Source organism: Saccopteryx leptura, chromosome 6, assembly GCF_036850995.1.
Source record: "Saccopteryx leptura isolate mSacLep1 chromosome 6, mSacLep1_pri_phased_curated, whole genome shotgun sequence".
Lineage (NCBI taxonomy): Eukaryota > Metazoa > Chordata > Mammalia > Chiroptera > Emballonuridae > Saccopteryx > Saccopteryx leptura.
The window spans coordinates 1,183,532-1,413,540 of NC_089508.1; the positions used below are offsets into that span (position 1 = coordinate 1,183,532).

The 230,009-nt window shown below is 61.0% G+C and overlaps 7 protein-coding genes and 1 non-coding gene across 14 annotated transcripts; all 8 read right to left on the bottom strand.

Moving 5' to 3' along the window:
- Nucleotides 1-45,596: 45,596 nt before the first annotated feature.
- TMEM121 (transmembrane protein 121) lies at nucleotides 45,597-49,020 on the bottom strand. 2 transcript variants are annotated; one of them, XM_066341550.1, is made up of 2 exons: nucleotides 48,932-49,020; nucleotides 45,597-47,042 (listed from the first exon to the last, which is right to left on the bottom strand). In XM_066341550.1, the coding sequence occupies exon 2, from the start codon at nucleotides 46,885-46,887 to the stop codon at nucleotides 45,937-45,939; it is 951 nt and encodes a 316-aa protein (XP_066197647.1). In that variant the 5' UTR covers nucleotides 46,888-47,042; nucleotides 48,932-49,020; the 3' UTR covers nucleotides 45,597-45,936. The 2 variants fall into 2 exon arrangements, with proteins under 2 accessions (XP_066197647.1, XP_066197646.1); XM_066341549.1 differs by having other exon boundaries at nucleotides 48,756-49,018.
- A 5,520-nt stretch (nucleotides 49,021-54,540) lies between these two features.
- TEDC1 (tubulin epsilon and delta complex 1) lies at nucleotides 54,541-69,021 on the bottom strand. 3 transcript variants are annotated; one of them, XM_066342474.1, is made up of 9 exons: nucleotides 67,386-69,013; nucleotides 67,210-67,288; nucleotides 66,666-66,868; nucleotides 66,156-66,311; nucleotides 64,668-64,766; nucleotides 61,857-61,943; nucleotides 61,321-61,488; nucleotides 59,433-59,567; nucleotides 54,545-54,760 (listed from the first exon to the last, which is right to left on the bottom strand). In XM_066342474.1, exons 1-9 carry the CDS (start codon nucleotides 67,530-67,532, stop codon nucleotides 54,560-54,562), a joined length of 1,275 nt encoding a protein of 424 aa, XP_066198571.1. In that variant the 5' UTR covers nucleotides 67,533-69,013; the 3' UTR covers nucleotides 54,545-54,559. The 3 variants fall into 3 exon arrangements, with proteins under 3 accessions (XP_066198574.1, XP_066198571.1, XP_066198572.1); XM_066342477.1 differs by lacking the exon at nucleotides 66,156-66,311 and having other exon boundaries at nucleotides 54,541-54,760; nucleotides 67,386-69,021; XM_066342475.1 differs by lacking the exon at nucleotides 54,545-54,760 and having other exon boundaries at nucleotides 57,623-59,567; nucleotides 67,386-68,995.
- A 1,456-nt stretch (nucleotides 69,022-70,477) lies between these two features.
- Nucleotides 70,478-72,046, bottom strand: LOC136375975 (cysteine-rich protein 1). The gene is made up of 5 exons (XM_066341730.1): nucleotides 71,897-72,046; nucleotides 71,043-71,137; nucleotides 70,910-70,967; nucleotides 70,719-70,765; nucleotides 70,478-70,607 (listed from the first exon to the last, which is right to left on the bottom strand). Exons 1-4 carry the CDS (start codon nucleotides 71,934-71,936, stop codon nucleotides 70,725-70,727), a joined length of 234 nt encoding a protein of 77 aa, XP_066197827.1. The 5' UTR covers nucleotides 71,937-72,046; the 3' UTR covers nucleotides 70,478-70,607; nucleotides 70,719-70,724.
- A 7,058-nt stretch (nucleotides 72,047-79,104) lies between these two features.
- Nucleotides 79,105-83,876, bottom strand: LOC136375974 (cysteine-rich protein 2). 2 transcript variants are annotated; one of them, XM_066341729.1, is made up of 8 exons: nucleotides 83,737-83,876; nucleotides 81,046-81,140; nucleotides 80,860-80,917; nucleotides 80,454-80,594; nucleotides 80,307-80,375; nucleotides 80,130-80,224; nucleotides 79,765-79,822; nucleotides 79,105-79,673 (listed from the first exon to the last, which is right to left on the bottom strand). In XM_066341729.1, the coding sequence occupies exons 1-8, from the start codon at nucleotides 83,777-83,779 to the stop codon at nucleotides 79,606-79,608; spliced, it is 627 nt and encodes a 208-aa protein (XP_066197826.1). In that variant the 5' UTR covers nucleotides 83,780-83,876; the 3' UTR covers nucleotides 79,105-79,605. The 2 variants fall into 2 exon arrangements, with proteins under 2 accessions (XP_066197826.1, XP_066197824.1); XM_066341727.1 differs by lacking the exon at nucleotides 83,737-83,876 and adding an exon at nucleotides 81,315-81,539.
- Nucleotides 83,877-87,441: 3,565 nt separating this feature from the next.
- Nucleotides 87,442-125,416, bottom strand: MTA1 (metastasis associated 1). 3 transcript variants are annotated; one of them, XM_066341454.1, is made up of 22 exons: nucleotides 125,307-125,416; nucleotides 111,760-111,827; nucleotides 105,934-106,027; nucleotides 101,609-101,659; nucleotides 101,355-101,481; nucleotides 101,181-101,244; nucleotides 99,126-99,243; nucleotides 96,695-96,797; nucleotides 96,342-96,441; nucleotides 95,642-95,830; nucleotides 94,488-94,562; nucleotides 94,287-94,345; nucleotides 92,817-92,932; nucleotides 92,418-92,569; nucleotides 92,139-92,328; nucleotides 91,946-92,035; nucleotides 90,808-90,960; nucleotides 90,630-90,665; nucleotides 89,206-89,217; nucleotides 88,488-88,519; nucleotides 88,168-88,319; nucleotides 87,442-88,081 (listed from the first exon to the last, which is right to left on the bottom strand). In XM_066341454.1, the coding sequence occupies exons 1-22, from the start codon at nucleotides 125,332-125,334 to the stop codon at nucleotides 87,931-87,933; spliced, it is 2,160 nt and encodes a 719-aa protein (XP_066197551.1). In that variant the 5' UTR covers nucleotides 125,335-125,416; the 3' UTR covers nucleotides 87,442-87,930. The 3 variants fall into 3 exon arrangements, with proteins under 3 accessions (XP_066197551.1, XP_066197552.1, XP_066197553.1); XM_066341455.1 differs by lacking the exon at nucleotides 89,206-89,217; XM_066341456.1 differs by lacking the exons at nucleotides 87,442-88,081; nucleotides 88,168-88,319; nucleotides 88,488-88,519; ... (2 more) ...; nucleotides 90,808-90,960; nucleotides 91,946-92,035 and having other exon boundaries at nucleotides 92,190-92,328; nucleotides 92,418-92,522.
- A 5,362-nt stretch (nucleotides 125,417-130,778) lies between these two features.
- TEX22 (testis expressed 22) lies at nucleotides 130,779-149,057 on the bottom strand. The gene is given in 5 exon segments (XM_066341657.1): nucleotides 130,779-130,850; nucleotides 130,853-130,964; nucleotides 131,086-131,214; nucleotides 148,245-148,498; nucleotides 148,775-149,057. Coding segments are annotated over 4 exon segments (471 nt in total). The 5' UTR covers nucleotides 148,410-148,498; nucleotides 148,775-149,057; the 3' UTR covers nucleotides 130,779-130,785.
- A 3,147-nt stretch (nucleotides 149,058-152,204) lies between these two features.
- Nucleotides 152,205-214,994, bottom strand: PACS2 (phosphofurin acidic cluster sorting protein 2). Its single transcript, XM_066342097.1, is given in 26 exon segments — nucleotides 152,205-152,867; nucleotides 153,484-153,597; nucleotides 153,769-153,995; nucleotides 154,731-154,774; nucleotides 154,776-154,867; nucleotides 155,089-155,131; nucleotides 156,338-156,380; nucleotides 159,244-159,276; nucleotides 160,092-160,200; nucleotides 160,537-160,647; nucleotides 160,915-161,069; nucleotides 161,510-161,616; nucleotides 161,687-161,791; nucleotides 161,982-162,114; nucleotides 163,041-163,183; nucleotides 163,622-163,696; nucleotides 163,983-164,073; nucleotides 164,780-164,937; nucleotides 173,915-173,974; nucleotides 175,433-175,513; nucleotides 175,760-175,833; nucleotides 176,700-176,862; nucleotides 177,880-178,005; nucleotides 179,113-179,202; nucleotides 184,499-184,586; nucleotides 214,695-214,994. Coding segments are annotated over 26 exon segments (2,703 nt in total). The 5' UTR covers nucleotides 214,814-214,994; the 3' UTR covers nucleotides 152,205-152,748.
- On the bottom strand, nucleotides 192,559-192,634 carry TRNAS-AGA (transfer RNA serine (anticodon AGA)). Its single transcript has one exon. It is a non-coding gene; the product is annotated as a tRNA-Ser (tRNA).
- Nucleotides 214,995-230,009: the final 15,015 nt, after the last annotated feature.

The following is a 230,009-nucleotide window of genomic DNA, read 5'->3' on the forward strand; positions in this document are numbered from 1 at the left end:
CAGCCGAGGACAGGTCTGCCAGCAACGTACCAGGGCCAAGGGCAGAGAAATGGCCAGGAGAGGAGGATGGGATTCCAGGGCCCCGCACACCTGCACAGCTGCACACTGGCGCAACCTCACACCCTTGGTGGGTGCCACACACAGACGCAGGCCAGCGCCACTGATGCACAGAGAGGGGACCACCCACTGGGCAGTCTTCCCCACCTGCATCACAAGTCTCTGTGTGCACGTGGTGCGCACATGTTGTCCACGCACTCACACTCACAGTGTGCACACACAGTCCCCCATACGCTCACACTCACACATGTTCACACATGTCCTTCATGTACTCACACTCAGTGTGCACACACAGCCCCCACATGCTCACATTCACACGTGTTCACACATGTCCTTCATGTACTCACACTCAGTGTGCACACACAGCCCCCACATGCTCACATTCACACATGTTCACACATGTCCTTCATGTACTCACACTCAGTGTGCACACACAGCCCCCACATGCTCACATTCACACGTGTTCACACATGTCCTTCATGTACTCACACTCAGTGTGCACACACAGTCCCTTACACACTCATGTGTTCACACACATGTCATGCATGTACTCACACCATGTGCACACACAGTCCCCCACACGCTCACACTCACATGTTCACACATGTTCTTCATGTACTCACAGTGTGCACACACAGTCCCTTACACACTCACATGTGTTCACACATGTTCTTCGTGTACTCACACTCAGTGTGCACACACAGTCCCCCACACGCTCACACTCATATGTTCACACATGTTCTTCATGTACTCACACTATGCACACACAGTCCCCCACATGATCACAATCACATATGTTCACACATGTTCATCATGTACTCACACTCAGTGTGCACACACAGTCCCTTACACACTCACGTGTTCACACACATGTCATGTGTGTACTCACACCGTGTGCACACACAGTCCTCCACATGCTCTCACCCACATGGGTGTGCACACACACACACACACACACACATGTCTGAACCTTGCAGGTGCAGGCCCAGTCCCAGCTTGGGGAAGGAAAGGGGAGTCCCCTCCAAACCCCCAGGGGTTTTCCCCAGACCCAGCCCTCTGCTCCGGGCCCCTTCTAGCCTCAGGCCTCCCTGGGCACTGCTCAGGGAGCAGTTCCAAAGACCCCTCCTGGGCAGCCCCTGCTCCCTGCCTGGGCCCCAGACCCAGCCCTCTGCCCCAGGCCCCTGCTAGCCTCAGGCCTCCCTGGGCACTGCTCAGGGAGCAGTTCCAAAGACCCCTCCCGGGCAGCCCCTGCTCCCTGCCTGGGCCCCAGACCCAGCCCCTGCTAGCCTCAGGCCTGCCTGGGCACTGCTCAGGAGCAGTTCCAAAGACCCCTCCCGGGCATCCCCTGCTCCTTGCCTGGGCCCCAGACCCAGCCCTCTGCCCCAGGCCCCTGCTAGCCTCAGGCTTCCCTGGGCACTGCTCAGGAGCAGTTCCAAAGACCCCTCCCGGGCAGCCCCTGCTCCCTGCCTGGGCCCCAGACCCAAGCCTCCCATTTCTTCCTGAGTCCAAGTATGGCCCAAACCATAGAGTCAGGGCAGGAGTTGGGGGAGAGGTCAGAGAGACAGCTCCCACCGAGGCCCCGGTCAGCTTCTGGCAGAAGAATACGGGGAGGGGGCAGAAGGGAAAGGGCAGTCCCTGGACCACCTGGGACACCTGGCACCAGGGCCCCACGAGGGGGCAGCGAGGCCCCTGCTCTTGTCTTAGACACCTTCTGGGCCTCCCCAGGGGACCCGCCCTCTGACTGCCTCCCTCTTCTCCCAGGGCCAAGGTGAGCTGGAGACGCCTAATGACCATGCCCACTGACCCCCTCTCAAGCTTCCAGCCACCAAAGCGCAGTAGGGAGCGCGAGGTGTTAACTGGAAAAATGCTGCCGTAGTGAAGGTGCTCCAGCCACCAGGGACCTGGGACCTGCCCAAGAAGGAACTTTCTGAGGAGACAGGAATAGTAGATGAGGGGCTGGACCAGCAAGTGGACAGCAGGCAGAGAGGCAGAGGGGCCATAGGCCATGTGGCGGATGAAAGGATGGACAGATGTGGACGGATGATGGATGGATGATGGATGGGTGATGGATGGATGGATGATTGGCATACGTGTCAGCATATGACAGGCAGGTCCAAATCCCATTTAACATGGGAGGTCTATGCCAGAGGACCCTGAAGGCAGCAAGGCTGTCTGGTGGCCTTCACCTGGCCTTCCTTCACGCTACTCAGAGCTCACCAACTACATTCCCCGGGAGTGCCACCGCGGGCCTTGGCATATTGAGTCACAGACCCAGGTCTATGTCAAACTGGAACAGCCTGAGGATGGGCTGGTCCCTTCCTCTCTGGCCTCGTTCAGGGCCCAGGCCAGTCCAGCCCAAGAACCAGGCCTTGCGGAGGACTCAGATATGGGGCTAGGATCCACAGCGAGCCCTGGGTTTGAGTCCTCCTTGGAACAACAAAGATCGTGTTCACCCTCCTGCCCTGCCAGCTCTCTCCCCCTGAGGCGTCCTGAGACTTTGAGACCGAGGTCTTGTGGGCACCTCAAGAGCCAAAAGGGTCCCAACCGCTTCTCGGGGGGGGGGGGGGACCCGCCACCTGGTCCTCTGAGGCAGCTTCGGCCCTGTCAGCTAAGGAGCCGCAGGACGGCTGTCCCGCCCCCGGGGCGCTGCTGGGAGGGAGGCTGCTGGCGCGGCCCTCACCCACGCGGGCACGTGCCTGCAGGCTCTCGGTGTCTTGCAGGTTGCCAGGAGCCGCTTCCCTGGTTGGTGATGGACCTGCCACGGGATGACCTGGAGGAGGACGCCCCGGGAGCCAGCCTGTGGCCCACCACCGTCACCCTGCTCACCCTCTTCCTGCTCAACCTCTTCTATAGCATGGCACTGACGGTGACCAGTGCCCGGAGCCCACCTGGCAGCAGAGAGGGCCCCCAGTACTGAGCAGGGGGCCAGCCGAACACAGGTAGGGAGGCGAGGAGGCAGAGCAAGGGGCCAGAGCGGGGCAGGGCCCTTGGCCGACAGCAAAGCATATGCTATAGCAGGGGTCCCCAAACTACGGCCCGCGGGTCACATGCGGCCCCCTGAGGCCATTTATCCGGCCCCTGCCGCACTTCCGGAAGGGGCACCTCTTTCATTGGTGGTCAGTGAGAGGAGCATAGTCCCCATTGAAATACTGGTCAGTTTGTTGATTTAAATTTACTTGTTCTTTATTTTAAATATTGTATTTGTTCCCGTTTTGTTTTTTTACTTTAAAATAAGATATGTACAGTGTGCATAGGGATTTGTTCATAGTTTTTTTATAGTCCGGCCCTCCAATGGTCTGAGTGACAGTGAACTGGCCCCCTGTGTAAAAAGTTTGGGGACCCCTGTGCTATAGGGTGTCTGATTTCACAGGGAGGTTGTCCCTCTCATGGTGCAGGCCTGGGGTCCGAGCACAAATGTCCCCCAAGCAGGGTCAGGGCACTGAGTACGGTCACTGCAGGGCTCAATCCAGTCTCCTGTGAGCCAGCCCAGGGCTGGGGCTGAGCGTGGGCCCCAGGAGCTACCTCAGGCCCTGTCCCTCCTTGTGTTTGCAGGAAGGAGCATGGAGAAGCCTTCTAGAGCCCAGAAGGACGCCTGAGCTCAGCCCAGCTTGGAAGCCACCCACTCATCCCCACACAGACCATCCTGGCACAATAAACTCATCACAAATGCAGACGTGCTCTGACTCTGATTGGGGGCTGGGGGCGGGCAAGGGATGGGGGAGGCTTCAGAGAGAAGGCTGCCAGCCTCATGACCTAAGCAGGTTCACAGTGGACGTGGAGACCAGGGTCCCCTGGCCTAGGCCCCCGGAGCAGGTCCTGCGTGAGGCACAGCTCTAGGCAAGGGCAGGGTTTCACCAGGGGGAATGTCCTTCACAGGAAATGGGCCCAGCAACCTGGTCCTGACCACGAAGCCCAGTTCTGATCACTGAGCCCTGGTCCTGATCACCAGACCTTGCTCCTGATGGCTAGGCCCTGCTTCTAATCATTGAGTCTTGGTCTTAATCACTGAAACTTGGTCCTAAGTTTTTCAGTCCTGGTCAGATCACAGAGACCTGGTCTTGGTCATTGGGCACTGGGCCCTTATCCTGGACCCTGGGTCCTGATCCTGGTCACTGTGCCCTGATCCTGGTCATCAGGTCCTGGTGGTCATTGGGCCCTGTTCCTGGTGCCCAGCCCTGGTCCTCATTGCTCGGCCACGTCGTGGTCTGATTTCCACTCACTCTGCCCTGAATCCCAGTGGTCACCCTGCATCGCTTCATCTCGGACCCTGAGTCCTGAGCCCTGACCTTCCTCAGGAAGTGACCCACAGGGAAGACAGGGAGCCTCCCAGGGGACCTTGACGCTCCTGGCCTGGGCACTTGGATGGGGGACGAAGTGATGACCGACCACCTGGCTCAATAGGGGACGAAGTGATGACCGACCACCTGGCTCAATAGGGGACAAAGTGATGACTGACCACCTGGCTCAATGCTTTCCAGGGTCCAGAGGGGCTGTGTGTGTAGGTGCCGGGCTGACTTGGTGGAAAGAGAATGTCCCAGGCCCAGGTCCACGAGGGTCTCCAGGTGCAGAGGTCACCATGGGGAGAGAGCCTCAGTGAAGAGGGTGGGAACCGGGGAGGGGGGTAGTGTTTGTGTTGTCTTGTTTTTCTGTTTCTTCTCAAGGCACTCGAGCCCCATCACCTGCTGAAACTCCCAAAATAGCCTCTTGTGGCAGCCTAGTCATTGTGAGCACGGCGTGGGCCAGGTGTCCCAGCCAGAGGCGGCTTTTCTGAGGTCATGCCCCCAAGCTGGGACCTGGCCAGGTGGCCCGGGGGCCCGGACTAGGTCCCAGAGCCCAGAAGAGCTCTCTAGAGTAGTGAGGACCCCCACCACCACCACAAGGCCTGCAGAATGCCCCAGCCCTCACCCCACGACAGCTCCCAACAGTCCAGGATCAGCCGGGGTCTGCCTAGGGTCAACTAGGATGACCCTGGTCAACTAAGGTCAACCTAGATCACTCAGGTCAACGAGGGTCAGGCTTCAGAGAGGCCACGTTCAGCCAGAATCAGGGAGAGGTTAGCGCAAAGTCAGCCAGGGTCAGCATGAAAGGTTCGCAGACAGGGGTAGACCAGCCAGCCCTGAGGACTCCAGGGTGTCACAATGACAGGTCCACTGGGCTTGGCCTGGATGGGTCCCATTCCTTTCACTCCTTCCTGACATGTCAGCTAGGAACCTTCTGGAAGGAACAATCTCCTCGTCACCCTCTGGTGATTGTGGACCCATGACCAGACCTTACAGAGGTCAAGATCCGCCAGGACTAGACAAGGTCGGCCAGGGTCTGTCAGGATCAGCCAAAGACCCACCATCATCCACCCCTGTTGTCCTGACGTCCCTCCATTTCGGGCCAGGTCATCAGATGTCTCATTGACCCCAGGCCTTCTCGGCCAGTAGCCCTCGTGAGGCCTGAGCCCACAGAAAAGCCAGGGCCCGGGGCGACATTGGCCTTGCAGGGTCTGGCATGGGCCACCACCAAGCACCATACCCACGCACCTTTCCCTCCTGCTGTCCTTGTGCTGGACCCCACAAACAAGGCAGAGTGTGGGCACAGCCTTGGGATGCCCACAACCAGCCCCTGTGTGCCCTAGACCAGGACAGTCATGCCCCACAGGGCTCATGGGGAAGCTCACATCCCCACACCCAGGGACAGTGCACCAGGGTCAGTGACAGAGACAGAGACAGATGAGGGAGAGACAGGGACGGGCAGACAGAAAGGCAGAGACCCAGAGGCAGGACGGAAGAGAGAAGCATGCAGAGACAGAAAGAGCAGAGGAGGGAGCCAGCAGGCTCAGGCATCAGACGTGGAACCTCACACACACGCACACCCACACTCACACACCCGGCCACACGCTCCACCCTGCACACACAGAACATTACCCAAGTCCCCAACCGCAGCCTGACCTCCTCACACTCACACCCACACTCACACACCCGGCCACACGCTCCACCCTGCACACACAGAACATTACCCAAGTCCCCAACTGCAGCCTGACCTCCTCACACGCACACCCACACTCACACACCCGGCCACACGCTCCACCCTGCACACACAGAACATTACCCAAGTCCCCAACTGCAGCCTGACCTCCTCACACGCACACCCACACTCACACACCCGGCCACACGCTCCACCCTGCACACACAGAACATTACCCAAGTCCCCAACCGCAGCCTGACCTCCTCACACGCACACCCACACTCACACACCCGGCCACACGCTCCACCTTGCACACACAGAACATTACCCAAGTCCCCAACCGCAGCCTGACCTCCTCACACGCACACCCACACTCACACACCCGGCCACACGCTCCACCCTGCACACACAGAACATTACCCAAGCCCCCAACCACGGCCTGACCTCCTCACACTCACACCCACACTCACACACCCGGCCACACGCTCCACCCTGCACACACAGAACATTACCCAAGCCCCCAACCACGGCCTGACCTCCTCACATGCACACCCACACTCACACACCCGGCCACACGCTCCACCCTGCACACACAGAACATTACCCAAGCCCCCAACCACGGCCTGACCTCCTCACACACAAGGTCACACACTGCACTCACATCCAGAGATGAGCACACACATTCACACACTCTCACTCACCTGCTCACACTCTCACAGCCACACACTCACAGCTCTTGCACACATGCTCACTCTCACACAATCACACCTGCACACTGATACGTGCTTGCAACCCCACATGCTCACACTCAGTCACACACTCGTTCTCACACTCACTCACACACTCACATCACACACACTCACTCACACACACACTCACACACACTCACTCACACATGCACACTCACACACACTCACTCACACACACACTCACACACACTCACTCACACATGCACACTCCTCCCTTCAACCCTTTAGGCTCAGGGAGACCCACTGAGGCCCCCGCAGGCCCGGCCGCTCCCTGTGGGGTGAGTGTGGCCGGCATCACGTCCACCAGCCCCGCGGCTCACACGCCATGGGCCCTGGTCCTGCCTCAAGGGTCCCATCTGTGATGTGAGCATGTGCTCTCTGCTCCAGGGAGGCCCTGAGCAGTCGCTGTGGGAGCACATGGGCAGAGGTCAGCGGCAGCTGGGAGCTGCCGAGCGGATCCTGGGTCAGAGCTCAGCAGCCTGTGAGTGGGGTGCGGGGACAGGGCAGGTCGGGGCCCACCTGCAGCTCCAGGTCTGGACTCTGAGGTTGCTGGGATGCCAACCAGCCCTCTGCCCTGTGCACTGTCAGTGTGAGGGCTGGGGGGGCGGCCTCTGGGCCTCAGGACACCCCCAATCTGTCTGAGCCTGAGCACGGGGCTGGAAGATGGGGCATAGGGAGGGGGGTTACTGCATCAGGGGAGACAGGAGACCCTGGGACAAGGACACTGGGACCCAGCCCTGAGGGTTTCGGCCTGGGGTGGTGTAGTGTCCCCCACAAGGAGCTGACAGCCAGGGGCGCAAGTCTGGGGCTGGTGTAGGGTCCCCCCTAGGAGCTAACAGCCAGGGGCTCAGATCTGGAGCTGGTGTAGGGTCCCCCCTAGGAGCTAACAGCCAGGGGCTCAGGCCTGAGGCTGGTGTAGGGTCCCCCCTAGGAGCTAACAGCCAGGGGCTCAGGCCTGGGGCTGGTGTAGGGTCCCCAGGAGGAGTTGACAGCTCAGGGCTCAGGCCTGGGGCTGGTGTAGGGCCCCCAGGAGGAGCTGACAGCTCAGGGCTCAGGCCTGGGGCTGGTGTAGGGCCCCCAGGAGGAGCTGACAGCCAGGGGCTCAGGCCTGGGGCTGGTGCAGGGTCCCCAGGAGGAGCTGACAGCCAGAGGCTCAGGCCTGGGGCTGGTGTAGGGTCCCCAGGAGGAGCTGACAGCTCAGGGCTCAGGCCTGGGGCTGGTGTAGGGTCCCCAGGAGGAGCTGACAGCTCAGGGCTCAGGCCTGGGGCTGGTGTAGGGTCCCCAGGAGGAGCTGACAGCCAGGGGCTCAGGCCTGGGGCTGGTGTAGGGTCCCCAGGAGGAGCTGACAGCCAGGGGCTCAGGCCTGGGGCTGGTGTAGGGTCCCCAGGAGGAGCTGACAGCCAGGGGCTCAGGCCTGGGGCTGGTGTAGGGTCTCCACCGGGAGCTGACAGTTAGAGGCTTAAGCCTGGTGCTGGTGTAGGGTCCCCCATGAGAAGCTCACAGCCAGGGGCTCAGGCCTGGGTCTGGTGTAGAGTCCCCCCTAGGAGCTGACAGCCAGGGCCTCAGGCCTGGGGCTGGTGTAGGGTCCCCCAGGAGGAGCTGACAGCCAGGGGCTCAGGCCTGGGGCTGGTGTAGGGTCCCCCAGGAGGAGCTGACAGCCAGGGGCTCAGGCCTGGGGCTGGTGTAGGGTCCCCCAGGAGGAGCTGACAGCCAGGGGCTCAGGCCTGGGGCTGGTGTAGGGTCCCCCACGAGGAGCTGGCAGCCAGGGGCTGGTGTAGGGTCCCCAGGAGGAGCTGACAGTCAGGGGCTCAGGCCTGGGGCTGGTGTAGGGTCCCCCACGAGGAGCTGGCAGCCAGGGGCTCAGGCCTGGGGCTGGTGTAGGGTCCCCCAGGAGGAGCTGACAGCCAGGGGCTCAGGCCTGGGGCTGGTGTAGGGTCCCCCACGAGGAGCTGGCAGCCAGGGGCTGGTGTAGGGTCCCCAGGAGGAGCTGACAGTCAGGGGCGCAGGCCTGGGGCTGGTGTAGGGTCCCCCACGAGGAGCTGGCAGCCAGGGGCTCAGGCCTGGGGCTGGTGTAGGGTCCCCCAGGAGGAGCTGGCAGCCAGGGGCTCAGGCCTGGGCCTGGTGTAGGGTCCCCAGGAGGAGCTGGCAGCCAGGGGCTCAAGCATGCTGCCCCTAGTGACATTTCAGGGGACGACACAGAGCAGAACAAGCAGCACAGCACAGCCTGACGGTGGTGGCCCTGCCAGGTCAGCAGGACAGAGAAATAGGGACAATTTCCAGGTTGCTGGGAGGTCCCTGGAGGGCCCGTGTGTGGAGCGGGGTGTCCTTGGGGGGTCAGGCCCAGGCTCCTCCTGAGGGGTCAGCTGGCAGCTGGCCGGGGCAGAGGAGCAGTGAGGAAGAAGTGACAGCCAGGTGGGCTCCTGGAGGGGGACACACGGCTCTCTGCTCCTGAGCCCAGGGGCCTGGGGCCCAGATGAAGGTGGGAACATGAGCTGAGGCTGGGTCAGGACCAGGGGGCGGTGTGGGGGAGGGGAGGACTCTGAGCGCTGTCCGCCCGCCTCCCACCACTCGTGTCCACGTCACGTGTCCCTGTCCCCCCAGGCCCTCCTCCGTGTTAACCTGGCACGTTGAAGGCTCATGGGAAACCTTTGCTGAGGAGGGCGTGTGGGTGACGGACCTGGGTGGGGGTGTGCCCGGCATGCCCACCTGCCCCGCTGTCTCAGGCACCCAGACTTCACCCGCGCCCCCTCAGCGTGTCTCTCTGAGGACCAGAAGGATGGTCCTTGTTACTCTAAGTGTTGACTCTCTACATCTTTGTGTCACACAGACCCAGTCAAGGTCACCCACCATCACAGCCTCAGGACCTGGGCCCGCGCCTCCCACACCGCCTCCTTTGTCCTCCCCGGTTTCCCTGGGACGCGCACCCCGCTCCCCTGCCCTGACCCGTCGTCCCAGTGGTGGTAAGCCGTGGGCACCAGGGCCGCCTCCAGCCCCTCGGACCCTCGGTCCTGTGCCCGCGGCCCTCACGGAGCTGCAGGTGCGGGTACGGGCAGCCACCGGCCTCCACTGTCTTGTGGCCCCGACACCCGCCCACATTGGGGCTCTGGAAGGTGCCTGGGTATGGATGGGCCAGCTGGCCTGGGAGACACCAGGGTGTCACAGCTTCAGACCCACGGGCCTGGGAGACACCAGGGTGTCACAGCTTCAGACCCACGGGCCTGGGAGACACCAGGGTGTCACAGCTTCAGACCCACGGGCCTCGGAGACACCAGGGTGTCACAGCTTCAGACCCACGGGCCTCGGAGACACCAGGGTGTCACAGCTTCAGACCCACGGGCCTCGGAGACACCAGGGTGTCACAGCTTCAGACCCACGGGCCTCGGCCATCAGGTCCTGAAGGGTCAGGACGGGCCCCATTCCTTCGTTCCTTCCTCACGTGCCTGCCCGGAACTTTCTACAAGGAGTCCCCTTCGTCACCACTGGTGACTGTGGAGCACAGGTGTCCTCCGCTCCTTCCAGAAGGACCTGTGCTCCACAGTCACCAAGAGACTCGGCTTCCCTGGGGTCACCAGTATAAGACAAGGCAAAACACCTCACAGAGGGACAGATGGACAGAGAAGGAAGAGACAGAGTGACAGAGAGATGGACAAAAAGACAGAGGGAGGAGACAGAGACAGACAGAGGGAGAGAGAGAGGTGGGTGGGTCGAGGGAAAGCCAGAGAGACAGAGACGGAGAGGGACAGAGACACAGAGAGAGATAGAAATAGAGATAGAGAAGGTACAGAGACACAGACAGACATGGATCCAGAGACAGAGAGATAAGAGATAGATAGAAACAGAAAGAGATACAGGGAGATAGAGAGACAGAGAGAGAGAACCAGGGAGACACAGAGGCAGGGAGAGGCATGCATGACGAGAGAAGGGGACAAAGACGGGGCCAGCGGCGGACATGGAACCGGAGGCCCAGACGGAGCTGGAGCGCGTCCAGGACCAGAGCAGGGCGAGGTCAAGACTGGACAGGACAGGACAGGACAGGACAGGACAAGGCACGCAGGACCCGTGGCGTTGGGACCACTCCCTGGGCCCTCAGTGCCCGTCCCCATGTGACCTCAGGACAGTTCCCTGGCCCTGCTGACCCTGCCGTTCTCATCTGTAAAATGGGACCAGCAGGGTCCCTGGGAGGGTCCCCAACAACCCTCTCTTCTGCTCCCCGGGCCCCCACCAGCAGTGGGGCCTGTGGGCTTGGGTGCGAACTGTTCTAATTCACTGAAATCACCATTTGCAGGGTGGTCACTGTGTCACTGACCGCGGTGGGCCCGGTGGGCTGGGTGGGCTCTGCCTTGGGTGGGGAGGGGGTGAAAGGTCCCCTGAATCCTGAGGCAAGGCCAGCCTGCCCAGGGTGGGGGAGGGGGGACTGCGGCCGGGGTGCAGGTGGGGAACCGAGCAAACTATTTCGGAAAAACAGCCTCAGAGGATGAGAAACATGTTTTTCGGTGTGGAACAAACAGCCATTTGCATGTGCCCTCCGGGGCCAAGTTGGCCCTGAATGAGTCACTTGGGAAGAAACTGAGAGGAGGCCCCTTGCACCTGCTGGGGGGAGGGAGGCGTGGGGGTGGGCAGGAGTGGGCCCTGTGTCAGGCCTGGCCTGGGGTCCAGAGACCCTGGCAACACAGCCCCCAGCCCCCCCAGGGGGCCAGCTCAGCCCTGAGTACCCCAGCCAGACCCCCTGGGGGGCCATGGCCAGAGGAGGACATGGACTGTCCCAGCCGGGGCTAAGAGTGGGCCACAAGGAGTCACGGGCCCACCATGCTCTGGGCCACGGCCCCTGGGACCCAGGCTGGGCAGTGGGTGGGTGGAGTGACAGTGAGAACCCCGCTCAGCTCCGAGACTCCAGGCCCTTAGGGAGTGGACACGAGTGGCCAGTGAGGGTGAGGAGAGGTGGGGACACTGGCCAAGCATGGAGATGGGGATGACGAAGGCCCCACCACTGGTGTTCGTGGGGCGCCGACCAGGGCCCGTGCTCCGGGTAGATGTGGTGTCACGGCCCCAGTGTTGGGAGATGCCAGCACAGCCTTCCAGGGGCTCCCAGCTGACATGTGAGGAAGAAATAAAAACAATGGGACCCAGACAGACCTTCCGTGACATGCTGGCCCTCAGCCCCCCGGTCCCCCGCCTCCCCCTGGTCCCTCTCACAGCAGCCGAGAACAGGGTCACTGCAGGTCACCCTCTGGCCTGGTTGCCCCCTGCCTCTCTGACCCCTCCATGCCCTCTTCCCCACCCACCCTGCCAAATGGCCCCTCGAAAGGAGCTGTGGCCTGAGCAGCCATGGACACCAGGCCCCACACAAGGGCCTCCAGGCCCTCGCAGCATTCTAGACGTCCTCTCCCTCTGTCCTGCTGACCGGGCAGGGCCACCACTGTCAGCTGTGCTGTGCTGCTGCTCTGCTCTGTTACAGTTCCCTGGGAACATTCTTAGGGGCAGCAGGCCTGAGCCCCTGGCTGCCAGCTCCTCCTGGGGGACCCTACACCAGCCCCAGGCCTGAGTCCCTGGCTGTCAGCTCCTCCTGGGGGACCCTACACCAACCCCAGGCCTGAGTCCCTGGCTGCCAGCTCCTCCTGGGGACCCTACACCAGCCCCAGGCCTGAGCCCCTGGCTGTTACCTCCTCATGGGGGACCCTACACCAACCCCAGGCCTGAGTCCCTGGCTGCCAGCTCCTCCTGGGGGACCCTACACCAGCCCCAGGCCTGAGTCCCTGGCTGCCAGCTCCTCCTGGGGGACCCTACACCAGCCCCAGGCCTGAGCCCCTGGCTGTCAGCTCCTCGTGGGGGACCCTACACCAGCCCCAGGCCTGAGTCCCTGGCTGCCAGCTCCTCCTGGGGGACCTTACACCAGCCCCAGGCCTGAGTCCCTGGCTCTCAGTTCCTTGTGGGGGACCTTACACCAGCCCCAGGCCTGAGTCCCTGGCTGCCAGCTACTCCTGGGGACCCTACACCAGCCCCAGGCCTGAGCCCCTGGCTGTCAGCTCCTCGTGGGGGACCCTACACCAGCCCCAGGCCTGAGCCCCTGGCTGCCAGCTCCTCCTGGGGGACCCTACACCAGCCCCAGGCCTGAGTCCCTGGCTGCCAGCTCCTCCTGGGGGACCCTACACCAGCCCCAGGCCTGAGCCCCTGGCTGTCAGCTCCTTGTGGGGGACCCTACACCAGCCCCAGGCCTGAGCCCCTGGCTGTCAGCTCCTTGTGGGGACCCTACACCAGCCCCAGGCCTGAGTCCCTGGCTGTCAGCTCCTTGTGGGGACCCTACACCAGCCCCAGGCCTGAGCCCCTGGCTGTCAGCTCCTCTGTGGGGACCCTACACCAGCCCCAGGCCTGAGTCCCTGGCTGCCAGCTCCTCCTGGGGGACCCTACACCAGCCCCAGGCCTGAGCCCCTGGCTGTCAGCTCCTCCTAGGGGAGCCTACACCAGCCCCAGGCCTGAGCCCCTGGCTGTCAGCTCCTCCTGGGGACCCTACACCAGCCCCAGGCCTGAGCCCCTGGCTGCCAGCTCCTCCTGGGGGACCCTACACCAGCCCCAGATCTGAGCCCCTGACTGTCAGCTCCTCATGGGGGACCCTACACCAGCCCCAGGCCTGAGCCCCTGACTGTCAGCTCCTCATGGGGGACCCTACACCAGCCCCAGGCCTGAGCCCCTGACTGTCAGCTCCTCGTGGGGACCCTACACCAGCCCCAGGCCTGAGCCCCTGGCTGCCAGCTCCTCCTGGGGGACCCTACACCAGCCCCAGGCCTGAGCCCCTGGCTGTCAGCTCCTCCTGGGGGACCCTACACCAGCCCCAGGCCTGAGCCCCTGGCTGTCAGCTCCTCCTGGGGGACCCTACACCAGCCCCAGGCCTGAGCCCCTGGCTGCCAGCTCCTCGTGGGGGACCCTACACCAGCCCCAGGCCTGAGCCCCTGGCTGTCAGCTCCTCATGGGGGACCCTACACCAGCCCCAGGCCTGAGCCCCTGGCTGTCAGCTCCTCATGGGGGACCCTACACCAGCCCCAGGCCTGAGCCCCTGGCTGTCAGCTCCTCCTGGGGGACCCTACACCAGCCCCAGGGCCTGAGCCCCTGGCTGTCAGCTCCTCTGGGGGACCCTACACCAGCCCCCAGGCTGAGCCCCTGGCTGTCAGCTCCTCCTTGGGGGACCCTACACCAGCCCCAGGCCTGAGCCCCTGGCTGCCAGCTCCTCCTGGGGGACCCTACACCAGCCCCAGGCCTGAGCCCCTGGCTGTCAGCTCCTCCTGGGGGACCCTACACCAGCCCCAGGCCTGAGCCCCTGACTGTCAGCTCCTCATGGGGGACCCTACACCAGCCCCAGGCCTGAGCCCCTGACTGTCAGCTCCTCATGGGGGACCCTACACCAGCCCCAGGCCTGAGCCCCTGACTGTCAGCTCCTCGTGGGGGACCCTACACCAGCCCCAGGCCTGAGCCCCTGGCTGTCAGCTCCTCTTGGGGGACCCTACACCAGCCCCAGGCCTGAGCCCCTGGCTGTCAGCTCCTCTTGGGGGACCCTACACCAGCCCCAGGCCTGAGCCCCTGGCTGTCAGCTCCTTGTGGGGGACCCTACACCACCCCAGGCCCAAACCCTCAGGGCTGGGTCCCAGTGTCCCAGGGTCTCCTGTCTCCCCTGATGCAGTGACCCCCCTCCCCACGCCCCACCTTCCAGCCCCGTGCTCAGGCTCAGGCAGGGTGGGGGTGTCCTGAGGCCCAGAGGCCCGCCCCACCCTCACACTGACAGTGCACAGGGCAGAGGGCTGGTTGGCATCCCCACAACCTCAGAGGTCAGACCTGGAGCTGTAGGTGGGCCCCGACCTGCCCTGTCCCCGCACCCCACACACAGGCTCCTGAGCTCTGACCCAGGACCCGCTCGGCCACTCCCAGCTGCCGCTGACCTCTGCCCATGTGCTCCCACAGCGTCTGCTCAGGGCCTCCCTGGAGCAGAGAGCACATGCTCACATCACAGATGGGACCCTGAGGCAGGACCAGGGCCCATGGCGTGTGAGCCGCGGGGCTGGTGGACGTGATGCCGGCCACACTCACCCCACAGGGAGCGGCCAGGCCTGTGGGGGCCTCAGTGGGTCTCCCTGAGCCTAAAGGGTTGAAGGGAGGAGTGTGCATGTGTGAGTGTGCATGTGTGAGTGTGTGAGTGTGTGTGATGTGAGGCTGTGACTGGGTGACTGGGTGTGATTGTTGAGGATGTGTGTGTGGTCATGAGTGTCTAAGTGACTGAGAATGAGTGTGTGATTGTATAAGTGAGTGTGGGGTGTGGGAGTGAACACATGTGTGGGTTTCTGTTGATCTGTGTGGATGTGTCAGGGTGTTCTGAGTGTGTGTGGGGGGTGAGTGTGAGTTTGGGCACCTTGTGTAGCTGTATTTTTGTTTTGTGAGTGTGTAGTAGGGTGAGGTGTTGTGTTCAGTTGTGTGTGCCCCTGAGTGTGTTTCCTCGCATGTGTGTGAGTGTGGGTGTGCGTGTTCATATGGGTGGCGTGGGTTTCTGTGGCTGTTCTGTGAGTGGGAAGTGGGTCCCTGTGTTCACCTCAGCCTCTGTGTTCCTCCAGGTCTGGGCCACCTTCCCTGAGGCCCCGGCTGGCCCTGTGGTGAAACTGGGGCCCCCATATCCACCTCTCCTCCCCACCCAGCCCCCCAAGAGGCCTCTCAGCCCCACAGGCCCCTCCTGAGCTGGGGCTCTGTTTCCACTGGGGGGTCTGCAAGCTCGCCCAGACCAAGGGGTGCTGAGCAACCTCCCCCCCACCAAGAATCCTGTACAGGCCCTGGCCACTGAACACCCACACATGAACAAGTGAGGACACACATGAACTCACACTCAGACATGTGCCTGCACACACAGACACACATGCTCACCTAGACCCTAGAATGGGGCTGACACCAGCCTCCCCCAGGGACAGCTCCCAGCCGTCGTCTGCCATGGTGCTCACGTCATGACTGGGCACAAGTCACTCTCCTGGCCCGGGGAGAGGGTGGGTCACAGGGTGCACAGAACCAGGAGGGCCTGGAGCTTGGACGATGCTCTTGCCCTGGAGGGTAATGACGAGCCAGCCAGGAGGGGTGCAAGGAGCTGGTGGGGTCTCCTAGGAGACCCACTTTACACCTACACACTGCAAACCACACAGCTGCACACCACACAGCTACACACTACACACTACACACCACACAGCTACACACCACACAGCTACACACCACGCACCACACACCACACAGCTACATACACATCTACACATCCACACACCTACACACAACACTGCTACACACACCTACACACCACACACCTACACACAACACAGCTACACACCACACACCTACACTCCTACACACACCTATACACCACACAGCTATACAGCTACACACAACACAGCTACACACCACACAGCTACACATCTACACACAACACAGCTACTCACCACACAGCTACACACACCTACACACCACACACCTACACTCCTACACACACCTACACACCACACACCTACACATCTACACATAACACAGCTACACACCACACAGCTACACATCTACACACAACACAGCTACTCACCACATAGCTACACACACCTACACACCACACAGCTACATACACATCTACACATCCACACACCTACACACAACACTGCTACACACACCTACATACCACACACCTACACTCCTACACACACCTATATACCACACACCTACACTCCTACACACACCTATACACCACACACCTACACATCTACACACAACACAGCTACTCACCACACACCTACACACACCTACACACCACAAAGCTACTCACCATACACCTAGACACACCTACACACCACACACTACACACCACACAGCTACACACACACAGCTACACACAACACAGCTACTCACCACACACCTACACACACCTACACACAACACTGCTACACACACCTACATACCACACACCTACACTCCTACACACACCTATACACCACACAGCTACACATCTACACACAACACAGCTACTCACCACACAGCTACACACACCTACACACCACACACCTATACACAACACACCTACAACCTACACACAACATAGCTACACACACCTACACACCACAAACCTACACTCCTACACACACCTATACACCACACACCTACATACAACACACCTATATACATCTATACTTCTACACACAGCTACACACACACAGCTACACACAACACAGCTATTCACCACACACCTACACACAACACATCTACACACATCTACACACAACACAGCTACTCACCACATAGCTACACACACCTACATACCACACACCTACACACAACATACCTACACACCACACAGCTACTCACCACACACCTACACACACCTACACACAACACATCTATACACACAGCTACTCACCACACACCTACACACAACACACCTACAACCTACACACAACATAGCTACACACACCTACACACCACAAACCTACACGCAACACACCTACACATGCGCACACACCTATACACCACACACCTACATACAACACACCTATATACCTAGATGTATACATCTATACATCTACACATAGCTACACACATCTACACATACCTTCACACAGCTGCACCCACCCCTTCAAACAACTACACACCTACATACATTTACACACCACACACCTACACACAACACACCTACACACACATATACACAGCTACTGTGGACAGCTACACACAGCTACACACCACACAGCTACACAAACTTACATACACCTTCACACAGCCATTACACACAGATACACACACATACACATAACTATGTACCTACACACAGCTACATACACCTTCACACAACTACACAGAGCTACACACACCTACATACACGTACACATACCTTCACACAACTATGCACCTGCACACACAGCTACATACCACACAGCTACACACACCTATACACAGCTACTGTAGGCAGCTACACACACCTATACACAGCTACTGTAGGCAGCTACACACACCTATACACAGCTACTGCAGACAGCTACACACACCTATACACAGCTACTGCAGACAGCTACACACACCTATACACAGCTACTGCAGACAGCTACACACAGCTACACACACCTATACACAGCTACTGCAGGCAGCTACACACAGCTACACACACCTATACACAGCTACTGTAGGCAGCTACACACAGCTACACACACCTATACACAGCTACTGCAGGCAGCTACACCTACATACAAACCTGTACACAAACTGTGCACACCCACACATTGCAGACAGCTGTATGCACACCTATACAACACATACCTACACACGCATACACTGTATACCCCTGTGCACACATCTGTACTCACACCTATACACAGCACTCACACAGGCACACATCTGTACACACACATACACTGTATACTGTACACACATCTGTACTCACACCTATACACAGCACTCACACAGGCACACATCTGTACACACACATACACTGTATACTGTGCACACATCTGTACTCACACCTATACACAGCACCCACACAGGCACACATCTGTACACACACATACACTGTATACCCCTGTGCACACATCTGTACTCACACCTATACACAGCACTCACACAGGCACACATCTGTACACACACATACACTGTATACTGTGCACACATCTGTACTCACACCTATACACAGCACCCACACAGGCACACATCTGTACACACACATACACTGTATACCCCTGTGCACACATCTGTGCTCACACCTATACACAGCACTCACACAGGCACACATCTGTACACACACATACACTGTATACCCCTGTGCACACATCTGTACTCACACCTATATACAGCACTCACACAGGCACACATCTGTACACACACATACACTGTATACTGTGCACACATCTGTACTCACACCTATACACAGCACTCACACAGGCACACATCTGTACACACACATACACTGTATACTGTGCACACATCTGTACTCACACCTATACACAGCACTCACACAGGCACACATCTGTACACACACATACACTGTATACCCCTGTGCACACATCTGTACTCACACCTATACACAGCACTCACACAGGCACACATCTGTACACACACATACACTGTATACTGTGCACACATCTGTACTCACACCTATACACAGCACTCACACAGGCACACATCTGTACACACACATACACTGTATACTGTGCACACATCTGTACTCACACCTATACACAGCACCCACCACACCTATACACAGCTACTGCAGGCAGCTACACACACCTATACACAGCTACTGCAGGCAGCTACACACACCTATACACAGCTACTGCAGACAGCTACACACACCTATATACAGCTACTGCAGACAGCTACACACACCTATACACAGCTACTGCAGACAGCTACACACAGCTACTGTAGGCAGCTACACACAGCTACACACACCTATACACAGCTACTGCAGGCAGCTACACACACCTATACACAGCTACTGCAGACAGCTACACACAGCTACTGTAGGCAGCTACACACAGCTACATACACCTATACACAGCTACTGTAGGCAGCTACACACACCTATACACAGCTACTGTAGGCAGCTACACACAGCTACACACACCTATACACAGCTACTGTAAGCAGCTACACACAGCTACACACACCTATACACAGCTACTGCAGGCAGCTACACACACCTATACACAGCTACTGTAAGCAGCTACACACAGCTACACACACCTATACACAGCTACTGCAGACAGCTACACACACCTATACACAGCTACTGCAGACAGCTACATACAGCTACTGTAAGCAGCTACACACAGCTACACACACTTATACACAGCTACTGTAAGCAGCTACACACACCTATACACAGCTACTGCAGACAGCTACACACAGCTACACACCACACAGCTACACAAACCTACATATACCTACACAGCCATTACACACAGATACACACAGCTACACACCACACATCTACACACACCTACTCATCACATTTAGACACAGCTACACACATACACACAACACACCTACACACAGCTACACACCTATAAACACCTCTATAGACCTACACACCACACACATACACACACCTATACCACCTACCACACTTGTGTATACATTATACATACACCTATATACCAATACACACCTGTACACTGCACACATGCTACACAACACATAACACACCTACATACAAACCTGTACACATACTGTGCACACCCACACATTGCAGACAGCTGTATGCACACCTATACAACACATACCTACACACACATACACTGTATACCCTTGTGCACACATCTGTACTCACACCTATACACAGCACTCACACAGGCACACATCTGTACACACACATACACACCCATGGGTCATGCTCACTTTACTGGCCTTGTGCACACTCACATGTTCACTTGTGTGCTCACACTCACGTGTCATGGGGACATGTGGAGTCTGAGTTCTGCACTGGGAGTCAGAGGATGCTGGCCCAGGGGGCATCTCTGTGCCCAGAGCTCAGGACAGAGCTGTGAGGCCACAGTGACAGGACTGCACAGCCACACAGAGTATGGGCGAGGGTCAGCTCTTGTCACCCAGAAGCCAGTGCTGGGGCCACAGCATGGGCACAGTTGTGTATTTGTGTGTGTTGTATGTGCATACACACAGGTGTGTGACTGTGTTGCAAGGCCTGCTCACCACTGAGTCCCACTATCCAACTCTCCCCTCAGCCCATAGACTGGTTCTAGAAGGTTCTGTCTGGCAGGGCACTGAACCACACTCAAGATGGACATCTTAGCTGCCTGGGCCTCCCCACCGGGACATGACCCATGCTTGGGGTCCCCATGCTGCCCAAGGTGGGGGTCGCACACCCTGGGCCCCCAGGATGCTCATGCCCCCACAGTCTGAAAAACAACACCCTTGGCCCAGCTTGTTTGCACCCCCACCCTACACACGGCACAAACACACACTTGCAAATAATTCTAAAAACACCAAAAACAGGAACCGCAGAGCAGGTGGGGGCCGGGGTGGAAAGCCCCGTTCACCCCTGGGACCAAAACAGCTGAGGCAGAACCCATGGGCATTTGCATTGGGGGGTGCACTGAGGCCAGCTGTTTGGGAGGATTCCTGACCATTCTGCTCCCCTGCCATGGCCACCCCCAGGTGACCAGGCCTGTGCTGTGGTCAGGCCCAGAGTGACCAGAACCTCATGGTGTTTTCCAAAGCACTTCCTGGTGGAGGGGGCCTCCTGAGTGTGGAGGGATGAGGCACACCTCCCATGAGAAGGGTCTCCCCGCACCCTGGGACGTGGAGGGATGAGGCACACCTCCCACGAGAAGGGTCTCCCGGCACCTGGGACGTGGACTTTGCAGGCCACCAGAGACACCGCCCTGTCCCACAGCCACCTCTTGCTCACCCCTCACTCTGACCTACACGCCTTCAGGCTGCAGCCCCTAGTGAGACACTGGAGGACCACCAGGTCTGTGGCGACCATGGGAAGGCAGCCCTGTGAGTGCTCACATCTGAAGACACAGTACAAGGGTGTCCTAGCCAACCAGGCTGTCCCCACACCCAGAAGCAGGGGTCAGAGCCTGAGCCCACCTCTCCAGCCAGGCCCCCTCCAGGGTGGGGTATTAAATTTGAGGAAGGGGTTTCAGGAGGACCCCCAGAGAGTGGCCTGAGTGACAGGGGTCCGTGGGGTGGCCCCTCCTTACACCACAGTTTCAGTATCCCACACATGGTTGTACAGACTGACAGTCACATGGAGACATACACAGGACACAGAAACACAATTACACAGAGACAGAGAGACACACACAAAGAGAAACACAATCACACAGAGACAGGGAGACACACAAAGAGACACAATCACACAGAGACAGAGAGACAATCCCACAGAGTCAGAGAGACAAACTCACACTCAGAGACACACAATCACACAGAGTCAGACAGACACAGACACACACAGAGACACACAATCAAACACAGAGAGATACAGAGACATACTCAGAGACAATCACACAGAGTCAGAGAGACACACAATCACACAGGGACAGAGAGACACAGACACACACACAGACACACAATCACACAAAGACAGGGAGACACAGGCACACACAGAGACACACAATCACACAGAGTCAGACAGACACAGACACACACAGAGACACACAATCACACAGAGAGACACACACAATCACAGAGAGACAAACACACACTCAGAGACACACAATCACACAGAGTCAGAGAGACATAGACACACACAGAGGCACACAATCACACAGACAGAGAGACACAGAGAAACACAATCACACAGAGAGAGAAACACAGACACACACAGAGGCACACAATCACACAGAGTCAGAGAGACACACAATCACACAGAAACAGAGAAACACAAACACACACAGAGGCACACAATCACACAGACAGAGAGACACAGAGAAACACAATCACAGAGAGAAACACAGACACACACAGAGGTACACAATCACACAGACAGAGAGACACAGAGAAACACAATCACAGAGAGAAACACAGACACACACAGAGGCACACAATCACACAGACAGAGAGACACAGAGAAACACAATCACACAGAGTCAGAGAGACATAGACACACACAGAGACATACAATCACACAGAGACAGAGAAACACACACAGAGGCACACAATCACACAGACAGAGAGACACAGAGAAACACAATCACAGAGAGAAACACAGACACACACAGAGGCACACAATTACACAGAGTCAGAGAGACATAGACACATACAGAGACACACAATCACACAGGGACAGAAAGACACAGACATAATCACACAGAGATAGAGAGACACATACACACACAGAGGCACACAATCACACAGAGACAGAAAGACAGACACACACAGAGACACACAATCACAGAGTCAGAGAGACACAGACACACACAGGCATACAATCACACAGAGAGACACAGAGAAACACAATCACACAGAGACAGAAAGACACGCACAGAGGCACACAATCACACAAAGACAGAGAGACACAGACACAGAGACATGGAGACACATGGAGAGACCATGACACACTGACACAAATATTCACAGGAATGTAAACACACTACTGGACACACAGACACACGGGCATTGACACACAGATATACCAACCGACCCCATAGGCTCAGACACATACCAGCACACGTGCCCTCTTGGTAGCTGTGCTTACACTGACACACAGACACACACACAGACATGCACACTCTCAGAGCCTCACAACACAGTCGTGTGGACGTGGTCTCACACTCAGGCACACATGGGCTCCAGGGACTCCTGTCAAGCTGGAAGCAGATCCTTTTCCACGCTCATGAGTCCTGCGGGCTCACACACACTCTCCAAGACACAGTCAGCACAGGCACTGAGGGGAAGGGGTTTCTGAGGAAAAGGGGGCCTCGGGCACCCCCTTGGGGCCAGTGCTTCATTCTGGGGACCCAGTGACCCTAGCCCAGCACAAAGAACACATCCTGAAGGGAACACACGTGCATCAGGCTATGCCTGGGGCTGGGGTCCCAGACACACAGGGTGCACAAAGCCCACACCCAGAGACCCTCGGTCACCTGTGTGCTCACCCAGCACAGGACACTGTCAGGGCCTGCATGGTGTAGGGCAGCAGAGCAGCACGTGGCTCAGGCTTGAACACAGCCATGCACACTTACCCTCTCACACACTCACACACACACACACACACACCCAGGTAGCTGACCGGCAACCCTTCAAGGCCAGGAACCCGGGGCCCACTATCCAGCTGCCTGGGTCTGTCCCCTTTCAACGGACCCCATGCCTCTCATCTGCCCCCCTGAGCTTGGCTCTGGAACCAAGGCTGAACATGACCCCCAGTGCCCTGCGGGTGAAGCCTGGCCCAGCCCTGCCTCCTCCACCACCTCGTCCAGACCCCCACGCCAGCGGTGGAGGGGTCTCCCAGGCAGGGCCCCTGTGAGGAGCTGTGCGGACCAGCTGAGGGCCGCAGTGCAGACCCGCTCCCCTCCACCCCATGGTCCCTTCCTGCCGAGCCCTCTGGCCAGACTGGACACTTGCCCAGGGCACCTCCTGGTCACAGCCGACACCTTGGCTGAGCCCCTGGTTTTCCTGCCATGGCGAGGGCAGTCCTGACACTCCCAGGACCACTGTGCCCATGCCCCCACAGCCCGGGGGACTCGGGGTGCCTTCGGGTTAAGAGGCCATGCAGGGCTGGCTCAGCCTGGGGGTGCACACAGGTGCTTGTGGTGTCTCTTGAGCTGTGCGTCTTACTTCGGGGCACATTTTTGTCAGAATGTAACATTTCACAATAAAACGGTTTTTTATTTTTTTTATTGATTGCTTTTTACAGAGACAGAGGGAGAAAGGGAGAGAGAGAGAGAAACATTCATTTGTTGTTCTGCTTTGCTGTGCATTCACTGGTCACTTCCCTTCTGCGCCCTGCCCGGGGAGCAAACAGGCAACCTCAGCATTTCGGGGCTGCGCTCTGACCCACCGAGCTACCTCACCACGGCCGGGCTTTTCCTGCAAGAGAAAACCGTGGGCAGAGCTGGAGCGTGCAGGGGCAGCCGCGTGGGCACCCCTCAGCAAGCTTGGTCCGAAGAAGAGGGAAGGGGAAGGGGGTCTCAGGGCCTGGAAGGGGCCGTGGAGGGAGAGGGCAGCTGGGCAGTCGAGGGCCTGGGATAGCAGAGCCCCACCCCAGCCCCCGGGAGCCCAAGGCCTCAGACCTGCGGGGTGCCTGGCCCAGCCGCTCTCACCGGGCCTCCTCCAGGCCCCTGGCGAGGCCTCACAGGCGCACTTCCCCTCCGCTCCCCTCCCCCCATTCTTCCAGACCTGTGGGCACTTGTGGCCAGGAAAGAGGGTCTGGTCATTGTGGGGGGATTCTCCCCTCCTGAAGCCTTCCACCCAGCCCTCAGGCCTGGCCCTTGCCCACAGGACAGCGCAGGCTGGGCTGTGGTCAGGAAGGCCAGGAGGACTGCCTGGAGGAGGGAACATGGTCCTGCAATGAAACTGGTCCCCAGCTGGCCTCATGTGCTCTCCCCACATGGTGAGGGCCACGATGTTGCTTTCTGTTGAGTCCTCAATACGGCCCGCCCTAGGTGGACACCAGGCGCCTGTCATGAATATACACACACTCGGTGATGAGTTTGGCTGAACAGAAGGGGACAGGACTCCCTGGAGCCAGAAGCTGGCGGACCGGGGACAGTCCTTGCTGGGGAGAGGACACCGGGCACAGGGGGCCGCCTCTCCCTCTGCATGTGCCACACATTACCTTTTCAAATATAATTAGGTGCAGTGGGGGGGTGTATGTCCAGAGCCATCTTGGGAACAGCCCACCAGCCCACTCCACACTCAGCACTTGTGACGCTCCCCAAGCTGGGGGGCGGGGGGGGGGGGTGTCAGGAAGGGTGTGGTGGGAAGGGGTCAGGCTGGGGGGGCGGGGGGAGTGTCAGGAAGGGTGTGGTGGGAAGGGGCCGGGAGCAGGAGCGAGGTGGGGTGGGTCAGAGGGAAGGGTGTGGTGGGAAGGGGTCGGGAGCAGGAGCGAGGTGGGGTGGGTCAGAGGGAAGGGGGACACAGAAGGGCCAGGGGCAGGAGGTGGGGGAAGCCACGTGAGGACAGATAGGAGGAAGTGCCAAGAGAGAGGGGAGGCCAGCAGAGTGGAAGGCACCGGAAGAGGGGTCTCAGAGAAGTGGCCAGTGTGGGGGGAAGGGGCAGAGGTGCCTCGCTCCGTCCAGGCCCCACCCCACGCCTGCTCCCCCGTTTCTGGGGCCCCCTGCAGCCCACGTCCTGAAGCAGGCGGGCGGCTCTCCGCGGGAGGGTGTGCGGACTTCCCCACACACAGCCTGGCCCTGGGGGGTTGCAGCTGGGGGACGCACAGCCACCCCCTCACCCACGAGAGACCTCTGGCCCTGCAGCCCCACGCCCCCCGCCCTTGTGCGGCGACCAGGGACCCCCACAGTCCTTTCTTTCCCAGAGGTCATCTTGCCAACGACAAGGGGCTTTGTTGAAGTCCAGTGTTTCCACGGGGTCCCACCAGGATGGTGGTCTGGGGGCCGGCTCTGTTCTGCTGACGGGAACAAAACCCGCGGGTTCTTTTCCTTCCGTGTTTTACTGGCAGGTTGCCGTGGCCCCGCCCCCACTCCTGGAGAGGAGGTGACCTCCGGGTCCAGACCTGGCTGACGCTGTCTTCACAACAGACCAGCAAATCCTGGGCTGACAGGCCCTCACCATCCAGGGTGGAACCGAGGAAAGAGGGGCACTCAGGGGCCAGACAGGACCTGGGGTCACTAGAAGAAGTCCCAGGGACTTAGAACACGCACCTGGCCAGGCAACACAAGCCAGCTAGACGTGGCACAGACCCACATGTGTGTGCAGGAGGGACGGCTTGAGGAGAGGCACTGGAGGAGGCTCGGGGCCCCACAGACCCTGCAGCCCGGAGTGTGAATCCCTGTCACCGAAGGACTTGGTCCCGTCCTGGCCACCACCTGACCCTTGCCCGAGAGGCCAGAGCGGCCCCCAGGCCTGGGCTCCCGCCCCTGGCAGGCCTCAGAAGCTCTCCTCCTGCCCCACTGAGACCCAGGACAGGACAGGGGACCGAGACGGCGGTCCTTCTGGGCTATCTCCGAAGCACCAATCTCAGTGGCCACGGGCCCAGGTCTCCCAAGGTCTCCAAACACTGCCCGCAGGGTGGACGCTCACCACGGACTCAGCCACTCAGCCCAAGACAGCGTCCTATTGGGCTGAGCTCAGCCTGGCGAGGACAAGGACACAGTGAGCCTGGAGCCAGAATCATGTGACCTGGGACAGGGATCAGGTGGCCCGGGGCTGGCTTTCCTGTAGGCATCCCTTCTGGGCGATTCCTGGGCCACCATGCCCAGCACAACAGCTCTGAGCTGGGTGTCAACGCCCATCACATGCTGGGCTGTGCTGCCCCGTGTGGCCACCAACAGCATCACAGCCTGTAGTCACCCTGAGGCTCTTCTCAGGCTTCGGACTGGAGCAGAGGGCGGAGGGCAGTGAGGAGAGGGCAAAGGGCAGTGAGGAGAGGGCAAAGGGCAGTGAGGAGAGGGCAGTGAGGAGAGGGCAGTGAGGAGAGGGCAGTGAGGAGAGGGCAGAGGGCAGTGAGGAGAGGGCAGAGGGCAGTGAGGAGAGGACAGAGGGCAGTGAGGAGAGGGCAGAGGGCAGTGAGGAGAGGGCAAAGGGCAGTGAGGAGAGGGCAGAGGGCAGTGAGGAGAGGGCAAAGGGCAGTGAGGAGAGGGCAGTGAGGAGAGGGCAGTGAGGAGAGGGCAAAGGGCAGTGAGGAGAGGACAGAGGGCAGTGAGGAGAGGGCAGAGGGCAGTGAGGAGAGGGCAAAGGGCAGTGAGGAGAGGGCAGAGGGCAGTGAGGAGAGGGCAAAGGGCAGTGAGGAGAGGGCAGTGAGGAGAGGGCAGTGAGGAGAGGGCAAAGGGCAGTGAGGAGAGGGCAGAGGGCAGTGAGGAGAGGGCAGAGGGCAGTGAGGAGAGGGCAAAGGGCAGTGAGGAGAGGGCAAAGGGCAGTGAGGAGAGGGCAAAGGGCAGTGAGGAGAGGGCAGAGGGCAGTGAGGAGAGGACAGAGGGCAATGAGGAGAGGGCAGTGAGGAGAGGGCAGTGAGGAGAGGGCAGTGAGGAGAGGGCAGAGGGCAGTGAGGAGAGGACAGAGGGCAATGAGGAGAGGGCAGTGAGGAGAGGGCAGTGAGGAGAGGGCAGTGAGGAGAGGGCAAAGGGCAGTGAGGAGAGGGCAGTGAGGAGAGGGCAGTGAGGAGAGGGCAGTGAGGAGAGGGCAGTGAGGAGAGGGCAAAGGGCAGTGAGGAGAGGGCAGTGAGGAGAGGGCAGTGAGGAGAGGACAGTGAGGAGAGGACAGAGGGCAGTGAGGAGAGGGCAGTGAGGAGAGGACAGAGGGCAGTGAGGAGAGGACAGAGGGCAGTGAGGAGAGGACAGAGGGCAGTGAGGAGAGGGCAGAGGGCAGTGAGGAGAGGGCAAAGGGCAGTGAGGAGAGGGCAGAGGGCAGTGAGGAGAGGGCAGAGGGCAGTGGGGAGAGGACAGTGAGGAGAGGGCAGTGAGGAGAGGGCAGAGGGCAGTGAGGAGAGGGAAGAGGGCAGTGAGGAGAGGGCAGTGAGGAGAGGGCACAGGGCAGTGAGGAGAGGGCAGAGGGCAGTGGGGAGAGGGCAGTGAGGAGAGGGCAGAGGGCAGTGAGGAGAGGGCAGTGAGGAGAGGGCAGTGAGGAGAGGGCAGAGGGCAGTGAGGAGAGGGCAGTGAGGAGAGGGCTGTGAGGAGAGGGCAGAGGGCAGTGAGGAGAGGGCAGAGGGCAGTGAGGAGAGGGCAGTGAGGAGAGGGCAGTGAGGAGAGGGCAGAGGGCAGTGAGGAGAGGGCAGTGAGGAGAGGGCAGAGGGCAGTGAGGAGAGGGCAGTGAGGAGAGGGCAGTGAGGAGAGGGCTGTGAGGAGAGGGCAGAGGGCAGTGAGGAGAGGGCAGTGAGGAGAGGGCAGAGAGCAGTGAGGAGAGGGCAGTGAGGAGAGGGCAGTGAGGAGAGGGCAGAGGGCAGTGAGGAGAGGGCAGTGAGGAGAGGGCAGTGAGGAGAGGGCAGAGGGCAGTGAGGAGAGGGCAGAGGGCAGTGAGGAGAGGACAGAGGGCAATGAGGAGAGGGCAGTGAGGAGAGGGCACAGGGCAGTGAGGAGAGGACAGAGGGCAATGAGGAGAGGGCAGTGAGGAGAGGGCAGAGGGCAGTGAGGAGAGGACAGAGGGCAATGAGGAGAGGGCAGTGAGGAGAGGACAGAGGGCAGTGAGGAGAGGGCAGTGAGGAGAGGGCACAGGGCAGTGAGCAGAGGGCAGTGAGGAGAGGGCAGTGAGGAGAGGACAGTGAGGAGAGGGCAGAGAGCAGTGAGGAGAGGGCAGTGAGGAGAGGGCAGTGAGGAGAGGGCAGTGAGGAGAGGGCACAGGGCAGTGAGGAGAGGACAGAGGGCAATGAGGAGAGGGCAGTGAGGAGAGGGCAGAGGGCAGTGAGGAGAGGACAGAGGGCAATGAGGAGAGGGCAGTGAGGAGAGGACAGAGGGCAGTGAGGAGAGGGCAGTGAGGAGAGGGCAAAGGGCAGTGAGCAGAGGGCAGTGAGGAGAGGGCAGTGAGGAGAGGACAGTGAGGAGAGGGCAGAGAGCAGTGAGGAGAGGGCAGTGAGGAGAGGGCAGTGAGGAGAGGACAGAGGGCAGTGAGGAGAGGGCAGTGAGGAGAGGGCAAAGGGCAGTGAGGAGAGGGCAGAGGGCAATGAGGAGAGGGCAGTGAGGAGAGGACAGAGGGCAGTGAGGAGAGGGCAGTGAGGAGAGGGCAGAGGGCAATGAGGAGAGGGCAGTGAGGAGAGGACAGAGGGCAGTGAGCAGAGGGCAGTGAGGAGAGGGCAGTGAGGAGAGGACAGAGGGCAGTGAGGAGAGGGCAGTGAGGAGAGGACAGAGGGCAGTGAGCAGAGGGCAGTGAGGAGAGGGCAGTGAGGAGAGGACAGAGGGCAGTGAGCAGAGGGCAGTGAGGAGAGGGCAGTGAGGAGAGGACAGAGGGCAGTGAGGAGAGGGCAGTGAGGAGAGGACAGAGGGCAATGAGGAGAGGGCAGTGAGGAGAGGGCAGAGGGCAATGAGGAGAGGGCAGTGAGGAGAGGACAGAGGGCAATGAGGAGAGGGCAGTGAGGAGAGGGCAGTGAGGAGAGGACAGAGGGCAATGAGGAGAGGGCAGTGAGGAGAGGGCAGAGGGCAATGAGGAGAGGGCAGTGAGGAGAGGACAGAGGGCAGTGAGCAGAGGGCAGTGAGGAGAGGACAGAGGGCAGTGAGCAGAGGGCAGTGAGGAGAGGGCAGTGAGGAGAGGACAGAGGGCAGTGAGGAGAGGGCAGTGAGGAGAGGACAGAGGGCAGTGAGCAGAGGGCAATGAGGAGAGGGCAGTGAGGAGAGGGCAGAGGGCAGTGAGGAGAGGGCAGTGAGGAGAGGACAGAGGGCAGTGAGCAGAGGGCAATGAGGAGAGGGCAGTGAGGAGAGGGCAGAGGGCAGTGAGGAGAGGGCAGTGAGGAGAGGACAGAGGGCAGTGAGCAGAGGGCAGTGAGGAGAGGGCAGTGAGGAGAGGACAGAGGGCAGTGAGGAGAGGGCAGTGAGGAGAGGACAGAGGGCAATGAGGAGAGGGCAGTGAGGAGAGGGCAGTGAGGAGAGGGCAGTGAGGAGAGGACAGAGGGCAGTGAGGAGAGGGCAGAGGGCAGTGAGGAGAGGACAGAGGGCAATGAGGAGAGGGCAGTGAGGAGAGGGCAGTGAGGAGAGGGCAGTGAGGAGAGGACAGAGGGCAGTGAGGAGAGGGCAGTGAGGAGAGGACAGAGGGCAGTGAGCAGAGGACAGAGGGCAGTGAGGAGAGGGCACAGGGCAGTGAGGAGAGGACAGAGGGCAGGGAGGAGGGGGCAGTGAGGAGAGGGCAGAGGGCAGTGAGGAGAGGACAGAGGGCAGTGAGGAGAGGGCAGTGAGGAGAGGGCAGTGAGGAGAGGACAGAGGGCAGTGAGGAGAGGGCAGTGAGGAGAGGACAGAGGGCAGTGAGGAGAGGACAGAGGGCAGTGAGGAGAGGGCACAGGGCAGTGAGGAGAGGACAGAGGGAAGGGAGGAGGGGGCAGTGAGGAGAGGGCAGAGGGCAGTGAGGAGAGGACAGAGGGCAGTGAGGAGAGGGCAGTGAGGAGAGGGCAGTGAGGAGAGGGCAGAGGGCAGTGAGGAGAGGGCACAGGGCAGTGAGGAGAGGACAGAGGGCAGTGAGGAGAGGGCAGTGAGGAGAGGGCAGAGGGCAGTGGGGAGAGGACAGTGAGGAGAGGGCAGAGGGCAGTGAGGAGAGGGCAGTGAGGAGAGGGCAGTGAGGAGAGGGCAGTGAGGAGAGGGCAGAGGGCAGTGAGGAGAGGGCAGAGGGCAGTGAGGAGAGGGCAGTGAGGAGAGGGCAGTGAGGAGAGGACAGAGGGCAGTGAGGAGAGGGCAGTGAGGAGAGGGCAGAGGGCAGTGAGGAGAGGGCAGTGAGGAGAGGGCAGAGGGCAGTGAGGAGAGGACAGAGGGCAGTGAGGAGAGGGCAGAGGGCAGTGAGGAGAGGGCAGAGGGCAATGAGGAGAAGACAGAGGGCAGTGAGGAGAGGGCAGAGGGCAGTGAGGAGAGGACAGAGGGCAGTGACGAGAGGGCAGTGAGGAGAGGGCAGAGAGCAGTGAGGAGAGGGCAGTGAGGAGAGGGCAGTGAGGAGAGGGCAGTGAGGAGAGGGCAGAGGGCAGTGAGGAGAGGGCAGTGAGGAGAGGGCAGTGAGGAGAGGGCAGAGGGCAGTGAGGAGAGGGCAGTGAGGAGAGGGCAGAGGGCAGTGAGGAGAGGACAGAGGGCAGTGAGGAGAGGGCAGAGGGCAGTGAGGAGATGGAAGAGGGCAATGAGGAGAGGACAGAGGGCAGTGAGGAGAGGGCAGTGAGGAGAGGACAGAGGGCAGTGAGGAGAGGGCAGAGGGCAGTGAGGAGAGGGCAGAGAGCAGTGAGGAGAGGACAGAGGGCAGTGAGGAGAGGGCAGAGGGCAGTGAGGAGAGGGCAGTGAGGAGAGGGCAGTGAGGAGAGGACAGAGGGCAGTGAGGAGAGGGCAGTGAGGAGAGGACAGAGGGCAGTGAGGAGAGGGCAGAGGGCAGTGAGGAGAGGGCAGAGAGCAGTGAGGAGAGGGCAGTGAGGAGAGGGCAGTGAGGAGAGGGCAGAGGGCAGTGAGGAGAGGGCAGTGAGGAGAGGGCAGTGAGGAGAGGGCAGAGGGCAGTGAGGAGAGGGCAGAGGGCAGTGAGGAGAGGGCAGTGAGGAGAGGGCAGAGGGCAGTGAGGAGAGGGCAGTGAGGAGAGGGCAGTGAGTAGAGGACAGAGGGCAGTGAGGAGAGGGCAGAGGGCAGTGAGGAGAGGGCAGAGGGCAATGAGGAGAGGACAGAGGGCAGTGAGGAGAGGGCAGAGGGCAGTGAGGAGAGGACAGAGGGCAGTGAGGAGAGGACAGAGGGCAGTGAGGAGAGGGCAGTGAGGAGAGGGCAGTGAGGAGAGGACAGAGGGCAGTGAGGAGAGGGCAGTGAGGAGAGGGAAGTGAGGAGAGGGCAGTGAGGAGAGGGCAGAGAGCAGTGAGGAGAGGGCAGTGAGGAGAGGGCAGTGAGGAGAGGGCAGAGGGCAGTGAGGAGAGGGCAGTGAGGAGAGGGCAGTGAGGAGAGGGCAGTGAGGAGAGGGCAGAGGGCAGTGAGGAGAGGGCAGTGAGGAGAGGGCAGAGGGCAGTGAGGAGAGGACAGAGGGCAGTGAGGAGAGGGCAGAGGGCAGTGAGGAGAGGACAGAGGGCAGTGAGGAGAGGACAGAGGGCAGTGAGGAGAGGGCAGAGGGCAGTGAGGAGAGGGCAGTGAGGAGGGGCAAGGGGCATGGAGAGCACCACCTGGTGGTGGTATTGGGTTCAGTCTGTGGCCAGCTGGTGGGCAGTTCTGGATCCTGTCCTTGCCCCATGCCCTTTCAGCGGAGGTGGCCTCTGGGGTCCCTAGAACAACTTTACAGGGAGGGTCACATGGGTTGCCAGGCACACCTGGAGGTGCCAGGGATATGTGTGGTCAGCTGTTGCCCCACAGGTGTGTCTGCTGTCCTGGCTGCTCCAGGCTGAGCCTGGCCTGAGGTCTGAGGCTAGTGGGGAGGCACTGTGCTCCCTGGTCAGGTGGGGTGCTGGATTCATCATTGTGGTTTAGGGAGATGTTCTACCAGACCCGTCCCCATGGCCCCGAGAGTGACATCCTGGGATCTAGTCAGCATTCACGTCCCAGGTTCAGTTGCAACGGGTCCCGCAGGGGGTCATGCTGGGTGTCCTGGAGGAAGACAATTAATTGGCAACACCAGGCGCGAGGCCCCGGCCCCCTGGTATCAGCCCACAGTGCAGGCCCCGGGAGCCCCCTGGTGGCCACCCTGCGCCAGCGCAGTTCTGCCATTCCCGAGTCCCCGGACCCCTCCCCACCGGGCGGCGCGTGGGCAGCTGGTGCCGTGTTCCTGCATTCTAGGCAGGTCTCACAGAAAGTGCCAGGATGGGGATCTGAGGAGCGATTACTCTCTCTCTCTCTCTCTCTCTCTCTCTCTCTCTCTCTCTCTCTCTCTCTCTCTCTCTCTAAAACGAAGGAAGCCAAAACAGGAAACTGCCAGAAGCAAGAACCGGTCTGGAGGCTCCGCAAAGTGAGACTCAGGAAGACCAGTAATTACTCTTCAGCGACGGGAATGTGCGATGTGTGAGGTTAGCGTTCGTGTTAAAGTGTTCAATGACGACGAGGAAATAAGACATTTTTAAATGGGCCAGCTGATTTTAAAAGAACTTCTGGAAAACGTAGCGTTTGGCACTGGGGTCAAGAAGGATGAGACAGACAGGCAGCACCCTGGTCAGTCCCTGAGGTGGACAAAGCCAGGTCACAGCACAAAGCCAGGGACACAGCCAATATAACAGTGACATCGGGTGGCCCGGACACTAAAGCAAGAAAATCCGACATGGGGACTTTTCTTGCAAAAAAAGAAATACAAGTCTGGGGAGAGGCAGTGACCAGGAACTTTCCGACAGCGATGAAGACCCAGCTCATGGTGTTCAAACCCTCTCCCTACCCAAACCCCAAGCAGGAAGACACATCCGTCAGTGCAGATGGCAGGACCCAGTGCCCTCGCCCCCACGGCTGGAACAGAAGCCTGCTGTCCCTGTCCTGGAGGCTGGGAGTCCCAGATCAGACGCCCAAGGGCTGCTTCCTCCAAGGCGTCTCTCCTTGGCGTGTAGACAGCCGTCTCCTCCCTGGGTCTCCGTGTGGTTGTCCCACCATGCTCCTTGGCGTGTAGACAGCCGTCTCCTCCCTGGGTCCCCGTGTGGTTGTCCCACCATGCTCCTTGGCGTGTAGACAGCCGTCTCCTCCCTGGGTCTCCGTGTGGTTGTCCCACCATGCTCCTTGGCGTGTAGACAGCCGTCTCCTCCCTGGGTCTCCATGTGGTTGTCCCACCATGCTCCTCTCTGGCCTGGTCTCTTCCTAGATAATCACCCCTCGTTTGAGATTTGGGCCCAACTCATGATGGCATTTTACCTTAACCACCTCTTAATCTCCTTAATTGCCCTATCTCCATAGACAGCCACAACTGATGTCCTGGAGGGGGGGAAGGACATCCACCCTAGGAATTTGGGCACATAATTTCGCTCTTAACACAAAATAAAAATAAAGTGCAGTTCCTGGCATTTTGTAGATGAATATAGAGTTTAGAACCATCCAGACCGAAAGGCAGGTGGCCAGACACAGACAGGGCAGGGGCAGACTCAGCCTTGGGGGGCTGGGGGAGCTCAGCGAACTCAGGTCACACTGGCACGTCCTCTTGTGCGGGTCACAGTCCCTAGGGATCCATCCGGTCTGCCAAGTGGCCACAGAGCAGGTTCTGGCGCCCCCTGGTGATCATCCTGGGCCATTGCAATGCTCCCAAGACTCCAGCAGAGAGGCCACAGGGACATGGCCTCCAGACACCAGGTCAACCCCATTCACCCACCACCCACACCCTGTAAACACACCTACAGGAAGCAGGACAAAATGTCACATTTCATGCAAACTAACAGTGTGTGAGGCACAAGGGAGTGATCCTGAAGGAAATGGAGAGCCAGAGGGGAAGAGAGGACACCAGACGTGCAGCCACCTGAGCAGCATTGCACAGGGCTGTGTCAGCAGGAACGTCCAGGGAGGGTGCACAGAGACAGACCAGACCTGGGACACACCCAGGGACCCCCACGTGGCGGGGAAACCCCGGCCCTAATCGCAGGACCACCTTGTGACCAGACCCAACTCATGAGCTCGTATGACCTGAGCTGGGACTACAAGCAACAAAACTGAGTCACGTCAGATAATAACCCAAAGTACAAAACAAGCGTCCACAAGTCCGCGCTGCTCGGAGCCAGTCATTGAATAAAACTAGAAATGGGACGGGAGACCAAGCCCCCTGCAGAAGGACCCACGTGGTGATGCAGAGGCTCCGCCTGCTCAGAGGTGGGGGTAGCCCCCCAAATGTGGAATGCACGGCTCTGCGGGTCAGTCATCCCCAGAATTCACGCTCGGGTTCTGCAGAGCTGATGTGGGGGGCTGGGAGCTGTCACTTTCTTGTGTTTGTGTCTTGGCAGGACTGAGAGTCCCCAGCATTGTATTTCAACCCCAGCTGGGCTGCCGGTGCATGCGTGTTTGTTTTACTATCGTGCCCTTCACGGCATGTGTGCATAATACACGTATTCTTTTGTGCCGTGCACATCGCAGAATATCTTCAGAGCAGAGTCCCCTTGTGGCCATCCTGCGCCATTACATGCTCTGTCAGATCCAGGGTCCAGAGACAGGGAGGGGCCTCAGCCAGACTCAAACACGCGTGTGTGCGTGTGTGCGTGTGCGTGTGCGTGTGTGTTCACAAACTTGTATTTCCCAGTTCTGCCGACCGAAGGATCCCAGGAGCAATGACGAATACACACACACCTGGAGGGGGTATCCCATGTGCTCAAATGGTGCCACCTGTGGAGACTGCGGGACAATGGGGAACATTTGTCACGTTCCTGCCACGTTTCCATAAGAGAGGGGTGATCTCAGTGTGGGCACGCCGGCGCTGTCCCTCCTCGGGACCCATCCTTGCAGAGTGGACCTTCCACCACATGAAGACTACAGGAAGGAACCGTCTGTAGAGGGTTCTGGGTGGCACGGGCAGGAAGTGGCATCTTGCCCTGGAAGAGACCAGAACTGGCCTGACTGCTTCCCGCAGCCCAGGACGGTGAAGGACGCCGTGTGGGCCAGGCCGTCAGGAGACTCTGGAGGCCGATGTCCTGGGAGATATCGGACTCCCGGCTGGAGAGACCATGGGGTGGAGACCCCAGGAGTCCGGCCACCAGCTATCACTTTCAGGTGACCCATCAAGGCCCAAGGAGCCAGGAAATCCTGCCGAGTGCGTGTGCCTCCCCAGGCCTCAGCTCCAATACCCGCGGACGGTGGGAGGCCCCTCCTTCTCATGGAGCAGGAGCCACCATGAATGTCCTATCGGCAGCCTTGCTGGTTCTAGAAGCTGCACTTACCATTCTTGTTCTAAAGCTGATGGCCAACTGTTCACCCCAAACTGTGGGCCCCTGTGAGTACCAACTCCCTCAAATGCATGAGGGGTGAGCGCGTGACACGCAGCCCCCAGGGGGTTCCTGAAACCTGGAATGTGAGTCCCTGTCGTCAACGCCCTCGACCCACGCCTGGCCGCTACCACCCAACCATCCCTCACAGAGGCCCGAGTGGCCCTCCCAGGTTCCCTCCCTGGCAGGCACCAGGTGCCCCATGGAGACCCCCACCTGGAGGGCCCCAGGACAGAATAGGTGACCAGGAATGTGGTCCCTCTGGCTGTCTCCCAAGCACCAGTCTCCCGTCCAGGGGGCCCAGCATCCCCTAAAGCCTCTCCAGACAGTGTCCTGAAGGTGGACGTCACCCCAGGCACAGCCAGTTCAGTCCCAGACATCCGTCCCATTGCTGTGAGCTCAGCCTGGCAGGGACAGGGTCAAAGCAAGCATGGGGCCAGGATCAGGTGACCTGGGCTGGGTTCAGGTGACATGGGTGGGGCTGGTCTCCATGCAGGTACCTCCCTCCTGGCCCACTCTTGGCCACCACGCCCAGCACCCCAGCTCTGAGCAGGACAACGGCACCCAGCACATGGAGGGCTCTGCTGCCTCCAGGTGGCCATCAGCAGCATTGCAGCCTTGGTCAGCGGGAGGCTCTTCTCAGACGGGCTGGGGCAGGTGGGGAAGGTGAGAGCACAGGGCAGTGTGAAAAGGGCAGGTGCTGAGAAAGGGGACGGGGGCTTATCCAACTCCAACTGGGGGTGTTGTCTGCGTTCCGCCTGGGGCCCAAGTCACACCAGGTTCCAGGTACAAAGGTGTGTCGACTGTCCTGACAACTTTTGGACCATCTCAGCCTGAGGTTGACACCTAAGGGTGGGTCAGGTTGGGTGCTGTATTTATCATTTCAGTTTCTGGGGACATTGTGCCCATGCCCCACGGAGTGACATCCCGGGTACTACTCAGCAGTCCTATCCTAGGTTCAGTTGCAGCAGGTCACTGCAGGTGGTCATTCCGGGGCGTTACCTGGGAGCCCGTGTTGCAACACCAGGTGGGCGGCCACAGCCCGGATCAACCAGACCCAGCCCCGCAGCGCCGCACAGAGCGGGCTTCGGGAGCCCCCTGGTGGCCGCCCTGCGCCATCGCACAAGCTCCAGCCCAGGTGGGTTTCTGAGCGCTCGGGGAAGCGAGCTCACCGGAGCATCCTTCCAGTCACCGCCCACACCTCACAAAGCCTCCTGCAGGAGCCGGGACAAGACGAGAGCCAGAGGGAACGCGAGAGGAGACCAAACACGCATGATGTGGGGCCCGTGCACAGCAGCCACACCAAGGGCGGCTTCACAGAGACAGACCAGCCCCTGGGCGTGCCTGGGGCCAATCATGTGATGGGAAAACCAAGGTCCGCCTTGGGACCAGACCCGGCTCATTAGCTGAACCACTGAGCAGCAAAGCTAAGTCACATCGGATAATAACCCAAAGTACAAAACAAACGTCCACATGTCCACACTGCTCTAAGGAAGTCACTGAGTAAAAATATAAATGAGGAGAGGAGACCAAGCGTTCGGCAGATGGACCCACATGATGACGCAGAGGCCCCACCCTCTCAGAGGTGGGGATAACTTCCCACGTGTGCAATTCCTGGTTCTCCAGGGCAGTTATTGCTAGAATTCACGCTTTCCTCTGCACATTTGAGTTCTGCAGAGCCGGGAACGTGGTCCCTCAGGCTGTCTCCCAAGCACCAGACTCCGTGTCCGAGGGCCCAGCACCCCCCAAAGCCCCCAAACACCGCCCTGAAGGTGGACACTCACCACAGGCACAGCCAGCTCAGACCCTGATGTCCGTCCTATTTTGGTGAGCTCAGCCTGGTGGATACAGAGACAAGGTGAGTCTAGGGGCCAGGTTCAGGTGACCTGGGACTGGTTTCTCTGCAGGTGTCTCCACTGGCCCACACCTGGGTACCAAACCCAGCGCAGCAGCTCTGAGCTGGGTATCAGCGCCCTGCACGCGTGGTGCTCTGCTGCCCCCGTGTGGCCAGCAGCAGCATCGCAGCGTGTGGTCAACCTGAGGCTCTTCTCAGGACTCTGGCTGGAGCAATTGGGGTGGATTGGAGCAGAAGGCAGTGTGGAAGGGGCAAGTGATGATAAAAGGCAAAGGGCAGAGGGCAGAGGGCAGAGGGCAGGGCGAGGGTGCAGAGGATATGGCCAGTGCCACCTGGGAGTGGTGTCTGGGTTCACTGGGGCCCAGGATGGGGCCGTATGGTGGGCAGTTCTGGATTCCGTCCTCACCCCTCACCCTTCCGGTGCAAGTGCTAGCTCGGGTCCTTAGGACAACATTACAGGGAGGGTCCCACGGGTGCCAGACACACAGATGTGTCTGCTGTCCTGATGGCTGCAGGCCCAGCCCAGCATGAGGACTGAGGCCTGAGGGTGGACTTTCTACTCCCAGGCCATGTGAGGTGCTTTATTTGTCATTACAGTGTGGGGGGACGCTCTCCAAGGCCCGTCCTCGCCTGACCTGTGGTGGGTGGTGCAGTGGACAGAGAGTCAACTTGGGAATGCAGAGGTCGCCAGTACAAAACCCTGGACTTGCCGGAACACGGCACTGACGAGAAGCAGCTATGAGTTGATGCTTCCTGCTCCTCCCGCGCCTTTCTCTCTCTCTCCTCTCTGTAAAATTAATCAATAAATTATTTTTTATTATTTTTATTTTTTTATTATTTATTCATTTTAGAGAGGAGAGAGAGGGAGTCAGAGAGAGAGAGAGAGAGAGAGAGAGACAGGGGGGAGGAGTTGGAAGCATCAACTCCCATATGTGCCTTGACCAGGCAAGCCCAGGGTTTCGAACCGGCGACCTCAGCATTTCCAGGTCGACGCTTTATCCACTGCGCCACCACAGATCAGGCCAATAAATTATTTTTAAAAATAAATTAATAAAAGGCCCGTCTTCATTCCCCACATCTTCATGCCTCATCCCAGAATCCACGCAGCCTTCCTATCTCAAGTTCAGTTGCGGCAGGTCACCGCAGGTGGTCATTCCGGGGCGTTACCTGGGAGCCCGTGTTGCAACACCAGGTGTGCGGCCACAGCCCGGATCAACCAGACCCAGCCCCGCAGCGCCCCACAGAGCGGGCTTCGGGAGCCCCCTGGTGGCCGCCCTGCGCCATCGCACAAGCTCCAGCCCAGGTGAGTTTCTGAGCGCTCGGGGAAGCAAGTTCGCCGGAGCATCCTTCCAGTCACCGCCCACACCTCACAAAGCCTCCTGCAGGAGCCGGGACAAGACGAGGAGCCAGAGGGAACGCGAGAGGAGACCAAACACGCATGATGTGGGGCCCGTGCACAGCAGCCACACCAAGGGCGGCTTCACAGAGACAGACCAGCCCCTGGGCGTGCCTGGGGCCAATCATGTGATGGGAAAACCAAGGTCTGCTTTGTGACCAGACCCGGCTCATTAGCTGAACCACTGAGCAGCAAAGCTAAGTCACATCGGGTAATAACCCAAAGTACAAATAAATGTCCACAAGCCCACGCTGCTCTCTAAGTAACTTATTGCATAAAAACGTAAATGGGGGAGAGGAGACCAAGCTCCGCCCCCCATAGACGAACCTACATAATGATGCCGAGGCTCCACCCTCTGACAGGGGCACAGTCCGCACCCCTTCGGTGTGGGCCGCACCGTGACTTCCTTCCAGAGGTCAGTATGCAAAGAAGGGAGTCACAATCCAGGGAGCCTGACAGCAACCCTCAGCCAGGCGGTCCAGGTCAACATCACAGTGGCCGCCCCCGGGGACAGCATGTCCACACTTCCGATGCGCAAACAAATGCCGGTGTCATCATGAGAAAAACATCAGACAAACCGCATCGAAAGGCATTCCACATAACACCTGCCTAGTCCTGGGAACTGTCTAGGACTCCTCAACACACACACACACACACACACACACACACACACACAACTGTCTCTGAATCTGCCTGACCAAGCGGTGGCGCAGTGGATAGAGCATCGGACTGGCATGCGGAGGACCCAAGTCGAGACCTCGAGCTCGCCAGCTTGAGCGTGGGCTCATCGGTTTTGAGCAAAAGCTCACCGGCTTGAGCCCAAGGTCGCTGGCTCTAGCAAGGGATTACTCGGTCTGCTGAAGGCCCGCGGTCAAAGCATATATGAGAAAGCAATCAATGAACAACTAAGGTGTTGCAACTTGCAACGAAAAACTAATGATTGATGCTTCTCATCTCTCCGTTCCTGTCTGTCTGTCCCTGTCTGTCCCTCACTCTGACTCTCTCTCTCTCTCTCTGTCTCTGTTTAAAAAAAAAAAAGGCCCTGGCTGGTTGGCTCGGCGGTAGAGCATCGGCCTGGTGTACGGGGGACCCGGGTTCGATTCCCGGCCAGGGCACATAGGAGAAGCGCCCATTTGCTTCTCCACCCCCCCCTCCTTCCTCTCTGTCTGTCTCTTCCCCTCCTGCAGCCAAGGCTCCATTGGAGCAAAGATGGCACGGGCGCTGGGGATGGCTCCTTGGCCTCTGCCCCAGGCGCTAGAGTGGCTCTGGTCACGGCAGAGCGACGCCCCAGAGGGGCAGAGCATCGCCCCCTGGTGGGCAGAGTGTGGCCCCTGGTGGGCGTGCCGGGTGAATCCCGGTCGGACGCATGTGGGAGTCTGTCTGACTGTCTCTCCCCATTTCCAGCTTCAGAAAACTACAAAAAAAAAAAAAAAAAAAAGTCTTTGTATCTGCAACTATATGTCACATAGGGTCCTGGAACAGGGGGAAAAAATGACATTGTCTGCAAGGTAAGGAAATCTGAATAAACTATAGATTTTTAGTTAATAACATATCAATGCCAGTTCATTGACTCTGAACAAATGTATCTTGATGGAAGAGAGATGTTCACCTAAGGGCAAGGCTGGAGCTCAGGTGCCCCCTTGTGGCCGTTCTTCAGCATTGCACATTCTGCCGGCCAAGCCCCAGCCGGCTGGTGAGCTTTGTGGTCAGTCCCACCCGCCAGAATACATGTCCCCTGGTTACCCCGCCACCAACTCCGGTCATGGTCAAGTCTCAGTGTAGTGTCACTTGGTGGAGAGGCCTGCCCTGGCACAGCCCCGCCCACCCCTCTCTCCCATGCCTTGCACCTGTGTGACAGGCGCCTCTCCGAAAGTGCAGAAACTTCTTTCCTCCTAGAAAGGGAAAGTCAGCACAACCACAGAGCCCAGAGACACCTGGGGGTGGGGGGACCACGGGCGAGTGCTACAGAGGACTGGGCGCATGCGCACCTCCGTGCGTGCCTGTGCTGAGCTCTGTCGTTCCCCACACACTGGGTCTCCGGTGCCTAGCACCGCCCACCTCCCACCTCCCTCGTCTGTGACCCCACTGAGGCACCACAGTTCTTCTGCAGTGACCCGTAGTCGCCCAGAACCTAGTCACAAGTTCTCAGCGTCGTGTGAGACCCCGGTGAGCGCCACACCCCGTGGCCCCTGCCCCGTGTCCAGCTCTATGTGATAAAGAATGAATGAAGATTCTTTTCCATCCCTGTCAAATGTCACCATCCTGTGGCTTCTATCACTCTGAGCCCCCTTTCCTCAGTAAAATCTTGCAGAGCCAAATGTAGTTGAAGAAGGGGATTGGGGGCCCTGGCCAGGTAGCTCGGCGGGTTAGAGCATCGTCCCAGAGCACAGCGGTGGCCGCTCGATCTCTGGTCAGAGCACCTACAGGAACAGATGGATGTTCCTCTCTCTCTCCCTCCCTCCCTTCCTCTCTTGCTAAAATTAATAAACATCTAAAAGGGGGGCTGGTTTCCCTGCCGAGTCTGGGCAGTGCACACGACGCAGCCTAACACAGCCCCTTTGCCTCACCTACAACATTCCTCTTTCATTGAATAAAGGGTTGCAAGTTTGTTTGGGGGGCTTCCAGTGACACGTAAAAGGTCAAACACGAGCGTTTAGTAGCGTTCAGTGTGAAAAAGAGTTCCGACAAGAGCAAATGCTCATCTGCCCTCGTCACAGCCAGGCACTGCCCCCGGGGGTCACATGGGCAGCTCCTTTCGTCTCCACAGTGCCCAGCCTCCAGAGGGGAAACTGAGGCGTGCCCCAGACTCTGTCCTCAAGGCCCCGTCTGACCCCCAGCAGGGAGCAAGCTGACTGACTCGGGAGCCCTGCCAGACTGGGGTTCAGAACAGGGCTGCCTGACTCCCGGGTGTGGCCAAGGGCCAGCGACAGTGGTCGGCAGGCCACGCGAGATCCCGGGGTGGGGCCGCTCCCCGTCCATCTGGAAGTGGGGCTGTCTCTCCAGCCAGCACCCTCCCCTCGGGGTGAAGGCAGTGTCTCCCGGTCTCCAGCCAGCACCCTCCCATCGGGGTGAAGGCAGTGTCTCCCGGTCTCCAGCCAGCACCCTCCCCTCGGGGTGAAGGCAGTGTCTCCCGGTTGGGTGTCGGCACTATCATGTCTGGGTTTTGTCCTCTGACCTTCCCCTGGGTGCCGAGGTCTGTAAGGCGGTGGCATCTGACACTGCCTGTGGGGGAGGGGCTGCAAGGGCACCCACGCCACCCTGCCAGCCATACTGCCCAAGGACTGGCCACATCACTGCCACTCTCCTGCCCACTCCTTCGGGAGCTCTCTCCAGGGAGCATCCGCCCCACAGCCTGCAGCTCTCCTGTCAGGTGGCTCACGGCCTCCTGGCTGACCGATGGGCACCTCAGCCTACCCCCCCACTCCAGCCCCCACGGCCCCACCGGGTCCTCGCTGGTCCCGCCCCCTCCGCACTGGGCCTGCAGAGGCCTCGCCGGTCCTGGGCCTTTGCCTGTCACCCCATTGCTTTCTCAGGGCCCCTCCCATCCCAGGCACATTTCTAAGATGGGCACCCACACCTTACTGCCCCTGTCCGTACCTTAAATTCTGATTCCTCTAAAACTCCTGTGACCTCCGGCCCTGCATGCAGGCCTAGCCGTTAGTCATGTCCCCCCTGCTGGCTCCAGCCTGGGTGCCCCCTCACCTCCTCCCTGACCTAACTTCCATACACAGGGGTCCCCAGTCCCACAGCCCCACCCCCTAACTTCCATACGCAGGGGTCCCCCAGTCCCACAGCCCCGCCCCCTAACTTCCATACGCAGGGGTCCCCAATCCCACAGCCCCGCCCCCTAACTTCCATACGCAGGGGTCCCCAATCCCACAGCCCCGCCCCCTAACTTCCATACGCAGGGGTCCCAAGTCCCACAGCCCCGCCCCCTAACTTCCATACGCAGGGGTCTCAGTCCCACAGCCCCGCCCCCTAACTTCCATACGCAGGGGTCCCAGTCCCACAGCCCCGCCCCCTTGCCCCTCACCACCCCCTTGGTGCTCTTGCCGGGCCGCCCAGTGTCCCTGCACTCTGACCTCCTCCAGCCCCAATCCAGTCACAGCACTGCCCACCTGGAACAGGAAGGGTAGGGGGGTCCACCGCCCCCAGAGCCCAAACCAAGCTCCCACCCACACACACACACACCGCACTGGCTCACAGGCAGCTCCACGGGGCTGCCTCCCACGTGCACAGTGCTGCCTCCCACGTGCACAGGGCTGCCCAGGCGGGCAGGCGGCTGACACCCCATCAGGGCCCGGGCGCCGACAAGGAAGGTGAAGAAGTTCACGAGGGCCAGCTGGCCAGCTTCTCGACTGTCCGGCTATTGCAGGCCACCTCAGGAAGCCAGCGGAGGGCAGGCTGGACGTGCCGCCTCCCGCCCGACTCCCAAGGCAGACCCAGAGGGCAGACACCTCAGGCCATGCTAACACGGCCTCCGGTCCCAGCCCTGCAGGGCCAGAGCTCCAGGTCAGGTCACTGTGGGTGCCTCGCCGGGGACCTCAGTGGCACAGTCAGAGGACACACGGCCATTAAACCAAGTCAGGACACAGTGGGGCCGAGGTCCCGAGAGTGAGGGGCCAGGGATGCCAGGGAGGTGGTGACCAGTGCAGGCGGTCAGCCAAGTGGGCAGTGGTGTTGCCCGGGACTCATGGGCCCCAGTCCTCTCCTCTGCCCTCAAAGGAAGCCGATCTCGGGGACACCAGCTCCCCCCTGGCAGGACGACACGGAGCCTCAGGGCAGAGCGGACCCCACGGCAGTGTCCCCGTCACTGCCTCCCAGCCCGGGCAGCCAGGCTGCTCCCCGAAGAGGCTCCGAAGGGGAGCCTCAGGACAGGCCGTCGGGAGAGCAGGCTGGACAGACCTCCGACCCCACTCTCCGAGCCTGCTGGCCCACACTCTGCTGTTCCCCAGGAACTCCCCAGGGACGTGCCTGGAGAGACCACAGAGAGCAGGGTGAACCAGCTCTGACCTCAGGGGGCGGGAGGGGTCAGCTCAGGCCCGGACACCCACACTGGGAGCTGGCCTTACAAGTCCTCCCCAGGCCACACAGCCCCAGACAGCAGCCACACCCCGCCCCACGGGCCGGACTCGGTGCAGCCCTCAGCCGCCTTCCCGGGGCCCCTCCCACCAACCCCACTGCCCCTCCCACCAACCCCACTGCCCCTCCCACGGCGCCCTGCCCCTCCCACCAACCCCACTGCCCCTCCCACGGCCCCACTGCCCCTCCCATGGCCCCACTGCCCCTCCCACGGCTCCCTGCCCTCTCCCCATCCGCCTGCCCAACCCTGACCCCTAGGCTCCGCACACAAGGAGAGTGGTCCACCTGCTCCTCGCTCAGACTCCCGCTGCCCACAGAGCTGCCCGTGGGCGGTGTCAGAGAGCCAGGCCAGGGCCCAGGCCAGGCTGCAGCCTAGGTGTAGTCCCTCACACCTGAGGAAAGGGGTCCCGGAGGCCAGCCGGCTGGAAAACAGGTGACTGTCGGAGGCCAGACCCCAGGTGGCAGGGAGCTTAGGGGTGGGGGAGGTGAAAAAGGGGCATGACGGTGACGCGGCCACCTGTCCACGGGACCCCTGAGACCCTCCAGCCAAGCCCTGAATCTCTGCCAGAGGGAAGAGGCGCCCAGAGGACCCCTCTGCACCCCAGCTACTGCCCTTCTGAGAGCGGCTGGTACAGACCCTCAAGCGTCAGGGACCCGGGACTTGCCATCGGGAAGCGCCATGGGTCTCCACAATACTCCATGCCACCTGGCGAGATGTGTAACCGCCATCCAGCCACCGTGGAAGGCCCCCTCAGACAGCCGTGTCAGCAGCCTCCCCAGGTGCTTCCAGACCCCCGAAGTCTGTTAAGGGCCCAGGGTCACACTGCAAGTGCCGGAGCCCTGGCGGAAGCCAGGTAAGAGGCCTGCAGGTAGGTCCCAATGCCCAGTCCTCTCGGCCCCACCAGGTGCCACGCTGCCTGGGCCAGGGATGCTGCAGGCTCCACAGAGTCTGGGCCAGGGCCAGGCCGGGTGAGGTGGAGCCAGGCTCCAGGCTCCTGGCCTAAGGCTGCAAGGGACACCCGGGAGCAAAGCTGGGCCTCCTCTGGCTCCTGCTGTTGTGGGCTGTGGGAGCCCCTCCAGGCGTGGGGACACTTCTGGACCTAGGGTACTTAGGCAGGGACACCCTGTGCACCCGGGGACATTCCAGAAAAGCAGTCAAGGTTATGGTACCTCTGGGGGGTGGGGACAGTGAGATTGGAAGGAGGGTCCCCCAGCCAGGAGCTCCTGAGAGCTGCCCGGGGAGGAGGCCCAGCCTTGCCCCCCGTGTCACTCACTCACACCCAGTCTTCCCATCCCCACCTCCAGGATGCTGCAAACAGGCCGCACAGCACGGTGAGACTTTGGATACAAAACTGTAAACACAAGTCTTTAAAATGACAGAGGCCTCCTTGGCCCCACACTCTGAGCCAGAGGCCCCCACTGAGGGACCCCAAGGGACCAGACCTCCCTCTGTCCTCCTTCCTTCCCACCCAGGCCCCAGCAGGCAGGGGAGGGGGGGAGGGTCCTTCTGCTCCGCACACACCAGCCAGGACTCGAGGACGGGCTGGCTGAACAGGGCGGAGGTCCGTGGTCCGAGGGGTCCCTGAGATGAAGAAGCAGCTGCAGGCCAGGCACTCACCGCGCCAAGCCTAGTGGGGAGCCCGCCCCCACTCCATCCCATGCAAACCGCCAAAGCCTCTGCGCCTCCGGGTGTCCCCGGGCCGCGCGGGCCCTGTCACGTGTCCAGGGCATCGCGCGTGGGCGAGGGACCATGGGTGCGGCCTGGCGGGCCGTGCAGCGGTGGTGGCACGGAGTTGCGCTGCGAGGGCGGCGGCTGCAGCTCCAGCGCAAGCGCGGGCGGTGGGAAGTCGCGCACCTGGCGGCGGTACTCGAGAAAGGTGCAGGCCTTGGTGGCAAGCGCCACCACGTTCTTGCCGACGAAGATGGCCGAGACGCGGCTGTCTCGGAAGAGCGCCATGTTGGCGGCGCGCGCCAGCACCGCCACCACGTTGACGGTGGCGAGGCTGAGCACCGGGTAGAGCATCATCTTCTGCGGGGCTATGTGCTCGCCCTGCATGCTGACCTCGCTGAGCGCCACGCACGGCAGCACCAGTAGCAGCATGTAGCAGTAGAAGAAGGTGAGGCCCTCGGCCCACAGCGGCAGCCCGGTGCGCTGCGGCTCCCACAGGTTAGCCTGCATGTCCAGCAGGTCCAGCAGGTCCAGCGCCACCCAGAAGAGGCGGCCGCGCAGGTCCTCGCGCTTGCGAAAGGTGCGCACGTACTCCATGCGGTCGAGCGCCACGAGCAGCAGGAAGAGGCCGGGCACGCACACCGACAGCAGCAGCGTCAGCGCCTTGCGCGCCACCGGGTCGGCGGCGCCCCGCCGCGCGGCCTTGTAGTTCTGGAAGATGAAGTAGAGCTTGATCTCCAGCACGAAGATGTAGAGGAACCAAAGGATCATGGCGTAGCCGCGCTTGGCCGTGCGCACCTCGGCGCCTACCCACACGGCCACGTAGCGCAGCACCAGCAGGAAGCACACATCGCCCACCAGCACGATGATGCACACGCCGATCTTACGGGGACCCTGGTTCTGCTCCACCAGGTAAGCGTCCATGACCGCCATGCTGCCCATGATCATCAGCGTAGTCAGGCACACGTGGCGCCGGTCCGGGGGCGGCAGCACCATGGTGGGCCGCCGGGACCCCGGCCTGGAGTCGCGTGGCCCCCACGCGAGGCGGGACAAGGCCCGGCAGCGGCGGCGCTCAGCCCGCCGACATGGCGCAGCGGAGCCCGTCCAGTCGCCCCGTGGACGCCACCGCTCCTGGCTCGCGAGCGCAGAACCTGGGGAGACCAGAGAAGACAGTCAGGGTGTAGTGGGGGCGACTCCCCACCCCCGCGACTCGCCGGAACCCTCTATGGCGCTCACGCACCAGTGCGCACACCGGCTACGGCGCCGGCAGCGGGGCCTCCAGGGGGCGCTGCAGCCCCACCTGAGACCCAAGACCTTATTCCTGCGGCCGCCAGAAAAGAACCGGAACGGAAGTGGCTTCTCCTGCCGCGCGCGTCCCCGGGGCCCCGGTAGTTCGTCCCTGCTGGGCCCACGCCGCCATCCCTCCGGCTCTGGCGGCCGAAGCCCCAAGCCCGAGACCGTTCCCGCGGGGATTCGGGTGTCCTTTCTCCCCCGACTCTGCGCTGGGCAAGAAGGCAGCCTGTGCCTTCAGCTCCGCGCCCTCGGGCGTTGCGGGAGGCCGGACGAGGCCCAGACTCCATCCTGAGACCGGGATTTTTTGATCCAGGGCTGAGAGTCGTCCACGTCCTGAGGATTGCATCCCACAAGCCTCTCCGCGCTTCCCTACCCCCCTGCCTGCCTTGCGCCTCTGCTTCCTGCCCCAGCCTGCTGGGTCTGCCTGCAGGTCCACTCTCCACCAGCATGTGCCATCTCTGCCCTGATCCCACCGTGGCTCCCACAGCCTTAGGAGGCTGGCGCGCTGGCCGCATCCCCTGCAGTGCACGCCCCTGCGCCTGGCCAGCACCCCGCACTGCCTGCTCACTGGGAAGGGGCCGCCCTCGGCTATGCCCACCTGGACCTTCTTTGGGTTCCGCAGCCCCGAGCTTCTCTCACACCCCTGGCACCGATCATTCTGGCTGTGCTAGCTGGAGTCACACAGACCAGGCTGAGGGTCCCGCACCTGGGCCAGGTCACACTGGGAGATGACAGAGGTCTGTATACCCTCGCCCACCCAGAAGTCAACTGCAGGCTCACTTCCAGCCAAGCCCTTCACCCCTCCTTTCCACTCCACAGCACCCTGGGCTCCAGTGTTCTGTTTACTGTCCTGTCTAGACAGGGACATAAAATTTAATGTCACCCGTGACTGTGGAGCCAGTGCTTGGCCTGCTCCTGATGACAACGCAGCCCCCACTGACAGGGAAGGAGCCCCCTCCCAAGGGTGTCAGCAGCCATCCATAGGACCCGCCACTCTGAGCTCAGACACCTGGAGTCAAGGGTGCCCCTCTGCCGCCACAGTTCCGTCAGTTCCTGCTCCCCACCCACACACCCACCCTGTTCTCACTCCCACTAGGTGGACACGCTGGGCCCAGGGGGGCCCCACACACACACACACGCACACCCGGGTCCTCCTCTGGCTGCAGCGGCAGCCGGGGAATTTTCTTCCCCAGCCTGGCCGGGCCAAACAGCCCGAGAGCCGTGGCACCGCGACTCCCTTCCCCCGCATCCATTCCACCGCGTTCTCGCTCCCGCTTCACTCATCAAACCCGCGCGCAGACCCCACACCCACGCGAGAGCACAGAAGGAGCCCCGGCCCCGGCCCCCGAAGCAAAGCAGGACCCGGCCTCCCCTCCCCACCTGGCCGGGTCCCTCCCGCCTGCCGGTCCGGTGCCGCCGCGTCCCCCGCACACCCTCCGCCCGGAATGCACACACTCTGCGGCCCAGGGCCTCTCTTCGGCCGCCAGCCCCCCCATCCCACTCTGGCCCCCACCCAGAGCCACCCTCCGGGCCCAGGAGAAGGGGAAGCGAGGGCCGCCGCCAGCCCCTACCAGACACAGGGCGGAGAAGGGGCTGGGCTGTTCCCCACGGGCTGCGGCTCCTCCGCCCAGGCCTCACTCCCGCCGCGCCGCCCGCATCCCACAGCCCCTGCGGCCGGCAGTGAGGGCGCCCAGGCCCGGCCCCTGCCCTGCTGCACGGACGCCACCCGCGCCCGGCGCGCGCCTACCCGCCACCGGCCCGACACTGCGCGGGGCGGGCCCGCCGAGCCTCCGCCGGGCTGAGGCCGCGCTCCTCGCGCTCCTCCCGGGCTCTGCACCCCCCACCCCGCCCGAGGCCCCGCCCCGCGCCCCGCCGCCTGCGGGGATGGGGTCCGGCGCCGGTTGCCACGGCGACAGCACTGCGCAGCAGCGGCGCGGGTGGCGCTCGGGGGCCGGACACCCCCAGGGTCCACGCGCAGGCCTGGGGAGCCTCCTCTCCGACCCTCCTCGCCCACACAGCCGGCGAACCGGCCCACGTCCCGCTGAAATTCCGCAGCAGCCCCCCACCTGGTGACCCCTCATCCTTGCCGGCGACAGTAGGCCTACGGGAGAACCCGGTTTCTGCCCGCAGAGTCGATGTGGGAGCGGGCCTGACAGCTGGCTCCCTGCAGGTGGCCCACGCACGGGACCTCTGTGTGACCCGTGGGAACAGAACAAGAAGCGCCATGGGGCCGTGGGGCCGTGTCCCAGTTAGGCTGTATGTTTAGGTCTGTATAGTCCATACTGAGTTAAATCTGATGTATGTTGTAAGGGGGGAATCTGTTGTGTGTTATAGTAGAACCCCCCCAAAAAAGACATGCTGAAATCCTAGCCCCAGTATCCGTGCGTGGGACCTTACTTGGAAATACAGGTGATGACCCTTGAACAGCACAAGGTTTAACTGCACGGGTTTGCTTAAAGGAGGAATTTTTAAAATTCGTGTAGAAATGGACCACCGCTTTGTTCAGGAGTCAACTGTAGAGTTTTTGCAGATTTCATCAAGTTAAACTGATAACATTTGAGTACTTGAAGTTTAGTATCAGTTTGTCCATTCCAAAAATAGCTACCTGGGGGATTTTAAGAAGGATTGTATCGAATGGTTCGATCAGTTTGGTGATGAAGTAAGATGTCTTTTCGTTTGTTTAGGTCTTTATTAATTTTTTTGACAATTAAAAAAAGAAAATCTTCATGACCTGTGGCTGAGCAAGAAAAAAAAAAAATGTTTAGACATGATCCCAAAGCACAATCCCTGAAGATAAATGGGTAAGCTGGAGGCATGATCAGGAAAGGTTTTTGCTCTGTGAGAGAATGGAAAGGTATAGACTGGGGAACGGTGTCTGTACGGCACACATTGGACAAAAGACGTACACAGAAAACTTTTCTAACTCTTCCAAACTCTGTGAACGGACACTGCACCAAGGAGGGTGTACAGATGGGGTCAGCACGGGAGATGGTCAGCGTTAGGAAAGCGTGAGTTGTACTGATGAGATACCTCCACACACCTATCAAAACGACTATGAGTCAGCCCTGGCCGGTTGGCTCAATGGATAGAGTGTCAGCCCGGCGTGTGGACGTCTCAGGTTCTATCCCTGGTCAAGGCACACGTGAGAAGCAACCATCTGCTTCTCTTCCTGTCCCCCTCCCTCTTCGTTCTCTCTTCCCCTCTCACAGCCAATGGCTCGATGGGTCCAAGCTTCGGCCCCAGGCACTGAGGATAGCTCGGTTGATTCAGGCATCAGCCCCAGATGGGGCTGTCAGGTAGATCCCGATTAGGGTACATACAGGAATCTGTCTCACTATCTCCTCTCCTCTCACTTAAAAAAAAGATAAGGGCAGAAGATGGAAGGAGCCAGGTTCTCACTGTCCGAGGACATTACACATAGAACCGGGATGAGCCAGAATACACCCTGTGGGCTCTGTGCAAACTCAGGGCTGGGTACGAGGCAGATAGGCGGGAGCAAGTGTAGAAACAGGTGCGTGTGCACCGAGCACACCCAGCACCCAGACCGTGGTCCCTAATACTCTCCAGGACTCCTTGGAGAGGTGACTACTGGGGGGGGCTGGGGCAGAAAAGTACAGGATGAGCCTCAAATATCTTGTGGCTCCAAAGGTGAGGAAATACCTCAGGGTTGATGGGACGGGTTAGAGGGCTCCACTGGCCACGTCTGGACCATCGGAGCGCCCCAGTGATGGGAACGGATGGCAAGCCTTTAGTGGCATGAATCCATGAAGCCGTGTGGTATAAACGGGGGTGGGGGGCGAAGGTAAGGCTCTGCGATGTCACTACTTCTGGAAGGATGGTGGGACTTACCACCGTGCCCATCCCTGACTGGGGTGAACATTGCCCGGAGGCGTGAAAGCCGGTCGGGGCGAGTCTCATTGGGAGCTGGAGTGTGAGTTTCTCACCAGAGTGTTCCATCAGCATCTATTATTTCACAGGAGCGGCAGGCTTTCTAGTTACCGCTACAGCAGAGGAGCCAGACGGGCGCCCCTGGACCGAGTGATACAGCGTCCCATCCGCAGTATTCCTGCCCGAGGACACACAGCCGAGGAACGTCCCACCAAGTGGCCATGGGAGTCAGGAAAAGACTGACGAACATTCCAGAAGGAAGGAGGTGAAGGGGAGGGAGCCCCAGGCGCACACACGAGCCAGTCTGGATCGTGGATCCATCAGCCTGTCCTCGGGACAGTGGGGACTCGGAGGGGGTCTGTGAGTCAGAGGGGGGCAGCGGGCTCATCCTATCGGTGGTGATTTCCTAACTTGGGAGGCAGAGCTGAGGAGCCATTAGGAGAAGGTCCTGTTACTTCAGAAATACTCTGAGATTAGGGGTGACAGGCATTCTGTCTGCAGCTTATTCTTAGATGGCATAGAGCAGTGATTTCCAACCTTTTAAACACTTGGGGACCTGTGAAAATAGAATCATTTGGGGGGACAGCTAAGGCAACAATCACCCTGAGCATAAGCAAATTCAACCAAGATCATTGGATCTACGATCTTTATATAGCAATAGCAGCAGGATGGTTAACTCTTTTGCGGACCGGCACGATATTTCTGACAAACCGGTCTGCAAACCGGTTTTGAAAAACAACTGCTGTAGCCTGACCAGGCGGTGGCGCAGTGGGTAGAGCGTCGGACTGGGATGCGGAGGATCCAGGTTTGAGACTCCGAGGTCGCCAGCTTGAGCGCAGGCTCACCTGGTTTGAGCAAAGCTCACCAGCTTGGACCCAAGATCGCTGGCTCAAGCAAGGGATTACTCAGTCTGCTGTAGTCCCACAGTCAAGGCACATATGAGAAAGCAATCAATGAACAACTAAGGTGTCGCAACGAAAAACTAATAATTGATGTTTCTCATCTCTCTCCATTCCTGTCTGTCTGTCCCTATTTATCCCTCTCTCTGACTCTCTCTCTGTCTCTGTAAAAAAGAAAGAAAAAAAAAAAGAAAAACACTGCTGTAGGGGACACGTACAAACTTGTATCAACAGGCCCTGGCCAGTTGGCTCAGCAGTAGAACATCAGCCCAGCGTGTTGAAGTCCTGAGTTCGATTCTCGGCCAGGGCACACAGGAGAAGCGCCTATCTGCTTCTCCACCACTCCCCCTCTCCTTCCTCTCTATCTCTCTCTTCTCCTCCCACAGCCAAGGCTCCATTGGAGCAAAGTTAGCCCGGTCGCTGAGGATGGCTCTGTGGCCTCCACCTCAGGCGCTAGAATGGCTCCGGTTGCAACGAAGCAACGCCCCAGATGGGCAGAGCATCGCCCCCTGGTGGGCATACAAAGTCCCATTGTATAGATGTGGAAACTGATGCTCAGAGAAGTTAAATAAGCTATCCAAGGATTAATGGCCAGACAGTGGGACAGCCAGGATTCAGCCCTAAATGCAGAGCCCACACTCAAGCACTTACAACTTTCCCCTCAGATGATAGCTTCGGACTGGGCCCTGGCTGTTCCATTGGCTTAGCTCAGCTCCCTGCAACCCAAGTTAATTCCTCTGTCAATCATGGAAGAAGAGTCAAGAAGGTGACATTATGTCCCAGGCCCTGCCCTGCTCCAGGTACTTTCTCCCCCTCTCCAGGTAGGAGGCCCTCAAGACAACTTAAGGATCCCAGTTGGGCACATGCAGGAGTCTGTCTCTCCGCCTCTCTGGTTCTCATTTCGGAAAAAATAAATAAATAAAGAACTTGTATGAACAGATGCCTGCATGTGGCTCACACAGGTACCTATGTCACGAGTGGTGAGGAAGGGGACAAAGCGTGAGTGTCCACCAAGGAAACTGGGAGCTGTGGGAACTTTTTCTGCAGGTTTATTCTGCAGGTTTATTTTTTCATTAAGTATTTTTAAAAATCAATACATACAGTTCTTCACATTAACAGGTTAAAGGGAAAACATGATTAAATAGTATGAACAGATGCTGAAAAAGTATTAATGGAATTCGATAGATGTTTACAACTCATTACAAAAAGAAAAAAGAGAGCCCTCCCTGACGGGCGGGACTCTCTCAGTCTGATCCGAGGCAAACTTAGTCATGAGGAGGCGGAGACGGCCCGTTTGAGACCGAGGCAGGCAGGCAGACGCCCGCAGCCACGGCGGCTGGGTGCTGTGCTGATCTGAGGGAGCACAGGTCCGAGGAAGGGGACGTGTCTCTGCAGGTGGTGCTCGGGACTGGGTCACTGTCCCCAGAAGACCCGACTCCCACGTCACACCACCTGCAGAGGTGGCCTCCGGGCGGGTTAAGACCAGACGTTGAAGGAAATGCAGAAGAACCTGACCTGGACAGTGAGTTGTGTCCTAAAGAAAGACGTTCATTGTTTAAAAAAAACCAAGACAGCCTGACCAGGCGGTGGCGCAATGGATAGAGCGTCAGACTGGGATGCAGAGGACCCAGGTTCGAGACCCTGAGCTCGCCAGCTTGAGCGCGGGCTCATCTGGTTTGAGCAAAATTCCACCAGCTTGAGCCCAAGGTTGCTGGATCCAGCAAGGGGTTACTAGGCCTGCTGAAGGCCTGTGGTCAAGGCACATATGAGAAAGCAATCAATGAACAACTAAGGTGTTGCAACGCGCAATGAAAAACTAATAATTGATGCTTCTCATCTCTCTCCATTCCTGTCTGTCTGTCCCTGTCTATCCCTCTCTCTGACTCACTCTCTGTCTCTGTAAAAAATAAATAAATTGAAAAAAAAATTAAAAAAAAAAAAACAAGAACCAAGACACAAGAGAGCAATGAACTCAATTAAAACAAAATGTAAGTTTCTGCTCGACAAGGGAAATCACGTACAGATGTATGTCCAGCTGACCAAACAGAGGAGATACTTAGAATGTGCAAAGCCCAGAGATCCCTATCTCAAAGGCTCAGAGTTCCTGCAGAGCAGTGTTTAAAAAAGACTGCAGTCCCTGAAGACATCAAAAGATGTGACGGAGCCTGACAGGCAGTGGCACAGTGGATAAAGCGTCAGACTGGGATGCAGAAGACCCAGGTTCGAGACCCTGAGGTCACCAGCTTGAGCGCGGGCTCATCTGGTTTGAGCAAGGCTCACCAGCTTGGACCCAAGGTCACTGGCTTGAGCAAGGGGTTACTCGGTCTGCTGAAGGCCCACAGTCAAGGCACATATGAGAAAGCAATCAGTGAACAACTAAGGTGTCGCAACGAAAAACTGATGATTGATGCTTCTCATCTCTCTCCGTTCCTGTCTGTCTGTCCCTATCTATCCCTCTCTCTGTCCTTGTAAAAAAAAAAAAAAAAAAAAAAAAAGATGTGACGGAGAGGAAGCCTGCTGGCCGAGGCAAACGCATGAAGAGGCTCAGACGCAGCGATCAGCGACGGCCCCAGGGACTGGGAGCTGGCTCAGCACCAGCCTTCCTGCCACCCCGGTGAGAGGCAGGGAACACAGAGCCAGGGGCGTGACTGCGCACGTGGGAGCTGGCTGCCTGCGGACTGGCCGGTGCCATCAGTCTGCTTCTGCGGGGACAGTCCAAAGTCCTGCACCCACGGGCCCATGAGAGCAGGGCCTCCGGGGGTGGCTGAGAGTCGGAAACCCGGTGCCATCTGTGGAAATGGATGGTTGAAAGTGAGATTCGGGACGTTATCCACTGGGCAGAGTAGTGATCGGCTGTTCACAAAGTTTCAAGAATGGGGCTTTAAAACAATATTAAGCCAGGGGGTGAAGCTGTTCAGGTAGTTCAGTAGTCAGAGCATCATCCTGGCACACCAAGGTGTCACGGGTTTGATCCCTGCTCAGGGCACGTTCTAGAAGCAACCGCTTGCATGCACAACTAAACGGAACAACTAAGTGGAACAGCTTCTGTCTCTCTCTCTCTCTTCCTCTATCTTTCTCTTACAAATCAATAGGATAAAAAAATATTTTAATACTAAGTTGGAAGAAACAGAGCGGGAAACACAAACCCTTCAGTAGTTAGAGCTGCGGTTTGCAAAGTGTGTGCCAAGGCACCCCGGGGTGCCATGGGGAGTTCTCAGGCACGAGGAGGTACTCTAGGATGTCTGAGGGAAAGAGGAGAACTCAACACGCCAGAGACTCCTGGAAACCTGACTGAGGTCAGAGTTCCAGAACCGGGTCGCCCGGCAAAGCTGCTGGCACAGCCGTTGTTGCGATAAGAAGCAGATGCCAGGCAAGTGTCGACGAGGACTGGTGGGTGGCTCAGGTGGCTGTGTCCAAGCTGATCAAGGTTAGAAAAGGTGCGCACAGCCCAGTAGGGTCGGACATCCTGTTGATAAAAGCGTAGCTATTTAAGAATTAAGGGTGGTTTGTTTTTGTTTTTTTTTAGTTTATGGGTTATTGCTTACTTTGTTTTTGGCTTTATTTCTCTTTGTTAATTTTTTTTTTTTTTTTTTTGAAAGAGAGAAACATTGACCTGTTGCTCCACATATCTCTGCATTTATTGGTTGATTCTTTTTTATTATTATTCATTTTTTTTTTTTTTAGAGAGGAGAGGGAGAGACAGAGAGAGAGAGAGGAGAGACAGAGAGAGAGAAGGGGGGAGGAGCAGGAAGCATCAACTCTCACATGTGCCTTGACCAGGCAAGCCCAGGGTTTCGAACCGGCGACCTCAGTATTTCCAGGTCAACGCTTTATCCACTGCGCCACCACAGGTCAGGCTTATTGGTTGATTCTTGTATGTGCCCTGACTGGGAATCAAACCCACAACCTTGGTGTATCCGGACAAGGCTCCGACTAACTGAGCTCCCCCACAAGCTTGGCTAATTTTTTTTGTTGTTGTTTTCTTAACTGCTACTAAGTCATTAGGACCTAAATCCTTAAGTTGTTTGGCCCTAATAAACAGAACTGTTAGGTATTTATTTATTTGGCCAAAAGGGGGCGCTGTGAAAAATTGCTGAGCGGCCACACCCCCCGTGAACAGGAGGGCAGCGGCCTCCAGGTCAGACCGTGCCAGCCTCCAACACCTCAGGCCCGGAGAAATGAAAGGGGGAGGGTGCTAGCTGCATCGTCAGGTCCCCTCCCCCCCACACACACCAGCATGTCAGGGTCTCTGGGGACCACACTGCTGTCTCCATCACATCTGGCTCTTGGTCCAGAGATCTAGAAAACCAATCTGGAAAGAGAAATATGTGCACCCCCTCCCCTCACCCCCACATTTACAGCATCTGAGACGTGGATGCAGCCACGTGTCCGTGACGGAGGAATGCCATAACCTCCTGTGGTCTGGCCACGCAAGGGATCATTCAGCCTCTAAAAGGACAGACATGCTGACACCTGCTACAACCACCTTGAGGAAAATAAGCCAGACACAGGACAGGTACGGTACAAACCACCCACATGAGGTCCCCCGGAGGACAGATTCATAGACCTGCTACAACCACCTTGAGGAAAATAAGCCAGACGCAGGACAGGTACGGTACAAACCACCCACATGAGGTCCCCCGGAGGACAGATTCATAGACAGACGTATACAGTGGTGCCTGGGGCTGGGGGAGGGGAACATGGGGGACTTGTGCCTAACAGGGACAGAGGTTCAGTTTGGGAAGATGAGAAAGTTCTGGAAATGATGGGATGGACTCTGCCAGGGCCCGGGCATCTGCAGGATGAACCCGGTGCTCCCCAAGGCCCTGCAGTGTGCCCACCCCACCCCCAGCTCTGATACTATCAGAGCTCTAGCACAGCCCTGGTTACAGAAAGCAAACATTTTGACTGTTATCTGACTTCCTGTTTCCTCTTGGCCATGCTTGCTCATTTTTATTTATTTAGCATTTAGTTTTTTTCACAATGATTCATGGTTCTGCGTTCTCCGCACCAACGTTACCGGCTACAAATGCCACAAATTCTCCCGCTAGCTGCTCTGAAGCTCCGTTGTGGTCTTTGAAAGAGCAGAGCCTCCTCGTTTGGAGAGTGGAAGTTCTCTTGGCCTTAGGAGACCATGCCTCACAGGCCCGTGTCCCAGCTCCTGCAGCGTGCAGTCCCTGCAGGTCCCACAGCACTTCCTCACAGGACACACCTGTGCAGACCAGGCCCCCACCACCCCCTGCCCCCCCATGCTGGTTGCACTGTTGCCAGGGCAGTGGGCAGGATGTTAGCCCCAGCATCAGGCCTGTGAACTGTTGTCACCTGTAGCAGCAAGGGGCTGAGGTGCCCTGGGGCTGGGGGCAATGTGACCGCCTGGGTCCTTGGAAGTGGAGGGGGGTGGGCGGTCAGGCAGGGCAGCCTGGGTGGGGACCAAGAACCTGCCACCCGCCAATTCCTGGTTTCGGCATAGCAGGGTGGTCAGTCTTCAGACCCTCAGAGTGGCAGGCCTGTTCGTGGGTGCTGACTCCTCCCAAGCCCCGCTCCCTGCCCCTGCGGCATTCGGACGAGCCTGCACCGTGGGGGCTGCCACTTCCCTCGGCTGGCCTCTCGGGCCAGTCACGTCAGCCGCTGAAGTCACAGACACAGACACGTGGGTGGACTGGGAGTGTATTGGCTGCAGGGCAGTTCCATAACAATGAATTCCATTTAGGTTCCTAAAAACCAAGGTCCCGAGGGCCAGTGGCCATCCTGGCCGGATGGCTGTCCACACAAAGCGGTTTCCAGGATGAGCAGGTCCCACCCAGTGGTCAGGGTGGCTCTGCGCCCAGCAGGGGCGACGGCGGGGGGAGTCCAGACGCGACCTCACACGTTCCGAGGGTGCCAGCAGAGGGTCGGGTCCCAAATGTCCAGGGCCACAGCTGGAGGCCGCAGGGAGGGACAAGGCCTCGAAGGAGCTGGGCTGGTGGTGCGGAGCGGATCAGAGGACAGGGACAAGCCAGGAAGGTGGGCTGCAGCCCAGGGGCTCTCTGGGGACCAGCCCACGAGGACAAGGTCACAGGTGGACTCCTGGAAGGGAGGGTGTACTGACCACAGCCTGGTCTGTCCAGGACCGGCTGAGAGCAGCTGGTGGCCCAGCATGTGAGCGGCTGATCCAGAACTGCCCCAGGCAGGCAGGAGAAGCAGAAGAGATGTCCGGGCAGGAAGGGAAGAGGCGGGCAGGAGGGCCTGGGGCTAGGAGTGGCCGCAGCTAAAGGCCCCTTCACCGTCCCAGCAGCAGATTGGGATTCGGGATTCGACCGCCCTAGACAGAGGCAAGCCTGGCGAGCGAGTGGGGCTGAGGCCGCCCGTGCCTCCTGGTGGGGGGGGGGGGGTTGCTCCAGCAGCTGGGGCACATCCCCTGGACACAGACGGCTCTTTGTCAGGGCCGAGCCCCGCTCCTCGAGCCGCCTCAGGGACAAAGCCCCCTCTGTCCACAGCGGCCTCCCCCTCACCCCGTGCACCGCCCCCACCCAGGCGCCCCGTGCCCACACCAGGTGCAGGCCGGGCCCAGGTGGCACAATGGCAGCCAGGAGGAGGGACGCAGAAACTTCCAGGGCAATGCCTGTCCCTCCAACACCCAGATGCCCCCCGCCTGGCCCAGCCTCGGCCAACACTGCCCAGGGTCCCCTTCCCATTCCCACCCCCAGGGACCTGAAACGGTAGCAGAGGGACAGCTGGAAGCCTGGCCCCTGCGGAGAGGCCTCCACATTGACTCGAGTCCTCTCGACCCTGGAAGCCCACAGCCACCTCACTGGACATGTCATGACCTCCTGTTGGCAGAACGCCCCTGCGGCCCCTGCTGCTGTTGGCCAAGGGGCTGTACTCTGTCCAAAGCAGGGAAGGCCCTGGCCTGACCAGTGGAGGCGCAGTGGATAGAACATCGACGTGGGATGCTGAAGACCCAGGTTCGAAACCCCAGAGTTGCCAGCTTGAGCAAAGGCTCACCAGCTTGAGCATGGGATCATAGATATGACCCCATAGTCACTGGCTTGAGCAAGGGGTCACCAACTCAGCTGGAGACCAGTCAAGGCACATATGAGAAAGCAATCAATGAACAACTAAGGTGATGCAACAAGTTGATGCTTCTCATCTCTCTCCCTTCCTGTCTGTCTGTCTGTCTCTCTCAATAAAAATAAAAAAATAAAAATTTAAAAAGCAGGGGAGGCCCCAAGACCCGTGGCCACCTGGGGTGGAATTCTCCCCCGAGGCCAGGACAGGCCACTGCAGGTGCCCTCAGCGTCTGGGCGGGGGGACGCAGATGAAGCCGGGCAGGGCCCCCGCCAGCCTGGCCAGCTGCTGCCGACACTGGGCCTGTAGCTGACGCAGCGTCTCCTCCAGGCAGGCCTCCCGACTCCTCAGCACCGCAATCACCTCAGCAGCCTGCAGGCCCGGGCCCACCGGCGCCCCAGCCTCAGTCCTCACCAGCCGGTGGGGCCCGTGGGGCTGGGCCCGGCCCCTGCCTCGCTCCCAGGCCCGCCGCAGAGCCGCCAGCTCCCGCCCCACAGCCTCCTGTGCAGCCCGCTGTGCGGCGTTCCACTCAGGCTCCCGGCTCCCAACCTGCAAGGGGAGAAGCCGGTGACTCAGGAGCCAAAAGCAGCCACCTTCCGCCCAGGACAGCGGCCTCAGGTCCCCTCAGCATGCACTGGGCCCTGACACAGGCCCCCCAGGGGCCCCGCAGCCCCCACCCGTGCCCCAAGATGGGCTTCCAGCCCAGATCCCACGGCTCTCGGGGAAGCAGAAGCCAACCCCGCACCAGCTCAAAGGCCCGGCCGGCGCTTCCAGGCTCTGCATCGCCCCCTCCGAGCCCCCGAGAAGCAGCTGTGGGCCCCCAGGAACAGGGCAACAGCCTGACCACCCCCCACAGCCCTGCAGGACCTAAGCCCTCAGGCCCACCTCACTCATGAGGGTGGGGGTCTGGGGACAAGGCTTGGCAGCTCCCAGCAGGCCTAGTCCCTTAAGGCCCATTTAAAGCCCAGAGCTCAGACACCCAGGATACCCAACCGGGACACCCTCATCCACCCACGACTCCAAGGTAAGCCCGCCTCACACCACCCACTACTGAATCCAGGGGCGGGGAGTGCAGGGGAGGACTGCCCCGCCCACTACTGAATCCAGGGGCGGGGAGCGCAGGGGAGGACTGCCCCGCCCACTACTGAATCCAGGGGCGGGGAGCGCAGGGGAGGACTGCCCCGCCCACTACTGAATCCAGGGGCGGGGAGCGCAGGGTAGGACTGCCCCGCCCACTACTGAATCCAGGGGCGGGGAGCGCAGGGTAGGACTGCCCCGCCCACTACTGAATCCAGGGGCGGGGAGTGCAGGGGAGGACTGCCCCGCCCACTACTGAATCCAGGGGCGGGGAGCGCAGGGGAGGACTGCCCCGCCCACTACTGAATCCAGGGGCGGGGAGCGCAGGGGAGGACTGCCCCGCCCACTACTGAATCCGGGGGCGGGGAGCGCAGGGGAGGACTGCCCCGCCCACTACTGAATCCGGGGGCGGGGAGCGCAGGGGAGGACTGCCCCGCCCACTACTGAATCCAGGGGCGGGGAGCGCAGGGGAGGACTGCCCCGCCCACTACTGAATCCAGGGGCGGGGAGCGCAGGGGAGGACTGCCCCGCCCACTACTGAATCCAGGGGCGGGGAGCGCAGGGGAGGACTGCCCCGCCCACTACTGAATCCAGGGGCGGGGAGCGCAGGGGAGGACTGCCCCGCCCACTACTGAATCCAGGGGCGGGGAGCGCAGGGGAGGACTGCCCCGCCCACTACTGAATCCAGGGGCGGGGAGCGCAGGGGAGGACTGCCCCGCCCACTACTGAATCCAGGGGCGGGGAGCGCAGGGGAGGACTGACCCAAGGGACACTGGACTGAGGACGCAGCCTGCTGAGGCTCCCTGCAATCCAGTGGTGTGGGGGGTGAGAAGAGGCTTCACCCAGGTCCCCAGGGAAGCACCTACCCTGACCCCTGGGGTTCCCAACAAGGAAACATAAAAGGACCTTGAGCAGTGACAGGTGCTCGTTCCTCGTACAAAGCCCCCGGCAGACGTCAGCTGCCACCACCCCATGCAGGTAGGGGACCCCAACAACAAGGAGACAGCAGGGCAGCTGCAGGCCCGGCGGAGACCCTGTGCTCTTCGGGGCCCAGTGAAGGCTTTCGGGAGAAACCCAATGCCTGTTGTCTAAGAGGCTTCAGAGAAGGAAGCCGGGCGCTCGCCCGACCTGCCCAACAGTGGGTTCAACAGGCCACGGGGATGTGACCTGCAGAGATGAACCCCACCAGTGGTCAGCGAACACACGCCAGCAGCTGCGCCCTCACCTTGGCCTCCCAGGCCGCCCGCCGGGCCTCCACGGCCCCCCGCAGCTCCTCCTGCAGGGCCTGTAGCTCCTGTGCCACCAGCTCCAGCTCACCAGCCCTGCCCTTGCGGAGCCAGGGCAGAGCCGTGGGCTGGGAGGTGTCTGGGGGGCAGACATCCAGGACCGTGTCCTAGAGAGAGAGAGAGAGAGAGAGAGAGAGAGAGACACCCACGTGAGGGCGGCACAGGGCACAGCACCACACACACAGCCAGCTGGACAGCCACCCTCACCCAGGCAGGCCCGGGGGCCAGGGCACGGAGGCCAGTCTTCAGGCCCCTGGGAAGTCTGGGCCCCCCACCATGGGAGCTAGCTAAGGCAGGGACCACTAGACATCTGGGAGGAGGCCCAGGCTCAGCGCCCCAGGCATGGGTGCAAAGCTGGCTTCAGGCCGGGCTGGTGTGTGGCCTCCGACTCCCCACCCCTGCCTCAGGGCTGCTGTGGTCCAGGGAAGGGACGGTGGGAAGGGCGGGAGAGGGAGGCGGGCGCGGGCTTCCTGACCATCCACTGCCAGAAGACCAGCTCCCGGCGCCGCCACGCGAGGGCGGCCTCCAGGCGGGCGTTCTCGCTCTCCAGCCTCCGCAGCAGCTGCAACGCAAACCGCAAAGCAGGCCGTCAGAACCCCAAGGGCGCCTCAGGCCCCAGGACTGAGACCCCACCCGCTGTTCCCACCCTTCCTCGACCCCAGTGCCCAGTCACCCCGCCCAGCGCTGGCCCAGCCCCAACAGCGAGTCCCTTGGGGTCAGTGGTAGTCCAGGTGCCCCCTGGACTTGGGGGGATGAAACATGGAGGCTGCCAGGCTCGGGGGGAGGGGAACCCCAAGCCAGGGCAGAGGCTGTGCAGTACGCAGACGGGAAGTGATGGAGGACCCTTCAAGCCCCTGCGCAGCTCTCAGCCTGCCACAGCCTGCCACACCCCTGCCACACCCCTGCCACAGCCCTGCCCAGCACGGACAGCTGGTGCCCAGACCCTGCGCCCCAAGGGCCCCACACCCTCGGTCCCTGCACGAGCCCACATGCACCCAGGTGGCCCAGAGCTGGCTGAGAGACCACCACAAGACCCTGCGCCCCAAGGGCCCCACACCCTCGGTCCCTGCACGAGCCCACATGCACCCAGGTGGCCTAGAACTAGCTGAGAGACCACCACAAGACCCTGCGCCCCAAGGGCCCCACACCCTCGGTCCCTGCACGAGCCCACATGCTCCCAGGTGGCCCAGAGCTGGCTGAGAGACCACCACAAGCTGCACCTCCAGCCAGTGGCCAGTGGCACGGTCCACCTAAAGGCCCACCACGAGCTGGGGAGTAGCCGTTCAACCCCCACCCCCATTGGGCATCCCCAGGCCAGGCGCCTGCGACAGCTCCTCTCTGAACAAACAGCTGGTACCAGCCATGCCCACCACGGGCATGGCTCCCTCTGAAATATGGAGGTGCTGAACCAGGAGCAGGTTCTCGGGCTGGGACAAATATCCAGAAGGCGGGAGCCGCCCCGTCAGTCAAACAGGAGCTCTGCCAGGGTGCCGCTCACGGAGGGCCAGTGCACTCACCCTACACTACCTCCTCACGTGACCCAGGGTCCCCCCATGCCAGGCAAGGCCCCCTGCTCTGCTCCCCAGTCCCATCCTGCCCTGACCCCAAAAACACCCCCAGAGTGCTGGCCAAGCAGCCAGGGGCCTTCCTGCCGCAGCCGAAACCTGGTCAGGGGCCCGGGTGGGGGTGGCCCGGCCCAGCCCATCGCCAGTGCAGAATGGAGGCGGGCCTGCGGTGAGAACCGGCCTGCAGCCCGGGGAGCACGTGGCCTGCCGGGCCGAGAGGCAGAGCGTGCGTGCGGCCCACACGCTCACACCACAGGTACACGCACACACGTGTACACACATTGGCCACTGAGAACAGGTAGTGGAGGGCAGGCACTATGAAGCAGAAGGCAATAAGCCCCTTTTTCCCCTCAGACTGGGACAGGGAGGGGGGCCCGGAGGTTTGAGGAAAAGGCTACAGCCCCACCAGCAACCAAGGACACTGCCCAGCCACCCCCGCAGCACACCTGGCTGCTGACAGCGACCATGGATCATTCCAGAAGCCTCTGGAACCCGTCCCAGGGGTGCAGGCCCTGCCGGTAGGTGGTCCAGGCTCCCACCAGCTCCCCATCCGGAAACTGTGGGAGGAAGCCAGCCACGGCCTCTGGCCCCCTGGCCACCCTGTCTGCAGTCCGGAGGCACCTCCAGGAGGAGGGGAGCTTCCCCCGCCCACCTCTGCTCACCACCCCAGAGGCCGGGCCCGGGCAGCCCCAGGCCGGAGCTGGCACAGCCCCTGCTCTGCTCCAACCTGGGGATGAGGGGCAGCAAGCCAGGACCTCACAGAGTCACCCTTCAAAGGGAACAGCCAAGAGTACCGCAGGACACTCAAATGCTGCCTCAGCACCTCGAGGGCCCAGCACAGCCCTGCCCGGTGGGGCCCAGCGAGGCATCGGCCAGGGACGCAGGCTCAGCAGGCATCCTTGCCCGGGCACCCGACCTCGCAGAGGAAGGCAGACCCCCCCCCTTGGGAACTGGAACCTGCTGGGACAGGAAGCAGGGGCCACAACAGCCTCCGCACCCCTACCTGGCCAAGCACCCCCGGGCCCAGGCAGTGCCAGCCTCACACTCTGGACAGGCCGGAACCCGGCCCTCACGTGATGGCCAGCCCAGCCCTGAGCCTGTCAGAATGCAGGGCACGCTGGGCGGGAGGGATCCCCATCTCCAGGTGGGAGGGATCCCCATCTCCAGGCGGGAGGGATCCCCATCACCGGGCGGGAGGGATCCCCATCACCAGGCGGGAGGGATCCCCATCTCCAGGCGGGAGGGATCCCCATCTCCAGGCGGGAGGGATCCCCATCACCAGGCGGGAGGGATCCCCATCACCAGGCGGGAGGGATCCCCATCTCCAGGCGGGAGGGATCCCCATCACCAGGCGGGAGGGATCCCCATCACCAGGCGGGAGGGATCCCCATCTCCAGGCGGGAGGGATCCCCATCACCAGGCGGGAGGGATCCCCATCACCAGGTAACACCCACAAGAGCTCAAGGTGCCAACACCATCAGCTAGGACAGGGCAGGGGTCTTCCTTAATTCCAGCACCCTCTTGGGGCCCTGCCCATGCCAGCCACCTGTGTGTACACAGCAGCCAGTCTGCATTCCTGCAGCGCCGGACATTATAGGGGGGAGAGGCCTGAGCTCATGCCTGTCCCCCACCCCAGCAAGATGGTGAACCAGGCAGACAGGAATAGCTCCAAGCCTGGGTCCCCCTCCAGGCCTCTCCCACCTCGGCCAACGAGCCCTCACCTGCCGGCCGCCCTCCGGGTCCCTGAGCAGCTCCGTTTCGGCAACAGAGAGGTGTCCAAGGCTGCGATCACTGTGGCAGCCACGAGTATACGAGTGGATCTGAAATGGACAGCACAGAGCCAGGCTGAGCAGAGGTATCTCACAGATGAGGTAACAGGCTTGGAGCAGGCACACCTGGCCCAGACAGTCCAGGGCAGGGCAGTCCTCAGTCCACTGGGGACCGGCACAGAGCCTGCCCAAAGGCCCCTGCAGCTGGAAGGGTCTGTGTTCTCCACCATGGCCTCTCTGTCCCACCCCGCTCCCGGGGTGTGGTGGGTGTGGAGAGGGGCACCCCTGCTTCCTTCTCCCCTCAACTCATCAAGTGCTTGGACCACGTGGTGAGAGAAACAGCCTATGGACAGGCTCAGTGGTCTAGTGGGGCTGACTGTGGGACACAGAGTGACCTGTCTGGGCCTGGGGGGACTCCCCAGCCAGGTGAGGCCTGAATGTGGTATGCAGGTTAACGGGTGACCATGTTCCATGCAGCAGAAATAGCTAGAGCAGAGGCCAGGAAGAAGAAGTAAGGGGTTCCACAAAAGACTAGATCATAGAAAGACCCTCGGCCCTGGCCAGTTGGCTCAGTGGTGGAGCGTCAGCCTGGCGTGCAGGAGTCCCGGGTTCGATTCCCAGCCAGGGCACACAGGAGAAGCGCCCATCTGCTTCTCTACCCCTCCCTCTCTCTCCTTCCTCTCTGTCTCTCTCTTCCCCTCCCGCAGCCGAGGCTCCATTGGAGCAAAGATGGCCCGGGCACTGAGGATGGCTCTGTGGCCTCTGCCTCAGGCGCTAGAATGGCTCTGGATGCAACAGTGATGCCCCAGAGGGGCAGAGCATCGCCCCCTGGTGGGCATACCGGGTGGATCCCGGTCGGGCGCATGCGGGAGTCTGTCTGACTGCCTCCCCGTTTCCAGCTTCGGAAAAATACAAAAAAAAAAGAAAAAAAAAAGAAAGACCCTCTGCTGGGGGTGGTGACACAGACTGGGAGACACCTGTGCCCACCAGCTAAGCCCTACCAGCCTTCAGGAACCTCCAGGAGCTGCCCACTGCCCACCTGCCCACACCCAGGGCAAGTAAGAGGAGGGGGTGCCCAGACAGTGACTCCCCCAGGACCTGGAGCCCATTCTATTGCTCAGTGACACAGAATCTGAGGCCTCTGGTGACCTCTGGGGACAGAATGCCAAGTACAATGGTTCCCTGCCCCAGAAATGCCCAGCTCCATCTGCCTCAGGCCCCTTCCCGAACCATGTGGAGCCCTGGGGTCAGGCTCCCTGCCACACAGTGCCCAACCAGTCAGCCCCCAGCCAGGCCTGGGAGATCCACATCCAGCCAAAAACCAAGGCCCCAGCCCGTGCAGGGCCCCGCCGGACAGGCCATGGGCAGCACAAGGCAGCCAGACGGCCTGAAGCTCATAAAGTAACTTCCCTGGGGTGGACGGTTCTCCAGTGGCACTACCTTGCCCAGGAGGGCGCACTGCTCCTGCTGACTGGCCATCAGGTTTCGCCACCGGAACTGAAGCTTTCCCATCAGCCACTGCACGTGGCGGACATCCACAGGGCCACTTGCTTCCACTGTCGGCGCAGGCCGACCAGGGCTGGCCAGGGCCCCACACTGGAGAGGAAGCAAGGGTCAGGCCCTGCTCCAACCCTGCAGTGGAGACCCCAGAAGGGGAAAGAGAAAGGAGGCCCCTGAGCGTGAGAGCAGTGGGGTCACCAGGCTGCCAGAGGAAGAGTTGGAGAGCCTGTGGACACACACACGCCCCCTCCTCTAAAAGAGGGGCGGGGAAAGGTGGGGCCCTAGGAGACCAGGACAGGGAGGCCAGTGGAGGCCCAGCCTCCCTGTTCTCACCAGGATGACAACACAGACCCCCACAAGGCTGGCCCACGCCTGTCCTCGCGGGTCTGGCAGGCCACATCCAAGGTTTCGGCCACGGATGGGACCCGCTCACCCTAATCCCGTACCCACCTCACACACAGGCATCTCGTCGCCCAGCCGTACGCGGGTCTGAGCCAGCAGCCGCTCGAGCAGGGGCTCCTGGGCCAGGAGCCAGGCAAGAGCCAGGAGCAGCTCACGGCTGCCCTGGGAGCCATCCTCGGCGAGCTGAGCCAGCCCCCGCCGGGGGTAGCCCTGGGAGAGCAGCACTGACTTCACCCAGCCAGCTTGGGCCTCTGGGGGCAGAAGATGGCCAGCTCAGAGGACAGCCCATTACAAGTGACACCATTCAAACCCAAGGGATTCCCCACGACCACCAACTCCAAGCAGGGGCCCAGGGGGTTGGGACTTAACCACCAAGATGAAGCGGACAGGGGCGGGGCTTGTGGGGTGGGCGGGGCCAGAGCCTATGAGGGCGGGGCTTGCGGAAAGTCGGGCTGATGGGGGTGGCGCTCGCGTGGGTGGGCGATCCTCCCGGAGGGGCTTTTACCGAGGCCGGGGGGTTACCGGAGCGTGCGGGATCAGCGATTAGGCCAGGGGGTGGTGCAGAGCTCACCGGGGTGGGGGCGGGGCTTACCCGGGGTGGGCGTGGCCGAGGCGCTGTCAGCCAGCAGCTGCGAGAGCACACGGAAGAGCAGCTGCCAGAGCGCGGGGGCCTGCGGGGATACGAAGATGGCGGTAAGAAGGGCCGGCTGCCTCCTTGCGTCCCTCCGGGGCCCCCCTAGGCCTGGCCGCCTGCCCCGCGGGCCTCACCGCCTCTGGACGGTCGAACTTGGCGCGGCGGAAGGTCTCGGGGCTGGGTCCAGCGGGCAACGTCCGACTCAGCGCGGCGATGGCCTCGGGCAGGGCCCCAGCCGCGTCCGCCCGGTCCACCCGGAGCCGTCGCCGCCCCCGCCCCATGCAGGCAGCACCGACCTCGTTCAACCGCGCGCCACCACGGGCGTGTCCCCGCCTCCGATCCCCGTGCGGGTACCGCCTCTGCTGAGCCCGCGCCCAGTCCCCGCGCGGACCGGGCCACGCCCCCGATTCCGGCCCAATGAGCGGTGCCCTCGGCGTGTGATAGCCTAGGGTCCTGTCCGCTGCGGAGGCACTTCCGGCCTAGTCCGAACCAATCGGCGTTAAGAGCTCCGCGGGTCTGTTCTGTGCAGCCCAGTTGCGGGGACACCCAACGCCGCGGTCCAGAACCCACGAACCAGCGCCAATTACACCCTGGTACCAAACAGTAGGCTAGCCACCGCCAGAGGGTCTGCGGAGCGCTCGGGGAGCCCCTGCGGCCGGGAGGGTCTCTCACAATGGAGCATCAACAACCCCACCCGCGACTCTTCGCCTCCGCGACGCCCTTTCAGGCCCGGGCGCCAGGGGGCACCCGGACCCCGCAGCGCACACCGGGACCGGGACGCTGTGGACGCACACCGGGACCGGGGGACCGGGGATGTTCCCCGACTGCTCAGCCTTGGCGCGCGCGGGCGGAGTCTCCTCCGGGAAGGCCAGCGACTCTTCTCCACCCAGACCTACCTGAACAGACTTCCCGACCCTCTCCATCCTTCCTGTCCCACCAGCCAGCCCTCCGCAGCCTTCTCTCTGTCCTGCGCCTTAAGCCACTTTCTCCCGCCATTGAAAACAGTCTTTGAAGGAACATCTAGAAAGCGGTTTGTAGGCTCTTTCAGAGTTGACCCTGCAATGTTTACCCTACGGTGCCAGCCCGATAACCTATGAGAACTTTGTTCATATACCCGAAAGCGCACAGCAGCTTGGTTCATGACCGCCCAAAACGAAATAACGCGAGGCTGCCGGATGTGCAGTAGTAAGCCCATCCAGTGGGGCTGTGGTCAGCGCAGCCACGCACCACTGACACGTGCTGCTGCGAGGGTGCAGCTCAGACAGGCAAGAAGTTTGTCTGCACACTTAATCTTTGAGATATCCAGAAAAGCAAATGTGTGGAGACAGAAAGCCAGGAGCTGTGGTCTGTGAAGAGTCCAGTTTGGGGCATGAGGGAACTTTAGTGGGTGCTGAGAATGGAACTGAACTGTGGCTGCAGAAATCTGTGAGCTGGTTACCATCCTTGAATGTGCACAGGTGAAGTGTGTGGTATGTAAACTATATATATCTCAAAGTTTTAAAGATAACAGCGTGGGAGGGGGAGAGCAGGAGAGGGAAAGAGAAAAAGAGAGAGAAGGAAGAAGGAAGTCAGTCCCGGACCCCAGCCCACCCCAGCCTCAGCCAAGCCCACCAGAAGTGCCGTGACGCCTGACCTCATCTTCCTCCCAGTCCTCACCTTTGCTCTCCTGCCTCTCTCTCAGGCACAGCCAGCTCTTCACCCTATGTGTTCCCCATCACCAACCTCCTTCTTTCCCCAGCCTGCAGTGCAAGTGCTCCTGGGTCCCCTGTCCCAGCACCCCACTTCTAGTAGCTATTTCCCGTGTGTCCACGCCCCTCCCTGAGCCACAATGGCCACCCCCACTGGCACATCCTACTCACCAGCATGGGGGCATGGCTGCCTGCTCCCCCGGCTCCCACCTTCACTCCCCTCCCTGGTCCACTTTCAGCTTAGGCTGGGACCAGCATGGGCATCCAATCTGGCCCCATCTGCTGGCTCCACAGCAGCCCAGAGGTCTTTGTGGCCACCCTCCCTGCCGTCTTCAGAATCAAGACCACTTTCCTTACCCCAGCCAGCGTTCCCCGTGTTGAGTCTGGGATCCTGTCCAGCTGGCCTTGGCACCTGCTGGGCCTTCCTCCTGAAGTACTTTTCTCCCTACCTGAGGCCCCACTCTTCCTGCGGACCAGCTCTCTTTGCACTCACCCCACGTTGTCCCCTCAGGGTGGGGGAACCTCTGCTGCCTGCCATTCAGTGCTGCCCGTTCCACCAGGTCAGGGCGGGGTATTCTGTGCATCTGCTGACCACTGTATCCCACCACTGTCCACTGAGAAACCCAGCCTCACCTTAGCATCTCTGTGCCCTCCACCCCACCCTCACCCCATCGGTACCAGAAGCAACTCCAGCTCCAACCTCATGGATTCAGTGAGTCACCCCATCTTTCACACACACTACACACACACACACCCAACACTACACCCTGCCCTTCAGCACCCCCACAGCCTGTGTGGCCCAGGATTGCAGAACCCCCACCAAAGCCTTGGGGCAGGGCCAAGGCCACATGCCAAGCTGACATCACCCCTCTGGGCTCTTTAGATCAGCAGAGACCTGGGAGGGGTAGCATCTGCCAGGCCGCAATGTGATGGCCGGTGGGAGAGGTGGGGAGGGCTCTGAGGAAAGCCAAGTCTGCAGCTGCTGCCCAAAGTGACATGGGAGCTCCCAGGGAGCCCCCAGCGCGGCCGCACAGAGTGTCCTCAATCGCCCCATTTGGGCAGCAGGCCACTGGATAGTCCCTGGGCACAGGGTGAGGACCGATGAGGGTGGTGTCGTCCACGTGGACACCCCGGCTGAAGCACAGCTGGTCAGGTCGGTGGGATGGGGTGAGGATGGGGACACGGTTAGGGCAGCAGGAAGTGGAGAGGGCAGGGGAGAACCCCCCCCACACAACTCCCCAAAGCTCAAAAAATGGGACCAGCATGAGCTTAGCTGATTCACCCTACGGCTGGTCCTCCTCCCGCCCTCGTGGCCTGGTGTTCTGCTGACGGGTCGACCTTCCCCTCGCCAAATGGGACTGGGGCACCTTCGGGCCTGGGAGCTGGAGAGGTAAGCCTCCATAGGGGTGTCCAGGGTGGCCAAGCCACTTCCACGCAGAGGGGACCCACCCCCCAGGGTGTAGGGTCCAGCATCAGGACACCCCCTGCTGCCCCCCTCAGCCACCCCCCAGCTACAGACACACACACACAGGCAGGTCTTCCCAGCATTGGGTTTATTGAGGCCGTGGGTTCCACACAGGGGAGGAGCCCAGGTGCCTGGAGTTAAGGCTGGGGTGAGCCTGGAGGGGCAGTAGTCCAGTGGGCAGCCAGGGGTGGGGTCTCCACAGCCTGCACAGAGAGACAGGGACAGAGGTAAGTGCCGGCGTCCCTCAGGACTTGGGTGAGGTGAGGAGCCTGTCCTCAGGGGCTGGCTGGGCTGGGGAACAAGGTGGGATGTACCTGGGTCTACTTGAAAGTGTGACTCTCAGCTCCACCTCGCCCAAAACCTACAGAGGAAACAGAGGGCAGGTGAGGGGTGCCAGGGACTGTGGGGTGCTAGGTGGGCTAGAGGGCAGGTGAGGGGTGCCAGGGACTGTGGGTGCTGGGTGGGCTGTGACGTGGTGGTCTGGGTGGGGCTAGGGGGAGCATACCTTTGGGCCCAAACATGGCGGCGTAGCAGGGGTGATTGCAATAGGGCTTGCCTTCATGCTGCAGAGAGAGGGTCCATGAGGGGGTGTCCCCCTGCACCCCACCCTCCCCTGCTGCCCACCAGGCCCCACCTACCTCGGCATGGCCCCCTGAGGTCAGCGTCTTCCCACACTTCTCACACTTCAGGCATGGCCGGTGCCAGTCCTTCCCCAGGGAGGTCACCCGCTCAGCTGCAGAGGTGCAGACAGACTGCCCTGAGACACTGCTCTGGGGACACAGGGCACACCCACCTACTCCCACGCCCACCCATGCCCGGTGGCCCACGCAAAGTCTCAGATAGCCTTTGGACCAGCAGTTCCCTAGTCAATCCATCCAAAGGAAACGAGAGGGCGCTAACCGCAAACCCTGGGCTGAGGGCTGGGGTGGGGTCAGGACTCCAGCTCTGCACCAGTCACGCGGCGGGACCGCAGGGCGCCCTCTCAGTGGCGGGGGAGGGGGTACTTCCCACTTCCTCCTGGGCCTCCCACCGGGGTAACCTGGGGCGCGAAGCAGGAAGGCAGCTCTGAAAGCAGAGAGCGCCTAGGATAGCGCCCCGGGCGCCGGTTTCCGCGTTCGTTTTTATTTAGCGCTGGGAGGGGCAGCGGGAGCCCCGTGTTCTTCCTGCTTCGTGGGGTCCCCGCCCAGGGCGCGCCCAGGAGGAGAAGGCGGGAGAGACCGGGACCTAGAGACGGGAGATCCAGCGACGAGGAGACCAAGATACAGGAGACCCAGAGGTGTGGAGACAGAGTCATCTCACGCAGGGGTCCCGACCCATACACCCAGGTGGCCGTGGACTGGGCTGAAGTGTCCGCTACTGGGGTGGTTTCTGCGGGTCCCCAGAAGCCCTCACCCCCAGAGCGGCCCCGGCCAGGTCGCCTCAGGGTCACGCTTCCGCGTGGGGGTCTCGGTGCACTGCGGTTCGGCCTGAGATGGGGCGGGGGCGTGCTCACCGAAGTACACCTCCTTGTCGCACTTGGGGCACTTGGGCATGGTGGCGCTGGGTCGGGTGCGGACGTCCGAGCAGAAGCAGACTGGAGCACTGGACTGGGTGGGTCCCGCTGGGTGTGCGCCTTTCAGAGAATCTAGGACCCCGCCTCTAAGAGGCCCGCCCCTCGCGCCCCGCCCCCCCCCCCCCCCCGTTTCCCCCCTTCTGGACTTGACCCGGGAACCTTGGCTCCAGATCAGGAGGTCGAGAAAGGTCATCTGGGTTCCAATCAGCCTCCGGGCAGGCCCTGAACCTAGCCGACCGTAGGCAGAGGCTGGGTGTGTGCAGAGGACCCGTGGAGAGACTCACTGAATGGTGGGGCTGCCCCAGGAAGGGAGGGGGTCAGCCCCACCCCTCGCCCAGGACTGCAGAGTCCCCGGGTCCAGGAGCAGGGGGGCGCATTCTACCCTCACCCCTTGCCTGCCCACGGCACCTGCTCGAGCACCCTGGAGACAGGCTGGAATAGGGGAGAGGACAAGTCACCTCTAAAACGCAAACAGATGTAAACAGCCTGTGACAACACCCTACACACTTGAACCCCACCGACTTCCGGGTAGAGGGTTAGGGACACCTGTAAGGGGAGTTTAAGCATTGTAGCTCCCCCAAGAATTCCCCTCAGGCCTTCATCACACGCAAGACCAGCCTGCCCCCGCAAAACATCCCAGCCTCTCTGAGGCCCCCAACCCTCACGGCCTGGGAAGTCCATCGGGCCGCAGTGGGAACTTCCCTGGCCCGGGAAACTCGGAAAAAGGAACTCCAGACCCGGCTCCCCCTCCCTCTGAGAGAACAGAGATGGCTGGGGGCTGGGGGGGTGGGGGGGTGGGGTTGCTGTACCCAGGCTGCCTCCAGAGGCTGGGACAGAGGAATGTCCTTATCTCTGAGGAAGCACCTAGCCGGGCGGGTGCGGTCCCAGTTCTCTGCCCTGGACAGCCGCTGACCCGCACCTCCCAGTGCCAGGCAGAGACCTTGGGACTCACCCGCCTCCGGAATGGGGTGGGCCCAATGGGCTGGCGCTAGGCTGCAGGGTCCTTGGCCATCCTTTCATGGTCAGAGGGAGGGTGCAGGTGGGGGAGAGTGGGAAAGCCCCCACACACCCTCGAGAAATCCCTGCCCTGCAGGGGAATGGCCTGACCTAACCTTCTTCCACCCTGATCACTCTCCCGCAGGCCCTGCCCTCTCTGCTGGGGGAAGGGGCTGTCAGACCGTCCTACCTCCGCTCCCAGAGCTGCTGTGCCACACCCAGTTTCTGGGCAGGCTGGCCAGTCCTCCCTCCCTCCTGCTTTTTCTCCCCTCGGATCAGGGTCCCTCCCTGCAGTTAGCAGCGTCCTCATCTCCCCTCAACACACCCATTTCAAGAAATACATCATCTCCGGGCTGGTCCAGGCCTCATCACCATGGGGAGGACTGGAGACCATCTTCTCACAGGACCTTTAGGCTCTGTGCCTCCCCACGCAGAAGTTCAGCCCTGGCAGCACTCGCCTGCCCCTACCTCACCCTCCCTGGAGCCCACCTGTCCACCCCCACCACCCAAGCCCTGCAGCCTGGCCCTGAGACACAGGAGGGAAGCTTTGAAGCTATGGGCACCTCCATCTCAACACCCCCACTGACCCCAGGCCAGCTTGGGGGGAGGGGGGAGCTCCCAGGTCACGCCCCAAAGTCTTCTGTCGGTGAAGGTGCCACATTAGACTCCACACCCTCGTAGCCTGCTCCCCACACCTCTCTCCAGTTGCTCCCTCCTCACCGGGCCCCCTCTGCCGCCACAGTTCTGTTTCCATGGGGGGCCCTGCCAGCCCCGCCTCCTGGGACCCCTCAGTGGCTAGCTGCCCACTGCCCTAGGGAGTGGAGCACATGTCCTGCACCCTGTGGAACCCCCAGTCTCCTGCCCCCTCGCACAAGCCTGCTCCCGCCTTGGAGTCTTGACAACCACCGTCATACCTGAACTACTGCCCCCTCTGCTGGCATTTGGGCACCTAGCTATGGTTTCTGGAGCAAAAGCCACCAGCCTGAGCCTTTCCCCATGAGCCCCACCTCCCACCCCCTGCCATTGGTGTCTCCCGGCTTTTGCCTGATGCAGCTGACCCCAAGCAGTAGGGTCGGTCCTGACTTCCTTCATCTTCGGGCTCCATGATCTGGGAATAGGAGAAGTGAGAGGTTAGTGGTGGTGGGCCACAGGGCAGGGCCCAGGACAGGGTAGGGGGGCTGTCTGTCACAGGACCACACGTGCTGCACACACCACTGGCAGTTCCCAGGGACATCTGCCCCTGGTAGGTGTAACTGTCAGAGAGGCCTTGGGCTCTAGGGCAGGACTTGTCTCCAGAGGGGTCAGCGAGTGACAAGGTGCCTGGACGAGCACGCCTGTGTGTGTCCTGTGACAGTAGGTGTACCTGCATGTGGGGACAGCCATCTGGGTTTTCTGGGGGTGTCCTCAGAGCACGTGGCTTCCCGTGTTTCTGTTCAGCCCACACGGGAGCGCAGACAGATGGGGCAGTGAGCCAGTGCCTGCCCTCCCCTCCACCCACCCTCCTCTCCTTTGCGACTCCAACCTCGCCCTGCAGAGGAGCGCTCCCACCCCAGAAGACCTAGATGATGAGCTCTTAGCTTTCTCTGCTGTTATTGCATGTTGCCATGGTCATAGGGCGGGAAGGGGGAAGATGCCAAGGGGTGCCAAGTGCCATGGGCCTCACCCTGCGGTTGGTACACAGCATGGTTTTTCCATACACTCCTCTCTCTCTCTCTCTCTCTCTCTCTCTTAGAGACACATACACTCACTGACACACACACACACTCCCTCAAACCCTCCCAAAGCTTCAACCGCAGACTGATGAGCCCCTCCCACTCCCCTGAGCCCCCATCCATCCCACCTGCCCATGGGGTGGGGACCCTGTATCAGTTGCAGCTCCCCAGTTCCCAAGGTCCATGGGTAAACAGCTCCTGCCCCCCCCCAGACTCTATGCCCAGGCACCCCATCTGAGGCTTGGCCCAACATCATCTCCCAGACACGGACCCTCCTATGTGCAAAGCCTCCTGCTTTCATCAGTGCACCTGGCCCAGGGTGCCCCTGTGGGGGGTGGGCGCTGACCTGGCCCAGGGTGCCCCTGTGGGGGGTGGGCGCTGACCTGGCCCAGGGTGCCCCTGTGGGGGGTGGGCGCTGACCTGGCCCAGGGTGCCCTTGTGGGGGGTGGGCACTGACCTGGGCCAGGTGCACTGACTCTGGACCACCAATCAGGCCAGTTCAGGGCCTCTGTCTGGCCCTCCACTCCTGAGCCCACTCTTTTGGGGTGCTGTTGGCACTTGTGGCAGGAACAAATGGAAGACACTCTGAACCCCTCATACACCCCAGATGCAGCCCCCAACCATGCCCCTCAGTGCTACCAGCACCAGCCAGCAGGCCCTGGGGCCCTGTCTGCAGCATGAGGGACAGAGTGGCCAGGACAGGACACAAAGCACCCCAGCTGCTTGCCTCAGGCTGCCACTGTGCCCAGACATCCCCGCCCTGCACCAGCAGAGCATGAGGACACCCAGGGCCCTGAGAACTGGAAGAGGCCAACGCAGGGTCCTGGGGATAAAGTCGAGGCTGTCTCCATCTGCTCACCCTTCCCTCTGTACACCCCCACATCCTCACGCTCCATCGGTGGGGACACAGATGGGGACCAGCCAGGACCCTGCCACACAGAACTCTGGAGAGGCCCACGTGCCTCACAGCAGTGGCCGGGCTGGGCCCCAGTGACCTCTGAGGAATCCACCCACAGGAGCTGCCTGGCCCCACCAGGAAAGTGCTGCTCCTCGGGGCTCCTTAGGCAGACTGTGACACTGGCAATAGCCTCTCCCCTGAAGAGCCCACACCCAGCACCCCGCCCCTGCCCCCAGGTCTACTCCTGGTGTGAATGAGCCCGGAGGTGCGGACAGGTGTAAGGATGTCCCCTCCTAGGGCTGGAGGCTGGCTGGATCTGTCCCGTGCTTTTAGCACATAGGTGCCCTGAGCGAGCAGTCAACACAAGCTGCAGGACAGCTGCGGAGTCTGGAGACCGGAGTGGCTCCCTCCGGGGCTCCAGCCCTGCCTGCCCTTCCCCCACGTCTGGCTGAGTGAGGGACACTCAGACATTCCCAGGGCCTATTTTCAGCAGCTTGTCTCTCGGGAGCCCCAGTCTGCCCCAAGGTCTGGTCCCAGGGTGGGCCTACTGGGCCCAATAGCCCCTCCTGGCCCCAAGGCACGGTGGGGGCGGGGAGACAGACTGCCCTCTCCTGGAAGGGTTCTGCTCAGGGCAACCCAGGTCTCATGCTGGCCCAGGTGGGAGGAAGACTTGCCCCCTCCTCTCCAGAGTGCTTGCAGAGGGGTGAGGGCACGACGACCCTGTGCCCCCTCAGCCAGCCAGCCTGGGTTCCACAGTCTGGTGAAATGGAGTGCCCCTGCCCTCCCCCCTCCTGAAGCTGAGCCTGGTTCCGGGAATCTCTGCCTCCCGGAGCCAAAGCCCATGCAAAACCGCCTCGAATTCCAGCCTCACCAGTCCAGCTTCTTGGCCTGTTCCCGGGCCCTGGGCCCACCCCCCACAGCCAGCCCTGGGAAAATGTGCTGCCTACACCTGGGTCCGGGAATCCAGCCAGTCCTGGCCTGGCCCGCCCTCGGGGTCACTGGCTCTCAGCCCCTGGCCACGGCCAATGGGCAGTGAGCTGGTGCTTGGACCCAAGGACAAGAGGGAGTCATGCTCCCCTTACCCCAATCTTAAAGAGGCTCCTGGAGAGGCCACTCTGAGCTGAGTGGAGTTCACAGGGAGCTTCCAGCAGGGAAGGAGCTACTCAGAGGATCTGGGCCTCAAGGAATTGGAGGCAATGGGGTCATCAGCCAGAGCCCCACCTGCTCAAGTCAGAGGTGGGGGGTTGGCAGGGGCTTGGAGGGGTCTGGCTAGTAGTTGTGGGAAGACTGGACCAGTGGGAGGCTGGGGCGGTTGGGGAACAGGATGGTAAAGAAGGCTCCGGTATTGTGCGCAGCCCTGGGGGTCGGGGGAGGAGGGGACGGACAGTGCGGTGATCAGATGGTATTTCAGCGCCGCCTCCCTGGCTGGGGAGGGGTGGGAAGGGTGGGAGTGGAAGCCAGGCAGAGAAAGGAGGCACACCCGGAACGCAGACGCTCATTTTCCCTCCCCTGCATCTTGGCGGATGCGACGGGGTTCTGCGAACACCGAAGGAAGCACCTGGCTTGGTTGCCAAGGGTGGGGGATGGGGGTTCCTGAAGATGGTGCTACGGCCGGAGGTCCCGGCAGCGCAGGGGACACAGCGGCCCCCACCCACGCGCTCGGCGACGCCGCGCGGAGACCGACAGTAGCGGCGGTACAGCCCCGGTTTCCATAACAATCCCTTGGAAACAAACACAGCCGCGCGTCAGCCTCCGCCCGCAGGAAATGGGGCGCGCCCTCCCCGGCTAGAGCCGGGTGGGAGAGGCTCTGGGTCGAGGCAGAGCCAGGCCGATCCCCCGTTCCGTACAGGCGACCACTGCACCCTCTCGCCCACGCCGGGCTGGGCGGGGCCTTCCACTCAAATAGGCACCGCCTCCTCCCGTGTTTGGGGCGGGAGCGCACTCCGCTCACCACCACATCTCTCAAACCTCAGTATGGTTTCCACTGGAGGCTCCCGAGGGAGGGGCTCAGGCTGTGCCCTCCGCAGCCCTCACCCCCTAGAGGACAAGAATTTCCCATCTGACACCGGGAGGGAGCCCGTCCCGAGTCCGTCTTTGGGGCGCTCAGGGAAATCTTGAGTTCTCTCAGCGACACTCCCAACTGGAGAGCCTCGGCCTGGCGGGAGGTGCCGACGAGGAGAGGAATGGTCCCAGCCTCTCCTCTGAGCACGCGTCAGTGCCCCTACCTGCCCAGTACTCTGCCTGGGTGGGGGGCTGGGGGCACTGGGGTACCTGCTCAGGCGCCCCCCCCCCCCCCATGCAGGCCGGCCCGCCCTTCACATTTTGGCCGCACTCCCAACGCCGACTGGGTGGGAAGAGACGCTGGGAGCCTGTCTGGGACTAGCCGGCAGGGCGGCCTGGCATTGCCGGACACCGGAGCCGGTCGCTCCACCCCCCAGGGACACGGATGGCTGCTCATCGGACAAAGGGCTCGGCATCAGGTTCAGCTGTGCCTGAGCCCGCAGACTGGAAAGTGGGCGGGGGAAGGGCCTGCCTGTGTCAGGGGCTGGGGTCAGGGCCCAGGAGGAGCCGGCTACCTATGGCCCAGAGGTGACCAGGCCCAGATGCCCCGGGGAGGGTGAGACGTCGGAGGAGGGGTGGGGTGGGGTGGGGGGGGACCTAGGGCGAAGGCGGCCTAGGGTTCCGAGGTCAGCTTGGTTTCTGCCCCAGGGCGCTCGGTGGAAGAGAAGGCGCGCCCTCTGGCGGGCTGCCCAGGAGCGGCAGATAAAGGGAAGGCTGACCGCGAGAAGCAGGGTTCCTAGGAGCTCCCAAGGAGTCCAGGTAGAAAGGGCAAAGCCTGGACTGTTTGGGGAGGCCAACCGCTCCATTACCACTGCAAACCTCGTAGACTCAGGGACGCTGGTTGGGCAGGAGCACTCGACAGTGGGGTTTGAGCCCTCAGACAGCCCACCTCTGTCCTTGGGCCACCACTAACGCTAAGGCAGGCTGATGCCCATGGACACCACATTGCCAGCCCCGCAGACTAAAGCCAGGGCAGAGCCCAGGCAGTCTTGAGCTAATCACGCCTCCCCATCCAAACCTCCTCTCTGGATTTCCAGGCTCACCTTTAGCTCCCACCCTGCAGAGGACCCTTCCTCTGGTCACCTGTCTCCTCTCCCTCCTCATGGCATGCCCTCTGCCACTTTACCAGGGCAGGCCCCTCCTGCACCCCTGGACCTCTGATGGACCCAGACATCGGGCTTTAGTGCCCAGTGCTGGTATTTCCAAGGGTCCAGGCTCAGCCTCTTAGGCTCCGGAGGGAGTTGACCTCAGCCCCTCCCACCCACCTCCACCTGCTTGGCCCCTCTCTCAGCTGCCCATGGCTCCCTGACCTGGCACCACAGTTCAAAACAGCCACCTCCCGCCACCAGCAGCCTTGGGAATAGGACCCGCCCCCCACCAGAAGCAGGAGCCAGGCATGTTGGGAGCATCTGTGGGTAGCACAATGGGGCCCTGTCCTGGATTCACGTCCATCCCACAACCAGAGACACAGCGCTGGGCCCTGCAATCCTCAAACGTTTTATTGACAACAAAAATCTCGGCAGCTGCATGTGAACCACGTGAGGGTGGTGGGTGGGCGCTTGCAAGGCAGTGTGGGAGATGGCAGAGGGCCCCATCCAGGGCCACAGTGAGCAGTGCAGCTCTGGCCACAGCAGCGAAGGGAGATAAATAACATGGGGGAGGCGTGGGGCAACAGGAGGGGGAGAGTGGGTGACCACCTCAGAGAGAGACCTGCCCCAGGCCACGGGGATACACAGGGACACGTGGAGCCACACGGAAGGAAGGCACAAGGACACAGAAGGGGGTAACAGTGTTGGAACACCAAAGGCCGACACACCTAGAGAAACGGGAAGGACTGGGCTCTTCTGGAGACACCCGGTGTGGCTTCCTCCTCCCCCACACGCAGGCTCTGGACTCCCGAGCAGGATGCGCTGAGGCTGGCTGGGACTGGGCAGCTTGTCACTCTCCCCACAGAGCCGAGCAGTGGGTCCTGGGGCAGGGACCTAGGGCTGAACTTTGCCCTCCGGGTCCCTGTCATAGATGTAGCTGCCCACAGCTCCGGTATTCACTCCTGTAGAGAAAGACCAAAAGGGGTGGCAGGAAAGGGGGAGGGGGAGGAAGGAGTGGGGCACCTGGTTCCCCACCCTCCTGACCACACTCACCCTTGGGTCCGAAGAGTATTCCGTAGCAGGGCTTGTGGCAGTAAGGCTGGCCATCATGCTGGGGGGAAGATGGGGGGAAGGTAGAGGTCCACTGACTCCACTCTCCCCACACCCCCAGGTGAGTTCCTCCTTGGTCACGTGCCTGTCTCCTTCCCTGAGAGCCCTCAGCTCCCAAAGCCATGACCAGTCTACTCCTGTGGTGGGACGGGGCGCGGCAAACCTCCGCTCTGGCCACCAGGGGGCAGTCCGCACCACCCAGCACCGGCCAGCCGCTCGGCGGCGCGGCCCCACCCACACGCCCCTTCTGGGCCCCTCCCATCCACTGTGGCCTTCGGAGCAAGCGTGCCCGTACGCACGCCCCTCACCTCCGCGTGCCCGCCAGGAGTCAGCGTCTTCCCGCAGCGCTCACAGCGCAGGCATGGCCGGTGCCAGTCCTTACCCAGAGAGGTCACCTTCTCGGCTGGGAAGGAGGGAAGAGATAGTAACCTCCAAGGCCATATAACGGACACGTCCCACACATAGGGTTGGGCGTGGTCACTCACCAAAGTAGACCCTCTTGTTGCAACGAGGACACATGTTAGGTTCCCCGGTGAACGTGGTGACGCTAGAGGCTGGGGTCAAAGGGTGGACAGGAGTCAGGGCAGCTGAAGGGCTCGCACCCCTCCCCCCAGACACAGAGCCCAGCCCACCTTTGCTGGGCCCCTTTGGGGGGCCACTCGCCTTCCGCTCCTCAGTTCGGGCCACCGGGACCTCGATGGGGCCAGTGACCTGCGGTCCCTCTGAAGAGGGTTTCTCATAGATGTAGGAGCCTGCACCTCCAATGTTCACACCTGTGGGGTGGCAGGCGCTACAGGGTGGGCGTCCAGTGGCCTTGCCCACCACCCAGGCCTTACACCCCACCCAACTTCTCAGGAAAGGGTCCCCCACAGCCCATTCTCTGGGGTCAAAGGGTACCATGGGATGGAGCACAGTCCTGGGAAAGGAGTCGAGAGAAGAGGTTGGGGGCACCTTCCCCCTCCCACCTCCCCCCCACCCAGGTTCCACCCCTCCCCAGCAGCCAGAGCAGATGAGGCTGGGGACCAGCCCTGAGCTCACCTTTGGGTCCAAACAGTGTGGCATAGCAAGGCTTGTGACAAAATGGCTTCCCGTCATGCTAGGCAGAGGAGCACGGGGCGAGGAGTGAGGGCCAGTGCCTGTGGGCTCGCTAGACTCCCCTCTCTGCCCCAGGGTGCGGGGGTGGGGTGAGCCGCTCAGCCCCCAGCCCCACCCAGAGGGGCTCACCTCAGCGTGGCCTCCCGGCGTCAGCGTCTTATTGCAGCGCTCACACTTGAGACAGAACTTGTGCCAGTCCTTGCCCAGCGAGCTCACCTTCTCAGCTGGGGGCGGGAGGGATCGTCAGAGCCAGCCCCAGGCCCCCTCCCTGCTCCTCCGAGGCCGTTGTTGTACCCCTGGTCTCAGCCAGCCTCGCTGCCCCAGGGCACGAGCTGGAGCAAACATCAGTAACCCCCCTCGACATCACACCTGCCTCGCACTGTCTCCCCCACACCCACCTGCTCGCTCCTCACATGTGTCCCAGAACCATCCCTGAGCCCCCAGGGTCAGGCCCCAGTGGAGTTGGCAGAGGTGCCTGCTGAGGGGAGTGGCAATGAGCCTCCACATCCCCTGTGGGGAGGCCAGTCCCCTTCCCTCAGTGGGAACCCGAGGGACAGGACGCCTCTCTGTCTACATTTGGCCCTGAGAGTCCCCACCCCACTGCCTCCAGCTGCCGCTTTGGAGCCCAAGGTCTGGGACCAGCTGCTGAGGGTTTGGTCGGGTGCCCCGCCCTCAACGTGGTGCTACGACTGTTTGGACATCTCCCAATGGAGGGAAGTGGGGGGGGGCTCCCCAGGGCACAAGTCAGGAAAAGGGTGGAGGAGAGGGCAGGAAGAAAGGCCGGGGACCAGCCAGAATTCCAGGAAGGGGCCTGACCAGTAGTGTGGGTGGGAGCGGGGGCAGGCAGGCTGGGCCCTGCCACCTGGGTGGAATCTGGCCAAGGACCAGCAGCAGCTAGCTCTTCTGGTCCCCTTCACATTAAGGCGATTGTCTGGGCCAGGCTTCCCCTAGGGCCCCTGGCAGCCTGGGAATGAGAGAGGGGACAGGAGCTCAGGAGCCCGAGGCAGCTCGGATCTGTGCCAGCCTGGAGTCCTCTCCTAGTTCCGCTGGGCAGCTCAGGGCTGCCAGAACCACACTGCGCCTCAGGCTCTAGGGTGCATCCATTCAAGAGCAGGGGAATGACCCGTAGACCCACCCGGCAGGTGACAGCCACACATTACTGACCATGTTGGGAAGAGAGAATTCACTGCGTCTAATGGTGTGGAAAGGAACAGCACCCTATCCAGCTGCACCATTGATGGGGAGACAAAGACACAGTCTCCCGAGGTCACTCTGGGCGTCCTGGCCCCGGTCCACTCTGCTCACACTCAGGTGTTGGCTGCTGGGGTGCAGCCTGGCTGTGGAATGGTCAGGATCCTGGCCCTCCCAGCCCCCGCCCTCCACGAGTGCCTCGGGGCCAGGACAGAAGCCAGCGGTATGAGCGTCTTTGTTTTCTGCCGGGAGCCCACTGCTGCCCAAGCTGGCAGAGCGCTTTTCCGGGTTGTCCAAAGGACTGTCGGCTCAGCCGGAGGGCACTCAGCTGGCCAGGCAGGGAGCAGAGTTGTGGGCAGAAGGGTAGGCAGGCAGAGGACCTGGAACGGTCCCCCGCCCTGAGCCTCCTAGACAGGAGTCCTCTCTGGGATGGGGACAGAGGGCTGGAAGGGCTCGGCGCGGAGGCAGCCGGAAGCCCCTCGGCTCCCAGCCAGGCCAGAAGCACTCCAGGCCAAATCCGGTCCCTCCCCTCTGGGAACAGCAAACAACGGTTGGCCTCCTCCTCCTCCTCCTCCTCCTTGGCCTCTTCCTCCTCCTTCTCCGGCTTGTCAGCGTCATCACGTCAGAGAAGCCAAGTAGCTTCCTCCACATCAGCCTGTCCCCATCCTGGACCCTGTCTATGGCTCTAGAATGACCAGGGATGGGTCCCCTGTGTGTCCCCACCTTCTGGCCATCCTCCCTTCTGGCTCTGTCTTCACTCTGTGCAGGCGTCGATGGGAGGGTCGGTGGGTAGGGAGGGACTTTGCTGCCCTAGCTAAGTCGGGGTGAGGATCAGCCCAGAGGAGGGAGAATGGGTGAGTAAGCCAGTCAGTGGGTTTGCGCCAAGAGGTCCGCCTACCCAGGGGCATCCTGGCAGACAACCCCTCTCCTACCCCTACTACCTATCCCCCTTCTATCCTAGGCTGTTCTGACCTTGAGGAGGGGACCCGGCCACTTGGAGTCCAGTGCCCTCTCATGCTCATGGGGACTCACTTGCCACACCCCACCCCACCCGTGCGAAAGTCCTAGGGGAACTCGCACCAAGGGAGCACGCTGGAACACGCAGGAGGTTGGGGCCAAGGTCGCCTCCGCGTGGATCGAGTCCAGACAGAGCCCAAATCTGTCCCGGCCCGGCGTGGGCAGAGGTCGGGAGCGGGTTGCGGGGATCAATTGGGCCCACGCGGGTCCAGCCCTGTGTCGACGGGTAGCCGAAAAGGGGTATGCGGGGATGGAGGCCAAGAAAGTCTGGAGCGCGCGAGACGCGCTTCCAACGCGCGACCCCGCCCTACCCCGCCCCGCTCGGCACCGCCTGGAAGACCGCGATGCGCCCGCGAGCTCAGAAGGCTCCCCCAACCCCGGCCTCATCCCGGGGACCACGCGCTCCCGCCCCACCACCACCACTGGCCGCCCCCACCTCATCGCAGCTCCACCCTCCTGCCGCACCCGAATGGGCCGCGCCGCGAACCGGGTCGGGGCCGCGCATCCCAGGGCGGCGGCTAGGTGCACGCCGGATTCCGCGGAGTTCCGCGGCTCTACAGCTCGGGGCTGACCGCAAAGGGCGGCGAGGCGCTGGCCGGCCCCGGCACTCACCGAAGTACACGGTCTTGTCGCACTTGGGACACTTGGAAGCCATGGTCGTCGGTGCGCCCGATCGGCTCGCGCCCTCCGCCCTCACCAGTCCCCGCGTCGCCGCCTTCGCGCCCGCCCCGCCCCGCCCGCCCGGCTGTCCGCGCGCCCATTGGCTCTGCGGCCGGGGCGGGGCGTCGGGATCCCACCCCCCCGGGTCTCGCTGCTTGGAGTGGGGGCGCCGCTGGGGCGGGGGCGCACCTGCCGGCCGGGCGGGGGGCGGCTGAACCTGCCTGGCCTCTCTCGGCCCCGCGCACTAGGCGGCCACTGCCCGGGTCCCGGCGCGCCAGGTCTGTTTCCATGGCAACGTCGGGGCCGCCCGCCCGAGAAGCAGGGCAGGGCGGGGAATGCGCAGCCCTTTCGGTTCGGGGGAGTCCTGGCCAGCGAGGCCTTGGCCCGGAAGGGCGTCCCCTGGACACGCAGACGGACGCTCCGACGGCAGGCTTGCCCGCCGCGCCCGGCCCTGGTGCCCAGGCTTCCCCGGAGGACCCCACCCCCACTCTGTCGCACGCCCCTCTTCCCTTTGTTGCTCGGTTTCTATAGCAACGGCCGCGCGGCGGGATCCCAGCCGGATTTCTGAGGGATTCAGCCACCGGCCCAGGTCCGGTCCCGCTCCCCGCCCTACACTGTCGGTGTTGCGGAATGCTCAGCGGGTGGACAGAGGGCAGGGTGCCCGCCACTTCCAAAAACAGTGCGAGAGAAACTGCTGGGAGGGGGCTCCCGGCAGACGGGGGACGCGCGGGGTTGTACTGGGGCGCGGAAGCCGTCCTCCGGTGCTCTGCCCTCCAGGGGGCGGTAGGGTCGGAGGAGAGAAGGAATAGGAGCTGGAGCACCGGGGAATGATCGCCTTGTGTGCATGGTCCCCCACGCCTCAGGAGCCATGACAGCGCATCCTTCGTCTGAACCCACTAGCGGGGCCCAGGGCTCCCACCTCCAGCCTGTTGGCGCCAAAGCATCCTCAGAGAGGGCAAGAGCGCTGGAGCCCAACAGTGCTCCCCCGACAGGGGCCGGCCTGACCCTGGGAGCCTGCAGGACCTTGTCCTAACCTCAATGCCCACCCCCACCGTGGAGTGGGGGGACCTCGAGGACTTTTCAGCCTCCTCTCTGGGGTTCCCTTCCACGTAGGCCCTTCTCTGGGTCTCCTGTCAGAGAGACAGACCACCTCCAGGCCCAGGTGACCAGGCCCAGCCCCCACCGCACCTCCAAGTGTTTAAGGCTTTGTGCCCACCCCCTCTCCTCTGCCTGGTGCACCTGCCCTGCCAGGGAAGCAGTAGGGCCCGGGCCTGGCAGCGTCGGTCACCAGCATTTGCTGGGTGCAGTGGGTGAGTGAGCCAGTGAGTGCCCACAGCCTGCAGAGCCCAGGTGTTCCTGGCACCCTGCCCTGGCCCAGCTCCTTGGGGTGGCTGCCCCCACCCCTTGCACTCACACCCTACAGCCACTGAAACACAAGATCTCCCAAGCCTGACTGACCAGCCTGACCAGCCCCCCTCCCATCTGCAACTGGCTCTGGCCCCATGCCAGCCATGCCAGCCAGGACGGAGACAGGAGGCCTCAACAGTCCTCTTCCTGGACAGGGTGGCCAGCTGTGGGGGCTCCCCACAGGTCAGTCATTCTCAGCCTGCTCCTTGCTCAGGCGAGTGTCAGGTGTCTCTGAATAATTCATGGGCCACTGCCCGCCACTTGGCACTGTTACCATCCCCTCTCCTGCTTGGGAGCCCCTGGCCAGGTATCACCCTCCCTAACTCCACCCAACCTCTGGAATTTGCAGAACTGCTGTGGAGGGCAGGTGGGCCGGCACAGGTGTCTGGGAGATGCCAAGGGCCCCAGCCCTGCCTGGAGAGTGGAGTGGATCCCAGGAATGGCATCTGACACTGGCCAGATGCCCTGGGAAGAAAGGGACAGGTGCCCTGCCCCCACAGCCACAGGCACCAAGGGCTATTCTGGGCCTGGCAGGAAGGGACACCAATCAATGGACACAGAACAATAGCAGCCACCCCTGAGGCCACTGAGGGTGACAGGGTGGGGCAAGGGCAGGGACAGGACAGGGTGAGGACAGCCAGGTTTGAGGGAAGCAAGCGGGGCCCTGAAGCGGCCAGGCTAGCTGGCCAGTGGTAGGGTCAGGTTCCTTCCCTGGGGCCACAGTGGCATGGCACCTGGCGAATCACCCTTATTCATGTGGCCTGTCATCCTGGCAACTGCAGCAAAGGACAGCAGGACCCAGGTCTGGGCTCCTCGTCAAGGGTGGTCTCCAGCCAGGGCCCCTCCTGAGGACTCTTGCCCACCTGAGATGACCCTTGCCCTGGGGGCCACCTCACTGGTATCTGGGAGGGAGCAAATAAAGAGGAAGACCCTGAGCCCACGGAGGGGGGCAGGGGACTTGGGTGAGCGAGGCAGGTAGGGCCAGGGAGGGACCCCCTCCCCGAAGGACCTCCCACATACATTCATCTTGGTCCCCCGGGAAAGCAGTTGTCAAGGTCACCTCCCAGCTGAGATACCACAACTTCATCCTGGGCAGTGGGGGTCATGGGGGCCATGACTGCAGATTGGAGCTGGCTAGGGGGTGCTGCACCACTTCTCTGACACCCTGGCGTGTCATCCTGTTGGCCCATCACGGGCTGTGAGATGGGGGCCTGGACACCCCTTATCTGCCTCCACCCATGAGCAGCGACTTCTATTTTAAGTCCCCAGCTGAGAGGTACACAGCTCACGGCAGGGCTGGGGAAGCAGGAGACAGAGCTCAGGGGGAGATAAGGGAGCCCCCCGCACCCCCCAGGGAGGGCCAGCTGGGGTAGCCTAGCCTGAGAAGTGTCCCTCCCTGACCCCTCCCTCCAGCGGCCGGCCACCATCCCCTGTCCCAGGTGGGAGCAGGGGGAAGCCTGTGATAGGGTTTCTGAGAACAGACTTGCTGAAATCTGAGCAAAGAACTCTTGTGGAAACTCCACACCTGCTGGGGCTGCCCTCGGCTCCGCGGCTCTGGGCAGAAGCCCTGGACAGCTGGGGCAGTGCTCTGCCAGGAGGACAGCAGGGTGGCTATCCCAGCTGTGCTGGCGGCCCCATGGGAGGGGAGCCACAGGGCCATAGGGGTCGAGACCCTGGCCACATCAGGCCACCCCTACCACGGACAGTGTCAGCCCCACCAGCCTTCTTGCCCCTCGGGTGGAGGGGAGGGTAGTGGGTACTGGGCCAGGCCCTAAAGGAGGCAGGTGTGGGCAGAGGTGAGGGGGCGGCAGGCAGGTGAGGGGGCGGCAGGCAGAGGTGAGGGGGCGGCAGGCAGAGGTGAGGGGGCGGCAGGCAGAGGTGAGGGGGCGGCAGGCAGAGGTGAGGGGGCGGCAGGCAGAGGTGAGGGGGCGGCAGGCAGAGGCGAGGGGGCGGCAGAACCCCTAGCCCAGCCTGGAAGCCCGAACAGCCACTGGCCACGATGGCTCATAGGGCTTCTCTGGGAGGGTCCTCTGCCCCAGGGCCCCAAGGAGACTCTCGGGCCTGGAGCCACCCATCTGGCGCAAGAAGTGACCCCCAAGACTCAAGCTGCGGCGCCCCCTGGACCCACCCTGGCCAGCAAGCCCAAGCTCTGCCGCTATCCAGCCTTGGCTGGCTCCTCCAAGGGGCCGGGGCCGGGGAGAGCTCTGGCTCCGACAGGGAGAGGAAAAGGAACAAAAAGACACAAGAAGGTCTCGTCGGTTTTTTATTTTTATGAGTTTTTTTTTCTTTGTTTTTTTTTAATATGAAAATTACTTGAAAAGACAAGGGGCCAACCCCACCAGGCAGCTCGGCTGGCTGCTGGCTGCGCCGATCCTAACATTCCAGGTGTAAGTTACAGAGCTTAAGTTCATCTACAAAAAAAGTAATAAAAATAAAATTTAAAATGGCACCTTCAACAGAATACAACAAAACTCTCGGCCGGCCCATGGAGCCCGCGGTGTGGTGCGGACCCGGGCGGCTCCTCACTCTGCTCCGGCCAAAAAAGTAACACAAAGCTACAAACAGCTCCTGGGCTTTCCCGGAATAAGTTAACCACACTTCTCCTCGCCCGCAGTGCGGGGCGGGAGGAGCAGTTTCTCTGCAGGTGAGGGTGGGAGGGCGCTACCAAACCAGGCGGGCGGGCGGGCGGGCAGGCGGGGGCTGGTCTGTGGTCAGAGCGGCCTGGGGCGGCGGCAGGGCCTAGTCCTCGATGACGATGGGCTCGTCGTTGACCGGCGCGGGCGGGGGCGGCCGCAGGGGCAGGGCCTGGCTCTGGCGCAGGGCGATGGGCTTGTAGGGCCTGCGGGCAGCACGCTTGGTCTCCGAGGATGAGAGCAGCTTGCGAATCTTCCTGTGAGTGCAGAGCGACCCGAGTGACGGAAACCCACAGCCGCCCCCACTGCCCACTCGGCCACCCGGCCCGCCCGGAGGCCCCACCTGGTCTCCTCGGTGGCCATGTAAAAGACGTCGTCGGGAGCGTCGATCCAGTTCATCCTCCGCCGTTTGACGGGGGGCAGGGAGCCCCCCCGGATGAGGCGCACTTTGGTGGGGTACGACTTCCCGTTGAGCAGGAGATTCCGGCTTGGTCCCTGGGTGAGAGAGGGCATGAGAGGGCACCCCAAACCCCCGAGGTGGTCGGCTCACTCTGAGGGCTAAGGGCACCCTCCCCCCACTCCCTCCACGGGTCCCACTGGGCTCCTCCCAAAAGCCCCAAGGCGCTGAGCACACAGGTGTGCACCTGCACAGCGCCCCCTTACCATGTGCCTGGTCTGCCCGTGGTTCGCCAGGCCTGACAAGAGGGAGGACAGCACGTGAGGCACACAGCCCAGGGCGTCCACATTCACACACCACAGAACCCCAGCCTGCCCCGGGAGGCGAGAGACCCCTGGGGCCAGGCCCGCTCCCACCCTCATCGCCGACCCAGGTGGGACCTAGGGGACGAGACGAGGTGGCTCAGCTATCCTTGGTCTGGCCCAGCCCAGCCCAGCAGCCCACACCTCCTGGGGCTCTGAGGGCCGCTGCCTCCGATCCAACAGCCTGTTCCCACTACGCAGGCCTGTGCCACCGACTCGGTCAAGACCAACAAAGCCCAGTGCACACAGGGACCAGGCCTCGCCTGACACAGAGAGCCCCTCACAGGCGGCCACTCCTTGGCCAGCACCACTGAGACCCCAGGACTGGGGGTCTGCAGCTGCAAGCCCCCAGCCGGGCGTCAGGACAGGCGCGGGGTCAGGTCACAGCCCACACCACTGCCTGGGCCTGGCCACTCCCGGAGGTGCCCAAGGCCCCTGAGCACCACATCCCTCTGCCCACGTGCGTGCGTGTGGAGGGGCAGCCTGAGCTGCTCGAGCTGCTCTGCCCCGGGTGCCGGCCGCCCGGCTGACCCGCAGCGTCCTGCTCTTTCCACACGTGCTCCTCAGCTGCAGCCACCTTCCCCCTGTGGTGCCCAGCCGGTGGGGCCACGGCGCTACTTACCCAGGTAAGTGCCTATCAGAGCGACGAGTTGTGGAGAGAAGGAAACACACACCGAGCATTAGAGTGAGTCGTGCCCGCAGGAGCCAGCCGGGGGTGCAGAGGGAGGGTGTGGGTTAGTGAGTGAAGGTCCCCAGGCGGGTCCAGCCCTGCCCAGAGCTCCAGACCACGTGCCCAACGGAAGTGGACACAGAAGCACCCCAACTTTGGGAAATCCCACGAGAGCATGTGGACTTCATCCCCCTTCTTGTCAATGGCTCTTTCTAAAACAAGCCCAAAGCCCAGGGCACCGACTCCCGCCTGCGGGCTGCACTGGAGAGCTCCCGGGCGCCCGTAGGGGCGGCGGGCAGGGCCAGCCCTGCTGCGGAGATGCAGCAGCGGGCAGCCTGCTCCTGACAAGACTCCCAGGGAGGCCGCAGGGCCACCGGACCCCCAGGTGGGTGAGGTGACAGAACCAGGAAAACAGAACTGCTGCTGACCCCACAGGACATGCCTGCTGGGGCTCCAGGCGCAGCGGAGGGACAGTGTGCCAGGAGAGGGGGCTGGCTGGGTGGCCCCTGCTGCCACCTTCCGGTCCCCAGGCCCGCCCAGGCCACACCCCACACGTCCCCAAGACTGCCGAGCCTGGTCCACCCGCTGTCCTGCTGGCCCCGAGGGAGCCAACAACCCCCCAGTCCTGAGCTTGGGTGGGGCGTTCTGGGCACAGCCAGGCTGGCCGGGCCATGGTGCCATGGTCCCCGACGGCCCATCCCCAGGGGCTGGCGGGCACTCAGAGCATGTTCCTTGAACCTCCCACCCACGTGGCTCCCCGTCTCCCCGTCTCCCCCACAGCTCCTGCTGCAGACAATAGTGCAGGCCCCTCCCAGCCCCCAAGCCCGAGGGTGCCCCTCCCACCACTAAGGGGCAAAAGCGGGACCCAGATCACCGGAAGCCCCGTCCTGAAGCCACAACCAACCCCACACTGATGGCAGGAGGGCCCCGAGGCGGCTCCCCCCACGGCGACCACACCCACAGCGCCGTCACCCCCTGCCCCTCCCCCAAGGCAGGGCGCACTCAAGTTGCAGGCACAGCACGGGTGACCCCAGAGCGGAGGCTGCGAGCATGCGGCTATCACAGCGCGACAGCAGACAGTGCCGGCGGGCAGCTGGGCACCAGGGCCACACGAGCAGGGACAGTCCACTGACCAGGCGCCGGGCCAAGGAGGAGGGACGGCCCCAGAGCCAGAGGCCCTGGGCCAAAAGCAGGGCGTTTGGGGCAATCGCGCCCGCAGGAAGGGCTTGGTTCTTGGCCGACAAGCGACAAGTGAGCTGGGGGCCGTGGCGTGCGGCCTGGCCCGCGTGGACTGCCCCGTGGACGCGCCCTGGGCCGCCTGCCACGCCAGGCAGCGAGCACAGACACAGCTCCGCACAGCGCCCGCCAGGCCTTACCCCTACTGGGCATCAACAGGCGCTTCTTCATGTTGCCTGGCAGCGCCCGACAGCGGGGGAGAGAGGGAGAGAGAACACGGTCAGCAGGCGCCAGCGCGGGGCGAGGGGCCGGACACTCGGGGGCCGCAGGCGGCACTGGCCGACCGCCGAGGCCCGCCGGCCTCGCTGCCGGACTCACCGTCCATGCCGTTGTGCTGCTCGTAGCTCCTCTTGCCCAGGATGGTGGGCGAGCCGTTGTTGATGACGGGAGCCGACTTGGCAGGGGTCAGGCCACCGAGCACGCCGGACACGCTCTTCACCGGGTCGGGCTTGGGGGGGCGGGGGTGGGTCTCTGTCAGGAGCAACGCAGGCAGGAGCTTGGAGAGTGCGGGACGGCAAGGCAGCCCCAGGCCCCGTCCTGACCGAGGGTGACCTCTGCCACCCACCCCCAGCACCCACGCCAGGCCTGTACCTCAGCCCCAAGCCAGCTGGCCGACCACTGGGCGGCCGCCAGCCGCTTACAGGCTCCAGACAAAGGCACGTAAACCAACAGGCCCATTAAAGGCCTCCAGGTCCAGGCCACCGGAGCTGATGGCAGAGGGCTGGCCGCTGGCCAGGCGATGAGTTAAGAGCCCCGCAGGCCGGGCCGAGGACGGGCCCCACCGAGGCCTGGCCTGCAGGCGCGGGCTCACGTTGGCTCAGACATTCCAGCCGCTGGCAGCTCTCGGGCCACAGGACACCTCCTCCCCCAGGACAGGGTGAGGCTGGCGGCCCCAGGACCAAGACCCCAGACAGCAAATGATGCCAAAGCCACTTATGTTTGAGTGGGGCACACTTAGCTCACCGTTCTGGAATGTCCTTCATGGAAGCAAAGTCACCTCCACGCGAGAGGGACTGACTCATGAGCCCGCCCAGAGCCTGGCCGCGTGGCAAGCCCGGCCCCAGCCCACCTGAGGCCCACGGCCCAGCCCCCTGAGCTCGGCAAAGGTGACCAGGGATGCCTGCTGAGGTCCTCAGGGTCCCCAGGCCACGAGGGCCCTCTGTGTGACTGCCGCCTGCCCAGCACGGGCCTACCCTCCAGGGCGTCCTCCTGCAGGTGTCTCCAGAAGACACTTGTCCTTGCCGGCAGGCACCACAGGGGCGGCCAAGCCCGACCTGAACCCCAGCCCCGGCCCCTGCAGGGGCACTAGGAGCAGGCACTCGAGGTGCCCTGGAGACAGAACCCGTGGGGGGACGGGCGGGGGTCAGGAGTGCAGGAAGGCACATGTCACAGGCGCAGCACTGAGGCGACGCCCCTCCCGGTGGGCACCATGCCGCGTGGTGGGGGGCGGGCTTACCGAGATACCGCAGCACGGCTTCCAGGGGCTTCCGCACGGCCTGCTTCAGCACCAGCGGGCTCTGCGAGGCTTCGGGCAGCCGGGCGGTGCCTGTGGGGCAGGCAGGGTGGGCGGCTGCAGGAGGGGAGCCCGGGACAAGCGCCTTCCCTCCCACGGGGCGGGACAGAGAGCCCGGGCTGGGGAGGACACTCACACTCGGCCTTGATGGCCGCGCTGTTGATGGGCAGGTAGGGGTGCCGGGCGGCGCGCCACGGGCGCAGGATCTCTCGGCACAGGCGCCGGGCGATCCGGGTGAGCTTGGTGGTGTGCAGGTAGAAGGCCTGTCTCGTCTTCATGGCGAACTTGGGGCTCCCGCTGCTCCGGGCTGGGATGCCGTGGGGGCTCTGTGGAAGGGGGCGCGCCGCCCCGACACAGCGCCATGACCGCGGGCCGGGCCGCCGGGCCGTGCGCGGGTGGGGAGGAGGCCACTTACCATGTTACTGCGGTTTGGTCCTGGCCTCTCTCCATCTAACCGGGTTGGCATTTTCAAGCCACCATATTTCTTCCAATATGTCCAACAAGATGCGCAGAGACGACACTGCATGTTAGGGGGACCCCAAGAATACCACTGGTAAGACTGGGTGGCTACGGACAACAAAGTTGGAAATAGACGGATTCTTAAGCAGAACCAGTGATGGCAGAGAGCATTCCACAGCTGTCACCTGCCCGCCTCGCCGCCTCGCCCCGGCCCCGGGCCCCGTTCGCCCCGCCCCAGAGGGCTTCCCCGGGCAGCGTGCAGCCTCCGCCCCCCAGGCGGGACTCCTGGGCCAGGGCTGGGCGCCCGCCGCTGCGGGCTGGGGCGCGCCCGGGGTGCCGGGCGGCAGGCACTTACTGTAACAGCTCTCGCAGGCCCGGCCAGCCCCGGGGCTCTGGCCTGGTGCGCCCGCACCATTCACCACACCCGCCTTGACGTTGTTGACGCTGATCTGGTTCGGGTTGGGCTTGTTACTTAGAGTAAGGGAGAGAGAGGGGCGTCACGGGGCCGCCACGCTGCTGGTGTACCGCTCCTGGGGAGACCGTCCTCGGGGGTGCGCCATCTGGTGGGGGTGGCGGTGGGCTTTCTACCCTCGAGTCCTAAAGGGCTTTCATGGAGGGGCCAGCCCTCGTCCACACCCTGTCCGGCCCGTCCCCTGGCGCTCAGCTCAGCGATGAACCCGGCCCGGGCACCAGAGCTACCCGGGAGGCCGAGGAACGGCCGGGCCACAGCCGCCCCCACAGTGCCACGGGCCACAGCCACCCGGAACAGCCCGGGCCACAGCCACCCGGAACAGCCCGGGCCACAGCCGCCCCCACAGTGCCGCGGGCCACAGCCACCCGAAACAGCCCGGGCCACAGCCACCCAGAACAGCCCGGGCCACAGCCACCCGAAACAGCCCGGGCCACAGCCACCCGGAACAGCCCGGGCCACAGCCACCCAGAACAGCCCGGGCCACAGCCACCCGAAACAGCCCGGGCCACAGCCACCCGGAACAGCCCGGCCACAGCCACCCGAAACAGCCCGGGCCACAGCCACCCGGAACAGCCCGGCCACAGCCACCCGAAACAGCCCGGCCACAGCCACCCGGAACAGCCCGGGCCACAGCCACCCGGAACAGCCCGGGCCACAGCCACCCGGAACAGCCCGGGCCACAGCCACCCGGAACAGCCCGGGCCACAGCCACCCGGAACAGCCCGGGCCACAGCCACCCGGAACAGCCCGGGCCACAGCCACCCGGAACAGCCCGGGCCACAGCCACCCGGAACAGCCCGGGCCACAGCCACCCGGAACAGCCCGGGCCACAGCCACCCGGAACAGCCCGGGCCACAGCCACCCGAAACAGCCCGGGCCACAGCCACCCGGAACAGCCCGGCCACAGCCACCCCCACAGTGCCGCGGGCCACAGCCACCCGGAACAGCCCGGGCCACAGCCGCCCCCCACAGTGCCGCGGGCCACAGCCACCCGGAACAGCCCGGGCCACAGCCGCCCCCCACAGTGCCGCGGGCCACAGCCACCCGGAACAGCCCGGGCCACAGCCGCCCCCCACAGTGCCGCGGGCCACAGCCACCCGGAACAGCCCGGGCCACAGCCGCCCCCCACAGTGCCGCGGGCCACAGCCACCCGAAACAGCCCGGGCCACAGCCACCCAGAACAGCCCGGCCACAGCCACCCAGAACAGCCCGGGCCACAGCCACCCGGAACAGCCCGGGCCACAGCCACCCGAAACAGCCCGGGCCACAGCCACCCAGAACAGCCCGGCCACAGCCACCCGGAACAGCCCGGGCCACAGCCACCCCCCCCCCCAGAGCCGCGGGCGCACTCACTAGTTGGGGATATAGACTTGCTTCAGCTTGCTCTCCGCTTCGGCGGCTTTCAAACGTTTCTTAAAACAAAAGAGAAGATCAGAGGGGCCAGCGGGCGGCCGGGGGGCTGCCCTGGGGGGGAGGGGGCTCCGGTCCCCCCACCGTCCGCCCTGTGAGGGGTCGGGGCCAGAGCCACACTGCCCGGGGCGCCCCAGGGCCCACCTGCTGCACGTATCTGTCGGTGGTCTTCCACATGTAGTAGTACTCAATGATGCTGGTCAGCGACTTCCAGGGCAGCTGCGGGGAGAGGGCTGCTTCAGGGGCTGCGGCCGCCTGCAGAGCGCTGCCCGGGGTAGTCTCGGGCGGCCCTGCACTCCTGACACACTTCTTATCCGAGTCTGAGACCCCCTCCTGCCCGGTGCCTGCTCACGGGACAGTGCTGCCCACAGCCCTGGTGCTGCCCGAGCAAGCGCGTCCAGGCCAACGTCCCGCAGCGTGGACCTCAGGGTCCCCCCTGGAGTGGGCTTACAGTGCTACCACAGGACCGACCTCCCAGGCCAGCTGGTGGACGCAAGGCCCGGCCTCAACCTAGCTACGGTGCTGCCTCGCCGAGGCAAGAACGCAGGCCCCGTCGGCGCTGCGCCCACCTGACCCATCACAAGGAGGGCACAGGGCCTCCAGGACCAGGGGGTGCCCTGCCAGGGTCTCCCAGTGGCTGCGGCTCGTCCTGCGCCCCCAACCCTGGTCAGCCTCGCTACCTCCATGCGCAGCGGCCCCTCAACTCCGCTCTCGGTCTCACGGGGTCCTGCTCACACGGCTCAGGCTGCCAGTGCCCCTGCTTCACGGGGCCGCCCACAACCTGGGCGGCCGGGGGCGCGCCTGCCCGCGGCTCGCTGGCCTGACTGTGCTGCCCTCTCTGGGCCCTGACCACCGTCACTTCCGTGCCCTTGGAGGTCCCCTGCGCCCCCTGGGGGCACTCGGGCGCGAAGCCCGCCCCTGCTGAGGACGCTCCTGTCAGATGACCGCCTCAGACAGTCACCCGGCACCTTCTGCACGGACACGTGCCGTTCTGGGGGACCACTGGGCTCGTTGTTCTTTTCTCCAGAGGGGTTAAGTGTTCCAGAGAGACGTAACAGTGGGGAGGGGTCCCTGAGGGCACGGTCCCTACCCGTGCTACAATCCTCACGGCTCCCTGGGTGCACACGTGCAAGGGACACAGATCAAGGGCACAGCAAGGAGAGGTCAGCTGGTAAAAACAACAGCACGACCAAGCCCACTCCGGGGGGCACCGGGGTCCTAGGCGGCAGCGCTGACCCGCCCCCTGGCAGCAGGCGAGGAGCTCGGGCGGGGCCGTCCTGCGTCTCCCGCCTACTCACGAAGTCCTGCTGGATGTCCGTGAAGTCCTTCCCGTACTTCTCCAGGGCCTCCTCGAAGAGGCTGGCCTCCGCGGCCGACCACTCCTCCATCTCGTCGCGGCAGAGCACCGGCCCTCCCTGCGGCACCAGGGCCGAGATGGCCTTGGCAACGTCGTACACGCTCTTGTGCAGCGTGTCCATGGCGTGGAACTGCGGCGAGGGAGGCAGGGTCACCAGGCTGCGCACACCTGCCGTGCCCACCCGGGCCCCCACAGGACGTGAGAGCACCACCCCCACCTAGCAGGAAGCCAGGAGCCACAGGGGTGCTGGGGGTGCACGGGCAGGGGTGGCCTGCAGAGCTGGGGGCGGGCAGCTCGGAGCAGCAGGCGGAGGTGGGCACGCTCCAGGGTGACCCTGCCTGGGGGGGGGGACGGGCTTGGCCAGGCTGGAGCCTGGGGTCAGGCCCAGCACGTGGGCCCCCAGACAGCGGGCTGTAGACCTGCTTCTTGCTGCCGATACCCCCCCCCCCCCGCTGGTGCAGTGACCCCAGGGAGGAAGCACCGCGGTGGGCAGGGCAGGCGCTACAACCACAGGAGAGGCTGCGCCCTGTGCTGGAAGGAACAGGCGGCGAGGACAGGACCTGAGGACGCATGGGCCCACCCTGGCAGTGGTCTCCACAGTGGGCGTCCTGGACCTCGGCCGCTGAACCACGCCCACTCACCAGCGTGATGTCCCGGGAGGCCGCGGCGGCGCTCATGTGCAGGCTGGGCTGCCGGACGGAGCTGCTGCAGTCGAGCGCCCGCGCGAAGGTGCCCACGGAGCTGGGGAGGAGGACAGACACTGAGCACCGGAGCCAGCGGGCAGGAGGGGCAGCCAGCACCAAACCCGGACACTGAAAGGCTGGGTGGGACACAGGAGCGCGGCCACACTGACCAGCGTGGGCCCGGGCAGCAGGGACAGGAACTGGGCAGCATCGACTCAGAACTCCCTCACACGCCGGGGAGGCCCCCGCAGGACAGGACAGGACAGAGCGGGCCACACCCAGTGCCCGCAGGGCCGGGCAGCAGCACCCACCGGGCCACCACCAGGAACTGGTCGATCTGCTTGTCCACGAGCGGGTTGTGCGCCTCCCACACCTTGGTCTCCAGCTTGGACTGGTCGCGGCCGTCCTCCTCGCCTGCGATGAAGCAGCGGCCCCGTGAGTCCGACGAGACCCCCAGGAGACCCGAGCCTTTGGCGGCGCCTTTCGGGGCCAAGGGTCTGCCAGCTCTCCCGGTCCCACGAGGGACAGACCTGCAGCGTGGCAGGGAGCCGCGAGTGCGCGGCCGCGGGGTGGCCGGGCCTCACACAGCGTGAGACACACGCCTGTGAGTGCACAGGGGCCACACAGCCGGCACGCGGCCTGTCAGCCGAGCCGAGCGCCTCTTCCTACACCCGGCCAGAGAGGAGGGCCCCCGACAGACAGACCAGCCACCAGGGAAGGATGTGTGCACGTGCGTGTGTGTGTGTGTGTGTGTGTGTGTGTAGGCGTGTGTGTGCATGAGTGTGAGCACGAGGCGGGTATAAAAGACGTGCAAAGAGCAGGACCAGACCAACGAGGCGTCACGTCCCTGAGAGGAGCGAGCAGGTGGCTGGAAGGGCAGCCGGCATTTAGGAAGGTCAGACCACTCGGAGGAAAGGCGAGAGCCGAGGGTGGGGGAGGGTGTGGGCAGCCTCCTCCTGCCTCCGGAGCCTGGGTGCAAAGGGCACACGTGCCGGCTGCTCCCCTGGGAGGGGCTGGCGGAGGGGAGAGGGGGACCTGAGCTCACACCGTGCGAGCTCGTCCCAAGAACCTGCCCGGCGGGCGGAGGACGGGAAGGACGCACTGGCCGGGGGCCCACGAGGACGCACAGGGAGGCCTGGCCTGCACTGTGGCCCGGCCACTGAGCGGCAACGAGCACGCGGCCCGGAGGGAGAAGCTCAGGCACGAGGACAGCGTCACCGCAGGCCGCCCCATCCCGCAGGGCACAGGGTGAGCCACAGCCACCGGGAGACCCGCCTGAGGTCCAGCCCACAGTCCTGCTGCACCACCAACAAAGCATCTCAGCAGCAGCGGTCTTCAGAGACAGGGAAACACAGGGGAGGGGACAGCCCCCAAGCTGCAGGTGGCTGTGGAGGGGTGGCCTTCACAGGAGGCGGCCTGCTCACGGCTCTGGAGGGGCCTCAAGGAGGGTGGGACAGGCTGCCCAGTGCGGCCACCACTGTCCAGTGACTGGAGACACAGCTTCATCTCAGCACCCCAAGGAGGCCTACAGAGCTCCCTGGCCACCATGGTCAACCGGGCTGGGCGAGGGCCTCATCTCCCAGGTACACGCACCGGCTGAGACCGAACACACGGCCTCCCTGGCCAACGCACTGCCGCGTAGGGTGCAGACTGGACAGAGAAGAAGGGAGGCAAAGCTGCTCACGGCCCCTGGGCTGCAGGAAAGAGGGAGGGCAGGGGGCCAGCGCGGAGCCCCCCAGCGCAGTGGGCCTCAGACGGACTGGACCCCCCACCAAACAGAACTCGGCAAAAACAGATCCATTTAAAAATTTTTTCAGAGAAAAAAAGAGCTTTTTAAAAACCTAAGGAGCGCCCTGGCCAGTTGGCTCAGTGGTAGAGCGTCAGCCTGGCGTCCAGAAATCAGGTTCAATTCCCGGCCAGGGCACACAGGAGAGGCGCCCATCTGCTTCTCCACCCCCTCCTCCTTCCTCTCTGTCTCTCTCTTCCCCTCCCGCAGCCGAGGCTCCACTGGAGCAAAGATGGCCCGGGAGCTGGGGATGGCTCCTTGGCCTCTGCCCCAGGCGCTAGAGTGGCTCTGGTCATGGCAGAGCGACGCCCCGGAGGGGCAGAGCGTCGCCCCCTGGTGGGCGTGCCGGGTGGATCCCGGTCGGGCACATGTGGGAGTCTGTCTGACTGTCTAGCCCCGTTTCCAGCTTCAGAAAAATACAAAAAAACAAAACAAAACAAAAAAAAACCTAAAGAGCCCTGGCCGGTCGGCTCAGTGGTAGAGTGTTGGCCTGGCGTGTAGGAGTCCCGGGTTCGATTCCCAGCCAGGGCACACAGGAGAAGCGCTCATCTGCTTCTCCACCTTTCCCACTCTCCTCTCTCTCTCTCTTCCCCTCCCACAGCCAAGGCTCCGCTGGAGCAAAGTTGGCCCAGACGCTGAGGATGGCTCTGTGGCCTCTGCCTCAGGCAAGAATGGCTCTGGTTGCAACAGAGCAACGCCACAGATGGGCAGAGCATCGCCCCCTGGTGGGCATGCCGGGTGGATCCTGGTGGGGCACATGCGGGAGTCTGTCTGCCCCGCCCTTCTCACTTTGGAAAAATACAAAAAAAAAAAAAAATAATAATAAATAAACTTAAGGAAATGCTGCCAAAGGGACACAGAAGCTCTGCGCACCAGGCGTGGCCAGAGGGGTCCTGCACGGGCCCTGGGCTGGCTGCCAGGATGCCCGCTTGAGCCACTCTACCTCGCGGCCCTACCTTCCTTCAGCAGGTCCGTGATGTCCGCCTGGTACCGGTTCCCCACCCGGATCTCCCCTTTGTCGGCCAGCAGGGTCTTCTGCTGCGGGTCGTAGACGAGCGAGTAGAAGAAGAAGTCCTAGAAGACAGCACAGGGGACAGACGGGTCAGCGCGGGCGCCCCAGGGCCTCGCCGAGCCCCACGCCACGCTGCCCGGAGGCGGGGAAATCAGGAAGGACCCCAGGTGACTGCTGTGCCCGAGGCCCGCGTGCTGAGACGCCCGTGACGACTGGACGACACCAGCCCCTCCCCCCCAGGCAGTAGCAGTTCCATTAGCAGCAGCGGTTTGAAACGTTCGTTTATGGAAGTGTTTAACAGCAGCCAAGACCCTGAGACAGGGAGGAACGAGTCTGACAGATTCTGGGCACATCCGTCGAGAAGATGGCGGGTTTCCTGCCGTCGTCCCAGAAGACATACACAAGGCGCGTCACAGGCTGTTCCGGAGGCGGCGCCCAGGGCTGTGGGTGCAGCAGCGGCCCCACGTGCTCATCCCCCCCACCCCACTCTACGCGGCCTCGCCCCATGTGACAGCTGCCCGCTGCCCACCCCTCTGGCCAGCACTACTGTGCTGACGCTGCCGTGTTTCCTAGAAAAGGCCTGAGTGGTGGTCAGTGACCCAGGCCCAGGGCGGGGGCTTCTCCCTGGCTGCCCGCTCCCCCTCCCATCACCCTCAGACTCCTCACCTCACCTCACCGCTCGGGACTCCTCTCTGCAGCTTTCCCCGCCCCCAACGCCTGCCTGCTGCTCTGAGTCAGTCAACCCCCCTGTGCTTCCCTCATGCCGCCGAGAGGACCCGACTGTCCATGCCACTTTCCTCTTGGTCCGAGCCCTGGTCACTGCAACTGCCCATCAGGACTGTCCATCTGTGACCCAAGCGGGGGCTGCATCACAGTGACCCTCGCCCAGGGTGGTCCGGTCTCAGAGAGAGACGGCTGCCCCATGCTAGGGTCTCAGGACACCTGTCTTCTTTCTCACTGTGTGAGAATGAACACTTCTTAAACACCCAGGTGCCCCCACCTGGGGACACACACAGGACCCTCCACCCAGGCCGGGCCCACGTCCACACACATTACGCAGCCCACGTGTGCTTACCAGAGCTGATGGTTTTACAAAAGCCTCCCTGCTCACAAGCATCATTCCAAGTGTGGCTGTCCCTGAGGTCTTTCTAAACCACAGACAGCGTCCCCCATCCCCAGTGGGCTCATCCCACGACGCCCAGCGGCTTCCTGGGCAAAGCTGGTCATGCAGAGCACTTCCCACAGGGGGCCCAGGCCACCTATCCGACGGGGCCAGGCCCATGCGGCTCCCTGGCTGACCGTCACATCTGTCCTGCGGGATACACTTCAGGCACTGCCCCCTGCTGGCAGCTTCCCAGATGCCTGAAGTTGAATCAGGCCCCGGGTGCCGGACCGGTGTCTCTGGTCATCCACAGCCCGGTCCCCACCCACCCTGCTCCACTGAGCCCCCAGACGACCCGGCGGTGTGACAGGGTCCACGTGCCCGGAAACAGTGGTGCCCTGTCCACTAAGTCACCAACATGCCCTAGCCTCCCAACCCCACTGGGCCCGAGAGCACACGCTCTGTCCACTGGCCCGTCCCTCACCAGGCCATCTGCTCCCCAGGGACATGCGCTGTCTGGAGACGCCAGTGTCACAGCTCGGGGTGGGTGGCATCCTACAATGCGCACACCCCGGGTTCTTGTCCAAAGGAGGGACGTGGTAGGACCACGGCCCAAGGCCGTGACTGTGCTGACATTTTTAACTTTATAAACGTAGAGAGCCTCCTCACCACCCAGCCAACACAGCTCACAGCAGCCAGGGCTCGCGGCGGCTCAACAAGCAGCACTGTCCTTGTCTAGATCTCCCAGACGGGTAGTCTGGACGCGGGCCAGGGGGAGGGACCGGGCTATGGGCAGGGCAGGGTCTGGGCCTGAGTGAGCCAGGGGAAGTGACGCCCCCAGACCAGCGGACACCCGCCCACCCCCCACCCCCCCACCCCCCACCAGCCGCCCCTCACCTCCCGCTCCAGGTAGGACTTGAGCGACTCGGTCTCGTTGAGCAGAGTGACGCTGCACTTCCCTCTGCAAGAGAACCGGCCTCGGTCAGGGGGCCGCCCCACCCCTCCCTCCTCCTCCGCCAGCCCCGCCCCCGCCCCGCCCATGCCCGCCCCCGCACCCCAGGTGCCAGCCACCTGATATGGGTGGCAGGCAGGGACTCCAACTGCCTCGAGAGGAACAGCTCGCGGTGCCGCAGCTGGTGTTTGAGCTTCTCGGGGAGGTCGACCATCTCGGGGTTCTCCATCTCCTCCTCGATTTCCCCTGGAGGACCAGGGCACTGTCAGCCGACCCGCACCCCAAGGACCGCCCGGCGGGCTGCGTAAGGGGATGGGGAGGTCCCCCTCGGCCCAGCAGCACAGACCCCACCCGACCCGCCAGGGCGCCTTACCTTCCTCGCCGTTGTCGGCCCCGGGTCCGGTTTTGTAGCAGACGGACAGGGCTGGAGAACAGACAGGCCGGACAGCGGTTAGCGCAGCCCAGAGGCACGGGCCGTGGGGGCAGGGAGGCCTCCACCCTGAGGCCCCCAGCACACACAGCCCGGGGTGGGGTGCCCCTGAGGGCAAGGTGGAGGTCTGGGGTAGTGCGAGGGGAACTGGGAGACAGGGCCAGGGCAGAGGCACCTGGAGCTCAGCCACCCCAGGGCTGCCACCCCTGCTCTGGGCAGCGTCCTGGGGAGTGGCCAGCGGCACAGCCAGGACCCTGCCCTCTGTCCAGGCGCCGGGTATGGATTTTCCAGCTGCACCGCCTTCCTCAGAGCTGGCAGATGGGAGCTGCCTTGCTACTTTGAGCACAGCCCCCCACCTTTTGGCGGCCATGGCCAGTCACCACCCGCCTGTGGCCCTCTGCTGCCCCCCTGTGGCGACTGTGGGGCATCCCAGCGTTCCGGGCAGAGTGTCAGTCTGTGGCCTGGGCACAGGGCTGAGGAAGTGGTCTACCCCAGGGAGTGGGCCATGGCAGCCCGAGAGCCCACACTGCCGGCCTCCTCACCTCCCTGCCCACTCTCAGGAACCCACAAGCCTCCAAACACCAGCCCTGTGATGGCCCCACTGGGCCAGGCCGCTCAGCAAGGATCTGGGGCCAGAGGTGGTTACCCTGGGCCCCAGGGGTAGCCCCTGTGGGCAGATGCAACCCAACACAGCCCACAACGGTTCCAGGACCCCCGCCCGCCATCCTGCCATCAGCAGTGGTGAGGCGAGAGCTCTGGGGACAGGTGTCCAGGGCCCCGTTCACAGCCTCAGGGCAGCCAGGCCTTGCGTCAGCCAACAGCACAGGAGCAGGGAGAAAGGTTCCCTACAACCCACACCTCTCTGACATGCCAAGCCTCCCCTGGGCCCTGCAGGCCCTCAGCACTCAAGTGGTTGACCAGGGCAGGTGACCCGTGGCATGGAGACCCCGCCCCCAGACTTGGCAGGCTCTCCTCCCATCCCCCTCCCACTCACCCTATTGACTCTGGGGGGTCCCAGGGAGGGCCTGTTACCTGTGCCTGAGGTGCCCCCCGGGGAAGGTCCCACCCTCACAAGGACACACACACATACATGTGTATGCTGCTTGGGGGCCCGTGAGGAGCAGGGTTCAGCGTGGCCGGGAGACCCCATACTTGAGTCACTCCAGTCCAAAGGACATCCTAGCAGCTGCTCCGACCACACAGCAGTGCCCCTGGTTCTCCGTCCCTCTGGCCAGAAGGACACAGCCCCCCCCCCCGAGGCTAGGCTGGGCACTGGGCACAGCGCTCACAGGGGAACACACCAGAGGTGGCCACACACTGAGACAGGCCAGCTGGTGGCCTCATAGGCGCTGTCACGTGACTCACATTCCCATGAGCTGCTTTTAGTCCACAGCGTGGAACTTCCAGTGCACAGGGCTGCCTGCAGACAGGCTCCCAGGGCAGCTTTCTGGGGACCCTCGGTCCCAGGGGCTCTTCTGGCACCTTGGGGCCACGGCCTGGGCTGGGCGGCTGCCCTCTGCCAGAGCCACCAGCTCCACTGCGGCCCTACTAGAGAACCTGCCCCTCCCTCCAACTGCGCCCGTCACAGAATGCCTGTCAAGCTCCCTCCCGATGTCACCTGGCCACCAGGGTGCACACGGCACAGCCACCTGGGCCCGCTGGGCCAGAGCGTGTCATCATGTGCCAAGGGGGTGAGGGGCCCCTTGCTCTGGGCCGGGCAGTGGACACAGGTGAGGAGCCCCTAGGTCAGCAATGCCTCCAAGTCAGCAGTCACAGGCCCGCGGGCCAGCAGGTCCATGGCCCGGCCAGCCCGCTTCTCAGAGCTGTCAGCTTCCCAGGGGCCAGGAGCAGGAGCTGGCCCTGCTGACACCCGCAGGGCCTGGAGCCGAGCACCAACCCCTCCTCTGGACACACAGCCTGTGGGTGGACCCTGGAGCCCCTCAGCTCTGCTCCTTGGCACCTGGAGACCACAGAGTGCGGGGCTGGTGGACACAGGCTTTCCGGTCAGAGGTCCCCCTCCAGCTCAGCTTTGTCACCCACCACGGAACACAGAGCCACCTGCGTCATGGGGACACTGGCTCGTGCATGGCGGCCAGAGAGAACTGACGAGCCCAAGAAAACACCCTGAGCTGGGTCCTGCAGCCTCTTGCAGACAGGCCAGACAACCCACGGCCCCCTGTGGGCCAGCCGCACAGCCCTCGCTCACCCCTGCTCAGCACGGGCCCCTGTGGGCCAGCCGCACAGCCCTCGCTCACCCCTGTGGGCCAGCCGCACAGCCCTCGTTCACCCCTGTGGGCCAGCCGCACAGCCCTCGTTCACCCCTGCTCAGCACGGCCCCCTGTGGGTCAGCCACACAGCCCTCGTTCACCCCTGTGGGTCAGCCGCACAGCCCTCGTTCACCCCTGCTCAGCACGGGCCCCTGTGGGCCAGCCGCACAGCCCTCGTTCACCCCTGCTCAGCACGGGCCCCTGTGGGCCAGCCGCACAGCCCTCGCTCACTCCTGCTCAGCACGGGCCCCTGTGGGCCAGCCGCACAGCCCTCGCTCACCCCTGCTCAGCACGGGCCCCTGTGGGCCAGCCGCACAGCCCTCGCTCACCCCTGCTCAGCACGGGCCCCTGTGGGCCAGCCGCACAGCCCTCGCTCACTCCTGCTCAGCACGGGCCCCTGTGGGCCAGCCGCACAGCCCTCGTTCACCCCTGTGGGCCAGCCGCACAGCCCTCGCTCACTCCTGCTCAGCACGGGCCCCTGTGGGCCAGCCGCACAGCCCTCGCTCACTCCTGCTCAGCACGGGCCCCTGTGGGCCAGCCGCACAGCCCTCGCTCACTCCTGCTCAGCACGGGCCCCTGTGGGCCAGCCGCACAGCCCTCGCTCACTCCTGCTCAGCACGGGCCCCTGTGGGCCAGCCGCACAGCCCTCGCTCACTCCTGCTCAGCACGGGCCCCTGTGGGCCAGCCGCACAGCCCTCGCTCACCCCTGCTCAGCACGGGCCCCCGTGGGCCAGCCGCATAGCCCTCGCTCACCCCTGTGGGCCAGCCGCACAGCCCTCGCTCACCCCTGTGGGCCAGCCGCACAGCCCTCGTTCACCCGTGGGTCAGCCGCACAGCCCTCGTTCACTCCTGCTCAGCACGGCCCCCTGTGGGTCAGCCACACAGCCCTCGTTCACCCCTGTGGGTCAGCCGTACAGCCCTCGTTCACCCCCGCTCAGCACGGGCCCCTGTGGGCCAGCCGCACAGCCCTCGTTCACCCCTGTGGGTCAGCCGCACAGCCCTCACTCACCCCTGCTCAGCACGGGCCCCGGTGGGCCAGCCGCACAGCCCTCGCTCACCCCTGTGGGTCAGCCGCACAGCCCTCGCTCACTCCTGCTCAGCACGGGCCCCTCTGCTGAGCTCGGGCATCGGGCACTGCTCAGCTAATGGAAACAGGCTCCCTGCTGTGCCTGTGCCCGCCCCAGCGAGAAGAGGGTCCGAGATGCCACAGGCTGCTCCGTCCCCGCTGGCCCTGGACGTGTGGAGTACGCAAGGGCAGCCTGCTGCCGAAGGAAACACGGGGACCAGCACCAGTCACGGCCGCCCGTCTTCGAGGACAAGGAGTACCGGCCAGCACCGTGCTGGTTAAAACCCTTCGAGTAGTGAGGTTTTCTTCACGCTCACTGACCCCCGGGAGTGAGTTTTTTTCAAAAAGTGAAATTAGTTCCAGTTTTATTAACATAAAACCATGTTTGTCTGATAACCAATTTATGGAAACAAGCAGAACGTATATTTGCCTTTCTTTAATGTTGCCATTGTACGTGTACGACCGTCCTCTGGCAGGTCAGGAGGCACGAGGACGCACAGGCACTACTCAAAGGGTTCACGGGGCCCTCTCCGCGTCAGCGCTCCTCAGACGCCGTGTGAAGTGTCAGCATGGAGACCTTAGTCTCTACAACACGTGGAAACTTCTCCACAAAGTACAAACGAGCAAAAAGTCGGCAGGGCCAGCAGCGCCAGTGCCTCCGTGCCCGTCTGAACCCAAGGCCCCACCCCGTGCTGCCCCCACCCAGGAGCTGACCCAGCTGGACCTGACCTCTCACAGTCAGTCTTATGAGGGACAAGCCTCAGGCAGTGACACTTCCTGACTCCCTGCGGGTCACAAGGACACGCCAGGCCTTCAGAGGAGGGCAGGGGAGGACACGCACAGAAGCTCCCTGAAGCCCACCCGGGAGGGGGGACTCACGGAGTGACCCTGGGGGTGGCGGGGTGGGCGGGGCCCCCGGGAGGGGCAGGACTCACTGGCGTGCTTGTCGGCCAGAGCGATGAGGGTGCTGGAGATGTCCCGCCTCCGGTAGAAGCACACCACCTTGGCCTCCACGTTCCCGTTGGCCGTCTGCAACAGCAAGGGCATGTCACCGGAGGGCCGGCCCGGGGACACTCGCTGACCCGAAGCCCCGGATCTACCCGTCCTCCTCCCTCCCGCGGACGCTGACACCTCCTTCACCCCGGCCTCCCACTGCCTCTGCCTCCTTGCTGTCCAGGGGACCTCCCTCAGGCTTGGGACCACACGCTGGTTGACACCTGGCCACCAGAAGGTCAGCTGTAACCAACCAGAGTTCAGCCTGGGGACCCCTCGCCTAGGCAGCTCGGGGAGGAGGCGGATGGAGGACAGGTGGCCGCTGGCTGGTGTCACTCCCAGCCCCGAACACAAGTGCTGGGGGTCTGAGAGGCAGCCCAGGTGGGGCCTGCAGAGTGCATGCCCCAGCACCGGGGCCAAGCTGCTGTCCAACGCCGGAGCTCAATAAATACCCGAGAACAAGGGCCAGTGGCCACTGGGCACTCACAGGGAGAACTTAGCTTTTCCCAACTAACAGGAGCTCGTATTGTTTTTTACATGAGGCAGACCAGGACAGACAAGGGAGACAGATGAGAAGCATCAGCTCGTAGTTGTGGCACTTAGAGGCTCACTGACTGCTTCACCTACGTGCCTTGACCGGGGCGGGGGGAGGGGGGGGGCCCAAGCCAGTGACCCTGAACTCAAGTTGGTGACATTGGGGTTTCAAACCTGGGACCTCAGTGTCCCAGGTCAGTGCCCCAGCCACTGTGCCACCACGAGTCAGGCAAAGTTCACAACATTTTTAACGATAATGCTAAAATTCTATCATAACTGTAATCTGTAGAATGTCTCATACTAGCACTGACACAATCAAACAAAATGATCTTTAAGGAAAGCATTTAACTTTTAGTTACTTAACCCATTTAAGACCAGGAATCTCTTAAAGTCTTGGGAGTTTCTCACAGAAGCCTGTGAGCAGGGGCCATGAGCACGCACGCTGCTGCTTTGCACACACGTGTCACACAAGCAGTTCCGATTCGCGAGCACCTGCAGTAAAGCACAGGCCGCAAGTCCGACCAAGACTCTCCCGGGAAACACGGTGCTCGCCACGGCGAGGGACGTCCTCCACGGCGAACACTGCAGACAGCCCCCAGGACGAGGCTTCCTGTGGGCGCTGTGCTGTGGCGTTCATCCCAGTCGCGACGGGCCCTGTGGGCGCTGTGCTGTGGCGTTCATCCCAGTCGCGACGGGCCCTGTGGGCGCTGGCACCTGTGCCGGGACGGCCTCGTGGGCTGTGGAGGGAGCCGTTCACGTCTGCTCTGCCCCAGCTGCAGCATGGCCCGAGCACCTGCACAGTCCAGCCCGTCCTCTGCTGACGGCCCAGCCTGTGCCCACCGGGCGGGACCCAGGAGGCCCAGCCTCGGAACCTGCCGTCCAGGCCCCTCTGTGCACTCTGCCCTCACAACAGCAGTCCTCCCCCTGCTCTGCTCGGGCCCTGGAAGGAAGCTGGGAGGGCCGCAGGGCCCCCTTGTCCGCTTCCTGAGCGCCCAGGGAGCCCAAGCTCCCACGGGACCGGGTCCCCAGGGCTCCGAGTGGGGTCCCCGGGCTGCCCCATCTCCTCTGCCTTTTGACCTCTGTTGCACTTGTCCCATCTTCTAAACCTAACAGGATTCCTATAGTTTGGCTTCCGAGTCCATGAGGTCCTTCCCGGCGGCTCCTGCCGGTGGCAGGATCCCACGACACACAGGCGACTTGGGGGGCCCCCCGCCCGCTGGCCCCTGCACCTATCCGGGCTGCAGACTGGCGCCAGCCAGGCCCATGCTCGCGTCCACTGCCGCGCTGCGGGTCAGCACCCGTCCCGTGTCCCCGCCCGATCTCTGCTCTCGTGCCCCAGTCCCGCCCCCTTTCTTTCTTTCCAAATCAGTCATTTTCTCTAGTTTTGTAAAAACTTAACTTTCTGTGGGAACAAGGTCAATGCAATGCACATGTCCAACCAACGTACTAAAGAGAAAACCTGACAAATCTTTTGAAAGTTCAGACAAGCCCCGAGCCCTGGTGGGGGACACTGCCGGCCACCCGCCTGTCACTGGGCCCAGCAGGCGGGAGAGCGGGTTGAGCGGGACGGCCCGTGCCTGGGGCAGCCTCACAGAAGCAGACCCCGACGCTACAGGCCAGGCCACCCGTTTTCTTAAAGAAAGCTCATTTCAGGATAGCTTTTGACTCAGAAAACGGCAACACGCCCGCGCCCCTGCCCCTGGGCCCCCGGACTCCGCTGCACCCACAGGTGTCAGGCCTATTCCCACCTGGTGCCCTCACCCACTCAGCTGCGGGACCCCAGTCAGGTCCCCGCAGGCCCTCAGACCCGTTTCTAATGTGCGGACACAGTGAGGACCACCAGAAGTCCCTGGCTGTTGCTGACCAGGTGCCGGTGTCTCTCGGGACGTGGCGTGGGCGGGTCGAGCACAGGGAGGTGGTGTGTCGCAGGCCCCGACTTCCCTCAGCTTGTCCCTGTTCCACAATTCCTACCACCGGTGCTGATGGCGCAGTGACCTCGCTGGACGCCGCAGTGACCCCGCTGGATGCTGCAGTGACCGCGCTGGACACCGCAGTGACCCCGCTGGACGCTGCAGTGACCCCCGCTGGACACCGCAGTGACCCCGCTGGATGCCGCAGTGACCCCCGCTGGATGCTGTAGTGACCTCGCTGGACACCGCAGTGACCCCCGCTGGACGCCGCAGTGACCCCGCTGGACGCCGCAGTGACCCCTGCTGGATGCTTCAGTGACCTCGCTGGACGCCTCAGTGACCTCGCTGGACACCGCAGTGACCTCGCTGGACGCCGCAGTGACCTCGCTGGACGCCTCAGTGACCTCGCTGGACACCGCAGTGACCTCGCTGGACGCCGCAGTGACCCCTGCTGGATGCTTCAGTGACCTCGCTGGACACCGCAGTGACCTCGCTGGACGCCTCAGTGACCTCGCTGGACGCCGCAGTGACTCCGCTGCCTGGCCTAGCGCCTCCTCTTCTGCCCGCCACTGGGAGGCACCAAGTCACCACCCCCTTCACACCTGGCGGCTTACACTGAGACTTCCTGCAGCCCACAGAGCTGCTCCGCCCGCAGGCCTCCGGCCCCAGGACGCCCAACCTGCTTCCCGAAGGGCACGGGGGTCTGTCCACTTTCCGTTTCTTCTGCTCTGATGCCAGCTTCGGTCCGTCGTGATCGGTGCTCAGGTGAAAGCCCCCCTGAGCTCCTCCTGCTGCTGGGCGCCCCGCTGTTCCCAAGGGGGCAGGCACTGTCCTGGCTGTGAAGACAGGCGTGCTCTCTGTCCTCCTGCCAGCAGACGCTGCCCTGGGGCCCCTGGGCTGAGCAGCAGGGGGGGCCCCGTCAGGAGCCACGCACGACCCGTTTCCAGCCCGTGCCTGAACCGCACTCGCCCGGGCAGAGTCCGTCCTCCAGCCGGCACTGAGCCCGCGGCCCGACCTCTGACGGGTGTCCTGTGTTCTGGAACCGTGTGGGCAGCGCCGTCCCCCCTCAGCGGAGCATCTGGGCAGCATCCCCTCCTCTCCTGCGGGGCAGCCCTGGGGCCTCTTCCCTGCTGCCTCGTGGTGTCACCAGCGGGAGAACGGCGTGCGTGCTCCTTCGCCCTACAGGCCCGGCCACCTCTAGAGTCCCGCCCGGCCCGGGTTCTCTGGCGCTTGACCAACCTGACCAGTAAAGGGGATGGCAGACGTGCCCACGCCCCACGGCCACTCTGACACGGGCACCAGCCGCTGCCACCGGGGCAGGTCAGCTCTGCCCGCACACGTGACTGTCACGGGCGAATGCCACAGCCCCACTGGTCAGCGCAAACCCCACAGACCCGGGCGGAGGTGCCAGACGCCGGGCCCCCCGTGAGACCCGCGGCCACGGGAGAGTCTCCAGCTGTCCACGCCTGGTCATCACGTCCCCGAGCCAGCACCGCCGACACGTGCAGGTGGGTGGCCACTTGCTGCTGTCCCAGCCCCCCCTTCTGCTGGCCCTGGGGTACAGGCAGGTGGTGAGCAGGGTCTCCGGTCCAGCAGCACTGGCTTCACAGGACTCCCCATCACTGCCCTGACACTGCCGCCTGCAGACCCGGCCACGGGCCTTCCGGAAAGTTGCTCCGATCCGTGACGGGCTGCAGTCAAGCTGGGGCACCCCCACCTCCTCGTCCCTGGGGTGGGGGCACACACGGCACTAAGAGGCCCTCGCCCCTACGGCCGTGCGTCAGGGTTCCGCTACGGCTGAGTCTGACCTGTGGGGCTCAAGTCAACACCGCAACCCTCCCACCCTGTCCTGCTGGTCTCAGGACGCCCAGGCCACAGAGCCACGGGACCTGTGGTCCAGGGAAGTAGCTTCCCGAGGGCTAGCCTCACAGAGGCACAGCAAGGTCCCCTCGCGGGCACAAGTGACAACAAGCACTGTGGGGGTGGGTAGCCCCCCTGCAGGAACTGAGACAGGCCTGGAAGGAAGAGGTCGCAGGGCCACAGCCTGTGCTGACCCAGCACCACAGTGGCGACTGCCACGTCCACGTCCGAGGGGGAGGGTACCCCAACCCAGTGCTGCCCAGGAAGCCTCCAATCAGGGGGCAATGCTGCCCAGGAAGCCTCCAATCAGGGGGCAATGCTGCCTAGGAAGCCTCCAATCAGGGGGCAATGCTGCCCAGGAAGCCTCCAATCAGGGGCAAGAGAGGTGGGGAGGATACCCCAACCCAGTGCTGCCCAGGAAGCCTCCAATCAGGGGGCAGGAGGGGGAGGGTACCCCAACCCAATGCTGCCCAGGAAGCCTCCAATCAGGGGGCACGAGGGGGAGGGTACCCCAACCCAGTGCTGCCCAGGAAGCCTCCAATCAGGGGGCACGAGGGGGAGGATACCCCAACCCGATGCTGCCCAGGAAGCCTCCAATCAGGGGGCACGAGGGGGAGGATACCCCAACCCAGTGCTGCCCAGGAAGCCTCCAATCAGGGGGCACGAGGGGGAGGATACCCCAACCCGATGCTGCCCAGGAAGCCTCCAATCAGGGGGCACGAGGGGGAGGATACCCCAACCCAGTGCTGCCCAGGAAGCCTCCAATCAGGGGGCACGAGAGGTGGGGAGGGGTCCTTTGGGGGACTGCTCAGCCAGGACAGCAAGGGGCCCAGGGCAGAGACAGTGAGTGCTGGAGAGGGGGGAGGCACAGGTGAGGACCCGCGAGGCCACGCCCCCAGAGGCCACGCCCCCGACCCCAGTCGCAGGTACAACCAAGTCTTCTCTGTAGACGTGGGGCAGGGAGGGAGGAGGCGGCCAGAGAGCACAGGAAGGAGGCAGAGGGGCAGCAGCAGCCACCTGAGGCCCTGAGGCCCGTGCCCAGGCCGGGAGGGGCTGCTGCGGGTCCCCAGCTGTGCCGGGAGCCACCCAGCCTGACCCTCTCAGCACTCCTGTCCTGTACGAGCCCTGCAGAGTATGCTCCTCAAGTGCGGCCACCAGGGACCCAGGTCTGGGCAGATGACCCTGGGGACGAAGCCACCAAAACGTCTGAGCAGACAGTGACCAGTCCCCTGCAAACCCAGCACGGAGGCTGTGCATGTTCTGTCTCATCTGCGGCAGCGGCCCCAGGAAGGGCGGGCACCCAGCCTCCCTGCAGGGCCTGGGCCCCGCACGTGCACGCACACGCACGCCTGCACGCACACGCACACCTGCACGCACACGCACGCCTGCACGCACACGCACGCCTGCACGCACACGCACGCCTGCACGCACACGCACACGCACGCCTGCACGCACACGCACTACCTTGTTGAGCTCCTCGATTCTCCGGATCAGGTATGGGTTGCTGGAGGAGTTCTCGAAGTAGACATAGTCTGCAAACAGACCCAGAGAGAGCGTTGGCCTGCGGTGAGGTGCGGTGCTGCTGGGGTCACAACCTCCCGCCGACCCAGGGAGCCAGGGGAGCCCTCACCCCCTCCCTGGTTCGCACCCTCAGATACAGAACAGCAGTGAAGGAGGTGCAGGTACCACCACCCCAGTGGGGAGAAGAGTTAACCAGAGTCACGCTGGTGGAGCTGGCAAGGGCCAGACACGAGAGGGCTGGGGGCACTGTGGCGGGGGCCTACGGCCCTCCCTGTGCCCCGTGCCCTGTGACTAGCTACCCCCCAGGAACTCTGTCCCTCCTGGGGGAGCCCAGGGGCCAGGGCAGCACCAGCCTGGATATATCAGCACCCCAAACAGTCCCCCTGGGCCCTCTGCCCTCCCCTCCAGAGGGAACCACGGTGAGCAGAGGCAGGCAGGGCAGCACGAGGCGCCCAGCAGCAGACCAGAGGGTGCCGGCTGCTGGGCCCCCCAGACTGCCAGGTTGTGCCCAGACAGACCCCGCGCTGGGGAGCTCGGGACGCCGGCCTGGCTGCCAGGACAATGCCGCTGAGGCCACAGGCTGTCCCCGGGGAAGGCCCGCAGCACCACCAGGGACAGCTCTACAGCAGACAGCCCAGCAGGAAGCTCAGCTCAGCTGGAACCTAGTCAAAGCCTGGATGTGCCCAAGTGCCGACACTGAGCACCGATTCAGCAAGCTGCACAAAGGCTAGCAAATGCCACAGGCCCCAGCCCGGCCAGCTCCACAGGGGGGTCCCAGCCGGGCTCCCTGGACCCTGTGGAGGGCCTCCTGCCGCTGACACGCCCCTGTGTGATGCACCTGCAGGCACACACGCGGGCTCAGCCCGCTGCCCACCCCGAGCCCCGGGGCAGTGCTCACAGGTCTGCCGGGCACGACCTGCACTTGGGCCGCAGTGACTGTGAACTCATGAAAATGCCAGGACACCTGACCAGGCCGGAGAGCTCAGTTGGTTGGAGCATCGTCCCGAAGCACAGAGGTTGCCGGTTTGGTCACTGGTCAGGGCACACACAGGAGCAGCTCAATGTTTCTGTCTCTCTCTCCCTCTCTACCTTCCCCCCTCTCTCTAAAATCAATACAATAATAAAACTTTGGGTATAAGTTGGGTATAAAATCAATACAATAAAACATGTAAAAAAAAAACCACACCAGGGTGCACTGAACGAGGACGGCTAAGTTTAATCTCATGTACGTTACAGCTCTAAGTGGTTCTTACAGAAAGGCCTCAAACCAATCGGTGAAGCTTCCATTCTAAGAAAGTAGAGAAAGAGCCAATCAACCCTAAAACAGTTACCCACACACGCCCCATTGAAACAAGGCCGCGTTCCCCGCAGGGGAGGGGGCACGGGCCGGGGGCGACTCCGTCCGCTGGCGGCCACTGGCATGGCGGCTGTGTGCAGAAAGCCAGCGGACGGGAGGGGTGAGTGCACAGGAGAGGGGCCCGGGGACCAGGCTGCCCCCGCCCCCCGAGCAGCCAGTCTCACTGCGGCCATCAGGCCTCGGGAAACGGGACAAAGCGTGAAGGTGGGAACCAAGGAAGCAGGAACCAGCACAGGTTCAAACAGGTGACAGTGGCTAGGTCAGGAGAGGAGAAGCCACAGTGACCAATGTCAGGACCAGCAGGAGACGCACACAGATGCCCCCTCCCCGAGCCCTCAGCAGGGGGTGAGGGCACAAGAGAGGGCTTGGTGCCAACAAATCCGACAACTCAGATGAAACGGACCAATCGCTTCAGAGACGTGATGAGCCAAGCGCAGGGGGGAGAACGGGCAACCCTGCACCTGGCGGAGAAGCTGAACCCTTCTTACAGCCACCCCAAAAAAGAACCCCCCCCAGCCCAGATGGCCTCGCTGGAGAATCATACCCAACATTTAAGGGACTTTTAACACCCATTCTAGCTCAGCTCTTCCAGAAAGCAGAGGAGGAGGGGACAGTCCCCAGATGACCCGAGGTCGCCTCCCTCTCAAACCACAGCCAGAGGACGGACAGGCTCACCCAGCACCCCGGCCGCAAACTCCGCTGCCCAACTGCTCGACACCCGAGCGAGCAGCGTGAGGGCGGCTCTGGGAACGGGCCGGTCCAACACTGAAAACCACAGCATCAGAACCAAAAAACCTGTCCCAGCAGAGACAGAAGGCCTGACAACACGCAACGATGTCCCCTGTCCCCGACAAAAACTCTCAGGCAGGGGGATCCCCAGACTGGGGGCTCACAGGGCCCTCCAGAAACACCCACGTCCGGCAAGTGTCACCCTCAGCGGAAACCACAAGCGGCTCCCCAAGCTCGGGACGCTGCAGGCCACCTCCTTCCCGGCCAGCTTGGTGGGCAGCGGGCGGAGAGCACGCAGGCAGGGGATGGAGAGAATGAACCTCCCTGTGCGGTGACGTGACCCCACACAGAAGTTCCGGGTCCACTGAACAGTGGTTACGGCTAACGGGTGAGCGTTCAGTGAGCTCATGGGAGACAAAATCAGGGTCTGAAAAGTACTGTCTAGAACCTCTCCAAAAATACTATATGAAACACTTGGATCAATTTCACAGACGGTCGACACAAGCTTCAAGATCCGGAGCTCTGCGCAGAGATGTGTATGCTGCAAACTGCAAAACTTTGCAGGTGTCAGGATCCCGGACCTCTTGGGAACGGGGGCGGGGGCATAAGCCCAACTGCGGGGCAGAGGCGACGCGGGAGCCCAGGGGCGGGGATGATGCGTTCCCACCAGCCCCCCTCCAGGAAGTCACACGTGAAGTAACCGAGTGCTGCTTTCTGTAGTGAGGGGCAGAAGCAAGTCGGTTTGGAGGAGGGTGCAGGTTTGCTCCCCAGAGCTATCCCGTCTCTACCAACCACAGCGTCCCCGTGTGAGCGCTGACGTGACGTGGCCCTCCGCGTGGTCCCTGCGCGTCCTTCCACAAACACTGCCAACTGCAGACACCTAGCCGCAGGCGTAGCGCGCAGCTGGGAAGGTGTGCACACTGAGACTGCTCCGATACCTTCCTGCGGCGAGCGTGCGGGGAAGGGGTCACCCACACCTGCACAGCCCAGAAGAGGTCTGGCCGCTGACCTGCTCTGGGAGCGTCCTTGTTGGTACATCTTTGCTCACCTGGGGACGTGGCCCCAAGTCGGTGCTACCAACGTGGTTTGTGGCGAGGCCAGAGGTCAGTCTGACCTCTGAAAGGCTGGGTACTGAGTGACTAAGGCCAGACGCACAGACGGTCAGCCACGACGACGTGACCGACCTCGGACACACAAGGAGAGAGCTGCTCTCTCTGTGTCCCGTCGCTTGGGGCTGGGACAAGAGCCCACCCTTGATGCCAGCGGGAGAGGCCAACTGGGCACATGAACCTGCCCCCCCCACCCCGTTAGGTCCTGGCGATCAGTATCGACCCTGAGCATGGTCCTGGGACCTGAACACCGCCGGCCAGCGCCCCCAGATCCTCGCGGTCGCCCGATGGGGAAGCAGCAGCTCCTCAGCAGCTGCGTGCACTTAGAGACAAGAGCGTCACCTGCACCCACAGAGGTCGAGGCCCAGCGAGCGGGCAAGCAGGGGCCGGCACCCACGTGTCCACTCAGAGCAGCTGCCCCGTTCTGCACACGGCGGTGGGAACGGGGACCTCCCCTCGTCTGAGCTCCCGATAATCAGGAAGCAGCTTGTGATTCAGATGTTACTTGTTGCCAGAAGGGCTTCACTGGAGCCTAAGCCTAGTTCAGGGTCACCTCAGTCACCTGCCAAGCACCCCGACGAAGGACCTGAGCGCGTGCGCGTGGCGGCGTTCAGCGACGCGGCTGGAGGGCGGGTTCCTCACTCGGACGCCCACCATCTCTGTTCTGAGTTTAGAAGACCACGGCAAGATCTGTCCCCTGCTGTGCCGGCCAGGCCGGGCCACCCACTTCTGCTTCCGGTCAACAGTCCCGGAACCGATGGCAGTGAAGCCTGCTGTCGGCTCAGCAAGTCACGACAGCGACACGTCTTCCACACGGGACTGCGGGCTCCTGAGCCGCCCACCTGCCCAGGCTTCGTGAATGGGCCCTTTCTTGTCTTAAGAGGCACGGTTCCCAGGGAAACAGGAGCAGCGGGAGCTGTCACACGAGTACATGGCGTGTGCGCGTGGACGCAGACAAGGGGATGTGAACACACGCACAGGATTTAACAAGAGAAGCCCCAGGATCACCCGCCTGGGAGCCGGAGGCCAGACACCCAGAGGCGGCTGGTGACTGGCCCGAGGTCCGAGGGTCAGGAACCAGGAGCAGCGGGGTCCAAGGCCTCCACCTCCCTGTGCCACTCGGACCCTCGACGGCCTGGGAGATGCCACCGTACTGGGAACGCAGGTCCCCTTCATGCCCCAGACTCAAATGCCCGCCTCTTGGGGGTACCTGCAGACGCGCCCAGAGGTCCCGTCTCACCGTCTGGCCCCTGCGGTTGCCGTCCCGTCTCACCAGGGTCTGCTTGGGCCAGCCCTAGGTCAGCGTGTCCCATGTCTCAGGAGTGCTCTCGGGCACTCGGGCCAGACAGACAGACAGCTCACGGCTCCTGCAGGAGCTGCAGGCTCAGCGCTGAGCCTGGTGTGGGCACTGGGCAGGACCAGGCGTGCTGGACACGACACACTGACAGCCACCGTCCCGCTAGGCCGGGGCGGGGGGGAGTGACGCGGTGGAGGCCGGGGCTGCCGTCTGTTTCCGTGAAGGTTGCTGGGATGAGATACAGTCTCTAAGTCTCCTCCCTGACTGCTCCCTCCCCCCACAGGGGGCACCCCGTCAGCAGACGCGCCTCCACGCACAGAGCCTGAAACCCACAACCTCCAAGCCCAGCCTCCGCTTCTCTCAGCGACGGGGCCAAGCGTGATGGTGACGGCGACCTGCAGCCCACACCCTCCAAGGACGAGCCCACACGGAGCTCCCACAGGCTGGGCCTGAGATGCGACATCGCGTGGCCCGGGCACTGGGGATGGCTCCTTGGCCTCTGCCTCAGGCGCTAGAGTGGCTCTGGTCGCGGCAGAACGACGCCCAGGATGGACAGAGCATCGCCCCCTGGTGGGCAGAGCGTCGCCCCTGGTGGGCATGCCGGGTGGATCCCGGTTGGGCGCATGCAGGAGTCTGTCTGACTGTCTCTCCCCGTTTCCAGCTTCAGAAAAATACAAAAAAAAAAAAAAAAAAGATAAAGGGCCCTGGCAGGTTGGCTCAGCGGTAGAGCATCAGCCCGGTGTGTGCAAGTCCCAGGTTCAATTCTCGGCCAGGGCACACAGGAGAAGCGCCCATCTGCTTCTCCACCCCTCCTCCCTCCTTCCTCTCTTCCTCTCTCTCTCTCTCTCTCTCTCTCTCTCTCTCTTCCCTTCCCACAGCCAAGGCTCCTTTGGAGCAAAGTTGGCCTGGGCGCTGAGGATGGCTCCATGGCCTCTGCCTCAGGCGCTAGAATAGCTCTGGTTTCAACAGAGCAACAGCCCAGATGGGCACAGCATCACCCCCTAGTGGGCATGCCGGGCGGATCCCGGTCAGGCACATGAGGGAGTGTGTCTGCCTCCCCGCTTCTTACTTTGGAAAAATACAAAAAAACAAAAGAAAAAGATGTAAAGTCCCCCCACACAGTGCACAGACACTTCAATGTGACCCCAATCAGAAGTCGCCGTGGTCCTGTGTCTTTCTGCAGAAACCAGCAGGCCCGCGCTGAGCTTCACACGACGAGAACCTGAGGTCCGAGGCCAGCTGGGCAGTTCTGCAAAGGGAGAGTCGGACCATCTGCACCACTGGATGGCAAGGCTCAAATAAAGTCAGGGACCCGGCCAGGGGTGCCCCTCACAGGGGCACAGGGACCCGGCCAGGGGTGCCCCTCACAGGGGCACAGGGACCCGGCCAGGGGTGCCCCTCACAGGGGTACAGGGACCCGGCCAGGGGTGCCCCTCACAGGGGTACAGGGACCCAGCCAGGGGTGCCCCTCACAGGGGCACAGGGACCCGGCCAGGGGTGCCCCTCACAGGGGCACACGCACACCGTGGAGCCGCCAACAGCCTGCCTCAGACACAGGGCACGTGGAGACAGGACAGACGGACTGGCATGTGGTTATGGGACATTTACATGCAAAAAAACAAGCAAAACACCCAGAATCACACAAAATGTAACTTCAAATGGATCATCAACTTCAAGCAAAACCCAAAGCCATAAAAATTCTAAAGGAAAACAGGATAAAAACCTTCATGACATGGCCCTGGCCGGTTGGCTCAGTGGTAGAGCGTCGGCCTGGCGTGCAGAAGTCCCGGGTTCAATTCCCGGCCAGGGCACACAGGAGAAGCGCCCATCTGCTTCTCCACCCCTCCCCCTCCTTCCTCTCTGTCTCTCTCTTCCCCTCCCGCAGCCGAGGCTCCTTTGGAGCAAAGATGGCCCGGACGCTGGGGATGGCTCTGTGGCCTCTGCCTCAGGCGCTGGAGTGGCTCTGGTCCCAACAGAGCGACGCCCCGGAGGGGCAGAGCGTCGCCCCCTGGTGGGCGTGCCGGGTGGATCCCGGTCGGGCGCATGAGGGAGTCTGTCTGACTGTCTCTCCCATTTCCAGCTTCAGAAAAATACACACACACACAAAAAAACAAAAACAAAAAACAACCTTCATGACCTTAGGTCAGGCACATTTTGTAGACACACAAAATGCACAAATTACCAGCCCCGGTCAGGTAGTCCATCGGTTAGAACATCGTCCTGAAACACGGTTGAGGGTTCAAGCCCGCCCACCTGGGAAGTGACCAATGACAGCATGACTAAGTGGGACAACAAATGACTACTTCTCTCTCTCTCTTTCTCTCTCCTTTACTCACTGTGTCTCTCTAAAAATTAAATAAAATTTTAAAATGCACAAAATTACTTAAGAGTTTGCAAAACACCTATCAGAATATAAAACAAACTCTCAGGACTCAACAATAAGAAAGCCAATGACCCCTTCAAACACGTGCTGGCGAGGGTGTGGAGAAAAGGGAACCCTCCTGCACTGCTGGTGGGAATGCAGACTGGTGCAGCCACTGTGGAAGGCAGTATGGAGTTCCCTCAGAAAATTAAAAATGAAGCTGCCTTATGTCCCAGCAACCTCACTTCTGGAAATGTATCCAATGAAACCCAAAACACCCATTCAAGAGGACTGACCATATGTGCCCCTGTGTTCACTGCAGCATTATTTACAGTAATCAAAATATGGAAACAACCTAAGAGCTCACCAATAGACAAGGGGGTAAAAAGAAGCTAGTACATTTACACAGTGGAATATTACTCGACCATAAAAAAGAACAAAATCTTGTCATCTGCAACAGCGTAGTTGGACCCCTAGGATGTTATGCTAAGTGAAACCAGTCAGTCAGAGAAAGACAAATACCATTATGACTTACTCATATGTGGGATCTAAAGAGTAAAACAAACAAACAAACAAGACAGAAACAAACTCCTAGAGACCCTGGCCAGGTAGCTAGCTCAGTTCGTCAGTGTCGTCCCCAGAGGCCAAGGTTGTGTGTGTTCAGTCCGTCAGGGCACATACAAGAATCAACCAATGAATGCGTAAGTAAGTAGAACAACAAACTGACGTTTCTGCCACAACCCGCTTTCCCCCCAACCCTTCCTCTCTAAAACCAACAATAATTTTTAGAGAGACAGACTCACAGACACAGAGAACAGACACTGACGGTTGCCCGGAGAGGGGTAGGGGGACAGAATAAAAAGGGTGAAGAGCCTGACCAGACAGTGGCGCAGTGGATAGAGCATCGGACTGGGATGCGGAGGACCCAGGTTCGAGACCCCGAGGGCGCCAGCTTGAGCGCAGGCTCATCTGGTTTGAGCAAAAAGCTCACCAGCTTGAGCCCAAGGACGCTGGCTCCAGCAAGGGGTTACTCAGTCTGCTGAAGGCCCGCGGTCAAGGCACATATGAGAGAAAGCAATCAATGAACAACTAAGGTGTTGCAACGCGCAACAAAAAACAAATGATTGCCCTGGCCGGTTGGCTCAGCGGTAGAGCGTCGGCCTAGCGTGCGGAGGACCCGGGTTCGATTCCCGGCCAGGGCACACAGGAGAAGCGCCCATTTGCTTCTCCACCCCTCCGCCGCACTTTCCTCTCTGTCTCTCTCTTCCCCTCCCGCAGCCAAGGCTCCATTGGAGCAAAGATGGCCCGGGCGCTGGGGATGGCTCTGTGGCCTCTGCCCCAGGCGCTAGAGTGGCTCTGGTCGCAATATGGCGACGCCCAGGATGGGCAGAGCATCGCCCCCTGGTGGGCAGAGCGTCGCCCCATGGTGGGCGTGCCGGGTGGATCCCGGTCGGGCGCATGCGGGAGTCTGTCTGACTGTCTCTCCCCGTTTCCAGCTTCAGAAAAATGAAAAAAAAAACAAAACAAAAAAAAAAAACAAATGATTGATGCTTCTCATCTCTCCGTTCCTGTCAGTCTGTCTCTGTCTATCCCTCTCTCTGACTCTCTCTGTAAAAAAAAAAAAAAAAAAAAAAAAAAAAAAGGTAAAAAGGGTGAAGAGACTGAGAAATACAAACTGGCAGTCACCTAACCAACCTGGGATGTAAAATTCTGCATAGGAAATACAATCTATAACATTGTAACACTATATATGGTACCAGGTGGATACTGGAAATATCAGGGGAATGCTTTGTAAAGTATAGGATTGTCTAAGCACCTTGCTACGCACTTGAAACAAAGTAACACTGAATGTGAACTGTTAAAAAAAAAAAAAAAGAAAGAAGCCAATAATGAAAACCAGGCAAAAGATCCGTGCAGACACCTGACCAAGGATACATGGACAGAAATAAAAACGCATGATGAGAAGCTGCCCACTGCCCCTCACCCAGGCAATGCAAACGAAAGCTGGACAAATGTCCCACGTCCAGCCCAATTCTGCACAGGTAGAAACTGACCAGGTCCTGATGCAGTCCAGAGCTGGAAGTCCCCACTTTACCAGCGGAGTGGGAGGCTGGGGCAGCCACTGTGGAAGCCTCCCAAACCACCTCCCCATTCCACAAGAAACAAGACCACGTGTCCACACAAAACTCTGATGGCAGCTTTACTCGGATCACCCTAAAGCTGCAAATCCCGCTGTGAACATCCTGGAAGAGGCTCAGGTCAGGAGGGTGGACCCACGGGCAGGGTCATGGGTCCCTCACATAAAAGCACTCCCTGGCCCAGGAAGCAGGTCCACACAGGACAGGGCAGGAGTCGGCCATAGCCTTGGCCTTAGCCACCCAACCTCCAGAATGTGACGTACATTCCCCTTGTCCATGAGACACCAGGCCACAACACTGTCACACAGCAACTCGCGTGGGTGAGGACACCCAATGCCCCTCGACTGCTGAACAGACTGTTTGGCACACCCACGCGAGGATTCCACCCTCCAGGAAAAGAAATGGACCACGGGGACAGGGACGGAACTCAAATGAGCTGCACTCCGTGACAGAGCCTGGTTCCCAAGGTGCACCCGTGGGACGGTCTCTAAGCGGAGGACACGGGAACCCAGACCCATCAATCAGTCCGGGAACTGGGCAGGGAGGGCGGGGCCGGATTACAGGCCCTGTAAGGCGCTAAGCTGCTGTAAGTAGGGGAGCCGAGCTCCTTAGAAGGATCATCTCCTCAGGCAGGTGGGGAACACAGAGCCAGGGATGGATGCACAGACCAGTCCAATGAGGAATGAGGTCCTGGTGGCCCAAGAAACCTGGAACTGCAGGGCTAGGGGGTGCAGAGAGCATGAGGCGAGCAAGGGGCATCCTGTGAGCACCTGAGGGCCTCTGAGCAGCCCAGCCCGGCAGCTGCCCGCCAGGCCCTCCCCAAGGGGCACACGGCACCATGAGCAGCAGCACCTGGCCGGAGCGCCCTCCCAGCCCTGACCCCAGCAGCTATAAGGACATAGGAGCACCCCTGGCCTGTCCGTCTGTGCAATGGGGCCCCAGGAGCCGAGGAAGGCATGTCATTCCCATCAGACGTGAGCCCACCACTGCCCGGTGGGCAGACAGGCAGGTGGGCAGACACGAGGGTGGGCAGACAGGCAGGTGGGCAGACAGGCAGGTGGGCAGACAGGCAGGTGGGCAGACACGAAGGTGCAGGGGAAGAACAGGACGTGTTAGAATTTGACTCTGAACGAGGCACCGGGGCCACCGCAGCGACCTGGGCAGAAGGCCTCAGGGGGTCCCTCCCAGGGGGTCCAAATCCGAGCAGGCACGCCCTACCTCAGCTGGGGGCCCCGCACTCCCCACCCTGGGGCGCCTGCCTCCGTCCCTGGTGAGCCCGGCACCCACGATCCCAGGTCAGGGAGCTGAGGAGGCACTGCAGACTTGCAGAGGTACCTGGCCCCCAAAGGGCCCTGCCGTGGGGATTCACTCCACACACCCCCCCCAATGACAGCTTCCTTTTTACAACCCCCCCCCCCGAACAGAACGGCCACACTTCTCTGTCAAAACCATGGGAGGCCCCGGGGCGGGCTGGTGAGTCCCGGGAGCACCTCCCTGCAGGCCGTGCACAAGCCAGGGACTCACATACACGTGTCTTACCTGGTCCAAAGTGGACAATAAACAGAAAAACCAAAGAGGCATCTGTGACAGCAGAGCAGGGGCCGGTGACATAGGAGCACAGTGGAGCCCCGTCCCTCACGGGAGACGCACCTCGCACTGCGCGAGGGGCACTCCTATCCCTTTTCTCAAGGATGCTTGTAAGAGTCAACTACCCAAAAGAATGAGTGTCAACTTCTAGCAACAGGAGAAAAATACCTGAGGGCAACCCGCCAGCAACACCGCTGTGGACCAGCCGTGAGGCTGGGAGGCCCGAGAAGCACCTCTGCGTCCAGTGCACAGCCACGCCGGCCCCGAGGCCTGCCCGGGCCCTCAGGAGGACAGGCCTAGAGGAGCAGGGGCCACGGACCCTGCCCGTGCGTGCCAGCCTTGTCCGGGCCCCACTTACCCGCCGTGCTTACAGCTGCCATAGACAGAAGGCCTCTGTCCACAGCCAGGTCACTTCCCCGGGAAGAGCCAGGCCCTGTCCCCTCCCAGGCTGAGCCACTCCACCCAGCTGGTCAGCTGGCACAGAGCTGCAGTCACACCTTTGCCCGCTCAGACATCTTCCCAGGTAACTGAGTTCTGCTAAGAATCTCTTAGTGCAAGTACGTCCAGTACAGTATTTGGGGCACACTTCGCGTCAATAATTTTATCTGAGGTTCAAATTGAGTTGGTGTCCTGTGCTTTCCTTGTAGAACCTGGCACCTTTGGAAAAGGCTCTGTTCTTAGGGTCCCAAGTGGAGACAATGAGGGGTCCCTGCACTGCTCCCCCAGGCTGCCTGAGGAGGGCGAAACCCTAGGCCACAATCTAATCAGAAACGGGGGGGGGGGGAGAATCTTTCAAACGCCCCCTCCCCAAGCAAGCTGCACCTTGAACAGGATGCCGAACTGCCAACACCCCCCCCCCCCAGTGTGGCCACCAGCCCTGCCAGGACCCGGGGGAAGATGCCCTCAGGTGTCTTGGGGTCCCATCCAGACACCTGGGCCCAATACAGTTCTCCCACAGGGACCAAGAGGAAGTTCTGAGTGGAGCCCGGGGTCACACCAGGCAAAGCGCCAACTCAAAACCAAGGGAGGGGACTCCAGGACACCCTCGGATGGGAGACATGCAGATCTGGGGCCGGCCAGGCCTCCCTGGAAGGAGCCACCGCAGAACAGAGATCCTTGTCCACATCACTGGGGAACCGAGGCACAGAGAAGACCTGAGGCCCAGGGCCACAGACCACACACCAAGGAAGAAAGAATGTCAGTGGGGGTCTGGGGGCCCATGGCTCCTGGCTGGTAACCTGAGAGGGCGGGGGTGGGCTGCAGGAGTCAGGGGGACCTCAGGCCAGGCAGGAGAGGGGGCTCTGCACGGCACAAACGTGGTCCCAAGGGGTGCAGGGGGACAGCAAGGAGAGGGGTGGCTGCAGGACAGAGAGGGGCCCTGAGGCACCGCTGGTGAGGGGGGTGCAGGTTGAGGGCCGCTGGGACACAGGAAAGTGAGTCAGCCCCGGGAGTGTGGGCAGTGGGGACATCGGGCAGCGGTGATGGGGCTTCCCTGGGGTGTGGTGAGAAAGCACCACTGGAGATGACTTTCCTGCCTCCCTACAAGTTCCCCAGGTGGGGGAACAGGCCCGTGCACCCCTGCCTGCTCCCCAGTTGTGTCCACCTGGGGCCTGCTGCTAAGTGGGGTGCAGGCCCCCATTCCAGGGCTGCTTCTGAGCAGAGAGAGTAGGGATGGGGGAGAGGAATGACAGCCAGCAGGTGCCACGTTGACCCACTGCACGGATGGGGGCCTGGTCACAGGGCTGGCCTGCCTGGATGGAAACGTGTGTCCCAGATACCTAGGGGCCAGCCGGCTGGCAAGGGGGCAACTGGAGACAGAGAAGATCCGGAGGGTGTGGACGGTGCCGTGAGGCCCGTGGGCACTGACGGCAGGAGGGGCAGCAGGGATACCCAACCTTCCCGGGGAGAAGCCAGCGAGACCCGCTCAGAACCGCTCAGAACCGCACGGAAACGCAGCGGCAGTGTCCCAGAGCCGCCTCTGCACAAAGTGGGGCAAGGCCCAGAGCCGGGGTTCCTAGACCTGGAGCAGGAGGAAGCCCCCCCCACCTCAGCCAGTTCAGCACAACCCCCCACCAGGACTGCGGAGGGTAGGGGACTGCAGGCCTCTCCCCAAACCCTGCGCCTCCCTGCTGAGCTGGGGCACCCAGAGGCAGTGAAAAGTTTGGGGGTGCTTTAGGAGCCTGTGGCTGAGGCCCCAGGGGGACCCTGCTGGGGAAGCCCCCAGCACACAGCTCTAATTCCCCCTGGGCTCCGGAAAGGAAGGCGGCCCAGGCCTGGGGCTGCCCATCGACAGGGGTCCGTGCCCCCAGCAGCAGTCCACTAGCCCTGCGGGGCCGGGTGGGGACCCCACGGCCCCGAGCGGCTCCCGCTCGCAGAAGGGCAGCCAGCACCTCGCCAGGCCACGTGCTCCTGCTGGGGGAGGGGGCTCGGCCAGGTCCCAGGCCCAGGCCCCGCGGCCGCTCGCTGCCAGGCCCGAAGGATGCTCCGGCCTCTACCTCCGGCCTCCGGCTCCTCCCCGGACCCCCCCCCCCGCCGGCCACGCAGGCGCCCCAACAGGTGGGCAGAGCGCCGCTCCCCGGGCCCAGGTCCGCCGCCCCCAGCGGCGCGGTCGGGGTCGGGCGGCGGCGCGTGGGGTGAGCGGGGCCAGGCCGGCGGCCGCCCGGAGAGGGGGAGGTGCGGGGCGCGCGCCGCCCGAGGGGAGGAGGGGCGCGGGGGCTGCGCGGGCGGCGGGTGGGGGAGGGGCGCGGAGGGCCGCGGGGCCCGGACCGGGCGCGGCGGGCGCGGATGGCGGCGGGGCGGCTGGGGGCGCGCGGCCCGGCGGGCGGGGTGCGGGGTGGGGGCACGGGGCCGCGTCGGGGCCCGGGCCGGGGGGTCCCGGGTGCGGGGCGCCGGCGGGCGGCGGCGGCCTTACCTCCGACCCTGTACATGTTGGCGGCCATGTCCGGCGGCGGCGGGGCCGCGGGCAGCGCGGGCGGCGGGCGGCCTGGAAAATGGAGGCGCGGGCGGCGGGCGGGGGCGCGGCGGGCGGGCGGGCGGTTTAAAGGGGCCGCTGCCGCCGCCGCCGCCGCCGCCGAGGCCGCGCAGGGACCGAGGCCGCGGGCGGGCGGGAGAGGAAGAGGAGGAGCGGCGCGAGCAGGGGAGGGGCCTCGGCGCCGTTACCGCCGCCGCCGCCGCCGCCCGCCCTCCCCGGAGCCTCTGGGTCGGTCCCTCCTCTTCCCCCTCTGGTCCTCCCCGGAGCCCCCCGGGTCCATCCCCAGACCCACCCTCCTGTGGGCTCCCGGGTGGGTCCTCCCACAACCCCCGGGAGCCTCTGGCACCCCCAGCGCCCCTGGCCACTGCTGTCCCCTCTGCACGCCCCACCCCAGCCCTTCGCGGGCCTCTCCCCCAAGCCCCCTCCCTGTGGACCTCCCCAAGTCCTCAGTCCTAGCCTGCCTCTGCCCTGAGCCCAGCAGCCAAGCCCTGGCCTGACCACTGCCCACTCTGCCCTTACAGGCCACCCTCTCCCCTCACCCTGCCTCCGTCCACCTCACACCCCGGCCCAGCCCCCATGGCCATGCTCAGGTGTGGGGCTGCCCCATCCCACCTCCCTGTGGCCACTTCCTGAGTGGCAGGGCCAGGGGCAGCCTCTGTGCCCAGAGAACACTCTCTGAAACAGCTTGAGACTGGGGGTCCGGCAGGTTTCTCTGGCCCAGACCCAGTGGGTTGGGGTGACGGTGTGGTGGGCTGCGAGGCTGGACGGTGTGGTGGGCAGCTTGTGTAGTGAGGAACCTGCTTCTCTTTCCTGCCCCCATCAAATCTGGGAGTTTCTGTGTATGTGGGCTTCTCGCCCCAGGTCCAAGGAGAGTCCAGTCCAGGTACAGCTGCCAAGACCCGGGTCACAGTGCTGCCCCGGGGTGGGGGTGGGAGGATTGCTCAAGGCAGAGGGGGTGTCATTCTAGCCACCGTGTGGACACAGGATAAACACTGCTCAGGAGCCAGAGGAGGTGGTGTTGGGGGCTCCAGAGGGCTGGTCTGAGCAAAACCTAGGGTTACTGCCCTGCTGACTCAGATGGGGTAGGTCTGTGGCTGGAGGAGGGGGATGAAGTCCAGTTTGAGGGACATCTGTGAGACATGGAGTAGGGCATTCAGGGAGTGGGGCTCAGGGGAGGCCCCAGGCTGAGCACAGGGTACCACGTGGTGGTGGGCCCTTGGGGACCTACAGAGTACTAACAATCAAAGTGGGTAGGGTCCAGAGCTGGTGCTGGATGGAAACCAAGCAGGGGTCCAAGGAGGGCAGTGGGCCGCATAAGGTTAGCAGTAGGACCACCGTTTTCTCGGGAACTTAGTGACAGGAGGGGGATGAGATCCCAAAGTGGGGGCGTGGGGGTGGAGAGATGCTCCCTCTCCACAGGCCTGTCCTCACTTCCTGGCCTGCATCTCCTCGGGAAGCGGAGTGGCAGCATGAAATTGACCAGCACCTAACAGATTGACCCAGAAGTCAGGACTGCCAGAAAACGCCCAGGCAGCTGTTAGGCCCAGGAGAGCCCGGTGTTCCTGCCCCGTAAAGCACCTGCTTCTGCTCCCGCTCTGCCAGCCGCAGGAGAGGCTTCGGCCGGAGAAGGGGCCCCGGCCCCAGCTGGGTGAGAATCCCGCGGTTTCACCTCGTCCCCCCGGGGGTGGTCAGGCTGAGCTTCACGTCAGGGTCCGAGGTCTGAGAGAGGCCACCCAGATTCCAGTTCTTCCCCACGAGAGATCAAGGGCACTCCTCACAAAGCGGAGTGGCATTTAGTGACGTCGCAGGAGACACCTCAGAGCCCCGCTGCCCCAGCTGGCTTCTGCTCTGCTCCCTCCAGCCTGACAAGAAGTGGGCTGCATGCAACGCCATGCCCGCCGGCCACCCAGCTCAGAGCCACGCCAGCGCATCTCGGACACGCCGCGGAAAAGACGAAGCCATGCCTTTAGTGGCAGAGCAAACAGACGCTGGTTGGAACTGCATGACGTGTGGAGGCCAGACAACACTCACAGTTCAACAGGAGCAGAGAAACGGGGCGGGGGCGTGGGGGCCAGGAGGACCCAGCGGAGGACACTCCTGTTGTTCGAGGAGGTCAGGAACAGAAGGGGCAGGAAGCAGGCCGAGGTTACAATACAGGAAAGGCTGCAGGTCGTTTCAGGGCAGACAAAGCTGTCACAACTAAAGCTCACCTGTCATCCGCTCAGCAGCGCCCTAGGGCACACTGTGTAGATGCTGGGGTGTGGGCGAGGAAACCAGCTGCCCTGAGGGCAAGTCTGACTGGAGGAGGGAAAGTAAGTAGCACAGATGACACGATGACCTTCGGTGCATGCAGACAGTGGTCACGTGGGGGCGCTGTTAGAGAGGTCAGGACCCTGGTGAAGGAGATGCCCCGGAGCGTGTCTTAACGGTGCCCCTTGCGTGCGTGCGAGGCGACCCAGAAGCCGCGTCCCCGCGCAGGGCCTCAGGCCCCAGGGACACGGCTTGGCTTTGCCACTGGAGGCTCAGAGCTGGGCTGACCTTTGCTCCGAAGGCTCTGCAGGCACCAGGGAACAGGGAGAGGCAGAGGTGGAGGAGAGGTCCAGAGTCAGAGCACCTGGTGCCCGAGGAGAGGGTCAGAGAGGGGTGCAGACACGCTGCAGGGGGGCTCCTGGAGCTCCCAGTGGCCAGGGCGCTAGATGCTCCCCCCCTTGGTCCTGAGAAGCCTGAAGGCATGACCCACCCAGACCAGCCTCTCCAGAGACTTGAGATCATTCCGAAAGAGCACACCCCCACCCTGCAGCTGGCCCCAGTCTGGCCATCTCAAAACCTGAAAATGAGTCCAGGCAAAGGGAACGGATCCTGAATTCCCTGGGGCCCCCCGGAAAACTGTAAACCTAGGAGCCCCAACCCCACCCCAAGAAATAGTTATTTAAAAACGTAAAAGCCGGCCACTGAGGGTATAGCCAGCCCAGACCCTGAGGGCTGAGTGCTGGGTAGGGGGTCGGGTGGGTGGTGAGCTGGCACATGGGCTTCCAGGGCGCAGGGGACCCGGAGGGCACAGGCGGGAAGGAGACCGCAGACCTCCACCACTGCGGCCGTGGGCAGCCAGCTCCTTAGTCCAAAGCCGGTTAGCCATCGCCGTCTCAGACTGAGGGGCGCCCACCCCTTGATGGTTCGTAAATTCTGAAAATAATCTCAGGAGACTCTCAGACTGGGGTGAAGAAGCAACCCCCTCACTTCCATACTGTGTTTCCCTTCAGAGTGATTCAGTTTGGAAGGAGTTCTCCCCGTGCTCTGTCTCCGTATGTCCTCCTGTCCCCTGCCCAGGCCTTCAGAGACAGCTGAGTGACCTTCCCTAACACCCACAGTGCTGATCTCGGTGATGAAATTGTGGGCAACAATTTCAAACCTTCTTGGTGATTGTTGAAAAGTGAGTGTTCCTGCAAAGCCAAAGTAGTCCATTTTTTTTTCAGTGGGGCAATGAAGGGTGGTGGCTGTCCCTTGGTCCTGGGGCTGGACCAATGGGCTACATCTTCTTCTCTGGTCTCTAGAGCGGCCTCTGATCCGCCCATACCAGCCCGAGCCAGGCACAGATGGGTACCAGGGAACCACGTGGCGTGGCAGCCAGCACCCAGGAGACGGTCCTTATGTCACTGTGCACCCCAATGGTCACCACCCAGAAATGCCCCTGTGAGGCCGGGGGAGACCTGCCTAGTGGGGAAGCAGACGTGAAGGAACAGTTCTGGAGGGACATACAGGGACAGCCAGGCAGTGTCCGCTGTCAGTGGTGGCTGGGGTGACACTCTCACCTGGGCTCCCAGGGAGCACTGTTGACATTTGGGGTCCAGTCATTCTTGCTTGTGTGTGGGGGGGGCATCCTGTGCTTTGTGGGATGTCAGCAGCATGCCTGGCCTCAACCCACCCAAGGAAGGCCAAGCCCCCCACCTGAACGATGTCCACGTCTTCACCCCTAGCCTGTGACCTTGCCAGGTTACTTGGCAAGGCGGGGTGAAGGCTGCTAACCCAGTGGCCTCAAATCCTGGGTGACCCAATGAGCCCAACCATCACCAGGTCCCTGAAAGGAAGAGGAGGCGGGAGAGAGATGTGACGATGGAAGGAGGGCAGGGGACACCACGCTGCTGACTAGGAAGATGGAGGAAGAGGCCATGAGCCAAGCGACGTGGACAGCTTCTAGGAGCTGAGAAGGCCAGGAACCGGACCGTCCACTGGAGCCTCGGGAAGGAAAGGCAGCGTTTCCCACAGCCCGGGAGACCTGCTTTGGACTTCTGCAGACCTCACAGCGAGTGGACGTACGACGCTGGGTGTGTGGTGACCCTCAGCACAGCCACGCTCAGCGGTGTGACAGCACAGCTGTCCCCGGGCACCACGCTCTGCCGGAGAGGGCGCAGCTCCACGCCAGCCCCCGCTGGCGGGCACCGCGCTCTGCCGGAGAGGGCGCAGCTCCACGCCAGCCCCCGCTGGCGGGCACCGCGCTCTGCCGGAGAGGGCGCAGCTCCACGCCAGCCCCCGCTGGCGGGCACCGCGCTCTGCCGGAGAGGGCGCAGCTCCACGCCAGCCCCCGCTGGCGGGCAGCACCCCTTTCCCATGAGGTGGGCTGGCCCTGTGCCTGTGCCGCTGTGACCACGGGAGGCAGCAGAGGAGGCACCAGGGCTTCTGCCCCTGGAGTGGGGGTGCTGGGGCCACCTGACCATTGGCTCCCGGTGGGGAAGACCGTGTGCAGGGAGGCCCTGAGACCACATGGAGGGCAGAGGGCCAGCAATTCCAGCCTCAGGTGACAGGCAAGCAAGACTGGAAGAACCGGCAGGGTGAGCCAGTGAACCCCGCATCTCAGTGACCGACATGGCGTCCTTTAAAGCCACTCAACAAGAGAGCTGCCCAGCCCTTGTCACCTGGGTCACCGCTGTGGACGCGGTGGGTGCAGGGGGCAGAGGAGTGCCTTCCTGTCCAGCACACAGCCTGGCCCCAAGCTGGCGCTGGCCCTTAACACCCAGTGCCCACCTCATCACCAGGGGCCTCTGGGCAGGAGGGGGTCTGGCTGGCCTCCAAAGCCCAGCCTAAACCTCACCCCACCCTTCTCCCCCACCCCTGGGAATGTCTCCCCTGCTTCCAACCATCTCCTCACTGTCTCTGTCTTCCCTCACCCTAGGGTTCCTGAGACACACACAGGCCCAGAACAAATTTAATTTCAGGGGACCCTGGAGAGAATGAGGGCACCTAGCTGTGTGGTCTTGACAGGCTTCCCAAGTCTGGCAGTGAGGCCCAGTGGGAAGCAGGCACAGAGGCTGGTCATGGCCCCTGCGGGATGTGAAGAGGGGCCCCCAGCAGCCCTGATCCCACTGGCGCCTCCCCAGGGCTCCCCCAGGAAAGGCGCAAGACGGACACTGAGCTGAACAGGTTCTTAGGAGGGCAACGCCCTCGAGGCTGGGGCCTCCAAAATCACATGGCGCCAGACAGGTGCGCTCCGGCCAGGAAGGGGCGGAAGGCGTGGGTGGATTCGGGGGACCTCTGCGAGTGCGGGATGAGCACGTCCCTGTCCGCGTCTTCCGACACCAGCTGGGCCACGATCTGCTGGATGTCCTGCGCGAGACGGCAGGGTCAGGGCGCCTGGTCGGGGAGGGGCGGGGCGGGGCGAGGTGAGGTGAGGTGAGACTGGGAGTGGGCGCCCCTGCGACCGCAGCCCCCCACCCTTGCCTCGCACCTGGCTGTGGGCAGCGGCCTCGGCGGAGGTCCCCCTCTCCCCGCCCTCCACGGCCAGCCGGCGGCGGCGCTGTTCGATGCTAAGGCTCCAGTGGCGGCCCTGGCGCCTGCTCTCGGGAGGTTTGCACACCTACAGGGACAAGGCAGCGGTCCACGCCAGCCGTGCACAGGTATTCCTGCCCCCCCACCCTGTGTGTCCTCTGCCCGGGGGTGGGGGAGGGCGCGGATACCGAGTTCCCATGGACAGGGCCTGGCAGCTCTGCACCCGGACCCCCAGCCCCAAACTGCTATGTCCAGGGCAGACCCTCCCACAGTGAAGCCTTACAGGGGGGCCATGGCCGTCCAGCTGGTGCACAGAGATGGCCCCCAAGCCGGCCAAACACACACACTGGGGAGGCATGCAGCCAGACTGCTGAGGACCTCAAGAAAGGCCAGGTCCAGGCCCCCACAGAGTCGCTCCGATGGTTAGAGCATCATCCCAACACACCAAAGTTACGGGTTCAATCCCCGGTCAGGGCAATACAAGAATCAACCAATGACGGCATAAGTAAGGGGAACAACAACCTGATGTTTCTGTCTCTAAAATAAATAAAGAATTTAAATATATATATATATTTAAGTGTGTGTGTGTGTGTGTGTAATCTGCACCAAATAAAAGAAAAACTCTCCCAGTTTCATACCTATTCAGTGCAGTTCGATGTGGGCTCACGCACAGATTTTTTAGGGCTCCTTAGGTAGCTATCCCGTATAGCCTCTACAGACTCGTCACTGACTGATGGCCTACCAGAACGGGGTTTCTCCACCAAACTGCCGGTTTCCTTCAACTGCTTATCCCACTGAGTAATGTTATTCCTCTGTGGTGGCGCTTCATTATAAACGCGTCGATATTCATGTTGCACTTTGGTCACGATTCAAATTTAGCGAGCCACAGAACACACTGAACTTCCCTCTGTACCGTCCACATCTCGACTGGCATGGCCGTGGGCTGCTCCGCTGTATACACGGTGTTACGTCATCATCTGCATATGCGCACATGCTGCCACATCATCCTGCAGAAACTGGGAGGGTTTTCCTTTTATTTGGTGCAGATTTCACATTTCTATCGTCTTTTGCTTTCCTGTGACCGGTCAAAAGTGCACCATGACTTTACGGACACACAGTATATATTGGCCCAAAGGTCTGCCTTTCCTCCTCAAGCCCCTCTAAAATGACTAAAAAAGACATGAGGGGAAAGAAAAAACACCCATGAAGCCATCAGCACACGAGAATGGCGGCTACCAGCTGGGAGAGGCCAGAGCAGGTCACACCCCTGTGGGACGCTGCCCCCTACAGCTTTCCAGGTGGACTGTCGGTGAAAGACCTGGGCCCCTCCCAGACTACCCAGCCCTCCTGCCACCTCCCTGGGGGAAGACAGCAGGCCGCTCCCTGGAGTGCTGAGGGAGGCTGGTACTATGCTAAACTAGAAGTTTAAGACAAACTGGAAGTCCCCATTCCTCAAAGAATTACAAACAGGATGATCATAGGGTCCGAAACCCCACTTCTGGGCATGTATCTAAAGACTTGAGAGCAGGTCTCACCTGGCCCGTGGAGACGCCGTGGATAGAGCGTCGACCTGGAACGCTGAAGTGGCCGGTTCGAAACCCCAGGCTTGCCCAGCACATACAAGAAGCAACTGCTGCCTGACCAGGCGGTGGCGCAGTGGATAGAGCGTCGGACCGGGATGTGGAGGACCCAGGTTCAAGACCCCGAGGTCGCCAGCTTGAGCGTGGGTTCATCTGGTTTGAGCAAAGCTCACCAGCTTGGACCCAAGGTCACTGGCTTGAGCAAGGGGTCACTCAGTCTGCTGTAGCCTCATGGTCAAGGCACATATGAGAAAGCAATCAAGGTGTCACAACGAAAAACTGATGATTGATGCTTCTCATCTCTCCATTCCTCTCTGTCTGTCCCTATCTGTCCTTCTCTCTGACTCTCTCTCTGTCTCTGTCAAAAAAACAAAAAATAACAACAAAAAATCCAAGAAGCAACTGCTAGGAGTTGATGCTTCCTGCTCCCCCTACACTTTCTCTCTCTCCCCCCCCCCTCTCTCCCCCTTGTTAAAAAACAAAGAGCAGGCCTCAAAGAGAGGTACCCCCACATTCACAATGGCATCAGTCACAGCATCTGAGACAGAGATGTAAGCCTGTGTCCACTCCAAAGAATGGATAACCCTACTGTGGTCCATCCACACGCAGAATGCAAATCAGAATGCAAATCCTCGTTAAAGAGGACGGACGTGCTGACACCTGCTACGACAGGGACGGACGTTGAGGACGTCCGGCTGAGAAGCCAATCACAGAAGGACACGTGCTGTGTGACCCCGCTGATGTGAGGTCCCTGCAGGAGTCAGACCCATCAGGACAGACAGGAGATGGTGGGGAGGGAGGGCAGGGCTGGGGAAGGGGAGGGTTAGGGAGGGGGAGGGGGAGTTAGTGTTTAATGGGGACAGAGGTTCAGATTTGCAAGATGAGAAAGTTTGCAACAATATGAATACAGTCCTGAACTGCACACTTAAAAACTGTTAAGATGGCAACAAGGGGATAAAAACAGTGAACACTTGGACACAGACACGCAGAGAAGGAAGGTGACGTAAGGAGACACAGGAGAAGACGGCTGTGGACAAGCCAACCTTGCTGACACTGATTCTGAACATCCAGCCTCCAGACTGTGACACCATCAATTTCCATTGTTTAAGGCTCCCCTCCAAAACACTGACGTCCCAGCCCCTCCCGCTCTCTGCACCGAGAACCCTGGCAGCCTGGCTGGGGTCCCCCTGCCACAGGAGAGGGGAGGGTTCCTTTCTGGGGAAAATAACTGGCCCCAGAGAACACCCTGTAGGCACCCAGAGTAGGGATACCCAGGACAGAGCAACCAAAAGCTGCCAATCATGCTCCCTAAAAAACCTGACCACGGGGAGGCCACACCGTGTGCACAGAGCCGTCCGCCAGCCCCATGCAAGCACCGTTCACCTGTGTGCACAACACGGAGCACAAGCCAACCAACCAGGGATGAAAGCAAGTCGGAGGACAGAGAGCTGTGACATGGAGCAGAGGACGGCACGCCCCCCTCCCCCTCCATAACGGCTCTCCTGGGTGCGATGTGTCTGTGAGACCAGAGGGAGCAGTGCTGTGGAGAAGGCCATCAGAGACCAGCCATGAAGAGCACTCTGCAACGAGAAACGTGGTGTCGGAGTTAGAGCCCACAGAAGGCCGGTAGGCTGCCGTTCCCCAGTTCCCCACTCCCCTCCTTTCCCGGGCCGACGCCTCCCCTTGGACGCCGCCGCTGCAGTCATGACAGGGCGGGGCATCTGTTCGCTCTAACTGCAGGACCAAGGGAAGCTGCAGAGCTTGGCAGCACAGCAGGAGGTGGCAGTGCCGTCCACCCTCAGCCCCCGCCCCGGTCGGAGGGCCCGTGCTGTCCCCTCTCCTGTGCACATCGGGCCGCGTGTTCAGTCCACTGAGGACATCTGCCTTCGACCTGGGGGCACTTGGTCCATGTGCTGAACCAGCCGAGGTCCTCACACCCGAGGTCGCCATCATCATATCCTCTCCACCAGCACCAGGGATTTAGGACACAGCGCAGCTCACGGGCACCGCCCCGGACCCTTGTGCCGTGGAGGGTGTGCGTGGTCAGCCTGGGGTCCTGCGTGTGCGCGGCGTCCCGGCCCACGTTGCTTTCAGGGGGCGCCCACACTGCCTTCTTTGTGACCCTCATTCTGAGATCACCTTCCGGGGGGCGAGGTCTGTTCTCAGAACTGGGGTGAGGGTCAGCAGCGGGCGACTTCTTTCTCCCACTTATCATTTTACTGATTTATTTTGCTGTCCTCTTGAAAGATATTTTTAGCCTTGGCTAGGTAGCTCAGTTGGTTACAGTGTGTCCTGACACGCCAAGGTTGAGGGTTTGATCCTTGGTCAGGGCACATACAGGGATCAACCAAATGAATATACATAAATAAGTGAAGCAACACACCCATGTTCCTCTCTCTCTCTCAATAAAAATATTTTTTGCCGAGCATAGAACTCCCAGGTGATGGTTTACACTCAGCACCTACACCTGTCACTCTGTCCCTTCAAGCTTCCAAGTTGTCAGCGTTGCTCACTGTCCCTCCTCGAAAGGGTCCCCCCGTGACTGCGCTCAAGACCTTCCCTTTGCCTGGAGTCCTGCAGCGCCACCCTGCCCCCGTGGTTATAGGTAAAGAGGCCACGGGTTCCTCCCGCTTGGGGCTGGGCGGGCCTGCGACTGGTGTCCAACCCACAGCCCGTGTCAGCCAGCCTCCAAGAGGGCCCACGTGGAGGCCTGCCTCCCACACTCGCGTCCTGGTCGTCCGTCCCGCACGGAATAGGATAACCGGTGCAGCCCGAAGGATGCTGTCGAGATGACGGGGTAACCTCACAGCTGCCGCAGACACCGCAGCCTCCTCCTTGCTCTCCGTCGGGTCACGCGCTGTGCAGGAGCTGGCCGCTGTGAGTGAGGACGCCCCAGCAGCGCCTTGGAGAGGCCCGCGTCGGGAGGCACTGAGGCCTCCTGCCCACGCCGGGCACTCACTCTCCAGCCACGAGAACGAGGCGGTCCTCCAGCCTCATCCAAGCTGCCAGAGGACTGCTGCTCTGACAGCTTTTTTTTTTTTTTTTTTTTTTTTTCCAGTGAGAAGCAGGGATGTAGAGACAGACTCCCACGTGTGCCCGGACCAGGATCCACCCAGCAAGCCCTACATGGGGCGATGTTCTACTCAAGCTATTTTAGCACCTGAGTGCCTGGGGCCAGTTTGCTTGAACCATTCAAGCCATGGCTGTGGAAGGTGAAGAGAGAGAGAGAGAGAAAGAGAGAGAAGGGGTGGAGAAGCAGATGGGCGCTTCTCCTGTGTGCCCTGACTGGGAATCGAACCCGGGACTTCCACATGCCAGGCTGACACTCTACTGCTGAGCCAACAGGCCAGAGCCTTGACTGATACCTTGACTGTAACATCATGAGTGACCCCCAGCCAAAGCCACCCACCTAAAGCAGCTCCCAGGTCCATCAACTACAGAAACGGATAAATATCTATCATTGGTTTAAGCTGCAAAGTTTGGGGGACACTTGTTATGCAACAATAAATACTACATTGCCAGAAACACTTTGTAACACTTAGGATAAAATTTTCAAGGTTCAGAAGGTTGGTTGTTTTTTTTTTAATTGGGACTGCACTGAGTTAGGGAAAATCTGGCAGGTTTAAAACATTAAATCTTCCCACTCTAGAGTCACGTCCAGCATTGCACTGTTCTGTTCTTTGGTCAGATTTCAGTGTTCTTCATACAAGTGTATTTCAAAGGACTTTGTAATATGTTGCTAATGTGAGTGGATCCTTTTTCCCATAATATTTCTGCTTGGGTATTCTTAGTGTATTGAAAAACTATGAGGTTTCAAATGGTGATTATATATGTAACATTTCTCTTTTATTTAGTTTATTTTTTAATTGCCCTGTGGTTTTTATAAAGATTTTTTTTAATTGCCCTGTGGATTTTTTAAAAAAGATTTTATTGTATTTGCCTTGACCAGGATCTTTTTTTTTCAGATTTTATTTATTCTTTTTTATTTTTTTTTATTTTTTTATTTATTCATTTTAGAGAAGAGAGACAGAGAGAGAGAGAAGGGGGGAGGAGCAGGAAGCATCAACTCCCATATGTGCCTTGACCAGGCAAGCCCAGGGTTTTGAACCAGCGACCTCAGCATTCCAGGTCTACGCTTGATCCACTGCACCACCATAGGCCAGGCCTATTCTTTTTTTTTAGAAAGAGAGAGAGAGGCCCTGCCCGGTTGGCTCAGTGGTAGAGCATCGGCCTTGCATGTGGAAGTCATGGGTTCGATTCCCAGCCAGGGCACACAGGAGAAGCATCTAGCTGCTTCTCCACCCCTCCCCCTCTCCTTCCTCTCTGTCTCTCTCTTCCCCTCCTGCAGCCAAGGCTCCATTGGAGCAAAGTTGGCCCGGGTGCTGAGGATAGTTCCATGGCCTCCGCCTCAGGCGCTAGAATGGCTCCAATTGCAGCGGAGTAACGCCCTCTAGCGGATATGCCGCGTGGATTTCGGTGGGGAACAAGCGGGAGTCTGTCTGCCTCCCTGCTTCTAACTTTGGAAAAATACAATTTAAAAAGGGGGGTTGAGGGAGGAGCAGGAAGCATCAACTCCCATATGTGCCTTGACCAGGCAAGCCCAGGGTTTCAAACCAGCGACTTCAGCATTCCAGGTCGACGCTCTATCCAGTGCGCCACCACAGGTCAGGCAGATTTTCTTTTTTTCTAATTCATTGATTTGAAAGAGAGAGAGATTGGTTTGTTGTTACACTTATTTATGCACTCACTGGTTGATTCTTGCACGTGCCCTGACTGGGGATCAAACCCACAACCTTGGCCTGTTGGACGGCAGTCTAACCGCCTGAGCCACCCAGTCAGAGCCCGTGGATTTCCTGGGTAGACAATATATCAGCAGCAAGTGGTGACCAGGTCACCTCTTCTTCTCCGGAGTCCGTAGCTCGTGTCATTTCCCTGACTTGGGCGCACATAGGCTGTTTCGCCGCCATCATGGCGACGCTCTGCGTCCCTGCCTGGGCCGCACCTGCGAGAAACGCTTCAGGGGAAGGCCGCTCTGAAGCCTCCATCGCTTCCTGCCTGTTAAAACGCGACAGGTTTTCAGTTCTGTGTTGTTTTTAAGATAATCAGCTGGAACTTATTTATATTATTTTTCAGCATCCATTGAGATAATCATGTGGTCTTCCTCTTTTTGTTAATGTAGAGCCTCTTATAAACTTCCAAATTCCTCTTCCTTGGGGCACAATTTTCTTGCGTTTATAGGCACCTTCGTTGATTTGGCAGACTCACTGAGCGCGGGTCTGTGCTGGGCCCCCTGCGGGCCCCTGGGGACCAGCTGTGACACTGAGGCACAGAGCCTGTTCTGGAGAGCTGCGCAGGCGCGCGGGGGCGGGGGACAGTTCCGTCTCTGGGACGCTGCCCGCTGGGACTTCCCCACAGCGTCTGTGCCGTGGACAGTGCCACACGTGTCCCGTGTGCCGTCCCCTCCCCTCCTCCCTCCCCGTCCTCTCCTACAAGCGGCCAGGCAGTCTCAGCCTCATTGAAGGGGATGACTCATTTCTTAACTGCTCGGGTTCCCACCCGTAGTCCTCGTTTAGGGAGCTCTGTACCACTCTGCAATGTCCTCTGTTAGCTCTGGACCACTCTGCAATGTCCTCTGTTAGCTCTGGACCACTCTGGAACGTCCTGTTAGCTCTGGACCACTCTGCAATGTCCTCTGTTAGCTCTGGACCACTCTGCAATGTCCTCTGTTAGCTCTGGACCACTCTGGAACGTCCTCTGTTAGCTCTGGACCACTCTGGAACGTCCTCTGTTAGCTCTGGACCACTCTGCAATGTCCTCTGTTAGCTCTGGACCACTCTGCAATGTCCTCTGTTAGCTCTGGACCACTCTGCAATGTCCTCTGTTAGCTCTGGACCACTCTGGAACGTCCTCTGTTAGCTCTGGACCACTCTGGAACGTCCTCTGTTAGCTCTGGACCACTCTGGAACGTCCTCTGTTAGCTCTGGACCACTCTGCAATGTCCTCTGTTAGCTCTGGACCACTCTGAAATGTCCTCTGTTAGCTCTGGACCACTCTGCAATGTCCTCTGTTAGCTCTGGACCACTCTGGAACGTCCTCTGTTAGCTCTGGACCACTCTGCAATGTCCTCTGTTAGCTCTGGACCACTCTGGAACGTCCTCTGTTAGCTCTGGACCACTCTGGAACGTCCTCTGTTAGCTCTGGACCACTCTGGAACGTCCTCTGTTAGCTCTGGACCACTCTGGAACGTCCTCTGTTAGCTCTGGACCACTCTGCAATGTCCTCTGTTAGCTCTGGACCACTCTGGAACGTCCTCTGTTAGCTCTGGACCACTCTGGAACGTCCTCTGTTAGCTCTGGACCACTCTGCAATGTCCTCTGTTAGCTCTGGACCACTCTGCAATGTCCTGTTAGCTCTGGACCACTCTGGAATGTCCTGTTAGCTCTGGACCACTCTGCAATGTCCTCTGTTAGCTCTGGACCACTCTGCAATGTCCTCTGTTAGCTCTGGACCACTCTGCAATGTCCTCTGTTAGCTCTGGACCACTCTGGAACGTCCACTGTTAGCTCTGGACCACTCTGCAATGTCCTCTGTTAGCTCTGGACCACTCTGGAACGTCCTCTGTTAGCTCTGGACCACTCTGGAACGTCCTCTGTTAGCTCTGGACCACTCTGGAACGTCCTCTGTTAGCTCTGGACCACTCTGGAACGTCCTCTGTTAGCTCTGGACCACTCTGGAACGTCCTCTGTTAGCTCTGGACCACTCTGGAACGTCCTCTGTTGCCGTTGGGCCTCCTCAGGGTTTTTTAGAAAGTCACTTTGGTAATACAGATTCAGACCATCACCTTTCAGTGTCTTTGCTTTTGTTCCCAACGCTGATTTCACAGTGAACACGCATTCCACGCCCAAGGAGCTGCGGGGGAAACTTGCGTTTTCTCATCTCTCTGATGACAGGCTTCGCCTGTAGGCCGCATGCTGGTCTTTTTGGATGGTTCCTCTGAGTGTCTCATCTTTTCTCCCACTTCTCTTTTCTCTGTCTCTTCGATGTTCTGGGTGGTTTTCTCAGTTTTAGTTTCTGACCCTTCTCTACCCAGCGTTTCAATTCTGTTCTGTCTGTGTATCACGAGCTCTGTTTTATTTCCTGAATGTCCCTTCTTGTAAAATGGAATCCTCTCCATGCGGCGTGCGTTTATTCCAGAGGACTTCATGCTAATACTCCAGAGGACTTCTGCTGCCTGCCCGCCTGTGCGCGCTGTGTTCACATGAAAGGGGAGCCCGTGGTGCAGCTCACAGCTCGTGGGATGGGCGAGGCATGTCACATGCGTTCTCATCGGAGGGGCAGATCCTAGGGGTCTGCCCTCTGGTACCTAGGGCGTCTTTTCTCCCGGACGGGTCAGATTCCACCCTGGCCGTCTGCCCACCTCCCCTGGGAAGGAGCCCAGCCTCATGGTCTCATAATGCCCACATCCACCCCAACCCACCCTCTTCCGCGTCTGGAGCCTCTGCACCCCGAGTCTCTTGTTCAGCCTCTCCAGATGTAACCCTGTCTCCTGCCTGGGAGGGGATCTGGGCTCTACTTGCTTCCCTTTGAGGTTTTGTTTTGTTTTGTTTTTGTTTTTTGGGTTTTTTTTACAGGGACAGAGAGAGAGTCAGAGAGAGGGATAGACAGGGACAGACAGACAGGAACGGAGAGAGATGAGAAGCATCAATCATCAGTTTTTCGTTGCGACACCTTAGTTGTTCATTGATTGCTTTCTCATATGTGCCTTGACCGCGGGCCTTCAGCAGACTGAGTAACCCCTTGCTTGAGCCAGCGAAGCTGGTGAGCTTTTTTTGCTCAAGCCAAATGAGCCCGCGCTCAAGCTGGCGACCTCGGGGTCTTGAACCTGGGTCCTTCCGCATCCCAGTCTGACGCTCTACCCACTGCGCCACCGCCTGGTCAGGTCCTTTGAGGTTTTGACCCAGCCTCTTCCTGCAGCCCCCTTGCAACTACATCGAAGGCCCCAGGCTGGGCGTCCCTGGCTCCTGTGGAACGTGGCCTTCCAGTGCTTGGCCGTCTGTTTCCCACCCTCACAATTTGTTGCTCCCGCCTCTCTGGGTGTCTGTCCCGGGGGCGTCTGCTTCTCAAACACTTTCTTCCATGTTTCAGGGTTTTAGGAGGGACCAGGTGTCCCTAAAGTCCAACAGAAGGGGAAGGTAATTCTCTGCTTCTTGTGTTCAACATCTGAAGACCCAGTGAGTCAAACTTGTTGGTAATTAGGCTCCTCAAATCGGGTATGTCTTTTTGTTGTTTTGTTTGTTCCTTGCTTTGTCCTTTGACCATTTTCTTCTCAGAACGGTGTATAAAACCGACTGGGGTTGTGGGTTTGCACATTTCTCACAGGATTGCTGTCCATTGATGACTTCGGTGTTTCCAAAGTCCACTGTTGGGTCTGCAGCAGCTGCACCCAGTGCCCCGCCTCAGCTGTGTTTGGGGCCCTCCTGGTCCCCATGGCGGGGGGGGGGGGTGCCCACCACCGGGCCCTGGGGCTCCCAGACCTGTGCCTCTGGGCCTGCCCATGGACCGGCTGGCCTGCCCCAATGTGGCTGTTGGCAGGCGTCTAGATTAAATTTGAGAACAATAACCACATGGGGAGAAATGCAAAGGAAAACGTATTTAAAACCTCAAGCCCCAAGCCCTGGCCGGTTTGCTCAGTGGTAGAGCGTTGGCCTGGTGTGCAGAAGTCCCGGGTTCGATTCCCGGCCAGGGCACACAGGAGAAGTGCCCATCTGCTTCTCCACCCCTCCCCCTCTCCTTCCTCTCTGTCTCTCTCTTCCTCTCCCGCAGCCGAGGCTCCATTGGAGCAAAGATGGCCCGGGCACTGGGGATGGCTCCTTGGCCTCTGCCCCAGGCGCTAGAGTGGCTCTGGTCGCGACAGAGCATCGCCCCCTGGTGGGCGTGCCGGGTGGATCCCGGTCAGGCGCATGCGGGAGTCTGTCTGACTGTCTCTCCCCGTTTCCAGCTTCAGAGAAATACAAAAAAACAAACAAACAAACAAACAAAAAACTCAAGCCCCAGCCAGATGGCTGGGTTGGTTAGAGCCTCTTCCCTCTACACAAAGGTTGTGGGTTCCATCCCAGGTCAGGGCAGATACAGGAACAGATCCGTGTTTCTGTCTCTCTTTCTCTCTCCCTTCCTCTCTCTGTAACATCAGTAAGTAAAATTAAATTTTAAAAAGGAAGGGAAAAAAGACTCATGAACCCATTATCCAACATGAACAATGTCCTACTTGCTTCAGATGTTTATCTCCTCAGAAACAGCACAGGATTGATGGGCCCGGGTGTTCACACGGTTCCTTCCTCCGCCGGCGAGTGAGAGCGCACAGGACAGGCCCTGGGCGGGTCTGACCGCCGGCTAACGGTGCCGCCGCGGGACAGCGTCGCCCCTCACCTAACGAGGTCCTGAGACAGGACTCCTGCCGGGTCGATTCATTTGTCGTCACTGTTTCCACCCCAACCGACGGGGCGGCGAGGCTGTTCCCCGAGTCCACGCCAGGGCTCTTCCCGACAGCTGGGCATCTGCATGGTTCTCCACCGGCCTCGCCCCTCCCCCCCCCACCAGTAGGGGGCGCTGGCTCTGCGCCCACATCCTGACACCTTTGCCCACACCTGGATCCTCTGCTTTTTATATTTTCCCAACAATTTCACTTATTTCCCAAATACCTTTTCACTTTCTTCCTGGCCCCTTGGGGCTGCCGCTCTGTGAAAGGCGAGGGACAGCGGTCTCTCTCCCAGGTGTGCCTGCTGTGCGTCCCCGCTGGCCTCTGTCCCTCTGGGCCTGGCTCCTGCTCCTGGTGCCTCCGCCGGGCGCTGGGTGACGGGGCAGGAAGGGGCCTGCACTCCCTCCGCAGGCAGGTGCTCATGTCCATCGGCGCACCACTTGCCCCAGGGGTGTCCAGTCCGGTGGTCTGGGCTCTCACAGGGTCAGCAGGTGGGGGACCAGGGTCCGGGCACCTCGCTCCGTCTCCGTCTCCGTCCTGCTCTTCCAGAACCATCTCACACCCAGTGTTCTCAAGTTCCCTCCCTGCCTGTGATCTGCCGGAGCCTCTGGTGCTGTGCCCTCTGCGAACCCTCAGGGCCCGCTCCACTCCTGACGGAAGGCGCCACCAATGCGTCCGTGGAGGACTTGGTTTGCTTCACCCTGTTCCCCGTGGCCCGCTGTCTGTCATCAAATGTCTGGATCCCTTTTTTATCCCCTTCTTCTGCTTTTATTTTTTTCATTGTGATAAAATACACATACAGTTCACCATTCACCATTTGAATCTTTCTTTTTTTGTGTGTATTTTTCTGAAGTGAGAAGCGGGTAGGCAGAGAGACAGACTCCCACATGCGCCCAACCGGGATCCACCCGGCATGCCCACCAGGGGGTGATGCTCTGCCCATCTGGGGTGTCGCTCTGCTGCAACCGGAAGTCATTCTAGTGCCTGAGATGGAGGCCACAGAGCCATCCTCAGCACCTGGGCCAACTTTGCTCCAATGGAGCCTTGGCTGCAGGAGGGAAAGAGAGAGACAGAGAGGAAGGAGAGGGGGAGGGGTGGAGAAGCAGATGGGCGCTTCTTCTGTGTGCCCTGGCCAGGAATCAAACCCAGGGCTTCCACACACCAGGCCAATGCTCTACCGCTGAGCCAACCGGCCAGGGCCTCATATCATTTTTAAGTGTACAGCTCACTGGCCTGAGTACATATACACTGCTCAGCCACCACCATCTTCAGACTTCCCATCTTCCCAGACTGAACCTCTGTCCCCATTAAACACTAGCTCCCCTCCCCCAGCCCCTGGCTCCCACCGTCTATGCTGTCTCTAAATTTCACTCCTCTAGAGACCACCAATAAGGTGTGTGTGTCCTTCTGTGGCTCATTCCACTCCGTATGAGGTCCTCAAGGCCCATCTGTGTCACAGCAGCTGTCAGCCTACCTGTCCTTTCTGAGGCTGAGTCACTTTCCATTGTGTGGCCGGACCACACCACACATGGACGGACACTGGGTGGCCGCAGCCTTCTGGCTGTTGCACACAGTGCCCCTGGGGACGTAGGTGTGCAAACACCTGCTGCTGTGTCTGTGCTTTCTCCACTCTGTCACATCAGTACCCAGGAGTGGAATTGCTGGGTCACATGGTAATTCTATGCTCAATTTTCTGAGCAATCGCCATGCTTTTCCACACAGCGACGGACCATTTCACATTCCTACCAGCAGGACACAGGGTTCAGTGTCTCCACATCCTCACCAACACTTGGTTTTTTTTTCTGAAGCTGGAAACGGGGAGAGACAGTCAGACAGAGTCTCGCATGCGCCCGACCGGGATCCACCCGGCACGCCCACGGGGGGGGGGGCGATGCTCTGCCCACCAGGGTGTCGCTCTGCCGCGACCAGAGCCACTCTAGCGCCTGGGGCAGAGGCCAAGGAGCCATCCCCAGCACCCAGGCCATCTTTGCTCCAATGGAGCCTCGGCTGCGGGAGGGGAAGAGAGAGACAGAGAGGAAGGAGAGGGGGAGGGGTGGAGAAGCAGATGGGCGCTTCTCCCGTGTGCCCTGGCCGGGAATCGAACCCGGGACCCCTTGCACACCAGGCCGACGCTCTACCACTGAGCCAACCGGCCAGGGCCACCAACACTTGGTTTTTGTTTTTTTTTTTAATTCTTATAGCCATCCTAACAGGTAAGAGGTGGTATCTCACTGTGCTTTTGATTTGCACTGTCCTATGAATAATGAACGATGTTGAGCATCTCGCCGTATATACCTGACATTGGTATATCTTTGGGGAAATGTCAAGTCCTTTGCGCATTTTTAAATTGGGTTATTTATTTTAATTGTTGTTTTTAGACACTCTCCATCTATTCTGGATATTAGTCCCTTATCAAATCAGGTATGTGATTTGCAAATACTTTCTCCCCTCCCGTGGGTTGACTTTTCAGTCTGTTGATGATATTCTTTGATCTAAAGTTTTTCATTTTGATGAAGTCCAATGTATCTGTTTTCACTTCTATTGCCCTGTGAGGTTGGTGCCACATCCAGGAAATCACTGCCAACTCCAATGTCATGGGGCTCTGCTGCTTTCTTCTAAGACTTTTCTATACTGTTAGCTTTTCCATTAGTGTCCTCGATGCATTCTGAGCTAATTTTCACACCTGGTGTGAAGTGAGCATCTGACTTCTTTCTCTTGCTTGTGGATGTCTGGTCTTTCCAGCACCATCTGTTGAAAAGTCTATCCTTTTGCCAACAAAGAGCTGTGGCTCCCTCGTGTGTTGTTTGCGCACGTGGTGAAACCTATCCATCGTTTCCTGTGTGGCTCGTCTAGAAAGGCCGCCCCCACTCCAGGGTTTCTTTATGTGCGTCAACAATGAACTGGAGTTTATCCTGGTATTCGGTGAGAGGCACGGCTACAACTTTCTTCTGGATAGCTATACAGTTGCCCAACGCAATTTCCTGAAAAGCCTCCCCCACGCCCCACGAAGAGGACCGCTTCATCCCACACTAGCGTCTGCAGGCATCTGAGTCAATGTCTAGATTTTCTATTCCGTTCTGCTGTTCACGCATCATGTGCCAGGACCCTCTCGCTTTCAAAAGGGTCCTGAAAGCTTTGAGATATGAATTCATACCTGCTAGGGCTGAGGCCATTCTTACTGATCCGTTTGAGCAGTTTGCCATCGTGAAGAAAAAAAAATGTCCCAGCATTTTTGTCATTCACGACGCTGAGCTGTGAAAGGTCTGGAAGACTGCTCTGTGCTGGTCCGTCTTGGTGCGTCTTCCCCACCGGGAACACCATGTTTCTTCTAGTTACATCTCTAGCTAACGCTTTGGGGTGTTGTAAAGTTTGTCTCAAACAGGTTAGCCTATTTCCTGTTAAGTTTACTCCTGTATCCAATGTGACTTTGTGTGTGTGTGTGTGTATTTTTCTGAAATGAGAAGCAGGGAGGCAGAGAAAGAGAGAGAGAGAGAGACTCCCGCATGCACCCCACAGGGATCCACCTGGCATGCCCACAAGGGGGCCTTGCTCCGTTGCAGCCAGAGCCATTCTAGCGCCTGAGGTTGAGGCCATGGAGCCATCCTCAGCGCCTGGGCCAACTTTGCTCCAATGGAGCCTTGGCTGTGGGAAGGGGAAGAGAGAGAGAGGAAGGAGAGGAGGAAAGATGGAGAAGCAGATGGGCGCATTTCCTGTGTGCCCTGGCCAGAAATCAAACCCAGAACTTCCACACACCAGGCTGACAGCCAACCGACCAGGGCCAATGTGCCTTTTTCATTGGTTTTTCTCTTGGAGTCCACTGTTTAGAGCTGTAAAGGCTGCTAATTTCCACACGGCCATCTGTGTCCTCTTCCCGGCCTGTCTGCTGAGCACGGACTCCAGTCCTGCTGTGACCAGGCAGTCATGGGTTCCCCAGGGCGCCGTGTCGCTGCCACCCAGGGGTCACGATTCTCATCCCCCCTTGGAAGGTGGTCGCCACCGCCTGTTGCCGGCCCTCCTGCCTGTTCTCTGTCCTGTGGATTCTTGCCTTCTCAAGGCCTCTGGTCACTACTGCAGGCTCGTTGGGAAGAGACGCATAAGCTTGCCCAACCTGTGTGTGAGGCTGGAGGTCTGCGACCCTCCAGGGGATGTCTCCTCAGACCTTGGCCTCAGCCAGAGAGGGTGCTGCCCTTCTGTAAGCGCCTGTCCTCGCCGTGCAGGCACGGGGTGCCCACAGTGAGTCCTGCCGATGATGGTGGCTCCCTTGGGGCCTGGGCTGGGAAGGGACAAGGACAAGGACAAGGGAATGGTGGGATTAACTTATGTTAGCCAGGCTAGGGGCTCCCTGGGAGACCATGCCTGACAAGGGACCGGCTGTGGGAATATCCGGAGAAACTGGGCATGCCAAGGGGGACAAGGAGGAAGGACACCACCCACTAGAGAACAGCCTGGTGCATTCCTCGATGCCAAAACAAGGGCTGGAAGGAGGGGGAGGGAAGAGGTCAGGTGACACCAGAGAGGTGAACAGAGTGTGCAGGGACTAAAACCACACATCCTGGGAGCCTGCAGAGATGTCTCTGCCCAAAGCCCTCTCCTCTGAACCATCCCCCGCTGGGCCTTTCTGCCCTGCTCTCCTGCCCCTGCCTCCAGCCTTGTCCCCCACCTGCCCATGACCACAACCACCTACCCACCTCTTGGAACTGCAAACACAATGTGTGTGGAAGGGTCACCCCTGCCCAAGAGCCACCAGGCCCCTCCGTCCCCATGGGGGAATGTGGGTCTGACACTGCTGCTCATGGAGCCTCACCGCCGGCCAGGCTGGGAGCCCCCACGGCCTCCCCCAGAAGGTGACACGCGTGTGCGTTTATACCCAGGGTTGCCCACTCTGGCTTTCCCACTGCTTTTTTTTTTTTTTTTTTTCATTTTTCCGAAGCTGGAAATGGGGAGAGACAGTCAGACAGACTCCCGCATGCGCCCGACCGGATCCACCCGGCACGCCCACCAGGGGCGACGCTCTGCCCACCAGGGGGCGATGCTCTGCCCCTCCGGGGCGTCGCTCTGTTGCGACCAGAGCCACTCTAGCACCTGGGGCAAAGGCCAAGGAGCCATCCCCAGCACCCGGGCCATCTTTGCTCCAATGGAGCCTCGGCTGCGGGAGGGGAAGAGAGAGACAGAGAGGAAGGGGGGGGGGGTGGAGAAGCAAATGGGCGCCTCTCCTATGTGCCCTGGCCAGGAATCGAACCCAGGTCCCCCGCACGCCAGGCCGACGTTCTACCACTGAGCCAACCGGCCAGGGCCTCCCACTGCTTTTTACGTCAGCCTTTGACCACGCAAACATTCGGGCAGACCTGTCCGTACGCGGCAATCTAGGGTCCCACACACGGAACCAGCCACACGGGGCCAGCACCCTGAGTGCCCGGCTTGTCACAGGTGGACCCATTGGCCAGGCTTTGACCCCTACGCACAGAAAACTAGATAGAACTCTCAGGGGTCTGGATCTTTTTGCTCATGAAGCGTCCTCTGGAGCTGGAACAGCTGTGTGCCCCGTCCACACTCACGCCTGCTGCTGTGTGGGAATCAAGCCACTGTCCAGGGGCTGTCACAAGCAGCGCCTCCAGGAGCGCTTGGGTCACAGCTTTCTGAGCCAGGCCCTCCGGCTGACTGCCCGCCAGACCTGTCCCATCCCCGTTCTGAGGGCAGAGCTTCCCCCGACTGGGCCCTTCTGCCCTTGGTGCCACCCTCTTAGCCCAGGGTAAGGGGTGCTGGGGACAGAGGCAGGCCTCTCTCCCTGGCCTGGCCTCACATGCCCCCTTCCAGGTGCTCAGCAGAGGCAGGCAGACAGCCCACAGTTACAGGAGGCAGGAGGGTTGCAAGCCCACCCTGGTGCCCACCCAGGGCTCCGGGGAAGAGAGCCAACACTATGTGCCCGCAGCCCCAGCACCTGCTGAGCTCGGTCCTGTCCATCCACACGGACCAGCCCAGCCCAACTCCCACCTCCGGAGCCTATTGCTGTGCCACCAACAGGGGGTCCTTGGGGCGGCTGAGGCCAGGCTCCCTTTAGCTTACCCAGTCCTGAGTCTCTAGCCCCTGCTGGCTGCTGCTCTGGGCACTGGGCTGGCCACTGGCTTCAGGCCGGCCGGATGAGGGAGAGGGCAGCCGGTGCCCTTGGGACAGCTGTGGTCCTGGCTTCTCCTCAGGGGGGTGTTTAAGCAAATGCTTCATGTTGTTCATGTCCAGCTGGCAGCCTGCTTGTCTGCACCTCTGGGATCCAGGCGAAGGTTCCCAAGGCCACCTGTGGTCCGGCCACTCCCTGTGCCCCTCTGACAGATGGAGACAGTGTTAGGCTCGGCCAGGCTCATCTTCTGCCACTGGCCAGACAGTGCTGGGTGGGACTCTGGCCAGCGAGACCAGATGATGGACCCCATTGGGTGACCTGGGTCCTCGACTCATGCTGCCACATTTCTATACAGGGGTCCCCCAGGCGGGAGCAGTCACAGCACCCCATCCTGCTCCCCTCCAGCCAGTTCCTCGTGGAGACGCCCCCTCTCTCAGCCCAGGCCTTCCACCTGCCTCTGCTCCAGGCAAGCGGCCCTCACCTGCACGGGGAGCCTTCTCAGGACTCCGTGGCCAGTGCACCGAAGGCACAGAACGACGACTCCGCACAGCCACCACCCATGAGACTGGAGGGCCCACAGCTCTCCCCACTGCCTGCCTTGCGCCCCTGTGACCTCACCTCCACGCCCCTGAACCACACCCCTAGGACCCGCAGGGCCCAGAGCTTTAGGACGGCGACTGTGACGTTGCCCCACTGCTCTGCAGGGGACCTGGGCAGAGGATCTCCAGGAGTGGGGGGGTGAGGAGGGAACGCGGGATGGGCGTGTGGGGCTGGGGTCAGGGGAACACACCGGGGAGTGGGAGGGGGCCACTGGGGGGATGCTGGTGGGGGGGTGCTGTTACAGCGGTTAGCTGGGGAGGAGCGGGGCACCGTGGGGTATGGGGGAGGGGCGGGGCATCGGGTATGAAGGGGGAGGGGCACCGTGGGGTATGGGGGAGGGGCGGGCACCGTGGGGTATGGGGTATGAAGGGGGCGGGACACCGTGGGGTATGGGGTATGAAGGGGGGAGGGGCGGGCACCGTGGGGTGTGAGGTGGATGAGGGGCGGGGACACTGCAGTGGGAGGGCCAAAGGGGAGGGGTGGGACCCGCTGAGGTTCTGGAAGGCCTGGGGGCGGGGCCGAGCCGAGCCCTCGGAACTTCCGCTCCGGCAAGCCCCGCCCCACCGCCTCTGCTTCCGGTCCTGGCGCGCCTGCGCTCTGGTGCCCATCGTCAAAGGGCGCTGCCACGCGGACTGAGCTCGTTTGGGTCCATTACCCGGGGCCTCATCCCGGGCCCTCCGAGACCCAGCCCCACGTACTCGATGAGGGTGCCTCACAGAGAACCCGCCCCCATGGTTCTTCCCAAGGCCCTGCGCCCGCGGCTCCCCAGCTCCCCGGCCCACAGCCCCGCAACAGCACCCTCCGGCGGGGCGGACGCCAGCTCCCCTTGGGGACCTATGGGCGCCGGGCCGGGCCGCGCCCCATGGACGGAGGGCCAGGAAGGGGCCGAGCCTGCCGGGAGGAGGGCGCCCCAGTGTTGTTATTGTCGAGTCAGCAGCATCTTAGTGTCACGTACGTGACAGTTTAGAATCTGTTCCCTATAAAGACTGTTTCCATTCATTTGTTTTCCACTGAAAAGATAACTACCAACACATACACCTAGAAGCCAAACCATGCACAATGAACTGGGTGGGGTCAGCGGGGGGGCTGCCTAGGCCAGCCCTCAGGCCCCCCCCCTGCAGGCCCCCCCCAGGGACATGTTTCTCCTCCCCACCCCAGCTGTCCCTTCAGAACAAGTTGGGGTCTGGTTATGAAGAATCTGTTCCAAGACAAGGGCCAGACCCCAGAGGTCAGTCGGGTCTTCCCATCTGGCTGGCCGGTCTTGGCCACTCTGATCTGGCAGCCTCCACACACACACACCCTCAGCTCTGGGCCCAGGGGCCGTCTCCTTCCCAAGCTGCCGCCATGACGCAGAACACTGGCCAGCATCTGCTGGGGAGATGGTGACCCAGAGGACAGACACAGGAGGAGGAAGGTGTGGGTGGGGCTCCAGAGCACTATCTGGCCCCTGCCGGGCCTGGGTGAGAATGGAGCCTGCCCACACCACCCAGGAGCCTGGCCTTGCCCCATGGTGACTGGTGGCTTAACCTTTGAGTCCCAGTTGCCTTTGGTCACCCAGTGGGCTGGGAAGCTTGCTCTGAGGGGTCTGCTCCCATCCTGTGGGCCGTGCGGTCTCCACACTCAACTCCACATCCCTCTCCACTGTGCTCATGTCACAGCTTTGGCTTTTGTGCCCCCTTCCTTAGAGGGATGGTGCTTTACTCAGAACAGCTCCATGAGGTAGGCAGGGGAACTGTGAACGTCTCCATTAAGCCAATGGGGAAACTGAGGTAAAGGTGAGTGCAGCCCAAGTCTGAGTCATGGTGGCACTTGCCCAACCTCCCAGGCCCAGGGACAGTGTGACAGGTGGGCTCGGGAACAGGACTCCACCACCAGGCTCTGCAGGCCCCAGGACAGAGGAGAGATGCTGGCTGTGCCCCCCTCCAGCTTACAATGCAGCTGTGGAAGTGGATGGGGAGGCCTGCTGTGTGTGTGTGTGGGGGGGGCGGGCTCCAGAAAAGCGGCTGTCTACCCACGGCCAGTTCTAAAACATTCCTCGAAAACCAGCTCTGAATCTAGAAAGTTAAGTCAAGGGCATTCCACCTCTATCTCCTTTCCACGGAGAGGAACCTTTGGGAAACTAACTTGAGGGGCAGTGACCAAGGCCTTGAGGAGAGGGCAGGAGTGAGGCTGGGAGGCTCCACGTCTCCAGGCCCGCTTGCTTCCAGGAGTAACCTCAGGCTCCAGCGGTCCTGGGTCCAGTGGCTGCACCCTCATCCCAGGTTCTTCCCTGGCAGGACCCCAGGCCAGGACTGTCCTCAGGCACCCAGTCCAGGCACCATCAGAAGAGGTGTATTTTAGCAACAAGGTGCTCTTAGGGGAGAAGGCCCACTGCACAGTGTTGTGCTCACATGCTCCCCTGAAGCATGGGCTGTGCCCAAGTTCATGCCCAAGGCCTGTCTGCCAGCTAGCCCCAGGGCCTTTGGCCATGAACACACAGACCCTGTACAGCCATCTGGGGGAGGAGGTAAGAGGAAGGTCACAGGCAAGAAAGATGCTCCATCTTCCACCCCCTCAAGGACGGAACCCTTCTGTGCTGCCGGCCGTTAGTGAGGCTTGTCCTTGAAGAACGGGACAGGTTGCAGCTGGTCCTGCATTTGGCACAGTGCTCTGAGCACAGCCTGTCAAACTCTCAGCCTTAGAAAACCAGGCCCACAGCCCCCTGGGTGGGCTGTCACGGTACCAGGCCCACAGCGACCACAGGGCAGAGGCTAGTGGGCTCTTCCTATGGAGACTTGAGCTGTGGGGTGGTGGGAGCACAGCAGGGCTGTGGAGGAGCCTGGCTACAGGTCAGGATGCCTCCTTCCTGCTGCTGGGAAGGCAGAGGGTGGGGCTGCCAGCCAGCATGGGACTCAAACCCAAAACCTAACTCTGAGAAGCTTGGCCTAGAGAAGCCACCCGGCCCGTCTGTGGGGTGCTTCCGGCTGTACCCATGGCTCCGACAGTCCTGGTCACCCTGCCTGAGCTGTCACTAACCACCTTAGTACTGTTAGAGTGCATCCCCCCACCCCGGCAATGCCAGCAGGTGGGGCCAGGGGCGGGGGCAGGTGGCCACTGTGCTTGCGTATCTGAGACAGGGTCAGCTCACAGCAGCAAGGGGTGTCTTGAGAATCGCCCAAGGGAGCAGGTCCTAGGAAGCAGGTGCAGGCTGGGCCAGAGGTGGTGCTGATTGGCTTTGCCCAGCCCCTGGCCAGTGGGCCTTTGGAAGAGCAAAGGACTTCTGTTTGGCAGCTACGTCGTAACATGTATTTAAAAGCATTAAAAATATCTGCTAATGTAAAATCTCCGCTGCCTGGCGAGGCTGGAGTTTATTGGGAACCACGAGAGGGTGGTGCAGGGACTTGGCTGGTTGGCGGCTGGGGCCCAGGACTGGGCTGACCGGCCCGTGTTCTGCTCAGGCTGCCCCCGGTGGGACGCTGGCCCTCGGCCATGGACGCCCACCGCTGAGTCTGGGCACACAGTCGCCTGCCGGAGCCGGCTCCCTGGAGAAGCAGTCCTGGCTTCCAGGAAGGGCAGGTCACGAAAGCGAGAACCCTTCTTGCTGGGAGGGTCGGGGGTCCTGAGGCCAAAACACACCTTCCATGATTCTCCGGTGTGACACTGCCCACCTGACCTCTCGAACTGCCGGAGCATTCTGGTTAATAAGCGGAGCCGCAGGCTCGTGGGGGCCACCCTGTTAGTTTCCAGGCTGTGGAACATCCGCACTGAAGACGGTTTCTCCTTGTGTGTCCAGGATGTCTCTCGTAGTAAACTGAAATGTTATCAGGAAAGCAGCTGGGCCCTCCTGGGCTCAGCCACGGCAGGGCACGGGCAGGGCTAGAAGGTGGACTTGGAGTGTCCGAAGATGCAGATGGGGAAGTGCTTGACGTGGGAGGACCACTGGGCCGCCAGCTGGAAGAACTTCACGTCGTTCCACTCCACGCCGTCGATGAGGACTGCAGGGACAAGACCGCTTGACCCGCCTGCCCACTGGCCAGGAGAACGTGCCAGTCCCCTCTCAGGCCCGGGCCCAGGACAACCTGGAGGGGCCTGACACCTCCAGGGACCCCAGGCTTCCAGAGGCCAAGGACCTTTCTGCCATTTGCCTTCGAACCACCCGCTGTGGCCACCTCTCCCCAACCGTGGGGGCTGCTGGTCCTCACCCCTTCTGCCCCAGCAGGAGTCCGCAAAACAGGCAGAAAACACTCTCCGCTTAAACCAGAAAACCACGGTGGGAAGTCAGGGATTCTCCACCGCCAAGGTCATCAGACTAGAGCTCGTGAAAAGAGAACCCTGAGTTCCACTTCTGAGTCCTGGGGAGGAACAGCCTCCGGAAAGACTCTGAAACACGAGTCAATCTTGTAAGAGGCCAGAGAGGTTGAAAAATCACTGCTCAGAACTTCCTAAGCCTCAAAGAAATGTGTCCCAAGCCTGGCTCGTGAGAGACACACGTTTCATAGCAAAACCAAGGCAGTTCCTGAGCTGCATTTAGGAAGCTGCCCGGTCCTGCCTTCCTGTTTTACAGAGAGAAGCACCGAAACCCGGGTCCAGGGCCCGACCCCCGGGGCTCACCCCGCAGCATGTTCTGCTGGTGCTTGGCCGTGCAGATCAGGCGGCTGATGCCCTCGATGCACTGGCTTTTGGACTCCACATCCCTGTCCTTGGTTTTCTTGGGCAAAAACATCACTAGGAGGAAAAGGGCTGTGCTGTGTTGTGGCTCCTCTAGGGCCCGGGCCAGGGAGGCCCTTGGACCCCTGCTCACCTGGGACACCCACCCGTCCACCCACCCGCCCAGTGGCAAGGGAAGGGACCTTGCAGCTGCCACACCCCACACCCCACACCCCCGCACACACTCACCCTTCTTGTTCTTCTCCTTGGTGACCACGGTCATGGACATGGTGGGCGTGGCTGCGGCCTCGCCGCTACTGGGCAGCCTGCTGACCTGGAGAGACCGGAAGGTGCACTTGAGCGTGCTTTTGGCGATGGGCAGGTCCTTCTTCTCTGCGTCTCTCTTCCTGTCTGTGGGCTGGGCCGCCATCCAGTAATCCACCTGCAGCCCCATCAGCTCAGCGCCGACGCCCTGGCTGGGGAAGCAAAGGGGAGCTCACCGTCCGTCCTCAGGCAGGGACAGGGGCACCCGTGCAGCTGCTGCTGGCGGGGGAGGTGCAGCTGACCCGCAGCCCACTGTGGGTCCATCCCTGGTCTCCCGGTCGGCCTGTGGCCCTGGCAGAGTCTAACTGCTGGGCTGTCCTGAGCCACCCCTTGAGCCTGGAGGGCAGAGGTCAGCCAGCCCAGCACAGGTCGGCCTCATGGAGCCCAGGTGTCCCAGTGACCTCGGGTCCTGTGCGGGTGCAAGGATGCCCCCAGAGGCCACACAAGTTGTGTCTGTGTCAGTCTGGCTCACGAGACCCGAGCGTGGCGGAGGGGCTGCCAACCCCCAGCTGCTGTCTCCAATACCTTCTACCTGCGTCATGGTTCCCAGACCCCATCTGTGGGCAGAGCACCTATTTATTTACTCCGATGGTTTCTGTCTGCCGTGATGCTGTCCGTCTCCTCGTGAGCTAGGGACCTGTACCCACCCACCAGGACGGATGTCCTTGTCTGAGCGCGCCCACACCCTCTCAGTGCCGACTTCTCGGAGCCCATCCGCCCACCAGATGCTCTGATTCCTGGCACTCAGAGGGTGGCCAGTGACCACGAGCCTTACCAGTAGTCTCTAACCCGAGCCCCGTGGTGTTGGAGGGGGGAAGGGGGATGGACAGGAGTCGGGGGACAGCATGTCCAGGAGCAGGGCTGGGGTGGGGTGTGGCTGCGTTTACCTGGGGGAGGACAGGCCCCCGCTCACCGAGGGGGAGGAGGGGGGGGGTGGGCGAGGCCTCCTTGGCGGCGGGAGATGTGGATGGCGGGGTGGACGAGAGCACCGTGGAGCCTGAGGGGGCCGCGTCATCCGAGTCTCCTTTGGGAAAGAGTGAGGAGACGGCGCTGATCCCCCACAGCAGCTCCGGGCGTCCAGACCAGGACCTGGCAGGGAGGCCGAGCGGCCCCACGGGCTGGGGAGGGCATGCGTGGAGGTGCTGCCAGGCCTCCCTGCCAGGTCGGGTCGGAGGCCCATCTGAGCTGAGCAGAAGCACTGAGAGCATGGGGGCTTCCCTCCCCGTGGAGGACGGGTGAGGTTACCTGATGTGGCCGAGGACGGCTCCACTATTCCAACTTTCACCACCTACAAAACAACAGGCACCGGCTGCCACGTGCCTCACAGGAGGCCCGGGGTGGAGCCAGGAACCAGCCCTCCTGTCCGGGGGCAGAGCCAAGTCCGGGCGCCACAGCGGTGCTCAGCCACGGTGTGAGTGAGGCAGGGGACCCTCCCTCCCGGAAGGCATGTCTGGGAGTCTCCTTGAGTGGCGGCACACTGCATGGACATCCTGCACCCCCAGGAGGGTCCGTGGCTACCAGTGGTCCCTGGATTGGCCTCGAGCTGTGGCCAGTGCTCAGGATGCACTTGGCCACAGGCAGAAAGGTGACCCCGACTCATGACCGAGCCTCTGTGGTTCCATACTCCAGCTGGCCCTCAGCAAGCCATGAGCCTGTGTGAGTGACCAGGCCCAGATGTCAGTGAGGTCAGGACCTTGGTGTGAGAGAGCCCTGCCCAGCTCAGGGACAGAGGCCCTGAGGCCCGAACCCGGTGCCCTGCTCAGACCAATGCTACCTCAAACCCGTGTGGGCCGACAGAGCTGCAGTACCTGCGCAGTGCGGGGGCTACATAGGGTCAAAGTGAATCCCAGTGACGGGGCATGCCTCGGCCACATGGTGGCATTCTAAGTGTCTGAGGGGCTCGCGGCTGGTGCAGTCAGCAGTGTAGGGCCCTCCCATCGCCACGGACGGTTCCACAGGACAGGCTGCTCTGGACTAACTCCCCCCAGGAGGGCTGGCAGCCATCTTGGACGCCTGACCAGGGGGAATGGAGCCCCACTGAACAGGCTGCCTACAGCCGTCAGTGTAGACACCTCGGCTGGAGGCCACCCAGTGGACAGCAGGCTGTGGATACTTGCAGCACGGGAGGGAGAGTCTGGCTGGCATGGGGCCATCCTTCATCCCAGCACGGGAGAGGAAGACTCCTGTTTCCCGGGCCACACCCCACAACCTGGAGGTAGGACCTGTGCTGAGCTAGATGCCAGGACAGCAGACACTGGCCTGTCACCTCACCCCCGCTAGACACGGGATGATGACATGAGCTTTAAGATGGGAAGGATTCAAAGGCAAGCCTTTAGCTCAGAGTGGAGGAGAAGGTTCTAGAATGTATCAGCTTAATGCAGAAGCAGACACACAGTTTGACCTGTGGGCAGGTTAGTAGTTCCCCAAGCAGGCAGAGCGGGCAGAATGCAGGAGTGCTCTGGGCAAGGCCGCCTCCCGCCACCAAGCTACTCACCCCCACGAAGGGAATGAACTTCTGTGAGGACTCCTCATCGGGGCTGTAAGCAAGGACACAGTTACTGCTCCGTTCTGGGGCCGCCAGCGCACCTCTGCCCACCCGTGCCCGCCCCAGGGAGGAGGGCAGGCACAAGGCTCTGCCCCGAGGCCGCAGGGCAGCTCCTAGAGGAAGCGCCCGTCTCAGGGAGGGACCCGTTTTTCCGTCCCGAGGGGACCTGCCCTGTTGCACCGCCTTTTGTCCAGCCCCAAGAGAGGGGCCCGCTGCCTCTGCCTGGTCTCAACCTCTAGCAATTGGGGGTGACCGTCCTAAAGCTAGGGTGCAGAGGTTTCCTCCCAGGTGGTTTGGGTCGAGGCGGTGCCAACGTGCCAACTAGAGTTGAGGCTGAAGTGGGGGCTGTTCCGTAGGCCTCTGGCCCCGGGATGGGTGTGGGCTGCACAGGCTGTGTTCTAACAGTGACGACCCAAAAGCAGCCCACAGGCGAGACCGAGGCCCTCTCTCTCCCGTGCAGCTGGTGTGAGCCACAGGCACGTGGCGGGCAGTAGGGGTTCTGTCTGGACCTGGCTCTACAACTTCCAGCAGAAGCGTGGGCTCCCCAGAGCTGCGCTGGGGGTGGGGCCACATGAGTGAAGCCAGTGGTGTGGGTCAGCTCGGCAGCCAGCTGCCCGCAGACTGGTCCCCGCCTCGGTGGGTGGTGGCCAGAGGGGCTCTCAGGGTTCAGGCTTGAGGCCCCATGGGAGGCTGGGAGAGTGTCCCTTCCTGGCCTTTGGGAAGGTCCACAGGGCAGGCTTGGTCCGGGCCTCGGGAATGGGGTGCCTCCTTGCGCTGCATCCGGGGCTGATGGCATTCCTCTGGCCAAGGTCCAGCTCTCTGGGCCACTGTCCCAGCCCAATCCTTCTGATTTCTTCCCTCAAACCTTGGAGCCCGATGCTGAAGAGCCACTTACACACAGAGCAGCAGCCGTGCTCTGGCCTTGGCACAGGGGCGTCACTTGGAGACCCATGGCCTCCGCCCCAGGGCCATCATGCCACCTCCTCAGAACACCAAGGAAATGTGTTTGGGTGAAAGAACCTACTGATTCGGTCCATCCCGCTGAAAATGACCAAATTCCCAGCCTCTCCCTGCTCCCTAAGAGGAACACAGTTGAAAGAGGAAATGTCCCTTGTCCCCATTTCAAGTAGTAAAGCAACCTGAGTCCTGTGTTCAGGCTGCTTCTGCATGCAAGGTGACCCAGGCAGGCAGTCCCAGGGGTTCCCAGGTCCACTGCCAGGCTGGCTCCTGCCCACAGGGCTCCCTGCCCTCACCGAGGCACTGTCCCCACAAACCTCCCTGTGAGCTGCACATGGGGAGGCAGGCGAGGGCCTCAGGAGGCCGAGACTCAGGAGACGCCACAACAAAGGGATGCTGCTGGAACTCTCAAAGCCAAGCTGTGCCTCTGGGCCATGCAGACAACATCCAGCCCTCGGCATGGGCCCAGCGTGACAGGGGTGACACCAATTTGCCACTGAGACCCCTCAGTCCAAACCCAGTTATAGAACACACGTGTGTCCTCGGGGGAAGCCCCGGATCTGGGTCACGAGACCGGGGCTTATGCGCATCACTTTCCCACAAGGGCAGGGCGTGGAGTGAGGCCAGGACAGGGCACTGAGCACCCACTGCCCAATGCTGCTGGGCTGCACACGACAGGTGTGTCTGACTCGGGCCATGAACTGGTGACCAGACAGGGCCCTCCCTGCAGATGCTCTCGGGAGCTCAGACTGGACCAGGAGGGCTGTACCCACTGCCCACCCTCTCTTGGGTCTCCTGGATGTCTCAGCAAGCCAAGACTGTCCCACTGACCTCCAGGCCCTGGACTCTGATGGTGGACAACACGTGGAACCTTCACGGGCTCCGTCTAGGGCATTAGGAGCCCCCACCTCACCCCTGGGCACCAGTGTCACCCCTGTGACGTGGAGGCAGGGTAGCAGGCATGGGGGGAGGGCCCAGGTCCCCCCAAACCCTGGCTTGTGGCTCAGACCAGCCAGTGCGGTAGAGACAGTAAGCCGGGTCCAGGCAGTGGGGTGTGCTGCAGGGTCCTTACACTATGACAAACGGGGAGCAGCTCGGGGTGGGGGGTGGGGGGTGAGGGTCAGCAGGGCGCCGCGGCTGGTCTTTCTTGAAGCCCTAAGGCTTGTTTAGCAGGACAGTCGTAGGGGCTGACACCTTCCTCCTGCAGGCCACTTGGGACCCAGCAACCCTGCTCTTCAGGGCTTTCCCAGAAGAGCAAGTAACCCAGGGCCCAGGACGGCGGCGCCCCTAGGGAGGGACCAGCGGGTCCTGGGAAAGGCAGCTCTGTGCTGTGGGCCCAGGGTGTGGCTCTCGACCGGTGTTCAAAGGGTGGGGCCACCTCGGGGTGAAGAGCCCTTGATTCGAGGTGGGTGGTGGGTCCCGGCACTCTGGCCACAAAACTTCGCTGGGAAAACCCTCTGTTTAGGGACACTTGCTATGGTGTCACCTGGGCAAGCCCCTGTCCTCCTGAGTCAGCATTAACCCCATCCTCCCAGGGTCATGGGCACAGGAGCGGGGGAGCGGGGCTCACAACCACCCAGTGCTGGGAGCAAAGCCTGCACAGTGGTCAGTGGCTTGAGCTGTGACCCCAGGTCCCTGCTTCTAAGTTAAGAAGCGGCACCAGACAAGCAGATACAACTTGAGAAACTCATAACCCTTGTCCGACTGCAGCCGCAGGGGGCAGTGGTCCACACGGGAGAGTCAGGTCTGCCCCGGGCCCTGGCGGGGACGTGGGCTGTAGGGAAAAGCGGACCTAGGGCACTAGCCCTTCGGGACACCCCCCATCTGCTGGCACTGCTAAACAGCCCTAAAGACCAGCCCGGGCACAGAGTGGGGCACAGACCCAGAGACAGTGGTACCTGAGGGTAAAGTCAAAATGAAAGTTCTTTTTCCTTTTCAGGAAGCCACCAGGAGAGAAAACACGGACACATTACTCTGTGCTCGAAGCCCCTGGCTCAGCCGGCAGAGGTCCCCGTTCGGGGACAGCATGCCGCTCGAGAGAGGAGGGGTAGGCAGAGAGCTGCACAGGCCAGGGACCCGCAGAGACACCACCTTAACTCGCTACTGCCCGCTGCAGGGAAGCGGCGGCCTCCTGGGGCAGGTGGGCAGGCTTGTCTCTGTCTGACTGGCTGCAGAGCCGGCCTGTCTAGCTCACCTCCCCCAACGAGCCCCTGGTCCCCACCAGACCCCCCTGACGACCTGCCACACCCAAGTCCTAGCCAAGAAAGGGCTGCTGTCTCCTAAATCACCCTGGCCGAACCTCCACCCCACAGCGGCTCTGCCCCCTGCCCCCTGCTCCTGGCCACCATCCGGCTCTGGGCAGGGTGAGCACTTCTCTCTGGCTGGGGACCCCTGGCTGTTGAAGCGGGTGCCAGAACGAGAGAGCTGGTCACTGCTGGGCGCTGGGCACCAGGACAGCTGCTCTCGTAAAGTATCAAGAGGAAACGACCACTCAGGCGACAACAGGAACACAACCAGCTTATTCTAGCTCCCCTCTGGGGTCAGCGAAGGTCCTGTGGCTGGAACAGGACACAGCCTTGCCCCAGCCCAGTTCTGGTCTACCCCCCGGCCCACCAGGTTTGTCCGCGAGGGCCATGATCTAGAGCTCCTGGCACACCCCGAGGAGCTGGGACGCTTGGGTCTGCAGCGTGGAGTTGGGTGGCACCTTGGCCGCCCTCACTCGCCCAGGCCGGGGCCCACGCGGTACCTCTTCTGCTTGTAAGTAAGCATGGCCTCAGCGATGGGCAGCTGGTGGGCACAGTTAGCCCCCGCGATGTACTGGGTGATTCTCGACACGATGTCCAGCGTGTCCTGCACTGCACAAGAAGGCCGCGCAAGGCCGTGAGGTGTCGTGCTGGGCCCCACTCTCCGTCCACTTCCCCCGAGGCTGCCCAGCACCCAGAGTCCAGCGGCAGTAGCCCTCAACCCTCACGGGGTCCTGGGCAAGAGCAGCAAGGCCTCTCCAAATCCTGAGGAGCCGCCCTCCAGGGTCCCGGGCCCCGCCTCTCCCAGCCTGGCCCCGGTCACCAAGCGTGGGGCTCGCGGAAGGCAGAGGGAAGTGCGACACCCCTGCCCCTGGGTGCTTAGGTACAGCCGGGCCTGGGGAAGAGGTGGGGCACGGGCCGGGTGGTGGGCGTGGGAGCCACGCTCACCGGCACTCTGGGCCTCCAGCTTGTTGAACAAGTCCCGCCAGGCCAGGTCCTGGAAGAAGTTGTTGTAGCGGTAATCCACGGAGCCCAGGTACCTGGCCACAGGGTGGGAACCTGTGGGCGGGGGCAGTGTCAGGGCGCTGGACCCCCCCCACAGCTCTGTGCCCACGTGGTTTCCTGCTGCCACCCCGGGAGGGCTCTCCCCCAGGGAATGGCACATTCAGGAATGTGTAACAAGATGAATGGCGCCAACCAGAAAACGAGCAGAGACCAGCGGCTCGGGCTTTGCTGACTGGACGGATGGACGACTGACCCCGCGTCCCTGACGACAGGCACCAAAGGGGGCATCGAGTTCCCCCATGGGGGCACCACGGCGCTCACCCAGAGGGATGACCAGGAAGCGCATGTAGCCCAGCCAGTCGGGCGTCTTGTGGGACAGCTGCTCCACAAAGAGCCGCAGCACAGCGCTGAGGTAGTGCTGGGCCCCCGCCACCGCGATCTTCACCGGCGTTGGGGGCTGGGAATTGCAGTTGCAGCTGGTCACGGGCAGGACAGAGGGGACAGATGCCTCAGGGAGCTGTTCTCGTGAGGACAACCGTCCTGCCGCTCAGGACCCGGCTGCGGCCACCACGCCCCAGGCCCCAGATGGCCCCCGAGACCGCTTCTCACCAGGCCCCTGCGGCCCCACCAGGCTCCGCCCCCCGAGACCGCTTCTCACCAGGCCCCCGCTGCCCCACCAGGCCCCGCCCCCCGAGACCGCTTCTCACCAGGCCCCCGCTGCCCCACCAGGCCCCGCCCCCCGAGACCGTTTCTCACCAGGCCCCCGCTGCCCCACCAGGCCCCGCCCCCCGAGACCGCTTCTCACCAGGCCCCCGCTGCCCCACCAGGCCCCGCCGGCAGCCCCCGTGGACGCGCCATGGGCAAGGCCAGGTGCAGGGACCCAGGACAGCGCAGCAGCGCGCGTGGCGGGACTCACTATCTCTGTATCCGTGAGACGATGGTGCTGAAGGCGGCCTGCACGTCGGCTGCGGAGCAGGTGCACACCACGGGCAGCATGTGCCGCTGCAGGACGTCGGACAGGAACTGGGGACAAGGGTGACAGTGGGCCTCGGGCCGCCCCCAACCCCACCCTGCAGGGAGGAAGGGCCCCCACCTGCCCCTGCCAGTCGGAGGTGTTGACAAGGATGATGTTCTCGGGCAGCTGGTCGTCGGAGATGAGGATGTGATTCAGCTGGTCGTACACGGTCTTCCTGGGGATCTGGAGACACAGGGCCGTCCACACCAGGAAGGAGGGGTGCGGCGCCCCCACCCGGGACACCCCCAGCAGCCGCCCAGAGCGGGCAGCACTCATCTCTGGACAGGGGCCACCTGAGGAAGGGGGGTGCGGGCATCAGAGCCCAGAGGCCAGGCGGGCACGGAGCAACGGGAGGGGCGCTCGGGCCGCCCACCTGCAGCTGGCTCCGCGTGTCCGGGCAGCGCTCGTTGTCCAGGCTGTTGGCCCGCTCGTTCTGCGGCCGCGCCGGCTGCCGCTCCTTCAGGGACGTGCTCCGGCCCCGGCGGCCGGCTTGCTTCCCCTCGGACCTGCAGGGACCAGGACAGGCTGGGGCAGGCCCACGTGCTCACCGCCCAGCTCTCCCAAAGCCTTGGCAGGAGGCTCAGCAGGGTGCGCTCGGCAGCAACAGACAGCACCTCGCACAGGCACCAGCCACGTGGGCGCTGGCTGATGGGGCCAAGGGGAACCTTCCCTGCCCTTGGGGCAGGCAGCCATGCCATGGCTTTGTCAGACCTGCCGGCAGCTAGTGACAAACGGGGGCATCGGGGCCTGTGTGGGCCTCCAGGTGGGCCCAGAAACCTGTGTGCCTCCATGGTGCTTCTCACCAGTGGACATCCTGCTGCATTGGTGCCCACACCCCACCGAAGGCCCTCCCACATGGGCACTGCCTGGCTGCATTGGTGCCCACACCCCACCGAAGGCCCCCCCACATGGGCACTGCCCGGCTGCATTGGTGCCCACACCCCACCGAAGGCCCTCCCACATGGGCACTGCCTGGCTGCATTGGTGCCCACACACCTCTGAAGGCCCTCCCATATGGGCCCTGCCCGGCTGGTGGTGTCCACACCCCACCAAAAGCCCCCCACATGGGCCCTGCCCGGCTGGTGGTGTCCATCCCCACCAAAGCCCCCCACATGGGCCCTGCCCGGCTGGTGGTGTCCACACCCCACCAAGGCCCCCCCACATGGGCACTGCCCGGCTGCATTGGTGCCCACACCCCACCGAAGGCCCTCACATGGGCCCTGCCCGGCTGGTGGTGTCCATCCCCACCAAAGCCCCCCACATGGGCCCTGCCCGGCTGGTGGTGTCCATCCCCACCAAAGCCCCCCACATGGGCACTGCCCGGCTGGAAGTGCCCACACACCTCTGAAGGCCCTCCCACATGGGCACTGCCCGGCTGCATTGGTGCCCACACCCCACCGAAGGCCCTCCCACATGGGTGGTGCCCTGTCACCTGGTGGAGGGGATGACGAGAGACTCGGTCTTGGTGATGCGCCCGCTGGGCGGCAGCCTCTCGGTGAACACGTCCAGGGCGGCGGTGTCCGCCTCTGGGCTGTCCTCGGGCTGCGCGGGCTGCTCCCCAGGGGCGGGCGTGCTCTGCGGGGAGGGAGGGCACCGTCAGGATGCGCACACACGCGGGTCTCTGGGTCATGGAGGGCCTTCAGGGCTCCTCAGGGCTGGTGGCTCCCTGCGGTGGACGTGGCCACATGCGGCCCGGGAGCCACGCTGACCTGACCTCCCACCACGGGGCCCCTGGGCCTGGCTCCCCAAATCTGCCTCATGGCCCAGGACACCCTTCTTGAGAACCCCCCAAGGGCAGCAGGAATCAGCTGCAGTGTCATCAGGCCTCTGCCCAACAACAAAGCAGGCACACCTGCTGTCCGCCAGGTGCCCTGTGGCCCTCGTGGTGGTGCCTGGTGGCACGAGCACAGGGGCCTATGTGGCAGGGCCCCGCCTCCTGGTCAGACCCCTAAATGCAGCACACAGGTGGGTCTATGCTCGAGCAGCGAGTGGACGAGGCCTGTGTCTGCTTACATGGGCCACTGCCTCGGAGACGCTGTCGCTGGATGGCTTGCCGCCTGGGGCCCGCAGCTTCTCCGGCACGTCAGCCTGTGCGAACGGGATGGGAATCAGGCTGTGTGCCCAGCTCCACCCTGGGCGGGGGGTGGGCTTGGCGGCGGCCTGGGGAGCCCGGCCAAGGGTTTCGTGGACAGGGGCTCGGGGCTTCCCGTGACAGTCACTCGGCACCGGGCAGGAAGAACCAGGCCACACTGCAAAGCCAGGAGCACGCTGGCGTCAGCTCTTCCCACCATCGACACGCCCGTGACCCTCAGGTGACTGTGGCAGAGGGTCAGGTCAGGGCAGCCTTCCCCTGGCTCAGTGGCCCAGTGCTCACCGGACTCGGAGGCTCCTTCTGGCTGCGGGCACTGTGGATGCTCCCGATCTCCGTCTGTGAGCTGGAGTGTGACAGGCCTTCGAAGTACGGCCTGGGCGTGGGGAGACAGGGCTACTGAGGGCACAGCCACGCCCCTGGTGGAGACCCCACGGCAGAGCAGCGTCACCGGGACGCCCTCACCCTCCAGAACTGCGGCACGAGGGAGGACACGGGTTGCTGGGCAGTCTGCCGCCCCTTAGCTCCTCCACCGCTCTGAGGTCGACCTGTGTCCCTGAAAGCCAACGGCATGGGGTGACAGCTTCCGCACAATCCCGCCAGTTTGCAGGAACGGCTCAAAGGAGGGGTTGTCAGTAAGATCTGGCAAACCAAGACATCCAGGCCAAGCGTCCCGTCCCAACAGAGACATGTGGACGGTGGAGGGGACTCAGATTCAAAGGGACTTAGAAGATAGTTCAAACTAGAATGACGGCTGGATTCAGTGTCTGGTGACAAAGCCACGTGGAGATGTGGGAGCGTAGTCAGCAGGGTCGGGGGCTCTGAGACAGCCACACCCACCCAGAACTGTGCATCTCTCTTCCTGGTCCCCTCCTGGGACAGGCACCCTACCTGGGCCAGCCAGCGCCATGAAAAAACCAGACCCCCGGCCTACACCCCATGCGCCCACACCACGGCCTCATGAGGGAGCTTCCTGGGGTGCTGCTGCCCCAGGGACACCTGTTGGGGTCCGCACGTCCTGCCATCCCCTACCCGAGCCTGCAGGGTGTCCCCACCGCCATGCTCCCGTGGCCTCCACGCACCGGAGCTTGGGCTTGGGGGTGCTGAGAACACTGTCATCATCCTCCATGTCTGGGCCGCTGTCGCTGGGGTTCTCCATGTCCAGCGTGTCATACAGAAGGTCCAGGTCCTCCTCCACCTCGGGGACATGCTCCGCAGGGTCCTGCTCTGAGTCCAGGACCTACGGCAAAGTCAGAAAAGTGAGGGCTGGCCCACGCTTGGGAAGGGACTTCTGCAGGACAGTAGGGGTGAGGGCACTGAGCCACCACGGAATCTCCCTCCAGCACTTCCACCAGCCCAGTCGCGCCAGACACTGGGGTCCACCTCCCTCCCGGGGACCTGCACAAGGGGGCACGCTTCATTAGGTGGACTCCCCACACAGGGTGCGAGGCTGGGACAGCCGAGAGCCGCCGTGTGGCCACTAGCACAAACAGGACGCTCCTGAGGGAGTCCCCTGACCCGCTCCCAGTCCCCTCACTCCTCTGTCCCCCTGACCCGCTCCCAGTCCCCTCACTCCTCTGTCCCCCTGGTCCACTCCCAGTCCCCTCACTCCTCTGTCCCCCCTGGTCCACTCCCAGTCCCCTCACTCCTCTGTCTCCCCTGACCCACTCCCAGTCCCCTCACTCCTCTGTCCCCCCCCTGACCCGCTCCCAGTCCCCTCACTCCTCTGTCCCCCTGACCCGCTCCTAGTCCCCTCACTCCTCTGTCCCCCTGACCCGCTCCCAGTCCCCTCACTCCTCTGTCCCCCCTGGTCCACTCCCAGTCCCCTCACTCCTCTGTCCCCCCTGACCCACTCCCAGTCCCCTCACTCCTCTGTCCCCCCCCTGACCCGCTCCCAGTCCCCTCACTCCTCTGTCCCCCCCCTGACCCGCTCCCAGTCCCCTCACTCCTCTGTCCCCCTGACTTGCTCCCAGTCCCCTCACTCCTCTGTCCCCCCTGGTCCACTCCCAGTCCCCTCACTCCTCTGTCCCCCCTGGTCCACTCCCAGTCCCCTCACTCCTCTGTCCCCCCTGGTCCACTCCCAGTTCCCTCACTCCTCTGTCTCCCCTGACCCGCTCCCAGTCCCCTCACTCCTCTGTCCCCCCTGGTCCACTCCCAGTCCCCTCACTCCTCTGTCCCCCCTGGTCCACTCCCAGTCCCCTCACTCCTCTGTCCCCCCTGGTCCACTCCCAGTCCCCTCACTCCTCTGTCCCCCCTGGTCCACTCCCAGTCCCCTCACTCCTCTGTCCCCCTGACCCGCTCCCAGTCCCCTCACTCCTCTGTCCCCCTGACCCGCTCCCAGTCCCCTCACTCCTCTGTCCCCCCCCCGACCCACTCCCAGTCCCCTCACTCCTCTGTCCCCCCCCTGACCCACTCCCAGTTCCCTCACTCCTCTGTCCCCCCCCCTGACCCACTCCCAGTCCCCTCACTCCTCTGTCCCCCTGACCCGCTTCCAGTCCCCTCACTCCTCTGTCTCCCCTGACCCACTCCCAGTCCCCTCACTCCTCTGTCCCCCTGACTTGCTCCCAGTCCCCTCACTCCTCTGTCCCCCCCCCTGACCCACTCCCAGTCCCCTCACTCCTCTGTCCCCCCCCGACCCACTCCCAGTTCCCTCACTCCTCTGTCCCCCTGACCCGCTCCCAGTCCCCTCACTCCTCTGTCCCCCCCCCGACCCACTCCCAGTCCCCTCACTCCTCTGTCCCCCCCCTGACCCACTCCCAGTTCCCTCACTCCTCTGTCCCCCCCCCTGACCCACTCCCAGTCCCCTCACTCCTCTGTCTCCCTGACCCGCTCCCAGTCCCCTCACTCCTCTGTCCCCCTGACCCGCTTCCAGTCCCCTCACTCCTCTGTCCCCCCCCCTGACCCACTCCCAGTCCCCTCACTCCTCTGTCCCCCTGACTTGCTCCCAGTCCCCTCACTCCTCTGTCCCCCCCCCTGACCCGCTCCTAGTCCCCTCACTCCTCTGTCCCCCCCCTGACCCACTCCCAGTTCCCTCACTCCTCTGTCCCCCCCCTGACCCACTCCCAGTCCCCTCACTCCTCTGTCCCCCCTGGTCCACTCCCAGTCCCCTCACTCCTCTGTCCCCCCCTGGTCTGCTTCCAGTCCCCTCACTCCTCTGTCCCCCCCCCTGACCCACTCCCAGTCCCCTCACTCCTCTGTCCCCCCCCTGACCCACTCCCAGTCCCCTCACTCCTCTGTCCCCCCCCTGACCCGCTCCCAGTCCCCTCACTCCTCTGTCTCCCCTGACCCGCTCCCAGTCCCCTCACTCCTCTGTCCCCCCTGACCCACTCCCAGTTCCCTCACTCCTCTGTCTCCCCTGACCCGCTCCCAGTCCCCTCACTCCTCTGTCCCCCCTGGTCCACTCCCAGTCCCCTCACTCCTCTGTCCCCCCTGGTCCACTCCCAGTTCCCTCACTCCTCTGTCTCCCCTGACCCGCTCCCAGTCCCCTCACTCCTCTGTCCCCCCCCTGACCCGCTCCCAGTCCCCTCACTCCTCTGTCCCCCCCCGACCCACTCCCAGTTCCCTCACTCCTCTGTCCCCCTGACCCGCTCCCAGTCCCCTCACTCCTCTGTCCCCCCTGGTCCACTCCCAGTCCCCTCACTCCTCTGTCCCCCTGACCCGCTCCCAGTCCCCTCACTCCTCTGTCCCCCTGACCCGCTCCCAGTCCCCTCACTCCTCTGTCCCCCCTCCTGGTCCACTCCCAGTCCCCTCACTCCTCTGTCCCCCTGACCCGCTCCCAGTCCCCTCACTCCTCTGTCCCCCCCCCCGACCCGCTCCCAGTTCCCTCACTCCTCTGTCCCCCCTGACCCACTCCCAGTTCCCTCACTCCTCTGTCCCCCCTCCTGGTCCACTCCCAGTCCCCTCACTCCTCTGTCCCCCTGACCCGCTCCCAGTCCCCTCACTCCTCTGTCCCCCTGACCCGCTCCCAGTCCCCTCACTCCTCTGTCCCCCCTCCTGGTCCACTCCCAGTCCCCTCACTCCTCTGTCCCCCTGACCCGCTCCCAGTCCCCTCACTCCTCTGTCCCCCTGACCCGCTCCCAGTCCCCTCACTCCTCTGTCCCCCCTCCTGGTCCACTCCCAGTCCCCTCACTCCTCTGTCCCCCTGACCCGCTCCCAGTCCCCTCACTCCTCTGTCCCCCCCCCCGACCCGCTCCCAGTTCCCTCACTCCTCTGTCCCCCCTGACCCACTCCCAGTTCCCTCACTCCTCTGTCTCCCCTGACCCGCTCCCAGTCCCCTCACTCCTCTGTCCCCCCTGGTCCACTCCCAGTCCCCTCACTCCTCTGTCCCCCCTGGTCCACTCCCAGTCCCCTCACTCCTCTGTCCCCCTGACCCGCTCCCAGTCCCCTCACTCCTCTGTCCCCCTGACCCGCTCCCAGTCCCCTCACTCCTCTGTCCCCCCTGACCCGCTCCCAGTTCCCTCACTCCTCTGTCCCCGCCCCTGACCTGCTCCCAGTCCCCTCACTCCTCTGTCCCCCCCTGACCCGCTCCCAGTCCCCTCACTCCTCTGTCCCCCCCCCGACCCGCTCCCAGTCCCCTCACTCCTCTGTCCCCCCTCCTGACCCACTCCCAGTCCCCTCACTCCTCTGTCCCCCCTCCTGACCCGCTCCCAGTCCCCTCACTCCTCTGTCCCCCCCCCGACCCGCTCCCAGTCCCCTCACTCCTCTGTCCCCCCTCCTGACCCACTCCCAGTCCCCTCACTCCTCTGTGCCCCCCCTGACCCACTCCCAGTCCCCTCACTCCTCTGTCCCCCCCCCCGACCCACTCCCAGTCCCCTCACTCCTCTGTCCCCCTGACCCGCTTCCAGTCCCCTCACTCCTCTGTCCCCCCCCTGACCCACTCCCAGTCCCCTCACTCCTCTGTCCCCCTGACTTGCTCCCAGTCCCCTCACTCCTCTGTCCCCCCCCCCTGACCCGCTCCTAGTCCCCTCACTCCTCTGTCCCCCCTGACCCACTCCCAGTCCCCTCACTCCTCTGTCCCCCCCTGGTCTGCTTCCAGTCCCCTCATTCCTCTGTCCCCCCCCTGACCCACTCCCAGTCCCCTCACTCCTCTGTCCCCCCTGGTCCACTCCCAGTCCCCTCACTCCTCTGTCCCCCCCAGGTCTGCTTCCAGTCCCCTCACTCCTCTGTCCCCCCCTGGTCTGCTTCCAGTCCCCTCACTCCTCTGTCCCCCCCTGGTCTGCTTCCAGTCCCCTCACTCCTCTGTCCCCCCCCTGACCCACTCCCAGTCCCCTCACTCCTCTGTCTCCCCTGACCCACTCCCAGTTCCCTCACTCCTCTGTCTCCCCTGACCCACTCCCAGTTCCCTCACTCCTCTGTCTCCCCTGACCCACTCCCAGTCCCCTCACTCCTCTGTCCCCCCTGGTCCACTCCCAGTCCCCTCACTCCTCTGTCCCCCCCCTGACCCGCTCCCAGTTCCCTCACTCCTCTGTCTCCCCTGACCCGCTCCCAGTCCCCTCACTCCTCTGTCCCCCCCCCCTGACCCACTCCCTGTCCCCTCACTCCTCTGTCCCCCCCTGACCCACTCCCAGTTCCCTCACTCCTCTGTCCCCCCCCCTGACCCACTCCCAGTCCCCTCACTCCTCTGTCCCCCCCCCTGACCCACTCCCTGTCCCCTCACTCCTCTGTCCCCCCCCCTGACCCACTCCCAGTTCCCTCACTCCTCTGTCCCCCCCCCTGACCCACTCCCAGTCCCCTCACTCCTCTGTCCCCCCCCTGACCCACTCCCAGTTCCCTCACTCCTCTGTCCCCCCCCCTGACCCACTCCCAGTCCCCTCACTCCTCTGTCCCCCTGACCCGCTTCCAGTCCCCTCACTCCTCTGTCCCCCCCCCTGACCCACTCCCAGTCCCCTCACTCCTCTGTCCCCCTGACTTGCTCCCAGTCCCCTCACTCCTCTGTCCCCCCCCCTGACCCGCTCCCAGTCCCCTCACTCCTCTGTCTCCCTGACCCGCTCCCAGTCCCCTCACTCCTCTGTCCCCCTGACCCGCTTCCAGTCCCCTCACTCCTCTGTCCCCCCCCCTGACCCACTCCCAGTCCCCTCACTCCTCTGTCCCCCTGACTTGCTCCCAGTCCCCTCACTCCTCTGTCCCCCCCCCTGACCCGCTCCCAGTCCCCTCACTCCTCTGTCCCCCCTGACCCACTCCCAGTCCCCTCACTCCTCTGTCCCCCTGACTTGCTCCCAGTCCCCTCACTCCTCTGTCCCCCCCCTGACCCACTCCCAGTCCCCTCACTCCTCTGTCCCCCTGACCCGCTTCCAGTCCCCTCACTCCTCTGTCCCCCCCCCTGACCCACTCCCAGTCCCCTCACTCCTCTGTCCCCCTGACTTGCTCCCAGTCCCCTCACTCCTCTGTCCCCCCCCCTGACCCGCTCCTAGTCCCCTCACTCCTCTGTCCCCCTGGTCCACTCCCAGTCCCCTCACTCCTCTGTCCCCCCCTGGTCTGCTTCCAGTCCCCTCACTCCTCTGTCCCTCCCCCTGACCCACTCCCAGTCCCCTCACTCCTCTGTCTCCCCTGACCCGCTCCCAGTCCCCTCACTCCTCTGTCCCCCCTGACCCACTCCCAGTTCCCTCACTCCTCTGTCTCCCCTGACCCGCTCCCAGTCCCCTCACTCCTCTGTCCCCCCCCTGACCCGCTCCCAGTCCCCTCACTCCTCTGTCCCCCCCCTGACCCGCTCCCAGTTCCCTCACTCCTCTGTCTCCCCTGACCCGCTCCCAGTCCCCTCACTCCTCTGTCCCCCCTGGTCCACTCCCAGTCCCCTCACTCCTCTGTCCCCCCTGGTCCACTCCCAGTCCCCTCACTCCTCTGTCCCCCTGACCCGCTCCCAGTCCCCTCACTCCTCTGTCCCCCTGACCCGCTCCCAGTCCCCTCACTCCTCTGTCCCCCCTCCTGGTCCACTCCCAGTCCCCTCACTCCTCTGTCCCCCTGACCCGCTCCCAGTCCCCTCACTCCTCTGTCCCCCCCCCTGACCCACTCCCAGTTCCCTCACTCCTCTGTCTCCCCTGACCCGCTCCCAGTTCCCTCACTCCTCTGTCCCCCCTGACCCGCTCCCAGTTCCCTCACTCCTCTGTCTCCCCTGACCCGCTCCCAGTCCCCTCACTCCTCTGTCCCCCCTGGTCCACTCCCAGTCCCCTCACTCCTCTGTCCCCCCTGGTCCACTCCCAGTCCCCTCACTCCTCTGTCCCCCGACCCGCTCCCAGTCCCCTCACTCCTCTGTCCCCCTGACCCGCTCCCAGTCCCCTCACTCCTCTGTCCCCCCTGACCCGCTCCCAGTTCCCTCACTCCTCTGTCCCCGCCCCTGACCCGCTCCCAGTCCCCTCACTCCTCTGTCCCCCTGACCCACTCCCAGTCCCCTCACTCCTCTGTCCCCCCTGACCCGCTCCCAGTCCCCTCACTCCTCTGTCCCCCCCCTGACCCGCTCCCAGTCCCCTCACTCCTCTGTCCCCCCCCCTGACCCGCTCCCAGTCCCCTCACTCCTCTGTCCCCCCTGACCCACTCCCAGTCCCCTCACTCCTGTCCCCCTGACCCGCTTCCAGTCCCCTCACTCCTCTGTCCCCCCCCTGACCCGCTCCCAGTCCCCTCACTCCTCTGTCCCCCCCTGACCCGCTCCCAGTCCCCTCCCTCCTCTGTCCCCTTCTGACCCACTCCCAGTCCCCTCACTCCTGTCCCCCCTGACCCACTCCCAGTCCCCTCACTCCTCCGTCCCCCTGACCCGCTCCCAGTCCCCTCACTCCTCTGTCCCCCCTGGTCCACTCCCAGTCCCCTCACTCCTCTGTCCCCCTGACCCGCTCCCAGTCCCCTCACTTCTCTGTCCCCCCCCTGACCCGCTCCCAGTCCCCTCACTCTGTCCCCCCCTGACTTGCTCCCAGTCCCCTCACTCCTCTGTCCCCCCCTGACCCACTCCCAGTCCCCTCACTCCTCTGTCCCCCCCTGACCCGCTCCCAGTCCCCTCACTCCTCTGTCCCCCTGACCCGCTCCCAGTCCCCTCACTCCTCTGTCCCCCCTGACCCACTCCCAGTCCCCTCACTCCTCTGTCCCCCCCTGACCTGCTCCCAGTCCCCTCACTCCTCTGTCCCCCTGACCCGCTCCCAGTCCCCTCACTCCTCTGTCCCCCCCCTGGTCTGCTTCCAGTCCCCTCACTCCTCTGTCCCCCTCCTGACCCACTCCCAGTCCCCTCACTCCTCTGTCCCCCCCCTGACCCACTCCCAGTCCCCTCACTCCTCTGTCCCCCCACCCTGACCCGCTCCCAGTCCCCTCACTCCTCTGTCCCGTGTGTTTGGCCTTTCCCCAAAGGTCACAGATGTGGGGTCATGCAGCACACAGCCTAGCGCTGTGTCCTTCAGGGACATCCTGTGTGTCTGCCAACAGCAGAGGCCCTTCCGAGGACGGGCCACATGCCAGGAGACAGAGGATGGACGGACGCGGAATTCCAGTGTCCACTGGTACAAGCGATGCTGCTGTGACCGCTGGGGGGTCTTGGCGTGCTCCTAGCTCCACCCTCGCAGGCAAAACCCAGACACACGTTTAACTTCTGGAGGGGACGCCGGGCGGCATCCAGGGTGCCATCGTCCCACCTCCTCAGGCTGCGGCCGCCTGGTGTCTCCCTCACGGCCAGGGATGCCAGACATCTTTCTACGGACTTACAGCTGTTCGTGGATCTTCTCTGGAGAACGTCCAAGTCAGGTCTTTTGACAAACTGTGAACTGAGCCAGTAATTTTGTTAATGGGTGGCCTTTCTGAGTTGTCCGTTTACTCTATACATTCTGGATACAAGTCACAGATGTGTGCCTTGCAAAAATGTTCTCCTGTCTGATGAGATGATGTTGCGTTCTCTCGAGGGCATCTGGAGCGGTTTTCAACCTGGACGGGTACCACTCGCCTGAGGTTCGACCAACCCATGTTTTCTTTGGGGCGTTTTATAGTTTCAGCTCTTACATTGATCTTTGATCCGATCTGCATTGGTTTTTCTGCAGGTGTGGGGTAGGGACTGAACTTCATTCTTTAGCACGTGGGTGTCCGGTTGTTCCAACAATATTTGCTGAAACCACGCTGCTTTTCCCCACTGGGTGGCCTTAGCATCCTGTGGAAATCAAACCGCTCTGAACAGGACTCATTTCTGGACTCCTAACTCTGCTCCACGGACGCACAAACGGAGCCGACTGCTGCAGCCCTGCAGTCCATCGTGGGTCACAGAGCGAGTCCTCCGACACGGCTCTTCCCCGGGCTGCAGCCCTGCAGTCCATCGTGGGTCACAGAGTGAGTCCTCCGACACGGCTCTTCCCCGGGCTGCAGCCCTGCAGTCCATCGTGGGTCACAGAGTGAGTCCTCCGACACGGCTCTTCCCCGGGCTGCAGCCCTGCAGTCCATCGTGGGTCACAGAGCGAGTCCTCCAACACGGCTCTTCCCCGGGCTGCAGCCTTGCAGTCCATCGTGGGTCACAGAGTGAGTCCTCCGACACGGCTCTTCCCCGGGCTGCTGCCTTCAGTCCACTCACGTCATCCCCTGCGTCTCCACACAAGTTTTACGACAGCTGACTGACCTCTGCAGAAAGGCAGCTGGGCTGGGACAGGGTGCGGCTGAACTGCACGCGGCTGTGGGGGACGGAGCTGGACCTGGTCGAGCGCCACCACGGGGGCAGCTCTGCTCACCCCGAGCTATCATGACCGTGTGTGGTGACCACTCCTGGACACCTGGGGCTCAGACACTTACGCCCCACCTCTCTGGGGTGGGTCCTAAACCTGGGACTAATTTTCCTCTGACCAAATTAAATAAAAAAGGTATTTTTTTCCCAGTGTTAAAAGTTATTATGCAAACTCATCACAGAAATTTGGAGACGAGAATAAAAGCTAAAAGAAGAAATGGCCAGCACCTGGTATGTTGACAGCGGGGAGACTGTGGGGGGAGGGCTGTGTGTGGGGGGACATATGGCATCTGTACTTTCTGCTTGATTTCATGATGAACCTGAAACTGCTCCAAAAAAAGCGATTTATAAGAAAATACAGAATACAGCACTCCACACAGTTAAAATGAAAGAAACACAGCAGGTGGTCTCGCGGGCCCTCTGCCCGAGCCTGGAAGTGCCCTGGGGGGGCATCAGCACCAGCAGCTCCGCAGACACAGCACTGGGCAGAGAGGGTGGGGGAGGGCGCGGGGGGACGGTGGGCTGGGCTGCGCGGCGCACTCACCTCGTCCGACACCTTAAACCTGCGCAGCAGGGCCACGACTTTCTGCTTGAAGTTCTGTTGCTGCAAGACGACGGGACCGAGTCAGAACCACAGAGCCACGTCCCCGAGGAGGACCTGCGAGGCCAGCCTGGCCACCAGTGTGGCTTAAACCGGCTGCGGTATTTACCAACTCAAAAGTACTCTGGAAAGCTTGGCCCTGGCCGGTTGGCTCAGTGGTAGAGCGTCGGCCTGGCGTGCAGGGGTCCCGGGCTCGATTCCCGGCCAGGGCACACAGGAGAAGCGCCCATCTGCTTCTCCACCCCTCCCCCTCTCCTTCCTCTCTGTCTCTCTCTTCCCCTCCCACAGCTAAGGCTCCATTGGAGCAAAGATGGCCCGGGTGCTGGGGATGGCTCCTTGGCCTCTGCCCCAGGTGCTAGAGTGGCTCTGGTCACGGCAGAGCAACGCCCCGGAGGGGCAGAGCATCGCCCCCTGATGGGCAGAGCATCGCCCCTGGTGGGTGTGCCGGGTGGATCCCAGTCGGGCGCATGCAGGAGTCTGTCTGACTGTCTCTCCCAGTTTCCAGCTTCAGAATTAAAAAAAAAAAAAAAAGTACTCTGGAAAGTTTAATGACAACAAGCACGTTTCCACAAGCATTTAAACCACGCTGTGGTCACACTCAGAAACAGACCCAGGGAAGGGGGACCCGACTTGATGGTTCTTCCAGAGGGCTAGACCAAATGTGGCCGCCCACCCTTCCCAGGACACTGGCCCCTTCCCAAGGCACCGTCTCCCCTGGCTGGACTCAGGAGGGCAGGGGGTGGTGAGGGCTCAGCTCTGGCCACTCTCAGCCCCCTTGTGGGGGAGTCGACCCTAAAGAAGGGGACCCTCACACCCCGCGCTCCTCCTCCACAGCTGTGGGGGCAGCTGCCCCTGACACAGTGGGACCAGCCCTGGCCCGCCAGCACGTGAGAGGAGGCAGCTGTGGCTTCTGTCCACAGTTGTCACACCAGAGCTTCCAAGGCCAGCCACTGCCCTGCCAGGCGGGGGGGTGGGTGGGGGGCTGGGCAGGCTCACGGGGAACAGCTGTGAGCTCTTGCAGAAGCTCCAGGAACCAGTAGGGGACGTTTTTGTGACAGGCTGAGGCCCCTGCCTGCGGCTTCCTCCTAGAGAAGCCGAACAGCCCCGCCAAGCCCCCTGGGTCCCTGCTGGGCAGGCTGGACGTTAAACAGAAGCGGGACTGGCCTCACACAGGCCGGTCTGGGCATAAGTGGGGTGGGGACAGCTAATCTGGGGCAGTCGGTGATGCCCTACCTGACTCGTACCTGCCAGGGGTGCCCAAGCTAACTGCCTCTCCCCACCTTCCATCCCTTCTAGGGGAAGAGACGGCACCTCAGGAGAGGCCAGACATGTGCCCATGCAACCAGGATGGCCACTCCCTTCCTGACCCTGCCGAGGTCCACATGGCCGGCTGCCCTGGCTGGGTCCATCCCCCACCCCGCCCCCAGTTCCCCAATGTTAGTAAAACCAGATTCCACCGACCCTGGTCATGGACGTCGTTCTTACTATCGATCTCCGCTGCTTCTTGGGCTTCCCCACATCGAAGTCGTCCTCGTCCAGCTCCTGCCAAGACAGGCGCCTGAGGCCAGGGCCGCTGTGGGGGGGGGGCGGGGGGACGCCCTCCCTCCCTGCGCCGACAGGAGAAGCCGTCCCCCAGGTGCCCCTGAGCGCTGGCCCAGGCCCTCAGGGCCGGGCTCCTTCCCAGCCACCCAACCGGGTGCCACCCCCTGATGGCAGCTCCGGAGGGTCCTGGGCCCACCCACTGGGGGTCTTCACGGAGCTGGGGTCCCGCCACACGCAGCCAGCTACCTGCCCATGGGCGGCATCGTCGCTGGCCTCCTGCTCGGAGGAGAAGCTCTCATATTCCTCCTCAGAGTAGTTATCTGCGGAACGAGCACACGGAAGGGTCAGCGCCCCGGAATTCCGCCCGGTGTCCAGGCAATGAGGCCATAACCCAGTGACAGGTCCCTGCTGCAGAGGGTGTGGAGGAGACAGCCCCAGGCAGCAGGGAGGAGCCTACCGGCCCTGGCAGGGGTGGGGATGGGTGGCAGCCTTCTCTGCCATCAGGTCCCCCGCTCCACCCCAGAGCCCCTTCCTGCCCAGCACACCTGTCAGCCTGGATCTCTGCTTAGGTGGGCACCCCGCCTGTCCCTCACCCCCCGGGGACAACAACCCCCTGTGATGCTGGTCACAGGTCATGCCAGGACCTGTGCCAAGATCAGGGGTCCCCACACTTTTTACACAGAGGGCCAGTTCACTGTCCCTCAGACCGTTGAAGGGCCAGACTAGAAAAAAAACTATGAAAAAATCCCTATGCACACTGCACATATCTTATTTTAAAGTAAAAAAACAAAACGGGAACAAATACAATATTTACAATAAAGAAAAGTAAATTTAAATCAACAAACTGACCAGTATTTCAATGGGAACTATGGGCCTGCTTTTGGCTAATGAGATGGTCAATGTGCTCCTCTCACTGAGTACCAATGAAAGAGGTGCTCCTTGTGGAATTGCGTTGTGGGCCAGATAAATGACCTCAGGGGGCCGCAGTTTGGGGACCCCTGGCCTAGGTCCTAGAAGGCACCGTGGTCGACCCCATGACATCCTCTGGCTGACGAAGCTGCGGCTGTGGGGGGCAGGCCTGGGACACCACAAACCCTACTCCCCTCCCCCGAGTCTCAAACACAGGAGGAGGTGGCCAGGAGGCGTCAGAGTCCGAGAAGCAGACACCACCCACGGCTGCACTCACCCGTGGACTTGGCCTTGGGGCCGGCCTGCATGGCGCTGTCCTCGTGGTCGATGGGCTGGCTGGACAGGGAGAAGATCCAGATCTCGGCCACCTTGGCAGAGGCCTCCTTGACGCTGCTGCAGAGGCTCAGCACCTGGCCGCCCTCCGGGGGGCGCTGCATCACCTGCGGGGGCACATTCCAGACAGGACCATGGAGCAGGGGTGCAGCGGGTGGGAGCTGGGGGGGCTGGCCAGGAGAGAGCAGGCTGGCCAAGCTGACAAGGTCAGCAACAGGCTCAGCCACTAAGGGACTAGAGGTTGTCGGAGAGGAGGGTCCATTGCCCCGCTGTTCAGGGACCACACAGAAGCAATCTGCGTGAAGACAGCAGCTCCAGACATAACCACCGATCCCAGGACGTGGCCACATATATGTGAGGACCATGGATGCAGCTACCCCCCATGGCCCTGTTCAGTGCTACTCGACACCCTGCATACAGCCCTGCGATGGTGAAGGCCCTCGCTGCCCCCCCCGGGCCCTGTTCAGGGCTACTCGACACCTGCATACAGCCCTGCGATGGTGAAGGCCCTCGCTGCCCCCCCCGGGCCCTGTTCAGGGCTACTCGACACCTGCATACAGCCCTGCGATGGTGAAGGCTCCGAAGTGCAGAGCACACGCAGGCCCTCGCTGCCCCCCCGGGGCCCTGTTCAGTGCTACTCGACACCCTGCATACAGCCCTGCGATGGTGAAGGCTCCGAAGTGCAGAGCACACGCAGGCCCTCGCTGCCCCCCCGGGGCCCAGGCTGCAGCTCCTCATGGCCCCACGAGCCCAGCCTAGGGGCTGTCTCCACCTGCACCCCCGCATGACACCTGGATGCCCAGTCCTCCAGGGCAGGTGCTGCTGGGCAGTAGGTTCCATTTGGACGCACTACCCCATTCCCTCACCTCTCGGACCTCCCATCACACGACCCACCCGGAGCACATGCTGGCCGCCTGCGCAGCCCCTGGGCCACTGTGGCCGTCCTGCTGGATGCGGACGCCCCAGCAGGGACCACTGGGGGTGGGGCACTTGTGGGGAAGTGAATGTGACCTGTCCTGGGAAGGCACAGGTCCCACTCTCTCCAGGGCAAGAGTGACCCTGAACCAGGGGTCACAGCCCGGTGGAGCCCATGTGGGGGGCGCGGGGCCCCCCTGGAGCCTCACCTCCGCCATGTGGATGGTGCCCGCAGCCAGCGTCTTGTAGCCCAGGAAGGTCCGGTTCTTGTAGCGTTTCCTCCGCTGCAGCATGATCTGCAGCTTGTTGCCCTCTCTCTTCAGGAAGTGGGGGTACTGCAGGGGAGGGGCACACTGCTGTCCACGCCAGCCCAACCCGAGAGGTCAAAGGGTCACCCTGGAGGTCAGCGCTGGCTCATCATGGCCCCAGTGGACACTAAAAGCTACTACTGGCGGACACGTGGACTGCTGAGGGCGTTAGGTGTCTGTGACAGATTCCACACATGGGGGGACAGGCTGTCCCGGTCACTCGTGGGAGGGGAGCAGAGTTTGTGTGCAGGAAGTGAACGTGCACAAGACTCATTAACGTTCACAAATGAAAACCAGTCTCAAGAGTCGGGTGATGAGACTGCCCTGCAGCCTGACTGTGGTGGTGGTGATCACACACCTGCGCACACTTCTGAAAACTCGGGGAGCCGTATATTCAAAAGGATGAGTTGTACATTTTATAAGTTATACTCCAATAAGCCTGGACCCCTCCCAAGTCAGAGAATCAGCACAGAACCCAGACGTGCCGTCAGTGCCGTGACCAGAGGACCCGCCCCAGGGTGGAGCTGGGCCCCAGGGTGGAGCTGGGCCCCAGGGCGGAGCTGGGCGCCAGGTGGGAGTTGGCCTTGGGGACTCGGGGTCTCACGAGGCCACGGGGTCTCACGAGGCCACAGGGCATCTTACGCACTCACGATGACGAGGAAGGGGAGCTGTAATGGCATACGTGTGTGCCGCAGCGTGACTGTTTATAGCACGTGCGAAGCAAGAAGGGGTTGAGTCCGCCGGATGCAAGTGCCACGGATCTCTGCACAGCCCGGCAGAGAAACAGGCAGGACAACTGCCCTCTGGGCCAGTTCAGGGCTCGCTGGCACTCCGGACAGAGTCCAGGGGCGTTTCTGTTTTGTTCTGGGGTGTTCCGCTGTGAACTGAGCCACACTCACTGCCAGCACAGCCCGGAAACCAGAGGCCGGCCCTTCCACGACTGAGTTCCCACATCCTCCTCCTCCCCATCTCTTCCAGACACGAGACAAGGATGACCTTAACTACTTGGGAGGCTCGTTTCCAACCTCACCCCATTCTCCTCATCACGAGAACGAGATGAAAATCCCAACCTAATAAACTGAGGCACGCTTCCGGCCACTTCAGACAGAGGGTGCAGGGGAGGTGAGCGCCCACCTGCAGAGAGAAGGTCAGCGCCAGGTCGGTCTCCACTTGTCCACTGGGGGGCAGCACAATCTCGTGGGACCGCAGGATGCGCTTGGAGCCCTGGGAGAGAAGACAGCATCTCATTCAAAGGGGGGGTCTCACAGAGACTCCAGCTAGGCAAGGTCACGGCACCTTATCTTCAAACTCAGGACAGGGAGCACAGGCTGGGGACAGAGGACACAATCTCCCAAGGGCAGCACGGGGAGATTTGTCAAGAGCCTTACAAAGGTCCACATCCTCTGATCCCCCACTGCCCTGGAAATCTGAGAGGAGGGCAATGGGCCCGTCTACAGCACCACAGAGAAACAGCAGTGGCGAGGAGACCGGATGGGCCAGGAAGGGCGCACAAGACCCAGGCACTACTGAAAACGCAGGCGGGACAGGTGACCGCTCCACAAAGGTCCCCAAAGGAAGGAAACGTGGTGGCAGGGTCCCAGGGTGGGGACATTAGCACTAGTCTACAAGCACGCTGGGAAACGCACAGGTATGCACAAAAACAAATGTGTCAACGAGCCTCTGGGCCAGTGGGCCAGGCCATCGCTCTGTGGAAGCGGGCATGTGTGGGGACCGGGCTGCGGGCGTGTGCGGGACGAGGAAGCGGGCGTGTGTGTGGGGACGAGGAAGCGGGCGTGTGTGTGCGGGACGAGGAAGCGGGCATGTGTGGGGACCGGGCTGCGGGCGTGTGCGGGACGAGGAAGCGGGCGTGTGTGGGGACCAGGCTGCGGGCGCGTGTGGGGACCAGGCTGCGGGCATGTGCGGGACGAGGAAGCGGGCGTGTGTGTGGGGACGAGGAAGCGGGGGTGTGTGTGCGGGACGAGGAAGCGGGCGTGTGTGCGGGACGAGGAAGCGGGGGTGTGTGGGGGACGAGGAAGCGGGGGTGTGTGTGGGGACGAGGAAGCGGGGGTGTGTGTGGGGACGAGGAAGCGGGGGTGTGTGTGGGGACGAGGAAGCGGGGGTGTGTGCGGGGACGAGGAAGCGGGGGTGTGTGCGGGGACGAGGAAGCGGGGGTGTGTGCGGGGACGAGGAAGCGGGTGTGTGCGGGGACCAGGAAGCGGGGGTGTGTGTGGGGACGAGGAAGCGGGGGTGTGTGCGGGGACGAGGAAGCGGGGGTGTGTGCGGGGACGAGGAAGCGGGGGTGTGTGCGGGGACGAGGAAGCGGGGGTGTGTGTGGGGACGAGGAAGCGGGGGTGTGTGTGGGGACGAGGAAGCGGGGGTGTGTGTGGGGACCAGGAAGCGGGGGTGTGTGGGGACGAGGAAGCGGGCGTGTGTGCGGGGACGAGGAAGCGGGGGTGTGTGCGGGGACGAGGAAGCGGGGGTGTGTGCGGGGACGAGGAAGCGGGGGTGTGTGCGGGGACGAGGAAGCGGGGGGTGTGTGTGGGGACGAGGAAGCGGGGGTGTGTGTGCGGGGACGAGGAAGCGGGGGTGTGTGTGGGGACGAGGAAGCGGGGGTGTGTGTGGGGACGAGGAAGCGGGGGTGTGTGTGGGGACGAGGAAGCGGGGGTGTGTGTGGGGACGAGGAAGCGGGGGTGTGTGTGGGGACGAGGAAGCGGGGGTGTGTGCGGACGAGGAAGCGGGGGTGTGTGCGGGACGAGGAAGCGGGGGTGTGTGTGGGGACGAGGAAGCGGGGGTGTGTGTGGGGACGAGGAAGCGGGCGTGTGTGGGGACGAGGAAGCGGGGGTGTGTGTGGGGACGAGGAAGCGGGGGTGTGTGTGGGGACGAGGAAGCGGGCGTGTGTGTGGGGACGAGGAAGCGGGGGTGTGTGTGGGGACGAGGAAGCGGGTGTGTGTGGGACGAGGAAGCGGGTGTGTGTGGGACGAGGAAGCGGGTGTGTGTGGGGACGAGGAAGCAGGTGTGTGGGGACGAGGAAGCGGGGGTGTGTGTGGGGACGAGGAAGCGGGGGTGTGTATGGGGACGAGGAAGCGGGGGTGTGTGGGGACGAGGAAGCGGGGGTGTGTGTGGGGACGAGGAAGCGGGGGTGTGTGTGGGGACGAGGAAGCGGGCGTGTGTGCGGGACGAGGAAGCGGGGGTGTGTGCGGGACGAGGAAGCGGGGGTGTGTGTGCGGGACGAGGAAGCGGGGGTGTGTGTGGGGACGAGGAAGCGGGGGTGTGTGCGGGGACGAGGAAGCGGGGGTGTGTGTGGGGACGAGGAAGTGGGGGTGTGTGGGGACGAGGAAGCGGGGGTGTGTGTGGGGACGAGGAAGCGGGGGTGTGTGTGGGGACGAGGAAGCGGGGTGTGTGTGGGGACGAGGAAGCGGGGGTGTGTGTGGGGACCAGGAAGCGGGGGTGTGTGTGGGGACCAGGAAGCGGGGGTGTGTGTGGGGACGAGGAAGCGGGGGTGTGTGTGGGGACCAGGAAGCGGGGGTGTGTGTGGGGACGAGGAAGCGGGGGGGTGTGGGGACGAGGAAGCGGGGGTGTGTGGGGACGAGGAAGCGGGGGTGTGTGGGGACGAGGAAGCGGGGGTGGTGTGTGGGGACGAGGAAGCGGGGGTGTGTGTGGGGACGAGGAAGCGGGCGTGTGTGTGGGGACGAGGAAGCGGGGGTGTGTGTGGGGACGAGGAAGCGGGGGTGTGTGCGGGGACGAGGAAGCGGGGGTGTGTGTGGGGACGAGGAAGCGGGGGTGTGTGTGGGGACGAGGAAGCGGGCGTGTGTGCGGACGAGGAAGCGGGGGTGTGTGCGGGACGAGGAAGCGGGGGGTGTGTGGGGACGAGGAAGCGGGGGTGTGTGCGGGGACGAGGAAGCGGGGGTGTGTGCGGGGACGAGGAAGCGGGCGTGTGTGTGGGGACGAGGAAGCGGGGGTGTGTGTGGGGACGAGGAAGCGGGGGTGTGTGGGGACGAGGAAGCGGGCGTGTGTGCGGGACGAGGAAGCGGGGGTGTGTGCGGGACGAGGAAGCGGGGGTGTGTGTGCGGGACGAGGAAGCGGGGGCGTGCGGGGACGAGGAAGCGGGGGGGTGTGGGGACCAGGCTGCGGGTGTGCGGGGACGAGGAAGCGGGCGTGTGTGGGGACCGGGCTGCGGGCGTGTGCAGGGGCTGCAGGGGACAAGACAGCAGCAGGCAGGGCTGGCTGGGGCAGGGGTGACTCCTGAGGCCAGAGGAAGTGTGCGGGTCCAAGACAAGAGTGTGAGCCATGCAGACACGTGAGGCGACAGGAGTGACAAGGGTGGGTCTTGGGCACGGGTTTGGGGTCACTTGACAAGACTGTGCTCGGACTTCCTGCTGTTGGAGCCCAGCTGATGGCCAGCTGCGGCCCTTAGGACCAACATGGTGTCAGCATCGAGTCCAGAACAGAGCCACGGAGCTTGGCAGACATGCGGCTGGGTCCTGTCCCACCTGCCCCCCACTCCCACCCCCTGGGGGGGTCTGGGGCCCCCCCATGCCCTGACCCATTCCCCTTTGTCCCTAGTGGCTTCCCCAAATTTCTTGGACACCTGACCGCATACGAGTGTCGGCTCCTCAGAGGACCTGACCGGCTGCCCGGGGAAGGAGGGCCGCGCCGGGGCCCGGTGGGCGGTGGGCACAGGAGCAGACTCAGGCCCGCCCGTGAGGAACGCCAGCATGCTCGCCTCCTCTGGGAACTGACACACAGGCCTCAGCTCGGGCAAGGACCAAGGGGACAGGAGCAGCCAAGAACAGAAAGGAATGTGGTAGGTGGCCTGGCCACGGGCGGCCCAGCACTACCCAGCCCCTTGGGTGCAGCTGACCAGACAGGAGAGGGGTCCAAAGAGAGGCAGCCAGTCAATGGGGACCTCTGGGGGGGGGGGAGCTGAGAGGCAGGGCGCTCCCGGGGGCCTGGGGCCTGCTCCTGGAGGCTGAGTCTCAGGATGACAGGGTCTAGGGCCGGACCAGGGAGATGGACAGCTGGAGGAAGGGGGTCAGGAAACAGGGCCAGAGTGTGGGCAGGCCACTGGTGTCAGAGGTCAACAGCACCCAATTCAGAGGCCAGAGATGGGTCAACTCTCTCTCTCTCTGAAGGCCTGAGGAGACCGAGCCCTCCCTGCCCGGAGGCCAGGTCTGCTGTGGCCTCGCAGCACAGGCAGGGCCGGCTCCCCTGAGGCAGGGCACCTTCCCCGGGCCCCAGCACAGGCAGGGCACCTTCCTCAGGCCCCAGCACAGGCAGGGCACCTTCCTCGGGCCCCAGCACAGGCAGGGCACCTTCCTCAGGCCCCAGCACAGGCAGGGCACCTTCCCCAGGCCCCAGCACAGGCAGGGCACCTTCCCCAGGCCCCAGCACAGGCAGGGCACCTTCCTCAGGCCCCAGCACAGGCAGGGCACCTTCCTCGGGCCCCAGCACAGGCAGGGCACCTTCCTCAGGCCCCAGCACAGGCAGGGCACCTTCCCCAGGCCCCAGCACAGGCAGGGCACCTTCCTCAGGCCCCAGCACAGGCAGGGCACCTTCCTCGGGCCCCAGCACAGGCAGGGCACCTTCCTCGGGCCCCAGCACAGGCAGGGCACCTTCCTCAGGCCCCAGCACAGGCAGGGCACCTTCCTCAGGCCCCAGCACAGGCAGGGCACCTTCCCCAGGCCCCAGCACAGGCAGGGCACCTTCCTCAGGCCCCAGCACGCAAGGCTTGCTTTGATGTTGAGAACTTACAAGAGCACCTTGGTGAGGAAAAGGATTTCTTCAGATCTTTTCTTTTTTTCCTCAGATCTTTATATAAAAGAGTTAATACTTTGGGTGGTGGCAACTGACAGGAAAAGCAAGACAGACCTCACGGCTCCTTGCTCTGACCTGAGCTCAGTCTGGAGGTGAGCCTAGCAGGTGCAGGCGGGGTTTTGGTGATCCTGCGTCAGGAGCCACAGCTGACCCCGAGCACCCACGCAAGCTGCAAAGGGGCCTCAGCACCTGGCACTGAGGGCAAAGCAGGCCCTTGCCACACGTGGTGTGGAGCTGGCACTGGGGGAGATGGAGAGATGGACCTACACACGGCCCCACGCCTGTGGGGGGACGGCGACCGAAGGTACCAGCTGCACAGTCACGGCTGAGAGCCACCGCCCACCCTGGGGAGCGACTTGCTCAAGCCCAACAGGAACCGGTGAGCTGGAGGGGAGCACCAAGGCCCCAGAGGAAGAGGTGAGGGCAGCGGGCCCGGGCCTGGGCTGGGGGCTGGCAGGTGACAGCACGGGGCACAGGGAGGGCTGCCACACTTCTGCCCGGGGGATGCCCGTCTGCCCTCTCCTCTCAGGAGACAGGACCGTGCCCAGGAGGGTTCCAACCCCGCCACAGCACCGGGCCTATCTCCCAGGCTGACCGCCGGGCAGAGGCTCTGCTGGCCCTGGACACACGGCCCCGGCCATTGGCACAGCTCGCCCTTGCAGCTCCTGGGCATCGGGGCCCAGCACCGGGCCGAGGGAGACCTCACCTGCATCTTCACGGCAATCACCACCGAGATGAGCTCCTTCTCTAGCTCCCTGAAGACCACCAGCTTCTTCAAGGTCAGGCTGCATAACCTGCAAGGACACAGACTGCTCAGCGGTGACCATGTCCCCACCCCACGAGCCCCAGGAAGGTCTCCGCAGCAGCTGGACTACCCTCTGCCCTCTGGCACCATGGCAGACTGGCCGCCCAGTCTCCCAGGAGCCCCTTGCCCAGGCCCAGAAAGGCTGGGAGCCAACCTCAGAGTCACAGCACACGGCGGGTGCCCCTCAGCACCCCAGGCAGCCGGCCTGGCACCCCTCTCTGGAGGGTCCCGGAGGGCAGGCCTCCCTCTCCTAAAGGTGGCTGGGTGAGGTCAGTGGACAGGCAGGCAGAAGGGCGGTAGCCCAGTGAGGCCCCAGGGCCCAGGCCCCCAGCTATGAGGGCACCAGCCGCCCTGCCCGCAGGCCCCGCCCACCCACCACACACCCATACTCTGGTCTCTGTCTGTGACCAGAGCAGGAGGACATGATGGGCCCCAGGGAGACAAGGCGGAGGAGGAGACGGGTTGCAGGAGTTAGTGCCCCCCAGGACGGCCGCGGCCTGGGCCACAGAACAACGTGCGCACGTTTAAAGAACTGAGATCACATGAAGCATGTGGCTGTCTGACCGCACGTGGGAGCCCACTAGAAATCAGCACTAGGAGGGCAGCTGGGGAGGGGCCAGCGCGGCCAGAGAACGGAGGGCGCAGGCCGGGCGGGATGTCCGTGCGCAGCTCCGTGGGCACCAGAGAACGGAGGGCGCAGGCCGGGCGGGATGTCCGTGCGCAGCTCCGTGGGCACCAGAGAACGGAGGGCGCAGGCCGGGCGGGATGTCCGTGCGCAGCTCCGTGGGCACCAGAGAACGGAGGGCGCAGGCCGGGCGGGATGTCCGTGCGCAGCTCCGTGGGCACCAGAGAACGGAGGGCGCAGGCCGGGCGGGATGTCCGTGCGCAGCTCCGTGGGCACCAGAGGCGGAGCAGAGGGGGCCGCAGGGCTGAGCCTCACCCTGGAGAAGAGAGTTCTCAGCTCGGCACCGTCAGGCGCGAGGAAAAGAGCAAGTCAGGCCCAAAGTGACGACAGAAAACCAAGACAGAAAAATCACACCAAAAGCGGGTTTTTTGGGAAGATCAATAAAATTGGTAAAAAAAAAAAGAACACCTCCAGTCAAAAAGAGAAAAAAGGGAAAAGTGAAACAGAAGGGCTGTCACCATGGCAATGAGAGGCACCAGAGTGAGCACGGCTCACGAGGGATGACTTCGCAAGCACGTGGCTTTGAGATCTCGGGACAAAAACACACTGATTCCTGGACAGGCAAAGCATCCAAACTCACCAGGACGAAGAGACCATCTCAACAGCCCAATCCTTTATAGACATTACATTAACAGTTAAAAACTATCCAAAAGAGAAAATCCCAGGCGAATCTAACCAGATGGTAAAGGAAAAAATAACACCCCTCTCCATAAGATCGTCCAGGAAACAGAAGACCAAGAACTACTTTTCAACTCACCAGACGAGGGTGAGCAGTCACCCATCACCAGAAAAAAAAAGCACAAGAAAGAAGATCGATCCCTTCACGAGTGTAGGCTGGAACACCTTCACCCCCACACGGGCAAATGGTATTGGGCCACACACAGAACGCATGGTGAGGGACACAGCACCACCGAGCGGGGGACTAGTCTAGGGATGCAAGGCTGGCTCAACACTTGGAAATCAACCCATCTCCACACTAGTAGGTGAAACCAGGAAATCTCGACTGAGCCAGAGAAATCTTCTGACACAATTCACAGACATTTGTGATGAAGGCCCCCCCCATGAATTAAGAATGGAAGGGAACTCACTGACCCTGACAGAGCAGACCCGGCTGACACCATGCTGTCCCCAGGGACGGGGACAGGGCAGGCCTGCCCCGAGCAACGGGCAAGAAAAAGCAGACGCTTGGAAAGAAATAGCAGAGCTCTTCCTGATGACCGACAACCTGGGGTCTCTGTAGACTGTCCCCAAACAAGTGAGCTTTTTAGTAAGATCACAATGCAAGTCCCACACGTGGAAAGCAACCGTATTTCTGCAAACCAGCAACAAACAACTGCAAGTCAATTTTTAAAACTTTCCTTTATAATGACTCCAAACTACGAACACAAATAGTGTACCTACATCTAACAAAACCAATGCCGGATCTGGGCTGCAAACTCCCACGCTGCAGCGAGGATCGGGCCAACCTGCGGCTCCCCGGCCCAGCCCTGCAGACAGAACACACTCCCAGTGAACCACCCGGCCCAGCCCTGCAGACAGAACACACTCCCAGTGAGCCACCCGGCCCAACCCTGCAGACAGAACGCACTCCCAGTGAACCACCCGGCCCAGCCCTGCAGACAGAACACACTCCCAGTGAACCACCCGGCCCAACCCTGCAGACAGAACACACTCCCAGTGAACCACCCGGCCCAACCCTGCAGACAGAACACACTCCCAATGAACCACCCGGCCCAACCCTGCAGACAGAACACACTCCCAGTGAACCACCCGGCCCAACCCTGCAGACAGAACACACTCCCAATGAACCACCCGGCCCAACCCTGCAGACAGAACACACTCCCAATGAACCACCCGGCCCAGCCCTGCAGACAGAACACACTCCCAGTGAACCACCCGGCCCAACCCTGCAGACAGAACACACTCCCAGTGAACCACCCGGCCCAGCCCTGCAGACAGAACACACTCCCAGTGAACCACCCGGCCCAACCCTGCAGACAGAACACACTCCCAATGAACCACCCGGCCCAACCCTGCAGACAGAACGCACTCCCAGTGAACCACCCGGCCCAACCCTGCAGACAGAACGCACTCCCAATGAACCACCCGGCCCAGCCCTGCAGACAGAACACACTCCCAGTGAACCACCCGGCCCAGCCCTGCAGACAGAACACACTCCCAATGAACCACCCGGCCCAACCCTGCAGACAGAACGCACTCCCAATGAACCACCCGGCCCAGCCCTGCAGACAGAACACACTCCCAGTGAACCACCCGGCCCAGCCCTGCAGACAGAACACACTCCCAGTGAACCACCCGGCCCAACCCTGCAGACAGAACACACTCCCAGTGAACCACCCGGCCCAACCCTGCAGACAGAACACACTCCCAGTGAACCACCCGGCCCAACCCTGCAGACAGAACGCACTCCCAGTGAGCCACAGCGCGCCTTCTGCCGATTTTAAATGTTCTACGGAAAGGCAAAAGAACCAGAATAATAAAAATACTGAGAAACAGAGAACGGGGTAGGTGGGGGCCTCGCCCGCCGACAGGGAGACTTGCTGTGGACGCATGATCACAGCAGAGATGCCGACAAAGGTAACATGTACAGGCTAATGGCAGAGAGACACAGTCTGATAAGTTGGGCCTCACCAAAGCATAAAACTTTGCTATGAACACATTAAGAGAATGAAAGATAAGCTGAGGGTGGGAGAACATATTCGCAAATCACATATTTGACAAAGGGTTTTATCCAAAATGTATAAAGAACTGTCAAAGTTTAACAAAATTAAAATCAACAACTCGGTGGAGAACTGACAGGTGGCAGCCAGAGGGGAGGGGGCTGGGGGGCGAGGTGAAAAAGGTGAAGAGATTGAGAAGTACAGATTGGGCCCTGGCCGGTTGGTGCAGTGGTAGAGCATCGACTTGGCTTGTGGAAGTCCCAGGTTCAATTCCTGGTCAGGGCACACAGGAGAAGCGCCCACCTGCTTCTCCACCCTCCCCCTCTCACTTCTCTCTCTCTGCTCCTCCCCTCCTGCAGCCATGGCTCAATTGGAGAGGGTTGGCCCCAGGAGCTGAGGATGGCTCCACGGCCTCTGCCGCAGGTGCTAAGGAGAGCTTGGTTGCTGAGCAACACCCCCAATGGGCAGAGCATCACCTCCTGGTGGACTTGCTAGGTGGATCTCGGTCAGGGCGCATGCGGGAGTCTGTCTCTGCCTCCCCTACACTCACTAAAACTAAAATAACTACAACAAAAAAAGAGAAGTACAGATTGGTGATTACAGAACAGTCACAGGGATGTAAAGTACAGCCTAGGAAATACAGTCAGTAATACTATCATCACTACGTAAGGTGCCAGGCAGGTACCTGAAACACAGGGGGACACTTTGTAACGTACATGATTGTCTAACCACCAGGATGTACACCTGAAACTGATACAGAATGATACTGAATGTAAGCTGTCACTGAGAAAAGTTTTAAAATCAAATAAAATGGGCCAAAAATTTAAAGAGACACTTCACCAAAAAAGACACACAAATGGAAAACCATTACAAGAACCTATCTTCACAAGGTCAAGACCACGAGAGACCATGACACGGCTGAAACAAAATGAAAACCTCAACGCCGGGCTGGGAGGCACGATGCCGGGAGTGTGGCTGGCGGGCCTGTGTCCTGGCCCACTCCTGTACCACTGCGGTCTGTCGGATAGAGACCCACAGGTGGGGCAGGGATGGTGACAGCCCAGGACCCTGAGGGCGCTGGTTCAGGGCAGAGCTATCCAGTGTCCTGAGCCAGATCCTGGGGGTGACTGGGCTCAGATCAGAGCTGCAGACAAACGCCAACTCCTAGTGCATCACTTTAGTTGTTCACTGATTGCTTTCTCACACGTGCCTTGACCAAGGGCTTCCAACCAAACCAGTGACCCCTTGCTCAAGCCAGTGAGTGACCTCTGGGCTCAAGCCAGCAACCATGGGGTCATGTCTTTGATCCCATGGCTCAGGCTGGTGAGCCTGCGCTCAAGCCGGTGACCTAGGAGGGCTCTTTCCAGTGACCCCTGGTTTCTTTCAGAGCTGATGACGCTGGGTGGCAGAGCAGACATACACCCCCTGCCTGCCCTGTCTGTCTTCACTGTGCTCACAGCCACCGCACGGAGGGCCCAGCAGGCTGTCCCAATGACCATCGTGTCCACCCCCTCATACACAGGAACATGCTCCTGAAACCGCATGTAGCACTGATCCCTGTACATGCTACTTTCTCCCGTGCACGTCTCCATAGAGCTTAACGTGTAAGTCAGACACAGTGAGAAACGAACCACCACAAGGCAGAGGTTGTAACACTGTGATAAGGTCACGCGACTGCGGCCTGCCTCTCTGAGCGTCTTGCTGTGCGCGGTCTCTCCTGCAGCACCCCAGACGGCAGCGACCCTGGTCCTGCGCTTTGGAGACATTACGATGTGCAGTGAGGTCAGTGAGCCCTGCACTGCGGAACCGGACAGTGATGTTACCAGGGAGATGGCCACTATGTCAGTAACGGGTCGGGAGCCTGCCCAGCGTGGAGACGCTGGACACAGTGCCGAGTCACGTCCAGGGGAGAGGGTAACAGCAGGAGTTCATCACGCCCTCCGAACAGTGCACTTAAAGCTCATGAATTGTTCATCTCTGAAACTTTCTATTTAATATTTTTATGTCACCGGTAACTGGAGCGTACAAGCACGCTGTGGCCCACTGTCCACCCAGGCTGTGACACCACCCACCGAGGGGCTGCCGAGCCCACCCCGGGCGGTCGGGACCTGGCTGGGTCCACCACAGAGCTCCTCCCAGGCCGTGTGACATCGCCCACCGAGGGGGCTGCCGAGCCCACCCCGGGTGGTCGGGACCTGGCTGGGTCCACCACGTGTCCTCCCAGGCCGTGTGACACCGCCCACTAAGGGGGCTGTCGAGCCCACCCCGGGCGGTCGGGACCTGGCTGGGTCAGAGCTCCTCCCAGGCCGTGTGACATCGCCCACCGAGGGGGCTGCCGAGCCCACCCTGGGCGGTCGGGACCTGGCTGGGTCCACCACAGAGCTCCTCCCAGGCCGTGTGACACCGCCCACTGAGGGGGCTGCCGAGCCCACCCCGGGCGGTCGGGACCTGGCTGGGTCCACCACGTGTCCTCCCAGGCCGTGTGACACCGCCCACTGAGGGGGCTGTCAAGCCCACCCCGGGCGGTCGGGACCTGGCTGGGTCCACCACAGAGCTCCTCCCAGGCCGTGTGACATCGCCCACCGAGGGGGCTGCCGAGCCCACCCTGGGCGGTCGGGACCTGGCTGGGTCCACCACAGAGCTCCTCCCAGGCCGTGTGACACCGCCCACCGAGGGGGCTGCCGAGCCCACCCCGGGCGGTCGGGACCTGGCTGGGTCCACCACGTGTCCTCCCAGGCCGTGTGACATCGCCCGCCGAGGGGGCTGCCGAGCCCACCCCGGGCGGTCGGGACCTGGCTGGGTCCATCACAGAGCTCCTCCCAGGCCGTGTGACACCGCCCACCGAGGGGGCTGCCGAGCCCACCCCGGGCGGTCGGGACCTGGCTGGGTCCATCACAGAGCTCCTCCCAGGCCATTTGACACCGCCCACCGAGGGGGCTGCCGAGCCCACCCCGGGCGGTCGGGACCTGGCTGGGTCCACCACAGAGCTCCTCCCAGGCCGTGTGACATCACCCACCGAGGGGGTTGCTGAGCCCACCCCGGGCGGTCGGGACCTGGCTGGGTCCACCACAGAGCTCCTCCCAGGCCGTGTGACATCACCCACCGAGGGGGTTGCTGAGCCCACCCCGGGCGGTCGGGACCTGGCTGGGTCCACCACGTGTCCTCCCAGGCCACGGGGTTAACGTGCACCCCCACTGGCCCAGCAGGTGTTGGCTGCCACATGTCACCGCTGGTTTCCTCGGGCACAGACGGGGCTCCCAGTCACTTTCGTGTCTGGAGGCTAGCAGCCAGGACGAGGTGTGCACAGGGCTAGGTGCCTGTCGTGAGGAGGGTCTATCCAGGGCTCCCTTGGGCTAGCAGACTGCCAGTCCCTCCCTGAGCACGGACACCTGGCCTCAGTGTCCCCATCTCTCGTACGGGCACAGTCATGTTGGGCTGGGCCTCATTTTTTTTTTTTTTTGTATTTTTCTGAAGTTGGAAACGGCGAGGCAGGCAGACAGACTCCCGTAAATGGGCTGCAGAAAGGTGTCTGCATAATTAAACGCGCATCTTCTGTGACACAGCTTCCCGGATACCATGTTCTTTAGTTCCAGTGAGGTCCTCCGTCTATTTGGGGCTGTTGGCTGTGTGCTGGGAGACAGTGACCTGGTCCTATTGTTTCCTGTGTGGCGGCCCGTTGTCCTCAGAGCACTGAGGGGCCACTCCCCGAGCGAGGCCAGCTCTCGGGTGCTCCCATGTCCCACAGACCAATCTGTCCGTGCCTCTGCTGGCGTCACAGTGCTAACCAGGGTGGCTCACTGACATGAATGCCCACCGGCAAAGGAAACTCCCTCACGCAAACACAGTCCGTTTTTCACGTTGCTTGTCTGTTTTGAATAACTTCAGAGTTAGCGCACTGAGTTCTGTTCCCGCGTGGGACTTTGTAATGTCCGATTAATTGCACTTAGGGAGAACGGAGGTCTTTAGGTCACGGAGCCTCTTCCTCTCCTTACTCGGCTGCAGATGACCCCACGTGAGAGGCTCCGCATGTCACCTGGGAAAGTCCTGAATGTCCTCTGCTCAGGGAAGTCCCAGAGCTGTCGCTGCTGTCCCGAGCGGCACTGTTCTCGTGTTTTCAAATCGATGACTGCGGGTGTCTCAGCACTGCGGTCAGTTGGTCTGTGTCAGCCAGACTTCCAGAATGCTCACTGGTTCCAACCTCACACTCTCACAGTGTCCATCTGAACAGGGACGCCTCTTTCTTTCTTTCCGCCCAACCCTGTTTACCTTCGGTGTCTAGTTGCTCTGCCCAGGACCTCAAGAATAATACTAGTCACCTTTCTTTTCCTTGCTTTTACAGGTCCCGTTCCTAATGTTTCTTTTTTTCTTTTTAAGAGACGGAGAGACAGACTCCCACATGCGCCCCGACCAGAATCCACACAGCAAGTCCCCTATGAGATGCTCTACCCATATGGGGCCATGCTTGGCAACCGAGCCATTTTTAGCGCCTGAGGCAAAAGCCATGGAGCCATCCTCAGTGCCCAGGGCCAACTCGCTCCAATGGAGCCTTGGCTGTGGGAGAAGAGGTGGGGGGTGCCCTGGTCGCTTCTCCTGTGTGCCCTGACTAGGAATCGAACCCAGGACTTCCACACTCTGGGCCGACGCTCTACCACTGAGCCAACCAGCCAGGGCCATGCTCCTAATGTTTCAGGACGCAGGGACAGCAGCGCAGGATGCAGGACCAGCACAGGGATGGACGTGGCTGTGGCTGCACTAACGTGGGAGTTAGTGGGACCGCAGCAGTGAGTTTAAGGGACCGGATGGATGTACAGACAAACAGCCGATGACACAGACTACTGCGCGAGACGGTGCTGGTCAGCAGCTTCTCAGCCGGCTCCAGGTGTCTCCACGTCCCCAAGAACACATGTGTGGTCTCATCCCAAGCCTTTTCTGGACAAGCTGCTCTCTTTCTCTTTCAATGTGTGAATGCGAGAAATTAAAACAGGAACTGGCCTGACCAGGCGGTGGCGCAGTGGATAGAGCGTTGGACTGGGATGTGGAAGGACCCAGGTTCGAGACCCCGAGGTCGCCAGCTTGAGCGTGGGCTCATCTGGTTTAAGCAAAAAGCTCACCAGCTTGGACCCAGGTTCGCTGGCTCCAGCAAGGGGTTACTTGTTCTGCTGAAGGCCCGCGGTCAGGGCACATATGAGAAAGCAATCAATGAACAACTAGGAAGTCGCAACGCGCAACGAAAAACTAATGATTGATGCTTCTCATCTCTCCGTTCCTGTCTGTCTGTCCCTGTCTATCCCTCTCTCTGACTCTCTGTCTTTGTAAAAAAAAAAAAACAAAAAAAACAAACCAGGAACTGATGTTGAATGAATCACCCATATCCTGGAGGTGATTCCTCTTCCTGGGTGTGCTTTGCAGGCATTCTTGGGTCATTTTAGTTATGATTTTCAGGTTGAGGTCTCTGCTCTCTCGCCTTGTGCTGGCTGTGGGTGTTTTCACGATTTTGCTATCCTTGTAAAAGGGCTAGCCTTGCCTTTTTTTTCAGATTTCTTTTTTCTTTTTTATTCAGAGAGGAGGGAAAACAGAGACAGACACCCACATGAGCCCCAACTGGGATCCACCTGGCAACTTCACTAGGGGCCAATGTTCTACCCATTTCTGCTCTGTTGCTCAGCAACTGAACTCTTCTTAGTGCCTGAGCCAGAGGCCATGGAGCCATCCTCAAGAGCCCAGGGCCAACTCACTCCAATCAAGTCATGGCTGCAGGAGAGGAGGAGATGAGAGAGAGAGAGAAGGGGGGGGGGGTGGAGAAGCAGATGGGTACTTCTCCTGTGTGCCCTGAAAGGGAATCAAACCTGGGACATCCACATACTGGGCCAATGCTCTGCCACTGAGCAAACCGGCCAGGGCCAGCCTTTTTTTTTTTTTTTTTGTATTTTTCTGAAATTGGAAACAGGGAGGAAGTCAGACAGACTCCTGCATGCGCCCAACCGGGATCCACCTGGCATGCCCACCAGGGGGCGATGCTCTGCCCATCTGTTGCAACCAGAACCATTCTAGTGCCTGAGGCAGAGGCCACAGAGCCATCCCCAGCGCCCGGGCCATCTTTGCTCCAATGGAGCCTTGGCTGCGGGAGGGGAAGAGAGAGACAGAGAGGAAGGAGAGAGGGAGGGGTGGAGAAGCAGATGGGCGCTTCTCCTGTGTGCCCTGGCCGGGAATCAAACCCGGGACTCCTGCACGCCAGGCCAACGCTCTACCGCTGAGCCAACCAGCCAGGGCCAGGGCCAGCCTCTTTTTTAACTTCTTTCAAATCTCTGGAACACTTCATACAAGAGCGGGCTTGTCTCCTGAAGATTTGGTAAAATTCACCAATAAAACCATTTGATGTCCTTGGGGAAAAGAGACAGAAGGCTTTCACAACATTAGTCTCTTCTGCACTTTCTATGTTACCAAGTTGACTAATAATTCACATTTTTCTACAAAATTATCCTACTCGCCAAGTTTCCACACTGTCTGACAACGTTCGCACTGCTCTCAGGTTTTACACCTGCCTCTCCCCAGACCCCTCTCTGCAGCTGCCCTGGGGTTGTCCCCTCTGTGTGGTCCCCTTCCCAAAGGCTCCCCCAAAGCCCCATGGCTTCTGGCTTTCCTTGTGTTCAACATGGTTCGCTATCTCACCCAGTTTTGTTCTTTATTATCTCTGTTCCTCTATTTTCTTTTCATTCACTTGGTTCTTACATAACTCGACTCAGAAACTCCTGTGACTGGATGCTTGTCCTCTCATCTCTAACACTGGCATTTACTTTTTATGTTTTTATTTATTGATATGAGAGAGAGAAAGAGAGAAACATCGATTCGTTCCTGCATGTGCCCTGACCGGGAATCAAACCGGCAACCTCTACGCTTTGGGACGATGCTCTATGCAACCAAGCTATCCGGCCAGGGCACTAACATCTGCAAGGAAAAGGAGAAGTTTCCCTTTTCAGGATCGACACCACTTGTGACATCAACACGGGCTTTCACTTTCCGCAGGGTCCACCTGACTCGCTCGGGCTCCCCCAGCCCCTAGCCCGGCTTGGCACCCAGTTCACAAGACCTCACCACAGACGGGCTTCGAGCGCCCGCCAGTCGCCCAGGGTCCCTCTTCATCCAAGTAAGTCCAGGGGCACTTCCTGGTCATTTGTCAGAACTGGGCGCACATCTGAGACCTGTTGTCTTTCCTGGCAATTGGGTCTGACGGCCTTTTCAGAACAGCTGGTCCCACTCTGCCTAAGTGGGGAGGGGGACAGTACACCTCCCCTTTCCGCGGCATCCAGTTAAACGGCTCATCGACACGTCCTCGGTGGGAGGAAAGACGGGTGCTCTTGGTCAGGAACACCACCTCTGGGCACCAGGGGCCATGAACGCCCAGGAAGAGCTCGGGCCACAGGCCAGCTAGACCCTGAGGGGCGTGGGGAAAGCACGTCCCGAGAATGCGCGGCGCAGGGGCTGGGAGTGCCTGCGGGAAGTAGGCGTGAGGCCAGCAGAGCTGCAGGGAGGCCTGTGGCTGAGCTGGAGGCAGGCGTGACCCCCGCACAGCCACCTCCCGCCACCAGGCGGGCTCTGAGGACGCCGGTGGCCCAGCCGGCACCAAGGCCCTGCCTGGAGGTCTTTCTCGGTGCCAGTACTGGTACTGTGGCCCAGGTGTCATCGGGCCTTTCAGAGCGTGGGGCACCACAGGCTGGAGCTCCTGGGTCACAGGCCGTGGCCTGCTCCAGGCAGTGCCAGCCCCATTCGGGAGGAGACAGACCTCCGGGGCTGGTCCTCACCCAGGTCCAGCCTGGGCAGGAGAAGGGCTGGCCTGGCCGCTGGACAGAGGCTGGAAGATCGCGCTGTGGGGGCCAGAGCCTGCGGGAGGGGCGGTGCTGGCAGCTGGGGTAGGATAGGGTGGGGAGACAGCATCCCGGGGAAGGGGGTTCCCGTGGCTGGCCACATCCACTCTGGAGCTGACCATCACTGGTGGAGACGGAGGGTCACCTGGGGATGACTGGGCTTGGACCCCATGGAGTCAGGGGTGAATGGACCCTGAACCCTGGGTCTCTGGGACAGAGAGTCGGCAGAGGAACAGTGTGTGGGGAGTGTCCTGGGATGGGAGAAGGAGCAGCAGGGGCTTCCACTGGGGGTCACGCAACAGTCCCACGGGGGGAATACGCACAGCCTGGGGGGCCGGGACAAGGGCCCTGCAGTGGGGTCAGGCTATGGTGGGGACCCTGAGGTCAGGGAGGCACCTTGGAGAGGGTAGGGGACAGCATTGTTCTGGTCTCCAGGGCAGTGACACCAGTGGGGGGCACCACACCCTGGCACCCCAGAATTTTGTGAGTTACAGAACAAGTGACATTTCAGAAAGTTTACGGAAACCTGGTTTTGCAGAAATTCTTACCCACACAAGGTCTGTGAGGTATTCCCGTCGCCCCTCCCAAGTCCAGACTGCACACCCCACATGCACGCCTGCTCCCTGCCTGCCCCTAGAAGCCTGGCCGGCACCCACGCCGTGACCCAGAACAAAGGCCTTGACCACCCACCTGCACAGCCTCCTCCTTTGTAGGGAGACAGGTCCTCTGAGGGCGGACAGGGCCTGAAGCAGCACAAAGCAGCTGTTTTCTCCCGGAAGACTGACCCCCCTCGTCCCAGCGCATGTGACACAAACCAAACATGGGGGGGTGGGGGCAGCGCATCCAGGAAGAGTCGAGGCCAGCAGAGGCAGTCTGGGTCCAAGCTTCACTCAGCCACAGGAGGGCCCCAGAGGGCGCTGGGTGGGGACGGGCCCTCTGCTGGGTCTGAGTCTGGGCAGAGCACCATGGGGTCCCTGAACCCAGGAGTGAGCTGTGAGGACGGGGAGCCCTACCCCAGGAGTGAGCTGTGAGGACGGGGAGCCCTACCCCAGGAGTGAGCTGTGAGGACAGGGAGCCCTACCCCAGGAGTGAGCTGTGAGGACGGGGAGCCCTACCCCAGGAGTGAGCTGTGAGGACGGGGAGCCCTACCCCAGGAGTGAGCTGTGAGGACGGGGAGCCCTACCCCAGGAGTGAGCTATGAGGACGGGGAGCCCTACCCCAGGAGTGAGCTGTGAGGACGGGGAGCCCTACCCCAGGAGTGAGCTATGAGGACGGGGAGCCCTACCCCAGGAGTGAGCTGTGAGGACGGGGAGCCCTACCCCAGGAGTGAGCTGTGAGGACGGGGAGCCCTACCCCAGGAGTGAGCTATGAGGACGGGGAGCCCTACCCCAGGAGTGAGCTGTGAGGACGGGGAACCCTACCCCACAGAGGGGCGGTGGGGGAGGCCTGGGCTGGGCTGGAGGTTTGGAGACCACGCCCCACTCTGAGCAGGAACCCAGAGCCCAGACAGCCCAGCAACGCCAGCACTGATCAACACCACAGGTTTGGTTTAAATTTCTCCCTGGGGAGGGAAGTTAATGGTCACAGCCTGACTCGGAGAACCGCCCGGCAATGTCTGATTCTGTTCCTACCATGGTGAAACCGTTTCACCGCTGTAAGTGTGCAGAACGACAGCAGTGAGCACACTCACACTGCTGTGCTCCCATCTCCGCCGGACTCCTGTCCTCCTGTAGGGCTGAGCCTCTGTCCCCATGGGTCCCCAACCCACCCCTCCCCCAGCCCAGCCCCTCCCAGCTCCTGTCTGTCCTGATGGGTCTGACTCCTGCAGGGACCTCATCAGTAGGTCACACAGCACATGTCCTATGACCAGCTTATTTCTCATACTGATGTCCTTAAGTCTGTCCTTGCCATAGCAGGTGTCAGCACGTCCATCCTCTTTAAGGACACAGGATGAGCCTGACCAGGCGGTGGCACAGTGGATAGAGCATCGGACTGGGATGTGGAAGACCCAGGTTCGAGACCCCAAGCTCGCCAGCTTGAGCGCGGGCTCATCTGGTTTGAGCAAAACTCACAAGCTTGATCCCAAGGTCACTGGCTTGAGCAAGGGGTACCTCGGTCTGCTGAAGGGCTGCGGTCAAGGCACGTATGAGAAAGCAGTCAATGAACAACTATGGTACTGCAACAAAGAATTGATGTTTTGCATCTCTCTCCCTTCCTGTCTGTCTGTCCCTATCTGTCTGTCCCTCTCTCTGACTCTGTCTCCATTACCAAAAAAAGTAAATTAAATAAAAATAAATAAAAAGAACAGAGGACGAGTCGCATTCTGCGTGTGAATGGACCATGTCTTGTTTGTCTACCTCTCTATCGTGGGTGTTTCAGCGGCTGTGACTGATGTCGCTGTGAATGTGGGGGTGGCGGTGTCTCTGAGTTACTGCTTTTACTCCTCTGGGACACACCCCAGAGGGGACGGCGGGGCCACACTGTCACTCTGTGCTTAGTTTCTTGAGGAAGCCCTGCTGTTGCACACAGGGGCTGCCCCGTTTTATTACATTCCCACCAGTGTTCGGTTTTATCTTGTGATTAAACACTGGCTACGAGGGGTTTTCCCCCAAACAGGGCTCCGCAGCCCAACGAGCAAGCAGGGCAGCTCCGCGACGGAGCCCTGGGTCCGCTGTGCACTCGGGGCGAGTGTCCCTCACTCCGCCTTCACTCGTTCACTCACTCGCTCGCCCGCTGGGCCGGCTCCAGGCAGTGACCCTAACTCCTCCCAGGACCGAAATGTGGACGCTACTGTGAGCAAAGTCAGAGATGGCCCCTGGACGGAGAAGCGTGGCCGCGGGGGAGGTGGCACACCGAGGGCTGATGTCCCGAGGACAAAGGCTCTCAGAGAAGCGCAGGAGGACGACCCACAGAACTGCGGGACAGCCACAAAGGGGAGCTCCCCACATCGTACACAGGCCCCTCAGGCCCTACAGCCTCGAGTGGGCCATTTCTGCAATGAAAGCCAGAGCCACAGAAGTCCTGTGGCCCTGAAACTCGGGGCACCCCCCAAGTTGGGACACCGTCCCCCACGCCAGCTCAGGACACCTCCCCTGTGCACCTGTGACTTCTGGCCACCTGGTGGAGAGTGAGTTGGGGCATTGAGTCCCTCAGTCCAGGCTGGGGATTGTCCCTGCCACCTCCCCCAACAAGGGTCTGGTTCCCAAGGTGTCCCCAAGCCCACAGCACAGCAGATGCCCCAAGCCGGTCAGCCTGCCGTCCCATGGCCCCGGCGCCTGCCATTGGCAGCCCAGGGTCCAAGCAGGACAACCACACCCACTCGCCTGTCCGGCCGGTGTCCTAGAATCTGGATGCGTCCCTGCCCCGCTTTCTTGTGTGTGTTGTGGTGGTAAACATACATCACGTAGAACTGACCGTGCGCACCACTTTATCAAGTACAAGCCAGCGGCATTTAATATGTCTACACATTAAACAGCCATCACCTCTCATTCCAGAACATTCAGTTCACCCCAGAAAGAAGCACTGGCCCTCGGCTGCCGCCCGCCCCCTCCTGCCCCAGCGGGCTCCCACAGTCTGCCCTGTCCTCGTCCCTGGGCTCACACAGCACGTGGCCTTCGCACCCGGCCCCCCTCCCCGGAACCAGCAGGCTCCCACAGTCTGCCCTGTCCTCGTCCCTGGGCTCACACAGCACGTGCCTTCGCACCCGGCCCCCCTCCTGCCCCAGCGGGCTCCCACAGTCTGCCCTGTCCTCGTCCCTGGGCTCACACAGCACGTGCCTTCGCACCCGGCCCCCCCTCCCCGGAACCAGCAGGCTCCCACAGTCTGCCCTGTCCTCGTCCCTGGGCTCACACAGCACGTGGCCTTCGCACCCGGCCCCCCTCCCCAGAACCAGCAGGCTCCCACAGTCTGCCCTGTCCTCGTCCCTGGGCTCACACAGCACGTGCCTTCGCACCTGGCCCCCCTCCCCGGAACCAGCAGGCTCCCACAGTCTGCCCTGTCCTCGTCCCTGGGCTCACACAGCACGTGCCTTCGCACCCGGCCCCCCTCCCCGGAACCAGCAGGCTCCCACAGTCTGCCCTGTCCTCGTCCCTGGGCTCACACAGCACGTGGCCTTCGCACCCGGCCCCCCTCCCCGGAACCAGCAGGCTCCCACAGTCTGCCCTGTCCTCGTCCCTGGGCTCACACAGCACGTGCCTTCGCACCCGGCCCCCCTCCCCAGAACCAGCACACCGCGGCACGTCAGGCCTTCTTCCCTGTCTAAGGCTGAGCAATACGCCTTGCTGGGCAGAGCCAGAGGCTGGAGCCTTCACCGCCCCGGGCGCTCTGGGCCACTGTGAAGGCCGTCGGAGCACAGGCCTCTGTCTCAGTCCCTGCTCCCAGTCCTCTGACAGTGATGTGCGGGGCCACCTGGTGACTGTGCAACCGGCCAAGCAGCTGCCACTTCACGTTCCCACCGGCAACACGCAGCAGGAAGCCTGGCGCAGCCATCTGAGCACGTGAGCCAAGGAGGAGCCCTGACCAGGCCCTACCACCTAGCCATGACAGCATGGGTCCAGCAAGGAGAGTGTTACGGGTTTCCGGAAAACGCACCAGCACCCAGGCTGGCCCTGTGAGGAGACGCTGACTTCTGCCGTTTTCCTCTGGGCCCACAGGGACAGGGGACACAGGGCCAGGCTCTGCGGTCCCACACACATTGACTGCACGTCTGTAGGAGGGAGAACTGAGGGGCCTTTTGTTTACAGGGCTGACCTGTCCGTGCTGCTCCGTGTCTGTCCTAGTGGGAGTTGGGCTCTGTGGTGGCAGCTGGCCAGGGGGCTCCACACCCTGCCTGCTTTGGAATCAGCTGCCCGGGAAGAAGACTGGGGCAGGGGCAAAGGGGCACCCCCACAGCCCGCTGCCTGGGCCCCAGGCCCGTCCTCTACCAGTCTGGTCCTCCTGGTCCTCCTGAGCTGGCTCTGCAGGAGAGGGGGGCCCCAGGCTCGTCCTCTACCACAGTCTGGTCCTCCTGGTCCTCCTGAGCTCCAGGCTCGTCCTCTACCACAGTCTGGTCCTCCTGGTCCTCCTGAGCTCCAGGCTCGTCCTCTACCACAGTCTGGTCCTCCTGGTCCTCCTGAGCTGGCTCTGCAGGAGAGGGGGGCCCCAGGCTCGTCCTCTACCACAGTCTGGTCCTCCTGGTCCTCCTGAGCTCCAGGCTCGTCCTCTACCACAGTCTGGTCCTCCTGGTCCTCCTGAGCTCCAGGCTCGTCCTCTACCACAGTCTGGTCCTCCTGGTCCTCCTGAGCTGGCTCTGCAGGAGAGGAGGGCCCCAGGCCCGCCCACATCCTCGGCGCTGGCCACCTTTCTCCGACGGCCTGGGCCAGCTGCCAGTTCTCACTGGCCCGGCCCAGCCTTCTCTGGTGTCGGGCCTTATCTGGACACGGCTGCTTTCTGCTAATTAGGGGAGAAGGTCACAGGTGTCTTCTCAGCGTGCCTGCCGGCCAGCATGTGAAGCCGGCTGGCTCCTACAGGAGCCGAGACACACTCAGAAGTTTCATCTCTGAAGGCTGGAACCCCCTGGGAGGGATGGAGGGGACAGGCGGCTGGTGGCTCTAAGCCCACCTTCCAGCCCCAGCAGGGGCCAGCGTGCGGGATGAGGGGGCGGAGGAGCCAGTCCCTGGGGGCAAGGGGTGCAGTGTCAGAGGCCAGCATGGCCACACACATGGAGGACCTGAGTGCCCCTGGAAGCCAGGTCAGCCGGGCACTTGCAGAGAGACGTGTCTCTGTGGAGGACAGTGTTCCGAGGGGCCGTGCGTCCATGCTGCAAACAGACCCCGACCTCAGCTCCAGCCAGCCAGGGACGAGACTGCTATGTGGAGGCCACCCCTCACTCTGGTCCCACACGCCAGGACACCCCCGACCCCAGGCCTGCCTGCTCTGCCTCAGGGACTCAGAGGCCCCAGAGGTCACCCGCGGCTCCTCGGCCACAGGCGCACCTCAGCAATGCTGCAGGGTTCGCCTCTGGCAGGCAGGGCTGAGGGGGCTCTCCCTGGCAGGATGGGGCCCTGGCCTGGGGCTTTCCTGTAAGCAAGGACCTCCCACTTCCCACGAGGGGCTCTACTATAGCAGACACAGCCCAGGCCCCTCCGGGAAGCTGGGCGCAGGGGATGGCCGCTGGCCACGGGGGCTGGGATGCAGGCTCGGTCGGGCCAGATGACCCTCCTGCATGGCCTGTGGCCTGGACCTGCCACTGGAGACTCAGTGGACTGATCTATGGCCCCGGGGGGCCCTCCTCCAGGCGAATCAGCCAGGGCAGGGAGGGCGTGGCCAGTGCCTGCCCGGGGGTCTGCCTGGACAGGGTGCAGGCCATGGCCTTCCTTGGGCTTCTTGCAAGCCTACCATCTCCTGTCCTTCCCCCGACTTCCCACGGGGCAGGGGGTGGGGTGGGAGGAACATGGGCACGCTCAGGGGTGGGCCTCGAAGCAGGAACCCCGTTTCCTGGCTCCGCATGCAGCTTTCCTGAGGGCTCAGAGAGCACAAGCCCTGGCCTCACCCTCAGTCCGGCCTGTCCTAGGCATGTCCCCAGGCCACACGGGCAGGCAGCCAGACCTTCTCTGAGGACACCACGGTCCCAGCCTGGGCAGCACAATCCTCAGTGACGGGTTCCGGGAGGGCCAGGGAGCAGGGCCCATGGCGGCCTGCAGAGTCCCTGCCACGTGTCCTCAGTGACGGGTTCCGGGAGGGCCAGGGAGCGGGGCCCATGGCGGCCTGCACAGTCCCTGCCACGTGTCCTCAGTGACGGGTTCCGGGAGGGCCAGGGAGCAGGGCCCATGGCGGCCTGCAGAGTCCCTGCAACGTGCACGCACAGACAGCCACCGCGGGCACCTGGGACTGGGCCCCTCTCCCGGGCTGGGTCAGGGACAGTCCTCAGTGACGGGTTCCGGGAGGGCCAGGGAGCGGGGCCCATGGCGGCCTGCAGAGTGCCTGCCACGTGTCCTCAGTGACGGGTTCCGGGAGGGCCAGGGAGCGGGGCCCATGGCGGCCTGCAGAGTGCCTGCCACGTGTCCTCAGTGACGGGTTCCGGGAGGGCCAGGGAGCGGGGCCCATGGCGGCCTGCAGAGTGCCTGCCACGTGTCCTCAGTGACGGGTTCCGGGAGGGCCAGGGAGCAGGGCCCATGGCGGCCTGCACAGTCCCTGCAACGTGCCTGCACAGACAGCCACCGCGGGCACCTGGGACAGGGCCCCTCTCCCGGGCTGGGTCAGGGACAGTCCTCAGTGACGGGTTCTGGGAGGGCCAGGGAGCGGGGCCCATGGCGGCCTGCACAGTCCCTGCCACGTGTCCTCAGTGACGGGTTCCGGGAGGGCCAGGGAGCAGGGCCCATGGCGGCCTGCAGAGTCCCTGCCACGTGCCTGCACAGACAGCCACCGCGGGCACCTGGGACTGGGCGCCTCTCCCGGGCTGGGCCAGGGACAGGCAGAACTGGCCCCTGCTGGGCACGGGGAACAGCCGTCTGGGGGGACATGAGCAGGCTGTGTCAGACCCTAGGAGAAAAGAAAATGCATGGCTGAAGCAGGGACCGCAGGCGGGGCTGGTGGGGAACAGGGCGGGCTCCATGCAGCTCTGCTGTCGACACCACTAGGTCATCAAGGGGCCCGACCCGGTTCACATGGCTGCAGGACCACTGCGTGGCAGGCTCTGCTGGCCACAGGCCCCACACAGGTGAGAACCCACAACACTGTCCACAGTGTCGGGTCTGAGGGGCCGGGGTGGGGGGCAGTGCTCACACGTGACTTTGAAGCACCTGGGGGGGGGAGTGAGCACAGCTCCAGTGAACGTCCTCGAAATGCTGGGGAGATGATGGGCGCTGTAGACTGAATTGTGTGTCCCCCAAAGCCCTACACTGAAACCTACCCTCCGAGGTGATGGGCCAGGAGGCTGGGCCTTGAGGAGCTGGTGGGTCCGAGAGGGGGAGCCCTCACGATGGGATGAGCTCCTTTAGAAGAGGCCAGAGAGCTCCCTGTCCCCTCTCATCTTGTGAGGACCCAGGAAAAGGACGGCCTTCCCCAGGCATCAGACGTGCCAGCCCTTTGACCTTGGACTTCCAGCCTCCACACCATGAGGGATAAATGCCTGTGTTTAAGGCGCATCTGTGGTGCTTCGCTCTGCCCATGAGCCATCCCAGACAGGCGGGACAGGCCTGTCTCAGATGGTTTCTCTGCCTCTGAGGGCTGTGAGGAGGCCCCTGAGAGCCTGGAGCGCGGAGCCACTGTCTAGCAGGGAGAAAGAGCCCCGGGAACCCTGTATCCAGGGTCTGGGGTCCCAAGGAAGAACCGTGGGCTGACCACACATCCACCTGCAGGGATCTGCCACAGAGGAGGCCCAGTGACCCTAGAGGCCAATAGCAGAGGGTCCGGTGCAGAGACCCTGAGCTGCCCGCAGGGTGGGCACAGCCATATAGGAAGCCCCCCCGGCAGCCTGCCTGCTCCCCTCACTGTCCACTGACACCCACAATGCAGGCATGGCTGCAAACTCTGCACACTCGGTGACGAGGACTTGTGGGCCAGTCATAACACTCCCGCAGTCCCCCATGGGGATGTGGCACCTGTGGCCTGACCACAGGGCTCTGGGGGTGGCATCTCCAGGCCAGCAGCCTCACAGCAGGCGCCTGCACAGGATGCCACACAGGACACAGTCCCCACTGGGAAGGCGGGCAGGGAGGCAGAGAAAGGGACGCATGACTTCTGACCAGACCCCGGATAAGAGTTCTTCCAAAACGGGGAAAACACACCAATGCTTGTGTTTGGCAAACACAGAGTTCCAAGCAGGATGGAACAACACAGGTGAACCCTGCACACACAGCACCTGCCCCAGCACGGCACACGGACACTGACCCCAGCCCTGCCCAGCTTCCCCTCTCTCCCAAGCCGCTGCCCACCTCCCGGCCCCTCCTTGCTGGCTCTCCCTTGGCTGCAGTCTGCCAGGCTGTGTGTGGTCTCAACACTGGGGGTCCACTCTCACTGTAAGCCTTGGTCCCAGCAGCTGGCCTTCTTCTAAAACCCGCAATCTAGACCCAGGGTCTTCACACCCCTTGACCACCCAGGACTTCACCGGGTGAGGGTCAGGGCCATGCCAAGGCAGAGCCAGAGAGCACTTCCTACCACCCCGTGGCCACAGCAGTCACCTCTCGAGCCCCCAGCTTTCCTGTCCTCACGCCAGCATCATGGCCCGGTGCTGGCCAGGGGTGCTAGATGGATGAGCAGTGGGTTTGGGGTTCCCACCTCAGCCCCGTTGTCTCGGGGGGGAGTAGGTGCAGCTGGAGCCCCCCCCCCCCCGCACAATGGCCGTGCACTCGCAAGGGTGCGGCTCGCCTCCTTCTGCCCACGCCTGGGTTCCAGGGTGTCCGGTCAACTACAGAGGCTCCTGCTGTGTGAGGCAAAGAAACCCTGCCTGGATCTGCGGCCCCTTCACAGTGAGGGGCGTACCAGGCCCCACCAGGCCCCTGGAGCCATGGGTCTGGGGAGAAGGCTGCAGGTGCGCCTCGGCTGGGCCCCAAACAGAAGGGCTCTCTGGACCTCGCCCCGCCCTTGTGAAGAGCTCAGCATGACTCCAGGACTGCAGGGACAAAAGACTCTGGCCACCTGCCTGGCACAAGTGGCCCCAGAAGACGCGAGGCCCCTGGTGACAGCGGCACCACAGAGGCAGGGCCCAGGGACAGGCCCCCAGCCTGTGCTAGAGCTCTTGCGGGCCCGCATTACCCCCTCGACCGTGGCCAGTACTGTCCTCTGGACCATGCTGGCAGGCCACTGGCAGGCCAGAGCCGCAGGCAGGGGCCAGCGGGCCCGCGTTACCCCCTCGGCCGTGGGCCAGCACTGTCCTCTGGACCATGTTGGCAGGCCACTGGCAGGCCAGAGCCGCAGGCAGGGGCCAGCGGGCCAGCCCTGGTTCTGGGGGCTTCTGTCCAGGCAGGAAAGGCAACAGTTGCCAGAAGCAAATCTCAAACGACAAAGTAAGTGCCAAGCCGGGCGTGGGGCATGAGAGAGGCCAGGAGGGTGTCTGGAGGGACCGCGTGGGAGGGGGCCGCCTGGGGCCCCTTCCTATCACAAGTATTCCTCTCCCAGCCGCTGGCTGCCACCACCCCAGCTCTGAGCCTCGTCCTGCGCAAACCTAGTGCTGGAGGCCCCCAGGGTGCGACCCAGAGGCCACAGGCAGGGAAGGGGACGGCTGCACTACACCCCAGTCAGTGTGAGGTGATGGGTAAGTCCTGGTGAAGTCACCTCCACAGCAACTGAAGCGTCTGCCCGCTCCGGGCGCTCTGGGTCCCTCTCCGTCAGGACTGTGGCTGGTTTCTCACCCAGAAAGACCCTCCCTCACTCTGCTCTGAGCTCAGAGGGGCTGACCGTGCAGGAGTGCCGCCCGGGGCTCTTCCGCAGCACCCGTCACCGTGTCCCTTTCCACTCCTGACACAGTGGCTGTGGGACACCCCACTGGCACTGCTGCCCCTGTGCTCTCCCTCAGAGGTCTGCGCCACGCACGCCTGCCCACCCCGCCGCTGGACAGGCAGCACGGGCACAGGGCACACGGAACGTCCAGCTCCCGGGGGACCATGAGCCCAGCACAGAGCAGTTCCTCTGTCTGCAAAGTGATGGCTGGTGGTGGCAGCTGTCCCCCACCCCCACGGGCCTCCACGGCGGTGGCGCGGGGATGGAATGCTGGCCAGTCCAGGGTCAAAGTGCTGAGTGTGCCCCACGCCCGGGGAGGACCCGGGGGGGGGATGCTCTAGCTGCCGGTCATAACCTTTTCCAGGGACCTGTTGTTCAGAAGCAAAACAGGACAGACGGAACCCAGCTGTGGACAGCCTCTTGCTCAGTGCCCAGGACAGGCTGAGTGTGCCTGGGGGCCTCACTGCTGGAGAGGGCACAGGGTCCCTCAGGGACTGGGGGCCTCACTGCTGGAGAGGGCACAGGGTCCCTCAGGGACTGGCTTGTCAGTGCCCAGGTAACAGACAACCTCCAGTCACCCTGGAGCAGGGCCACGGGGGTCCCCGGCACAGCCTACTTCCAACCTGGTTCACAATAAATGTCTGAACCTTCGATGACCTGGCAGAGTTAGGAATGTTCTGGAACCCACAGGCAGGCCCTACCTAACCTCCCCGGTGCAGGCGGGGAAGTGGAAAGGGAGCAGAGATGGAAGACCACCCTCCCCTGCCCAGACCCCAGTGGCCACAGCCTTGTGTCCCCGGGGACTGACTGACTGCCCACTTCACACACGACAGAGATACAGACCTGGCCCAGGTAGGCGCAGGGGTGGGCAAGATGGCAGCAGCTATGACCAGGCCCCCTAAGACATCCAATCCACAGGCCACGCACCCACAAGTCAGTCTATCACTCAGCGCAGCCCACCAGAGGCTGCAAACCCTGCACCCAGCTCGAACCCCGCCCTCCCCACCCACCCACTGGCCCCTGCACACAGCCAACCCAACCTCAGTTTCAGCACCATTCACCCAAACACACACCCTCAAAACAGATCAGTGACTTGAGCCAGTGGTCAGCAAACTCATTAGTCAACAGAGCCAAATATCAACAATACGATTGAAATTTCTTTTGAGAGCCAAAATTTTTAAACCTAAACTATATAGGTAGGTACATTCCTTATCGAGGTAGCGCCCGCACGTGGTATTTTGTGGAAGAGCCACACTCAAGGCTCACAAGCCATGGTTTGCCAACCAGGGCATCAAAACCCACATCCGGAGCACAACATCTTTGCTCAGCCACATGCATGTCCTCTAGCAGCTACTCCACAGGGGTTCTCAGGCAGGGCTGGGGGACACCTGACCCCCACCACTCCACGGAGTCCCCGCCTGCAGTCAGGCTCTGCACGCTGGCCGGGGCAACGGGGTACAGACGGCACGGGAGAGGGCTGGGAACTGGCCGGAGCTGCAGGGGCATACAAAGCTCGCACAGTGGGAAGGGCCGCCCCACGTCCAGTCGGTGTTTTCAGTGTGGGGAGACTGAAAACGGGGCACATAACTGAAAAGAGAATGACCAAGAACTTCCCAGGACCAATGAAAATCAGCAGTCCACAATCCAGAGTCCGTAACCCCCATGCCATCGGGAACAAGAGAAGCTGCACACAGACACAACTGAGAGGCCATCAGAGAGCCACAAAGGACAAAGGACAGACCTTCAAATGAGTCACAGCTGCCCTGTTCCTCATTCTCAACAACAAAACCTGAGAGCAAAGTCATGGAGGTGCCTCCTCCAGGTGCAGACAGGGGACCTGTCCTCTGGAACTCCACACTGGCCAACACCCCCCGGGTGAGATTGATCGCCTTGCACAGGCTGAAAGAACAGGTTTTCACTGAACAGAACCCTAAAGATGCATTTTCCCGCAGAAAAGGAATATCACCCCAGTTCAGAGGTGATAAAAAAAATAACTGAAGAAAAGAACGTGATGAATTTTTAGTTTAACCAAGTATTAACAGTACAAAGCAATAATAACAACCTCTTATGGGCTTAAAAAGAAGACAATTAAAGAGAAAAAGAACTGCAACACATTAAGCAAAAGCTTATAGACATGAAGGGATTGGTTAGGATGAGAAGCTCCAAGGTTTCTGTGTCTTCCAGGAAGAAAATAAAGACACAATCAACCTTATAATGTAACAACCAGAATGCAAGTTACAACTTACATAGCAGCCACTGAAGACCAAAGTAGGGATAAGTTTCAAACTACCAGAGGAGGAATGGAATAAGAGAGAAATAGATGCAGAGTAAGGTAAGACAAAGAGAAAAACAAACGTCAAATCTGTGGGACAAATATTTATATAAATAATAAATAGCACTTAACCTTGTCAAGAAAAAAAAAAACATCTGTGGGACAATAATCAACACAGCATACATGGTAGGCGTGGAGCATAATCTAGTTTCGATCAATGACAGTGAACTGAATGTTCTAGGTAAATAATAATAGCAGTAATAAAAAAGATCATCAGGTTGAGTGAAAGCAAAATCTAGATTCATGTCAAAATAACCAAAAACACCTCTAGACATGTCATGTAAGGATGCAGAAGAGTTGAGGAGTGGGAAGGACATGGAGGCAAACTCTATCCAGGGGGAGGTCACAAAGCGGTGCTACTCAGAGAGTCTACGACCAGGTGAGAAACTTCACCACATCCAGAGTCACAGGCTCTAAAAGTTCACAAGGCTGGGAAGGCAGCGTGTGATTCTTAACAAGTAGGTGCTAAAAACTTCATCTCAAAACGAGGAAGCTGCGAGAGAAGTAGGCAGCCCGCCACTGGGTCAGAGGGTGTGGACACACAAAGGAAGCAGACAGAGGACCATGCCGAACAGAGCCTCACTCAAGTGGACAGAGCTCACTGAGGGGGACGACACAGAAGACAGGTGCCTTCTCAGCACAAGCTGCACGTGGGTGAGCTGACCTCCAGCCCGGACACAGAGGGTGGTCAGAAATACTTAGGGACTCGGTGCCACAATGACCACCACCTCTGACCACAACATAAGTAAGTTAGAAATGAATAACGGGAAAGAGAGAAACAATGAATTCGACAATGGAGAAATAAACAGGAAAAAAGCCACACATTTGGATATGAAGAAACTTGGAAATAGCCCATCACATTAAAGAAAGAATGGGAAATTTTAAGAAATATTTAAAACTGAACAATTCTACATATAAAAGCACAAGAGATGCAACTAAAGCATTAATTTACTTTGCAGCCATAAATGTGTTTGTGCAAGGGAAGGAGGATTAACGAGCTGTATATGTACCATAAGAAATCAGACTGCAAAATAGACCTAAGGAGCATAAAAAAATGTGAGGGAATAAAGATAAGAACTAATTTTATTTTATAAAACTTTGCTGACCAGTGGTGGCACAGTGGATAGAGCAGGGGTCGGGAATCTTTTTGGCTGAGAGAGCCATCAATGCCACATATTTTAAAATGTAATTCCGTGAGAGCCATACAACGACCCGTGTACGTTATGTATTATCCAATAAAAATTTGGTGTTGTCCCGGAGGACAGCTGTGATTGGCTCCAGCCACCTGCAACCATGAACATGAGCGGTAGGAAATGAATGGATTGTAATACATGAGAATGTTTTATATTTTTAACGTTATTTTTTTTATTAAAGATTTGTCTGCAAGCCAGATGCAGCCATCAAAAGAGCCACATCTGTCTCGCGAGCCATAGGTTCCCAACCCCTGGGATAGAGCATCAACTTGGGACATTGAGGTCCCAAGTTCGAAACTCCGAGGTCATGGGCTTGAGCATGAGATCACTGACATGATCCCATGGTTGCTTGAAGCCCAAGGTCGCTGGCTTGAGGACAAGGTTGATGGTGCTAAAATAGCTCAGTTGCCAAGCAACGGAGCAGTGGCCCCAGATGGGCAGAGCATTGCCTGGCAAAGGGTTTGATAGATGGATCCCGGTCAGGGCGCACATGGGAGTCTGTCTCTCTACCTCCTCACCTCTCAATTAAAAAAGAAAAAAAGAAAAGAAATAAAAGGATAGAATGAGAGGAGCACACCCCCTACCTCTTCCTCCAGGCATGACTTCCCCAGCTTTCCTCTCTCTTCTAAGCTCCAAGAGCCCTTCTCTTGCCTCTGTAACTTGTTTCCTGAGCCCACGCTGGTTCACTTTTTCTCTCTCTGCCTTTGTGACTCAAATAAATGTTTGCTTGTATTGAAAAAAAAAAAAGAGTAGAATGAACAGCTTTATGCCAATAAACTTGAAAATGTAGACAAAATGGACAAATTCCCAGTAAAATATATTTCCAAACTAAACCAAGAGGGAGAAGAATGTATTCTACAACCAAAGAAACTGAATCAGGAGGTAAACTTCCCACAAAGCGATTCCTGGCTCGGGTTATGTTACAGGTGATTTCTTCCAAACATGCACGGAACAAACAATTCCAGTTTTTACAAAATGACTCCATGGCACAGCGAAGGACAACACAGTCCTCAGCTTGTTTCTATAAAATGTCTTGGCACCAAAATGATACAGGCAGCAGACGATGGCTACCACAGACCCTAGACATCGACTCACAGTAGTAAACAAATGTTCACAACCCAAACCCACCAGGGAATGCACTAGACACTGCTATGCTTCCCAGAATGAAAAGTTAGTTTAATATTACGAAATCCATTTACACATTTACCCCATAAGCAATTTTTCTGTTGTTTTTTATTCAGTGAGAGGAGGGGAGGCAGAGACACAGACTCCCTCATGTGCCCTGACTGGGATTCATCCGGCAAGCCCACTAGGGGGCAATGTTCTGCCCATCTGAGGCATAGTCGCTCTGTTGCTCAGCAACCCAGCTCTTCTTAGCGCCTGAGGTGGAGGCCATGGCGCCATCCTCAGCACCCGGGGCCAACTTGCTCCAACTGAGCCTTGGCTGCAGGAGGGGAAAACAGAAAGAGAGAGAGAGAGAAGGGGTAGAGAAGCAGATAGGTGCTTCTCCTGTATGCTGACTGGAATCAAACCTGGGACATCCACACGCTGGGCCAATGCTCTACCACGGAGCCAACCAGCTAGGGCCCACCTCAGCAATTAAAGCAGAAGCATCCCACGAGGCCCTTAATTTAAAAAGTGTCCGATTAGACTTGACATCTACTCACATTAAGCACAGAATAAAACCCTAGGGAGCAACCATCCCAGAGCCGTTAGAATAGCTAAAATAAAAAAGATGATGACATGAAAGGTGACCCAGCTGGTGGCAGTGGAAGGAGTGCCATCACTTCAGAAAACTGGCAGTTTCCCACAGAGCAGACCACCACCCCCACCCAAACTTCGCCGTGGCTTGCTATTACCCAAGAGAAGCGAAAAGACATTCCCACGGCCTGGATGCAAATGGTCGTAGCAGCTTTGAACACAGCAGCCCCACAGACCTACAGACAAGCCCCACACCTACCACCAGGAGCAGGATAACACAGAGCCTGGCTTGTTCCTCAACGGGAGGGGCTGCAGGCTGGGAGAACAAGGCCAGGCCCCAGGTGCTCCCTTCCAGCCCTCACACCTGAGGTCCAGGGATGGGCGGGACCCGCCTTGGGTTGCTGAGCTGAGATGTGGGGCCTTCCGACCTGCTGGGAGGTGGGTGGCCAATGGGCACGGAGCTGTTAAAACTCACACCTCCAGCTGAAGAGCCTTCCCTCTGCATGAAGGAGCCTCCGTGACCTCCCTCAAATGGGCCAAAGGGAGAACAGGGAGGTTGCAGAAGAAATTTAGGAACAGCGGCAATGTAAACAGATGCCCAACCTTGGAAACTAACAATGAATTCGTGAACTTCAGTGGGACGTGTGAGACCCGGGTCCCGGCCAGGGAGCTCAGTGGGTTGGAGCCCCGTCCTAATTGGCCTAAGGTGCATGTTTGATGCCCCGTCTGGGCACACTGAGAAGCAACCAATGAATAAACAACGACGTGGAAAACAAATTTATGCTTCTCTCTCTCAAATCAATAACACGTGTTTTTTTTAAAGTGATCCAGAAGCCCGGGGACAAGAGGCCCTCTGGGGGTCCCGGCAGTGGGGCCTGAACAGCAGGAGGCCAGGGAGGGTGAACCCCGGGTGAGGCTGCAGACGTGGGGTCGGTGAGGAGGAGTGCTGTGTCACCACGGGGAAACCCACAGGACCAAGCTGCCCTTGCCACCCCTGAGAGGGAAGAGCAGGAACGAGACAAGGCCGAGGGCATTCCGGAGCATCACAGGCTGCACACAGCCAGGAACACGTCTCGTCAGAGGAGGGGGTCCCAACACATCCACGCAACACAGGGCGGCTACCCCCAAAGCAGCAGCTGGGCCTCAAGTCAGGGAAAGGAGAGAGAAAACTAGCAGGAGAAAGGAAGAGGCATTTCTCTGACGAGGAGGTACAAATGGCCTGTACCAGCAATTAGAGACACTCAAATGAAAACCACAACATCTCACACCTACCAGATTGGCAAAATTTAAGTCAGGCAGCATTGGCAAGAATGCTGGAGGGGCCGGAGTTGGCACAGCACTGCAGGAAGCTGCTTGGTAGTGACACTGGCACACCTCCCCAAACCCCACTGCTGGCACATGCTTATGACAGGCCCGCCCGCCCACGGAAGGCACACACACAGGGAGGGCACAGGGACTGAATGCCTACAGCAGCATGATTGTAACTGGCCAAACCCTGGAAATAAGCCAAAGATCTCCTGACAGAGCAGAGACGCCTGCCGCTGTCTGACAGGGTCACCACGCAGCAGTGACAGGTAACAGCACGGACACCACTCAGAAACTTAAACCGAGATCGGGCAAAACCGAGAACCCTCTCATGTAAGTCCCCACAGAGCACAACTAAGCCCAGCCTGGCAGGGACACGCACTGAGGGGGACAGCAGGCCCGAACCACCGCTGGGCACAGGGAGGGACCTCAGCAGAGCAGCCTGCCCTCAACTCTGTGCCTCTCCGCTCTGATGGCAGCTGTCCAACACCTAGCGGTGTCCAGCCCAGGCCCCCACATCCTGCCCCATGCCCTCCCACGGTCCTCCACCCAGCCCTAGACTCTTCTGCACCCCCAACCCGTCTCCAGTTAAACTCTATGGTCTTTCGCGGAGCCCTGGAAGCCGCTGGAGAAGCAGAGCACAAGCAGGCTACACTCTGTGCCGCGTCTGGGGACACAAGTTTAGGAAAGGGCAAAGCACGAACAAGGGGAGCCCTGATGGGATGCAGCCGCCCAACGGGTCCAAGGGGCGCTGGTGACAGTACAGAGGGGAGAGACAGAGGAAGCCTGGGGATGACCCTTGCTGTGGGGTACCCGGCGCCAGGGCCACTGCCAAGACAGGAAAAGGGAGCAAAGGCCAGGCCAGGGGAGAAGCTCTGGAGGCCTACCCTAGGCACTCAGCACAGCCACAGACCTGAGCTCCTTGCCCTGTGCTCCAAAGGCTGGGGGGGGGGGGGGAATCTCTGCCACCCAAACACCTCACTCAGTGAGCTCTGTTGATGGAGCTGTGGCAGAGTGGGTGGCCCCCTGGGGGCACACCAGGCACTTCCTGTGCCTGGATAGCACTCCTGAGACCCCTGGCCCGTAGGTCTCCCCAGGGAGGGCTCTTCCCTGGGGCCCACCTGCAGCCTGTCTATTCCAGAACCAGGCCCTGGAGCAAAAGCTTGTCTCTCTCCCTCAGCCTGCAGCTTCGTCAGCAGGGACCACGGAGTTGGGAAGAAACTAGGAGAGCTTCGAACTGCCAGGACAAACAGAGAAGTTGGGAGTCTGAATGGAGTGGGGCTGGCCATGGCGCTGGCCTGTGTGGAGAAACCCCGTCCAACTGTTACCCCTGGGCGACAGGGTTTCCCCAAGTGGGAGGGATGGCGAAATTAACAGCATGATGCAAAGACTAGTGTTTACGTTCGAGCAGATGTTTCTCCATTAACAAGCACAGTGCAAACTGGGAAAGAGCCGCGACACCAACCAGCACAGAGGAGTAAGCCCCAGTGCCCAGGACGATGGATGAGGGATGTGCTGGGTGAAGAAGTACAGTTGTGGTCCCAGGTCTGTGTGTCCTCTGGGCAGTGTGCCCTGAGGGTCACTCCCAGGCCGCTCAGACTTCACAGTGTGGCCAGATGCAAAAAAGAAATCTGTGCACCGGTGGAGAGAGAAGACACCCTTCACCAGCACCAAGCACATCAGTAGGCAGGTGCAAGGACGCAGGCTGGGAACCAACCAGGTGAGCGCCAGAGAGAGCCTGGGAGATGGGCACCTGCGCATCCTTCGCGCCCAGGGGTTACTCGCAGGGAACATGTGTACATGCCCAAGGAGGCAAACGCCACGGTCCCTAGCGCGAGGTCCCGGGTGGAATCCCTGGTGGAAGCCCCGGGTGGCCGGCAGGTGCGCGCGGGAACAAAGCGGCCGGCCAGGCGGAGGCGTACCTGGGCACGCAGCTGGGGCTGGAGCCGTCCACCTCCCAGGTGGCGAACAGGTTCATGGGCACCGGCGTGTTGAGCGCGGCGGGCGCGCCGGCCAGGCCCAGGCGGCCCCGCTCGGCCATGGCGCCGGCCCCCCACTCCTCGGCGGCCTGGGGCTGCGGCCGGGCCGCGGACAAGCGGCGGCGGCGGGCGGCGGGCGGGCCGGGCGCGCGGAGGGCGGCGGCGCAGTCACATGGCGGCTGGGCGGCTGGGACTGCCGGGCGGGCGGCGGACAGGCCCGCGGGCGGCGACGAAGATACGGCCGCCCCGCCCCGCCCCGCGCGCCCCCGCCGGCACGCCCGCGCCGCGCGCGCCCCCGGGCTCCGACCGCGCCGCCGCCACCGATTGGCTGGGCGGGCGCGCGCTCACCAACTCAGGCCCAATCACAGCCCGTAGAGCGTCCGCCGGAAATGAGCTAACACTCAACCTCCCCGCCGGCGCCGCGCGAGGCATCCCCGTCCGCGGCCTGCGGGAGCGCGCTCAGCGCTGCGTACAGGCCCCGCCCCGCGCGCTCCGCCCCGCCCCGCCCCGCTGGGGGCGGGGCAGAGGGATACCCGGCTCCGCCCGCCGGGCGCGCCCACCCAGCGCGCTCCCCTGGCCCTTGATCCCGCGACCCCCAGCAGCACTCGTTGTCCCCACGCACTGGTCTAGGCCTCTTCGTGTCCTCCCACTCTCTCCGTGCCCCGTGCACTCCCCGTGTAACCTGGCGCCTGCTGTCCTCTGCCGTTCCCTGTGTCTTCCGCACGAACTCTCTACTCCCCCCCCCCCCCGGGGCCCCACGCCCTCCGGTCCCCCGAGGGTCCAGGCGGATGGCCGCGGGACGCTGTCCAGCAGGGTTCGGGGTCGCGGACTGTATAGCCTGCCCCTACCTCTGCAGCCAGAGGGTGTTTCCGCTTGCCGGGACCCTGGGATGTAGAACTGAACCTCCGTAAATCCCTTCTGGGGTGTCCTCTTTCTGCCCGAGCCTCATTGTCCAGCACCGCCCTTTCTGCGTTTTTTACACGAGACGATGGAGAATAAATGTATGGAGACAGGGGGCGGCTCCTGACCTCGGGCTCACCGGTGAACTTTGGGAGCCATGCTAGTAGAAGGCAATGGGCAGAGCTGCCCATTGGGCTCACCAGGCAAGGTAGGTGGGAAAAGGCACTAGGAAAGGACATCCAAGTTTGGAAGGCCAAGGAGTCCCCCCCTCGGCCCCCCCTTTTGGCGGTGATTTCGGTCAGTCACCAGATGCTGAGATTTAGGAAAAGCTTTCCTGGTACTTCTTCTGTTTCTTTGTATCCACAGTATTACACCCGTTGCTTTTCTCTCTGGTTCTTGTGTGTGGGTCCTGTTGTCTACAAGTAGTTTTACTGAAATAAGTAAAATCGACTTCTTCCACTGCCCTCAGGGTTTATTTACATCCTAGAGCCCTTACCCGGCCTCCAGCTGCGACTGGGTATCTGGAGACAAAAACAGCTGCACCACTGAAAGCCAGGGGCACAATTTGGAGAAAACAAGAGAATCTCTGTTTCCCATGTGTTCCTGCCCTCTTGAGCGGTGCAACTGACAGCAGGAGAGTCTGTCCTGCTCTGCCAGCTGACTGGGTGTTGTCTTACATCGCTGCTCCTGCCACGAGCACCTGTGGGTCTCATTCCTCTGAAATGGGGGTGTTTGGAGAGCAGGTAGCTAGTTATCTTGAGTGAGGATACAGGCTGCCTTCGGCAACAACAGAAGACAGATAGCCATTGACCTCAGCATTTGGCATGTGGCACTGCGGGACAGCCTGAGGTGGTCAGATGAATGGGCTGCCTGATGCTGAGTTTGTGTGCACCAGCATCTCATCCAGGCAAGGAGTACAACTGGGGGTCAAGTGAGGAAATGCAGGGTGATGAAGCCATGCAAGTGGGGGCTTGAGACCAGCTGCCCACCGGCCGGCCCCAGTGGAACTGGACCCTCCTCTGCACCAGGCACCCCTGTGAGCCCTTCCTGGGCACAACAGCCCTGTCCATTTGATGGTTGAGGAAACTGAGACTGGGTGGGAGCCCGTACAGTCTGGCTCCAAGCCCCACCCAAGTCACCACTATAGTGAAAATGCTCAAATTTGTGTGGGACGCACGGATGAAGGCACAAAGACACCGTGTGCACACTGTACCCATGACTCTGTTTTTGTTTGTGTTTTCAGGTGGGACCATGTGGACACCAAAATGTTAGTGGTGATTAGATTAGGCTAGGGACCTTCTCTTTTTTTCAAATTTCCACAGTGCACAGGTATTGCTTTGGTGATTGGAGTTACTTTTTTGGCCAGAACCTCTATTTTTGTACTGTTACCCTCTGTATTTGAAAATGACTGTACTCATCTTCCTCCAGTGGGCTGTGGGTCCCAGGATGATGCCCCTCCCACTGACCCAAATGTGTGGAGCACACCCACTCTTTTTGGTGGCTGTTTCTTTAAAGCAGGAACTTAGTTCAAGAGGAACCTTTCAAGACAACAGGGGTGGCTGAATGTGGTTGTGTTGGAAGCAATAGGAGAGTGTTATCCAGAGTCCCGGGGTCCCAGGAAGGCACCCTGAAAACCTTTGATGAGAAGCTGACCAGGTGCCACCTGCCCACCACATTTTTTTTTTTTTTGACAGAGAGAGAGTCAGAGAGAGGAACAGATAGGAACAGACAGACAGGAAGGGAGAGAAATGAGAGATGAGAAGCATCAATTCTTTGTTGCAGTACCATAGTTGTTCATTGATTGCTTTCTCATATGTGCCCTGACCTGGGGGCTACAGCAGAGCGAGTAAACCCCTACTCAAGCCAGCAAGCTTGGACTTCAAGCCAGTGACCTTTGGGCTCAAGCCAGCGACCATGGGTGTCAGGTCTATGGTCCTACGCTCAAGTCAGTGACCCCACGCTCAAGCTGGTGAGCCCGCGCTCAAGCCAGCGACTTCAGAATTTCGAACCTGAGTCCTCCACATATCCTAATCCGATACTGCATTCACTGTGCCACCACATGGTCAGGCTGCCCACCACGTTTTTTTTTATTTATTTATTTAATTTTTTTTCTGAAGTGAGAAGCGAGGAGGCAGAGAGAGACAGACTCCCACATGCACCCAACTGGGATCCACCTGGCATGCCTGCTAAGGAACTATGCTCTGCCCATCTGGGGTGTTGCTCTGTTGCAACTGAAGCCATTCTAGCATCTGGGGCAAAGGCCATGAAGCCATCCTCAGCGCCCAGGCCAACTTTGCTCCAATGGAGCCTTGGCTGTGGGAAGGGAAGAGAGAGATAAAGAGGAAGAAGAGGGGGAAGGGTGGAGAAGCAGATGGGTACCTCTCCTGTGTGGCCTGGCCGGGAATTGAACCCGGAACTTCCACACGCCCAGCCGACGCTCTAACACTGAGCCAACCTCCCAGTGCTGTCTGTCACATTTTTAAATGAATTAAAGCCTCAGGTTTCCCAGTGGTGCAACAGGACTCCTGCTGTATTGAAGCCCTCAGCTTCTGGGGGACAAGGTATAGGCTTGTAACCCCTTCCCTGCGGTCCCTCTCATTGTCACTGGGGGTCCCTCAGCTTGCTAGTCTCTTCAGCCTGAGTTAAGATGATACACCCAGGCATGGGGGCGGGGGGAGGGTGTTGCAGTACCAAGCAGGCATGGCCCCCACCCCCTCTGGCAAGATGTTCCACATCCTGCCACAAGGCCCATTCCAGGGTTCCGGGACCTTGGTAGTGTTTTCACACGCCTACAGCACAGCAGACTCATGCACACGAAGTTAGTGAGATGGGGTTGCTGGTTCAAGCCTTCTGCCCTATGCACATGGGAAAGCTGGGGCATTTCTCTGCACTGTTGCTGCCCTTTGAGTGGCTCAAGATGGTCAGATGAGTGGCCAGCACCTTCTGTGGAGCCCAGACACCAGTTGGTTGGCTGGAGGGCTCCAACCTGCTCCAGCCCACTCCAGCTGGCTCCAGCTGGCAGTTCTGTGGTGCCCTCTCTTCTTTCCAAGAGCGGGTGGAGGAAGCTGCCCTGGGCAGAACAAGGGTCTGTGCAGTCGGTGGCAGAGAGACAGAGCTTCAGAGTGAACCCTGGACGTGGCCCACGGGGCTGAGCCACTGTCACGGGGGTAGGGACAGAGAGTCATTGCACAGCGGGCACTGTGCTTCCCAAGCAGCAGCCAGGGAGGCGGTCCTCTTGCAGGAAAAGCACAGCTGTGACCAGGAATGCAGGCAGCCTCCTGGCGCAGGGCAGGCACGCAGGGAATGACAGGAGCAAACCCTGGGAACACAGGAAAGAGAAGCAGGATGTGGTTCCTACCCTCACGAAGCTTACATTCTCCTGGAAGGACCGTGTAAACCAGTCGACCAGCGCGCACACATACACACACTATATATACTTCCAGAGAATGGAGGGATAAACAGGGGCTCTGTCACTGGAACAGGGAAGGTAGTGACCAAGCCGAGGACCGTGGACAGTGAGGAGCCAGCCACGGGAAAGGGCAGCACTGGCCCAGGAGGCCCCCAGGAAATGTGTCTGTCTGGCTCATGCTCTGTACGGGTCAAGTATTGCCCCTGCGTTCAGATCAGGCCTGCCCTCAGCCAGGTTAGCACTGAAAATTCATACTCTCTGTGTGTGGTCTCAGACACCCCAAGCCATTACATTATCACAGAGTTCCAGGTTCGGAGGACCCTCAGGGCCAGTGAGAGCAGCAGAAATCGTCCTGGGTGCCCCCTTCACCCCGAGCTGTGCAGGGTTGCCACAGAGAAAGGCACCCAGGCAGGGGATGGCAACACCAAAGGAAACAAGCCAGCATGGGCTACAGGCAAAGGAATCAACCATGAGGGACATCAGGTACTAGAGTTATTGGCCACAGACATAAAACACAAGCAGGTTCCGAGTAAACACAAGGAGGCACAAGATAATACAAAAACCAAGACCCAGCAGATTTCAAAACCAAAACCAAAGAGAATGTCTATAAATAAAGAAATCAAGGTTTGTCAACTTCAGTGGATGGGTTTTAAAAAATGTACATTAGATGCAGCTGAAGACAGAATTGGTGAAGCAGACGGCGAGTCTGACCTGACCAGCAGTGGCGCAGCGGATAGAGCATTGACCTGGGATGCTGAGGACCCAGGTTTGAAACCCCGAGGTCTCTGGCTTGAGTGCGGGCTCATCCAGCCGAGTGCCGGCTCACCAGCTTGAGCGCAGCATCGCTGGTGTAAGTGTGGGATCATAGGCAAGACCCTATGGCCTCTGACTTGAGCCCAAAGGTCACTGGCTTGAGCAAGGGGTCACTGGCTTGGCTGGAGCCTCCCCCACCCCCCACCCCCATCAAGGCACGTATGTGAAGGAATCCATGAACAACTAAAAACTGTCACAACGACAAGTTGATGCTTCTCATCTCCCTTCCTGTCTGGCTCTGTCTCTTTCTCTCTAAAAACAAAACAAAACAAAAACAAAAACAAGCCTGAAGAAATTAACCAGATTGCAACACTAACAGAAAATGCAAGAGAGGTAAAAAAATGTGGAGACAGGTGCTCGTAGTTCTGGAACAAAAGGAAACAGACCCTGGGGGAGGCCAGTTCACCACCAGGAACCCTCGCAGTTGGGCAGCTTTAGGACAGAGCGTCCTGAGCAGGTGAGCAGAGTAAACAGCCAGCGTGGACGTCCTCCAGCCAGAGCTGGCCACAGGAACAAAACGTAGGGGACGTGTGGGGAGGTGTGCAGGGTGGAGCCCATCGGCAGTCAGGGTCTCAACTCTGACTCTGCACGTGCTGTGACTTGCCACAGTGGGGAGAGAGAAGTCTGCTTCCAAAGCAGGAAGGGGGAGGTGTGTGTGGAGGTGGAGGTGAGGGTGGAGGTGAAGGAGGGGAGGACGTGATTGCAGGTGGGACCGGTTTCGGCTGAAAGAGTCAGCAGACTGGCAGACAGAGCGGCTGAGGAGTGTGAGGATGTGAGGCGGAAAAGAGCGTGACTTTTGCTTCGAGGGACGATGGGGAGGTGAAAGGCGAGAGGGTAAGTCAGGGTGAGCCAGGGCATACCCAGGAAGCAGGTGACAATGTTATTAATGAGCATGTTAATAAAGCAATGTTGACAGAGCAAGACAGCAGTGTGCTGGCGAAGTCCTTCCAGGAGACGGTTGGCACTGAATATTGGAGAGACCTGGACAGAGTCAGGACCCCGGAAGGCGGGGGCAGCACAGAGGGCCCTTCTCTTCACAGCTGGGACATGCACAGGAGCCCCGGCCAGCGCAGGAGGCGGACCCACCTGGGAGCCCGGAGACAAGGGAGCCCATGCTTTCGGAGGCCCCACCGGGTAGCAGCAGTGGTCCAGACACATCTGTTGAATGAACTGAGGAAGATGTCACCAAGGGGCTGCTGAACCAGGGGCCTGGCGCCCCTCCCTCGACCCCTAGCAGGCAGTCAGTCACGTGCAAGGTGACATGCTGTTTAGAACAGCAAAAGAAAATGAAATACCTGGGAACAAACATAAAAAAAAATTAGAAAATTTTAAAATCATACTAAGGTTTGCCCTGGCCGGCTGGCTTAGCGGTAGAACATCAGCCCAACATGTGGATATCCCAGTTTTGATTCCCAGTCAGGGCACACAGGAGAAGCACCCATCTGCTTCTCCACCCCACCCCCTCTCACTCCTCTCTCTCTCTCTCTCTCTCTCTCTCTCTCTCTCTTTCTTCTCTTCTTGCAGCCATGGCTCGATTGGAGTGAGATGGCTCCAAGTGCCGAGGATGGCTCCATTGCCTTGCCTTAGGCACTAAAATAGCTTTGTTGCCGAGCAGCAGAACAATGGCCCCAAATGGGCAGAGCATCGCCCCCTAGTGGGCTTTCCAGGTGGATCCTGGTAGTGGCGCATGAGGGAGTCTGTCTCTCTGCCTCCCCTCCTCTCACTATAATTAAAAAACCCCAAAAAATCCTACTAAGGTTTACTCCTTTAACCTGTACCTGCACTGAGATCTTCATCAATGTGCGAATCTGAAAATTGTCAAATGACTTGGCAGAGGTTTACGGAAAACTGACAGTGAGCATATGGCCAGGAGGCTCCTTTACAACAAAGGAGTGAGGAAGGGCCATGTCTCCTGTCAGGATGACAGGATGGGTGTCACTAGGTACAGGTCAGCAGGACCAAGGTGAAGGCATTTGGTGAAAGCTTTTCCCATTAGGGAAAAGATGGATTACCCAAAAATGGTATTGGGACAATTGGTTTGATGTTTTTGTGGGGTTTTTTTTTTAGCTGAATCTTACTTCACTCCTTACACCAAAATAAATTCCAGATGGAGGAGGAATTTAATCATGAAATATGAAACTATACTATCTCTAAAAAAAAATTGGAAAAATAGTTTATCATCTTAGAGCAAAGAGGGCTTTTATAAGCAAGCCACAAAACTCTAAAGGACAAGATTTATAATTTGGTCTGTGTTCTTTAAACGAAAATGTCAAAGGACCAGAAACTAAGGGAAAATGTGCCACAGACAGATCAAAAGACTTAATTGTTTGACATAGTAAGAGCTCTTACAAGTCAGTAGTGAAAAAAAGAACCTAACAGAAAAATCTGCAAAAGACATGACCCATTATCATAGCCACTATTAAAAATTAAATTCTATGAATTTATAGTAAAATAAATTGTATGCATAGTAAAGGTAATAAATACACAGCCCTCTTCCTAATAATTTTAGAATATTTTATGATAATCTGTGCCGTTGAGATTTTCCTGTCTGTGGCATCTACATGGGGGGGGCACTAGCCCCTCCTGCCAGCTCCACACTCAGGGACCAGCATGCCAGAGGTTGGCCCAGGTGAGGATATGTGCACCACGGAAATTGGCAGGCAAAGGGCAGCTTGATTTATTGTCCTGCTAATCAGCAAACTTCTCAAAGGCAACACCCAGGGGGCTCGTCTCACAAAACGTTGGCTCTTAGACGCCTGCCCACTGCCGTGGACCCTGCAGTACCGAGTGTGAGAGTATCTGGATGTTTATCCCCCACAAACAGATCCTTTCAGGATCAGGAAAATGATTTTTTTCAAAAGCAAGAAACACAGTTGCAGACACTCCATTTCCTGGAACAAAAGACAAAGGTTCTGAAACAAAGAAGGGCCGGAGGCAGCATGTTGTTCAACCCACGCCAACTTGTGGGGACAAGTCCCCTCCCTCCTCCTTGGCCTTGAGCCCCCTCCCGGAGGTATAGCTGCATCCAATCCCACCACTTCAAATACCGAGGACAGAGCTGGCTTCCACTCCTCGAGGGTGACGGCACAGGGTTGGGGAGCCCACGGAACGAGGACAGAGCTGGCTTCCACTCCTCGAGGATGACGGCACAGGGGTGGGGAGCCCACGGAACGAGGACAGAGCTGGCTTCCACTCCTCGAGGATGACGGCACAGGGTTGGGGAGCCCACGGAACGAGGACAGAGCTGGCTTCCACTCCTCGAGGATGACGGCACAGGGGTGGGGAGCCCACGGAACGAGGACAGAGCTGGCTTCCACTCCTCGAGGATGACGGCACAGGGTTGGGGAGCCCACGGAACGAGGACAGAGCTGGCTTCCACTCCTCGAGGATGACGGCGCAGGGGTGGGGAGCCCACGGAACGAGGACAGAGCTGGCTTCCACTCCTCGAGGATGACGGCGCAGGGGTGGGGAGCCCACGGAACGAGGACAGAGCTGGCTTCCACTCCTCAAGGATGACGGCACAGGGTTGGGGAGCCCACGGAACGCGGCGGGCACCCCTGGGCTCTGCCACCCCAGACTCTGGGTCTGCAGAGAATGCAATAGCCTCTGTCCAGCCACCAGGCCGTTCTAACGTTGGATCGTGCAACGGCTCAGCTGTGTTCCTGGGTGTGTCTGTGAGGGTGGCTCCAGGTGGATCAGCATTTGAATTGGTGGACTCAGTAAAGCAAGTTACCTCCCCAGTGAGGTGAGCCTTTTCCAGTCAGCTGAATAGAACAGAAAGGTAGAGATGTCCAGTGTCCACGCAGCTCCACATCAGCCGTCTGCAAAGGCACAAGGCGAACGGGAGAAGATGTCTGAGACATGGTGCAAGCCAAGGGTTGGTGCCCTGGGTAAGAAAGGGCCCTGCCAGTGGACAGGAACAGTGTGGAGCAGGGAAAGGCTGTTCAGAGGCTTACAGATGGTCGTGGATGGGCCAGGACTCAGGGGATGGATTCTCACAGGAGAAGAGGCCCATTGTCCCACCCGATTTTCAAGGACTGAACACCAAGACCCCTGTGTCAGCGCTGGGTGGAAGGTAAGGGCCAGTGCCCCAAGCGGCATCATCAGGCCCCCTTTTGGGTAAACCACTGGAGGATGGATCAGAAGCATAAGACCCCGTGATGGCATTGCCCTGCACTGAGTGACATTGCAGGCGGGCGCAGGCGGGCGCAGACAGCTCTGCCCCCGAGGGTGGAAGCCTGGAATCTGCCTGGGGGTGGTGGAGCAGGGCAGAGGCGGGCGGCCACGGACAGCCACCCACCGAGCACTCCACGGCTGTGAGAAGTGGTAACTTCAAAAACAGCTATAGGCCCTGGCCGGTTGGCTCAGCGGTAGAGCGTCGGCCTGGCGTGCGGAGGACCGGGGTTCGATTCCTGGCCAGGGCACATAGGAGAAGCGCCCATTTGCTTCTCCACCCTCCCCCTCTCCTTCCTCTCTGTCTCTCTCTTCCCCTCCCGCAGCCAAGGCTCCACTGGAGCAAAGATGGCCCGGGCGCTGGGGATGGCTCCTCGGCCTCTGCCCCAGGCGCTAGAGTGGCTCTGGTCGGCGGCAGAGCGACGCCCCAGAGGGGCCGAGCATCGCCTCCTGGTGGGCAGAGCATCGCCTCCTGGTGGGCAGAGCGTAGCCCCTGGTGGGCGTGCCAGGTGGATCCCGGTCGGGTGCATGTGGGAGTCTGTCTGACTGTCTCTCCCCGTTTCCAGCTTCAGAAAAATACAAAAAAAAAAAAAAAAAAACAGCTACAAATATGTGTGACCTGTAGTGGCACAGTGAATAAAGCCTCAACCCGGAACACTGAAGTCACCAGTTTGAAACCCTGGACTTGCCTGGTTAAGACACATATGGAAGTTGATGCTTCCAGCTCCCCCGCCCCCTTCTCTCTCTCTCTAAAAATGAATAAATAAAATCTAAGAAAAAAAAAGATACAGATAAAATGCACAGTCCGATCCTATGTGTTTAACAAAATGTGTGTGTGCATGTAAAGTATGTATTTATGTGTAAGTGGCAATACACGTAAGAAGACCTATGTATTTTCAAGGACAGGGAAACGATGAGAAATGAACCCAAAGTGTTCAGTGGACTTAGGTTTTCCTTTTTCCTTGTCTCTATTTCATATTTTCTCTGCCACAACGATGTATAAATTATGTAATAAAATAAAGGAAAATAATACAGGCCCCTGGAGTCAGTCCCCATCCTGACATGCAGGCTGCTGACCTGGCTGGCGGTGGGCGCTGTCTGGCTGGTGGTCGCCTAGTCCTGGAAAACACCAAGTGAACGAGGGACCCCCTCCCACCCCACCTGCATCCCTGCAACAAACTTGAGCCCCTCTTTGTAGGGATGCTGTCTCCCCAAGGTAACAGCCCTCTCACATCAAAGAAAATCTCTCAAGTCTACAAGACGGCTCTGAGGTCCCGTTCAGAAATAGAGGAGTAACAAGAGTCATACCTGAGACCGTTTTGTTCACCGTCACCAGTATTGGGAACTGTATAGTTTAAAACAAGTTGCACTATTCACTGTGCCCTTGACACAGAGAAGTGTGTGTGTGGGGGGGATTCATTTGTTGTTCCATTTAGTAGGGCACTCACTGGTTGCTTCCTGTATGTGCCCTGACCAGGGATAGAACCTGCAACCATGGTGTTTCTGGATGACACTCCAACTGACTGAGCTAACCTGCCAAGGCAGTAGGTATACTTTTGATTCATTCACACTGGATGGCTATTGTTGTGTTGGCTGTTGTCATTTTTTAAAAGTTATTTATTTTAATTTAGTGAGAGGAGGGGAGACACAGACTCCTGCAAGCTACCTGACCAGGATCCACCTGGCAAGCCCACTAGGGGGCAATGCTTTGCCCATCTGGGGCATTGCTTTATTCTGAGCTCTTCTTAGCGCCTGAGACGGAGGTAATGGAACCATCCTAAGCCCCCTGGGGCCAACTTGCTCTAATCGAGCCATGGCTGCAGGAGGGGAAGACAGACAGAGAGAGAGAGAGAGAGAGAGAGAGAGAGAGAGAAGTGAGAGGGGGAGGGGTGGAGAAGCAGATGGGCGCTTCTCCTGTGTGCCCTGATTGGGAATCGAACCTGGGACTTACACACGCTGGGCTGACGCTCTACCACTTACCCAACTGGCCAGGGATGGTTGTTGTCATTTTTTTTTTTAATTAATTAATTTATTTTTTACAGAGACAGAGAGTGAGTCAGAGAGAGGGATAGACAGGGACAGACAGGAACGGAGAGAGATGAGAAGCATCAATCATTAGTTTTTCATTCCACGTTGCAACACCTTAGTTGTTCATTGATTGCTTTCTCATATGTGCCTTGACCGTGGGCCTCCAACAGACCAAGTAACCCCTTGCTGGAGCCAGCGACCTTGGGTTTAAGCTGGTGGGCTTTTTGCTCAAACCAGCTGAACCCGCGCTCAAGCTGATGACCTTGGGGTCTCGAACCTGGGTCTTCTGCATCCCAGTTCGACGCTCTATCCACTGCGCCACCGCCTGGTCAGGCAGTTGTTGTCATTTTTTAATTTAACAATCTAAGGGAAAAGAGGTCAGTGCCCTTGATTAAGTAGTCAGGTACTACTTACTGCATGTTTTAAAAATTCTTGGAGCACACTGGCTGAAAACTGCTGACATAGGCTCATACAGTCTGAGCATGGCCCTCCGGTCAGGAGAGCACCTTGCTTCTCGAGACTGGCGTGTGCCCTGGCTCTTTCTTCTCAGCACAGGTGAGGCTCAGGTGTGGCACCTCGAGGGCTGGGACCTGGAGCCGCTCGCTCTCTCCTGGCCTATGGATCTGGCAGGTGAAACCAGAAACATCAACAGGGATGTGGGAGCAGGTGTGTGTGACAATTCAAGCAGCAAAATGTAGGGAAAGGAGATGTCCAACCACAGAAGACAGGTGGATCAGGCGTGGCACCCCCCGCCCAGGGAACCCGGAACATGGTTGCTGGTGCTGCGTTGCCAGCATGGGGAAGCTGCTCCCCATATGGTACCGAGAGCCCGCCCAGGTTCAGGGCGAACGCACTGAGGAGGCAGCCCCCCACTCACCCGGCCATGGTGAGCCCTGAGAACAAGCGGCACCCTTGTGCCTGATTTAATACTTCTCTGTGTTTCTTACAATGGGAATAGTGTCACCATAAGCCAGTGCATAAGTCAAATGTTGGAAAACAAAGGGACACAGCAAGCCCCTGACACAGAAATCAGCAGAGGACGCTCAGGGATAAGTCACAACGGTGGACCAGGGGCGGCCTTGCCGTGGGCTGATGATGTTCAACCTCAGCACTGTTCGGATTAAGGTAGAAACGGTTTCTGGTTCTCCTTAGGGTTTTCTTTCTTTCTTTCTTTCTTTCTTTTTTTCATTTTTCTGAAGCTGGAAACAGGGAGAGACAGTCAGACAGACTCCCGCATGCGCCCGACCGGGATCCACCCGGCACGCCCACCAGGGGGCGATGCTCTGCCCATCCTGGGCGTCGCCATGTTGCGACCAGAGCCACTCTAGCGCCTGAGGCAGAGGCCACAGAGCCATCCCCAGCACCCGGGCCATCTTTGCTCCAATGGAGCCTTGGCTGCGGGAGGGGAAGAGAGAGACAGAGAGGAAAGCGCGGCGGAGGGGTGGAGAAGCAAATGGGCACTTCTCCTGTGTGCCCTGGCCGGGAATCGAACCCGGGTCCTCCGCACACTAGGCCGACGCTCTACCGCTGAGCCAACAGGCCAGGGCAGGGTTTTCTTTCTTTTTCTAATATCTCACAATGAGCAAAATGATTTCGGTTACCTTAAGTCAGAGGTGGGGGACCCGGTCCTGGTCACATGGGAAACTTTCAGATACTACAGACGAATGAGATTCACCCTAACATGACACCTTCCACCTTGCAAAACGAAGAAGGAAGAAGAAGAAGAAAGAAGAAGAAAGAAGAAGAAGAAGAAGAAGAAGAAGAAGAAGAAGAAGAAGAAGAAGGAAATCAAAACCCAGAAGGGAAAAAAAGAATAAAGTCAGAGTAAGAAATCAATGAAATAGGCCTTGGCTGGATGGCACAGTGGATAGAGCATCGTCCTAGCATGCAGAAGTTGTGGGTTTGATCCCTTGTCAGGGCATAAGAGACACAACCAATGATGACACAACAAAGTGGAGCAACGGTTGATGCTTCTCTCTCTCTCTCTTTCCGCCGCCTTTGTGCCCTCTCTCTCTGACTCTTCCTCTCAAATCAGTGGAAAAACTGGCCCTGGCCAGTTGGCTCAGTGGTAGAGTGTCAGCCCAGTGTGTGGAAATCCCAGGTTCGATTCCCAGCCAGGGCACACAGGAGAAGCGCCCATCTGCTTCTCCACCCCTCTCTCTCTCCTTTCTCTCTAGCTCTCTCTTCCCCTCCCGTAGCCAAGGTTCCATTGGAGCGGAGTTGGCTCAGGTGCTGAGGATGGCTCCATGGCCTCTACCTCAGACGCTAGAATGGCTCCAGCTGCAATGGAGCAACATCCCAGATGGGCAGAGCATTGCCTACTTGTGGGCATGCTGGGTGGATCCTGGTCAGGTGCATGTGGGAGTCTGTCTGACTGCCTCCCCGCCTCTAACTTCGGAAAACTAAAAAAAAAAAAAAAATTCAATGGAAAAACTAAAACTAAAAATAAAAGTAATCAATGAAATAGAAAACAGAAAAACCATCAAGAAAACCAGTAAACCAAATATGGTTCTTTGAGAAGGTCAATAACACTGATAAACCTCTAGGCTCATCAGAAAAAACAAAACCCAGAAAACAAAAATGACCAGTGTGAGGGCGATGAGTGTGAGAGGGACAGGAGGGACATGGTTAGCTCCTGTCTTCGGGTGGTGACGGTTTCATGGGTGTCAACACTCATCAAAAGTACCAAATAACCTTCGAGTCTCAGAAGAATTCAGAAGGGAAACTTATAAATTATACATTTTAATCTGCGCAGTTATGATGTGTCAGGCCTCAATAAAGTTGTTAGAAACAAAACCACAAAAGCATTATTGGGAGAATTTTTTTTTTTTACTGATTTTTTTAGATAGAGGAGAGGAGGGGAAGAGCAGGAAGCATCAACTCCTAGTAGTTGCTTCTCCTGTGTGCCTTGACCAGGAGAGCTCAGGGTTTTGAACCAGTGACCTCATCATTCCAGGTCAATGCTTTACCCACTGAGCCACCACAGGTCAGATGGGAGAAATTTTTAAAAGACCCCAATAGTCAAGAAAAAAAAAAAATCACCAGGCCGGAGTATCAGAAGTGTCACAAAAGTTGGAGCTCAGGGTTTACCCAGGAGGGTCACTGGTGACACCCAGATTTTTGGTTTGGACCCCTTAAAAGGGCAATGCCCTCAAGGGGAGAAGACAACACCCTCCCAAGCCTGAAGCAGCTTGGCATCGGACCACTGAGCCGTGTCCAGGAGTGGGCCCACCCCACCCCACTGACAGAAGAGAAGTAAGTTCTCTCTGAAGAGCGTTCCACCTCCAGAGCCTCACCGTCTTCCTCACCAGTGGTCACCGTTTAGCCAAGATTCCCAGGGGTGTCAGGAAACAAGATCATGTCAATCGAGAGAGTAAATGGTAGACATAAACCTATGGGACACCAGATCGGGCCATCACTAGAAGAAATCTCTAAAATGTGACAGGTAGGTTTGGGAACAAATGAAAAACAGAATTTCCTTAGAGAACTGAAACTTAAAGAAAGAGAATCATATGGAAAATCCAGAATTGAAGTATGTAACGACTGAAATGGACACTTGAAAAGAAGATTTGAGGCACTGGCTGGGTGGCTCAGCTGGTTAGAGCATCATCTGGATGTGCCAAAGGTTGCTGGCTCAAGCCCCAGTCAGGGCACAGGCAAGAATCAGCCAATGATGGCAATGAATAGATGGAGCAGAAAAATCAATGTTTCCTTTTCTCTCTCTGTCTCTTCCTTTCCTCTCTCTCTAAAAATCAATGAATGAAAACTTTTTTGGTTTTTTAGAATTTTATTTAGAGAGAGTTTGAAAGCTGACGACACCCCGCAGAGAGGACTGAGGAGTGAAACCTGAAACCAGGAGCAGCAAGCAGAAAACACCCCGATGGAAGCACAGAGGGAAAAAGAAGCACAGAGGACGCGAGGGGCAGCCCCGAAGA

Bases quoted from the DNA above. Each gene is read 5' to 3' on its own strand.
- TMEM121 (XM_066341550.1), bottom strand. From the start codon at position 46,887: ATGGTGCTGCCGCCCCCGGACCGGCGCCACGTGTGCCTGACTACGCTG.
- TEDC1 (XM_066342474.1), bottom strand. From the start codon at position 67,532: ATGGGGCGGGGGCGGCGACGGCTCCGGGTGGACCGGGCGGACGCGGCT. The intron at 66,312-66,665 runs GTGGGTACGGGA...CTTCCTCTCCAG, and splicing joins ACGAGATGCCTGTGTGTGAG to TGTGGGGCCCTGGCCAGCCC. The intron at 54,761-59,432 runs GTGAGGACTGAG...CCATTTCCACAG, and splicing joins CCCACGGGCCCCACCGGCTG to ATGGCACCGGGTTTCCGACT.
- LOC136375975 (XM_066341730.1), bottom strand. From the start codon at position 71,936: ATGCCCAAGTGCCCCAAGTGCGACAAGGAGGTGTACTTCG. The intron at 71,138-71,896 runs GTGAGCACGCCC...GCACCTCTGCAG, and splicing joins CGACAAGGAGGTGTACTTCG to CTGAGCGGGTGACCTCCCTG. The intron at 70,968-71,042 runs GTAGGTGGGGCC...CTCTCTCTGCAG, and splicing joins CCTCAGGGGGCCATGCCGAG to CATGAAGGCAAGCCCTATTG.
- LOC136375974 (XM_066341727.1), bottom strand. From the start codon at position 81,423: ATGTGGAGGCTCATTGCCACTCCCCTCAGCAGGCACCTCTGCCAACTC. The intron at 81,141-81,314 runs GTGGGTGTGGGG...TCCCGCCCCCAG, and splicing joins CACATGTGAGGAGCGAGCAG to CTGAGAAGGTGAGCTCGCTG. The intron at 80,225-80,306 runs GTGAGTGACCAC...CCTCCTTCCCAG, and splicing joins CAACAAGAGGGTCTACTTTG to CCGAGAAGGTGACCTCTCTG.
- MTA1 (XM_066341454.1), bottom strand. From the start codon at position 125,334: ATGGCCGCCAACATGTACAGGGTCGGAG. The intron at 92,036-92,138 runs GTGAGTGTCCTC...CCTGCCCCACAG, and splicing joins CGCGGCCATCAAGGCCGAGT to GCACCGCCCGGCTGCCCGAA. The intron at 88,320-88,487 runs GTAAGGGGGCGC...TCTCTCACCCAG, and splicing joins ACGGGCAGACCAGGCACATG to GGACCAAGCCGGAATCTCCT.